General features: G+C 41.6%; 3 protein-coding genes and 1 long non-coding RNA gene across 6 annotated transcripts; 2 read left to right on the top strand and 2 right to left on the bottom strand.

Moving 5' to 3' along the window:
* Positions 1-77,417: 77,417 nt before the first annotated feature.
* On the top strand, positions 77,418-112,250 carry wnt4 (wingless-type MMTV integration site family, member 4). 2 transcript variants are annotated; one of them, XM_063033377.1, is made up of 5 exons: positions 77,418-78,002; positions 80,735-80,970; positions 95,739-95,870; positions 101,475-101,617; positions 108,288-112,250. In XM_063033377.1, the coding sequence occupies exons 1-5, from the start codon at positions 77,923-77,925 to the stop codon at positions 108,753-108,755; spliced, it is 1,059 nt and encodes a 352-aa protein (XP_062889447.1). In that variant the 5' UTR covers positions 77,418-77,922; the 3' UTR covers positions 108,756-112,250. The 2 variants fall into 2 exon arrangements, with proteins under 2 accessions (XP_062889447.1, XP_062889448.1); XM_063033378.1 differs by lacking the exon at positions 77,418-78,002 and adding an exon at positions 79,387-79,674.
* A 19,129-nt stretch (positions 112,251-131,379) lies between these two features.
* Positions 131,380-135,412, bottom strand: LOC134337696 (uncharacterized). Its single transcript, XR_010016045.1, has 3 exons — positions 135,271-135,412; positions 133,221-133,382; positions 131,380-131,581 (listed from the first exon to the last, which is right to left on the bottom strand). It is a non-coding gene; the product is annotated as an uncharacterized LOC134337696 (long non-coding RNA).
* Positions 135,413-135,476: 64 nt separating this feature from the next.
* svbp (small vasohibin binding protein) lies at positions 135,477-153,820 on the top strand. 2 transcript variants are annotated; one of them, XM_063033082.1, is made up of 4 exons: positions 145,302-145,864; positions 146,169-146,299; positions 147,846-147,962; positions 148,785-153,820. In XM_063033082.1, the coding sequence occupies exons 3-4, from the start codon at positions 147,849-147,851 to the stop codon at positions 148,869-148,871; spliced, it is 201 nt and encodes a 66-aa protein (XP_062889152.1). In that variant the 5' UTR covers positions 145,302-145,864; positions 146,169-146,299; positions 147,846-147,848; the 3' UTR covers positions 148,872-153,820. The 2 variants fall into 2 exon arrangements, with proteins under 2 accessions (XP_062889151.1, XP_062889152.1); XM_063033081.1 differs by lacking the exons at positions 145,302-145,864; positions 146,169-146,299 and adding an exon at positions 135,477-135,543.
* Positions 153,821-155,804: 1,984 nt separating this feature from the next.
* Positions 155,805-262,273, bottom strand: trim62.1 (tripartite motif containing 62, tandem duplicate 1). Its single transcript, XM_063033011.1, has 5 exons — positions 261,734-262,273; positions 181,673-181,768; positions 170,811-171,067; positions 164,766-164,881; positions 155,805-160,247 (listed from the first exon to the last, which is right to left on the bottom strand). The coding sequence occupies exons 1-5, from the start codon at positions 262,250-262,252 to the stop codon at positions 159,697-159,699; spliced, it is 1,539 nt and encodes a 512-aa protein (XP_062889081.1). The 5' UTR covers positions 262,253-262,273; the 3' UTR covers positions 155,805-159,696.
* Positions 262,274-288,358: the final 26,085 nt, after the last annotated feature.

Genomic DNA, 288,358 nt, shown 5'->3' with positions numbered 1-288,358 from the left:
GTCACTCCAACACTGTCACAGTGATCATCACTCCAACACCGTCACAGTGATCGTCACTCCAAACTGTCACAGTGATCATCACTCCAACACTGTCACAGTGATCGTCACTCCAACACCGTCACAGTGATCGTCACTCCAACACCGTCACAGTGATCGTCGCTCCAACACTGTCACAGTGGTCGTCACTCCAACACCATCACAGTATTCATCACTCCAACACAGTCACAGTAATCATCGCTCCAACACCGTCACAGTGGTCGTCGCTCCAACACCGTCACAGTGATCGTCGCTCCAACACTGTCACAGTGATCGTCACTCCAACACCGTCACAGTGATCGTCACTCCAACACTGTCACAGTGATCGTCACTCCAAGACTGTCACAGTGATCGTCACTCCAAGACCGTCACAGTGATCATCACTCCAACACTGTCACAGTGATCATCGCTCCAACACCGTCACGGTGATCGTCATTCCAACACTGTCAGTGGTCGTCACTCCAACACTGTCACAGTGATCGTCACTCCAGCACCGTCACAGTGATCATCGCTCCAACACTCACAGTGGTCGTCACTCCAAGCATTTGAGTGTGTGGCTCAAGATTTCCAGCATCTGCAGAATCTCTTGTCTACAGACTTCATTATTCATATTTTGTGGCATCTGTAATGCTTATGGTTAAATATCAAGATAATGTTATCTAAAATAGTTATAGAAAGTAGTGACCCAGCAATTAATTCAAAGGTGAGTTTGTGCTTCAATTTTGCTGCACTGTGGATCTATGCTCAATGTTAAATCTCTTTCACTGATACTAGAATATACTAATACTTTCAGGAGATGGAAGCTAATGACAGTGTTACACTTTAAGAGATGAATTATTTTTTATGCAGATCCTGACTTCTCTTATTAGATTTGTGCTTTTAATTTTTGGCAGGAATGGTTCTAAAATGGTTTTGTGAAATCCTTGCAAGGTGCAGGGCCAATCATTGTTTTATTCTGTGTCAGTGCACATGGTATAGTGTTAATCTCATTCTGTACATTCACATGTTGCTTTGCCAGTTGCTAATCTGAAATTTCTGCTTGGTCTTTTTCACAAGCTCTGAGCACACCACCCTTCAATCCTCTTAACTCCTTTACTACAATTAATGCAACTCCCACTCTTCTCTTTTTGTCAGTGGTTCCTTAGTGCACTAGGATGATGCTTGACCTCACAATTTGCCTCATTATGACTTTATTGTCCACATGCACTGCTCTTTCCCTTAGCTGTAGCTCTTCACTGAGCATGCAGTTATTGCTTTACCTTCTACTTCCTCAATGCACTGAGTGATGATCTGATTTGTAAAAGCATTATGCAAGACAAGCTTTTGACTGTACCTCAGTATGTGACAATAAACCATTTCCAATTCCAGTTATTTTCCAAAGCCCAATGGAACTTTGTTTCTTCGCTATTACCATAAATAAGTGTAATGAAAAAGGCCATTTTTATTTGAACATTAGCCTTTGAGGTCTGTAATGGGGTTTTGAGATGCAAAAAGAGGAAGCACGTTCCCATTCTGATATGTCTATCCACGGCCTCCTCTACTGTCAAGATGAAGCCACACTCAGGTTGGAGGAACAACACCTTATATTCTGTCTGGGTCGACTCCAACCTGATGGCATGAACACTGACTTCTCTAACTTCCGCTAATGCCCCTCCTCCCTTTCTTACCCCATTCCTTACTTATTTATTATTATTATTATTTTTCCCTTTCTTTCTCTCTCTCTCTCTCTCTCTCTTTCTCCCTCTGTCCCCCTCACTATAACCCCTTGTCTGCTCTCCATCTTCATCTGGTGCTCCTCTCCTCCCATCCCATGATCCTCTCCCTTCTCCAGCCTTGTATCCCTTTTGCCAATTAACTTTCCAGCTCTTAGCTCCATCCCTCCCCCTCCCGTCTTCTCCTATCATTTCGGATCCCCCCCTCCCTCTCCCACTTTCAAATCTCTTACTATCTCTTCTTTCAGTTTGTCCTGACCAAGGGTCTCGGCCCGAAACATCGACTGTGCTTCTTCCTATGGATGCTGCCTGACCTCCTGCGTTCACCAGCATTTTGTGTGTGTTGCTTGAATTTCCAACATTCTGCAGATTTCCTCGTGTTAGCATATTGCATCTGTGGTGATTATTTGTGGTATAAGATGGCTAACAGGAGATGAAGCAAAGACCGAGGCTGGGTCTCTGTTTTTATCTATACCCACTTAACATTCCAACACATTGATGGTCAAACACCAGTGAGAAATTGCTACTGCCTGGCCTTCTATACATTTCAATGCACAAAACAAACGATTGGATGAACTCAAACAACAGGAATTCTGCAGATGCTGGAAATTCAAGCAACATACATCAAAGTTGCTGGTGGAACGCAGCAGGCCAGGCAGCATCTATAGGAAGAGGTGCAGTCGACGTTTCAGGCCGAGACCCTTCGTCAGGACTAGATGAACGTTGGATGAACTCAACTGGTCAGGTGCTAAAATTTAAAATTCAGATCATAATATTGTTTCCTATCTTTTATTTCCCATTTCCTATCATTTTCCTCCTACCAAATGATTCTCACTGTGAATATTCCACACAACTGTAGCAAAAAAAAAATGCTAGTGCAAGGACTATCATTGAGGAACTTAAATGTATGACATGATTAGATGCTGCTACTGTAGCAATGGGCTTTAAAGTATCTACCTCCCAAAGTGTTCCATGCAATTACATTTACATATCCATGTGTTTAAAATATATTACGTTGGATATCACAAATGTTGAAAAGATCAGTAGAAATAACAGTAGTTCAATGGACTACAGGCTGGTGTTAGTTTCCCTGAAATGTCAGGTGTTCCCTTCTGCAACCGACAAAAATCTAGATGGTTAAAAGTTGGCCACTGCGACCTTAATAACTACAAGCAATACTGCCCTTGCCCTGCACTAATGTTACAATTGAAGCTACAGCATATAGCATTCCTCTATAATGAACCAATGAATCCCAACATATTGTTCCAGATTGATGTGTATGTATGAAAATTGATCCCTTGTTAGGTACGGTTTTCTGCTGGATGGTCTTTCTGTCTCCCTCTCCTGCTCCTCCTTCCAGCAGGTTGCCGAGTTCTGCACGCCCCCTCTCCATTCTCCGAACTTATTACCACTCCTGCGCTGGACATTACTAGACATTATGATCAGCGCCATAATACTTGTTAAAAACCCACATTACAGTCGGGATACGCTAGCTCTAGAGAATGTGCGAATGAGGTTTACAAAGATGGTGCAGATTGTAATTATAGACTGAACAAGCTGGGTTGTATCACAGGGAAAGACAAGGCCGTGAGGTGATCTGATGGCAAAGTTCAGTAGGGTTCATGCAGAGAAAATGCTTCAACTTGTAGAAGAGCATGAAACTCAGGAGTTTAAGGTTGGTCTTCATTAATTCCGGAAAAAACTGTACTCAGTGAGTGAGTGGTGAGAATCTGGAAGGTGTGGCCAGAGAGACTAATTGACATGAATGACATAGATCCATTAAATCAATGAGAAAGTAAAGCATGAGAGATGTACTGTAATAGGTTCATGAGGAACATGTCATAGTCATAGTCATACTTTATTGATCCCGGGGGAAATTGGTTTTCGTTACAGTTGCACCGTAAATAATAAATAGTAGTAAAACCATAATTAGTTAAATAGTAATATGTAAATTATGCCAGGAAATAAGTTCTGGACCAGCCTATTGGCTCAGGATGTCTGATCCTCCAAGGGAGAGTTGTAAAGTTTGATGGCCACAGGCAGGAATGACTTCCTATGATGCTCTGTGTTGCATCTCAGTGGAATGAGTCTCTGGCTGAATGCACTCCTGTGCCAACCAGTACATTATTTAGTGGATGGGAGACATTGACCAAGATGGCATGCAACTTGGACAGCATCCTCTTTTCAGACACCACCGTCAGAGAGTCCAGTTCCATCCCCACAACATCACTGGCCTTACAAATGAGTTTGTTGATTCTGTTGGTGTCTGTTACCCTCAGCCTGCTGCCCCACCACACAGCAGCAAACATGATAGCACTGGCCACCACAGACTCATAGAACATTCTCAGCATCGTCCAGCAGATGTTAAAGGAACTCAGTCTCCTCAGGAAATAGAGACGGCTCTGACCCTTCTTGTAGACAGCCTCAGTGTTCTTTGACCAGACCAGTTTATTGTCAATTCATATCCCCAGGTATTTGTAATCCTCCACCATGTCCACACTGACCCCCTGGATGGAAACAGGGGTCACCGGTACCTAAGCTCTCCTCAGGTCTACCACCAGCTCCTTAGTCTTTTTCACATTAAGCTGCAGATAATTCTGCTCACACCATGTGACAAAGTTTCCTACCGTAGCCCTGTACTCAGCCTCATCTCCCTTGCTGATGCATCCAACTATGGCAGAGTCATCTAATAAATGATGCTATTAACTTGTTGAGCTGAATGGTCTGCTGCTATGCTGCAAATCTCTGGGGGTGTGAGGAAAGATTCTAAATTGCTAATGTAGAAGTTACAGAAGAGACAATAACACTCAAATAGTCCACAGAGTCTGCCTGTCCGAGGAGCATGATTGAGTTCCATTGATGCTTGAAGCTACCTTCGAGGCAACTGCATTGATTGACAGAGGGGCTGGTGGGCTCACTCTCACATTGCACACAAAGTGTTGGCAGGTGGCAGACGAGTACACTCGGCAAACTACTGACGGGAGAGCTAATCTGCCAAGCAAACTGTGTTCAGCCAACAATCACAAATAGGATGCAAGGGAGCCAGCCTACATAGCAAAACAAACTTGTGCCTGAGCTTTGAAGCTTTAAGCCGCTTCCTCAACACAAGTCATTAGAAGGAGATAAAGAACTCAGGAAAGTAATTCCAGCATGGGATTGAATAACAAAAACAAAATGTAACAAAAGGTAAAGAAGGACTATTAAATTAATACAACTCAACTGGCTCAGTTTGACCTTCTTCATTAGCTCACAGATTTATTTAAGATCTTTTTTACCCTGCTTTGCTACTTAAAATTTACCACATCAAACATTTCATTAAAACATCATTCAGAAGGTAAATGGAAGTTAAAAAAAACTGCAGATGCTGGAAATCTGAAATACAACCTGTAAATGTTGGAATTAATCAACAGATCAGACTGCATCTGTGTGCAGAGAAACAGAGTTAATGTTTCAGACTGAAGACTCATCATCAAATGGCCACTGTTTCTCTTCCCACTGTGGTGGCCTGGCCTGCCAGGTAGTTCCACCATTTTCTGGTTATAAATTGCAAGGCAAAGCTGTGGATTTAATTTATATTCTATGAAACTGTTAGTTTCCTCCTGGGTGTGGCTTAGTACAGCACTAAGGAGCAGACGAGTCCAGTCCAGTGCACACTTGTACCTCACTTCCGAGACATCTGTATCTTCACACCTGACCTTGAGAGACTGGGGAACACTCAAGTAACATTGAGGACATCTTCAAGAGTGGTGCCACGGAAATGCAGCATCCATCATTAATGACCCTCACCATCTGGGACTACCATTGGGGAGGAGGTACAGGAGTCTGAAAGCCCACTGTCAACGATTCGGGAGCAACTTCCCCCTTCCTTAGTGAACATCCAGCATAATCAAAGACTCTATCGACCCTGTACACTCTCTTTCCCCCTCTCCTAAAGGGCAGAATATACAAAAGTCTGAAAGCACATACTACCAAGCTCAAGGGCAGCTTCTACCTCACTATTGTAAGACTATTGAATGATTCCCCGGTACAATAAGATGGGCTTTTTATATCACAATCTACCATGTTGTGTTATTGCACCTTATTGTCTATCTGCACTACACTTACTGCGTAGATGTTGCACTTTATCCTTCTAATACCTCAGTTCATTGTGTAATGATCTGATTTGTATGAACAGTATGCAAGACAAGCTTTTCACTGTACCTCAGTACATGTGACAATAATAAACAAATTTCAATTCCAGTTCTTCCCATCTAACATCAGTATTCTAAACAGTCCATGACTACTACGTTTTTTTTTCACTATTTGTTTAGTTGTAACTTACTGTAATTTTACGCCTTTGTACTGAATTCTGCCACACTTACTGCCTGTTTCACTGCTGGCATTTAAGGCAGCAATTAGGGTCCTCCATTTCTGGGGGTGTTCATGGCTTCCTTCAACACGTCAGTAGCTTCTTCTCAGGTTTTCACTACTGTCAGGCATGCAAGTCCCAGATAAAGATTTAGGGATATCGTTGCACTCAAATTTAGAAGGATTCTTCATTGCTGTTTCCATAAAAATTTTGTTTTACCAATCAGGGTTGTTAGCCCTGAGTTGAACCACCAAACCTGGACGACTCGTGCATCACTCTTAGCCTGGCCTCTGCACTTTGACGTGTTGGCATGGGTGACCCTACCAAGAGTCAAAGCATAAAGCCCTGACTGCTGCCAACATGTCTGTCTGGTTCATTGAGGCACACAAGCCCCCAAGCCACTACTAGGTTGTGCTCCTCTTGGAGGAATTCTGCCACAGAACAACAAATTTCACATCATATAAGACCTGATTCTGATTCTGACTCTCAATATTTGTGAAGCCTACTTCGACATTACTCAAAGAGACCCATCCTGTAAAGGCCTCAGCCCAGGGATCTGGTGCTGGAAACTCACTTCAAGTACATCTACATTAAGTAATATGCTTACTTCTCAGATGGCTGTTCCTCAGGTTTCAACTCTGACCCCAGTGGAGATCCTGAACTGAAAAGCTCAATAAGCTCGTCCAGCCTTCCACTCATTCTGGGCCAGTTGACACCAACCATCCCTCAGCTATCAATCTGTGAGGCCTGACTTCTTTATTCAACTACCACCTTCCCACCTGACCCTTCCCCTCCTGATGTTCTTAAACTACCTATCTCTCTTCTAATCCTTGACTGTTCACCTGCCTTTGTAATTTCACCCACAATTACCTTTGGCTGTGACTGTTCTTAGCTGATTTCCTCCGTGTGCAAACAGAGGCAGCACAGTAATGCAGCTTGTAGAGCTGCTGCCACACACCTCCAGTGATCCTGTTTCAAGCTGACTGCGCATACTTTGCACCTTGTCCTTTATGGTCACGCAAGTTTTCCCCATGTGGAAAAAGCAGGAGGAAGCCAGAGCACGTTGGTTAATGGGCCACTGGAAAATGACACCAGTGAGGTGTTATCTAACAGAATAAAATGTGTTCACGTCAGATGGAGACATAGGAGACTGCAGATGCTGGAATCAGGAGCCACAAAAAGGATACTAGAGGAACTCAAATGTGTCGAGTAGGAGAAAGGAATTGCTGACATTTCGGGCCAAGAGCCAGCATCAGGACTGGAGTGTAATTTGATGCTTAGTGTGGTCAGCATGGACTCAGTGGAACCAAGGGCCTGTTTTCATGTGGTTTGACTCCATGACTCTGAATATCCTTTCACTGAACCACAACCTGTTGAATAGTGCTTGCTATACTGAGCTGGGTCCTGAACTCAAGTGATTGTAAGCCCACTGCACACTGCCTATAAAATGGCTTCATCGCCAACAATGAATGTCCAGGCCAGTATTATGTTATCGTAGAACAGAGAATGGTACAGAACAGGAACAAGCCCTTATTTGTGCCTAAAACGGAATAAAGAAAATCCTCATGGAATTATGAGTGAAAGCTAGATTTTGAAGAGTTTTTGGTGGTGCATTCCCTATCATATCCAATGACAAGAGGTGTCAAAATTGTTCACTGGTACACTCAGCGATGCACAATCAAGTGAGAACAGGAGCCTGTGTGCAACTCTCAAATTAATGTTTATCTTTTAAGTTATAATACCAAACAGGCTTAAGTCTGACCACTGTTATAAAGCCAGCCCCACCAGATTATCCTTTCAATTGACATCCACAGAATGGAACATCAGACAACATGAATAATGGGTAATGCATTTGATATCAAACATTAGTTAAAAATGAATAATTTTGCAAAAATATCCAATTTCAATTTATTTTATCTTCGATTTTAACATGTTTTCGAATGAACAAATTAGCACCACTGTTGAATAGCAGGGGGTATTGATGGGAATAAAATTAAGTTACAGCACATACTCAATAATTTCATTCTAAATATTATCATCAAAAAAGGAACAATAGTGTAGTATACTCCTACAATTTATTTAATCACTTTCTGTTTCCTATAGAAGTTCTGTCGTGGGAGACTAAAGTACACAATAGGTACAATAACTGCCTCCTCAGTTCTGGAGCAACTAGGGATGGACAAAAGATGCCAGCATTGCCAGTCATGTCTACATCCTATGCATGAAGAACTGAAAGAAGAAATGTTAATGAGTGAATATGGCTATATAATCAAAGGTTCTGCTGATATTCTGTCAAATAAAGAAAGAAAAATCAAATGATCCTCAATAAATGATTATTGAGCGAATGCAACTGAAAGTTAAAGTCAGGACCTGACCAAAACACAGCGGAGGAAGTCTCACCATTTTGCTGTGGAGATAATACAGGATATGTTTGCATATCCGTTTACATTTGCAAAACAGAACTTTAGTAACAATTTGACATACAAGCTGCATTATTTGGGTTGTTAAACTTGTCATATATTACTTTTTTAAACTAAGAGAAAGCATACTGTAAGTTGAAATCAACCTCAAAATGTTCACAAACCCCTGGATGCATCAAATTTTAACCTCCTAGATTTTTACCTGAATCATATTCATGTATATTTCTTCTATTCAAAGATCTTCTCTGTGTCATTAATTAACTCCTGGACAAATAACTTTTTTCCTATATACTGGCATCTTTACCATTGCTGGTGCAATAGATGTTGTGCAAAGCACTCTCATAGCTGCAGGTACTCTACACCAACACTGGATAAATTCACAGCAGTGTTCCGAAAGTACTTCACAACACATTTTACCCAGCACAAACTGAGCCAACAAATCAGTACATCATTTTAAAGCAAGAGTCTTTGAAAGATTTTTCCATTCACATAATTATCCTCTTATCTTGCAGTTTCTATAAAATTATCAGCACACACTTTGAAACTATTGATTCAATTGACATTTAAATGTTGGTCATTTGTCTTTTATTAATGAGTTATAATTGCCATGAGCTGATTCCTGTTATGATACTTAAACTCTTGCCATTCACTATCAATCATTCTGAGTGTTCATAGAATTTTACAGTACAGATGGAGACCATTAGAATCAAAGTGTTTGTGTTGTGCATTGCTGCCTTCCCTGTACCTTACTACCAATCATTCTTCCGAAATTCATTTTGGACTTTTGATTCCACTGCATCTCAAGGCAAATTGCATGTTACAAAAAGTGCATTTTAAGTTAATATTTTTTGGATCAATATAAGCAGTTATTGAAAATAATTCTGGCTCAATAATTCATTTCATCAAAATTTCCATTATGTGGAAAACCATTGTTTAACATTCTCTGATCTATGAAGGCATATGGTGTGTTGGCTTTCATTAATCAGGGAATTGAGTTCAAGAGCCATGAGGTAATGTTGCATCTCAACGGAGCTCTGGTCAGACCACACTTGGAATATTGTGTTCAGTTCTGGTCGCCTCATTATAGGAAGGATGTGGAGACTTTAGAGAGAATGCAGGGAAGGTTCACCAAGATGCTGCCTGGATTTGAAAGTATGCCTTATGATGACAGGTTGGGCAAACTAGGGCTTTTCTCAGTGGAAAGAAGGAAGATGGGAAGTGACTTGATTGAGGTGTACAAGATGATAAAAAGCATAGATAGAGTAAGGTGGAAATGACTAATACAGGTGTTTGGAGGAAAATATGAGGGAGAGGATATCAGAGGTAGTTTTTTTTTACTAGAGAGTGGTATGCACTATGAGGGGAGGTGATAGAGGTAACAACATTAGGGACATTTAGAAGACCCTTAGATAATGGACCTTAGTACATGGATGGAAGGAAAATGGAGGCGTGGAAGGGAAAGGTTAGATTAATAATGGTGTAAGTTAAACAATGGCGTAACATTGTGGGCCAAATAGCCTGTACTGTGCCATTCCATTCTATGTTCCATGTTCTTTATTGAGGATAACCCCATATCCTTTCGGCCATTATCTTCTTAATGAATCTAATCCTCATTCTTTCCATTATTCTTGACATCATCTCCAAAGTAGAATGCGCAAAACCACACATAATACTCCTACTGTGGTCTAAGCAGAGACATGTAATATGTAAATCTCAATATTGTGCCCCCTGTCCCCAAGTTCAGTGAGACAACAATGTTCCCAATGCTGACCCCTAGTGACACCATTATTCCCTCCATTTTACAGCATGCTCTTTAACTGTCACCTCCTGTTTCTGCACGTTAACCAATTTCCCGCGAGTGCTGCTGGATTCCCTTAATGATCTAGTGTGCTCATTCCATCATAACAGTTCCTTTCAGCATCTTGAAAGATGTTTTAACTTTCTTTTATTGAAACATTGCACTCTTTTTCAAAAATTCTATTTAAATATAATCAGATGTCATGTGAGTTTACAAGTCTATACTGGCTCCCTTTAATTAATTAACATTTTTTAATGATTATTACTTTCATCCTATACCATTGCCACAATATGCTTACTCAATAACCATGTTAAACTATTAAGTTTCACCCTGAGTATCTCATTGTCACTTCTTGTGCAAAGATATGAAATTAGCAACCCTCTGGTGAAATTTTGATGAAAGAAATGGATTATATTGTTATACATACAAAGAATAATATCATTAATTTTTAACATAATCCAAGTACAAATGCTTATATGCTTTCACCATATTATGTGCTTGTGACACTACGGCTCATAATTATAATGCATTTTCTATTGCTCAGATCTGAAAATACAAATTCGTGATCTCAACATGCCATTAGTCACCTTCTCTGTGTTACTAAAGGACTGTTGCATTGTCTCAAAGGAAAAAGACATCTTTGGGTTATGTAAACTCATGCAATTTACCATACTTGTAACAGTTACCAGCTCACAAAATAGGTTTACATACGAAGCAAGTGATCCTCCTTGCACTTCACACTGTGTTCACTATAAAATACACACGATTACTATCCTCAATGTGTTCTTATATGATAATATCCTCGTGCTCTATTCTAAAGCTCTCAAGACACCATCATTCACGGAAAAACACTAAGAATCAACTGAAACATCAAGTAGACAGTAGTTCCAGAGGAGTTTTGAGATATGATATCTCTCCATTATAATTGTTATGTATTTCCTTGCGTAGCACTTCGTAATCTGCAACTCTCTATAATGAACTATAGTCTGATCAATTCTTCAAAATAAAACACATGTTTACTTTCTTTAATTTGTCATTTAAAGATAAAAACAATTGCACTTCTGCAGTTTGCAATTTAATACACAAAACCATTTGTTTCACAGATCGATTCTCTGAATAATGTGCTCTATCACTCTCTCCCTGTATACGTTGCACAACTTAATACACCACGGACTTTTTCATGTAATAAATACTATTCCTCTTAAGTATTTCACAGGTAGCAAATTGTACCAAATCATTCAATTCTTAACTATAAAAGATATTTTGACTGCTTTATACTGACCATCATGCAGCAATTGAGAAAATTAACCTTTATTTTATTCATATTGGAGGACTGCAACTGCAGGATGAAATAACTCGTACCTGCATCCACTACTTAGTATAAAATATATGCAAACCTCTCAGTTGTGTTCCTCCTGATATTCCCTGCCAGGTATCCAGTTATTTTATAAACAAACCATCCAAAGACTGTAACTATTTTACTTTGAGGTTTTACTTTGCCACAGCTTTACATCCTGCAAAAATGAAATCTCCCATGAAACAGACTTCGGCTGTGATTGTGAATATAATTCCTAATATGAATATGTATTGTGCTGCCACAATGATCAGGTCAGCTTGAGCCCGACATTTTTCATAGACTCCCAGCATGCGAGGATTAAACAGGGAATCAGCAGCAACCCGGCTCCGTCGCCAGGGGCATTGCCATTCATTTAGCGCCATACCATCTACGTGAAACAGCGAGGCAATGTTTTCTAATTTTAAATCAGGATTAGGGTGTAAATCCTGCTATAGTTGGACGGGGCTTTTGTCAGCAAAGCCAATTGATTTTTTTCGTATACTTTTTTCCATGTTCTGAGGTCAGGCTGCAGAAATAGACTTTACTAACCTCGCCTAATATAACTCTGAACAGTCCGTATAGAATCACTGTCTAACATGAACTATATTCAGAATAGTGCGACAATCGCTCTGCTGACTCACCTATATATTTAAAGCAGGCCATCGACATAAAACATACAATCCCTTATAGGTACACACCACAGTACCCTGTCAAAAGTGAGGCCCGATTTGCACAGTTGTCGTAAGTACTTTCACTTATCTATTGGACGCAACAAAAAGCAACCCAGCGAGATCGTGGTTAGGACTTGCTATTCTAATATAAATATGCATATAATATAGTACCTCTGTAATATAGTACCTCTCGGCATATAATATAGTACCTATAGTTTAATTCTTTCGTGAATTTTCAATGACTACCTCTTGATACGCATTAACTTTCGGCCATTGAATTATTTTGTGATAGAGCCCTACCACTTTCGGGAAATTGTCCTTGTAGAATCAATGATTAAAAAGGTATTTCCAATGTGATGCTGCAGTAATGTGTATTCAGACTAAAAGAAACTAGAACATCGCTTGCCTTTATCAAAGCTAGACTAGGAGTTTGGCAAATGAAAAACTGCTGACACAAACATATCCTTCCAAAGGGTTGGATAGAAGTAAATCAATGTTAAACATTAAAGCATTTGAGCATGAATCTTTATAAATTACAATCAGGTCAATGGTTTTGGTGACAGTGTCGCTGTATCTGCCCTTTTTTGGGGGGGGCTATTTTCTGATATGGCACCATATCAGCATCTACAATTGTGGAAAAATAATCGTGATATTGAAATAAAGGTAATGTAGTACCTTTGTTCCTCTCGCCTGTTTTAGCTTAAATATAGAAATACTAAATATCTGTTCTTATTTTGTCTGTTTTAAAGCTTAAAATATATAAATAGAAATTCTGTAGACATCCAAGGATGGACTCACAACTAGCCAACCTAAAGGGAAAATAAGATTTAAGTTATTGATATATATTTTCCAATGTATCCACATAGTATCATGTGTTAATGTACTGAAGATTGTATAGCTTTTGATCAACTCTTGACTTCATCAGCTAAGTACACTTTGCTTTGTGAAGTGGTAGATGACCTTCTATGATAAACGTATCACTGAAGAACAAAGGTCTTTATATGCATCATAGGCAAAGACTTCCTCCAGTCAATATGTGCAAGTAGCCATGTCACTGTAGGGACAAGACTTCTGCTGTTCGCTGATTTGTTCTAAAACCATGTTTGCAGTTACAAAGAATTTCAAAGAAATTGCAACACATCTTCCCAATATGTGTACAACATCTTTAAGATTTGACAGAACTTACTCTTACATATTCTATGAATAATATTTAAAAAACAAAGGTACAATCACAACAGCTTAACTATAATACAAATAAAAGCAAAGGAAATGATTTCATTAAGTGGCAAGAGTCTCTGCCGCTTGAGTAAACTCACAGGTACACAAACTTCACTCCAAAAGACATTTGATCATCCTCCAAATCATAACCTTCTGGATAACCACAGTCAGGAGCAAAGTCCTTTAACCCTCTTTACTTGGCTTTGAGAACTCAAACCTCTCTCCTCCCCTTCAGATGCAATTGTGTTTTATTCACGGCTTGAAACACAAAGGACCCTGAGCATTTCTGTCTCCTCCTCTCTTCTACAGATAAATAAATGATCAGCTCACTCTGTCAGGGAAGAGCTGAATGGTGCCTCTCAATCCCCAGACTATAGCCCAGTGTGAGGCAAGCACCACATCAATGCTGTCTTTTGGTGCTAATTATTACAAGCCTAATCCTGTATTTCCATCCAGTTGCAGTTTGATAAAAGCCAATTAATTCAAAGCTAATGGGATTTCAATTCAAAACAATCAACATAGATTTCAAAAGGTGAAAGTATTTTAATACCGTTGGAGACACCATTGAGGCTGGGATTCAGCAGAACTCACAGAAGCACCCTCTTTAAGGCAAAGTGTATCATGAGCGCATGGAGGCGAGATGGAGATTATTTGATTTTGGATGTGAAGTTCCCACTCTGAGATCCTTTTCTTAACTTGAACAATAATAAAAGAAACATTCAACAGATTCCCTTTGCAGGCCATTGTTAAGCCATCTCTGTTGCTCTTAGCTCACTAGGTGTCCTTCGCTTTGTGTTCAACAATTCAAATACCACCAGTTGGGTTGCTTTGTGTCAGCTAAATACCATATTTCAGCTGCTCAATTCTATGTCTTGTATCCCTCAGTTCTTTCACTAATCATCCATTGGCATCTCCTAACCTACTGCAGAAGAAAAGCCATGCCATTCACCCTGAGAACTCTTACTGCATGCCTTCTTTGCCAACCAAACCATTGACACTAAAATGGGAACAGAGTGTTGAACATTTGTCTGTTCTGTGGGAGTGTGTTTTTTTCAACTGGACTCACTCAGGGAACAAGCAAGTGGTTATCCAGAACAGAATTTTACAAGTTACATTAAATTCTGCAAAAGTTTAAGAGGTTTAAATTATGGATTTTATATCAAAGTTGCTTTTGTCATGCAGAATGGAAAGTCAAATAGTCACTGCAAAACTTTACAAGATTCCAACAAGCATCTGGGGGAAAACAAACTACAGTTTTAGACAGCCTCGGCTTTGAAACCCTGTAGATTATAAAATGATTGAGGCAAGCAAGAAGCTGCTTTGAAGTCCAGGAATTTATCCCTTTCCTGTTCCATTCACTGTCTCTGCACAGGCACAGTAGAAAGATTTTTTTTTTACCATCTTAATGGAGTATAACAATGAAGGGTCCATGTAGCCAAGAATTAATTTGTACTTCCACTACTGTGGCACCATATGTTTAAATTCAGCACAGCACAGCAGCAAAAATGTACATCAATACAATAGCCTATCATAACAATCACTCTACCAATAGTGTTAAGTCAGGGGTAATCCTAGCTTGATGAGGGGTGCAGGAGGACAAGCTGGGAGTATTTTAAACCGGATTACTTAAAACTATCGATTCTGCTGAAGCTGCAGCACAGGTTGAAATGCATGCTAAACAAACAAAAAATCAACATGCTATAGACAGAGCTGAAAGATCTCGCAATCAATTCAGCAGTGCTGCCTCATTATTAATAGCGGTGGACATTGAAAGGCTGAGGATGATAATAAGGTTAACACCCTCATCTTAAGTAATGCGACGGCTTAGCAAATGCACGCTACATACATGTGTAAGCGTAAGATCCATCTCATCTCCAGACCAAAATCTCCACTTCATCACAGAAGCCAGTCTCCAGCCAGTTCAATTTACTGCAACACACACAAAGTGCTGAAGGAACACAGCAGGTCAGACAACATCTATGGACATGAATGAACAGTCGATGTTTTGGGCCAAGACCTTCATCAGGACTGGAGAGTAAGGGGGAAGATGCCAGAATGAGGAAGTGAAGGGAAGGGAAGGAGGACAGCTAAAAGATGATAGGTGAAGGCGGGATGAAATTAAAAAGCTAGGAGGTGATAGGTGGCAAAGGTAAAGGGCTGGAGAAGAAAGAATCTGATAGGAGAGGAAAGTGAACCATGATAGAAAGGGAAGAAGGAGGGGCACCAGAGGGAGGTGATAGGCAAGTGAGGAGAAAAGATTAGAGGCGAGAGTGGTGAATTGAAGAAGAGGGAAAGGGGGAGGGGTAATAAGTTACCAGAAGTTGGAGAAATCAATGTTCATGCCATCAGGTTGGAAGCTACCTCGACTGAATACAAAGTGTTGCTCCTACAAACTGAGAGTGGTCTCATCATGGCAGAAGAGGAGGCTACGGACTGACATGTCAGAAAAGAAATAGGGATAGGAATTAAAATGGCTGGACACTGGGAAATCCCGCTTTTTGTGGAGATGCTCGACAATCTACATTGGGGCTCACCAGTGTAGATAAGGCCGCATCGAAAGCACTGGGTACAGTACACAACCCCAGATTCGCAGGTGAAGTGCTGTGTCACCTGGAAAGACTGCTTGGGGCTCCGAATGGAGCTGAGGGAGGAGGCGAATGGGCAGCTGTAACACTTCTGCCGTCTCCAGGAATAAGTGTCAGGAGGGAGATTAGTGTGGAGGGACCCATTGAAGATGGTGGAAGTTGCAGGAAATGATGTGTTGGATGTGGAGGCTCAAGGAGTGGAGGTGAGGACAGAAGAACTCTATCCCTGTTAATGCGGGAAGACAGGATGAGGTGGATGTCTGGGAAATGGAGGAGATGTGGGTGAGAACAGCATCAATGGTGGAGGAATGGAAATACTATTCTTTGAAGAAAGAGGACGTCTTTGATGTCCTGGAAAGCCTCATCCTGGAAGCAGATGCAGTGGAGATGCAATTCACTGTATGTGGTATCATGAGATCAGTAAGACTATTCAATACAACAAAAAGTACGAAAGAGATTGCCTTTGACTTCAGGCAAATTTGAAGAAGTGTGACATAAAAGAGCTCTGATAAAATTATATCAATCGGAAACAAGTGGAAAATGCCTATTAGTTGGAATTCTCCTTCAAACAGAGGCAGATATCCGTGTCTGCATTCACTAAGACAACATTCAGCGTTAGGCTGATAAGTAATACCCGTGCAATAAAAGTGGTAGACTTCAGGAAGGTAAGTCTGGAGAATATGTACCAATCTTCAATGAGGGGTCAGCATTGGAAGAGGTGAGCAGTTTCAAGTTCCTGAACATCAAAGTATCACAGGATCTATCCTGGGCCCAACATAGTGAAGGCATGCCAATAACAACACTTCATTTGGAGTCTGAGGAGATTTGGTATGTTACCAATGACTCTAGCAAACTTCTGCAGAGGTACAGTAAAGAGCATTCTGACTGAATGCATCACCATCTGGTATGAAAGTGCAAATGCACAGGATGGTAAGAGGCTTTAGAAGGTTGTAGACACAGCCAACTCCATCACAGGCACAAGCCTCCCACCTTTGAAGACATCTTCAAAAGGTGATGGCTCAATAATGTTGCATCTATCTCACTATCTTGAACATACCCCCTTCTCATTACTAATGAGGTAGGTCTGTATCAATATCTCAGCCTTTGCACTGGTAGCAAGAACCCTGCTTATTTTCAACCAGCCCATTTAAAGCAGGAAGTTTGTACTTTTCTTTAGTCAATTGCCTAGTGAGATTGGCGAAAGATATTCTGCCATAGAGAGGTGAGCCACACAAGATTTTTACCTGGAGGTCAAGTATATGCCAAGGAAGGCAATTAAGGAAGTTCACTTTCCTGTCTATGGGGGGGGGGGGGCAGAATGCCAAAATTAAGCACGTACTTTGGGTAGAGAGAAATGGCTCTGGGGATCTTTATACAAAGGGTAAACAGAACACTTGTTCTATTGACCCTTTGCATTGAATATAAAAATAGTGAAATCATGCTAGAATGGTAAAAGAAAATGCAGTTGCATCACAACTGAAGTCTGGTGCATAATTTTGACTACCACATTGCAGGAAAGATTTGACAGCAATAGGGAGGATGCAGAGGTTTACGAGGATGATGCCAGGACTGGAGTACTGTAATCATGAGGAACAACAGGACTCTATCAGATTCATCTCCCAGCAGAGCGGAGATTATGGCATTCAGGCACGCCCCCATAGAGAGATACTTTTTATTAAAAATATAATTAAATTTCCAAATCCAGATAAGATGACTCTCTCCACATTTCAATCCTTAACACCAGCATAATCCAGAGGGAGTCCAGGTGGCATATAATAATTCCTTGCTCCTCCTTTTTCGGATCATCACTGATTATATTATATAATAAATGAACTCCCGATCTACTTATTAAAATGAATCATTACATTTGTTTCTTTTTGTGTGTGGTGAGCAGCTAACCCTGATCTACCTTGCAGGAATATGAAATTTGTTTCTGCATAGCTTCAGTCAGTGGAGATGATCAGATTTAGAGGATGCAGCTCAGGCCACATCCTGCCAGGTTCATACCATGGTTGGTCCGGCCTGTCTCTAGGCATTGGTGCATGGGATCTCCATGTTCCTATTTATCTCTCTGATGAGGTCTTCAATGTCCCTTTGAGTGCAGCTAAGAGCTATCTCCCTCTCTCTAATAATTGCCTCCATGGCAGAGTGTATTTGGTGTTTGGCTGCTGTACAGAGTGTGCCTTAGCAACTAGAGCCTGTCTTAGGATTGCTGGGCAGCAACGGCCCATCCGTGAAACCTTTCACCATTTTCTAACTGACCATTATATTGGGAGGACAAGAGTATTAAATGAACAATCCTTTTACAGGGATCTATCGCTTCCTCAATATATGGAATAGTTTGAAAACAATCTTGTTTTTAAACTTCAAAGCAGTTCTTTCAATAAAATACTTGAACTAAAATAAAATGAATCATTGCAAAATATTTGGTTTCATGTGACCAGCTCAATACCACTTTGTGGTAGACACCTAACAGTGATGACAATCACTTCCTGGTAACACATATAAAATAATTCAGTGTAGGTAAACAAGTATTAGCAGTGCAATGAAAGAAAACGTGGTGAGTCCTGTCATAAACCACTCAAAATTTGCCCTCATAGTTGAATACATCATCAACACTCCAAATCAATTTTACCTTGATACATGTGGCAGCTCAACTGTTAAAGCCGTGTTTGTTAGATTTCCAGCTGCATTAGGGTGTAAGTATGTTAAGTATATAAAAGTCTGTCAACACTGGACAAATCCCAGGTGTGAAACTTTCAGTTGAAAGCCATATACGTGAGGTGTTGCCTCATATGCAAAATATAAACAGAGTTAAAAATGGTAAACTGACTCTACCATTTGACTCCACCCAGGGCTATTCAAATACTCTTCCATTCACTCATTGTTCCCCTCCATTTCCCTTCATCTTTTTCAAAGCACGTCACTTTCTTCTTTTACCATCTGCCAGGATTGGGGATCTTTGAGCTATTTCCTTCATTTGATGACAATCTCTAATCACCCCAGAGAAAGCAGTGCTGGCCACCTCAGTCCAATTCTTGTGGTGAAGATACTCTCATGGTATTGCTGACTAAGGAGAGAAAGGATTTCCCCCACCTACCATGGAGCAATGATAATATATTTTCAAATCAGTGTTAGTCATGGCTTTGAGGAAAACTGTCCTTGTTACTCAAGATAGTAGAGGCCACATCTTTGAGAGGTGCTGGAGGAGCAGTGACAACTGCAGCAAGGCATTTTGTAGCTCATGCCTCCTACTGTGACCACTTTGTGCCAGTGGTGTTCTGGGTGATGGATGGGATGCCAACCGAGCATGATGCTTATCCTGAAGGACACCTCGTTCTAAAGTATTAACGGGGCTGTATCCATCCAGTCAACTAAAGCTTATTTCACCACACTCCTTGTATGTGCTTCAGTGAATGTGGAAAGGTTTTGGGATTTGAAGAAATGAGCCGCTCACCACGGGAAACCAAACCAATAACCTGCTCTTGAAGTAAAGTATTTATGTGCATGGTTGAATTAAGTTTACGGTCATTGGGGGGGACCCAAGGTGTAGGTTAGGGAGACGGCAAAGGGAATACCATTGAAGGGTTGACTTCTTGTGCAGTTGGAGGTGGTCTATGCCTGGCACTTGCATGATGTAAATGTCGCCTGTCACTTATCAACAGATTTTTAAAATATTCTTTATCATTGATAGTATGCAAGTACTCACAGAGGAATTACAAGTAGAAATCAGCATGATGGGATCATCAGCAAACTTCACCGTATAGTGGAAAAGAAGTCATTGATATTGATGATGCAGCTGAAGTTGATCAGGATTTGGACATTGTCCTGAGCAACCCCTGGGACTGAGATGATTTGTCCCAAGCAAACTTCACAGAAAGTGAGATTTGATATAGTTAAATAAACATGCAATGAAAGAAAGCATGCTGATTGCTATTATAAACCACTCAGATTTTGTCTTCATAGTCATTGAACTGTACAGCACAGAACAGAAGCAGATCTTTTGGTCTGCTCTATCTCTGACAACCATAAAGTGTTCATCTATACTAATCCCATTTACCAGCTTTTGATCAATTGCCTTCTGCACTTAGGCTTTTCACGTGCTCATCCAAATGCATTTTAGAGTTGTGAGAATCTCTGTGTCCACCATCCACTTAGGCAGTGTGTTCCCCATTGCAATAACTTTCTGGCTGAAACAAAAACGAATTCCCCTCAAACCCTGTTACTCCTCAACTCTCAATGCCAACTGGATTTAGACATCTCCATTATGGGGTTGGGTTTCTCACTGTTTACCCTATCTATGTTTTCTATGGTTTCTATAGGTCAGTGGGACTAGGCAGAAAATGGTTCGGCACAGCCAAGGAGGGCCAAAAGGCCTGTTTCTGTGCTGTAGTTTTTCTATGGTTTCTATGCCCCTCAGAATTTTGTATACATCATCGGGTTCCCCCTACCTGCACCATTCCAGAGAAAACAAATATAACCTGTCCAATCTCTTCTCATAACTGAAACATTGCATCACAGGTAACATTCTGCTAAATCTCCACATGTTTTCTAGTATAATTCAATCTTCCTAGAGTGTGAGACCAGATGTGTACACAGTATTCAGTTGTGGCCTAACTGAACGTTAAAGGAATTGCAGAAAGACCCAAGTTCTGTTCTAAACCAACATCCTGCATGTTTTCTTCACCTTCTTTTTCACTGTGGCTCTGCCTCAAGTAGGATACATCCATCATTAAAGTTTCCTTCTATCCAAGCCGTGTCAACTTCTCACAGGAGGTAGAGAACCCGAAGTCCCCAGATATCAGGTTCAAAATCATCTACTTCCCTGTAGTCCTTGAACAAAGCAGCACAACCCTAGTCACTGGAGTTAAGAAACATTATGACCAAATTTGATCACTTGGCACTAAACTTGACTTTTTTGCACTAAGTGTGCTCTTTCTCATTAAAAAGAAATTCTCTTGAGAATGCCTACGGTAATGGCTATACGATGCCACGTGCCTGAAATCTGCTACAAGTGAGTTTTTCATTGCATACATGTACTTGTGCATGTAATAAACTCAACTTTTACTTTGACTTTATCTATCTGGCTGCCACCTTTAGGCTTGAACACCACGACCCCTTTGTTCTTCAAGTACTAAGGACCCACCACTTATGGTGCGTGCCCCATCATGTTAGGCTGATAAAAATACATCATCTTGCACTTATCAGGACTGCATTCTATCTGCCATTACTCCACCCAGTTTACCAACAGATAAATACACCCAGTAACTCTTCTTACCCTAACACCACCTATTTTCATGGCATCTGCAGGTTCACCAATTTTGCTTCCTACACCACAGATAACAGAATTCCAATCACAAAAGTGACCATTTATCAACACCCTCCATCTCTTATTACCAATCCATATTACCAGCTTGCCTTGGGCTCCAACCTTTTGGACTGCTATGTTGGACCTCGTCAAAGATCTTAGTGAAATCTATTTATTTTAGATTCAGTTTTACTGTGTTACATGTGGTGCTTCAAATGCAGTGCTATTACTCTTGTAAAATTATTATATTATGATTTAAGCATATAAAATCTGTGTCAACACCATGAAAACTTTACAAAGCTTCCTTTTCACCAGGTATGACTCCTGTGTATTTTTCCCTTGATTCCCATTGACTCAAATTTTACAAGAGTGGGTCTCACACTCAGTCAATGTTGCCTTAGTGTGAACACTCACCTCATTTCTGCATTTCAGGTCTTTGGTCTAGAGCTTAATAGTACTGGTCAAGCCCAAACTAAGCATCATGAATAGACTATTTGTTATTCAAGTGGTGTTTCATAGCTTTCACTGCAATACCTTTTGATATTTTGTTGTTGATTGACAGTAGATTGATGGGGCAGCCAAAGGCACTGTCAGTGCTGGTGCAAATGCTCAAGACAACAGTCAAAAATGTTCAAGCTTCATGTTCCTTAATACATCCAGTAGTTGACTCAATTATTACTATTACTTAAAATTATTAGAGTAAATCCTTTCTGTTTATTAGACAGTCCCTTGGGATCAGGGATTTTACTTCCATCCACTCTGTTTTTTTTTCTATTTTCTGAGATGGTTTCACAATCTTCTGCAAAGATGGGAGTAATTCCTATTGACTAATGTCTGGTTGTTGCGTATTTGGGTGTTTGGGACCTCAGGAGGAGGTTGAGATGGGCCAAAAATGGCTGACTCTAGTTGTGTTTTGCCCACATATATCAAGCTGCATATTTGTTACGATTAGAATATCCATGGAGCCTCCTCCTCTCACTATGTGTTTACTTGTTCTATCATAAGTTACATCTAGAATGACTTTAATATTGAATAGAAAAGTCAGATTCGTTGGGTGAATTATCTGCCTAGTTAAGACCCCTGAATAAGTTTCAAGTTCAGCAGGATTTGGCCTACTTTTCAGCAAATAAATGGTAAATTTGTTTATTATTGTCAAATGTCCTAGGGTATAGTGAAAAACTTAACTTGCATGCATCATACAGATCAATTCATAAAAAAAGTGCACTGAGGTAGCAAAAGGTAAAATAGTAAGAGTGCCGGGTGAAGTGTTACAGTGGAGAGAAAATGAAGGTACTGGGGAATCACTCAATAGTCTCATAACAGTGGGACAGAAGCCACTGTAGAGAAGTACAGCACAGAAACAGGCCCTTCAGCCTATCTAGTTCTTGCCAAAGCCACTTAAATTGCCTTCTCTTACTGACCTGCACTGGGACCATAGCCCTCCGTAGCCTTACTATCCAGGTACCGATCAAAACTTCTCTTAAATGTTGAAATTGAGTGTGACTAGCGCTGACAGCTCATTCCACACTCTCATGACCCTCTGAATGAAGAAATTTCCCCTCATGTTCCCCTTAAACTTCTCATCTTTCACCCTTAACCCATGACCTCTGGTTGCAGTCCCACCTGACCTCAGTGGAAAAAGTCTGCTTGCATTTACTCTATATATACTCCTCATAATTTTGTATGCCTCTGTCAAATCTCCCCTCAAGTCTTCTACATTCTATGGAACAAAGTCCTAATCTATTCAACCTCTCCTTATAGCTCAGGTCCTGGCCACATCCTTGTAAATTTTCTTTGCACTCTTACAATCTTTCCTGTAGGTAGGTGACCAAAACCGCACAAAATACTCCAAATCAGGCGTCATCAACTTCTGATATGACCTCAACATAACATCCCATCTCCTGTACTCAATATATTGATTTATGAAGACCAATATGCCAAAAGGTTTCTGAAGTTTTGTCCATTGGTTACAATGAGGCAGCTGATAGATTCGATTATGCTGATTAAGTAAATTTAGAATAAGAAGCTGGCATCTTCATCAAAGACAGTGAAACATCTGAATTGTTGTATTTGTTCTTCAAGGAAAGAAATTTGTTGTCCTTATTAAATTTGTCTGGCTTGTATGTACATGCTAAACCTTCCATTGTGGTTGACTCTTAACCAACCTATGAAATAGACTACCAAGCAACTTCATTCAAGGACAATTAGAGATTAACAGCAAATGCTGGCCTTGTCAATGACATCTAAATCCATTAGTGAAAAAAACATTCAAATATTGGATAAGTAGAGGGCTACTTAGCCCTTTGATCCTGTTCTGTTATTCAAATAAATCTAAAGTTGATATACGGTATGTATATCTTAATTTCTTTGACCTGCATTCCTTTCATAACCTTCAATGACCTTGGCTATCAAAAATAGAGTAATCTACTTGAGCAGTTTTTTTCTGACCTACCATAGATTCTCATTATGATTGCTGAGCAGTCTTGCTTCCTGGCATCATCTCATAAAGTTCTGGCTTCAAGTTTCCAGATTATGGATTTTTACTATGGACACCCCACCAGAGGAAATAGTCAATTTCCTTAAACAGCGTCTAAGTCATTCTTTAATTGTCTATAATCATGAGAATATCAGCCTAGTCTCACAATTCATCCTTCTAGACCCAGTAATGCCCCAGATGATCTGTTCTGCATCTTTCTGAGGTCAATATATGCCTCCTGATGTATATAACTGAGTAATGAATGCAACAGTTTAAACATGACCTAACCAGTGCTTTATGCAACTGTATTTATGTTTTCCACTGCCCATGAGATAATGGCATTCTTTCTGCAGTTTTTACCTGTCTATCTTTCTTTATTATCTGGACCTGCAAATACTTTGTTGCTCCTGAGTTCAGGTTTCTCACCATTTAGAAAAGGGTCTGTTCTTCTCTTAACTTTGGCCCTTTTATTTTCATACTTTGCTGCTTTAAGAAGCATCTGCCAGTATTTCTCCTTCACTCAGATTGTCCCTCTGCACCCTTCTGCTCCCACCTATTCCATTTACTAGGACTCTTGATTCCTTAATCATTCACAAATATGCTAAAACCTGAAACCTCAATACAGATTGTTCAGTTACCTCCTGCCATTTTGAATACATATCCCTAAAACCCATCTCTATAAATTACTTCCTGACAAATTTCCTACCTGTGCCAATAGTCTGCTTTCAATTTCATACAGTATTATCGTTGTCAGCATTGACATTATGTGGACAAATTGCCCAAAAACTCCACCAGGACCAATCTTCATCTTCCTCCTCTCTATTTGTAAGGCTTTTTGGAACTGACCCCTTTGATTAAAGTTTTGACTGATTTTTTTTTTGTTCCATCTCTGTGAAATCTTTGGGGTAATTTTCTATTTTAGAGACACTATCCGATTCCAGGTAATCTTAGCCCTAACACATTGGCGTTTAAAATTATCTTGATTATTGGTAAGATAATGGTAAAATGTCTTAATGGTTACTCCTTCTGTGGCTTTGATATTCATCATTGTGAAGTTCTTCAAGAGGCTGGTTATGGCACACATTAACTCTAGCCTTCCAGGAAACCCAGACCTACTGCAATTTGCCTACTGCTGAAATAAGTATACAGCAGATGCCATCTCCTTGGCCCTACACTCATCTCTGGCGCATTCAGGACCACAGCTCTGCTTTTAATACTATAATTTCAAGCACTGATCTTAAAACTCCTAAACCTGGGTCTTAACATCTCCCTTCACCTCCTGACCAACACAGCACGATCAGAAAGGATAGACAGCAACACCTCTGCCAGAATTATTCTCAACAATGGCATCTCGCAAGGCTATATCCTCAGCCCCCTACTCTATTCCCTATGTACAGACTGTGTGGACTGATTCTTCACTAACCTCATCTACAAATTTGTGATTGCCTGTATCTCAAATGTCAATGAGTTAGTGTACAGGAAGGAGATAAAGATTCTATTGACATGATGTCATGACTGTAACCTTTCCCCTCATTGTCAGCAAAACAAATAAGCTGTTTTTTATGAAGGAGGGTGGTTACTGTGAACATGTTCCTCTTTATATCAATGATGCTGAGGTCAAGAAGATTGAGAGTTTCAAGTTCCTAGAAGTGAACATCACCAATGTTCTTTTACAGTCCAACTATCCATTCGACATGGACAAGAAAACTCACCAGCACCTCTGCTTTCTCAGGAGGCTAAAGAAGTTTGGTAGGTCTCCTTTGACCCTCACAATTATTTATTGATGCACCATAGAAAGCATCCGGAAAGTCTCTGGATGCCTCACAGTTTGGTATGGCAATTGCTTTAACCATGACTGGAAGAAACTGCAGAGAATTGTGGATACAGTTCCACACATCACGGAAAACAGCTTCCAATCCAAGGACTCTGCCTACACTTCTCGCTGCCTCAGCAAAGCCACCGGCGTAATCAAAGGTTCCACAAACCCTGGACATTCCTGCTTCCCACCTCTCCCATTGGGCAGAAAATATAAGAGCATGTACTGCCAGGCTCAAGTGTGGTAGAACCACGGGATCTGGGAATACAGGTACATAATTCGTTGAAAGTGGCAATCGTTAGATTTGAGGATAAGACTAAGTATTTTCTTTTGACAATATCTGTTAAATCTTTCAACACCTCATGATTTTCAAAGCCCAATCTGGGTCACCTCTTGAATCTGTTCAAGATATAATGGTCTATGTAGCACACACTAAATAATAGAGGAAGTCAGCAGGTCAGGCAGCATCTATGGAGAGGAAAAACGATGGATGTTACAAGCCAAGACCCTTCATCAGGACACGTGTCATGCCCTGCAATGATTCAAAACCAGGATGTGTCACTTTGCAATTTCCCTTCTGGTTTTGAGATCTCCCCTGGGTTTAATCACGCTCTAGCTTCACAAACTGCTCTCTAATTCTTTTTTTTTTACCCCCTGGTGTTAGTCTTCTCATCATTCACCTCCTCATTTCATCATTACTAACTCCTTATTAACACCTTCACACCCACCTTCTCAAAACAGTCTTCAGTAGTTTATCCTTACCTCCACCTAAATAAAACTTCCTATAGAATATTCTTTGTGACTGCAATCACAATAATCTACCCTAGCCTTTCTATTCTTCTTCCATTCTCTTGTGCATAATGCCCCCATCATCCCTTTCCTGCATCACAGCAGAGCCCTCTAAATAAAGGCTGTGTTGTAGTACTATAAAGCATGCCTGAAGCACAAAGATCTTAGAATCAAAGAGGCAGGGTCAGAAACAGGGTCTTCAGCCCAACTTGTCCATGCCAACCAGGACGCCCATCTAAGCAACTTTATTTGTGTAGAGCTTACACATTTCACATGTCACCACAGTGGCCGGTTTAGTCCCACATCCAAAAGATCTGCAGATTGATAGAATTAGTTGCCACTGTATATTTATTTAGTGGTAGAATTAGAGGTACAGTGTGGCTGATGAGAATGTGGGGTCAATAGATTACAGGCAAAAGTAGTGGGGAATGGAACCACTCTGTGTCAGATTTGATACTGAAATTGCTTCCTTCTATGTCATAAAGGTAATGTGGAAAATGACCATGTTTCACAGCATTATCAGTATTTTCCAGTGTAACCTGTAACAAAATTTTGCTGCCTTCTACTTATTCCTTGTGGATTTGCATAGTATCTATCATACTCATGATATTTTCACCTTCCTTTTCCATCTTACTTGTTCCATTTGCCCATGGAAAATGTTCAGTTGCACTGAGATAAGACCAAAAGATATAGGAGCAGAATTAGTCCATTTGGCCTGTCAAGTCTGCACTGCCATTTCATCATGGCTGATCCAATTTTTCTCTCAGCCCCAGTCTCCTGCCTTTCCCCCATATCCCTTCATGCCCTGTCCAATCAAGAATCTATCAACCTTTGGCTTAAATATACACAAAGACTTGGCCTCCACAGCTGCCTGTGACAAAGAATTTCACAGATTCACCACTCTCTGGCCATTCTAAAAGGATGCCTATCTATTCTGAGGCTGTGTCCTCTAGTCTTAGGCTCTCCCACCACATCCACTCTATCAAGGCCTTTTATCATTCGACAGGTGTCAATGAGGTCACCCCTTATGCCTCTGAATTCTAGTGAATACAAACCCACGTAGTTCTATTGTTGACGAAAGTACCACCAATTGACTAAGGTTCCAGTTCTTTAAGCAGAAGAAAGGCTATTTCACCAAGAATATCATAGCTGAACTAAACCATGTCCTCAGAGAATTTTTAAAGTCCTCAAGTGCATATAAGATAGAAATTGAGAATGGAATCCCTTCCATCACCAGCCAGATTTACTACAATACCAGAAACAGAATATTTAACCCGTTGACTCGGCTCTGTCATTCAAATAGATCTTGACTGATTGACATCTCAAATCCACTTAATTGCATTTCTCCACTCTGCTCCATTAGATCTGTAAAACACCTGTAAATATGTTCTACATACCATTTGCTACCCCATCTGAGACTAGACAAACAGAATTGAACTGGAGTTATTCCTGATGGTTATATCAGTAAGACATCTAAAATATTCTCAGCACCATCCTCTAGCGCAGTCCTTAATCCACATGCGTTTTACACATGCTTTAAAATAATGAATGGAACAATCCTATATGAAAATCTTAAGCATTGATCTATAATACTTCCTGCCCTCCTTTCTGAGTTTACCAAATTGGGAGCAGATTGGGAGGCAGATTTTGGAAAGGTGCAAAAATAACAGGGTTGTTATCATGGGTGACTTTAACTTCCCTAATATTGATCGGCACCTGATTAGTTCCAATGGCTTAGACAGGGCAGAATTTGTTAAGTGTGTCTAGGACGGATTCCTGTCACAGTATGTTGACAGGCCGACTAGGGGGAATGCCATACTAGATCTAGTATTAAGTAACAAACCGGGTCAGGCCATAGGTCCCTCAGTGGGTGAGCATCTAGGGGACAGTGGCCACCGCTCCCTGGACTTTAACATTATCATGGAAAAGGATAGAATCAGAGAGGACAGGAAAATTTTTAATTGGGGAAGGGCAAATTATGAGGCTATAAGGCTAGAACTTGCGGGTGTGAATTGAAATGATGTTTTTGCAGGCAGTTGTACTATGAACATGTGGTTGATGTTTAGGGATCTCTTGCAGGATGTTAGGGATAAATTTGTCCCGGTGAGGAAGATAAAGAATGGTAAGGTGAAGGAACCATGGGTGACAAGTGAGGTGGAGAATCTAGTCAGGTGGAAGAAGGCAGCATACATGAGGTTTAGGAAGCAAGGATCAGATGGGTCTATTGAGGAATATAGGGTAGCAAGAAAGAAGCTGAAGAAGGGGCTGACAAGAGCAAGAAGGGGGCATGAGAAGGCCTTGGCGAGTAGAGTAAAGAAAAACCCCAAGGCATTCTTCAATTATGTGAAGAAAAAAAGGATGACAGGAGTGAAGGTAGGACCAATTAGAGATAAAGATGGAAAGATGTGCCTGGAGGCTGTGGAAGTGAACGTGGTCCTCAATGAATACTTCTCTTCGGTATTCACCAATGAGAGGGAACTTGATGATGGAGAGGACAATATGAGTGAGGTTGATGTTCTGGAGCATGTTGATATTAAGGGAGAGGAGGTGTTGGAGTTGTTAAAATACATAAGAACGGATAAGTCCCCGGGGCCTGACGGAATATTCCCCAATATTCCTCAACTTCACCACTCCTCTCTCCTGTTCCAACCTCACTCCCTCTGAACGCACTGCCCTCCACTCTCTCCGCACTAATCCCAACCTCACCATCAAACCTGCTGACAAAGGTGGTGCTGTAGTAGTCTGGCGGACGGACCTCTACCTTACTGAGGCAAAACGTCAGTTCTCTGACACCTCCTCTTACTTACCACTGGAACAGGACCCCACCAAAATACATCAAACCATTGTCTCCGGCACCATCATGACCCTTATCAACTCAGGAGACCTTCCATCCTCAGCCGCTAAACTCAATATTCCCACACCCTGTACCGCTCGGTTTTACCTCCTCCCAAAGATACACAAGCCTGACTATCCTGGTAGACCCATAGTTTCTGACTGCTCCTGTCCCACCGAACTTGTATCTGCCTACCTGGACTCCATTTTGTCACCCACAGTTCAGTCCCTCCCCACTTACATCCGGGATACATCCCATGCCCTCCACCTCTTTAATAACTTCCAGTTCCCGGCTCCCAACCGCTACATTTTTACTATGGATGTCCAATCCTTATACACCTCCATTCCCCATCAAGAAGGCCTCAAAGCCCTCCACTACTTCCTGAATAATAGACCTCACCAGTTCCCCACCACCACTACCCTCCTCCGGTTGGCGGAACTGGTTCTCACACTTAATAACTTCTCTTTTGGCTCTTCTCACTTTCTTCAGACTAAAGGTGTAGCTATGGAAACTCGCATGAGACCCAGCTATGCCTGCCTCTTTGTTGGTTATGTGGAACAGTCTGTACTCCAGACCTATTCTGGTACTGCTCCCCAACTTTTCCTTTGGTACATTCATTGACGACTACATTGGTGCTGCTTCCTGCACCCATGCTGAGCTCGTCAATTTCATCGACTTTACTTCAAACTTCCACCCAGCCCTCAAATTCACTTACTCTACCTCGGACACTTCTCTCCCCTTTCTCGATGTCTCGGTCTCCATCTCTGGAGACAGACTGTCCACTGACATCTTCTACAAGCCCACTGACTCTCATAACTACCTCAACTATACCTCTTCCCACCCCGCCACATGCAAAAATGCCATTCCCTATTCCCAGTTCCTCCGTCTCCGCCGCATCTGCTCCGAGGATGAGGCTTTCCGTTCCAGGACATCTCAAATGTCGTCTTTCTTTTAGGATCGTGGTTTCCCTTCTACCATCATCAATGATGCCCTCACCCGCATCTCCTCCATTTCCCGCACTTCGGTCCTCACCCCATCCTCCCGCAACCACAACAGGGACAGAGTTCCCCTTGTCCTCACCTACCACCCCACCAGCCTCCGGATCCAGCACGTTATCCTCCGCAACTTCCGCCACCTTCAACAGGACCCCACCACTAAGCACATCATTCCCTCTCCACTTTCCACAGGGATCGGTCCCTCCGCGATTCTCTTATCCACACATCCATCCCCACTGATCTCCCATCCAGCACTTATCCCTGTAAGCGTAAGTGCTACACCTGTCCCTACACCTCATCTCTTGCAACCATTCAGGGCCCCAAACAGTCCTTCCAGGTGAGACAACACTTCACTTGTGAGTCTGTTGGGGTCATCTATTGCATCCAGTGCTCCCGGTGTGGCATCCTCTACATCGGTGAAACCCGACGCAGATTGGGGGACTGCTTCGTCGAGCACCTCCACTCTGTCCGCCACAACAGACAGGATCTTCTGGTAGCCACCCACTTCAACTCTGCTTCCCATTCCCATTCAGATATGTCCATACATGGCCTCCTCTACTGCCATGATGAGGCTAAACTCAGGTTGGAGGAGCAACACCTCATAAACCGTCTAGGTAGTCTCCAGCCCCTTGGTATGAACATAGAATTCTCCAACTTCCGGTAATTCCCTCCCCCTCCCTTCCTCTATCCCTATTTCACTCTACCCCCTCCCCCAGCTCCCTCATGGTTCCGCCTCCTTCTTCTACCACCCATTGTTTTCAGGGCTATGACGTCAATGCTTCCCCTCCCCCACCCCTTTATCTTTCAAATTATTGGTCTATCAACTGACGCTACAAGCATTCTTCAAATCCTTCCCCATCTTTCATTCTTCAGTACTGACGAAGGGTTCTGGCCCGAAACGTCGACTCATCATTTCTGACTGATGCTGCCCGATCTGTTGAGTTCATCCAGCGTACTGAAAGTGTTGCTTGGAATATTCCCCAGACTGCTCCACGGGTGAGGGAAGAGATTGCTGAGCCTCTGGCTAGGTTCTTTATGTCTTCGTTGTTCTCTGGAATGGTACCGGAGGATTGGAGGGAGGCGAATGTTGTCCCCTTGTTCAAAAAAGGTAGTAGGGATAGTCCAGGTAATTATAGACCAGTGAGCCTTACGTCTGTGGTGGGAAAGCTGTTGGAAAAGATTCTTAGAGATAGGATCTATGGGCATTTAGAGAATCATGGTCTGATCAGGGACAGTCAGCATGGCTTTGTGAAGGGCAGATCGTGTCTATAAGCCTGACAGAGTTCTTTGAGGAGGTGACCAGGCATATAGATGAAGGTAGTGCAGTGGATATGATATACATGGATTTTAGTAAGGCATTTGACAAGGTTCCACACGGTAGGCTTATTCAGAAAGTCAGAAGGCATGGAATCCAGGGAAGTTTGGCCAGGTGGATTTAGAATTGGCTTGCCTGCAGAAAGCAGAGGGTCGTACATTCGGATTGGAGGGTTGTGACTAGCGGTGTCCCACAAGGATCTGTTCTGGGACCTCTACTTTTTGTGATTTTTATTAACGACCTGGATGTGGGGGTAGAAGGGTAGGTTGGCAAGTTTGCAGATGAAACGAAGGTTGGTGGTGTTGTGGATAGTGTAGAGGATTGTCGAAGATTGCAGAGAGACATTGATAGGATGCAGAAGTGAGCTGAGAAGTGGCAGATGGAGTTCAACCTGAAGAAGTGTGAGGTGGTACACTTTGGAAGGACAAACTCCAAGGCAGAGTACAAAGTAAATGGCAGGATACTTGGAAGTGTGGAGGAGCAGAGGGATCTGGGGGTACATGTCCACAGATCCCTGAAAGTTGCCTCACAGGTAGATAGGGTAGTTCAGAAGGCTTATGGGGTGTTAGCTTTCATAAGTCGAGGGATAGAGTTTAAGAGTCGCAGGGTAATGATGCAGCTCTATAGAACTCTGGTTAGGCCACACTTGGAGTACTGTGTCCAGTTCTGGTCGCCTCACTATAGGAAGAATGTGGAAGCATTGGAAACGGTACAGAGGAGATTTACCGGGATGCTGCCTGATTTAGAGAGTATGCATTATGATCAGAGATTAAGAGAGCTAGGGCATTATTCTTTGGAGAGAAGGAGGATGAGAGGAGACATGACAGAGGTATACAACATATTAAGAGGAATAGATAGAGTGGATAGCCAGCACCTCTTCCTCAGGGGACCACTGCTCAATACAAGAAGACATGGCTTTAAGGTAAGGGGTGGGAAGTTCAAGGGGGATATTAGAGGAAGGTTTTTTACTCAGAGAGTGGTTGGTGCGTGGAATGCACTGCCTGAGTCAGTGGTGGAGGCAGATATACTAGTGAAATTTAAGAGACTACTAGACAGGTATATGGAGGAATTTAAGGTGGGGGGTTATATGGGAGACAGGGTTTAAGGGTCAGTACAACATTGTGGGCCTAAGGGCCTGTACTGTGCTGTACTGTTCTATGTTCTAAACACTAAAAAATGCAATTAGGCATATAACATTTTTAACATACTAATCTTCCATGAAATTGGATGATGTTCATTCCCTATCTCTTAACAAGGAATTCACCAGGCAGACTTGAGCTCATTAGTGAAGTCTGACTCAACACAGTCTCCTCTTTAGTACCCAAAGTGGAAAAAGAAATCTAAAGCACCGATTCACCAGGTAAGATGGAGGATGAAACAAACTATCAAGAAATGTAGACAGAATTTCTTTTCCCAAGGAGATGTTTGAATCACAGACATCAAGAAAATGATTTTCTAAATGTAACATGAAATGATGGATCAATGTACAAGTAAATCAATACCTAAAATTTTGATATTACTACAAAGATGATGTTGAGTTTAATGCTTAATTTAAGCTGGAAAAGTGCTTCCGATGGAAATGGACCAGTTATATCCCAAAGGCATCAGTTATCCTGAGGAGGAAATTCCACAAAATTAGTAGCCATAAAAAAGATTCCAATTCACATTTTAATGTAATTTCTCAAAATGATACTGATACACATTCTAATATAATTTCTCAAGGGTGTTTTCATTATTCATTCCCAGTTCCACTGAGAAGATCGTGCTCGATCTTCTATCGAGCTTTCGTTGCACACAGCAAAGGATCTTTGCAGCCAAATTCTACAGCCACCCATGTGTTGTGGACGAGAGCCACATCAAGCAGGAAAAGCTGGTTTCCATCTCTGAGGAGTATTAATAAGCATTTACAATTTTCTGACAGCTTTCACGGATGTTTGTATTTGGGTGTCGGATCAGAAAAGACTGGATTAATGCAATTAAATTACATTATTTACCACGAGGTTTTATTTTAATTTTGCCTTGTCCTGCATCATCAGCACAATGTTACTGCATTTGATTAATCCTAAATTGAAGATCTGGCCAATATCATATGGAAATTCCACACAGCTCAGCAGTTAGGACGTTGAGCTGCTAGCCTGTTAAAACTGAGCCAAGTGCTCAGCCCACCTACACTTCCGGGAAAAGTTGGTGGGTGTTGTAGCTGGCAGGCACCACTTTTAAACTGCCACACCAACACTGCTGCCACAGGAACACCCCGGAATCATCCTCTCAGAAAGATCCTTGGCTGCATCTCTGGCAGCAACTTGAGCCTTGCCACCTCGTTTGTTTTATAGCTGCTGAAGTCAGCACTGGTTCTCAGCAGTAGCAGGATTATAATAGGGACACCTTTAGATCCTTGTGTTACCATGAGAAGGGAACTCCTCCATTTGCTAAATACAGAGAGGAAATTTCGGTCATGTTTTTAAAAATAATGAGAGGAGTGGAAGAATTAGAAGCCGAAGAAGGCGCTGAATTAAATCAGGATGTGAGATTACTCTTCAGCATACCATTAGCTAGCTGAGAATTTGGAAGAAACTTCTCCAAGTTTGTTAACTTGTGGAATAAGCTGCCACCTAGTGCAGTGTGCATGGACTCTGGATTCTTTCAAAAGAGAAGTTCATAAAGCTCTTTTGCTAAAAGGATCCAAAGGTGAGCCAAAATAGAACTTCTAGAATAATAAAAATACGATTAGATTAGAGTCTGAGGTTAGACTACTGCAAATACTCTCCAGTCATTGGGATCCGTACACTGGCAATGGTGTGCTTGTTAACAAATATATCCCAGTTAATTGGCATTCCAAGTGCTGAAATGGTACATAAACTATTAAATGCATTTATTTCTGTGAGTTCTTTATTTAGAGTTATCTACTTCAGGAATGGTGGGGAATTGAACTCTTTTACTTGTACATATCCAGTGAAGCTATATCAAGCACCTTGATCAGCCACAGAAAAAAATGGTCATAATTAAAGCCACATCGGGTGTTGATTCTGCATTATATTTCCCTCTACTGTGCCTCTGTGACATTTATGTGTCACATAATTGGCACATAAATGTCATATTGCCTAGTACATACAACAAGAACATACAACACAGGAGCAGACTTACTTTAGTGTCAATGAATGGCAAGCAATAAGCTTCCACACACATTCTAGTTCAGATTGTCCAAACTCATCGCAGGTAGGATCCTTGAAACGATCGACAACATGAACCAAAGACCGTGTGGTAGGAATTTATTAACACTTGTGTCCCAAGTTTGCATTAAAAAGAATGAGGTGATCGAAACAGAGATAAAAGGGTGAGATCAAAGTTAACACTGATCAAGGGAAACAGGAACTAAATGTACAGTTATTAGCTTAGAATCATGGATATCAGTTGTGTTTCTCTGGTGATAGCTTACCAGCATAATGCATGGCTTTCCATTAGAACGTGGAACGGGTAAGCATCATATGTAATGTACCTGTATCAATGACAATAGGCATATATTGTATGATAGGTAGTGGAAGCGTTTACAGCCAATGTAGTTACTTCAGAGGAAGTGAGCTCATTTCACAGCTCATGTATTTATGGTGATAGAGATTTGAACTAGATTTTCTGGGTTGGTCTCAGTTAATTTATTTAAATAAATAGGCATACGTTAGTCTCGTGAGACCATGGATTTGCGCCTTGGGAGGTTTCCAGGGCGCAGGCCTGGGTAAGGTTGTATGGAAGATCATGCTGCAAGTCTCCCCTCTCCGCAACACTGATGTTGTCCAAGGGAAGGGCACTAGGGCCAATACAGCTTGGCACCAGTGTCATCGCAGAGCAAGGTGTGGTTAAGTGCCTTGCTCAAGGACACAACACGCTGCCTCAGCTGCGGCTCGAACTAGCGACCTTCGGATAACTAGACTGACACCTTAACCACCTGGCCACGTGCCAGCACAATTGATTGATTGATTGATTTATTTATTTATTCTTATTCACTTATTCTTATTGATTCATTTCTCAGGACGTGGGCAACCTTGGCCTTATCCAAAAATACTTAAACAGAGAAAGAAATGGCGCAAAACAAAACCTCCCACATTCATGGGCATAACATTCGGTAATGTAAACCTCCTTAAAGAAAGCAACAACCAAACATAGCACTATGCCACTTGAAGGTTAAGTAAAAACTGGATCTGTGGAAGTGATGTTCTCCATCAGTAACTGGGAAGAACTTGGTTATCATTTACAATATACTCTCAGGGCTGCTATACTTGGTGCAGTTGTGGCTTGTTCTCCTCTGCTGAGCCAGGGACCTCTTCCAGTTTATCTGGGGGGTCCAAGATGGAGTAAATCTGACGTGTCATGATGCATGATAGCCAGAGAATGGGAGCAGAATTGTATCCAACATTGCCCTCCTGACCAGCTTCACGTCTGGCTCTATCAGGCAGTATGTTGACCCAAAGTACATGTCACTACATGCTAAGTTTTTACCTGTCCCTGGTGTTGTTGCCTCCTGGGCTGATCTGACACTGCTCATCCAAACCCTGCCCTTCCATGAACAGCAGTGAAAGAAGTTCAGACTGCGGTTCTTCCTCACAGAGCCTTGGCCTTAGCTGCACTAAGTTTCAGTCTATCCCGACTGTGCGTTCCCTTACAGACATCTCAGTGTGCTGGAAAGCCATCAAGTTTCAGACAGGCCAAAGGTCATCTTTCACCATCTCGAATTACCCTGAGCTGATGGTGGTAAACCACCTTTTTGAATCTCTTTCTTGAACCACTGCTTGTCAGGCCACTTTAGAAGTCACTCAGGAATCAGAGTCAGAATCAGAATCAGGTTTATTATCACTGGCGTGTGACATGAAATTTGATAACTTAGCAGCCGCAGTTCAATACAATACATAATATAACAGAGAAAAAAAAATAATAATAAATAAATAAGTAAATCAATTACATATATTGAATAGATTTAAAAAAGGTCAAGAACAGAAATACTGTATATTCAAAAAAAGTGAGGTAATGTCCAAAGATTCAATGTCCATTTAGGAATCAGATGGCGGAGGGGAAGAAGCTGTTCCTGGATCGCTGAGTATGTGTCTTTGTGCTTCTATACTTGGTACCTGATTGTAACAGTGAGAAAAGGGCATGCCTTGGGGGCTGGAGGTCCTTAATAATGGACGCTGCCTTTCTGAGACACCACTCCCTAAAGATGTCCTGTGGATATCAACCACATTACAGTGGTCTGGAGTGACAGGCAAGACAAGAGCAACAGATTTTCTCCCCGAAAGGACATTGGTGAACTGGATGGGTTTTAAGACATTCTGGTGCTTTCACAGTCATCATTACTGAAACCATTTTCTTTTGAATTCCAGATTCTTTAACTAACAGAATTTAAATTCAACAGTTCCCATAGTGGGATTTGAATACAGATCTGTGAAATGCTTGACCAGGCTCTGGTTTATGGCTCTAGAAACATCATCACTGCATCACCATAGAATAAATCAAAAAATTAGCCATGGACATTGATTATTAAATTTTTAGACACTGGAAGGGCAGTTAAGGTATATAAACCTCCATAACTGAATCCTTCCTGTTACTGTATAACAAGAAGAAAATACCACATTAAGAAATGTTTCTTTGCTTCTATAGTCTTCAATTTATTAAACAGAAGTTCAGCATCACCAAAGAACCATGTGATTTACATCAATCTCCGTCCTACTCTTTCCAACCTTGGTCATGCCCTGCACCGTAGGTCTTGTCCACTCACCCAAGTTTCTTAAAATAAACAAATTTAAAAATTCTTCCCATGATCATGTATTTGACCCTTTTGAAAGTATTAGAACAACATTGGATATTTTCTAATACTCTGTTTCTATCCCATTACTTAATGAGCTGTAAAAAATTTCAGTCACAGCTCCTCTAACTCTACAAGTATTTTTGGATGCATTCCATCTGTTCCTGTTGTCTTATGAATATTCAAGTGCTCCAGTTCTTTCATGGCTAATTTATTATGAGCTTCTTGATTTCACACCACCTTTTAGCCTTTCCTGCTGTGAGGGAGCAGATAATTTTGCTTCCATATGAATCTATATTATGTATTCTTAGTTTCTAAAAAGCACTAGGAATCATGGATGAAAAATGGACCTGGATCCTACCAGCCTCTAGCTCATTCATCAGGAGACATTTTACCCAACCTGGTCTCCTTCTCAGCTTCCAGGAATTCACTTTATGCAGTTCTTTGTAAAAAAAAAGTCATAGTAGCAATGCTGATAGAACCACTGCCCCACAGCAGTAACCTAGTTTCAATCCTGACTGCTTTACCCGTGATGCCTCTATAGACCTAAAATCTTTATATCACATCCCTGAATATGCTTACTGACTCAGCATACAATATATTCTGGGGTGGAAAATTCCACAGATCCACAAAGAGAAGAGATTTATCATCATCTCACTCTTTATTCTGAGCAGATTCTACCTATTTCTAGGTTTTCCCAATAAGGGAAGCATTTTATGGCATCCATTTAGCCACATCCATCAGAATCTTAAATGTTTCAGTAAGATCTGTTTAATCCTCCAAGTTCTAGCAGGTACAGAACCCAGTTTGCTGAATTGTTCCTCATAAAACAATACCCTCATCCCATGAATTAATCTGTTGAAATTTTTGTTGCACTGCATAGTTCTTAAGGTGCAATTTTACGAAAGCTTTATAGAGTTGTAGCATTGATTTCCCTTTTTACTCCATACCTTTGCTATTAAAGACCAACGTTACATCTGTTCTCCGGATTACATATGTGCCCATACTCAGTGTTTCTAGCCACCCAGACCTAAATAGCAACATTCTGCACTTTCACCCAGTCTCCAGTATGGTGTATCCCTTTGTGGACATTTTATGTATTTGTGTCTCCATCTATATCCATTTACAAACTCATTATGCCTCCCCCACAATTTAATTTCCTATCTATGTCTGTATCACTGGCTCATAGATTGGCTACATCACTTAGGAAGCTATTTGACCTACCTTGTGGATGAAAAGTAGACTGGAACAAATCTGTACTTTCGCCCTCCGACTCTTTATCTACAGCCTTGCCCTTCCCCTTTACTTCATTTTATAGTCATCGAACTTTATCTTGAAGAACACAACAGGACCCACTTCCATCAGATCTACAGGCACCATGCCGTTATATATATATGTGTGTGTGTGTGTGTGTGTGTGTGTGTATATGTGTTCTTTTCTTCTCTAAAGAAAATAGCTCCAGCCTCTCAAATCTATCCCCATGGCCGTAGACTTCAGTCCAGGAACTATTGTTTTTTGTTCAAATGCTTTCACATTGTTCTTATAATAAGGACTCAGTTTCTGGTTCAGGCTAGAGTAGCGTTTTATAAAGGATTGTCATAATTTCCCTTGATTTATGCTCTGTGCCTCTTCTGATAAAGCCCAGACTCATCCATGCCGTATTAACCACATTCTCAGGCTGCCCTGCCACTTTCAATGATTTGTGTTCACAAACCTCCAAGTCTCTTTGCTCTTGCACTGGATTCTCCCGTCCTATTTGTTCCTGTAAAACTGTATCACTTGATATTTTTCCGCATTAAACTTCGTCTGACATGTATCTGCCAAATCCATTAACCTGATAATAACCTGCTGAAATCTATCACTACCCTCTATGCAGTTATCCGCAAATTTAGAAATAATAGTTTGTACCTCTAATATGTTTGAGAAAAGAACAATCCTGGGGACCGCCACTATTCATTGCTCTCCAGTATGAAAAACAAGAAGTCATCACGACTATTCTCTCTGACTGAACTGATATCATATCTGTTGTCAGAAAAATGTGAATAAGATTCACAATATTATTTCCTTAATTATATATGCCAGCATTTTTCTAATTAAATATCTTTAGCTTCCTGTTTACTTTCCTTCCTTTCTTAAAGAACATAAACAAAATAACATTTTGGCAGGATTATCTAAACTGCTACTCACTGGCTACTTTCTAGATAGTCAGAAAACATGCCATTTTCCCTCTCACTATGCTTGCTAAATTTCTCATAAAGATCAGTAGTCAAATTGTCTGCCAAATCCATAATGGCACAGAATTGATCAGAAGTTGCTGAGGACCATGTGACGAGCCCCTGCATGTCATAATCTTCAGGAATTTATATATACATTGTCAGAAGATTGAGAAACACCTTAAGGGGTTCAGGAATTTCAATATTATCAAAGTGTTCACATCTTGCTCAAACATCTTCCTGAGTGTCACTGTCAAAACAAAATCAAAAACTTCCTGAAGTGCTCAATTGTCAAATCTCAGCTGTCAAGAGAATTTGAAAACAGTTTATTCCATTTTACTTAATGGTAGTTAACACGGAAAAACATTAGCCACACACAACAAAATGCTGGAGGAACTCAGCAGGCCAGGCAGCATCTGTGGAAATGAACAAACAGTCAAAGTTTTGGGCCGAGACCCAAGGGTCTTAGCCTTTGGATCTCCAGCATCTGCAGAATTGCTTGTGTTACTGAAAAAAACATTGCCTTTTAGTTTTACAAACACACAATTGTTCTCAAATGTTTAATATTATGGTGCTACCCAAGGTGCAATGTGAGCTGCAGATGGTCATTGCCTGTGAATTCTCATATCAATGTATGATTCAAATATCAAAAAGTAAGATCATCTCTGAGTGGCTGTGAAAAGCCCAAATGTAGGCGTGATACTACTCATCGAGATTCAGAAATAAAATATGTGGGTAGTCTCGAGGACTGAAAGGGGAAGTGAAAATACAGTATTAAAAATTTTACCAAGTAGAAAAAATATAAGTCTTAGATTTTGACAGCTGAGTGGGTTAATGTACAGTATGGTGCATTGCTGTAATCATATAAATCATCTAAAATCATATGCAGACTTCTTAAAGACTCCATCAGAAATTCTCTGCCTCCCCTCATCAACTCCCAGACCGAGCAGTAAACCCTACCCTTTCCCAGGGTCACACTGAGTCAGAAGTCTCTTGTCACGTGAGGGGAAAGTGTTGGGCATCACCTGGATCATCAGTAGTGGCTGCTGCCTTCGAGCAAAAAGGCTGAGAGATGTCAAGCTTTTAAGTCGCAGAGAAGATCCAGTGTCTGTGGCAATGGGAGGGTCAATAATACAGCAGTCAGTGTAGGCCTCTGCTGAGTTGCTGACCTACTGAGTTGCTGAGTTGATTTCCATCAGCTATATTTTAAATAATGAGTTAGCATTCGGGCAATTTAGCCCTTTATGTTTTGCAAATACTGTACTGGGACCTTTCTGAGAGTGTTGGAATTTTCACAATTGACACATACCCTATCTCAACAGCCACCTCTTTTAGAAACAGCTGATGCATGGCATCTGCCAGCCTCTGGTCCCATTGGCTCATCTCATACTTCTCTAGTGACATTAATTATTCAAAGTTTCTCCTTGTCTTTTGCCTCTGATTACCATTTTGTATGTGTATAGTCTCTTGTATGATGATAGATACAAAACATTTGTTTGAAGTCTAGACTATTGCCTTATTCCCTTGTATCAATATCCCTGTAGGATCTAAAAAGGGATTCCATCAACCTTTTTAATCATTCTTTGCTAGTTTCTAATACTACCCCAATCCAAGGTTACTACTGTGTTGCACAGCTTTTCTTTCAAGTTAATATCATCCATACTTTTTTTCTTAGCAATAGATAGATTGTTTTCCCATTGGAGTCTTTATTTCTCAGTGGAATGAATCTTTAGATTTATAAAATATTTATTTGAATGTCTGAAACTGAAAAAAAAATTGTCTGTGTTAAAAGTCCAAAATAAGACAGACATTGAAGGAAATACTCAGCAGGTCGGGCAGCACCAGTGGGAAAAGAAATAGTTCAAGTTGTCCCTTGAAGATTTGATGAAGGTGTCTGACAAAAGGTGTTTGACCTGAAGTAATAAAATTGTTTCTCCTCTTTCTCCTTTTTCTTCCCCGTAACTTCCGCCATCTCCAAAGGGATTCCACCACCAAGCTCAACTTTCCCTTGACCGCCCCCCTCCACCTTCCACTTTCTGCAGGGATTGCTCCCTATGCAACTCCCTTGTCCATTCATCCCGCCCCACTGATCTCCCCCCGGTACTTCCCCTTGCAAGTGGAACAAGTGCCAAACATGTCCCAACACTTCCTCCCTCACTACCATTCAGGGCCCCAAACAGTCCTTCTGGGTGAGGAGACACTTCACCTGTGAGTCCGTTGGGGTCATCTAATGAATCTGGTGCTCCTGGTGTAGCCTTCTGTATATTGGTGAGACCCAACATAGATTGGGAGACCACTTCTCCAAGCATCTATGCCTCATCCACCAGAAAAAGCGGGATATCCCGTTGGCAACCCATTTCAAGTCTACTTCCCATTGCCATTCCGACATGTCAGTACATGGCCTCCTCTTCTGCTGCGATGAGGCCACACTCAGGCTAGAGGAGCAACACCTTATGTTCCATCTGGGTAGCCTCCAACCTAACAGCATGAACATCAATTTCTCGAACTTCCGGTAATTGCTTCCCCTTCTCCTTCATTGTTCCCCATTCCCATTTCCCTCTCTCACCTTATCTCCTTACGTGCCCATCACCTCCCTCTGGTGTTCCTCCCCCTTCCCATTCTTCCATGGTCTGCTATCCTCTCCTACCAGATTCCCCCTTCTTCAGCCCTTTATCTCATTCATCAATCAACTTCTCAGCTCTTTACTTTACACCCTCCCCCGCTCACGGTTTGACCTACTACTTTGTACTTTTTCCTCCCTTCTCCCCACCGTCTTACTCTGACTTCTCATCTTTTTTCCAGTCCTGATGAAGGTTCTTGGTGTGAAACGTCAACTATTTACTCTTTTCCATAGATGTTTCCTAACCTGCTGAGTTCCTCCAGCATTTTGTATGTGCTGCTTGGATTTCCAGCATCTGCAGATTTTCTTGTGTTTGTGTTATCCTCTTTCCTGGCCTGCTGAGTGTTTCCAATATCATTTGTATTTATTTCATTAATTGTTTGCCTTTGCTCATCTACTGCCATATGTTTTAATCATATTTCCAAACCTATTTTAGCCAACTCTAGTCTTGTACCTATAGAATTAATTTCATTTGCATTCAGGATTCTTGTTTCAGATTTGTCAGTCACAAAATGAAAAAGAAATTACATTACATTACATTAGAATCGCTTTCCATTATGCTTCTTTACTTTGCAATTTTTAATTAATCCCATTAAGCAACAGATGTTTGGTTGGCATCCATCTGTCTCGAAGGAAAATGGGTAATGATGATCATCATCACAAGCTTGGGCAAAAGGTATGGAGATCCTGAGATGCCCAGCTGTCAAGATCCCCCTCTCGGCCTCATCAGTGTAGTCCAAAGGAAAGCTAATGAAGCAATACTTTGGCACCAGCTTCGCTGCTGGATGTCCAACCACCTTAGGGGCTCCACTCCGGATTTGCTGTCTGGGTTTACTCCCATAGCCTTCATCACTTCCAAGGCTGCCCAGAAGGCAGTCAGGCCATTTACCCATAGCTGGGGATCTGGTTAATGGGCACCAGGGCATGTCCGCACACCAGGGAGCCTACGTGCTACATGTGCAGGGGCCAGTCTTCCTCCTCATCCTCTGAAAGGACCTAAAAAAGCCTGTTCCCTTGGTAGATCTCTAATGTACTTTTCAAGGAAACTATCTTGATTGAGAATACACTCAAACGCATTTGCTATGTACTTTCAAATGCATTCTGAAAACTCCTTTTGCTAATTTGTCATAAAGATTAAGGCCAGCCACAATTATTGCATTACATTTTTTTCAAACCTCCATAATTTCTTATCTTTATTATGAAAGAAATTAATATTTAGCTTTAAATAGCGCCTTTCAGAACATCAAAAAGTCCTAAAATATTTTACAACCGGTAAAGTGTCTTTGAAATGTAGCAATGGTTGCAGTTCAGGATTCTGACTTTTACACTTCGCTACACAGGCTTCAGCGTGTCTCATGACCATAAGTGGATGCACTATTCAATATTGACTGGCACACTCTATATCTTGGTGATAACTTCCTCTGATTAGTATTCAGCAGTTGTGGCTATGTTGTTCAACACCCTATTAGCCTTTGTGATTACTCTCAGTAGAACGGCAACAATTGGAAATCTTGGCAATTCTCCAATTCTGGATTCCTTCACATTCCTGGATTTAATTGCTCTGCCATTGGAAGCTGTGTTTGTAATTACCTTGGCCTAAAACTCTGGAGTTCCCATCTTGAACCACAGCACCTCTCCACATCTATCTTCCGCTACAAGATGCTCCTTAAAACTTACTTCATTGACCAATCACCTGGCCAGTTCACCTCAGCTTAGCTCACACTCAGAGCAAAGTTCCTGTTGATAATGCACCTCATAAACACCAATTGTTATTCCTCTCCACGCCCTGTGGCACATTGGGATTTCGTCTTTTTTTTAACGAGGCCAAGTTGCTAGTTTGACACTCATTCCAGCATGACGGAAAGTGTGCATGGAGCCGGCTGGATTCGAACCCGGGACCATTTACCACGATGCCCACTACACTACTGGCCAGCCAATAAACACCAATGGTACACTAAAACTACATCGTAAGTGCAAATTGTGGGTGAAAGGGACAATGTGAATAGTTAATTGATCATCAGATTTGAGGAAATTTCCTAGGATAAAGGAAGCAAATTTACAAAATGTGGAAATTAAACAGACTGAAGCTAATTTGTAGGAATAGAAAAAAATGGCTATTACTGACAGTTTCAAAGAAACCACAGGCACATAGCTGAATTAGTAAGCCCCAGACTTTTGATGCGTGCACTGTCAGCCTTTTTTTAAGTAAACCTCCACAATTTCTTACCTTTCTTTTTTATGAAAGAAATTAATAATTACCTTTATACAGATTTTTACTGATGGATTTAGAATCAATCAGGCCATGCCACCAGTGGACTGTACATGTAGTGGGGTTCAGTTTTGGTGGGAATCCCCAACATTGTGTTAGGAAATCAGAAGTAAAAACAGAAAATGCTGGAAACGCTCAGAAGGTTGGGCAGCATCTATGGAAAGAGAAACAGAGTGAAAATTTCAGATCAAAATCAATAAGGGGTCTTTGACCTGAAACATTAAATCTCCCTCAGCACCTTCAAATCTACAGCAATAGCAGCTTTTTTCACTTATGGAGAGAATCTCCTCTCTATTCCTGCACCAGGTTTGACGGGGCAAAGGATTTTGAGATAAAGGAGAAGGTAAGTTACCTTTATCAATTAATTTGTATTACATTAATGTTTTTTTAATTACCTTGGTAGCTGTATGAGAAATTTTAACATGGTTAAAGGTAGAGCTGGAAATGTAAGGGAGAAACTTAGAGAGAGCTTGGAAATCAGAACAAAGGATTATATAGAAGACAAAATAAAAAGGAATCTGTCTGTACTTAATGGTACATGCCTAAATGTAGGAAGTTTAATGAACAGGGCAGATAAACTTAAGGCACAAATAGGTACATGGAAGTATAATATTTTAGCTATGATTAAAATGTGCCCTGAAGCAGGACATGACAAAGTTAATATCCCTATGTACAAGGTTTTCAGATTAGGCAGAGCAGGGGTTGAAAAGGGGGAAGGGTGACAGTTTGACAAACTCAAAGCTATTGGGAATGATGATATATTAAAAGGGGGTTATGTAGATTGAACTGAGTTAATTACGGCCAGATAATTCAACTTCAACAGTCAGCAAATTATTAAATTAATTATGAGGGACAATATTATCTTTCCCTTTAGATAGGCACGGATTAATCTGGAACAGTCAGCATGGATTTGTAAAAGGAAGGTTCTGTCAAAATTACCTGGTGAGTTTTTTTAAGAAAGTGCCCAAAAAGTCCCATTAAGGGCGGTATTGTAGACAACAAAGATTTTAGCAAGGCTTTTAACAAAATCCCAAATGATTGGCCAGTCAAAACAGTAACAGCCCATGGATTCAATTGACTCAATGGCAGGAAACTAAGGGTAATGCATGATATGTGTTCTTGTTATTGGTTGGCTGTCATTGAAGGGATTGCACAGGTGACAATATTCAGTCATGTGCTTTTCACAATAATAGGGTTTGGACCTCAGGGTAATGACATGATAAATAAGTTTGTAGATCATGCAAAATTTGGCAGTGAAGAGGAAGGATGTGGATTACAGGAAGAAGTAAATGAGCTGGGCAGTTTTACAGCCAAGTGACAATATGATTTTATCCAGAGAAGTGATGCCTTTCAGGAGCTGCAACATGGCAAGGAGTACACAAAATAAGGGAGAACACTGAGGGAACTTGGAGGGTTCATCCACAAATCTGAAAAAACATAGCAGAAAAAAATGATAAAGTAGTTACAAATACTTATGGGATGTTTCCTTCATTAGCCAAAGTATAAGAGCAAGCAGGCTATGCTAGAACTGAGACCATAAATTAAATGCAGCAAAAGTTTTGGTCACTACGTTATAGGAAAAGAACAGATTGCACTGGAGAGGATGTCTAGGAGAGCTACAAGGATGTTGCCAGGATTGGAAAGTTATATCTATGGTGAAAGATTAAATAAATTAGATTGTTTTCTTACAAACAGAGGATAAAAAGGGGTATCTTAATTGAAGTGTCTTGAGAGAAGTAAGTAGAAAGAACCTATTTCACTTAGATGGGTGTCAGAGACCAGCAAAGCATAGGTCTGAAGCAACTGGTAAATGATTTAGAGGGAAGATGAAGAAATAATTTTTCACCCAGAAGGTAATGGTAATCTGAAGTTCACTCCGTATAAAGGTAGTAACACTCGAAGCAGTCGTCAGACCTGGATATGTACACTCCAGAACCACTGACCTTTTGCTGGAAGGTGGGATTTTCAACCGGCTACGATGGGACATTTGTTGATTGTACGTGATTCCAGGTGCTGTTTCTTGTAAATTTCATTATTTTTTCCAAATGAAACAACAGAATTTGTGTCTAATCCTTTACTTCAGTTTTAAAAGTTCTTAAATGTCTGAATTTTAGCAATAGTCAGAAACCTTTATAAATCAACGTTGTCTGCGAGTAGGGCTTTGCCGAGTGTGAAAGATCACCAGGTGTTTCTCCAGGCTGGAGTCCCTCTGCATCCCCAATAGTTCTGCCCTAACTCAGACCAGACCACTAACTTAGGAATGATGGTCCAGTGAGATATTCTGACATAGTGAGGAGAATATGAGCAGTGATTTCTGTTGGAAGATCTAGCTCAATATATTGCTAAAATGTTCTGAACAGTTAGATTACAAAGGAACATTTGAGACTCCTTATAGCAGGTGAGTAGTCTGAAAGAAAAAATAGGGCAAAAGTTTTTTTTCAAAAAAATACTATTTCTTTGCAACAATGTGCACTATATAAACATTGGAGGTATTGCTGGCTGGTAAATGAACAGAAAAAAATCCAAGTGATGAAAAGAGGTTACTAATGAACCTGTCAGTAAAAGTCTGGCCCCTGAATATTCATAAAGCATCATGCAATGGAATGAATCCAAAAATACTTAAGGAAATGAGGGTTGAACCAGGGGGCTGTTTTAGAACTATTTCACAGTTCATCGGGGTAATGTCAAATGATTGGAATTTTTCCCTGCAGTCAAAATTGTGATACCAGAAATTATAGAGCTATTATTTTGGCATCTATTATGGGGGAAACAGGGAACATGATATATATGAAGCAACTCCATGTGGTAAGAAATATACGAAGTTTTAGGTTGTGCCAAGGTACCTGACCGCCACACCAGGGACGCAGGGCAGCACAACAGGTTGAAAGGGGAAAATAAAGCAGAATTTCTGATTTGGATCCAGGACAGCTGATAGAAACTGCAAGGAATGATAACAAGAACAAGACTGGCTTCACTAGCCTATCCTTGTCACTGGCTCAACCAAGTCTTCTCATGGTGATCACTCTCTACCAGCTCTGCAATCACAAATAAATAAGTCAGCTCCTTCAGAGAAGAAGCCAAAATTCCAGGAGAAAAATCTGAGGGATTGACAGCAGTATGAAGGACATTATACTGTTGACTTTTGACATAGAACTTTGCCCAGAAACACAAATCCAGAAAACAGATGCAGATTTTCCATCTATAGCAGATGCAACATCCTAAGGGATCTCCATACCTCCATGCCCATGTTCCTGATCCGTGCTCCCAGTGAGCAAATTTGTAAAATTATCTCATATCTGGACTTTCAGAAGCCTTTTGATAAAGTTAATGATGGACTTAGTACAATGCCCTTGGGATAAGGCAGGAAATTCTAAACTGAACAATGCATTCCTTAAGTAGGAAATAAAAGGTAGTGATCAATGATGATAGTTCCAATGAGCACACGAGGTGAATAGTGGAACCTCTCCTGTGTCCAATATTTATAAAAGCAGAATGCATTCTTTTACATGAGGAAGCAGGAGATTTGCAGGAAAAGAGATATATTCCGATAGTTATGGTGGTGTTGCAAATGAATCATGAATTGATCTGCCATACGAACACAATTCTAGTTATAAAGCTTGGCCAGTCTAAAATTTGTGGTAGTTTGCTACAACAGCTTCAAAGACAAACAGAACATGGAGACCCATGAAGAAAACCTCAGTATGTGATCCAAGTAAAGAGCTTTGGCATTCCTACTATTAGGAATACAAATAAAGGGTTATTTTTCTATCCATTGCTCTCAGTGGAACTGGCACTTGCCATATTTTGTTATTGCACATATGCAGCGTATGAGTTTTCTGTTTAAATGACATACATAAAGTCCTCAAGGACTCATTCCCCCTCTTGGTCTTTACATTGAAGAAGTGTAATGTGGGGTATTTCATCCTGTTACAGTCACAGTGAACACAGTGCTAAAAACCAAAATATAACATGCTCACACTTACTTGCTGTCATGGCATAAGGATTACTAAATAAAATATAGAAAAGACAAGTTCTATACAAAAATTGGTATGTGTTTATTCACACTCTGCTTAACTGTAAGTGTAAGTGGGCAGGGTTCATTAAAGACCAATAATATAACAATACAAAGCATACTAGTCCTAATGAATGTTACTTTTAAATACTTTTGACGTAAAGAAGAAAATGAAAACTAATTAATCTCTTTAGTCAGTTTTTATGCTCAGTCAGTTAAAATGTGAGCTTGTAACAATGAGATATTTCAAAGATTTGATAGGATAGATATGAAGAAACGTTTTTTGCTGAGAATTTAATCTCAAAAGTAGAACTAGGTCATCCGCAAGTAAACCCGGGAAGCATTTTGCTCAAAGGTGATGTGGGTCATCCAGAGCTGTCAAAATCAGACACACTAGATACTTGTTTGCTAAGGGTATTCATGGGATATTGAATAAAGTTGGATTGGAGGTAAAGATCAGCCACAATGTAATTGAATTGCAAAGTAGACTCAAGAGGCCCAACAGCCCCAATGCAAAAACGTTTTAAAATAATCAAACATGCACATTCTTTCATAGGAAACTGGAAGACAAGCACTGTTGTTTGTATCTAATAATTCCTGAACTGCATGCCTTACTGGACAATTAAAAGAACAACTAGCTACATTTTTCCTGGGTTAATAGTGAAACACAGGCTAGATGAGATAAGGGAGGGAGATCTCCTTCTCTGAAGGACATGGCCATTCCAAACAGTTTGTATATAAATCCAGTAGTTTCAAGACCACTTTTAATGGAAACAGCTCCTTATTCTAGACTTAATTCATTATTTGAACTTATGCTACTGTAGTAAGACTAAATTCAAACCCCCAGTCTAAGTGACTGAATAGTAAGTACTTACCTATCAATACTGTAGAGGTGATTGATAAAGTTAATCCAGAAAAATTGTTTAACTTACATAACTGTACGTATTGGTAGGGCATTGAATTCTATGTCAGAAAATTGTAGTTGACATTCTTATTTGGAATATAACTGTGTTGGGGACACCACCTTTGGACAAGGACTTAAAAATAAACTCTTTTAGCACAATTCAAAGAATAAGAAGTCTTGCTGGTAAACTGGATAATGGCCTTTCTTAATCAAAGGAATTATTCTGCTCATCCTTCCTATTTCTTGTTTGTGCAAACTAGTTGGATTGCATTTGGCTGGTGTTTGCCTTCAGCACATATAAATGTCAAACATACTGCTTCGGAACTCATAATAAGATTCTCTATAACTGCAAATCCTTTAATTTTATCATGAAAGAACTGGTTGGCATGAGTTTAAAGAGTTTGAAATAACTTTAAGGCTTGGACCAAAGTGAACATTTTGTGTGAACTTTTTTAACATGTGGAAAAATATTAGTAAATGTCACTGAAATAAAGGTATAAATTAAGCTAAGAAACAATTAAATTTGTTTTGAGAGATACAGGCACCATATAAAATATAAAGTGAAAAAGTAGATGGTTGAGATTGATCAAGAAATCTGCATCTAGCAAAGAGGGTCCAAAATATGTTTTGCTTTACACCAATCTGCTGCTGTGTTGATCCATCCTACCTACATTTCTTGTTAGAAACTCCCACCTCTGAAACATGCCATCATGCTCAATAAAACATGTTGATAATCTTGACTAATCACTACCAAATGATGAATATATTCAGCCCAAGGTTAATTTCTCAAAAAAAATTCTCAGCCAAAATAATTACTGTTAATGACTGGGATTATGAAACATGACAAAACTAATGACTGCAGGTTCATTTCAGAACTTCAGACTAAAATAACGAGATTTTGTTGGAAGGCTTTCAAATAACCTTTTTTTTAAACTGGTCGATGAGCATGATCATTAATCAGGAGCCTAGTAAAGTTTTGATTGTCCTAAAGACACAACAGTTTCTTTTTTTTTATGGTCAAAACACCATGCAATGGCAAGGACAATGCGATTCAGAATATAACTATGAATGCAACCTTTCCTGTCGATGAACAATAATATAAGTACAGACTTTCCATGAAATGTATGCAAGATATTTTTTGTGGAAACAACCCAAATATCCAAATATTAATGTTACAAATCATTAACAGAATAATATTATATGTAGTGGACTACTCTCCCATTATCCTTCCCAACAGCTGTGTCAGTGAGCAACTTTAAGGTCAGTGCTGATCCACTTCACACCTCATGTCTAACTGGACACACTCATGGCATTAAATTTTACTCGATCCCACTCGTAGCCTAGGAGTACCTGGGGCAATTGTCTCACTTCATTTGGTCACCTGGATATGAAAGCGAAACTCCTGCACAGTTCAATTGTCCTTCGCAGTTCAGTTGCTTGCCAGCATCCACCATTTACTCACATGCTGCTCAGACGATGTGCAGGAAGGCATCAAAGTAAGTCCTTCGACTTGGCTCAACGTCTTTGGGAGATTTGGATAATGATCTGAAAACTATTAAAATAATAGCAACTGAAATTACATGTACTTTCTAGCACCACTGACAATATTGGAACAGCAGCAGAGCAACATGTGTTTGGCTTCAGCCTACTCTATAGTCACTGGGGTTTAGCTATTCATGGTGTTGACAAACTCTCCCAACGCACAAGCCAAAACAAAGGTCAATATAAATCATTTCATTGCACGTGTGTAGGAAATCAGCCTGTGTGTATCCCAGGAGGGCATCTCAGGGTCAGAATTGGGAGTCAAGTTATAGAGTGTGACCATCACTATGAGTTACTGAATAACTGGTGCTAGCAGGGGGGTGTGAGGCAGATTAACAAGCATGATTAATTGGAGGCACTTGCAACTTCAAGTTAAGTTATGAAAAAGTCAGTGTAACTTCTGGGTACTATCAGAAGAGAGAAAATAGAACGGATTAAAGAGGAGAAAAAACTAAAGGAAAAGAGGAGCATAAAGGCTGAAAGATAAGGAAGAAGGAAATGTGTAAGCAGTGGTAAAGGCAGTGAAAAATTAGAATAAGGAACCCGAGATGACAAAGGAAAAGAAAAAGGGGAAACAAAGTACTGTAACAGATAAAGATGAAGAAGAAAACTATTTCCTGAAAACATATGATGGGAAATGGAAAAAAGACAAATTAAAGGGAAGAAAGGGACAAAATATGGTTCTTTTAAATGTTTTATATAACAACATGCTGACCTCTTTCATTTAAGATAGTTCTGTCACAAAAAGAATTCCAACTATCATTAACTGTTTGTCCATTGCCTGCTGTTTCAGAAGTTAAATGGTATAAAAAGGAATCACACAGACAAGTACCATATTTTCGCAGTTTGGGGTTGTGGAGGGAATGGGTTAGTTTCAAACCCGTTTCAGTGGCATGTTCTATTTTGGTAATGCACATAATTGTTCCATAATTTAAAATCAATTTGCATCACTGTAATGCAAAAACAAGAAGCCAAAACTTTTACCATGAAGTTAATGGCCTTTAAAATTTATTTTATGAGTATGCTATTTAACTGAGCTTCCAACATAATTAACAGTTCCTAGTGAACTTCCCTCCTTGTAGTACCCTTCCACTTGCTGTTGTATAGATTAACTCCTTTAACATCAGTATCTCTGGAAAATTATTGTAAGCAACAAGAGGGAGCACTGGCATTGATACATAAATTATAACAAGGACACAGTCAAACCATGAATCTTCAGAAAGTATCAATGAATCAACGTGACACTTTTGACATTTAAATGTATCTTTCAAATGACAGCTTTAAAACCTTGGTTGTTCTTGGCTAATGAAAGGCCACCAATCATAAATATTGCTCCTCACTCCATAGACACAATCTGAGTATCTCAACCAATTTCTATTTTTATCTTACTTTGGCTCAATTGGAAGCATTTTTTTTCTTCCAAGTGAGAAGAAAGTGAGGTTAAGCCTGTATCAAGCACAAGCAAATAACTCAGGCCAAGAGAATGCAACAAGATAGTACTTCACTGCCATCTTTCAGATAAAACAGAGGAATGATCAAATGAATACATAAAAATGTCATGGTGTTACTCAAAAAATAATGTTCATACTGTCCAAACCAACACCGAAGAGAGGTTTTTGTTCATTTCTAGATGGGAATTACCTGTGTAACAACAGTAATTATCCTTTTGATTCAATAGCGCTTACAGTTAGTGGCCACTTTATTAGGCACACCTGTACACGAGTTCGTTAATGCAAACATCTAATCAGCCAATCATGTGACAGCAACTCAATGCATAAAAGCATGCAGGCATGGTCAAGAGGTCAGTTGTTCTTCTGATCAAATATCAGAAAGGTGAAGAAAAGTAATCTCAGTGACTTTGACCATGGAGTGGCTACTGGTGTCAGACGGGATGGCTTGAGTTGTAAAATTAGTCATCCCTAACATGGGTACTAACCTCTATAGTATCCAAGACATCTTCAAGGAGTGGTGCCTCAGAAAGGCGGTGTCTATTATTAAGGACCCCCATCACCCAGGACATGCCCTCTTCTCATTGTTACCATCAGGAAGGAGGTGCAGAAGCCTGAAGGCACACACTCAGTGATTCAGGAACAGCTTCTTCCCCTCTGCCATCTGATTTCTGAATGTACACGGAACCCATGAACACTACCACACTACTTTTTCATTATTTCTGTTTTTGCACTATGTTTAATTTAACCATTTAATATACATATATATACTCACTGTAATTCATTTATTTATTTTTTCTTCTATATGTACTATGTATTGCATTGTACTGCTGCTGCTAAATCAACAAATCTCATGACATATGCCAGTGATATTAAACCTGATTCTGATTCAGAAGCTGCTGATCTCCTGGGATTTTCACACACACACATCAGTCTCTAGAGTTTACGGAGAAAGGTGCAGAAAACAAAAAAAAACATTCGATGAACAGCGCTTCTGTGGTTGAAGATGCCTTGTCAATGAACGAGGCCGGAGGAGGCTGTCCAGACTGGTTCAAGCTGACAGGATGGTGACAGTAACTCAAATAACTATGAGTTACAACAGTGATGCGCCGAAGAGCATCTCTGGGCACACAACACGTCAAACCTAGAAGTGGATGGGCCACAGCAGCAGAAGACGATGAAGTCACAGAAATACACTCAGTAGCCATTTTATTAGGTATCTCCTGCAGCTAATAAAGTGGCCACTGATTGCTGGAACAACTCTCACTGTATGTAGATGTAAGCTCTTTGTCTATATGTACAAATATATTTTGATAAGTAAGTATGTAAAACTTAATATTGTGCTGTGAAGCAATAAATAAATGCTTAACATTTCTTCATTAAAGCACTGTGGCTGTTGTTTATTTTACATGGTTTAGTGCCAATTGATAACAATAATTATATGGTAATAAACGTAATATGAACAAGTTATGGGATGCAAGCTAAATTCCACATGTGTGATTTCAAGGCCTCAATTTATTTGTAAAGTTTTCTTGATCTCTTTGTGATTGTGACATTCATTTACACATCTTGGACATTCCCCACTTGATGCAGAAGTTCCACTGAAGTTGTCAATGCAAAAGCCACAGCCAGAAAATATAGTGGCTTATGAATTCCAGCAAATTAAATGGTCTCCTGCGGTGGAGCAGTGCCGGGAGAGAAACATATTCAACTTGAGGTAGTATTTGTGATTTTGGAAAGGTTAGCTTTGTCTTTTTTCCTGTAAAGTACTGACCTTGGAAATGAAGCGATCAGGAAAGAAAAAGGTCATTATATTACTGATGGTAACATCTGTACAAACGTATCATTGGATAGGGAAAGTTCAACTGGCCTACGTTAACTAAATAAATGTCAGCCAAGTCCCACCGCTATTGTTAGGCTGTGACCTCCCACACAATCCCAGACTACCTCTAACCCCCACTACTGACCACCAAACACTATGACTAGAAATGAGTGCGTAGGACCAAGGGAAGGATTTGGCTCAAAAAGCCTTATTGATTAAATGGCTTGTTAACGTTCATTGAGACCAGGATCACACATGCAGAGTGGTCACTTGGGTGATGTAGCTGAAGTATACCAGTAGCTGTGGAGTAGTATTCCAGTATGAGAAAGCACATTGGAAAAAAAAGGGAAGGGAAAATTGATATAGTAAAATGCAACTTCATGAGAATGCAACATTCACCAGCTGAAATGACACAGGGCCAGTTTCACCTCATTTTCACCTTACCAGAAATCAATATTTGTACAGTAATTTCTGGACAGCAACCAAGCAATGGAAAAACTAATAAAAGAAAATAAACTTTGTAATTCCCTAACCACATGTGCTGTGCTATGCTGTGCTGTGTAAGGGTTTCCTGCTTGGTGTTTAAAGGAATTAGTGACTTCATTTGGCGCTGTTGCGAGCGCATTCGCTAATATTGTGATTCCATTGCTATTACTATGCCAGCCAGGCACATACATTTAAAATGACCTCTTCACTGGAATTTTATTCTCATCAAGGTGAGGGCTGACAGAACTGAGGAACATTTCCCTCTCAGGAGAAACTGCATTCCCAGATCTGCTTTAAGCAGGTTAGTTGTAGAATAAAGATCCAATTATTTCAAGACCACAAAATGTCCAGACTTCAAACTAAAATCCTGCAACTATCTTCTATGTATAAACTTATTGCCAATTTTATGTGTCTAAGAAATGCACTTTATACTTAATCCTTACGATTGACTATCAGTTGCAGTCTGAGCTTATTGTAAACCTAAGACCTAAATAAGATATTGGAAGTGACATCCGGTAACATTCCTTAGGCATATCGCTTAGCAACAGCTTGCATTTTTATATCACTTTTCGCTTTGTTAAATGTAACAAATGCTTTACAGGAATATAATCATGCAAAATTCACGCCGAACTATACAAAAAGACACAAGGCACAACAGGTTTTAAGGAGTGACTCAGAGAAAAGAAACACAGAAGAGTCGATGCTTTGCAGGGTCTTTTGGGATATGGTACCCAGATAGTTAAAATCAAGATGTGAAAATATATAACTAGATGTCTCCTGCATTAATGTCTCAATTGGCTCAGTATCTACTGTAGCTTTACAGAGCTGCTATTTCCTAGCATAGATAAATAAAAGAGCTAGTTAAGTTCCTCAGCCATCAGGATTACCATTGTTGCAGGATTTATTTATTAGTCTATGTTGCCATGGCCCAGAATTTTAGACTCATTGAAAGACTGAAAGTGGCTTTGTGTGTACTACCATACATCAGAGGAGGTTTAGACTAAGAAACATACTCCTTTGTCAAGTGTATAACCTACCATTTATCACTCTACCCAGTTTCCTGCACTTTTGCCACTCTTTCAATTGAAACAGATAAAAGCGCAAAAGCTGTGTTAAAATGCAAGAAACATCTCTCAGTTTGAAAAATGCATGTTCGTTGTGAGCTCTACCACAACATAAAACTGCAGAGTGCACCACAAGAAATAACACAGCTACCCATTGCATTAAGGTATCCACTTACCAACACAAATTAATAATTGCTGCAAATTGTTGCATAGTTAATGCTGTTCAGCTTTACAACTAAAACAATACAACTATGGCATTGGTATTGGCGTACCTTATACTGAGCATTACAACTTAGCTACTCCCATGTTCAACCTTTGTTGTTCTTACAAATCTTCTGCTTTATTTTCAAGTAAAATTTGAGAAAATTGCACAGCTTCTGGCCAAATCTATGTTGCTCTTGTATGCATGTGGTGTACAGCCTTATAGCACTCCCTTGTATACCCATTTGCTTTGATATTAGAGGAGCAGAAATTCTCCATCATTTCTGTCATAAGTTATTTCCTCTGATATTTATTTAGTCTCCGTTTTACAAGTAAATTAATTAGATTATGTATTAACTGTTTGTTGTAGTATAACCAGTCAAAACACTTCAGCATGCCCTAATTAAAACATTATGCAGTCAATGGAATGTTTTTGAAAATTATCACAAGTTGAGCATCCCTTATCTGAAAATCCAAAATCCAAAAACCTCTGAAATCTGAAATTTTTTGAGTGCTGACTTGACACTACAAATAGAAAATTCCACAAGATGCTGGGAACGTTCTCAGGTGATGCAGTTTACATTACATTCACCTGTAATTAAATTCAATCCTTACATAAAACCTAAAAAGAAGTAAAATACAAACACAGTGCACTGTAACCTTTTAGTCAAAGCATGGCATCGTAGGTGGAGACCGAGAGCCTGCCATTGTTTGTTACTGTTCAACAGCTGATTCAGATATTCTCCCGATATTGCTGTGCTGTCTTTGTTATGTTTCATACATTATATTTTCATTTTATTAATAGTCTGTAATAAGTTTTACTGTTAAGTAGATACATGTGATGAACAAGTGCAAGACAAGTTTGCTTTTAGCAGTCACACATAAATTCAGAGTCAGGAATGATGGCGATGCCAAATGCCACTGATTGTTCACCTGGGCTGCCGAGGTAGTGGGAGCTTACCTTTCTGATGGTTCAATGTATGCATGCATAAAATGATTAAAAATACTGTATAAAACTACCTTCGGGGTATATGTATAAGCTGCATATGTAAAGTAAACAGATTCTGTGTTTAGACTTGGGTCCCATCCCCTAGTTATCTCATTATAAGGGATCCCTTATTTAAGCCAGAGATAAAGAGATTTTTTTTTCCCTCTCAGAATATAGTGAGTCTTAAAACTTGTCTCAAGTTCTGGTAGAAGAGGACCATAAGACCTTAAGATGTGGGAGCAGAATTAAGCCATTTGGCCCATCGTCTGCTCTGCCATTTCATCAAGGTTGATTTATTATCCTTCTCAACTACATTTTCCAGCTTTCTCCTTGTAACCTTTGACAGCCCTTACGAATCAAGAATCTATCAACCTCCACTTCAAATGTATCCAATTACTTGCCCTCCACAATGGTCTGTGGCAATCAATTCAACAGATTCACCACCCTCTGGTTCAAGAAATTCCTCCTCATCTCTGTTCTAAAGGGACATCCTTTCAGGCAAATCCCATCACAACCTTTCCTTGACCTGTGAGCTAACCTGTGTATAGGGAGGAATGATAATCCACTTGTATCACATTCTTCTTTTCTTGCAACATAGGAGGAGGCCACTCAGCCCACTGAGTCTATGCCAAGTCACAGAGCATTTCCATTAACCCCATTCTACACCTACAGTACTTCCCTTCAAGTTACTCTTTCCCACATGCCGATCAATTCAACCCTCTTTCTGCCCACACTTGAAGTTTGTCCTCAAAGTTTTGGGACTAAACTATCTCAATAATCTTGCTAAGTATCCATATTTATAGCCTATGATTATAAGTCTGGATGCAGAACAATTGATTTATTTTTAAAATACAATAAGGCTGTAACTGCACACATTTGGACATTATATTTAAATCACCATGTAAAATTGTAACCGAGGCCTAACTAATATTGCAAAGAGTGCACATTGGATAAGTATAGCCAATGTGATTGACATGATCTGTTCTTCATCTTAAAGGCCAAGAAAAAGTGCCTTGAGGCACTTGCAGCAAATGGCAGGTCATGGAATCTCTATCCTAATCCAAAGAAATCAAAAGAATGTCTGCTCCCTCTCCCTTCCCAACGGTTACCAAGTGTTTTGAGTCCAAAGTGGTTGAATCATGTTGTGCTGTATTAATAACACGATAGATTTAAATGAAATTTAATTTTCCACTATTTTAGCAGATTTTTAAAAATTGTGCTTTGAGCCATTACGGTAGTAAAAGAGAACTGTGTTAATGATTCATCTGATGTGACTTCAGCACTAAAATCTAAACAAATCCTATCAATCAAATCCTAACCTTGAGGTTTGGCCTCAAATTTTTAGGATATTTTTGCCTAAACTATCTCAATAATCTTGCTAAATTTCCATAAAGTTATATGCCACACCCTTACTCATAAAAACAACATCAATCCAATTTAGAGAATCTTTACCTATCATTGGAGTTTATAGTGACAGCACTGTACTTCCATTATTGGATCTTCTCAACAGCCACAAAGCAATGAGCAGTAAATGTATATGCGTTGGCAAGAACACTGTTTAACTTACTATATAAAGCTTGACCCAGAAGGTAAGATTTAATCTGCTTGTAAATGCAGATTTATGTGGTGGAAACGTCTGGTGCAGGAGTTCCCAACATTATTATGCATGGGCCCTTATCATTAACTGAGGGGTCTGTGGACCCAGGGTTGGGAACCCCTGATCTACAGCATATGTACCAAGGATTGGAACTGTTGCTGCTGAACAATATTTCACCAAAAAGGGACAAATAAGTTACAGAGTAATTGAGTCTAGGAGCAATTCAACCTAGATACCAGCTCTTTGGCCCAATGAAGCCATGTTGGCAGCATTGTCCACCTAGCTAGTCCCAGTGTCCTGCATTTGGTCAATGTTCCTCCAGGCCCCAACCTTTTGTGTACCTATCCAAATGCCTTTTACATGATACTATTGTAAATGTCTCAACACTCCCACTGGCAACTTGTGCCATATCCTCACTACCCTTTGCATGAAAAAAGCTTATCTCAGATAACTTTTAAATCTTCCTCCTCGCACTCTAAATCTGTGAACCCTAGCTATGGACTCCCCTGCCCTGGGGAAAAGACTGTTACCATCCTCCTTATTTACGTCTCCCATAATCTTAAACACTTCTCTAAGGATGCCCACTGATTCTCCTATGTTCAAGGGATACGGAACTAGCCTGGCCAACCTCTCCTTAAAGCTCAGGCCTTCCTATCCTGGCAACATCGTTGTAAATCTTTTTTGTGTACTCTTTCCAATTTAACCACATCTATCCCACAATAGGCTAATCAAACTTGTACACAGTACTCCATGTGCAGCCTCACCGGTAACTTATAAAGAAAAAATTGGATAGAACATAATTAGACAACCCTTTCCTGAATTCATTTTTCAGGACATTGTCCTGGCTGATGAGGTCAGCATTCACTGCCTTGCCTATCCCTAATTATCCCTGTGAACGTGCTGGTGAGTCACTTCGAACTACTGAAGTCCTTTTTGTACATGGGGCCAGGAGAGAATCAAAGGTTTAGTGGAATCCTGCAAAAACAAAGTAAAAGCATCTTATGGTGGTGTAGAGATTTTCCTTTAGGAGGTAAGATGTAATGTAGGTTATCGTGATGGTGCTGTGGCAATCACTGCATGAATCTTAGTACAGAACAGGTCGTGAGCATTACCTTTAATGAGAAATGATCAATGTTCAAAGGTCAAAGTAAATTTATTAACCAAGTACATATATGTCACCATATAGAGCCCTGAGATTCATTTTCTTGTGGGCATACTCAATAATCCATATTAGAATAATAACCATAATAGAATCAGTGAAGGACTGATGGTTGAGGGGTAATAGCTGTTCCTGAACCTGGTGGTATGAGCCTGAGGTTCTGGTACCTTCTCCCTGATGGCAGCAGCGAGAAGGGAGCATGACCGGGGTGGTGGGGGTCCCTGATGATGGATGCTGCTTTGCTGTAGCAACGCTCCATGTAGATGTGCTCAATAGTGGGGAGGGCTTTACCCATGATGGATTGGTCCATATCCAGTACTTTTTGTATAATCTTCTGTTCAAGGGCATTGGTGTTTCTATACCAGGCTGACATGCAGTCAGTCAATATACTCTCCACCACACATCTATAGAAGTTTTAGATGTCATGCCACATCTTCTCAAACTCTTAGGGAAATAGAGGCGCTGCCATGCTTTCTTTGCAATTGCATTTACATGCTGGGCCTAGGACAGGTCCTCTGAAATGATTAACACTTCTGATTCTCCAACAAGGACTGACTCATGGACCTCTGCTTCCCTCCTCCTGAAGTCAACAATCAGCTCCTTGGTCTTGCTGATATCAAATAAGAGGCTGTTATGACACGACTCAGCCAAATTTTCAGCCTCCCTCTTATATGCTGATTCATCACCACCTTTGATTTGACCTACAACAATGCATCGTCAGCAAACTTGAGCATGGCATTGGAGCTGTGCTTGGCCGCACAGTCATTAGTGTAAAGCGAGTAGAGCAAGTTCATGTCCGAAAAAGAAAGGCAGTTTGACATTTATAGATTCCCAGCTGAAATGATCACCTCGCCTTCCCCTTCAAATGCCTTTCCAACAATTTCTGTTTCTATTTTAAATTTCCAGCGATTCCAGCTTGCCTATCTTCACCCTTTGAGCTAAGTTTCTTTGATTGAGGATCCTCAAATCATTTATCCATTGGACATATGTTTCAGGTAAAAGTTTCTATGTATCCAAAATTCTTCGCAATAAACCTCCTGAGTTTTCTCTGTCTAACATTCCAGAAATGTTATTGCTGTAGCATGCTGCATGCCACTTTTGTTTAATATTGAGCTTGTCTTGGAAGCTATGTTTGGCTCCTTAATGCAAGAGATAAAGTGTTGAAGGATTCTTGTCATTACCTGTATGGACCATTTAACAAGTTATAGTTTTTGTACATATTGTGCACTGTTACAGACTCACATCTTTCACTTGCAGTGTTTTAGTTTGTAAAATTAGATCTTTAGAAGCACCTTGTCAAATAGTTCATTCTAGTTGATTGTGAATTTCAGCATAGCAACTGGAGAAAAACTGAACATTAATAAAAAATAATTTTTACCACATCAAAATATTAAAAGTCATTTAGGTTTGTTTAAATGCCTCCTGTCAATTGTCTAGAATTAAAGAGGATGAAAAGAACTTGCTACGACAACAACCTGCTTTACGTTCCACATTTAATGCCCCAAGCACTTCAGAGCAGTGCTTTCAAATCACATTTGCATGTAATCAACAGCTGATTATTATGCTTCAGGATGTCTTAATGAATATATGATGTACATTATTTATACAAAGAATTTTGTTTCCCAGTGCATATATTGAAGATCGTCATAAGTGGGGTGGGTTTTGGTGTTATTACCTGTCCCTCACTTCAGTGGTAGAGAAAGAATAAAACAAAATGTATTTGAGAGAAATACAGGAATCTGCTCCAGCAATTCTTTGCTAAACTGCAATAGTGGTCCTGATATTTTGTCCAACTGAAGGAGATATTCATGGGATGGATATCTATAGAGAATGGGCACCAGAAGGCAACCTATTAGCTGACAATGAATTAACTGATGGTGGGCTCTCTCCTGTGTTACAGCAGGTGAAAGAAAATTCATGTAGAATTACAAGGCGTCCACATTTTGTTTCAAAGCTTCCTTCTAGATCTCAATATTCCAACAATGATTCCACTCTATGACTGTGGATTTTTTGCAGATCAATGAAATATAAGCGAGTGAACTGTTCATCTCGTTCTCAGAAGAGATTACATGATGAGTAAGCTGTGAAGTCAGTAATGCCTCACACACAAAATGCTGGAGGAACTCAGTGGGCCAGGCAGCATCTATGGAATAGAGTCGACATTTCCGGGTGAAATCCTTCATCAGTACCCTTCATCAGACAGTAATGCCTGGAAGTCTATCTGAGCATAATGCCAACTGATCACCTTTGAGACCAGAGGAGAAGATCTCATCGTTCCTTGATTGTAGTACCTGGGTGACTGCTCTGATAGTGCAATGAGCAGCGAACGGGAATACATGGCAGAATTATTTTGAAGCTGACTTTAAGAATTTTCCACTGAGGAGACTGATAATTAAAGTGAGCTTGACCTTTAGAATCAGAATCAGGTTTAATATCACTGGCATATGTCATGACAGTTGTTGTTTTGTGGCAGCAGTACATTGCAATACATAATTTAAAAATCTATAAATTACAATAAGTTTATACTGTATATATACATCTAATTAAATAAGCAGTGCAAAAAGACAGCAAAACAAAGTGAGTTAGTGTTCATGAGTTCATTGTCCATTCTGATGGCGGAGGGGAGGAAGCTGTTCCTGAAACGTTGAGTGTGTGTCTTCAGGCTCCTTGATAGAAGCAATGGGAAGAGGGCATGGACTAGTTGATGGGGATCTTTCATGACGGATGGATCGCCTTCTCAAGGTGTCCTCGATGTTGGGCGGCTGGCTGAGTTTACAACTTCCTGCAGTTTTTTCCAGTCCTGTGCAGTGGCCCCTCCATACCGGATACTGATGCAATCAGTTAGAACACTCTTCGTGGTACATCTGTAGAAATTTGCGAGAGTCATTGATGACATACAAGTCTGCTCAAACTCCTGATGAAATATAAACCACCATGGTGCCTTCTATGCAATTGCATCAATATGTTGAGCCTAGGATAGATCTTCAGAGATGTTGATACCCAGGAACTCTCATTACTCAACTGCCTGATCTATCCCACTCCTGTATACCTCCGCATCACCATCTGAAATTCAGCCAGCAATAGTAACATTATCAGCACATTTATAGATGGCATTTGAGCTGTGCCTAGCCTCATAATCATGGGTATAGAGAAAGTGGGTGAAGCATGCATCCTTGAGGTGCACCAGCATTGATTGTCAGCATGGAGGAGATGTTATTTCCTATCCACATTGACTGTGGTCTCCCAGTGAGGAAGTCATGGGTCCAGTTGCAGAAGGAGGTAAAACAGTCCTGGTTTTGGAGCTTGCTGATTAATACTGGGGTTATGATTGTGTTGATTGTTAAGCTGTAATCAATAAACAGCAGCTTGACATAGGTACTACTGTTGTCCAGGTGATCGAAAGCTGAGTGGAGAGCCAGTGAGATGGCATCTACTATAGACTCATTGTGCCAATAGCTTGTATGAAGACAGGAGTTGTTTCTGGCCATGATCAATCTCTCAAAGCATGTCATCACAGTTGATGCGAGCGCAACTGGGAGAGGGTCACTGAGGCAGTTCACCCTGCTTTTCTTGGGTACTATATGATTGTCGCCCTTTTGAAGAGGTGGGAATCTCTGAATGCAGCAGTGAGAGTCTGAAGATGTCTAGGAACACTCTCACCAGTTGGTTGGCACAGGTTTTCTGTGCCCTACAAAATAAACCATTAGGGCCTGACACCTTGCAAATGGTGCACGACAAGAGAATATTCCTAGGTCTTCGTGCAGGAACTCATGTGATGGCAGCCTTGGAAAACCTGAGCCTCCATCAGAGGGATCCAGGTAAGGTGGGGTCACTCAAGACTGTATGGGAATAGGCTCTTCACTAATGCACGTTATTTATGCCTCCTGACTCAAGGTTCCCAGCTCACCTTGCCTGACCAGTCATTTCCATACTGACATGTCCAGCGATAGACTGCTACTGGTAATGTCACCACCACTGAATAAATATCTTGGCAGCTAAATGCTGGAATAAGCATTCATTTGGATTTTAAGAAGCCCTTTGAGCAATGTATAGTCAGATCTTAAGCTTCCCATTTAGTTCTATCTATGTTATAGGAAAGTCCATTTAAATTTTGTGGCGTAATATGTACATTCTGGAACTGTGACAATTTAAGCACATTTAAAGTTTGCCCTCATAATTTTTAACTTATGCTAGGAAAGGCAGAAGTAGGTTTTGCATAAGTTGTGACATCGAGTTCTGATATCAGAAAGGCATCAGGCACCCAAGTATGATGACAGCCTAATATGCTGCACTCTGATTACCCAATGGGTGCTTTTTCAATCATAAATAAAATTTCATCTGGAAATAATCAAAAGATTAATCTAACCCAGGTTAATTTACTATGTGTGCACAAGAAATGGTTATTATCCAGTCTAATTTCTAGACTTTTGTCTTCATTTAGTCATCTGCCTTCCCTTTGTTGGTTACTGATATGCCTTCAAAAATTTATTCCTGGTAACCTCTTTCTAATGAATATTAGAATGTACAGTACTATGCAAAACTCTTAGGCACATATATATAGCTCGGGTGCCTAAGACATTTGCACAGTACTGTAGTAATTTTATATTTTGCTCTGTACTGGTGCACCAAAAAAAAAAATTTCATGACGTGTGAGTGATGATAAACCTGATTCTGACATGGGTCTCTATTGTGGACTGAGTGGGAAGGGGGCAGGGAGAGGGGAATCATGGTTGGGAAAAGGGGAAGGGAGAGGGAAGCACCAGAAAGACATTCCATAATGATCAATAAACCAATTGTTTGGAATCAAATGACCTTGCCTGGAGTCTCAGGGCTGGGGGTGTCTGCACCCGCACCACCTCCGACCCTGGCACTCCTTCTCTGCCACCTGTACCACATCCCTCCCGTGGTGCTCCATCCTCACCATTCCCAACAACCTTTGCTCCTGCCAGATTTACAAACTTGCTCTCCACTCCACATTGACAAAAGTCTTAGGCACTGTAGCTCTATATCTTATGCACCTTTGGCACAGTACTGTATGCAAAATTAAATTCAATGGCACAATGCACAATGATAATGTAAACTCTATTTTAGAGAAAACTTACTGCATTTCAAAAGGGCCCAATATGAAGTCGATACCCTCGACTGAAAATTGCAGGAACAAAATCTGAAAATCTAGATAACTAGTTGTTCTTTGTCTTTTCTAGCTCCAAAGAAATCATAAGAACATAAGAAATAGGAGCAGGAGAAGGCTATCTGGCCCGTCGAGCATGTTCCACCATTCAATAGGATTATGGCTGATCTGGCCACGAAATCAGCTCCACGTCTGCCTTTTCCCAATAATCCTTAATTCCCCAATTAAGCAAAACTTACCTAACTGTGTCGTAAATATATTTACTGAGATAGACCCTATTGCTTCCCTGGCAGAGAATACCGCAGATTCACTGGTCTTTGGGAAAAGTAGCTTCTCCTCATCTCCATCCTAAATGTAGTCCCCTGAATCTTAAGGCTATGTTCTCTAGTACTAGTCTTACTCACCAGTGGAAACAACTTTCTTACCTCTACTTTATCTATCTCCTTTCATAATTTTATATGTTTCTATAAGATTCACTCTCTTTCTTCTGAATTCCAGCAAGTATACCCACAGGAGATTCAACTACTCTTCATAGACTAACTACCTCACCTCGGGAATCAACTTAGTGAACCTCCTCTACACCACTTCTACAGCCAGCACATCTTTTCTCAAGTAAGGAGACCAGAACTGCATGCAGTACTCCAGATACAGCTTCACCACTACCCTGTACAGTTACAGCATAACCTCCTGCTCTTAAATTCAATCCCTCTAGCAATGAAGGCCAACATTCCATTTGCCTTCTTGATAACTCGTTGCTAAATCAGCCTTTTGCAATTCTTGTTACGTCTGCAAATCAGCCTTTTGCGATCCGTGTACAAGCTCCCAACTTCCTCTGCACAATAACCTGCTGTGATCTTTCACCATTGAAATAATATGCCTATCTTCTATTTTTCTTTCTGAAGTGTATGACCTTGCATTCACTCATGTTGTATTCCATATTTCAGACTCTTGCCTACTCACGTAACCTATCCATATCTCTCCACAGACTGTCTGCATCTTCTGCACAATTTGCTTTTCCATTCAGTTTAGTGTCATTAGCAAACTTAAATGCATTGCACTCAGTCACCTCTTCCAAATTGCTAATGTGTATAGTGAACAGTTGCAGACCTAGCACTGAGAATGTGAATTGATCAATTCTCCTAAGCAATACATTGGATATTTGCTTCCTGTAGACTAATAATTTACCATTGTTTCAAATATCCCTTAATTATAACTGTAAGAATCCAGAGGTTTAGATTTTCAGTGTTTTGGTCACTGGCCCAGGTGCTGACATGTCTCTGGAGTAAGATCTATGTCTGGGAAAAAACAGCTTTGGAATTGCCACATAACGAAGGAGTACCTTTCTTCAGCAATTGTCACCCTAGTCTACTTTACACAGAAGTTTTCAGTTGTTAGACTCTGCTTGCAATTTCCAATTAGGCTGGTCCTAGGTTTAAAATCTCAAAGGAAATTTATTATCAAAATACATGCATGTCACCATATACAATTGGGAGATTCATTGTCTTGCAAGGATACTCAATAAATCCAGTAACCATAATAGAATAAATGAAAGTCTGCACCAACTTGCTGTTCAACTAGTGAGCAAAAGACAACAAACTACACAAATACAAATGGAAACAAATAATAATGAACAGATAATAATAAATATCAAGATGAAGAGTTCTTGAAAGTGAGCCCATTGGTTGTGGTAATATTTCAGTAATGGGGTAAATAAAGTTGAGTGAAGTTAGCACCTTTGGTTCAAAAGTCTGATGGTTGAGAGGTAATAACTGTTCCTGAACTTAATGGTATGAGTCCTGAAGCTCCTGTACCTTCATCCTGATGACAGTAGAAGGAAGAGAGCATGACCTGGGTGATGAGGGTCCATGATGATAGATGTTGCTTTCCTGTAATAATGCTCTGTGTAGATGTGCTCATTGGTGGGGAATGCTTTATCCGTGATGGACTGGGCCGTATCTACTACTTTTTGTAGGATTTTCCATTTAATGGCATTGGTGTTTCCATACCTGTCTATGATGCATTCAGTCAATATATTCTCCACTACACATCTATAGAAATCTGTCAAAGTTTTAGATATCATGCCGAATCTTCACAAACTAAGGAAGTAGAGGTGCTGCTGTGCTTTCTTTGTAATTGGGTTTACGTGCTGAACCCAGGACAGTCCTCTGAAATGATAACAGTGCGGGATTTAAAGTTGCTGACCCATTCCACCTCTGATCCTCCAATGAGGATTGGCTCAGGTCATTCAGATTCCTACTTCTAAAGTCAGTAATCAGCTTCCTTGGTCCTGCTGACATGAAGTAAGAGGTTGCTATTGTGGCAACACTCAGCCAGATTTTCAAAATCCCTCCTACATGCTGATTCATCAGCACCTTTGCTTCAGCCTACAATAGTGGTGTCTCCAGCAAACATAAATACGGCATAGAAGCTGTGCTTAGCCACTCAGTTATAAGTGTAAAGCCAGTAGAGCAGGGAGCTAAGCACACAACCTTATGGTACATCTGCACTGATGGAGATTGTGGAGATATTGTGGAACAGACTGAAGCCAGTGGAGACCTTCCTAATATTTTCATGTTATTCTTCAGATGATGAAACTACGTGTATGGTTAGAAGATAAGATTACTAAGAACAAAACCTCAAGGGTAATGCAGAACAAATTAGCAAAATGTAAGATGACCATGCAGTAACAAAGAAACAACAGCCTTCAGCTTTAACTCAAGCTTAGAAGATAACTATTAGATTCACTTCCAAAGGTTGATAACTGCTTTCCCACACTAAGTATGCCTTTGATGTTAGCATTCCTTTCAGAACCACACCCAGCAAGAAGGGGAAACAAAACATGGGAATAATATTTAAAAGTGATTTGGATGTGACAGCAATTGATACTTCATCCACAGGAAATCCAAACATTTCCTTTTACAGAAAAGGATTTGAAAGTATGACATCCCAACCCAGCTAATCTTATATGCCACCCAAAGGAAGAATAAATATGAAGAAAATCTAAGCCAAAAAATCTAATGAATGTTAAAAGTGACCTGTCTGAGTCAGAATCACTTGCTTCAATGCATCTGCTTGAAGTCATTTGGAGTTCTGTGTGACTATATCCAGCAGAGACTCAGAGTTATATTATTTCAAATGGAAATTCATCATGTTCTAGCATGAATTCAGCAAATTGTCCTATTTTTTTCACCAAGTTTAAAAGTGAAATAAAGTTTTTTTGTACCAAGAATAAAGGCAAGATAGGATCAATAACTTCTGATTACTAACTTTTGAAGCGTCATAATGCTGATAATTAATTGTAATATAATTGGGTATATAACTTTCAGAAAATTTCATTTATTGTACTGTAGATTCATATGAATATTACTTGCTGGAAAATTCGCTTTGCATTTTAAATATTTCACCGCTGTTTCAAAAATTGGATATTTATTGCAGTTATAATTTAATACTATTAAAAATAAATATGTTAACAAATAAATTCACGCAGTAATCCAAGGTGAAGTGACCTTCTCAACTGGCATCAAATTCTCCAACTGAAACAGTCATCTGCTCCACCACTGATGCCCTATGGCTGTGGCATGCACTATGTACTTCTGATACCACCGCCCACAAAGAAGGACAAAAAAACAGATTCTTGTATTGATTTGTTATTTTTTTATTGTCCTTCCTCCATCTAAATTCTGGAACCCCAACCCCAAGACTGAAGCCATTCAAGAAGGTGACTTTACCGTCAACTTTATTGATGCTTGAGGGACAAAAAGCCTGAAGGAACATAGGAAGAAGGAAAGTCAAAGGAAAAGTTAGAAGATAATAAATTATTTAATCAAAATCAAACTATAAATTCTATTTGCAAGATAAACCCATGATTACAAACCCAACATATAACTAATGCTTATCTTCGTTAAGATACTTCTACGCTGTCAATCCTTAATTATTTCTCTAATCTTTCCTCCCTACTTCCACCAATCTGTCAACGAACTTTGTCTACCTTTTACGACTTTTCCCTGAAACCTACTAGAACCAAATTCCTCTCTTATTTCTCTCTTAAGATGCTATACTCGTGTTCTCCTCCTAAAAATGGGATTTCAAAACGCAAATTTGGCATTATACCCCTCCTCAGTTTTACTTTTAATACAGTAAAGTATTTAACCCTACAACTGAAAGTAAAATCCATGGTATCAACAGAAAACAGCTCTTCCTGATTGTTGATCATATGTCTTCCTTGGATCTCATGGACATAAAAACTAAAATAGTACCTTTATTAGATTGAGACAATTCTCCTATGAGGAAAGATTGAGTAGTTTGGGCCTGTGCTGTCAGCTGTTTAAAAGAATACGAGGTGAAAAATGTAAGATTCCCCTGATGGGGGAGTTTTGGACGAGGGAATATGCTGTCACGATAAAGGGTCAGCCATTAATGACAGAGATATGGAAGAACTCCTCTCAGAGGGCTATATCTTTGGCATTCTCTGTTTCAGATGCTGAATCACTAAATAATTCAAGGGTGAGACAGATAAATGTTTGGACAATGGGACGATCATGGATATGGGAAAAAAGCAGAAAATTAAAGTTAAAGCGAATGATAAAATCAGCTGTAATCTTAATTGATGAATCAACTGGTCTCCTTCTCTCCCACAATGATTCTATGACTGTGTCCTTATATAATCTACTTAGGTACAATGAATATGTGTGTCTCTTCTGGCTCCCCTCTCCAGAATGTGTTAATCCTTCCTACATGTGGTTTCCGGAGTATCAAATGATCTTCAGTCAGTTGTTGAAGAAACATTCTTCATATGTGAACCCAGACAATAAATGACAGCACTATCATGTCAAAGTGCTAAGTCCAAAGAAAACAATATCAAGCAGGCAGCTCATATAAACTGTAGGTTGTTTACTTGCCTGCTATTCTCTGTCTATTGTCTGATGTGGTAAATGTCTCCTATTCTACTTGAAAGGAAACAGTGGCACAGAAGTTAAGTGCTGCAGTGACAGAACAGACATTACAGCAAAATTTGTTCCTGTCCTTCCCAACATCTACAGTATATCCATATTCCGATATGGAAAGTAATCCGCAACAGGAATCTTGACCAGTTTTCCTGCAGTTGACATGGAGACTAAGTTCATTTGAGGCTGATATTTCCCTTGCATTGTCCTGCCTGAAATCAATTACAATACATTTGTAAACTTTCGGAGTAACTCATTGGGTTAATCAGAAAGCAGTACCACCTTGGAGAGGCAAATCAAAAGTTTTCTGATATGACATATTGTACTGTATTTACTGGGTTTTACTGGGATATACTCAGTCTCCAACTTTCAAAAGTACAAAGAGCTATGATATAAACAGTCCTCAAAGTGTCAGTCTGTAATTAGGTACCTCTGCAAAATGGCTTGAAAATGCATATTTTATAAAAAATTGTTAATTTAACTGTTTGAAATTAAGTCTCTCTTTATTTCACTTAACCACAATGTACTTGGCATGTGGCCCAGAGGTCGGTAGTAAATCAGTGGCGTTTCATTTTCTGTGGATTTGATTAATTTGGGTGCCGAGCCAGCTCTTTATAAAGTGATAACAGGAGCCCTGCACTTCCTCAGAGTGGGCACTGGGAAAGGACAGCACAAAAGATTAAGACAAATGAAACTTGGAAAGTGGTTTCTAGTAAAAAGCTGACTGATTTCTCCCAGAAATAAGTCATGTCTTACAGTGAACCAAAAGGTCAATGCTCATCTTTCCCCTTACCTTGAGTTTGGAGGGTAAAAACAAGGTAAAGTTAGCCTTGAAATATGTTGAGTTATCACTTGTACAAGGATCCAGATTTATTTAAAATCAGATCTCTGCTAAAGGTTTTGAGTTTTTCAATGATATCATTTGTATACTGCCTTCTAGGCAACTAGAATGGGAGAAAAAGGCAGGCAATGTATTATGTGTGTATTATATTAGCTAGATTAATATCTCATTTAGATTGATCAATATATGACTATAATCTGCTTAATAGTTTAACATTAGTTAAAGCAGCAAACAAGGAACACACACACACACACACACACACACATTAAATTGGGGCTTAATTATGGTCAAAGTTATGTCATTAACAGTAAATTAAAATTGATTTTTTCTACCTTACATGTATTTTATATTCTACTTTAAATAATTCAGATGGTTGTGATTAATAAGGAAATATGGTAAACTCATCTTACTCAGTATAAAGAGTCAAGCTACAAATGGTATAAATCTGAAACAAACTATATTACCAATTAGTTCCTAAAAGAGAAAGTCCAATGCCTAGGAGTAATTTTTCATCATTTGCATTGGTTAAACTGTAAGAGTTCCAACCAAGCAACTTAAACAGAGATAAAATTGTCAAAAACATTACTTGCAATGCACCATAGTCTGTTCCAGTATGGCATTAACAAGAAAATTCTGTTCTAAATAGCTATGTCCTCATCTCAAAGTGCTTCCCAAAGCAGATCAATGTCATCACTGCCATTAACCAATATCAAAAAATATGAGTACAAGTTTAATTGCATGTGTGCTATTTATTTTTAGTATAATGATTAATGCATTTGTGTTAAATTCCTGTCTGCACTATTTTAATGCAGTTCTTAACTCATTGAAAATAAACAGGCTTAAAGTACTGTTAAAGTAGCTAAACTTGTAACAGCAGGAGGATTTCACTCCCCCCCCCCCCCAGTATATCTGTCTCACTATCTCAGAACCTTTCCCATATTTGACCAGACTGAAGGTTTCATTTCTCATACAACTTACTCCTATTGCCTTCCTAAACGTTTATATTTTCAATATTTTTGCTAATGTTCTACCTCCTTTTCAGGTCAAATTGGCTTCCACACCAGCCGCCACCCCCTCCTCCTTAATGTTACTCATCCAATCTGCTGACTTTAAAACTCTATTGTTTAGGCTTATTTGATTCAAGGCTTGTGTTTGGTCTCATAAAAATAGACATAGTGATACATTTTGTTTCATAAAGGTGAAGAATTTGGTGCTGGAAGTGGAACAGACTAATCTTAAGCCCTCTGATGTCAAATATAATTTGTACATGCATTTAATTCTAATATACTTATTCAGTTTCTGCTATCATTGATTTTGTCAAATGACTACTTCTGCCTTCCATTTTATCACAGATCTTCTTCATTCTTTCTTTCCTCTCCAGCTTCCCTCTCTGCTTTTGAACTTGCAATAAAAACTTGTCTCTGTAACTTTCTCTGTTTTTGACAAAAGAAATTAACTACCTGAAACATCAACTGACTGATGCTGGTTGACCTGGTGAATATTTGCAGCATTTTCCACAGTTAATCATAGTTATAACAATGCTAGTTATAACACGAGGCTCAACAGTTTAGTTTTGTTTGATAACAATTCCGTTTATAGTAAAGTTAAGTCGTTGTTAATTTGTCTTTCCTTACTACAGACCCCAGTATCCTGGTTCTTGTTTCTCATCCTAGACCTCAAAAGATTGATTGGGCTAATCTATAGATTATCTAGAGTGAGATTTTGGTTCGGTACAATGTGTCAGAAGGTTTGTCTCTAAATTCCAATCCAAACACCCCTAGTGAATGGAGGTGACTGACTTGTTTACTGTTTGCTGTAAACAAATGGAGCATTGCACATGACAGTACAGCTCCTCAACCCTTCCTAATGGAGCATCAGTGAAGTCAACCAAATGATAAGTAATCTGATGAGAAATTAAATCAGAAACCATCTTAACTACTCATCTATCATAAGTGGCTCAAGGCTTAAATGAGGAGCTGACCTAGGCAAATTATGGTTCAACAGAACTAGAGTAAAACACAGATGGATTGATCTATTGGCAAGTGAATTAAGACTACTTGAACCCATTTGATGTCTAAAGACAAAGAAAACTTTAACCCATCAATTTGGATGTGATTTGAATTTGGGCTTGGTTTTTGTTCAAGGTGAATGCAACAAACACAAAAGATAGAAACTCTATTTTATTGAATGATAAACCTCCCCACCTCCATTCCTATTTATGTGTTTGCAATCTAAAATGTGATTCTACCTTAAAATCTTCACATACTCATAAAAATTGAAAATGAGCTCCACTTTCATGAAGGGCCATGAAGAAAATGACATTTAATGCTATTATATGGTTTATATTTACAATGAAAAAGAGCAAACAGATATGGTAGGCATCATCCATATAGATTTTCAAGGTGTTCACAAAGTCCTATAAAAAGTATCTCAACCACCAAAATTGAGATCCAAGGAACAAATGGGACTTTGAATAAGGAATTGGTCTAAGGTCAGATGGCAAAGTATTGTGGGAAGCAGTTAATTTCATTGGCAGATTGGACAATAGCAGACAGTGATGTTCCCCAGTTGTCAGATTAGGGGCTGCTATTTTTGACACTATTGACAGCTTTGTTGTGAGTTTTTGGGGTGAAACTTCAACTTTTGAGAAGACACCAAAAATGGAGATGTGGTTCACAGGGAGAAGGGCAGTAACAGCTTTTAAAAAAGGCTGGTAGAGAATATATACAAAGGTGAACTAATACATTTTGGCAGAAAGAACAAAGAAACCCAGAAAACTAAAAGGGGTTTTGAAACAGAATTGCCTAGGTGTACATGTATATAAATACTTGCAAGCAGCAGGACAATCTGAGAAAGGATTTTCAGCTTCAAAAACAGAGAAAAAGTAAATAAAAGGAAGGAGCTTGTGTTGAATCTTTATAAAACACTGTGCAGGATACAATTGAAGTATTCCACCCAGTTCCGGTCACAAGACATTAAGAAAGACAAACTTCAAAGTTCAAAGTGAATTTATTATCAATTTATTACATGTTACCATATACAACCCTGAGATACATTATCTTGCAGGCATACTCAATAAATTCATGGAATAATAACCATAACAGAAACAATGAAAGACCATTCAACTTGGGCATTCAACCCATGTGCAAAAGTCAACAAACTGTGCAAATACAAAATGAAAACAAATAATAATGAAACAAATAATAATAATAATAAATAAATAAGCAATAAATGCCGAGAACATGAGACGAAGAGTCCTTAAAAGTGAGTCCATGGGTTGTGGGAACATTGAATAGGTTGCGAGAGTATTAAATGCCAAGCTGTAGTCGAGGAAGAGCATCCTGATGTATGCATCTTTGCTGTCCAGTTGTTCAAGGATTGAGTGAAGAGCCAGTGAGATGACATCTGCTGTGGACTTGTTGATCTGGTAGGCTGATTGAAGCAAATCCAAATTACTTCTCAGGCAAACAGAATGCAGAAAATACTTAGTAAAATATTTCTGGAAATTAGGGATTTCGGCTATCTTACAATGATGAAGCTGGGATTGTCATCCTTGGAGGAAAGAAGATTGAGAAGAGTTTGATGAAGTGTATTGGAACATGCTGGACTCACATTGAAAGAGGTTATTATAAATACTAAAGGCCCATAATGCATAGATTTAAAGCAATGAGGAAATTATACAGTGGGGGAATCTGAAGAAAATCTTTTATTGGCAAAAACTGTTCATGATCCTGAACTTACTGCCTGTAAGGGAGTCACTTGCCAAAGTTTTTAAAATGAATAACATTGGCCATTGAGCAAAGGAAGAGTAGGGAATGTGACTGACAGGATTCCACTGCAAAGAGCTGCCAACAATTAAATAAGTTGAATGGCCTCTTTCTATGCTGTAATGATCCTATGATCTGGTGATTAAAGATGTTCTGTTACTCATTTAGAGGAATTTCACCAAGCTCAGGTTTGGAGAAGACTGCAATGAAAAGCAATCACATCAAGGCAAACGTTCTCTGTAGTACTCCAATATTTTCAAAGACATCAGATAATCTTACTTTTTTTGTAAAAATCAATCTGAATATTAAAGAGAATGAATGGAATATCTGTCAATAATTTTCAAGCTTTTGTACTCTGGATCTCCTGAGAACAGGTAACATGACTCATCTCATGAAATCAATATGCCTTCAATGCAACTTTGGAAGATTATCTGCTACTGAATTAGTATGGCATTTCTAATTCCCTTGCCAACCAGCTTTAAGGTTAATTTAATGATGACGAATGTGGAATTACTTGATACAGTGCAGAGAAGACTGATAAGGAGATTCCATTTATAAAACACCTTGCAAAGCATGAGAACATTGCAAAGAATTAAAAATTCTTCACCCAGAACTTTTGAGAGTTATTGATTCAACAGTGAATCTGAGTTGAATTGGAACAGTCCCAGAGGTGAGACTTTACTAGGTAAGTTGTTTTTAAAATGTTTCAATTGGCATGCTATCACTATACAATCGTGTGCCACACTAGTGATTATAAATAGCCTGAAAAGTAAGTTATCTTGCAATCTGAAATATCTGTTGCATTTCTTACTACCATGAATGGCCCTTTCAAAGTGGAGGATCAGTTGGTTTTGCAATCCTTTATTATCCCTTCCTGATATCTGACTGTCAAGAGGGGAAGGTTTATCCCTGGGAATATGCCTGCCATAACCCTGATTGAGCTGAATTCAGATCACCACATTGAATTCTTTATATCACTTTGTGATCAGCCTCTATTTGAAACATTAACCAACTGTACCAAATTTTGATCAATCTTCATCCTGTCTCTTTGGCAAAGATCCCTTCTTTGAGCCATGTGCTGTTAAATCATAAATGTATATCTAAAAGATATATAGATATAAGAAATTACCCTATGTGGCATTCATGTGGCTATTTCCCCTATGCAATAATTGTGATTTTTTTTTACAAAAAGAAAGATTCCACAGTCTGCAATTAATTGCTGTCTTATGAATGCTACGTAAACTATATTTTAAGAAGCAGCCTAGAGTTTGGATTGAATTATGCATGTTTCTCATGTGATAATAGTGCAGAACAGAATTTTAGCCTGGGTAGGCCCTATGAGTGATCATTTCCACCATTTGGAAAACTGATTGTATGTGATTCAACACTGCAGAAACAATATTTTTCCAATGTCAGTTACTCATCTAATGCTGTCACAGATCATGCCGCACAATGTTCCTCAATTGCCAGCAAACACTGGGGGCATTTTGTGCAGCTTATGACATGTGTTGATCACACACGGAAAAAAATCAAGAGTGCACTGTGAAAAAGATGACAATTAAAGGCTTTGCATTATTGCAGCATAAACCAGCCTTAGTTTTCACGATAAGGGAAACTACGTCAAAGGGAGCCGCTTAACTATTCAGGGGCCTTTTGTATAATTGTGTGCTGCAATTACCCTCCCCTCCATCAGTGCATAGCTCACAGTCATACTTGTCTTTTATAAACCAGTCAGGGCAGACTGTCGTGCAGGTGGGGGGAATGCCCAGACATATGAGATGTCCCCCTCCACCATGTCTTCCCTCATCTCTGTAATTGCCTATGATGCAGCTGTCCCTGTGGAGAGTACATCAAAATGGGCCTTCTTTGGAGCATTCAGCATGGCACCTCTGAGTTCCAGATGCAACTGCTAAAATCTTGCTTAAGAACATGACCCTTGTGCTGTTTGTAATATATTTTTGCCAATTTCACCAAGGTGCCTTATACAATTGTGTGTTAGCATACTTTTCCTCTTCTTCTCGTGGCCCTTCGGATGGAGGGTGACTACTTCAGTTTTAGGGCTTCAGATGTGACGAACGGTACCAATATAGGAAACACGGAGGTTTCTACAGATGGGGCCAGAAGCTGCTCAGGGGAGAGGGAGAGTGAATGAGATGGTGTTCTGCTTCACCTGCTCATATAGGCCCTCGACATTCTGGTTCCTGTCTTGGATGCCCCCCGGCTCCCCAACTCCCGTGGGTTATGAAGCCAGCGATTCTTAGGAGTGGGTGATCTGTTGCATAGGGGGCATTGAGCAGATCCTTGAATCTTTTCCTCAGCCCATCTCTTGTCATGAGCACCAAGAGAAAGAGTTACATTTTCTGGGCAGATGCCTGTGCGTTAACGAGCCCTATTCTGTCTCTAGATTAGGAAATCAAGTTATAACCCGTTTTTGTGGCTGGACCAGAGATTAGAGAAAGGGCCCCCCATTCTACCGTTCTCGGTTGCTAATTTATGATCCATGCTGGAAAGTGTGAACGGTGGGTGACAACAGGTTCGGGTTTGGCTCTGGTGTTTTGCACACAAGAGCGTTCGCGCTCGGTTCTTGAAGGCTCGCATGAAATGCGGCGGATTGGATATCCGTATAAGTTTGTGAGTTGTCTGCCACCGAGCAAATGCAGGGCAAAAAGAATTTGGTTTGGACTAAGTTCTGAGTCTTTAAGGGGAGAAATGCGAGCTCCAAAGGGGTGAGAAATCTATTGATTGTCATTCTATTTGACTTCTCTCCCTCTGCCGGCTGGCGCACTGCTTTTCTCTTCCGATCTCCCAGTGTATTCAGTCAGATGGTGCTCCAGTCAGTGTATCAGTGACTCATCCAGAAACCACACACAGCGGCGAATGGAAGCAGCCTTTGGGGCTGATTGACGCGGTGGCCGGTCCAACCGAGTGCTGCCTTCCCCGCCCCGGGGGAGGCTCTGTGCCCGATCAGGGATCCGAACGGGGCTCGGCTCGCCGCTTCGCAGTCTCCTGCTCACCCAGCGTAGGCGCAACATCCCACGGATACCAGCCTTCGACAGTGCACCGGGATTCGCAGCGCTCCCTGCTGCCTCAACAATCTAACCAGGGCTCGCTTGGACACGGGCTAGAGCTCCACCGAACCTCCGCTAAACCCACAGCACAGCCCTCGACCGTGCCATTTCTCCAGAAATCACTTATAGCCACATTCAGACAGCACTTAGAGGCGATTTCTCCGTCCGTAAATAGTTATATATATATTGACGACATTCTTTGATTATAACTTTTAAAGAAATTAAGTGGATCTTTGAACGAAGATATCTGTCAGCCTATAGCAAAACAACCTGGAAAACTTGTCGTTTCTTTTTGTAACTTTTTTTAATGGGGGAAAATTCTGAAACATTTATTTAAACATTCGTCTGCAGTTGAGGGAACACATACTTTTGCCTGGATTTTAGGTTCTGAAGTTTCTTCATGATGACTCCGGTCTGCTTCCTGCGTTCGCTTCTCGTCCTGATCTTGGCTCTGTTGTCGGCCAATGCTAGTAACTGGCTGTAAGTGTTGATAATTATGACAATATTTTGTTTGTGTTATTGCAAAAGAAAACTATTGATTCTTTCATCTGAAGGCGATGTGGTGCAGATGGCAGAATGCATGTGGTGAAGAGACTGTAAGATTCAAACGCTCCTTGTCCTACAAAAACAAAAAAAAACTTTTTCTTCTTATTGTGTCCAAGTATATATTTTTTTAAATCAGATCTGCAGATTCATCTGAATGAATGTTTTCCAAGTTGACATTAAGTTTCTAAAATTCCCCAATAAAATAGCACCACCCTTCCAAAACACTAAACATATGTGGCGATTTCAAAAGATCCGTGTTATATAATTTTACCGAATCGGTGTAGTTACTGTTACTACATTTGCAAGTTGTTTTCCTCGCTTCACTCAAACCACGAGCGATGTCCCTCGATGCGGAGAATATCATTCTTATTTATTTATTTATTTATTTATTCATTTACTTTTGATTAGTTAGGTGGGGTGATCGGTGAGGGTGACAGAAAAGTAGGCTTGTGCAGACCTGTTCGAGACTTCAGGAGATACGTGCTTTCAATTAATCTTCATTCTTTCATTCATACTGTGTGAGTGAAGGTACGGGCTGATGACAGGCATTTGTATTTAAATCAAGATTTACCCAAGGCTAATTTATTCCAATAATTTTATTTTCAAGAAGCGCGTCATTATATCTCAGCGGTGAACAAAATGTTGTGAGAATAGTCATAAAGTAGTGGTACCACGTATAATCGCCTTCTCTCTGTTGTACCGATGTCCCGTCAAATGAAATGGCACTGATTCCGTATTCAGTTTCCTTTTGAAAAGTAACATGCTTATAATCCTTCCATATCTAGCAGAAGGGGCTGCAGGGCTGAGTACAGAGTTGTTGTTTTCGAAAATGAGTATCAGGAATTGAGATGGGTTAGACCAGCAACAAGTGACTTAAAGAGGCAACGCAATGGAATGGCATACTGGATCTACACAGCTTGCGTTTTATGTGATTTATGGGGCGCTGAAATTAAACGCAATTGTTCTGTCTCTCGCTGCTATTGTGCAACAAGCATTTCGTCCTGTTTAAGCAAGAGAGCAAATCTGAGAAACGGGTGAAGCAGAGGGAGAGAGTGTGAGAGAGGTGGATCTGTCCATTTCCCATGTCTTATTAAAGAAGGTATTTGTTTTCCAAACGATCCTGGGCAAATCGGAGGAGGGGGAGCTGTTTGGGGGAGTTGAAGGTCAGCTTTGCACAACAAGGACCTCGTACACTGTCATAATGCCGAGTGCGAACCGCTCAAACAACAGATAGCTCATTATTCCCATTTGTATTTACTGTGCTGTGTCCTACCCAAAAAAGCGCAGGATGGGGAGTCCTTCTAAATTCTGGTTACGCGATGAGCGGGAGTTTAAAAGGTTAAATAAAAGTGTACCAAACTCCAGAAGGCAAAACAGAGTTATCATTAACCCTTTAATTACAAAACATTTTACTGTGGCTGCAAGTTTAAATCCTTTAGATCAAGGAGCCTGTTGATATTCAGTAACACTTCGAATCCGAGAGCTCTGTGAATCCTGAATTATTTTAGTTTAACGAGAATCTCCATTGTTCTGTGACCAACATTATGGTGAACTGTGTCGGCAGGCTTCATGCTGGTATATGGAGAGAAAACTCATTAACCGCAAGGTGGGTGTCCGTAATTAACCGCAGGTCCCTTTTCCGCAGTGAAATTTAGTGACATGATTCCCCATGAACTGTAAAAGCACAGCGAGGGAAGATGATTTCTACCTTTCAGTTTATGTACTGTTTTCTTACAATTTTCGGTCTTAATAATGTTTTTCTGTATATTATTTTAAGAACTTATTTTCAACTCTAAATATTTATTAGCGGAATACAGAATATAGCATTCTGGGGTTTATTCAACAATACGATGCATGTTTTGAAACTTTCGCGATAAATGTGACGTGCAGCCCATTATTTGAAATGCACAATTCCCATAATCAATTCTCAGTATTTCTGTCAATAATTCAAGTTGTAAAAAAATTGGCTACAGAAATTCAAATGATTATTTTACGTCCCTTTTCAAGCATGAGCACAGAACCCGAACTGCACCGGCGAAATCTGGATAATTTATGTGATACGGCTCATCATCAAAACAATGTTTTCTTTGAAGTCCATTAAATAAATACAAAGAGAGCTGGAAAATAAACGTAGAAACCGAAGTTTGACAGTAATTTGGTATCGTCTGCTTAATGTGCTTTTACGGTCTCGTCCTCTCCCATAACAGAGAACGCGACCTCATACAAAGTTCTCTGATATCGTTTAACTCATCTGTTACGGAAGGGACGAATTAGGAAAGTCTAAATTTGCAAATAACTTACTTTGCACAATTTTTCAGATTAGAATCTCCATATTCTAATGTGTTTACCAGTACTTAAATATAAAATACTAAACTTTTAAGATAAATTTCCAGGCAAAACATACAGCTAAGACAGTGTTGGCACTGGCCCAGGGAATGTGTTTGGGGGTTCTGAGGCTGTGATAAATGGAGTGTGCTGTAATAGATCAGTTCAACAATAAACTAGATCTCTTATTTTTAATTCCAGTAGATCACTCGTTTTGAAATGCGGCATATCTGATTTGTTATCTTGCGGTGAGCCCTCATTTATGTTAGACCGCTGAATTCCCTACTGTTTTAAGTAGATTCTGCTAACCCGCTGTTTTTGTTTTTTTTTTGTTTTAACAGGTATCTGGCCAAGCTGTCATCCATCGCCAGTATTCAGGACGAGGAAACGTGCGAGAAGTTGAAAGGCTTGATAAACCGACAGATCCAGATCTGTAAGCGGAATGTGGAGGTGATGGACTCGGTGCGGAGAGGTGCCGAGCTGGCGATCGAGGAGTGTCAGCACCAGTTCAGGAACCGCCGCTGGAACTGCTCCACCGTCGATACGCTGCCTGTTTTCGGCAAAGTGGTCACACAAGGTACTCAGAGGTTACACCCGGTAATCCCGGGTTATAGCACACAAGGTGCTTAGATCAGAAGCAACAAATCCAGGGCATGAACCAAGAATAGTGCAAGGATCAGTGAAAGTTCACAGTTATAATATTGTCATGAGAAGCTAAATTAAATCACAGAGCCTGGCGATATTGGGTTCCACTAAGGACGGCATGTCTTTTAGCAGTCAAAGCTGAAAAATGTGGGGGATTGATCTGTAAGAGGGAAAAAAAGGTGCCTTCTTTATGTTGCTTCCCTGTTTAAAATTCTTATATTCTCATTTAATCCAAGAATACGGTAAGAGAATTGAAGGATGATAAAGGAAAGGAATTCCATTGTAAAGAATTCCCTATCCACATTCATCAGGGTTGCTCGTCGATCCCTACAGATTTGATGGCCAAAGGACATGTTTCCATGCTTTATCTCTCTAACAATCATTACAGAATTAATGCACACAGGTCAAAGACAATAATCTGAGGTGGAAACAAAAGCTCTTTTGAGACAGGAGTAATGATCACCCACAAATTAATAATATTGAAACACAGAGAATGAATGCAGGTGCACATCTGTGGTAGCAGTCCTGGAATGGAACAAAGGTGGTACAGGAATATGCTGCACTCCTCACTCTCAGGAAACAATAAATTATTGGGAAAACCAATAAAAGTTGAACTTCAATGATTGATCTCTTGGCCGTCTCTAATTTATCAACACTCTGTAACTTTCTACTCTTGCTCTCCAAAAATCAAATATGATGTCCTCTTCATGGATTGAAATCATGATACATTATAATATCACTTCCTGTAACTCACTCTTCCCCAAGATTTCAAACCTGCAGAATGCTTTATCTCCCTTAGTCATCTCACATTCCTGCTATCTAGAGGTTAAGAAGCCCAGCCCAGGACAATCGTAACTTAGCTTTTTCCTTTTGTTCTTTACAACCTTGAGAATGTTTGAACGCTTCTGCCCCTTATCAGAATCAGAAGAAAAATTAAAAGGAGATAAAAGTCCCAAGAAAGCAGAATTACACCAAAGAAACTCTTGGACAACCAAATGTCAACTGATAGTGTCATTATGGTTATTGTACTACGGAAATGGGAATGGTAGATCATTGATAGCAATCTTAAGATTCAATCCAGAATAGCAAACACACACGTTTTACTAACAAGATATGTATGATGTAGAGGCACAGAATAGAAAAGGGTGCAAAACTGCAAATGATTATGCACAGATCTTATTTTCAAGCTAAAACCAAATTAAGGAATTTCTCAGATGACTCCATGAGTTTATTCAGTGAATATTGGAACCCCCATAGATGAAAAAAATTGTTGGATCCTAGGTTAAGATAGACCTTTGGGGACAAGGTGCAGTGCTTGCTCTGGGAGAACGTAATTGGGTGAGGGCATAATTGGACTTAAAGGATTCTGTGATGAATGGACTTGCCAATCATAAACACGAGGAACTCCACAGATGCCTGAAATCCAAAGTAACACACACAAAACTCAGCAGGTCAGGCCGCATCTATGGAAAGGAATAGATAGTCAATATTTCCAGCTGAGTCCCTTCTTCAGGACAATTATTGGAGCTTAAGCAAATTAGTAATGGTCAACAAATTCAGGAAAACAAGGAGGAAGAAAAATCGTTTAGAACACTGATAATGACATAGCTACATTGGGAAATAGTGAAATTCAATGTTTAATATTAATAATTCAAACATTCGACAAAAAAATCCTAGTTAGTTCAGTCAGTGCTTAAAACAAGTGACAATAGATCAACCACCTAGGATAAATTCCCATGATTTCCATTTACATCAAAGTCAATATAAATGAACACTGATAGGTTTAAGGGGAGTTAGTCTGCTGCTGCCTGTGTTACCAATAGCTTTAATTAGCTATCAATAAACAGGATATTTCTGTCTCCTCTTATTTCAGATTCTGACTCATTTCTCATGTACCTCCAGCATGTTCATTATCTATTAGTTTCTGTGCTTGCTTCACATTCTAACCAACAAAACACATTGGATTAACGAAAACAAGATGCAAGATACAAGGAGTAAAACACATGCACACACACACAGCCTCACAGACACAAAAGCCAGTGGCCTCACAGATGGATTAGGAACACTATTATCAGATCCCTAAACAGAATGGGAATCATACCCTAGGACGTTCATGTACGGTGTCATTACAGTAATTCCAGAAGTCACCCAAAATTGAAATAATATTCTTGGAAAGTAATAGAAATGGCAACTCTTTCACCAACACTGCCCACTTCCACTTGAACCTTTGCTTGTCCCTAGTTCAATTTTGTTTATCTGCAACTTTAATCATCATTTGTAAACTTTTTATCTTCCAATTGAGCTCATCTGAAATTCTACTGCCCTTATTCTTCTTTGCATCAGATTCTCTTCATCCATCTCTCCAGTGCCAATAATATATACTGGCTCAGAGTTCTTCAGTGATTCAGTTTTAAAATACTAAGCCCCATCTTCAAATCCATCAGAATCCTATTTCTTTGTTTTCATGGAGCACAATAACAGTTTGGGAACTCCTCTGAAACACAACTCATGGATCTGCCTGTCAACCATCTTGCCCTTTAGTCTGGAAGTACATTTATATGACTCTTCACCCCTATTTTTTCTTTTAAAACCTTCCTCACATGTGACCAGAGGTTTGGTCTTATGTTTATTCACCGATCATTATTTTCTTTCTAGATATCAAAGTCAAATTTTGACTGATTGTATTCCTGTGTAGGGCATTTTTTTCCCAAATGATTTGTATAGTTGTTGTACATGGAGCTGTATAGAAAATTGAGCAGTTAAACACAGAACAGCAGCGGTAACTTAGCAAAATTAATGCATTAAGGTGTCATGTTAATACTGAACAGATTTGATGTAGGTCAAATATTGATCATGTGAGATAATAAAAATTGAATTAAAAAGAGGAGATCAAGAATGGTTATAATTGGAAAGGAAGGCTCAAAATTATATTGATATTAATAAAAGGAAAGACGTCATTGATTTACACAGATAGTGCAGGTAAATCAGGGACAGATGTTTAGTAAGACCTTTAAAACATTCCAAGTAAAATAAAACAGATAGACTTGATTGTGGGGGCTTGAGATCTGAAGGAAATTGCAGATATCAAAAGAGATGGTTGGAAAGTATAACATCTAGCAGTAACTGTAATAGGATTTACAATGAAATCCTGGGCTTTGAGAAGGCTTAGTCAAAGATGGAGATATGCAATGAAATATAATACATGTAGGAAAATAAACATTAGACCACGTAAATTATGCACTGAAGACATCTGAGAAACTCAACATTGGAATTCCTGGAGTGCTAGGTTTTACATTAAATTTAAGGCTAGCCAAGTTTAAGCAAGGATGTCCAGAACTGGCCCCAGGAATAACACTATCGATGCCTGTAGACACGGATGTTCAAACATACAATACACAAGTAAAACTTCTCTATTTTTCTTTGCGACACTTTGTCAGTATTTTACCATTGTTAAAGTATTACATGCAAAGCAAATTACAGCATCTGCATTGGGACAGAGTTGTTTTTATAAAGAATAATTTAACAATAGTTTGAAATCCCAGAACTAGGAACATTTGAATTTTAACAAGTGAAAGCTTGAGACTTTCTTGAGGAGATGGTTTCACATCACCAGGTCCATGTACTATATGCCCTGCAATATATGTGTTGCCAGTGCAAATTAATTGAAGATGTTAAAACATAACAGATTGTCAACTGAACATCTTAACATTTTAATACTGGTATAATCTTACTATATTTTTTTAAAATCTGTCCTTCACAAACAGAGAACATTAGCTTCTGACCTGAGGGGCAGAAGACTTTTAATATTTAATATGTGGACATATCAATCTGCAATTTGCCAGTTTGCTCCATCCTCACAACTCAACCTGCATTTAAACCAGCTACATGAGGGCACTGTGAAAGAGTTCATGATTCCTTTATAATCCATGTAAACATGCTGATCAACGCTTGGCTGAACTATACTGACCATTCTAATAACTGGTTCTATCTATGCTCCTTCATCTCCTTTTCTCAGTATATTGTTCTGGTCCCTTTGTCCACAATTTCTGTGTTGTCAGCCGATTTCAGCTGGGTTTGTACTTTGGAGATGAAACGACTTGAAATAGAAATAGAAACAGAATGTGAATGTATCCCAAAACCATTTTGCAGGAGCCTATTTAAAACAAATCGTGCAGATTTTCACTTGACCTTAGCATAAATGGGAATAACAAAGGAAAATGTATTCAGCGGGTCCTGTTCAAACTGTCATCATTGACCAGCAACTTAACTGGAATAGCCTCATACAGCAGCTATAGAGCAGGTCTGAGATGGGGTATCCTGAGCTTAACAACTTGCTTCTTAAGATCAGAACCATTTACTGGCATATCAAGGCTATGAAGGAATACTCCCTACATATCTGGGTAAGTGACAGTCAAGAAACTTAATACCATTTAGAACTAATGAGGCATTTAATTGGTACCTTATCCATCATCCAAAACATTCATTCCCTCCATCAATGACACACCAAAGTTACAATATATATCATCTACAAAATATATAACAGTTATTCAATTAGGATGTCCCAGCAAAACCTTGCAAAAAAAAAATTATCAAAAAAATTTGGCAGGGGTAGTCCTCTATCTTCAAGGGGAACCAGGTCTTGGGAACACCACTACCTTAATATGCCCTCCAACTTCACACACCACCATGACGTAGAAATAAGGTGCCAGTACTTTGTTTTAATGCTGGAACTGTTTGCCCAACAGCTGGTGAGGGAGCACTTTCTCCAGAGGACTGTTACAGTTCAAGTAGGAGGCTCACCACCAACTCCTCTAAGACAATACATATAGGACATAGCAGCTCACTTGATAGGCACCCCACCCACAACCCGTCACCGACTCCAATGCACTGTAGCAGCACCTTGTACCATTTACAGGATGCACTGCAGCAACTTACCAAAGGCTCCTTAGACAACATTTTCCACAGCTTCTACCAGCCATAAGGACAAGAGTAGCAAAGCACATGAGGAACACCACATGGGAAGTTGCTCTCCAAGCCAAAGACCATTCTGACTTGGAAATATACTACTGTTCCTTCACTCACTGGGTCAAAGTCCTGGAACTCCCTCCCTAAGAGCATTTTGGGCAATGCTGGTATACCACATTGAGGTTTAAGGCGGCAGCTCAATGTCACCTACTTAAGGACAATAATAGATGGGAAATTAAATTCTGGCTCCGCCTGTGAAGAGCACATCCCTTGAATTAATTATTTAATAATTGCAGGTCTTGCCAATATTGTCCAAAACCTGAAACTAAAATTGTTTAAATAAGTAGGTACTTTAGGTCCAACTATCACGTCATGTTGGTCAATTGAATTGAACAGTCCCAAACCAAGATCTCATCTATGTTGCATCATAGTTCTTAAATCGAGGAAGAATGCATAAGAGGGTGAACACCCAGGAGCAGAAATGCTCATGGTATTGTAATTGTAGGAAGACGGGTACTACAACGTACCTTAAAGTGAATTTGAATGTAAAGTGAGTGGGGTTCGGGGGGGGGGGGTGAGATACTCTAAACGGACATGAGGGTGGGAGAAACAGGCCTGGAAGTGAGCCAACCATTAATTTACTGGGTGATGCCAAAATGTTCCATGTCATTTTTAAGCCGGAAAGGCTTGGAGCCGCTATAAAGGAGCCGGCAGCCGCTATCTAATAGAACTGCGGGAGGGAATGGTAAGCGAGAGGCAGTTGTTCTCATTGTGGATGGATGAGCGTGGGATTCCATGGATTAGAGCGACCTCCGCTGTCATGACACAGCCCTGCAAGGTGAGGACCGGCCAGCCGGACTCTCAGCTGTCACATCGCAGTCCATCCCATCCCAGCATGTGTTGAGGACCTTCGTTCCATCTCCCACCTTTCCCCGTGAATGTTCAAAAGGGAATTGAGCTCAGTAAAATGCAGACATTATTTAAAAGGAAACAATGTGTTGGCAGCTCGCGTCCTGCTGCCGCATGCTGGGTACTGACTCTCATGACATCGAGTTACCCGCAACCGTGGGGGACACGTTCTGCTGCAGGTCGATAGATTCCATGTTAATAGCACAAAATATGTCACGCATTTGCATTGATTGAATTTCTGCCGGATGAAATTTCGTTTGTTATTAACACGTGAAGACAATGCATTTGGCGAAATTGATTTATGTTCATTTAATTACCGTAATTTTAAAAAATACAATTATGTTTCACTTATTATTTTCGGCCCCTTACACTTCTGAAGGGTTAATAGTTGCTATAGTGCTCTGCTGTCTCCTTAACTGTATCAGCGCTGGGTTGATAAGGGTAGCTTGTAGCCTGAAGTCAATATTGAAACGTTAGTACTGGCACACGTGCCTTTTCCAAAAGTTGGCTATTCAGTCCCTTGATCCTTACTCTGCCATTCACTTCAGTCATAGACAAACTGCAGCACAAATTCAGTTTTAGCGCCATACTGAAGGAAAGTCTATTAACAACCACCAGAACCTGCAGTCCTGGTTTATTCAGCACCTCCTGTGAGGTTCACAGATCAATTTTTGTCGTGGTTCTTAAAATGAAAACTGATCAGGTTCCCAAGTTCAGGGACTGGCTTGATCTACATGGTTCAAACCACAATGGATGGTTTGTTTGCTCATTAGGGCATGAGACGGGTCTTAAATCAATGAGTCATACAAACATACAACCGTCTTGCTGGTGCCAGGTCTTTAAAATAGCTATCAGTTAGCCAATCTCCTCCTCTTTCCTCATAACACTGCAGATACTGCCTTTTTTAAAATTATGCTCCGGTTCCTTTGAATGTGGCAACTCAAAATATTCAAGCCTAGAAACTGGATCCACTTATGCATTTAGATCATGAGTCAAAGCCTATATTTCAGACAATCCACTTTAATAGAATTACAGAATGATATTTTAAAGGTCATGGAATTCATATTTTTGTCCATCGATCCTTCTAAAGATCTATCCACCTGATCCTCGTCCAGTGCTCAATGTCCACAGCTCTCCAGATTTTACCTCTCTGTACTAATCTAGTTCTCTGTTTTAAATGATATTAAATTCACTTTCATCATACTATCAGACAGTGCATTTCATGCCATTGTAACTTGAGTATTTCTTTCCTTGTGTTACTACTGGTTCTTTTGCTAACATCTTGCCAACTGTACCTGCTTTCTTTTGCTACTGCTGAAAGGAATTTCTTCTTTTATCAAAGCATTTCATGGCTTTGAATACCTTTATTGCATCCTTCCTCTCTCTGCTCCATGCAAAATAAATCTCATCCTTCTAATTTCACCTTGTAACTTTTTCACCTCTGATACTATTCCAGGAAATTTATTCTATATCCTTTCTTTGGACCTTGATATCCTTCATGTGCGATGCCAAGAAATGATAATATTTCATGAGGCCAACCCAATGTTTTACTTAAGTTTAACATAATGTCCTTGCTTTTGTATGCTTCTTCTGACAAATGTGTCATACTCCTAATTAATGGCTCAAATTACCATATCTTCCGCTATAGACAGTCAGGTTATTTCCAGTGTATCATGAACTGGGTAGAAAAACTTAGTTTATTTTGCAGTTTAAGCGTAATATAGCTGAAAATGAGAATCACGCAATCACTCCAGACTTCCCTAGAACAAAAATGAAAGGGAAGAGAACACTTATTCTTTGTTTTTAGAACAGCATGGACTATTTTGGCACCAGCAGATCCCTGGCATGCCAAACCCAGGTAACTATGCACGGTTTGAGTTCATAATTGGCACTCAATTGGTTTGCATTTTTTACTAAAATATTTATAATAGGTCAAAATATTCCTACATTACAAAAATGACTACACTTTAAAACTACTTCATCAGTTGAAAAGACTTTTGCAATGCCTTGAAAGTTTCTCTAAATATGCCACACAAGTGCAAGTCTTTCCTTTTTTGCAATTTCGGTTAATGCCTACAGGTTCTCACCACCACGATGCGGATAAGGTACTGAGCAGTTCTGATGCTGCATTAAGCCATACTTTTCAATCATAACTCTCTAGTAAACATACATATAATGCTTGTTGTACTCTGAATGGAGTAAAATCTTACTTCCAACCCTCTGTTTCAAAGTTATACTGTTAGCCATAGAGCATGGAAAGGAACCATTCAGCCCAATTCTTTCATGCTGACCAGTGGGCACCCTAACATATTAATCCCATTGACCAACACTTAATCCTACACCGCCTCCTATGCCAACGCCTGTGTGTTCATCTAGACACTATTTAAACTCTGTCTGTGACCCAGCTTCAACCACCATCTCAGTCTGTAGAGGGTATTACAGTGCACTGTATTCATTCAGACCCATATCACAAAATCTCTTGGTGGTATTTCATACTATTCCAATCTCACAAATTCTTGATAAATACAACCAAGTTATCAATTATTTTGTGTCAGTTTTTTACTGTGTGTATTAACTAGATTGAATTTCACATAATGGATAAGGATATTTAGCCCTTAACATCAACAGTACATTGGCTTTCTAAGATGTCCACTTATTTCTGATCTTCTACCTTCTTAAAAATTTCTTTCTATATTTTATCCATTTTTTAACTATTTATTATTACGTGTCAGGAAAACACATCAGACAGGTCCTCTCTTCATTCATTTGCTGATGAGCTTTAAATGATGCAGTCCAGATATGGCACAATGACATGAAAAGCAAGGACCAGCACCTTAGCAAATGGCTTCATTCCCTGCTTCCAGGAACAAATTATTCAGATGAACAATTGCCATGGTAATAGACCTGCTTGAGGTGAATAATCAATTTACTTTCATTGTGAGGAATAGTGGGTAGAGGAAGGGGGTTTCGACTTTACACTTGTCAATTCAGGTAAACACAAACAAGAGAAAATCTGCAGATGCTGGAAGTCCAAGCAACACACACAAAATGCTGGAGGAACTCAGCAGGCCAGGCAGCATCTAGGAAAAGAGTACAGTCAACATTTCGGATGGAAACCTTTCTAGAAAATACCCTTCCGGCCCTTTAAGCCGCACAGCCCAGCAACCACCAACTTAACCCTGAACTAATCACAGGACACTTGCTGAAGGGTTTCCACCTGAAATGTTGACTGTACTCTTTTCCTAGATGCTGCCTGGCTTGCTGAGTTCCTCCAGCATTTTGTGTGTGTTATTCAGGTCAAGAGAGCAATTTTATGCATCTTTCCTTCAGATCAGGGAAGGTATGGATTCTAAGTGAAAAGATGAGGAATGCACCTGTCAAATGCACAAAAGTAGAGAATGAGAAGTTTATCCTTTTACTATATTGCTTTAAGGTGGCATCGTCATAACATTGTTTGAGTCACATGGATATCCTTTCCTCTACAGTTGCAAGGCCATTCTTGCATCTGTCTTTCATCAATCCCTGCAGATACTCAATTTCCATTCTTTGTTCTATTATTGATGGCCAACTGAAAATAGAATGTGTTTGTATTAATGTGCATCACCAAGCCATTGGAGAATGGCAGAGAGAGGAGGGGAGCAGAGTGGTTGATCACTGCTATGGCTCCACCAATTCACACAAAATGATATACATTTTTTTAACTGGACGAGTTATATTAGAGTGATGAATTGAAACTGTGACTGTTCTATTTCCCTTTCCACCCCTGGGGTGTTGAGTCCATTTGTAACACTCCTATTGTCATCCTGCTCAATTAAGCTAACTCAGTGCAGATTAATATATCCTCATCTATTCAACACCTGTAGGGAATTTACCAGCCATTGAGGGTTCTTATTCATATCTAACTGAATACCAACAGTCATAGCAGCAAATTGTGCTGTAATTTATGTTCACAGTACCCACTTAACAGTAGATTTCATACTTCCTGTCTCATATTTCCAAATGCTAATTTGTTAATTAGTTGTATATGCAACACTTTAACACTTCATTAATCATAGTCTAAGCTAAGCACTCTAAATTCATGCTGCAAACTATGACTGTTAGCACAAAGAAGTATTTTAGCACCATTACTTATGTGTGCCACAGTCCATTGGTGCTTTAAATTTATACGCATTGTTGAAAAAGCAATTTTAAGCATTATTCACAATGGACTAAGGGGTAAGGTGGATACAAACTTGTGCTGAGTCTGGCAGTAAGCAGATGGATGACATTGCCTTTGTCTGGTAACATTGAAGGTCCTACGTTAAGTTTCATTCCCAGTTCCTAGATGGCATCAGGATGCCCACATTCAATATTAATTTAGTCGAATAGACTAATCTTATTTGGAAGTGTTAGGGTGAGTGTTGCACATGGAAAAATGTTACATTGATTGAAAATGGGATGAAAGTATACTACAGGGTCAGGGTGTATCTAATTCACCTAGAGTCTTGGTTTGACCCGGGTGCTTGAAATTAAACAGCAACAAAAATACATAATAAAAGAGGTGTTATGGAAAAGTTAATAGCCCAGCAACTGTAGCTGTCATGTAAACAAAAACTGTTTAAATTAATGAATCAGTTGGTATGTTGACAAAAATAAGGGAAATACTGAAAAAAAATGTACCTTTGATTTAGCTGAGGCCCTTGAGAAATTTCTCTAATACTCAAAGACCCATTATTACTGAAATCGGCTGTGTGGAGTGGATTTCATAGGGCCAGAAAGAACCACTGAAAACCAGCACTTATTAACTTCATTCCTGGCTGCTGCATCTTCTCCAGGGACCAGGGAAGGTCTACACAGGCCAAAGATGTCATACCATTTTGCTGGTCTATTCAGTAAGTAGTCTGCTGTCATCCTAATAGCCAAGTCTGTGCCTCTGATCAGCCCCTGTCAATCCTTGTTTTGGGGGGGGGGGGCTCAAAAGGGTCAGATGTAACAGAAACATCCAATTTACATCACTGCTCTTTTGCCGAAGTTGGGCCTGCTGTCAGTAGCATCAGAGGAAAATAACTATAGATGAAGTTAGTGCAGGAATGAACAATGACAACTGAGCTCAAAGGACAAAGTGCAACCAGAGTGGATGCAGTTCCTCAGCCCATAGTGAAGAGCATTAGGAGAGATTGATGCCAAAGGTCTTTTCGTGAAGGTACTGTCTAATTTTGCAATCTTTCAATATCATCGGGCTGGGAAAGGGAAAGATTTAGTCAGGTTACATACTCCTGATCATTAACCAAAGATGCATGCTGAAAACTCTACATTAGGCTACTAGTAAGACTGTTTTAAAATGTGCTCTGCAGTTGAATGGTCAGCTATGACAAAATACCTCCAACTCTTGATTGAGAATAGCCAGTTAAGCAAAGGAAGTAAATTACTGCCAATGTCCTTGAAAAGCTGGAGGAGAATACTGGTGAAAATTATGGTGACAGAGGATTGAATTCCAGTACACCCCATATGTTTAAGGAAAAGTTGCATCACATTCCTATTAAACATTATTCATAACATTTGTGTGTTCTAATATATCTGGAACAATATTTGTTAAGAGAAAATAATTTTATTTGTAAATGAAGAGACTCTTAGTTTGCTAAAAAAAAATCACTGCTGTTGAGGCCCAGGACCATAATTAATAAGACATAAATTCCCCCTTGGAAAAAAAAATACTTTTGCTTTGGAAAACAGTTTAATTAAAATAGAAGAATCCAACTGGTACGGCCAATTGGCACAAAATCTTGTAAGACAGTTTCAGTTTATAGAAAATAGTTTTTATGTTTAAACACTATTAAAAGGTCCCAACGTTATCAGATCTATGATAAAGTTACTCATGAAGCTCTTTAAAAATTAGGAGTTAGAAACCCTCAACCATTAATCTGGGGCTGCAATGAATAAGCTGACCTCAGCTCTGATTCAAGATTATTTATTGTCAATCTTCAGTACACAAGTATAAAGGAGAATGAAATGATTGCTACTTGGATCCAATGTAGCATTAAACACAACAAACAAAAATACATATGAGCTTATATACATAGACCGATTGTACGTACATAAAGTGCATAGGAGTATTTGTACCCAAGGTGACTGACAGAAAATTATAAAGTAGTGGTGGTGGGGTGGGTTAATGGGCAGAGATGTTGGTTAGCCTGAGGGCTTGGGGGAAGTAACTGCTTTCGAGTCTGGTGGGCCTGGTATGGATGCTGTGTGGCTTCTTCCCTGATGGCGAGTAGAGGCTACTTTATTAAGTAGCTCCTATACCTAATAAAGTGACCACGTGAGTGTATGCTTGTGATCTTCTGCTGCTGTAGCTCATCCTCTTCAAGGATCGATGCGTTAATGCATTCAGAAATGCTCCTTTTCACACCACGGTTATAATGTCTGGTTATATAAGTTACTGTCACCTTCCCATTAGCTTGAATAAATATGGTCATTCTCCTCAGACCTCTCTCATTAACAAAGCAATTTCACCCACAGAACTGCTGCTCACTGGAGGTATTTTTGTTTTTCACACCATTCTCTGTAAACTCCATAGACTGTTATGAGTGAAAATCCCAGTAGATCAGCAGTTTCAGAGATTCTCAAACTTCTCTTGTCTGTCACTAACAATCATTCCATGGTCAAAGTCACTTAGATCACACTTCAACCCCATTCTGATATTTGGTCTGAACAACAACTGAACCTTTTGACCCTATGTCTGCATGCGTTTATACAGTGAGTAGCTGCCACGATTGGCTGATTAGATATTTACATTAACAAGCAGATGTACCTAATAAAGTGGCCACTGAGTGAATGTCCTTGATGGTTGTCCAGCTACTCCGGTTGGCTTCAGCAGCTCTGGATATGGGAAAGAAAAATCAGCCAGAATTTCCAATGAGCCTCGGTGGCAAATGCACATGTGGATTTCATATGAGGGCTGGGTTGGTGTCTGTCAGCTGTGGTGCCTATCGTGCCCACTGTTCCCAACAGCTAATTTCCGGGCTTACAAATGAAAAATAATTACTTGTGTGGAATGCCACAAGGCAAAGGGAGCTCTTTGAGCTGCAGCCTAGCACTTATCAGAGAGAAGGAAAGGAAATATAAGGATTAAAATAAATCTATTTGCAATGTTCAAAGCAGAAACACAGACTTAAATTTGGTAATAAGAAACCTTAGTTCTAGTTTAATAAGATTACAGTTGTGTATAATAGCATGGAACTGCTTCATTCTCAGCTATCATCTCATGCCTTAATCAGCTTCACATTCTTACCCACCAGCCACTAAAGTAACATGATCTAAAACATTAGTGATCTTTCAAGATTCAAGATAGTTTAATGTCATTTCCAGTACACAAGTGTAAAGGAGAATGAAATAATTGTTACTTGGGATCCGATGCAGCACATAGAAAACACACTAAGATAAAGAGCACAATAATAATAAAAATACAATAAATGTAAATACACAAGATAGCTTATATACATAGATTGATTATATGTACTGTACATAAAGTGACAGTAGGTACAGGAGTGTCTGAACATAAGATGACTCTGACAGGAAATGATAAAGACGACATGGGTTAGTGGGTGGAGGTGTTCATCAGCCTTACTGCTAGGGGAAAGTAACTGCTTTTGAGTCTGGCGGTCCTGTGTGGATGCTACGTGGCCTCCTCCCTAATGGGAGTGAAAGAAACTGTCCATGAGCAGGATGGGTGGGATCCTTTATGATATTACTGGCTTTTTTCCCCGGCACCTTTCTGTATATCTGTTGGCCCATCAATTAATAATTAATCAATGAGTAGTTGGCTTTATTAAGGGGGTTAGTTTTGCTACAGTTTATGGTCTTAAACCAGTTTTTGGAGAGAGGAAGGGAGGTGATGGAGATGTTAAGAAAGAGGAAAGTGGTGATAAGGGCCATTCAGGCAATCATAGAAGCTAGCAACCTTGTACTGTGTTTCCTAAATAGTCTGCAAGCAAATAGAAGACAATTAAGTTTTAATGTCAGAAGCAAGCCAAAAATTGTGTAGAAACTGGTGCTACTGTAGGTCTACTATCATGTGCCCAGCCAGGTCAATTGGTTTAACACTATGTCCTGGCAGAAGGCTTGTGTGATGACTGTTGCAGATGTTGGAGTTTTTAGAGCTATCATAACAGACTCCAAAACTTCTAGTTCCAAGTTGTATCAGTTATGCACTTAATCACAATACAAATGAAAAAAGACCATTGTAAAGGAGAAAAAAGTTTGAATGTTATTTAACAAAACTGTAACAAATGTAGCTTTCACACAGTGCTTTTAAATGTCAGAAACAAAAGCAAAATGCAGGGAGTTCAGGCAGGTTTGTGAGGAGTGGATTCGAATTGATGACCCTTCATCAGAATTGTGTTAGTAAGAAAATAAATAAGTAAGCAAGTGAGTTTTAAGTGGCAGAGAGGGAGAAGAAGAAGAATCCATTTGTTATTATGGCAAGGACAATGGGAACTGTATCAGTTTGGGCTGGGAAGAGAGGGAGTGAGGGCCAAAACAAAGTACATAGAGGGGAATGTAGCAAGTTTATCAAAGGGAAGCCAAGATTAACAAGGACATCTCAGAAGTACTGGCATGGGAAGGCTCATCATCAGGCAGAACTGAAGAATTTTATTTTAAATGCTAAGATCCAGTTGAAATCTAACTGGTGTAAGTACCTGCAATACCTTTGGGTTGATAATAAAACAGAACTGGTTATATAACTTGGATCCATCTATTGCTTTCTGCTCTCTGCAGGTGCTATTAATTCCATGTATGTATGTCTGTAATGCAGTTAAGTAACCAGTGTCATTTCTTTGAATGCAGGAACAAGAGAAGCAGCCTTTGTGTATGCAATCTCATCTGCTGGAGTGGCCTTTGCAGTTACCCGTGCCTGTAGTAGTGGAGAGCTGGAAAAGTGTGGATGTGATCGCACAGTCCACGGAGTGAGCCCAGATGGTAAATACAAAAATGTTGCTTCATCTAGGACTGTCTGTTGTAATGAGAGCCATTGGCCTTGCACCCGTAAGGATCTATGTTCTTAACTAGTCAAAAGGGAAAGGACCTCAGTAAATAAAGTTTTATCAATTTCAATCCAGATCCTGCTGTACATCGTAAATTATGTATAATCTGGAAAAATTGAACAAGTCTAGCAGCATATATGTATTTCTATTTCAAATGTAATATTTCCAGCAGCAGTGTATTTTGACTTGTGTTAGGTCCCAACTCAGATTGGAGTAAGGCTAGTTGTTGGGGAAAAGAGTATGGGAGAGAGTAACAAACCAATTCTTAGTCTGGCAGAGTGTTTCATGCTGATTCTCATTGCCTGGGAGGGAAAATGTTCCACTTAACCAGTGCTAGTATTCATCCTGAATGAACAAGCACCCAAGAAAATTCCCTTCTTTGTGTTTCATCATCATTTATGCATTTGTACTTCAGAGAGAAGCCACAGGTAGGGTAAGGCATATATCACTGACTAGTAATAACAGGAGGCCACTCTCCACCTTTCCAGTACCTGTGTCACGCAGATGAAACTGCATTGAGGAGTCTTAATATTTATGATGTATTTGAGACACAACAGCTAAAGAGGATGGCTCAGTCATATCCTCTTCCTCTTAAGTCCTGCATATCCCATAACTTGTTTGGACAACTCACCAGCTGTGGGTTATAAGACCAGCTTCCTCCTAGAAAATGATGAGCCACCCTAACTTGAAAGAAGTGTCTCAGACTAAAGTCAGTTCTCTATGCCCGTTTAAGGGAATGAGCAAGCCACTTAATGCAAGTACAAACATCTTGTGGTATTTGTGAAAATGTGTGTTTGATTGGCATCTTCCGTATTTAACATTTATCCAAAAATGTGCAGTCCTGATCATTTTTTTTATTTTCCAGAGGGTGGTATTAATCTTTCTGGTTTAATTCAGGGCAGCTGTCTAAAAACTACTAAGAAAGATAGTCAGGCTAGACAGCTACCATAGATGGTGACGGGAAAACAAAGCAAATGTTTATCAGTTAAAACCCAATTCAAAGCTAAGATGAAAGACATCACATGGATTGTGTAATTAAAACTCACAGCTGAAGTAAACTGTTTCCTATGTACTCTATAAATTTACTCAAATGATTAGGCAAATGAAAACATCCTTTCTTGGAAATGAAGAGCTAATAAGAAAAAGTTAAAGAAACCAAATGTAACATATTATTGTTTTCTGCTTTGCTGAAGTATCAGGTTAAAGTTTCCATAGCTTTCCTAGCCCTGGTTTAGAAAGGACAATGCTGTATTTTTCCCCTAAACTTTGGGAGTGATGTGGGGGTTAGTGGGGAAGACTAGAATTTGATGCATTCAAACAAATACCAACTACTTCTAAAGACCTTAGGTAGAATACCACTACTTGCAAGGAATAATCTTTTATACAGAATCATTAGCATATGGAACTGTTTGTCAAGCTTAATACTTAAGTACTCAGTGATAAATTTTTTGCAATTTTTCTCAAGTGGCTAGTATATATTCTTTGGGCATCCCAAGGGGCAACATTACCAGGATTTCAGAGCATGGCATGTGAGATTACAAAATCAATTAGATATGCTGAATGTGATAATCCTCAAGATGTTTTTGTATGTTTACATGCATTCCACAAAGTATCAATACCTTCAAGAACAGAAAAGCCAAAAAGCATTGATAATCAAACAAATACGGAACTGTAGTCGCGCGCACACACGCTACTAAAGAAACACACGGAGGCAGAGGGTGCTGAACTCAGAATGCCTTTACTGATTCAAAATCGCGCACTTAAATCTCCCCTCCCATGGGCCCCGTACTAAAGAAACACAGGAGGCAGAGGGTGCTGAACTCAGAATGCCTTTACTGATTCAAAATCGCGCGCTTAAATCTCCCCTCCCATGGGCCCCTGTGACCCGCAGGCTGGACGTGATGTCAGACTGTCCCTGGGAGGTCCGCCCCGAGCGGGTAGTTCCAAACGCGCTACCGCGTGTCTGCCCATGGCTCCTGATGGCGGTTCGAGTCCCGCGTGTGCAGACCACCACACAACCCCCCCGCCCCCCAGAAATGTCCATTGGGGGAGTGGAGCCCCCACTCTGTGTGGCTTGCCGGTTGGTGCGGGTACCCTCACTGGTTGCTCAATGTCTAAGTGCGCTGGTTTGAGGCGGTCCACTGTAAAAGTCTCTTCTCGGCCACCCACCTCCACGACACACGTGGTTCCGTTGTGCTGGATCACCCTGAAGGGTCCCTCGTACAGCCGCTGTAGAGGTGACCTGTGCATGCCCCTGCGAATGAAAACATACTCACAGTCTCAGAGGTCTTTAGGGGTGAAGGATGGCGTGGGACCATGCCTGGAGGTCGGGACCAGTGCCTGGGTCCCTACCTTGTCCCGCAGCCTCGTTAGCGCCGCTGCTGGAGTTTCTTCCGAAACTCGGGCCACTGATACGAACTCGCCTGGGACCGTCAGGGGGGCGCCGTAGACCAATTCCACTGAGGAGGTGTCCAGGTTCTCCTTGGGGGCTGTGCGGTTGCCCAGTAGGACCCAGGGAAGCTCATCTGTCCAGTTGGGACCCCTGAGGTGCACCATCAGGGCCGACTTGAGATGCCGGTGGAATCACTCTACCAAACCGTTGGACTGGGGATGGTACGCTGTGGTGTGATGCAGCTGGGTGCCCAGGAGCTGCGCCAGTGCTGCCCACAAACCAGACATGAACTGCGCCCCTCTGTTGGAAGTGATGTCCGTTGGGAGGCTGAACCTGGCGATCCAGTTTGCAATGAGCGTCCTGGAGCAGGACTCAGTGGACGTGTCTGCGAGCAGTATGGCTTCCAGCCATCTGGTGAATCTGTCTACCATGGTAAAGATATACCTGGCGCCCCAGGAGACTGGCAGGGGGCCGACGATGTCCACGTGGATGTGTTTGAACCTCCTGTGCGTCGGCGGGAACTGCTGGAGGGGAGCCTTCACGTGCCGCTTGACTTTGGCGGTCTGGCAGTGTATGCAGGTCCTGGCCCAGTGTCCGACCTGATTGCACAAACCGTGCCAGAGAAATCTGTCCGCTACCAGCTTTGGCCTTGCCGGCCATCAGGCTGAACAAGGGTCTCATGATGCCTGCCGTCACCGGCACGAACCGATGATAAAAGTTGACCATCCCTACGAACTCCTTCAGGCCCTTGACCGTGCTGGGCTTGGGGAATTGGTGGATGGCCTGGACCTTCCGGTAGGGGAACTGCATCATGTCGGTTGACTCTGTGGCCCAAGAAGTTGATCTCTGTCAGCCTGAACTGGCACTTCGCCGGATTGATTGCCAGTCCGTGGTCACTCAGGCGTTGGCACAGCTGGCGCAAATGTGCCACGTGCTCTTGGTGCGAACTGCTGGCCACCAGGATATCGTCCAAGTAAATGAAAACCAAATCCAGGCCGCGTCCCACCGAGTCCATGAGCCTTTGGAAAGTTTGGGCTGCATTCTTGAGACTGAAAGGCATCCTCAGGAATTTGAACAACCCGAACGGGGTGATGAGGACTGTCTTGGGCACATCGTCGGGGTGCACTGGGATCTGATGGTATCCCCTGACCAGGTTGACTTTTGAGAAGATCGTCGCTCCGTGCAGGTTCGCTGTGAAGTCCTGGATGTGGGGTACCGGGTATCTGTCGGCGGTTGGGGCATGGTTGAGCCTTCTGTAGTCTCCGCAGGGCCTCCATCCTCCTGCGGATTTGGGCACCATGTGCAGCGGGGATGCCTACGGGTTGTCTGAGCGGCATACAATTTCCATCTCTTCCATCTTACGGAACTCTTCCTTGGCGAGGTGGAGCTTGTCGGGTGGGAGCCTGCGAGCTCGGGCGTGCAGCAGCGGTCCTTGCGTGGGGATGTGGTGCTGCACGCCGTGCTTGGGGTCGGCCGTGGAGAACTGCGGGGTGACTATGGAGGAGAATTCCGCCAACACCCTGGCGAATTCGTTACCCGAGAGGATCACGCAATCCAGGTGGAGGGGCGGTAGCTTGGCTTCTCCGAGCTGGAAAGTCTGGAACGTCTCGGCGTGGACTAAACACCGGACTTTTAGGTTGACCAGGAGTCAATTTGCTCGAAGGAAATCTGCCCCAGTAGTGGCTGTGACACCTCTGCCAACGTGAAAGTCCATGTGAAACGGCTGGACCCGAAATGCAGTGAGGTAGTTCACGGGCTGTATGTCCGAATACTGGTGCCATTTGCAGCGGTGAGTTCAGGGCCTGGGACCGCGTTGAGTGTCCATGCTCGGGGGGGGGCGGGGAGTACGCTGACTTCGGCCCCGGTGTTTACCAGGAAGCGTTGTCCGGAGTGTCGGTCCCAGAGGTACAGGAGGCTGTCTCGGTGGCCAGCCATCGTAGCCATTAGTGATGGCTGGCCCTGGCGTTTCTCAGAAAAGTACATGGTGCACGGCAGTGGCATGTGCCTGAGCCCCATCTTTGGTGATAGATTGATCCGAACTTTCATCTTTTTCCCCTGTGGGTCTCGACGGCTTCGGTTGCAGGGCCTGGGCTTTGGGGCGCGTGATCGTGGCTAGGCCAATGGAGGCTGCTCCACATTGCTTGCTCTGCCAAGGGACATCTGCTTTAGCCGCGTCCCTGCGTGGGTTGCTGAAATTCTCACTCGCGAGGAGGAGGCGAATGTCCTCTGACATTTGCTCGAGGAACAACTGTTCCAGGAACAACTGTTCAAATAAAAGTCACGGCTTATGGCCGCCCATGAGCACCAGCATATCATAATATCATATATCATTCATGATATCATAATATCATTCAGCATATCATAATATCATATATCATTCATGAGCTCGGATGGCGTGCGGTTGCCCAGGCTGTCCATGGCGGGAGAGTCCGAAGGTACGGATCAGGAGCACCTTAACCTTAGTACCTGTCGTCCGTTGGTGGCTGGCGTAGGAAGTTGATGATCCGGCCTGCCGTCTCCTGGTCGAGCGTGCTGGCCACGTAGTAGTACCGCGTGGCGTCGGCTGTAATGTCTCTGATATTGAACTGGGCCTCAGCCTGCTTGAACCAAACATGGGAAAGTCGGGAGCTTCACAGAGACTGCGCTATGCGAGTCGCTGGAACTCATGGCTGGTCGCTGAGTCGCCGGTTCCAGATGCTGTCTGGAACGTTGGGGTCACCAATGTAGTCGCGTGCAAATGCACTGCTAAAGAAACACACGGAGGCAGAGAGAGCTGAACTCAGAATGCCTTTACTGATTCAAAAACGCGCACTTAAATCTCCCCTCCCATGAGCCCCTGCGACCCGCTGGGCAAACGTGACATCAGACTGTCCCCGGAAGGTCCGCCCTGAGCAGGTAGTTCCAAACCCGCTACCACTTCTGCCCGTGGCTCCCGATGGCGGTTCGAGTCCCGCGTGTGCGGGCCGCCACAGAACAATAATTAATCCACTATCTTACCAATTGTGAAAATGGATAATATTATGACTTGTAAATTTTGAATTTGTTTCTGTTATATAACTTAACCTTAGAAATATCCAAATTACTTTCAATGAATTATGCAAACCTTCATTCTAATCCACAATATTTTCTCATTACCGATGTGCTTAGGTTTCCAGTGGTCAGGCTGTTCAGATAACATAGCCTATGGCGTTGCCTTTTCCCAGTCATTTGTGGATGTAAGAGAAAGAAGCAAAGGTGCTTCTTCAAGCAGACCACTAATGAATCTCCACAACAACGAGGCCGGAAGGAAGGTATATGATTTATAATCCAATAACTCGAAATCTAACACAAATACTAACATTTTCCAACTATTAGAAAGGCATGGTTATATTGAATTAATGATTCTTTTTGTACCATTTCATTTTGGGGTAAAAAAGGGCACTTAAGGAAACACAAACAAGAGATCTGCAGATGCTCAAAATCGAGAGCAACATGCACAAAATGCTCGAGGAACTGCATGTGGATGTTGACTTTAGCAAGACCTTTGACGAGGTCCCGCGTAGGAGGCTGGTCAAGAAGGTTCAGCCACTTGGCATTTAAGATGACATAGTAAATTGGATTAGACATTGGCTTCGCAAGACAAATCAGAATGTGGTAGTACATGGTTGCATCTCTGACCGGGGTCGTTTGACTAGGAGTGTGCCGCAGGGATCGATGCTGGGTCCATTGTTAATGTGTCATCTTTGGCAACAATCTGGATGATAATATGATTAGATCAGCAAATTTGCAGATGACAACATGATTGGGGGTGTAGTGGACGGCAAAGAAGGCTATCAAAGTTTGCAGTGGGATCTGGACCACCTGAATAAATGGCTGAAACATGGCAAATGGAATTTAATGTAGACAAATATGAGGAATTGCACTTTGGGAGGGCCAACCAGGGTAGACCCTACAAGGTGAGCGGTAGGGCACTGAGGATTGTGGTAGAACAGAAGGATCTGGGATTACAGATCCATAATTCCTTGAAAGTGGCATCACAGGCAGATGGGATTGTAAAAAAAACTTTGCAATTCATAAATTAGCCTTTATAAATCAATGTATTGAGTACATGAGTTCGGATGGTATATTGAAATTGTACAAGACATTGGTGAGGCCTACGTTGGCATATTGTGTACAGTTTTGGTTACATACCTACAGGAAAGATATAAATAATATTGAAGAGTGCAGAGAGAATTTACAAGGATGTTGCCAGGACTGAAGGATCTGACTTATCGGTAAAGATTGAATAGGGACAAATAAAATTTCTCGGGCTACAGAGAACATCCAGAAACAGATATTGATTTTAACTGATGTTTTGATGACAAACTCTGCCATCTTCATCAAGATGGCAGAGTTTGTCATGAAACTTTGATTAAAATCGATACCTGTACCCAGCTGGAAGCCTGACAAAAGTTTATTCATCAGATATGCCGAGAAGGCACACGATCCTTTTTCATTAAATAGGGATTTTATTCCCTCGAGTTTAGAAGACTGAGGGGAGATTTGATAGAGGTATACAAAATTATGAGGGTATAGATAGGGTAAACAAAAGCAGGTGTTTTCCACTGAGGCTGGGTGAGACTCCAACCAGAGATTATGGTGAAAGGTAAGCAGTGAAAAGTTTAAGGGGGACTTTTTCACGCCCAATGCAGCCTCCGTTACATTGGTGAGACCTGACGTAAACTGGGGGACCGCTTTGTCGAGCATCTCCACTCCATGCGCAAAAAGCAGAATTTCCTGGTGGCCAGCCATTTTAATTCTGATTCCCATTCCTGTTCCGACATGCCAGTCAATGGCTCCTCTTCTGCCACGATGAGGCCACTCTCAGGGTAGAGGAGTAACATCCCATATTCATACTAGATAGCCTCCAACCTGATGCATGAAGATCGATTTCTCCTTCCGGTAATTATTCTTCCTCCCTCTTCACTTTTTTTCTATTCCCCACTCAGGTCTCTTACCTCTTCTCCTCACCTGCCTTATCACCTCCCCTGGTGCCCTCCTCCTTCCCTTTCTTGCATGGTCCTCTCTCTTCTCCTATCAGATTCCTTTCTTCTCTAGCCCTTTCCACCTATCACCTCCCAGCTTCTTTCTTCAATCCCCCTTCCCCACCCACTTGGCTTCACCTTCTAGTTTGTCCTTCTTCCACTCTCCCACCATTTTATTCTGGTGTCTTCCCCATTCCTTTCAGTCCTGATGAAGAGTCTCGACACAAAGCATAAACTGTTTATTCATTTAAATAGATGCTGTCTGACTGGCAAAATTCCTCCAGCATTTTGTGCATGTTGCTTCGGAGCTAGCTACTGACTGGTATTGTGCTGCAAATTTCTAATAATAGGAAATGGTAATTTCCTATTATTCTTGCAATCCTTTTGACATTCTGTACCCATTTCCCCCCAAAAACATTACTGTACTTAATAGTGCATAAATATGATCTTAAATTATATACTTGAAATATTAGCTCGTGGAGAAGCACCAGCAAAACATTAGAATTAAATTGAATTGACTATTTCTTACATCCTTCACATACATGAGGAGTACAAATCTTTATGTTGCATCTCTGTCGAAATGTGCAATATATAGTAATTTGTAATAAATATTATGTACAGCAGGACAGTCAATATAGCTTAGAGACACAATTGTCTCAGCAGGAATTAATCAGTCTGATGGCCTGGTGGAAGAAGCTGTCCCGGAGCCTTTTGGTCCTGGCTATAATGCTGCGGTATCATTTCCCAGATGGTAGCAGCTGGAACAGTTTGTAGTTGAGGTGTCTCGAGTCCCCAGTGATCCTTCAGGCTGTTTTACGCACCTGTCTCTGTAAATGTCCTGAGTAGTAGGAAGTTCACATTTACTGGGCTATCTGCACCACTTTGCAGAGTCCTGCGATTGAGGGAAGTACAGTTCCCATACCAGGCAGTGATGCAGCCAGTCAGGATGCTCTCAATTGTGCCCCTGCAGAAAGTCCTTGGGATTCGGGGACTCATGCCAAACTTCTTCAACCGTCTAAGGTGAAAGAGGCACTGTTGTACTTTTTTCCACCACACAGCCAGTACGTACAGACCACATGAGGTCCTCAGTGATGTGTATGCTGAGGAACTTAAAGCTGTTCACCCTCTTAAGCCCAGATCCATTGATGTCAATAGAGGTTAGCCTGTCTCCATTCCTCCTGTAGTCCACAACCAGCTCCTTTGTTTTTGTGACATTGAGGGAGAGGTTGTTTTCTTGACACCACTGTGTCAGGGTGATGACTTCTAAGAAGAATATCAAGTGACATTAAAAATTAATTCTCCGTGGTTTGGTTCTGGTAAATTATTTCTTCTATATTCCTCCACACTGTTTAATCCAGCCTTGGTCTTGTTGTTTCAAAATATCTCTTTATTTACATCTTTCTTCTTTTCTTCTCTTAAAGCAGTTGACCCTGACAGAATAGGATCCACAGATACTAGGTATAAAGGTTAATGGCATGGGTAATCCAGTCTATTTGTAGCAATGATGTTCCATATTAATTGCTGAATGGACATTACACCTATCCATGAACAAAAACAGGGACATAGGCCCAGGATTAAGGCCATGTCTTGGAGGATGGTAGGCAGGGTGTGATTGGAGGAGGAGAAATTATGAACTTTGGTCTAAATGAGACCAGGACTTGGATCAACAATCAGATGAATGACAGGAAAGGGGGAATTAAATGGTCAGCAGTTATGATTAGAGCCCAGAGTTAGGCTGATTAACTAATGTCCTAAGGTGGTTGTTATAGGTGAAGAATGGAGCCTCTTGTGGGGACTTTAGGGGATGTCTGGATTAGGGGTTTGAGCTGATTGGTTGGTTGTGATGTCGGCTAATTGAAGGGAGGTTGGAGATTGGAAAGTGAGCCTAGGATATTCAGAGGGTCGGAAGGGACATCATTGGGTGAGCTTGGTACCAACGGGGCAGATTGCATACACAAGGCATTTAGTGAGGTCCCAGGTAGTCTCCATACACCAAAGACTCGGTTGTCAATAGAGCATTCAACAATATTTGCCCTCTGTACAACTTGGATAATATTCCTCTGTAACGCTTCAAAAGAAAGAAAAAGCAAAGACCCCAGCCAAATTAGCAGAATAACATGAGATACCATAAAACGATGAAAATATATTGTTTCACTCCATAACAAGTATACTTTCAATCACATAGTGCTGAGTGAAGATTATTACACAATGTAATTTCTGGGCAATCTAATTTCTATAACCGATCCATTTAGTCATAATTTGTCCATCTTAAACTATGAATGATAGAAGAATATGAAGCAAATGGTGAATCACAAAGGAACTCAGTATCCATGTGCTTATACACGACATTGCAGTGTTAAAATCAGAAGGATGTCCAACTACTTTTCACCTTCTAATCCAAAAGCACAGAGGTCATTGATGAAGTAGTACTGTTAGCTGGTTTAGCACAGAAAAATACACAAGTTTGAGACATTTCCTGCTGAATAAGCATGCTGAGTTATTGGGCATTTTTAATAAAAATACTTTCATTCAAGGCATGAGCACTGATAATCCCCCTACATTACTTTCTCTTATTTTCTCCTTCCCAAGAATAATGTTGGAATTACAGCACCTGAAATTAAAACCCAAAGTGATGCTCATATCACTTGGGAGAAGTGGTGCATCTGAATTCTGGATATAAAGTAATTTTGGAATCTTGAGATCTAATCTATGTACAAAGTCATAATACCTAGAGTTATGTAGTCTACTTCACTTACGTCAATGTCAGACAGCTCAAATTATCTGACTATTTCAATACCAATTACTGTCTTTACTGAAAGCATTGAATAATTCTATATTTGTGTGCAAACAGCAACTGAACTATTAAGTGTAGACATACCTGCCAAATTAATTCTGTGGAATCATTTGATAACCAGTTTCTTTTTCTCTGGAAACACCATAAGCAACATGTTGATTTACTAATGCCCAACTAAATTATCATGTTTTTCTTGTGTATTTGTTGCTGATATAATGTTTGTTATGAACAAAATAATTTTTTGTTTTGTCTAAATATGATTTCTACCTTAATACATTAGGACCTTTGTTTTAAAAAAATCCAAATTTTCAAATTTAAATGAGTTTTTCCTTGCTTTTATTTTCAAGTATTGTGTGTATGTTGTAGGAAAAAGTCAGAGTCATGGATTCATACCACATGGAAACAGTTTTTTTGGCTCATTGAGTCCACAGTGCTCACTAAATACTCAACCACATTAATCTGACTTTATTTTCCCCAAATTTCCTTCAAACTCTTTGCCCTAACATCCCTCCACCCCACCAGCCCCCTTCAAGACTATACCACTAACTAACACACATGGGCTATTTTACAGAGGCAAATTAATATTTAGGGGTTATTGTTGTATCAATAATTTTCAATATCCATGAGAAGGTACTCTGTTTAGTCAAGCATGCATTATAAGGAGTACAGTTGAATACACTGTTAAGTTTAATTTTTTTCATAGGGTCCATCATTATCTATGCTCAACTAAACCACAGGCCCATGTGTGTGTGTATAGAACTGGTATTACTTTAATTCATTCAAAGGCCTTTTCTAGAAATTTTTGAATTACTGTTCCAAGCAGTGGAAAATAGGGAAGTCCTGACCACAGACTGTCAGTTGCTGGAGGAAGGAGGGGATTCACAGTGGGGACATAAGTGGGAGTTGAGAGGGCTTGGGCTTCAGTCAGATTTAGGTACATAAGGGATTAATACCTAGACAGTCAGGTTAAAACATTGATGGGAGGACTATGATCAACTACTGAGGGTTGATGATGAGAATATTCAGTTCAGATGTGGTGACAATGGGAAATAATGCAATAATGCTGAGGTAGTAATTGGGCCAGAACAAGGTGGCCATCCCTAAAGTGACTCCAGTGAGGGCAAAATATTATGTTAAAAGGTACCAACTCAAGAGATGTTCCAATTGGCATATTCTATAACTCAGACCTGACCAGACAGGTCCCCTTTGACTATTACCATATCAGGCCTCATAATTGTTATTAAAGCTATGTTCTGCTTGAGTACCCTTTGATATGCACATCTGAATTTCCTGGAAGTGGTGTTCTGACACTGTAATGGCATTCCAAATGCTAGACAAGACTGTGCATTTCTGGATGCCTTCATGCATAAGTATGTCAGATACAAGGAGGGAAAAAAAAGCAATTTTGCATTTTTCCTCTGTTAGAGAAAGCACTGGTAACCGTTGCATTTGGCTATTAATTTTTACTCAGAATTCCTCTTATTATCTACCATGACTCAAGCAGCTTTCTCTTCATTAGACTTCTTCCCTTAGTCTCCATTTTAATTCCTATTCACATTAACCATTTTGCTATCTCTACCCAAGTCTCTTTCAGTCATTCCCTTTCCTTCTAAACATTGCCCATTAATGCCATTACTCTTTTTCATCCCTACCATTTGTACCATTACACTGAGACCACTCATTCTGCAGAATTCTCTCGCAACTCGATTCAAGAATTTCTATCTTCTTACCCGGCTGGTCTTATCAAAACTAGGTCCATTTTCTAAATCCCCCCATTATTCCAGTTCAGTTATGTTCAGGACACAGTAACCATTTGTAAAAACTTGTACAAAATAGTTACTTCCCATCTTATGACATTTTAATAAAATCTAAGATTGAAAACACATTGCAAGCTGGTATTGTGTAAATGTTCCCCGACAGCAGGATGTGCCAGAAATTAAGCAGCATCAAAAGATCCCCCATCAAAGCCACGCCACCCCTTGAAGGATGCAGCTGCTTCCATACTCAGTCATGGTTTGCTGTTAAAACAAACATTCAACCCTGATCTTTATAAATACAACTGTGACACATTAACAATATTGTGTGCTCCACCACATCAAGCACTCAAACAGTTTAGCGTCAGTTACTTTTCTACAATATGTAACTATGCACTCTTCTTTTCAGGCCATTTTGAACAACATGAGGGTGGAATGTAAATGCCATGGAGTTTCTGGATCATGTGAAGTGAAGACTTGCTGGAAAGCCATGCCTCCATTTAGGAAAGTAGGCAATGTGCTGAAGGAGAAATTTGATGGAGCAACTGAAGTTGAACAGAGGAAAATTGGATCCACAAGAGTCTTAGTGCCCAAAAATTCTCAGTTTAAGCCACACACAGATGAGGACCTTGTGTACCTTGATTCAAGTCCGGATTTCTGTGATCATGACATTAAGAATGGGGTCCTTGGAACCTCTGGGCGTCAGTGCAATAAGACGTCCAAGGCAATTGATGGCTGCGAACTCATGTGTTGTGGTCGTAGCTTCAATACAGAGGAGGTGGAGATCGTGGAAAGGTGCAGTTGTAAATTCCACTGGTGTTGTTTCGTCAAGTGCAAGCAGTGCCGCAAAGTGGTGGAGATGCACACGTGTCGGTGATGAGGCCTGTCCCAGGTCAGCCAGGCAAATCCAGGTCGATGCCCGTCAACACGGGGACTAAAACACTACAGCGATTCCAAGAAGACAAATAGAGAGAAAACATTATTTAAAAAGTCCCAAAGGATCCTTGTTTTATTATTTTTATTTATTGCTGACTAACAAAGATCTGGAGGTACTTCTCCATCAACTGTTATTACTCCGGTTGAACATACCTCTCTGTTACTGATGCTGCTTAAGTGGAACAAGGGGGCAGAAGATGGTCTGGTTTGACATTGGTATATTACACAGACCTTTTCTGGCATTGATACCTCTTCAGCTGTACAGTGCTCTCCTTAAGGGCATATCTGGTCTAGAATTCAAATCAATACCTCTCCAAATCTCCATTACAACCTTCTGTTCTCTGATCACCCTTACCTACAGCTGCCAGCAGTCCCTACTGATGATCATCCAGCCTAACCTAGCTTGAGCTGAAACCCTTCCATTTTTCAAACTTCCTCTTGATTGTCAACCGATAAACAAAGACATCTCTCACAGAGCTCCAGTGGTCTCCGGATAACTCAGAATATCAATACCTCCAAATCGTATACATTCCAACTCTACGTCAATGCAAGCTTTTATATGGTCCCTAAGGTTTGCAGTGACTGGCATATCATGACTTCCCCCACAATATGAGTGCGCGTGTGTGTGATTTTTTTTCTTGTAACAGAGAAGACAACACTATCCCGTCATTAAATAATTTAGATGGTACCAATTGTAACATAATGTATAGGGTTTGTTGAAACAGTAAAAGACCAAATACAGAGAAAATACCCTTTATGGGCTGAATATGCACGCTGGACAGACTAACAGAATGTATTAAAACAGTGTTCTGAATATTTCAGTTACAAAGAGACTACATCAAGAAGAAATGAATCCTAGAAGATTCTGTCTGAAATACTGCTTCAAGTATAATGTAATGCACAGTACAGTTTAGCCTGTACAATTGATCCTAGTGTTCATGTAATTTTGATCATGTTATCTGGACAGAAATTTGTGCTACAGATGTAAAAGATCTAGAATCCTAACTTGATTTTTTGCAGTTGTTCTTGTGCTGGAGTTATATTCTTCTTTCATTTGTATATACATGCACATCACTACAGACCAGGCATAGACTAACATCCAAAGGGACTCAATGATGCCAGGAATTAGTTTAAATTTAGTCCAGATTAACTGCTGATTGTAATTTGCCAGATGAGTTTGGGTGTTGCCAACGGAGCTGCTGGTGGGCATAGCCCTTCGAACAAACTGTCCTCACTTGGCACATGATGTGAATACAACAGATGACTAATTGGAGACACAAAAAAAAACCCTAGAGCTTGATGCTGATGCACAATAATGAAAATGGAAAGGTTTTCCATTTCTCATCTATAATATACCTGTTGTGGAAGACTGCACAATTTGTGGCACGGGCTGAAAAAAAAATCAAAGTGCTGAGTTTGATGCTGCTAATGTTGAACTGTACTTCTCCACCCCGCCCCCCCCCCAAGATTCCAGTAGAATATTTTATCACACACACACTGCTCTATAATGTTAATCATATATTTGCTCACCTCATAATTCAACTGTTTTCCCCACAATAAGAGGAAATTGGTCCTTAGGGAGAGATGTAATTTTGTATGTGATCATTAAATGAACAGGCACCTTTCATTTAACAGCATGGAACAAGAACTAATCAATCCATACAAATACAAAAGTCTGACTATTATATATAAAATACTTCATTTGCCAATTGTGGTTTAACACCTGTGGAAGTTGGATTCAAATTTGATGGCAGGATCTCTTGTGACTGAGATTAGAACACAGGAACAGCTGCAGCAGGTATTGTACAAGCTGATTACCTCCTGCGTCTTCTAAGGAAAGTGAGCTAGTTCTGCTTGAGGGTGCCTCCATTAAAGTTTTCACAGTTGTGAAGGGCACTGATAACTTTCTCAGTGATCAAAAAGTTGATGCTGCAGATTATTCACAAGAGTACATAACTTTGTTACAGTACAAATATAGGAGAAACAAGTTTAAATTTAGAAACTTGGTGGTAAGAAGGAATGTCAAGTGGAACTGCTTCACTAAAAGACTATTAAAAGCTGTAGAATAAATTACCATGAATGGCAACTGGAATGGGGTGGTATAAATAATTTTGAAGGCAATTAGATGTGCTTGGGGTTTGCTGAACCCAAATGCCTTCTTTCTGTTTCTAACAATGCTTTGCTCCCTTGTCCCCAACTGGTATACAGGTAATTGTTCCTCTTCTGCCTGCCCTCTCTTTTTTGTGAAGGGTAATTCCCGCATTCTAGGTCCTCTTCATCTTGCTCGAGTGATCACTTACAGGATTAACTTGTGTTCTGACCCACCGCAAAAGAACACCAGTGCTGTTGTTTTAGCAGACTGATATGAGTCATTGTGGCCTTATGAAACCACATGACAAAGATATCTTACACGGTACCAACTTGTTTCACAAGAAGGCTTTTGCTAACATAGCATACTATGCCTCCGCCATCAAAGAAGGAAAAATATTTAAATGATGACAGTTGGTGTCAAATGGACACTAATTTTGCCTTACGGGAATACGGAAAAGGTCAAAAATCAGTCTGAGTTCTTCCTCCTACTTGCTTTCCAGTTGAACACAAGGAAGGCACCCAAGTAGGCACAGGTTCAGGCTGCAGTGCAATGCATTACTAAAACACCTACATATGTTGCTGGGCAAGTTCATTAATAAAATGACAAGTTAAGCCAGATACCAAAGATAAGTAGGAGCCATGATATGTTACTGAAAAATAAATCAGCATCTCCAGAAGTGGCAAGGAGACTAAGAAAACACATTTTCACGTGGATCCACAACTGTCATCCAAGCTCAATTCTTCTGACAACATATTTTGTTAGATTCTGTACAGAATATAAGGAGAAGGGATGTATAGGAATGGAGGGGAAACAGGAAGGTGACAGTTGTCAAATGGTGTTTGTTGAAAACCTACAGCAATATCAATTTTAATGGGAAGAAAAGTAGCCATTTTCCAGTCTAAAATTGGAGCCTGGAAGGGAGCAGTCTCCATTAGGAGGCTAGAGTAAAAAAATAACTGAATGGAAAATGTAGTAGCAATAGTTCTGTTCTGATATGAATAGACCAATGAAACACTGGAAAAAAAGTTGAAAATAGATTTGTATAGGCATGCCAGTGTAATCTAAATAATGTAAAAATCCTAATATATTTGTTTAGACAGATTCTATGTGATTTTCAGTCTACAGCATTCTTATTACAGAATTAATAAATGTGATATTTGCACTCCCTTATGAAATCAGCCTTATTCAGATGCATCTTATGTTATACATGGTGAATATTACCAGCTCCTGGTATTATGAGGTCCCAGTGCCGAGCAAAAATAAAGCACTAATTGCATTTATGTTGGCAAGCAAATATTTCATTATCAGGTATGTTACTTCCTTGTATCATTCAAATAAAATTAGTATAAGTGTACTTTGAGTCATGTGGTGCAATATTACTACAGATGGAAAGCAAGAGGTAAGACTATTGACAGCACACTTTACGACAAACTTGTCAGTGATCTACTAAAAATATGTTTTAATAGAGGGGCTTCTATGTTAGTATGTGAGCTGGAAACACCCAGCCTCCATATAAATCTCTTGCTTTCCAATAAGTAAGGTGATATTAAGCCCCCTCGCCATGAATCTGAGTCGCATAACAATAGGTTGCTGTGAAGTACAGAATCATTATGGTTTATCACTAGAATTATGAAGTAAGTTTAAAGTTAAATTTAACTCTATTTGCAGAGGAGAATCAACAGATTTGCCTCAGGTTTGAAGTAGCTCCAAGGTAACATGTGTGGCAATGGAAATCAGAACCTCTACTTCATGGTCAGTAATACAACACCTCAGACAGTCCATGTTAACCCAGCCAAGTTCCCGAAAGAAATAGTAAGGTCAGTTAGTCATTGAACCTGGAATTACCCTCCATTCCACTGGAGATTGGAAGCCCTCCCCCCACCTCTCAAATATCCTAGTAGAACACACTGCAAACCCTTACTACTTTGCTGCAATCACAGGTTACAGCGCTTTATTGATTAAATCCCCAACAATAATCTTGCACCCACCCGAGAATCCCAATACGTTAATTCTTCTCTACATGCCGAGCTTAAGCAAGGAAGATATTCTGCTGTGAGAAGAGAGTGTGGATTCTATACAAACAACAAATCTACCCATATAAATTTTTAAAGACAGCGATCAATTTTTATGCCTGTCACTCACTTAATTAACCAAAACATAATTTGTTTATCACTGGACAGGATATTCCACATGTCTGATCTTACTTAGTAGAATATTTACATAAGGTCATCTTGCATGCTACCAATGCACATTGGGCTTCATAAAATAGGTATGTCCAAGGATGAATTTTTGCTCTGCAAGTCCCAATTAACATCATTTTAGAACACTATTAATATGAAGTTTATATTTGCAAAGAATTTTAAGAAACTCTTGGAGAGCTTATTTTAAGCTTTGTAAAAGCAGATGAAAAACAAGAAAGCTATATCACCATCAGTCTGTCACAACAATGAATTCCCTATACTTCTCCCATATTTTCCTAATGATAGTTAAAAAGCATGTAATCGAGCCTCAGAAAAGGCAAGAATCACAGTTCAAGATTAGAACAGAAAGCAACATTTGGTCAGGCGAAAGTAATATTTGCAGCTGAAACCAAAAATGTTGAAATTGGAAAGTAATGAAAAAAAATCCAAAAGGGTTAAAAACTAAATGTACATTGTAGTACAAATACATGGACTGAAATGAAGAAAAAATGTGAATGTTTCAGTGAACACTGGTGAAAGCTCATTGCTTTAATTATCGTATATTCGTACATAAACTGTAGAATTTATAATCATGCATATTACATAAATGACATCAATCCCTTGATGTATTTCTGAGTTTAAAATATCACCATCCATTCCTTCTTGTTTTAATACCTTGTAAGAAATTCCAAGTTCACTATTATTTATTATAAGGTGTATCTATTAGTAACTTGCAATATACTTAACTACTTATTATCCAATAGATCATACATGGAAAAAATTATAATTTATTGAAGCAGTGAGATTGCTACAAGCGACCCTTAGGGAGGAGTTGATGTAGCTTGGAGAGGGGGTTGGGAATTAAACTGATTTTGAAATAAGAGAGGTTAAGTTGGAAATGGAAGTCAGGGAATTAGTCAGCGAGTTTGGAAGGCAAAGGAACCAAAGGTTAGAAAAAAGAAAACAAAGGAATTTGGCAGCACTTAATAGTATATATTTCCCCTGAGTCCTTGCAGTGAAGCAAGGCAGATGAATTGATGGGATGAACAGACACATAGATATATAACATTAGAACTTATAAAATTGCAGAAATGGCCATTCAGAATTCCTGGTTACAGAGTTGGGGATGAAAGGAGCAAGGAGTGCAAAACTATTTGTTAAAATTAATTACAGCTGTTAGGAGGGTTGACACGCTACATGGATCAAAATGTGAGGCTATGTGGAGTTAACTAAGAAACAAAAAAAACACAACTGCTAGTATAGTGCAGACTCCTACAGAGTAGGGTAGCAGAGCAAACATGCAAGTAATAATAAAAGAGCAGAATAAGAATAATATTTCTTCCATTTAAACCATAACCAGGATAGAATCAGTGTAGACATATCTTCTCACTTGGATATTGAGAGTCAAGAACAACTTGCTCCCACTCCAGTTCTAGGGATCCAAAGTGACTGGTGTAGAAGCCACAACGGAGAAAGAGGTGACTGTAGGACTGGTGGGTGGATAGTTTTGGAACTGGGGTACTCCTATCCACTGCATTAGTCCTGGGTGCTCCTAATGAATCAATTTGAGACCATAAGACCATAAGATACAGGAGCAGAAGTAGGCCATTTGGCCCAGCAAGTCTGCTCCACCATTCAATCATGGGCTGATCCAATTCTTCCAGTCATCCCCACTCCCCTGCTTTCACCCCATACCCTTTGATGCCCGAGCTAATCAAGAACCTATCTATCTCTGCCTTAAATACACCCAATGACTTGGCCTCCACATCTGCTCATAGCAACAAATTCCACAGATTTACCACCCTCTGATGAAAGTAATTTTCTCTGCATTTTAGTTCTAAAAGGACATCCTTCAATCCTGAAGTCGTGCCCTCTTGTCCTAGAATCCGCTACCATGGGAAATAACTTTGCCATATCTAATCTGTTCAGGCCTTTAAACATTTGGAATATTTCTATGAGATCCCCCCTCATTCTCCTGAACTCCAGGGAATACAGCCCAAGAGCTGCCAGATGTTCCTCATACGGTAACCCTTTCATTCCTGGAATCATTCTCGTGAATCTTCTCTGAACCCTCTCCAACGTCAGCGTATCCTTTCTAAAATAAGAAGCCCAAAACCGCACACAATACTCCAAGTGTGGTCTCACGAGTGCCTTATGGAACCTCAACATTACATCCCTGTTCTTATATTCTATACCTCTAGAAATGAATGCCAACATTGCATACATCTTTTTCACAACCAACTCAAACTGGAGGTTAACCTTTAGGGTATCTTGCACAAGGACTCCCAAGTCCCTTTGCATCTCTGCATTTTGAATTCTCTCCCCATCTAAATAATAGTCTGTCCGTTTATTTTTTCCCCCAAAGTGCAATATTGTATTTCCAATATTTATTTCATTTGCCACTTCTTTTGCCCATTCCCCTAAACTATCTAAGTCTCTCTGCAGGTTCTTTGTTTCCTCAACACTACCCGCTCCTCCACCTATCTTTCTACCATCGGCAAATTTAGCCATAAATCCATTAATATCGTAGTCCAAATCATGATATACATCATAAAAAGCAGCGGTCCCAACATTGCCCCCGTGGTACTCCATTGGCAGCCAGCCAGAGTAGGATCCCTTTATTCCCACTCTCTGTTTTCTGCTGACCAGCCAATACTCCACCACGCTAGTAACTTCCCTATAATTCTATGGTTAAACAGCTTCATGTGCGGCACCTTGTCAGAGGCCTTCTGAAAATCCAAGTACACCACGCCTACTGCATCTCCTTTATCTACTCTGCTTGTAATTTCCTTAAAGAATTGCAGTAGGTTTGTCAGGCAGGATTTTCCTTTCAGGAAACCATGATCTCTTTGGCCTATCTTGTCATGTGCCTTCAGGTAGTCTGTAATCTCATCCCTAACAATCGATTCCAACAACTTCCCAACCACTGATGTCAGGCTAACAGGTCTATAGTTCACTTTTTGCTGCCTCCCACCCTTCTTAAATAGTGGAGTAACACTTGCAACTTTCCAGTCATCCCGTACAATGCCAGAATCTATTGATTCTTGAAAGATCATCATTAATGCCTTGACAATCTCTCCCGCTACTTCCTTCAGAACCCAAGGGTGCATTCCATCAGGTCCAGGAGATTTATCCACCCTCAGACCATTAAGCTTCCTGAGCACCTTCTCAGTCGTAATTTTCACTGCACAAACTTCACTTCCCTGACGCTCTTGAATGTCCGATATACTGAAGATGTCTTCCACTGTGAAGACTGATGCAAAATACGCATTCAGTTCGTCTGCCATCTCTGTCTCTCTCATTACAATATCTCCAGTGTCATTTTGTATTGGTCCTATATCTACCTTCAACTCTCTTTTACCCTTTATATACTTAAAAAAAGATTTTAGTATCTTCTTTGATATTAGTCGCCAGCTTCCTCTCATAATACATCTTTTCCTTCCGAATGACCTTCTTAGTTTCCTCCTGCGAGTTTTTAAAAGCTCCCCAATCCTCTATCTTCCCACTAGCTCTGGCTTCCTCGTATGCCCTCTCTTTTGCTTTTACTTTGGCTTTGACTTCACTTGTCAGCCACAATAGTGTCCTTCTTCCCTTTGAAAATGTCTTATTTGGAATATATCTGTCTTGCACTTCCCTCATTTTTCGCAGGAAATCCAGCCATTGCTGCTCTGCTGTCCTTCCTGCTAGTGTCCCTTTCCAGTCAACTTCGGCCAGTTCCCCTCTCATGCCATTATTCCACTGAAATTGAGATTCTCAGTGTCTTTCTAAATGTTCCTTTTCCACTTGGAACAGCCAGGGCTACCTTGTTGGGAAATTGTCCTTGGTCAATGAGGACATGTTTGAATTGTTTTCTTTGGTCAATTTGTAGTTTCTTGCTGTGATAAAAGCACTGGTGGTATTACTCCATGCTTTGAGCTGTCTGGCGCATACTATCTCAGAAGTTCACAGAGGAGTTGAGAGCACTTTAACCCAGATGTGAAATCTTGATCTTCAAATACTCATATCAGAAGTCTGTGCAGGTGCCACTAGGTGATGGTGAATTTTATCATCGATGTTTGCCTTTGTTGAGCGACAGTGTACCAAAACATGGAAAATTGATCTATGTTAACCAGTCTTCGTGTAACCTTTAGTGGCAAAGAACAGAGTTATCCTGCAGAAGAAATTAGTTTTGCAGATGTTAGTCAAGTTCCTTCCCTTGAATTCAGTGAGTAAGCTAACATACCACAGGTAGAATTTCCAATCTAAGAATACTTTGCATTTGCACATAATTAGGTCTTGGACCTCTGGATCATTTTTCTAATAGCAATCCTGACAGTTTCTGGGAGTGAAGGAATGTTCACAGGTACTACATGTTGAGGACAATGAAGCATCTAGATGCTGTAGAAGCTCTGCAAGTTGGAGGTTGTCATGTTGTCTGAGGAGAGCTATTTTTGCAAAGTCTTTGGGATCTTTAATATTGTTATTCTAATGGTAATTTTCCACAACTGCTTTCTTTGGACTCAGGCTGATGGCGGTAACAGCCAATTTTAGGTATTGATCAGTCCAGCTGTCACTGGTGCCTGTCATGCCACAGTTGATTAGGTAATCATTACATTCTCTCACTCATTATATATATCTACACTCAGTGGCCACTTCATTAGGTACCTTCTGTACATAATAAAGTTGCCACTGAGTGTACATTTGTGTTCTACGGCTGTAGCCCAACCACTTTAAGGTTCGATGTGTTATGCATTCAGAGATGTTCTTTTGCACACCACCATTGTAATGCATAGTTATTTGAGTTACTGTCACCTTGAACCAGTTTAGCCATTCTCCTGACCTCTCTCATTAACAAGCCATTTTCATCCACAGATGCCATTAACTGGATGATTTTTTTTTTTGTTGTTCAACCATTCTCCGTAAATTCTAGAGAATGCTATGTGTGAAAATCCCAGATCAGTAGTTTCTGAGATACTCAAACCACCCTTTCTGGCACCAATGATCATACCACAGTCAAAGTCACTTAGATCATATTTCTTCCCCATTATGATGTTTGGTCTAAAGAACAACTGAATTTACATGCTTTTATGCATTGAGTTGCTGCCACATGATTGGTTGGTCAGATATTTGCATTAATGAGGTGTACAGGTGTACTTAATAAAGTGGCCACTGACTGCAGACATCCAATTACAAAGCACTGCATTTTTCCAGCAGTATGCAATTGAAAATTATTTTCCTGATGAGAAATACAACAACCATCTGAACAGTTTCATGTCACTGGACAAAAATGTGGCTCAATATGCTCCTGCAAAGGAAAGGGTTGAGAATCAAAAGATGAAGTGCTCTGGATTTCAAAAAACATTTATGATTGAGTAGAATATAAAGAGGAAATGTATCTCTCAATGGAAGATCACAATAATCAGAGGACCTAGAAGAATAAGGAAAATGCCAGAGAGAAACTTGGAAAGTAAACGAAGTGCATGTAAAAATATTAGAAGGCGAAGTCAATAAAATCCCAAAGATGTTTTCAGCACATACAGCAAGCAAAAATAGGAAAAGTTTATTATATTCCAAAAAATAAAAACAGTATGGTGGCTTAAGACTCAGGTATAGTGAATACCCGAGTCTCAATATCTGGTCCCCTTTTGTGCACGGCTGCACGAAAGGGGATCAGATAGTGTTAGACTACACTTAAGGGGAAGTCTTAAACATTGAATGAGATAAACAGATCAGAAATTATCACCTTCAAAAGTAGATAATTCACCTATCCTAATTAAATGTATCCAGACTGTTAAAAGAAAGAAGGGAATGACTGATCATCATTTTTCAGTGGACTCTGACTACAGCCATGGTATTGAAGAACTGGATGACTTAGAATGTAATTCCATCATTTAAAAAGGATGAAAGGAATAGGCTGAGTAATTAAGAGGTCAGCCAGCCTAACAGCGGTGGTGTAAAAATTACTGAAAACAAAAATTATTATTCAGAAAGGTGAAGATTAATCAAGAACTAATAAGAGCAAATTATTGATAAGGCAAAGTATGTGGGGTGGGACTAGGAAATTGTCAATAAGAGATACTTTGAATTAGGTAAGAGTTTTAGTAAAGTTCCATGAGACAGACCAATCAAAAGAAAGGCAGAAAGTTGTGTCGAAGATTAGCTCACTGTTAAGTTGTGTCAATTGATGTTTTAGCAACTGGAGGATTGGTAGGAATGGAGCAATACAGTGTTCTTTGCTTTTTCTGGTCTGTATTAGATATTTAGACACAACTTTATTAAAAAGCTATTATTAAAAGTTCTCTATTCCAATTAATCCCTGCAAAATCCTTAACACTCCCTAGAAGCTACTAAGTGAAGCAAATTGCCCTCATCTCAGCCCAGATTTATATCCAATTAAACTCAAGGTAAAGAAGAAATAAATAGACTTCATTCCGCTGTCCCAACCAATCCAATAAAACAAAAACGAAATAACGTTCCCTACTATTGCTGTTTATGGTTTGTTATTTTGGCTACTTACTTCAGGTTCCTTAAGGTTGTCATAGCCAGGGGCAGTCGTGGGGATAAGCTCCCACTACCTATTAAATCCTCCCAATGGCATGCATCTCAGATAGCCTCCGACACCCCAGTACAGCTCCTGGTCTTCACATGTGGCTTAGCCACCAAGTCCGAAGGAACTGTTTCTACTGACAGGAGAAATAGCAAGTGTGGGTTACTAGCTCCATAAAACCAGTCGCTTTGGGCAGATGCAGCTCAGAGTTTGCAGCTCATCTTGGAGAAGGAAAACTATGATCCCAAGCCTCTGCTGCCTTTTAGCTCTACCCACTCATGGGAAAGGTTTTGGGAGTAAAGCCCAAAGAAAACCCTGTGGGTGGAATCCTGAAGGCAATCCTATGTTGAGTTCCATGCTGATTGGCAACTCCTGCAACACTATCGTTGCTAAACTGTATCAGTCTCTGCTGTACCTTTGGATTAATCAGCTTTGTGGAGAGGGGAAGCCTGCAGCATGGGCAATAGCTTGCTCTCCATATCATACTATCATGGCTTGCATAGACAGCTAGGACACAACATCCATGGTTGACACTGATCAATGGAGGGCTTACTATTTTGGCCAATATGCTTGTCTTACTGGTTGACAGAGCAATAGCCTTTAAAAGGAGTCACATTGCATATAGAGTATCCTGGAGCCTTCCATAAATAGAGACAAATCTCCAGGATATTGTTGCAAATAAGCCAGAAGAAATTGATAGGAGTGTAGAAATTACCAGGCTAGCAATCAACACTGCCCAAAAAGTATATTAAAGCAATGCTGCAGTTAAATTCTATCAAGCCTAAGATGTTGCAATAGAACATACCTTATACACTTTTACCATGCAAAGTTTACTTACTTGCTGGAGGAGCAGGAAGGGCAAGGTGTGTGAAACAATGCAAGCAATATTGCGCTATGTGAAAGAAACTATAGGTCACCAATTTCTTTTAAAGATTTTGAACAAGTTATAAGTGATAATGGAAATAGGAAAGTGGTACCTAGCAATACTGGTACCCCCCAAACAATATTGACGGGTGAAGCACAGGTGGCCTAACAATAATGCTGTTTTGTTGGAACCCCAGTGCAAACTTCAGTTGTGTCCAGAAGGGCAATCTTGGCAAATATTAAAAGGGCATGCTTAATTTTGAGATCAAATACGTGGTGCCAGGTTCTCCATTTTGAGGCCAGGTTCATTCCAGAAGAAGGTGTTGGAGGAGAATTAGAGAATGCCAGGTTGAGGCCTGATGCGATGGCGTTTGGGATATATGGGACCGTGGGGCTAGGGGATCCAGATCAAGGGTTCTGGCTTGGAACTTGGGTTACAATAGCTCGACTGAAGAACTGAACAGTTCAGGGGTTTTGGTGTCGAAACTCTGACAGTGGAAGAGTTGGGTGGTGTAAGTGGAGAATGGAGGAGAGGAATGAGGGATATTGGTGCAGTATGGTGAGAAGATTACTGCAAGCATTTGATTTGCCAATCAGTCCTATCACTGAACCACAGGCACTCTCAGAATAAAGCAATTCACATATACCTATAATGCTCAAAAGACATCTGCTAGGAAATGCCTGGTCACATTCCTAGATATACAGAAAACATCCCTGAAACAGTTGCCTCCGCATTTCACTCTGGAAGAAATGAAATTCTGACACGAAATAAAAACAGCATTAGGAAATTGAATATCAAGGAAAACCTCTTTCACCCCTGGTCAATAATCATTCAATCCGTTCGAAGAGCATTTGATTTCCAGTTTGCATGAGGTGTGTTATGGCGAAAACTGATTCACGCAGCAATCACTGTGGAACTGAATGTTAAAGATCATCTCCAAGCTAACTTTCAAGAACAAAGAGTTATCAAATATGGCAATCCTAGCTCAGCACAAAATCCTTACAGACAACACTGAGAGGTGTTTTCAAGTTTTATTTTAAGAAAGAGATCTATTAAAACACCATATACAAGATTCTACAAGATGGCACAGATTTTCCTGGCCTGGGCCCAATACTTATCATTACCCTATGTCCGATTGATATACCTTGTTCAACTGATGAGAGCATGAAACTCTAAGAGCATTCAGCAACATCCCTAGGCTGCAGTAGTGTGTCTAATGGGATATCAAAAGCTCTGGCCCCAGAACACTGAAAGCTTTGACCATATCTCAGCTTTACCAGCAGTCAATGCTGTCAAAAACATTATATGCTACTGAATATCTCTGACATTTAGTTCCATTATGTTTAAAAACTTCTCATTAAAAAAAAATTAAAACTAAAACTGGGACTTATAAATACTGAAAATTAAAATGAAACACAAATATTAAAAAAGGAACTTAAATCTCCTTAACTTTATTTTCCAGGTTATCAGGCTCTAGTGCTTATTCAAGATCTGACAAGCAATTTTCCATCCTACATTCTGGGAAATAGTCAGCTAGATTCAACTCTACTCCCGCACTGTGGGAAGATTGTATTGACACACAAAATGCTAACTACTGAAGAGTAAGTTTATGACTTGCAGTTTGACTATGTATGTGTTTAAAAGGTCAAGTGCCAGCAATTCCATTCTGAACCACTGGCAGCATAGTATATGCCAATATATACACACACTCAATCTCACATACACAAGCAAACACTTAACAAAATAGCAATTTTTGCTGTCAGATTATAACAAGGAAATGAACATGACTGATTTTATGTAAATGGATCCCTGAGTTAACCATAATCTAACCCTCACTGGGTGTGCAGGACTGACTGTTAGTTAGCAGATTTTATCTAAAACACAAAACTCCAGTGTTTGCAAGCCAAAATCTAAAGGGCTCATAAAGATATACAATGCAGCCTTTATAATAAAGGTACGAATCAATGATTGCTATCTTACCCTCAGAGACTTCTGCTTTTTGCACTATTATTACACATGTATTCAATAATTTTGTAAGTCAGACAACGGTTTATTTTTGCCAGGGAAGACGAAATGGCTCAAGTCGCAAGCCTGAAGCACAGATGTGAAGTGCTTCTGGCCACACTATAGGAATACAGGTCCTGCTGACAACATAGGGGCTGCTTGACAATAGGGATGTCTGTTCCCTTGTCACCAAACACCAGGGATTGTCACCAAGACAATCCATCAGAACCATGTTATGACAGGGTCCTAAATAAGAAGGTAGTAATTTCAGAGCAGCAGGTGGACAGTCCGATAGTGCTTGGTAGCCTGTTTGGAGGACATGAGACAATATTTATCAGATAAGCAGTAGGATGTGAAGATGATGTGTACGTGAAGTAAAACATAATTATGATTAGGCTCAATTTTAAAGAGGTTACCAGTTGCTTGTTCCTTAACACATTTATTGCCAAGAACGTGTTCCTGAAACCGGGCTCTCCATTGAAGAGCAAGCCAACGGTACACACGCAAGATCAAATTAACAGTGAAATACAGTACAATGAAAAACAAGTTTGCTGCAGCATCACAGGCTTGTAGGTGCAGAAAGCACAGAATATAAATTATACATAAAATTATACCATACAGTAACAAGTCCATGGTAGTATAAAAGGTGGTCATACTTCCTGGAACCCTTTCACTAAATCCTTCCAATTTATCTCCAAAACCTCTCAAAATTGATCGTTTCTATCAAGCTTTAGAAATCAGTGCCAACCCCACTGCCAGGTATAACCCCTAGATTTTTGAGGTATACCATTGTGATCTGGTCCAATTCATGTAATATTCTCCCTCCTGCCATCTGGCAAAAGGTACCAAAGCATTCAGGCTCTCATGACCAGATTGTGTAACAGTTTCTTCTCCCAAGCCATTAGACTCCTCAATTCCCAGAGTCTAGTCTGACACCAAACTACACACAGACACACACACTCAACTGAACACCATTCCACTCCCTTTGCAACTTTTGCTCATTTCTTTCTCAATTCCTGCTAAAACATTTACATTTATATAATTTATTATTATACTGTAATTTGTCCTTTACTCTGCCTATTGTCTTGTTTATTAATTATTGTACTGCCTTGCACTGTTTTGTGCACTTTATGTAGTCCCATGTAGGCCTGAAGTCTAATGTAGTTTTGTGTTGTTTCACATAGTCTAATGTAGTTTTGTGTTGTTTCAGGTAGTCTAGTGTAGTTTTGTATTGTTTCATGTAGCACCGTGGTCTTGGAGGATTGTTGTTTCGTTTTTACTGTGTACTGTACCAGCAGTTATGGTTGAAATGACAATAGAAGCAACTTGGCTTGACTTGATTTAATGCCACCCTTTCTGGAGAGCCAAAATAAAAGGGTAAATTGTGTATTCAGTGACAAATTGGAAAATGAACAGACCTTATAAAGAAATATCTAGTGATTTGCAAAGAACTATGAGCTAAAAGATCCATGGATGAAGTGTACCCGGATATTCACCCAGTTACCCTTATTATTGTCTTACAAGCCAAAGGGTATTCAAGACTGTACCTCCTCCTTACAGTCAGGAAGGACTTTGAAGTACCTCCATGGATAACAACAATCATAGCTGTCAATCGGTATTTTATCCCTTCTTAACTCCACCAAGAGATGATGACACTGCCTATCTGATCACTGAAAGCTTCTCTATGTATACAATCCGCTGATCTTATCTGGAACAGGAGTTACTCTAACTGCCTTTGTGATCTTTAACAAGTCTTAATCTAATTATTGTCCAGGTACTCATGGTAGAATACACATGATCAGATTCTAATTCAGTGATGGGCAGCCTAATAACACAACAAAACATCTATTTGAAGGGCAGCCACTTGGTTTAAGATGCTAAGTTGCTATTGATACACAAGAGTGAGCACATTAGGAATGAAGCTGAAAAACCATGTCACCACTTAACCTTGAGCTCTATGAAGTCCACTGTCAATGTTCACCCTGATCTAGTATCATAGGAAAGGTAGATGAGCTCAGGGCATGGATCAATACCTGGAATTATGATATTGTAGCCATCAGTGAGACTTGGTTGCAGGAAGGGCAGGATTGACAACTCAATATTCCAGGGTTCCATTGTCTTAGAGCAACAAAGAGGGAGGGATTAAAGGAGGAGCGGTGGCATTACTATTCAGGAAAATGTCATGGCAGTGTTCACTCGGGACAGACTGGAGAACTCATCTAATGAGGTGTTACAGGTGGAACTGAGTCATAAGAAAGGATGACCATGTTAATGGAGCTATATTACAGACTACCCAACAATCCAAGGGATTTAGAGGAACAAGTTTGTAGACAGATTGCGCACTGTTGCAAGAAACACAAGGTTGTTATAGTAGATGATGTTAACTTTACACATATTGACTGAGATTCCCATCGTGTAAAAGGACCAGATGGGATAGAATTTGTCAAATGTGCTCAGAAAAGTTTCCTTAATTAGTGTGTAGAAGTCCCAATGAGAGTGTGTGCAATACTTGATCTGCTATTAGGGAATGAGACAGGGCAGGTACAGAAGTCTGTGTAGGGAAACACTTTGCATCTAATGATCATAATACCATTAGTTTCAAAGTAAATATGCAAAAAGATAGGTCTGGTCCAAGGTTGAGACTCTAAATTGAAGAAAGGCCAATTTTGATGGTATCAGAAAGAATCTGACAAGTGTGGGTTGGGACATTCTGTTTCCTGGCAAAGATGTAGCTAGTAAGTGGGAGGCCTTCAAAAGTGAAGTTTTGAGAATACAAAGCTTGTAAGTGCCTATGAGAATAAAAGGTAAAGATAACAGGTGTGAGGAACCTTGGTTTTCAAGAGATATTGAGGCCCTGGTTAAGAAAAAGAAAGGAGGTGCATAGCAGGTATAGGCAGGTAGAAACAAATGAAGTGCTTATGGAGTGTAAGAAATGCAGGAGAACACTTAAGAAAGAAACCAGGAGGGCTAAAGGTAGGCATGAGTTTTGTCCTAGCAAATAAAGTGAAGGAGGATACTAAGGAATTCTACAGATATTAACAGCCAAAGAATTGTAGGGGACAAACTTGGTCCTCTGGAAGATCAGAATGGTAATCCATGTGTGGAGCCAAAAGAGATGGAGGAGATCTTAAATGAATATTTTTGCATCTCTGTTTACTCAGCAGATGGACGCAGAGTCTACAGAAGTGAGGCAAAGCAGCATCAACTTCATGGACCCCATTCAGGAAAGATGTTTTCTGTCCTGAGGCAAACTAGGGAGGATAAATCCCCACGGCCTGACAACGTGTTCTCTCAGACCCTGCAGGAGGCAAGTGCAGAAATTGCCAGGGTCCTAATAGAGATATTTAAATCATCCTTAGCAATAGGTGAGAGAGCAGAGGATTGGAGGATAGCCAAAGTTGTTCCACTGTTTTAAAAAAAGGCTCTGAAAATAAATTCTGAAAATATAGGCCTGACATTAGTAGTGGGAAAGTTATTGGAAGGTATTCTAAGGGACCAAGTATGAGTATTTGGATAGACATGGCTTCATGCATGGTAGGTCATGTCTAACCAATCTTGTAGTGTTTTTCAATGAAATTAACAGGAAAGTGGATGGAGTCAAGGCAGTGGATGTTGTCTACGTGGACTTCAGCAAGGCATTTGGCAAGGTCCTGCATGGGAGGTTGGACAAGAAGGTTCACTCACTCAGCATTCAAGGTGAGGTAGTAAACTGGATTAGATATTGGCTTTTGGGAAGAAGTCAGAGAGTGGTAATAGATGGTTGCCTCTCAGACTGGTGGCCTGTGACCAAAGGAGTTCTGCAGAGATCGATGCTGGGTTCATTGTGGTTTGTCATCTAGATAACAATGTGGTTGACTGATTCAGCAAATTTGCAGAAGACACCAAGTGTAGTGGACAGGAAGCAAGACCATCATAGCCTGCAACAGGAAAAAAGGGTTGAAAAATGGAAGAAGCAATTTAATTCAGACAAGTGCAAGGTGTTGCATTTCAGTATGACCAACCAGGGTAGACCTTATAGAGTGAATGGTAGGACACTGAGGAGTGTTGGAGAACAAAGGGATCTGGAAATACAGGTCCATAATTCATTGAAAGTGGCATCACAGATAGATGGGATCATAAAGAAAGCTTTAGGCACATTGACCTTCATAAATTAAAGTATGAGGACAGGAGAGGGGATGTTATGTTGAAGTTCTAAAAGTCATTGGTGAAGCCTAATTTGGAGTATTTGGTGCAGTTTTCATCACCTACCTACAGGAATAATGAAAATAAGATTGAAAGAGTACAGAGAAAATTTACAAGGATGTTGCTGGGTCTGCAGGATGCAAGCTACAAGGAAAGATTACAACTTTATGCCTTGGTTACAACTTTATTCCTTGCAATGCATAAGATTAAGAGGTGATTTGAGGTGATTTGATAGAGGTATACAACATTGTAAGGGGTATAGATAGGGTAAATGCAAACAGGCTTTTTCCACTGAGCAACACACACACAAAATGCTGAAGGAACTCAGCAGGCCAGGTAGCATCTATGGAAAAGAGTACGGTCAATGTTTCCGGCCGAAACACTTCAGCAGGAAGGGTGCTGATGAAGATTCTCGGCCCAAAACGTCAACTGTACTCTTTTCCATAGATGCTCTCTGGCCTGCTGTGTCCCTCCAGCATCTTGTGTGTGTGTTGCTTGGATTTCCAACATCTGCAGATTTTCTCATTTGCTTTTCCACTGAGGTTGGGCCAGACTACAATAAGAGGTCATGGGTGAATGGCAAAAGGTGAAAAGTTTAAAGGAAACATAAGAGGAAACTTCTTCACTCAGGAGGGTCATGGGAGTGTGGAATGAGCTGCTAGCACCAGTGGTGCATGCAAGTTTGATTATAACATTTAAGAGAAGTTTAGATTGGTACATCGATGATAGTAGTATGGAAGGCTATGGACCTGTGCAGGTCAGTGGAAGAATGCAGTTAAATGGTTCAGCACAGACTAGATAGGCCAACAGGCATGTTCCTGTGCTGTACTTTTCTATAACTATTCGGAACTATGCCGAACAATCAGCTCACCATTTAACCTTGAGTTCTATGAAGTCCACTGTCAATTTTCACCCTGATCCAGACACGAGCAAGTTTGACTGAGGGTCAGCCTGGAACTTAATACCACGTAGGATGCAGATCAGTTTATCAACCCAGCAGTTATCTGTCGTAGGTTTAAAAAAAATTTATAGAGTGATCTGCAAGTTACTCCAGGACTTTTCTCTAGCCAGGTCAACTAAGGTTAAACTATGATTCCCTAGATATATGGCAAGGGTATTGGTTTAAAGGGAATGGTGAAAAAACTTAAGATTTTTTTAATTCCCCAATGCTTGCTGTTGCTTGCATTCTTCAGGGTTATTAAGTATGAAAATGTTAGTATTATTTGACATTGTTGTGACAGTGTGTGCTGAACACTCTAGGTTTCCAGGTGGGTGAAAGAATTTCAGCAATTTTACAATTTGTAGTATTAACAGCTTTCAGCGACTATTTACTCCAAGTACTTGTTGACAAGTGATACTCAAGAATAATGCAGCATGTCAGGATCTGCACGGGGGTTAGGAATTCTGCTACAGTCTCCAGTCAGCTAGACACAGAATTGACAAGGTGGTTCAGAACTCAATGGCATTGCATAAACAAACTGTAAATCAAACTTACACAGCCTAGTAGGTAAAGCACAGTCTAAAGTAATAATGAGACACTATGCAAAAGTCTTAGGCACATATACAGTATATAGCTAGGGTGCCTATGATTTTTGCACAGTATTTGCCAACATGGAGTAGAGAGTGAGCGTGTAAACCTGGCAGGAGCCAAAGATGTTGGGAATGGCGAGGGTGAAGCGCTGCAGGAAGGGTGTGGGACAGGTGGCAGAGGAGTGCCAGAGGTGGGAGGATGGAACACACCCAAGCTGAGACACCAGGCAAAGTCACTGGATTCCAAACAATTGGTTTATTGATTATTACAGAATGTCTCTCCCACTCCTTCCCCTTTTCCCAACCATGATTCCCTTCTCCCTCCCCCCTTCCCACTCTCAGTCCACAATAGACACCCATACCAGAATCTGGTTTAACATCACTCACATACGTCATGATTTTTTTTTTGCAGCAGTGCAGTGCAGTCAATGCTCTTTTGCACAGTACTGTTCAAGACTATACTGTTCATCTTGATGTCCCTATTACATGCAGCCTCATGCAGCCTTAACTGACTTCCTTGTGGGGATGGAAGCAATCCATTGAAATAAGTATCCCAGGTCTGTAAGAAGGAGGTCTCGAATTCCAAATTCCAAATAAAGTGAAAGTCTATGCATATGGGCAGTAGGGGAGCCATCTCCTAACGGTAGGGGGATAACCATTTAGTACCAGAGGAGTTTTATTATTATTGTTTTGATGCTCTCAGAAGCAGTGGCTTGTGGAGAAAGTAGGTGGGGTATTGAATATCATCAGGGATCCATCACACCATCAAGTTCAAATTCATTGTCAATCAACTATCTGCGTGTACACTGCCAAATGAAACAAGGTTCTTCCAGGCTAAAGGGCACAACACAAAGTAGTATTTCCAAAAATAAATTATCAAATAATAAAATATATTCCAGAAGATTGGCATTTAACATAAGGTGCATTTATGACCCGAGTTAAAAAATAAACAGTACTGTCACTTCATGTGTGATGAGACCCGAGTGGTAACAGGGAGTTCAGTAGTCTCACTACCTGAGGGAAGAAGCTATCCTAATAGTTCTTGTTCTAATGCTATGGTACCTCCTGCCTAATGGTGGGGGAGTGGGATGACAAAGAGATTGTGGAATGGATGGAAGGGATCTTTGACAATGCTATGCGTCATGCATAAACAGCACCCTAGATAAATATCCTGGATGAGAGGAAGAGATACCCCAATAATCTTCTCAGCAGTCCTTACAATCCTTTGTAGGGTCTTGCAGTCAGATGCCTTGCAATTCCTGTACAGATGATAATGTAGCTGGTCAGGACACTCTCAACGGTGCTGCTGCAAAAATTGGTAGATTGGGGATGAATGGAGCTTGCTTACCTCGATCTCCTCAGGAAACAGAGACACTGCTATGTTTTCATGACTAAAAAGGTGGTGTTCCAGGACCAGGTATGATTGTTTATTTGTCTAATATGTGCACTCTCAGAAACTTGGTGCTCCTAACTCTCCATGGAGGAGCATTTATGTGCAGTGAGGAATGGTCAGCCTGCACCTTCCTAAAGTGAACAATGATCTCTTTAGCCTTCTCCACTTTAAGATTCAAGTTGCCATGCTCACACCATTCTGCAGGTTGCTCTACCTCCACTCTATATCTCTGTATGCCATCTCATCGTCGTTGTTGTTAAGGCCAACCATTGTTGTGTCATTGGCGAACTTGGCAGATTAACAGATCAATCATTGTCAAAGCAATATCTTCTCAGAATTACATTTTTCCTTAGATTTTCTCCCACAAATACATAGTATCTAAGTGTTCATGAAACAACATGGGCAACTTTTCTTGTTTAATGCTCTGTAACCTTTAGCTGTTGGTACTGCTGTTAACGTTACACCATTCTCTGGTACATCACTTTACTGACCAATGTTTAAGTTCAGAACTGTGAAAGGAACCACCTACTCCAGTACACCTTTTGGTTTCACCACTTACTCCGTAATCAGGATCAGGGGCAAGCTGCTGTCCCCTTCAGAAAAAAAAAATGTTTTCGTAGTCCCTTATCTTAGACTAGGGAACATATCACAGCTATAAACTATTGCAGCCTAGTAGCACACCACACAGGGCATACGCCCACTAGACCATTGCGGAAACTATGTTTGGTTGGGACATTTTCCATAATTCATCAGCCAGAATAACCAAGCATCCCACCAGTATGAAATTACAACTCACTATACTTGTGAATTCCTGTGTCAATGTTATGGTTTTTTTTCCCAAAATTCGAAAATAAAAAAGGTGTGAATAAATTAACAGGAAGTTTAAGTTGTGGAATACAATAATATCTATAACGAATGTGAACGTTGGCAAAAAAATACTGGCTGGGAATCAAAGTAAAGGACTTTGATAGTAATGTAAACTAGGAGAGAGCTCTTTGATTTAATTGGACTTTAAAGCACAATACTTTAAGACATAAGCGAAACAGGCATTTTAATTGCAATGTTTAGGCAGCATGTGGTAAATGTGGAAATGTGTGACATTTATGTAATTTCATTCTACTCGCAAAATGAATAAATTTACAGTAGAATCAAAAGCAGATTCAACTGATTTCCATTTAGTTTGAAAAGAAACTACAGGAGCATACAACATTTTCTTCTTAAAACAGGGTTACTGAATGCTTGTTGAGACACGGTACTATATAAATCACATGGCATTAAGGGAGAGAAAAAGGAAAACTTCAAATATTTCAAGCCTGAAAGAGCCTTAAACAGGTTTGTTCATTTTCAAATTGCAGTTCTGATAAAGAGTCACCATCCAAATTAACCTCTCTTTTCTGATTCTCATAAGTCTGCTGTCTATTTTCAGTTGAGGTACTAAAACAATTGTGTATATTTAAGTGGCAAAATGCATTGGCTGCCATAAGCCCAAAGTATGTGGAGATCAAGATTGGTTTGTATCTGGTCTGAAGATTGTGCAGCAAACATAAATTTATTGGGTTATCAACATTCTTTTCTTTACTCCGACCATCTTAGATGGGTATGGATACAGGAGCACTCAAATATTTTGGATCTTGTCCAGCTGCAGGTGCACTCCAGCTTTATTCACTCACACCAGCACATACCACACAAGTGTTTAATCCATGTTAGGTTTAGGGGAAGGATGAGAGGAGTGCCATCACTGGGATGTAGAAACAGTGGGAACTCAAGAGAACAACTTATTGTGGGAACTTTAATGGAGATACTATCACAAATAAAATTTAAGTAGCACCTTTAATGCAGTAACTCCACATAACAGGGCTCATTTGTAGACAATTCTCTTGGGAGCCATTTTAACTTCAATTTTTCTATGAGTGATGACAATATTTTGCCCAGTCCAGAATTAAGAAAGCAGTGCCATCTGTTTATAAACAGCTTATTACCATCTGGCTTTAGATCCTGGATAGACAAAAAACAAAAAATATCTTTTTTTTAAAAAACACAAAAGATTTACAGAAATGTAATCCAAATACATTTTAGGTTTTTCCTAGCTTCTAACCCTTACTCCAGCTAAACACCGACAAATATCCAGGGGATCACTGCAAAAAAAAAATCACTGTTACCAGTATTACTACTGCTACATCGACTCAGGCCTAGGGGGCCAGCGTCGGGCAGCTACCAGGCATCTACCCTTTCCAAGATAAATGGATAAAGCAGGAATTCTACATCTAGAGTTTACTCTGGCCTGGCACTAAACAGAGGTTGCACATCTCCAGAAATTAGCTTAGACCACTGGCTTGCAAACAGATGACAGTGAATTCATTTGTCTGATCCAGCCTAAGGAGCTGGCTGCAGCCCCAAATACAGAACTGAAACTTTGAAAATTATTGCCAGAGGTAACAGTCTGACAAAAGATATTTTGATTTTGGTGAGATATGCCAGTAAAGACATTTGTACTCAATTGCTCCATTCATCTCTGCTGCTCTGGAAATGACCCCAGAAAGCACTGTGCTCCCCATGCTACCTCCTCTATATTGGTAAGTTCAGTGCTCCCAATGCGGCTTCCTGTACATTGGTGAGGCCCAACATAGATTAGGGACTGCTTTATTGAGCACTTTCGATCCATCCACAAAAACCAGGATTTCCCAGTGGCCAACTATTTCAATTCCAATCCCCATTCAACATGTTAGTCCACGGCCTCCTCTACAGCCACAAGGAGGTCACTCTCAGACTGGAGGAGCAACACTTTACATTCCATTTGGCAGCTTCCAACTTGATGGCATGAACATCGATTTCTCTAACTTGCGGTAATATTTTTCCCACTCTCCTTCAATTCACCAGTCTGGCTCTCCCTGACCTCTTCTCCTCACTTCCCTATCACCTCTCCATGGTGCCACTCCTCCTTCCCTTTTTCCCATAGTTGACTCTCCTCTCCTATCAGATTCCTTTACCTTCTCCAACCCTTTACCTTTTCTACTTATCGCCTCCCAGCTTCTTACTTCTACACCTCTCCCCCACCCACCTGGCTTCACCTATCACCTTCTAACTTGTACTCCTTCCCCTCCCCCACCTTCTTATTCTGGCTTCTTCCCCCTTCTTTCCCAGTACTGATGAAGGGTCTTGGCCTGAAACATCGGCTGTTTATTTATTTCTACAGATGCTGCCTGACCCAAGTTCTTCCAGCATTTTGTGTGTGCTGCTCTGGATTTCCAGCACCTGTTTATTGGTTTACACTACTGTAATTTCTTAATCAATATTTAACCCTAATTGTACTACATATCAAGGCAAGGTAGGCAAATATCTTTTTCTCCCCCTTTTTTTAAAACCTGTGTATGGGTGGGGCACATAAAGGACTCAGATTTTTTTTCCTCTCTAGTTTGTGGTATGACACTGCCATATGCTGGTAGCAAACAGTACTGCAACAAAAACAAACGGATCGGCCAAGAAAATAAAATTCTACTGTACAAAATATTCTTCAAACGTTAAATTTTACCAACAGGAAAAATATTGCTTCCAGTACACTAGCATGGGTAGATAATGCAGCCAATTCCAGCATCTTCCCAAGAAATACACAATCAACATGCCAAACACTGCAAACCTCCAATAATCCAACATCCAATTTTTCAGAAATCCAGATGGTCTGGCACTGGTTCCCTCATTGGTCCAGAATACAACCAGGGTGTGTGGCCAGAGCCAGGGTCTGTAACACGAAGCATCATGGAGATGTGTGGGTTTGCGCCTGGAGACCGGATCCCTTGAACTCAGCAGAAAACACATTTTAAAAAATGAATACAAACAAATTGTTGTATTATTGAATAATATCCAATAACCTGGAAAATCTGCTTGTCCAGCCCATCAAATTTCCAAGGGTGCCAGAAATTCCAACATTTACTGTTATAAAGGTGTTGTGACATTTACCATTTTTTTACTTCAGGCTTACACATATACTCAGCATCTAGGTCAAATGGGACAGAGGTTCACATTCATGAGATTTCACCACATGTTGGAAGACGTTAGGAGGACAGATCTTAATGTGGTGTAATATCATGAGACAGGAGTAAACAGAAAGGTGAACAGCAGGAATGAAGCAATAAACAGAATGCTGGAAAATCTCTGAGTCAAACAGCATCAGTGGAAGCAAAAGATTGAAAATGGTGTTTCAGATTGGGACCCTGCATCAGAACTGAGAGGGAAGAGGGAGGTATCCAGTACAAAGGTATGGGTGGGGGTGTGGGGGGGGGCTATTGGAATAAAGCTTACTGGATGATAGGTGGAACTAAGTGGGGGGGAAAAGATGACGGACAGATGAGCAAAGGGAAAAGAAAATTTGGAGGACTAGTGAGTGTGTTGGGTGTCAGTGGCATGGACGTGTAGGGAGTAGAACAGCAAGGGTATGGGCTACTCAAAGTTGCAAAATTCAATTAAGTTGGAATTTTTGAAGCAATTTTATGTAGATGCATATAATAATAACATTATTTTACAATGTGTTAATGAAGAGCACACTGCCCTGGATAACTTTAGAAAGTCAAACACTCAATAATGAAATATTTGAAGCAATAATTTTGTCTTACCATATTTCAGTACTTGCTGCTTTTACAATCAGCCTCATTTAGAATCTATCTGCCTGAATAGTCTAATCAGCATTGGAAATATTCTACTCAGGTAGATTTACAGGGCAGATCACAAGTTATTATATACACATATGCCCATGAAAGAAGACAAGTAAAACAGTGGTAACCACAAAGGAGTTTTCCTGTTTACTATAGGAAAAGTTATCCCGTCATCCCGTGCAGTAGCTGTAATCTTCATCACATCTCAATTTCAAGAAAAATAGAGGTGGGAAGAAGCCTCAGTCACAATTCGTGTCCCTTTATAACCTCACTAAAACCTTTGACTACTTTATTCAGTTGTCCACAAAGATTTATTTCCATCTTAAATATGTTCCAGAAGTTCACATGAGCTACTTTAGACAAAGGTTAATAAAGCCGACATGCACTTTGAAAACTGCTGCTATACAACGTTGCATCATTGCCTCAGCACACTTCTCAATCATTCTCCTGGTCTTTCTCTAACCTCCAAAGTTCCTATAGGCAGATAGCATATTTTCAGAGCTAATGGAATATCTATGAATTACAATCTTATTGGAAGATATAGCTGTGCAAGCCCAACAAATGCAATGTATAGTTTACTTATTTACCATGCCCCAAACAATTAACCTCAAAATTCAACCAAGCCCTAATACAACAACTGGGCATTTTCATTAACATCACCACAATTCTAAAATGTTAATTAAGTCTATCGCACTTCATCCTTTAATCCAGGTTAAGGTAGTTCCTCAGTCTTTGACGATGGCCCCAGAAAATGCATCAGTCTCCCTGGCCAATGCTGCAGGACCCCATATAATGTTGTTCCTCTGGGTGGAGAAATGGAGTTGGTACGGTGTAGTAGAGGAGTGGAGGGTAGAAAAGTAGGTGGAGACGGGGAGGGGAGAAGTAGAGAGGATAGGGGTTGGAACTGGGAGAGGAGTTGAGGGGCGGTGTAGACGTGGAAAAGAATGTAGGGAGGAGAACTACGGGGGTTGGAGTGTGGTGAGGGCGGAGATGGATGTGGGGAACTAGTTGGAGATTCAATCTCAGACCTATACTTACCTGGTGCTAGTTTGCTCCCCTGCCAACCTTCTTTGCCGTTTCAGTTACCCATTATTTGAGGCATTTCCTCCTGCCGCTTCCTTTGACCACAATCTCTCGACAAGAGGAATGAAATCTTATCCTCATTCCCACTGCGGCTCCGTCTCCATGGAAACCACCGGAGCATTTTGAAGCACGGACCAGCCGGCCGGTCCGCCCAAGAATTCATTCCGGCGGGTCGGGGTCGGCAGAAGATTTCGGAGGATCGCTGGTTGTGTTTGATCTTGGTCTGTGGTAAGTGAATGCACTTTGAGGGAGCAAGAGCGGAGTTTTGTGTCGGCGATACTGCCGCTTAGTAGCTATAAAACGACAGATTTACTCCGTGTCCATTGCAGCTACAGCGGTGTCCGAATGAAGATGCTAAGCGGGTCAATTGCAGCTACCAGCCTCGGCCGCAGCTGCACTGGCCTTGTACCCTCCGATCGGCGAGGATTATCAGCCAAGAGTTTCCCCACCCCTGGAGAGGGTTGAGGAGCTTCATTTACATTTGATACCGAGCGGGGGAATTTCTGGATATATTGAAGGATGGAGCAGAAAACCGGTATGGAAGATCAGCCATGATCTTATTGAATGGAGGAACAGGCCTCGCCCTGCTCTCATGTTTCAATTTTGGTTGCGAACGACAATGAATTGCTTAAGTACTGCCCTCTCTAAGGATGATGTTGTGGCCAGGTTCTCGTGATTTTGACAAGATGCTAATAAATTTCCAGGGAACCTAGTGGTTGCATCACAGCCTGTAATGGAAACACCAATGTGCTTGGACGGAAAAGCCTACAAAAAGTAGTGGATACAGCCCAGTCTATTACAGTTAAAGCCTTTCCCACCATTGAGCAGCGTCCCAGTAAAGCAGCATCCATCATCTTGGACCCCCACCATCCAGGCCATGCACTCTTACACAGTTGCCATTACGAAGGAGGTGCGGAGCCTTAGGTCCCACACCACCAGGTTCGGGAAGTTAGTACCCCTCAACCATCGGGCTCTTGAACCTGAGTGGATAATGTAACTAACCCCAACATTGAACTGATCCACAACCTACTGAGTTACGTTCAAGAACTCTACAACTCATGTTCTGAATATTATTTAGTTATTTATTATTTATTTGTTTTTTTTTCTTTTTTTGTATGTGCACAATTTGTTGTCTTTTGCACATTGGTTGTTTGTCCATCTTTGCTGTTCGCAGTTTTTCATTGAATCCATTGCATTTCTTTGTAATTACTGTGCATGCCCACAAGAAAATTATTCTGAGTAGTATATAGTGACAAATCTGTACTTTAATAATAGATTTGCTTTGAAGGGACATGCAGATGCTGATATTTAAATCTGCTTGATCCTCTTGTGTTTCCAGTATAAGAAGTCTGTGGAGCATTGGAGGTTGGGAACTCAAAGTACATTTACTTTATACTGATAAGAGCATCACAGATAATAAAATTGACAAAGGCTTCAAGGATAACAAGTGACATATTAGTCTGTTTTTAGAGATAAGCCTACAAAGTTCCAGTTTAATTACAGCAAGTTTGAGGTGCATATTTGAGCAGCAGAGATGTGGTTTTTGAGGCGGGTGCAAAAAATATCATGGACAAAAAGAATATCTAACGAGGATGTCATGAACCGGACAAACACAAAAGGAGAAATAACGTATGAGATCATGAAAAGCCCACGTAACTTCATTGGACATGTGACTAGGAAAGCGGAGTTAGAATGCATGGTAATTATGGGAAAGATTGAAGGGAAGAAAGCAAGAGGAAGACAAAGACAAATGATGATGGAGACAGCAGCCAGAGAACTGGAAATGAAAGCAGGTGTCCCCCACTTTTTGAACGTTGGCTTTACAAAACCTCGCTGTTACGAAAGACCTACATTAGTTCCCTGTTTTCGCTAACAGGTGTTTTCACTGTTACGAAAAAAGGCAGCGCGCGCCCCGAGCAGCCAAGCTCCTCCTCCGGAACTGCATTCTTGCCAGCTTTGCTTAAACTCGTGCCTGTGAGCAGCCGTTAGCAAGATGAGTTCTACGGTATCGGAAAAGCCTAAAAGAGCTCGTAAGGGTGTTATACTTAGTGTAAAACTAGACATAATTAAGTGTTTCGATCATGGTGAACGAAGTAAGGACAAAGTGAGTTTAGCTTGTGGAAGTTGACAAAGATGATGTTGAAGAGGTTTTGGCATCCCATGACCAAGAACTGATAGGTGAAGAGCTGATGCAATTGGAAGAGGAAAGGATAACAATCGAAACCGAATGCAGTAGCGAACAGACAGAAAGTGAAGTCATCCAGGAACTGAACATGAAGAAGATGACATGCCTGCCCTGATGGAAACAGACGACGATGAGGTGACACCCCAGTGTCCCACCACCCCAACCCCCGGGCCGCAGACCGATACATTGCCGTGGAGAATGCAGCGGTAGCCGGGATGCACCCAACACATCTTTAAGAAAAAAGCCAAAATAAACAAGCTAATTAATTAGGTGCCGCCCGGCACGTAAATGTCGGCCCAGATCAGAGGCGATTGCCGATTGCATCTCCTCTGATCTGGGCCGACATTTATGTGCCAGGCGGCACCTAATTATTTCGGCTTTCTTCTTAAAGATGTGCTGGGTGCGTCCCGGCTACCGCTGCATTCTTCGCGGATCAGTATGGGCCGGCGGCCTGGAGGTTGGGGACCACTGCACCACTCCAACCTCTGACGACTCAGCCTAACACACCATCATCAGTGTGCTCGGCGCTGTCTTCCCAATTCCGGTAAGTGATACTACACTGTACATATATTATTTCTACTTTATATAGGCTGTGTATTTTTATGCGTTATTTGGTATGATTTGGCAGCTTCATAGCTTAAAGGTTACTGGAGAGAGTGTTTCTGCCGAGAGCGCTCGCGTGAGATTTTCGCTATGGAGAACAGTGCGGCAATGATTGAGGAAAAGTATTTCTACTTTATATAGGCTGTGTATTTATCATATCATTCCTGCTTTTACTATATGTTACTGTTATTTTAGGTTTTATGTGTTATTTGACATGATTGGTAGGTTATTTTTTGGGTCTGTGAACGCTCACAAATTTTTCCCATATGAATAAATGGTAATTGCTTCTTCGCTTTACGACATTCTGGCTTACGAACTGTTTCATAGGAACGCTGTACCTTCGGATGGCGGGGAAACCTGTACCAAAAAATTGATCCACTTGACCCAAAATAGGAGTGTGTGGGCCATGGCAGTCAAAGCTCAAACTGGGCATGGCACCTGATGATGAAGATGATGATGATTTGAGCCAAAGGTGGAAGGGAGAGGTGGCGGGTTGAAGTATCTTTAAGATTCATTACAAATAAAAAGAAAAATTTAATAACTATCTTAATGAAAGACTATATACAAAGTGGCGGTTCAATCTCAGACTAGTTACATCAGATATGTTTGTGATAAGGACAAATCATGGGAACTCTTCCTTTTATAAATTGAATGTTAGGGGGTGAAACAACACACTCGAAGTATGGGGTAAGATGAAAATAGTTGGAATGCAGCCACATGTACATGTAAGAAGGCAATCTATTTAATAGATTGAGCCATATTCTCGTGCTTTGTTGTTAAACTTCCCTCCTCATAGGACAACCTGTGCCCTAGTTAATAAATGAAAAGGAAAGCTACAAATTTATTCCACTCCAGTGCTGTTGGAAATTAATTATAGGCTGCAAACTTAACCCTACAGAAGATCAATCATTACGTAGTTGTTCAGAAAATCTATTACAGCATTGTATCTTCAGTTCTTGGATTGGCATTGCAAAATAAATTTGTGTGAATGCACACTAATCCTAGCAGTCAAATTAGCAAGCAAGGTAGCACATTGATAAAAATGACTTCCAAAACTTCAAACAACAGGAATTCTGCAGATGCTGGAAATTCAAGCAACATACATCAAAGTTGCTGGTGAACGTAGCAGGCCAAGCAGCATCTATAGGAAGAGGTGCAGTCGACGTTTCAGGCCGAGACCCTTCGTCAGGACTAACTGAAGGAAGAGTTAGTAAGGGATTTGAAAGCTGGAGGGGGAGGGGGAGATGCAAAATGATAGGAGAAGACAGGAGGGGGAGAGATAGAGCCGAGAGCTGGACAGGTGATAGGCAAAAGGGGATACGAGAGGATCATGGGACAGGAGGTCCGGGAAGAAAGACAATGGGGGGGGGTGACCCAGAGGATGGGCAAGAGGTATATTCAGAAGGAGAAAAAGGAGAGTGAGAGAAAGAATGTGTATACGAGAGGATCACGGGACAGGAGTTCCGGGAAGAATTCTCTCTCTCACTCTCCTTTTTCTCCCTCTGTCCCTCTGAATATACCTCTTGCCCATCCTCTGGGTCCCCCCCCCCCCTTGTCTTTCTTCCCGGACCTCCTGTCCCATGATCCTCTCGTATCCCCTTTTGCCTATCACCTGTCCAGCTCTCGGCTCTATCCCTCCCCCTCCTGTCTTCTCCTATCATTTTGCATCTCCCCCTCCCCCTCCAGCTTTCAAATCCCTTACTCACTCTTCCTTCAGTTAGTCCTGACGAAGGGTCTCGGCCTGAAACGTCGACTGTATCTCTTCCTAGAGATGCTGCCTGGCCTGCTGCGTTCACCAGCAACTTTGATGTATGTTCCAAAACTTCAAGAGATTTCTGCCTGCAGAAGCAATGAGGGCACTTTGCTATTGTCTGTGTCATGTTAGCCTGGGTAATACACAAAGCAAGTCTGCTCGAAGAACTACAGGAACCATTCAGCGCAGACAAGCAATTTCCCATGGTAGATAGCAATTACAGTCGAAAATCACAATGTTTAAGAGAATAAGAAATATGAGTGTGTTTTAAGTAACCTGTTTTCACTGGTGGAGATTTTAAATGAAGTAATTACAAAATTAAAGATTAAGAATCGATAATGATTTTGCACAGACATCGTAGGAAGGGATATGGCTGACAGAAATTTAGTAAAGTGCTAGTAGGTAAAAGCATATTAAAATTTGGAACATAGTCACGTGAGACCCTGAGAATACTTTGACAAATGGAAGGTGTAGTAATGGGCAAAAGGCAAGTTAACTGATTATGTAAACAGATCAAATCTGCAAGCGAGAGATTGGCTCAGAGTTGAGAATGAATTGAAAATGATGAATTTAATACAAATATATATCGACAATGTTGAAAGAAACTGCTGGAACAATATGAAGGTATGCTTCAGGGTTCATCCATGGGCTTTGAAGGGCATAAAGCTAAATGTCAAACAAATGTATTATAAACATAGTAGTCATACTTTATTGATCCCGGGGGAAATTGGTTTTCGTTACAGTTGCACCATAAATAATAAATAGTAATAGAACCATAAATAGTTAAATAGTAATATGTAAATTATGCCAGTAAATTATGAAATAAGTCCAGGACCAGCCTATCAGCTCAGCATGTCTGACCCTCCAAGGGAGGAGTTGTAAAGTTTGATGGCCACAGGCAGGAATGACTTCCTATGACGCTCTGTGCTGCATCTCAGAGGAATGAGTCTTTAGCTGAATGTACTCCTGTACCCACCCAGTACATTATGTAGTGGATGGGAGACATTGTCCAAGATGCCATGCAACTTAGACAGCATCCTCTTTTCAGACACCACTGTGAGAGAGTCCAGTTCCATCCCTACAACATCACTGGCCTTACGAATGAGTTTGTTGATTCTGTTGGTGTCTGCTACCCTCAGCCTGCTGCCCCAGCACACAACAGCAAACATGATAGCACCGGCCACCACAGACTCGTAGAACATCCTCAGCATCGTCCGGCAATGGTGAAGAGAAAGAGAGACAAGACAGTCCCCTGTGGAGCCCCAGTGCTGCTGATACTCTGTTGGACACACAGTGTTGCAAGCACAAGTACTGTGGTCTGCCAGTCAGGTAATCAAGAATCCATGATACCAGGGAAGCATCCACCTGCATTGCTGTCAGCTTCTCCCCCAGCAGAGCAGGGCGGATGGTGTTGAACGCACTGGAGAAGTCAAAAAGCATGACCCTCACAGTGCTCGCTGGCTTGTCCAGGTGGGCGTAGGCATGGTTCAGCAGGTAGACGATGGCATCCTCAACTCCAAGTCGAAGCTGGTAGGCGAACTGGAGGGGATCTAAGTGTGGCCTGACCATAGGCCGGAGCAGCTCCAGAACAAGTCTCTCCAGGGTCTTCATGATGTGGGAGGTCAATGCCACCAGTCTGTAGTCATTGAGGCCGCTGGGGTGTGGCATCTTCGGCACAGGGACGAGGCAGGACATCTTCCACAGCACAGGAACCCTCCGGAGCCTCAGGCTCATGTTGAATACATGGCAAAGTACTCCACATAGCTGAGGGGCACAGGCTTTGAGCACCCTGGTACTGACACCGTCCGGTCCTGCAGCCTTGCTTGGGTTGAGACGTTTCAGCTGTCTTCTCACCTGTTCAGCCGTGAAGCCCACCGTGGTGGTTTCATGTGGGGGAGGGGTATAGTCATGAGAGCAGGGTGGGGGGACTGTGAGGAGGGGTAGGAGGGGAGAGTGGAATATGTGTTGATTGGGGGCTGACAACAGATGGCTCATGTGGGGGATGGGCAGGGGTCACAATGTCAAATCTGTTAAAGAACAGGTTAAGTTCGTTGGCCAGACCTGTACTATAAGCATAGAAAGTTTAGGAAGAAGAACTAAACAAATTGGTGCAATATTGGATACAGGTGTCCCCCGCTTTTCGAACGTTCACTTTACGAAACTTCACTGTTACGAAAGACCTACATTAGTTACCTGTTTTTGCTAACAGAAGATGTTTTCACTGTTAAGAAGAAAGGCAGCGCACGAAAAAAGCAGCACACGCAAAAAAAAGCAGCGCGGGATTAAAAAGCAGTGCGTGATAAAAGACAGCGCGCGCCCCGAGCAGCTGCTCTCCCCTGGATTCGGAACGGCATTCTTGCCGGCATTGCTTAAACACGTGCCTGTGAGCATCCGTTAGCAATTCTAAGATATCGGAAGAGCCTAAAAGAGCTCGTAAGGGTGTTACACTTAGCGTAAAACTAGACATAATTAAGCGTTTCGATCATGGTGAACGAAGTAAGGACAAAGTGAGTTTGGCTTGTGGAAGTTGACGAAGATGATGTTGAAGATGTTTTGGCATCTCATGACCAAGCACTGATAAATGAAGAGCTGATGCAATTGGAAGAGGAAAGGATAACAATTGAAACCGAATTCAGTAGTGAAAGTGAAGTCGTCCAGGAACTGAACGTGAAGCAACTACATGAGATTTTCGCTGGAATAATAAAGTACGACTTTAATTTTGAAAGGGTTCGTCAGTTTAGGGCATATTTGCAGGATGGTTTGAGTCCTTACAAAGAACTGTATGATTAAAAAATGCGCGAGGCTCAGCAGTCAAGCAAGCCTTCCACATCAGCCACAGCAGACGACGAACCTCGACCTTCGACATCAAGGCAGGCAGACATAGGAGAAGGTGAGCTGCCTGCCCTAATGGAAACCCCAGAGTCCCACCACCCCAACCCCCAGGCCACGGACAGATACCGATTCGCAGAGAATGCAGCGGTAGCCAGGAGGCACACAGCACATCTTTAAGAAAAAAGCCAAAATAAACAAGCTAATTAGGTGCTGCCCGATTGTCGCCTCTGATCTGGGCCGACATTTACGTGCCAGGCGGCACCTAATTAATTAGCTTGTTTATTTTGGCTTTTTTTCTGAAAGATGTGCTGGATGCATCCCTACTACCGCTGTACCCCTGCATGCTTCACCGTTCGGTATCGGTCGGCGGCCTGGAGGGTGGGGGCCACTGCACCACCCAAACTCTGACGACTCAGCCTAACACACCATCATCAGTGTGCTCGGCAAGCTGTCTTCCCGATTCCCGTAAGTGATACTGCACTGTACATACATTATCTCTGCTTTATATAGGCTGTGTATTTTTACATGTTAGTTGGTATGATTTGGCAGCTTCATAGCTGAAAGGTTACTGGAGAGTGTTTCTGCCAAGAGCGCTTGCATGAGATTTTCGCTACGGAGAACAGTGCCGGCAATGATTGTGGAAAAGTATTTCTACTTTATATAGGCTGTGTATTTATCATATCATTCCTGCTTTTACTATATGTTACTGTTATTTTAGGTTTTATGTGTTATTTGGCATGATTTCGTAGGTTATTTTTGGGTCTGCGAACGCTCACAGAATTTTTCCATATGAATAAATGGTAATTACTTCTTCGCTTTACGACATTCCGGCTTACGAATGTTTCATAGGAACGCTCTACCTTCGGACGGTGGGGGAAACCTGTATTGATAAAAGTATCCTGATTGGACCAGGCCCATTTTTATTGTACCTGAAGTAGATGGGATTACTTACCTGTGCTGAGATTGTAAAAGTGACCTTTAATATTGGACTGAATGATGAACAATACCATCTACCTTTGTCTCAAGATTTAAGGATGATCAACATGTACTTTGATGAAAAGGAAGTTATTTAGTTCGGTTTGTTCATGGATGAAAACAAGCTGCACCTAAATCAGTTAAGTCAACATCAAAGTTATCAAACTTTCCTGGTTATTTCTGAGGATGATCCAAAACTTTGCCATGTTTCTATCTGACTTTACTGCAGTGTTGACTCTCCTTTATCAACTCTCAACAATGAGCCATGGTGTGCAGAAAAGATCAGCAAAACAGTTATGGTATGTGCAAAAACAAAGTCTGACCATTAAGTCCTTATAGATGCATCACAATGTCAATAGTACACTGAATTCGGCAGCATTTCCTACAACCACTGAATTAGGGCAGTGTTTTACTTCCTCTTGGTCAGTGGCCACGAGGTGCCTACTATTTCAGGATCACAAACCAAAAGAAGGGGGGAAAGATCAATGGTTAGATTGTGAAATTTCCCCACTTCTTTCTGGGAAGAACATTCAGTTTGATTACGGACCACAAGCCATTATTGGTTTTACCAAAGTAAGGTTGTTGAAGAATTCTTATCAAACATTCAAGTACAGTAAATATGAAGGTCATGTCTGGAGAACTTGCCAATCGATGAAGATGAAGCTGATCAAGCTAGTATATGCACAGCACTTCAGGATTGTAGAACACAAGCTCATAAAGCCAGTCTGGGATTGAAATTTGCTATTCCTGTGATGATACCATCAACAGTGCAGTACAGCTATACACCCAAGCAAAATGTATCACAGTTATCTTAGCAAGCTGTCAAAGCAAAAACGAAATGGGAAAATGATTTGCTCAGTGTAGTAGCTGGAACTGCACGAAACGTAAGCATGTGAGGATGTATTAAGTGGATGAACAGATTCAGACATCTGAACTTTTCAAGATTGTGCTGGCAGCTCACAAAATTACTACATATTCTACTAGATATACTTTTGAACTATGATTGCTGCAATCTGCAACCTGTAATTTCCCTTTAAGAAATTTACTTTTGAACAGTCTTATAAAAAAACTAGCGATTTTATGATCTCCTGCACATGTCAGTGAACTTGACTTTCAGGAATGTAGGTACAGCACCTTGAAACAGATAAATTTCTCCCATCACTGGAAGAGAGGGCCCAGATTAAAGCGTCAATGCCCAAGAAGGGAAAACTCTGCATGGTAGCATAGCAGTTAACGTAACACTATTACAGCACCAGGGTCCTGGCTTCCGTTCCTACCACTGTCTAGGAGGACTTTGTAGGTTCTCCCTGTGAGCACGTGGGTTTCCCCCAGCTGTTCTAGGTTCCTCCCACATTCCAAAGACGAGTGGATTAGCAGGTTAATTGGTCACATTTAGGCAGCGCAGGCTCAGGGGTTGGAAAAGCCTGTTACCGTTCTGTACCTCTATAAATTTTTAAAAAATAATAAACTGCTCTTCAGCCCCACTATTCCGAGACAGCCAGGATCCCCCGCCTGGGCATACCACGCAATCTACCTGTATTTGGCCTGTCTCCCTCTCACTACCGCCATGGAGCGCAAGGTGCAGGAGTCTTGGTTCCCCACACCACCAGCTTCTAGAGCAGCGGGTACCCTGCAGCCATCGGGCTCCTGCACCGGCTTCACTTGCCTCAGCGGCAAACCGATTCTGCAGTCCGTAGATTCACTTTCGGCAAACCGATTCTACAGTCCATAGATTCACTTCTGGCAAACCGATTCTGCAGTCTGTAGATTCACTTTTGGGTTCTGCAGTCCGTAGATTCACTTTCGGCAAACCGATTCTGCAGTCCATAGATTCACTTTCGGCAAACCAATTCTGCAGTCCATAGATTCACTTTCGGCAAACCGATTCTGCAGTCTGTAGATTCACTTTCGGCGACTCTGCAGCTCATGCTGTCATATTATTTGTTTACTTTTTTTAAAAATGGTTTGCACAATTTGCCCTCTTTTGCACATTGGATGTTTGTAGGTCTTTATTATGTGTGGTTCTTCGTGGATTCTACTGTATTTCTTTGTTTTCCTGTAGGTGCCTGCAAGGAAACGAATCTCAAGGTTGTATATAGTATACATACTTTGATTATAAATTTACTTTTAACTGGATACATAGAACATAGAAATCTACAGCACATTATAGGCCCTTCGACCCACAGTGTCGTGCCGACCAGGTAACCTCTAGTAACTGCCTAGGATTACCCTACCATATAGCCCTCTATTTTTCTGAGCTTCGTGTACCTATCTAAGTCTCTTAAAAGACCCAATTTTATCTGCCTCCACCACCATTGCCACAGTGCATTCCATGTACCCACCACTCTGTATGAAAAACCTACCCCTGACACCCCCCCTGTACCTGTTTCCAAGCACCTTAAAACTATGCCCCCTCGTGTTAGCTATTTCAACCCTGGATAAAAGCCTCTGGCTATCCACACAATCGCAATTAATGCTTTGCATCATCTTGTACACCTCTATCAGGTCACCTCTCATCCTCCGTCATTCCAAGGAGAAAAGGCCAAGTTCATTCAATCTATTCTCATAAGACACGTTCTCCAATCCAGGCAACACCTTTGTAAATCTCCTCTGCACTCTTTCTAAAATATCCTAAGGTACGATAGTATACAGTGAATTGTCTTCCAACAAAAGTTGTATAATATGTGAAAACAGGGTAGGATTCAAAGAAAGAAGAGTATGGATGAATTCCATCTAGTTTCAAGTACACTAAATATAAAAGTAGTGGCTAGTGGACTTGTCTATTAACATAGAAGACAAGAGTCTGTCAGGACTCCAGAACACAGCTTCCTAAATCTCTGCTCCACATGTGCAAGTGAGCCACAAACCCATTCCAAAGGGCCCATATAGTTTATTGTGAAAAGGTATGCAGACTTTTTGCATTAATTGATAGCCATTTGAAGTGCTTTGAAAGCACTTGATCACCATGCGTCAATCGCCACACAGCACACGACGGGAGAACCAAGATCTACTTCGGCCACACTTGGTCTTCCAGGTGAAGTCATACAAGGTCTTGGTACACAGCATAAGCTATTTCAGTTGGATGGGCTTGTGAGAGAGAATAATTCACAGAGCTATAGGGAAATAACTGGGAATTGTAGGGTTGTTCTGCAGCAAACCAGTATGAACTAAGTGAGTTGAATAGCGGCTACTGTGTACATCCTTTTTATTGTGATCAGTGTTATAACATTTGCAACATTCCAGTCCTTAAACAGAAACACAATCTTTATATTTTTGGAAGGCCAGTATCCTTTGCTTCCCTTCAGTAACCCATGATGCATCCCATCTGAATCAGGTGATGTATCTGCCAGCAGAGAATCTAACTTTTCTGATACCTTATCATCATTGTAGCCTATCCAGAGCCTCAATTATATCGTGCATTGCTGAACCTCCAGCACGTCTTTTCCCTAGAAGATTAATATAAAGTGAACCTTTAATATCACAGCTCAATTCTCTGCCTCCATGCATAAACATCTCTTCAGTCTCTGATCAGCCTTTCTTCTATTTCAGGGTCCATAGCTTTGCTTAGCCCTAAAGCTCTGGTTTTAATTTCCCTACCTTGATCCCAGCTGAAATTTCTCATCTTGAAGTCTTCTCATTGTTCCATGACTTTTTGTTTAAGCTTTTATTTAAATTTTTCTGGATTAGATGGTGTTCTCATCGAATTGAAATTTATCATTTTTGATTTGAATATATTTATTTCAGTGTCTGTTTCCTTTACCTTTAGCATTGTGATATTATGCTCAATATTCTCCCACTGACATTTGCTTTGTTAGAGATTAAGAAGTCACTGAGAGCACATTCAGTTTTCGGTCTTATTCACCATTCATTAAAATCACCAGTGTACTTTGGGGCAATGCCAGTAGTTAACTAGCTTGTAAACATTTGTTGACTGCCAATTCACACAGCAACCCTGGTTGTATGCTTTTCTCACAGCATGACAGCCGGCCATAAAATTGCATCCCTGTAGGATGGCATTGTTGTCAATAAATAATTTTGGCATTTCATAATGGATTACAGTTCAAACACGTTTCATTGCATTTTTGAACCTAAATACAAGTTATTGTTGAGAACAAAAGCTTATTGACAACTGCTTTAAAAGACCCAACTCAGACATCACTGTCAAGATGTATCTTTTTGCAGGAGATGGAATCGTCCTGTCGTAAGGAGAAACCGAGGCCAAAAGAGCCAGCCTACCGCGGTGACAAAGCCAAACAGAAATCTGCTTTACAAGAACTCAAACAGAGACAGCGAGCTGAGGTATAGCACGCAAGGTTGATATACTAGTAGATCTGGTCATATCCCCATTGGAATATATTTGAAGCACTTGATGTTCACTACATGAACCTAGGGTTAAAATATATGTTCAGCGGTGGTTACCATTGGCCTACAGCTGGTAAATAGCGTACATTGTCTATGCTGAACTGTTGACATCTTCTCGTCATCCCATTTATGAATTATTGAAGGGGTTGCCAATGTGGGCAGGAGTTTCATTTTAACAGAATATAAAAAGGGAGACTAACTCTGAGGACGAAAAGTTCCATTGGCTTTTAAACAATTAATTTCATTATATTGTCTCTTCTGAGCCAGATCATAATTACATTGTCATTTTGGGTGGCTTTTGTTGATTATAAATGCATAAATATTGCTGTGAAGCAATATTAAATATACTATAATCTGTGCCATATTTTCTTAAAATTTACATTTCTTTTATCACCTTGAAATGTCCATTTAAAAAATTGCCATTACGAATGCTCAAACCAATTGGTCTCTCAGTGTCTACTCACTTTAGCGGGGTTATTACGAAAGAAGTTTGTTAAATCTATCCATTTCTCACTTCCTTTTTTTTTAATAAAAGGTTTCAAAATTACTCGCATACCTAATTCCAACAAAGATTTCTTTCTTTAGCTTTAGTTGGGAAAGTCTGGACTGGCAGGCATCTGGTTGGGAGAATTTGTTCTACGATACCTTTTGTCTTACATATTCACTATAATTGCAGTTTAATCTGACTATGATTTAATTCTTTTTACACTTGTCTTCATACTTTCATTGAATATGTCCCCATATCCCCCCCCCCAACAGATCTACGCTTTGAACAAAGTGATGACGGAACTGGAGCAACAACAGTTTGAGGCTTTCTGCAAGCAGATGCAGTCGCAGAGTAAATGAGGACAGCAAAACCTGACACTCCACAGCCCAGGACAGGCAGTTTTTTTTTGTTTTAACACTAAATGCATATGAAAGATGATGCATCACAAATAATGTGATCCTGCTCTTTAACCATAAGAAGACCTCACTGTACAAAAAGTACTTGACCTCCGATTGCAACTTCTTGCCAGCAGAATAGGACCACTTTGAGTTGCGTTGTTCCATTTTAAGTTAAAATATTTCTTAATACTGTGAGGCCAGGCCAGGATTCAGCTGGATTTAACATTTCTGATTGTTGTCCATCTCTCCCTCTGAATGCTATCCATGTGCCATGATGCTAAAGAACAAAAAGGGCTTTGACTACCACACCCTCCATGCTGGAACAGCCTTCCAGTGCTTATTATCGAAGCTAAATGAAGAATACACATTTGAGTGAAGTGCTGGGGGCTGCCAGTTGTTGCTTGAATCCAAATTTGAAACTCAGAATCATGTTGACTTACCTTATGCAAAGGTTGCCAGTTCTTTGCCACCTAATGAACTGAGAGAAAAACAATCCTCACAGGCAGTGTATTTATATCTGATCTCGTGTCAAGAAGTTGGAGTATGTCATTGAAACTCCTGCCCCTGGAATCCCATAATGGACACCACACTTCACCATCCACACTTTTTCCTGTTGACTCCATCCAATGAGTAATAAAATTTGATTTCAATGTCGCCTGAAAAATATCAGCCGTCTTACTATTACATCTGCTTTTTGAAATTGACGTATGAATTTTCCAGGAGTCTGTTCCAAATGTACTCTCACCTTTTGGAGGAAAAAAAGCTTTTCCTAACTCATGACCATGATTCATGACCGTGAGTTTACAGTTGCATCCTTTTATTTCGTATTGCTTCATTCAAGCTATCCCATCCGACAATTACCTCATTTTACTTTCTTGGACCCAGATGAATTAGGAAGCTTCGCTTTTCATCCAGTGCAAGAAACTGCAGCCATCTAGAGTGAATGCTGGATCTGAGAGTGAGGCAGTGAGACTCCCACCACCAGTTTTGCAGTGCCAATACAATTGCTTGTAAATGCATTGTTATCTAGGATCAATTTAGATAAGTTTTAAAGAGCTTTTACAACAATTTTGCTTTCCTAAATACAACAATTTGATTTTTTTTCAATTTTTTTTAATCTATTTAAAATACAGGAGTTTCATCTGTGCCATGCAGGTCTCCAAGAATGATGATGGATTGATTAATCCCCAAATGAGATGAATAAAAATACTATCAACCTACCCAAGACAGGACATCGGAGTTCTATCATCAGAAGAGTTGAGGCCAGGATTTTTTTTTTTAAATCTGAAATTTACTTGGATAGTTCAGGAAAAATGTAAGCTGTAAAATTGTTGAATCCTCTGCATGGGAGTATTCAAAGCTGAAATTCAAAGTGGTGCACAGCCATCTTGCAAGTGAGATCACTTTGTTTTTCAAGTGGAAATACTTTCCCACCAAACCTTTTTAGAGAAATATGTATTTTTAAACTTGTCATTATGTTTAGTTATTTATTGTTGTGATTGTACCTATAGTTTGTGCCTTGTGTTATTTCAGGATTCCTAAGGAGAGTACTGATACAGCCCAAGTGAAGCAAGGTGGGTGCTGCTATTAATGGCCATGAGGTGAAGTTCAGGAAAAATAGATTGAGAAAGTACTTGATGTGCAAGCCTCTTGTTCCAAATGAAACCAGCCTTGTGCTGTGTTATGGAGTCATGTCAGGCCACTTTTACTGGGACAGCACTACCCATTCCTGGAAAGGAACGCAACTGTGAAAATTAACACCAAAATCAGCCGTCACCCTAGGTGACTCCATGGCAGGATGCTACATACCATGCCTTAGTAGTGAGTATCATCAGAATCTGGCCTGGTGGAGAGAGGCACAAAGTATCCATTGACATTGAGTCTCACTTGTTAACGATATTGCAGGTTTCACTCTGTTTATTTTAAACTTGCAAAAAAAATCTGAAGGAAAAATAACCTGTTCTTAAATCAGTTTTCCTTTTGTCTTTGTTCCCTGTAGTCCAACAGTAATAAACTCCTTCATTAGGTAATTATATGCATGCTTCTGTAAGTCTTAAGAACTGTATTATAAATGCAAGTCTTTTCCTTTAATATCAGCACTGGATAGATGAATTGAAGTTTGTTGCTCTTTAACACAAGGGGTAAAGACAACGTTGTCTCCTTCCATCTTTATCTTATGAGAATTGATTGAATTTTATCATAATTCCTAAAATTATATACAAGGTTTTACATATATACATTTTAATAGTATTGCATACATGATCTTGTAGGTAAATAAAACCAAAAAAATGCTTTAAAAAATCCTAAAGGTCAAACAATATCTGAAGAGAGGTATATAATTAACTTTGCAGGTGGATGACCTCTTAGATCCACTTCAGCCTGATTAACTTTCTGCCATTGTTTTGGTGATTTTAGATATGAACAGACCTTGTAAAATTGTGCAGGATCATGGTGATGTTGCATTAAGCAATCAACAGTTTGCATTTTGTTAGGTTCCATTAACTAATTTACTACTACATTATAAAGGATTAGAATGGCCTTTAACATATTACTTTTGTTCAAAAGAATTTAGTGTGGAGTTTAAAGCTACTAGAATGGATATTGCATGCAGCACATAAAAGTACAGAAGGGGTGACATTTATTTGCTCCAAGCCAAGGTCTCACCATTAGTGATTAACTATGCTTGTCTCACAACTAGTTCTTAGTCAATGTTGAATTGGCTAGTTTATTCCTGTGATTTCTCTAAAAAATAAAAGTTAAATTTAGCTCACACCACTCCTTGAACCTGATCTGCTATAGAAGGTAATGGTGAAGATGTCGTGTGAATCAGCTTCATTGTACCATATTCCCATGTTTTGATTTCTTCCATGCTCAGAAAAGTGTGAATCTCAACTAGTGAATCACTACCATTAACTGGAACAGACAATTTCTCTGTGTAAAGATATTTAAGTCCCAAATGGCTGACCCCTGGTTGTGGCTGAATTGTACCAAAAGCACAGCAATACCACTCTGGGTGGCATTTCACCCCCACTTCTTTCGAAGTGGTACTGAGTTGACCCTGATCTGTAATTCACACTTGAGGTTAAAATACACAGTTGAGTGTGATTCATAAAGTAGTTAATCTGTCTTTGTGATATTGGTTAATAGATTAAGTATTGGTGAAGGCGCTAGGAAAGATTTCTTTTCTAGCTCCCCCAGTTGTAATGTGGACGCAGCCTTGATTCAGCTTTACATTTGAAGATCAATAGTGTCAACTTAGATTATGCACTGAAGTTTCAAATATTAAAGGGAATCTTGCCTGAGAAGTCTGTTGGAATTATTTGAGGAAATAACATGCTGGACAGACAAAAAAGAACCAGTGGATATTGTTTACTTGGATTTTCAGAAGTCCTTTGACAAGGTGTTGCACATGAAGCTGTTTAACAAAATAAAAGCTCATGGTATTACAGGAGGGGTACCATCATGTATAGAAGATTGACTGACTGGTAGGAGGCAAAGAGTGGGAATTAAGGCAGGTTATTATGGTTGATACAGGGTCAGAATTGGGACCACTACTTTTCACATTATATGTCAATGATTTGGATGACGGTATTGATGGCTTTGTGGCCAAGCTTGCAGACGAAACAAAGATAGGTAGAGGGGCATGTAGTGTTGAGGAAGCAGAGTCTGCGGAAGTATTTTTTCTGGTTGGGAGAATGGGCAAAGAAGTGGCAGATGGTATAGAGTGTAGGGAAGTGCATAGTTATACACTTTGGTAGAAGGAATAAAAGTATAGACTATTTTCTAAACGGGGAGAAAATACAAACATCAGAGGTGCAAAGGGACTTTGCAGGATTCCCTAAAGTTTAATTTGCAGATTGAGTCAGTGGTGAGGAAGGCAAATGCGATGTTTTCAGTCATTTTGAGAGGACTAGAAAGATGCAATGCTGAAGGCATTAGTCGGACTGCACTTGGTGTATTGTGAGCAGTTTTGGGTCCCTTATGTAAGAAAAGATGTGTTGGCACTGGAGAGGGTCCAGAGGAGGTTTATGAGTATGATTCTGGGAATGAAAGGGTTAAATTAAGGTGTGCTTGATGGCTCTGGACCTGTACCCATTGGAGTTTAGAAGAATGAGGGGGGTGGGGGGGGGGAATCTCATTGAAACCAAATGAATATTGAAAGTGGATGTGGAAAGGATGCTTTCTATAGTGGGTGAGTCGAGGACCAGAGGGCACAGTCTCAGAATAGAGGAATTTCTTTGGCTAGAGAGTGGTGAATATCTGGAATTCATTTCCAGAGACGGATGTGGAGGCCAAGTTATTGAGTATATTTAAAGCAGAAGTTGATAACCTCTTGATTAGTCAGGGCGTCAAAGGTTATGGGGAGAAGGCAGGAGAATGGGATTGAGAATGATAATAAATCAGCTATGCTAGAATGGAGGAGCAAACACAATAGGCAGAATGGCCTAATTCTGCACCCTTGTCTTATGGTCTTATGCTAATTTGAACCCAGAAACTTGACTCAGATAAATCACAATCGGACTCAAGGCTGACATCCATTCCTCAAGGAAACACAAATCTATCATGACTTAAGTCTATTTCCCAGTAAGATGTTCATTTGATGTTTTTCTAAACCTGCTCCATTTTCCTTTCATTTTTTCCAACACAAATCTGTGGCCATATTGTATGATTCTTAAACAGGTACTGTAGTCCAGCAAAACACTTGCTGAGACTTTCATCAAAATTTGGATTTAATTTTGCACAACAAGGTAGATTGTGAATGCTAAAGTAGGATTGTAGCAGATGAGTGACTGTTTACACAATGTTGCTGGGTTACCCAGTCTGAAGCTGATGTAAATCAAAATGTTTTTATTGCTATGTAAGTAGTTTTATCCAAAATTTAGTGGGCCTGTACTAAATAAAAATGCTTGAGAATCTTCCTGTGATGTGTTTGATTTAATAGCCCAGATGTTCCGCCCTTTTTTTTTACCCTTAGCGGCATAACAACATTGTCCCACGAAGATCAAGGTCACAGCAGCACATTAGATTTACCTTTTTGACTTTCAGTACACTATTTTCCATTGATCTGTAACAAGATGGCATTTTGACTTGCAGGTGCCATTCGGACAGCCTGCTCTTAAAGTTCTGCTTATAGTGTGATGTCCCTTTTCAGTGTACAGAGGTGTTTAGCTACTGAATGAGTGGAGACTGCAAACCTTAGAGGTTGGTGCGTGTACCTGAAGGGGGCAGAGGAAAGTAAACAGCCCGGTAAAGAATAATGCTCATGGGAGACATGTGAATTGGTCATAGGAGCACTGAAAACTTCCAGGTCTAGAGCCACAGATATAAATGTCTGTACCTTGGGGATGTCTGCCATGCTTCTTGCTTCATCCTGTCTCTATTGGCTGAAATAAAGCAGGAAAATAACAGGTCTGGCAGCATCTGTAGTAAGAAAACCTTATTTCAAGTCCAGAAGTCTTTACTGTAGTTTTCACTCAGTGTGACTTTTGGGTGATCTTGCTGATGCAGCAGTGGTACACAGACTAATATGGCAGGAATCAGCCTGGAATCATTCTAAAGAAAGGAACATGATAGCGACTGTAACCCAAACCTCCACAGGCAAAGCAACTAGCTATGCAAGGGTGTGCATGAAGTTTCAGGTGTTCACATATCTCGGTGAAGACAAAGTATTTGGTTTAAAATGTTCCTTTTAAATATCACAATTTCAGTGATAACTAATGTGTGAGTAAATACATTGTCAGTCTAGTGAAGTTGAAAATCCATACTGGAAATGAATTGATTACTGCATTAGTTATCATTTGGGGTTTTATACTAGAAAAATGTGCAGCCAAATGGAAGACCTTCATTTAAAATTGATTGACATAAGAAAGTGCACCTATTTCTAGCCAATACTCCCCTATGGATTAATGTTTTCTTTTAAACAGCATTTTTGTTTTGGAGTTGTGTAAAGTTCAACTGTTGTAATTTTTAGAGACAAGACTACAGATGATGGAATCTAACGTAACAAGCAAACTGCTGGAGGAACTCAGTCAATTTAACAGTGGAGAGGAATTGTCAACAGCTCCAGTGGAGACCGTGTGTCATGACTAGGAGGGAAGATTGAAATGGGACAGTAGGTAATAAGTGAACCAAGGAGAGGTCACCAGTGGGAAGAGGAATTGAGAGTCAGAGGTAGATAGAAACACGGGAAAATAAAAAAAGTACATGAAGCCAGGTGGTGGGAAGGGAGTTGAAGATAGAAATAGCTAGGTTGGTAATAAAGGTGAAAACAAAATGCTAACATTGCTGAAATCTAATGTGTAGTATGGGTAATAGGTGGATAGAACCAGCAGAGGGATGAAAGTAGGTAATGGGGGAAGGGAATTGCTGGATGGGCCAAGTTGATGTTTAAAACTTTGCTGCAGGCTCATTTCACTGACCATGGTCTCATATCCTCCCTAGTCACTGTCTGAAGCTTAACCTCAGTTTGCTATTTGACCATGAGCCCATTTCTTGATCCATAACATCTCCATCACCATGACTACCTGTGTCTATCTCTCTCTGCGACTGCCTGTCACCCAGCCAGGTGTGCTTGCAGTAATTTAAATAACCATTTCCGACTGTTGATGGAGCACCTTACATCCAAAAATATTACACACATAAAATGATGCAAGTCTTTAGCCTGCTTAATGTTTGCTGGGTTGGGGGGGGGGGGGCAGGGATGCCCTTGCATATACCCCTGAACTGAGTCAGCAGCACCATGCTACTGATTCAGCAATAGGCAACTTTGCCAGCTTGTATTTATTAACGAAGGGCAGTCCCCCGCCCCAGAGGTGCTACTGCACTTCTGAAAACTGCCCAACCTCCAAAGAATCAAAATGAAAATATAACAGTATGCCAAACATGTAAGCAGCATCCCATAATTTTATTGAGGGGCACATTCAAGGGGAGAAGAAAAAAAACTGAGTGTACAATTCTGGAGGTCTAAAACCAACAAGGTAAGAATACCATCATGCATATCCCAACACCAATAATTCCTCCAGAAGCAGTACTGGTCTGTTAACATTCCATGTGATGAATTCTAACCTGGTGTGTGACAAACATAGACCCTTAAAGTCACTCACTTGGAACAGCTGATTTTATAGGTTGGTCTCAGCTTACATCAATGTAAATCGCATATACCTGCACTGTGCACCCTAAATTAGGCTGTACCCAGGTGCAAAACCAAACCCTTGGCAATTCCGATTGTTTCAGAAATGTTCAGTCTCTGTTAATGGCACTAGAGAGGTGTACTCCCATCAGGGTATTAGTTTTGGAAGGATTTGCAGCTCTGTGCAGACTCAATCTTACCCCTGGAGGTAACATAAAAGCTAGCAATGTCACACTGATTGTACAGCCATGTTACAATTGTAAATAATCTGCTGAGACCAATAAATACAGCACAACAAGACCATTAATTCAATACAACTTTCACAATCCAGTCAGGCCAGACTTCAGATTTTAAACACGTGGAACAGATAAATATTTGAGAAAATATTGCATCCTAATTTTAAAAAGATGACACTTATTAAATATCATTTTGTTTAAGCAACTGGTAAGCTCAATAATAGTTTATTTAATATGGCTTATATTTAAATTCATTTATTATGCAGTTGTGTACTCAGCCTTTAACTGAATAGCAGCTTTTTTAAAAAATATCATACTTGCTGCATATTGATTGCTTCTTTAATTAAACTGAGTTATTCTGCTCACATGATGGACCTGAGCAGGAACTGCTTGCCCATAACCTGCTGAAAATGGCACCATCCAATGTAGCATAAAGTCAATAAAAGAGACATGAAAGAAATCCCTCCTCAATGACCTTGACTAACAAACGGTGCAGCTCTCTGGAAAGTGTGTAAATTGATTTTCAGTGAGAACAGGACCAAGACATCAAGTGTGATGCCCTTTACAGTCAAATGATCTTCAAGAACTTAAATTTGGTTCACATAACGAAAGAATAATTGGATGAAATACCAGATTACAACAGATTGCCAAAGGTGACAATACTGTGTAAAATGAAGAGGTGCAACATCAACTTTGCCAGATCAACTAATAAACCAAGTAGATGGAAGGGAAGCTAATCCGGGGATCAGATTCAAAGGTTTTACCATAGCAGGGTGTTTTTTTGTCCCGAGTGGCAGTTGAAACAAAGGAGCCAAGGTAAACACCAGCAGGAAATCGTGCTTAATATTAACAAAACTTCAAAGGCAGAGAACTACGCGCTGAGTCAGTGATACAGCTTTGCAGGGAACAAGAAAGGTACTTCATATTAACGTTGTCAAGCTGACCTCAGACACAATGATGCAAGGGAGCTGACACATCACCAGTGGAAGTTCCTCTTCCACTGAATTTGGTCCTGCTGTCTTTATGCGACACATGATTGAAGGCAGGCTTTATGACAGATAGAAGATAATACACCGCCAAACAGGGTTCTGCATCACACCACTGCCGCACATCTAAATCATTATTTTTAGCTCTTCCCTCTCAGTGTGGTATTGATTATGAGGGAGGTGGATGGGTAGGAAAGGAGTAATTATCACAAGTAGTGTTTCACCTTAACTCCTGAAAAGTCACCTCAACATAAAATAGCAGCAAATGTTGGCTTATTTTGAGCCAACACATATACATCAAAGAAATAAAATGAATAATTAGAACTTCTAAAATAAATATACTCAAGTAAACAAAAACCAAAAAGGTAAATAAGGGGTTTAATGATTCTCAGTAGCCCCAGGCTACCAAGTTTCATCAAAATACTAAGCAGTGAACCTCGACTACAAACTCCTCATCTCGTCTATTGAGTTGTTCAATAAGTGGCTGAAGGGCTCAAGCTGTCTTGGATCTATTCACTCAATTTGTTGAGAGAGAAATTAACCATAACAGGCTTCAATGTCCCTGGGTTTGAGGCAGAAACCTTAAAAAGTATTAGATGCCTTGTCTCTTGCCACATCTAAATGCCACTGCTGCACATGTTAAACATGGCAGTGTTTGTCAAGGATAGGATTGGGATTGTTTGTAAAGGGTTCTGCAGCCAAACCTCAAGCGTATTACAGCAAGGATTGAAGAGCATCTACTGCCTGTGGAGCTGTGCTCCTTGATAAAACCAGCTGATCAGAAGAATTAAGGAAATGGGCTGCTCATGCTACAGAAATTGTCCACATCTGACCCTTTAGAAGGCTGACCTTGGGGGGAGAAAAACCATTAGGGAGGGCTAATAGGAATCAGTTTGATGGCAGAAATGATCTGCTGGGAGTTAGAAAATAATTCTAGTTCTAGCTGAACAAAATATACACAATTTCCTAAACCAACAGGGACAACATCCAAATATTTTTAATGCTGAGGACAAGAGATCTCAGCACTAGGAAAGAGAAACACTTGCTCTACCACTGCACCAAGGACTTCCAGATCAAGATGGTACATGTCAGAGATTGGGAATAACCCCAGCTTCACTGGGGCAGCCTTATTCCATTCATAGGCCCTTCCACTAGCCAGCTGGTTAGTGCTTTCCACAGCAGGCCATTTTACACACAGAGCACTCTCTGCTTCCAACCACACCATTTCAAAGTAGGTTTTGATCATCCAAAGTGGCTAGAATAGGGAAAATAAATTAAGTCTATCAACGTCCATGTTAAATTCAAACCAGAATCCAATTGCACGTATGCTAGGACTTTAAACATTGATCTGCAGCAGAAGCTTCGCACCACCGCACAGGCTGCAGTGAAGAATCAGGGCCCAATCTGACTCCAGAGCAAAGCCAGTGAAGGCTTCCACTTCCAGAAATAAAGAAAGTGTTGTTAGAGCCAACCGTACCATGAATGGTCTTGACAGATTAAGACAGGTTTGCATTCACCACCCAGTCCTTGGGGAGTAAACAATACAATTAGTTTCATAGAGACACACTGATAGAGTTAGTCACAGTGTACCCAAGCAAAAGTACATTGATGCCTTGGATCCATGATTGTATACAAGCAAAATTCCACATTAGAAGATCTAAGACAAACCTAAGTGACAGGAGGATCCCAAATCATTGACTGACGTGCATACAGTCCCAATAATGAAGCACGCAAGTTAATACGATAAGCTATTTAAGATTTCACAGTTTGCCAAATAATCTGCTGTTTGGCTACAATCTATCAAACAGATTAGATGTCCTTTATGCATCATCCATTTGAAGAATTTACTTAACCACCCGCACAGGTGGGAATTACAGACAACCGACTCTGAAAGAAAACACATAAGGAGCACAGACAGGCAGGCAAGCACGACTCTGGGGGAGATCTGTGCACCTTGTACAAGCCCCAAAATTTAACCTGATGCTGGGGCCTGGGTCATTAGGTTCAGGTGATCGGGATTCAGGCAATGGGGGCCACCTGGGAATGGAATGTAAAAAATTACATAAAGCCCAGACATAAAACCAATGAGGTGCAAACTGCATTTGAGGGAGATAGTCTTGCTTTTCCAAATTCCATATTGTGGGAAAACAGAGAGTCACTGAAGCAGGTTGGTCGGGGCTGGGGTGGTGGGGGGGCCGGTGCTGGGAGGGAAAGAAGAGAACAAAGTTGAGGAAGAGGTGTCATAAGACAGTATAATTGCCCTTACCAGAGGGTTGGGTTAGAATGACACATGCCACCACCGGCAGCTGCTGGCTCAACTGTGCCAGTGTGGAAATTCAAGAAAACAAAAGTGGCCTTCACCTTAAGTTAAAAATGGATGGGAAGTGAAATGGAATTAAAAAGGGAACTCTGGTTTTATCCCATCGTATATAATTTCAGATACGGACAGTGTTGATCCGCAAGGGCTGTACATTTTTCCCATTGGCATGGCTCTGCCCCGGGCTAAAGTAAGGGAAATATTTCCCGCTGAACTTCTCACGGAAGGTATACAGCCAGGACATGTCATCAGCATTGTAGAAGATCAGGAGGCCTTTTTCGTAGTCAAAATACACTCCAACCTTCTCCAGCTTGGACTTGACATTGAGCCGGGTCCAGGGCTCAGTGCAAGCACTATACTGGTTGCCATCGTGCATCACAATGCAATGGAAGCCTCGAGAAGGCTGAATCTGGATGCTTCCTTTCCGGTTTACGGATTCTAGCGCCACGCCAATCATCCACTGCGTTTTCTCGGACACCATCACCTCCCAGTAGTGGACGCCGCTGTCAAAGCCAACAGACCCCAGGACAGAGACCTCCACATCAAAGCGCTTTGGGGAATCCTGCAAAGGCTGAGGGTGGAGGTTACCATAAGCCACGATGGTGCAGTCGTCAGAGAGGATCAGCCGCTGGTGTGCCGTAATGGGATCCAATGTCAGTGCCGCCGGTACTGTGGACAAAGAAAATCAGAGCCATGATTCAGCATTCAAATCAGTTTGCACATACAGACTTACCGCTAATGACCTTCAATCGCTACTGAACAATATGTTAAATCTTTCCTCTAATTCTACATTAATCCCTTTCTCCCCCCCCCATTTTTGAATAATTGCATATCACACCATTTTCACCATAAGAAGGGAGAAAGAACTTGAATTTAAAAAGCATCTCTCATAAACCTCCCTAAGGTTTCCCAGCCAATCCAGCCGAATTACTGTTGCAATGTTGAAAGCCCTGCAATCCATTTGAGGACATCTAACTCCCACAAGCAATGATAATGGTCTGAAGATCTAGTTTCTGGAATGATGTTCCTTAATGGATAAATATTAGCCAGGTTAAAGGAAAACCCTTTGGTCTGCTTCAACATCATGCCATGTGATCTCTGATACCCACCAGGGAACAGGCCAGTTAGTTAATATCTGCACTCAGATTTGCACTATATATGTCACATGGGTCATGCGATTACGTTTCCAGGGCAAATCCTAGATCCACAGCCCTCTGGCTCAAAGACAAGATGGCTGTCACTGAAAAAGTAACTCTTTTGTTGAGATTTATTTCTGGAAATATTTTCCCCACGCCATCATCCACTCACCGCAGTGAGTTTTCAAACTGTTTCAAAGTCTCTTGCCACCAACCCCCAGGTTTGATCCCTTCATCCAGTTCTCCCTTCGTTTGGTATCGACATGTTGAATAGCATTTTCCGGCACAGGTAATGCCAATGATTAGTCTACTTCAGCTAAGTCAGTGAACTTGGATGATATTTCTTCCAGGGCGCTGAATCCCTAATCCTATCATGATTATACCTCCCTGCCACCATCCTGGCTGTCTCGGGGTGGAGTTCAATTTTTGTATGTCAGCAGAGGGGTCTCCTCTCCTTCACCCTTCCTCCTCCATTCACCCATCTCTGATATGCTAAACCAATACTGAATAGGAGATCTATTTACTGCAGAATTAACAGTGCTCCTCTCAAGATTAATCTAGATTAGGGGAATCCATCAAGTATATCCACCCTCTACCAAGGATACACATGGAATCCCAGAAATCCCACTGGGGAAATATTATAGTCTCTGCAAGACCACCATTCATGTACAAATCCACGAAAAGCTTCGTTATAAATTCCAGAGTCATCAGTTTTAATGTCTGGCAATGTTATCTCATCTCCCATTTTCCCCTCAGCTTGGATCTCATTCATTCCCAAGGATTGGCAACATTGGTAGTTCTCAAGTGTAGAGACTCTCCCTTGGGTTTGGCTGGTTCCTGACCTGGGACAAAGTTTGAGCTCAAAAATCATAATTTGGCATTAAAGAACTTTGCAATGAGATCACAATTAGTAAATTCATATGTTGAAATAGGCAACAACTAGATTAAGCAGACACCAGTGAACAAAGAGCACTTGGTGATTATTTAGACCCCCTGGCTGTCCTGCCCTACAAATACTTGTGCGTCTTTGCACTCATACCTGTGGCTGTTAGAGACTGCGGGTAATTCAAGGTCACTGAGGCAAGCAACAGCAAATCACCTCATCCAATCCAGTTAAAAAATACTTCATGAGATGTATTACATAAAATCTTAGAAGAATCTATTAAAATATTTAACTGAATTTTATTTCAGGAAGAACACGAAGTTGAAAGAGAAAAAACATTGCAGACTTTTAAATCAAAATTTGGAGAGAGAAAAAAAAAATCAGGTTTCATTTGAATTGCCAGAGATAATCAAGCATAATGTTATGAAAAATTCTCTTACAATGAATGAGCCTGAACAATTTCTAGCATGTTTAGTGGATTCAAGTCCTGCAACATCACCGATTACCACAATATGAATGTTGAGACTTTTGACAAGACACAACAAGAGCAAAAGGTTCAGAAGATAAGATTGATTCAGACTTCTGAGTCTCAGTGCCCCAGATGTTAGTCTTGATTTTCTTGATAAAGCATTATAGAATCACAAAACTGGAGTCCACTAAGTTAACACTAGATTATAAATTCCTGAACATTTTTGTTACTCTCCACTTCAGAAAGTATTGATTTTTTGATATTTTCAATCAAGCATTCACCCCCTGCATCCCCACCAAAATGGTCACACTAATCATTGAGAACAAACAAAAACTGACTCATTTTAATAATTGCATTCCCCTTAACTTTATCATGTGCCCGTAAACAGAGCCTACTCCACCCTAATGCCAGATTGTAATGGGAGGAAGCAGTGTTAGAACAACAATGTGACCACCAGATGGCACTTCATCATAATTTTCATTATATCCATTGGATCCAATTTTTGCTCAAGAGCTGGTTATGCCACATTCAAGAATTAGCTTTTACCACTGTAATTCTTTGGAAGATTGGGTCTCCCAAAGCACGTAGGTCCAACATCAGAAGCAGTCGAATGCATCCAGGAAGTTCGACAGATGGCCAGCCCCAGGCATGGTTTAGCAATTATCAAAGATTTCTGGGTGGGCTCAATTCTGGTCAGCCTATGTGACACATTTAGCATGCAAAGGGTTTGGCACTGTGCACAGCACACTGATTGGTTCTTTAATACTCTCGTCAGCGAATGCATATGGCAATGGAGAGTCCACAATCAGGATCAGGTTTGTCACTAATATGTCGTGAAATGTTGTCTTGAGGCAGCAGTAAAGGGGAAGACATAAAATTAACGGAAGGAAAATAATGAGGCAGTGGTCATGGAATGTTCAGAAGTCTGATAGCGGAGGAGAAGAAAGTTGTTCCTAAAACATTGAGTGTGGGTTTTCATGCTCCTGACCCTCCTCCCTGATGGTAGCAAGCAGTGAATATCAGCACAGGCTGCATTCTGCAAGAGCCAAGCTTAATGTATTCTTCGCTAAAACTTTTTGATACTTTGAAGATCTATGGTACAGATGATTAATGAATGTCAGTCTGCTTGGTTAGAAATGATCATAGTTAGAGAAGGATAAGGTGACTTAGCATAGAAGCTTGGATACTAAGATAATGGAGACTGTGCTGGCAATTAGGTGTGGATGAGCAAAAAGGCCAGTATTGGCAAAGTGGACCCAAGGTCTCAATTCTATGCTGTACAACTCTTTCACTCTATGAGTGTTGACTGTGAAACAATCCATTTCGATAAAACCTTCCAATTTAATTTAAAACTCTTCAGATCATCCTTAGTGTGTGCTGATGTGTAGAGCACATATCCAAATCAGAGCCAAGCCCATCAACTGGAGTTAGAAATCACTTCCTCATCCAGAAAGTAATGGAAACTTGGAATTCCCACAAGTGGCAATAGATGCTGGGTGAAGTGTTAATTTTAAAGGAATACAGATATGTTGTGAATCCAAGTCCAGAGAACAAAGTGAATCGACTGGTACAAGAACCAGCAGGAAAGCTTTAGGGAACAGTGAACTTAGTAGCATATGGTTTTGATTCAAGATGGAAAAAAAAACTCAAGTAAAAATACATAACTGGAGGAATGCCATTTTCAATTGGTTTAAAATAGATCTGGCCGGACTAAACTCATCTTGGCAAGCAAGAGTATAATTGAACAAAGGGCAGTCTAAATGGATATGGTCTGGGAACAATCCAGGTACATTCCCACTCGAGGGAACGCGAGGGCAGCTATCACCAGAGCTTCCGGGTAGAAGAGAGCAAAATGAAGCAGTTAGATTATTAAAATATGTAAGAAGTCCGTGAAATACAAAAAGGATTAGATTGCAATGAATATAAAATAGCTAATATAAAAGGGAATCGAATCTCTTCTACCGATCTCAGACTGTGATAGAAGTACAAAGATAGTGCTGAAAAAGGACCAAAGGAAAATATATGCATAAATACAAAGGGCACGGCAGAAATATGAAATGAGCACTTTGCATCTTCTTCACAAAATCCAAAACAAAGAGGAAGAAATAGTCAGAATATTGGGCAGGCTAGATGTTGTTAAAATACAGGTATTAGCAAAGCTTTGTGAAATCTGGATAGGTTACCAACTTTAGATGGGACACATCCAAGGTAGCTAAAACAAGGGTAAAAATTGTGGAATTACTAATAAAATTCTTCCGCTCCTCCAGACTGGCTTGATGCATTAAAAGTATTTGTATTCTTCCAGTTCTTCTTTAAATAAAGACAATGTCAGCAACTACAGGACAGTGAGTTTAATCTCCATGATCGAGAAGCTGCTCAATAATAATCAGGCACAAAATTAACAGACACATGAGAGACTGCAGATGCTAGAATCTGGAGCAACACAATCTGCTGGAGGAACTCAGCTGGACAGGCAGCTCAGAAGGCCGTGGGGGGGGGGGGAATGCACAGCCAACGTTTCAGGTTTAGACCTTGGAGAAGTACTGACAGTCATCTTTACCTGTGGAACTGTATCCTACTATTGAGTCAACATCTTTGAGAGGGCAAACAGGAAGAGTTTCATGTAATGTTCTGCAGCACCCATCCGTGACTGACAGTCACCCTCGTAGATTTAGATCACCTCATTCATCACTGCTCACCTGGATGGATGTCCTGAAGCAAGGCTTTCCAGATGGTATACTGCAGGGGACCCATGTACTTGGAGGTTGGAAAATCTTCATAAGTCAGATTGGTTTCATGGATCTTCCCCTTTAACCTGAATGGAGTGGGTGGACAGATATCATATATTAATATCCAGGAAATTAATATTGATCCTTCTAGGACCCCAGTTCAAAAATAATTTCTCACTCTCCAATAACTAGTATTGCTTCACCAACAACCCAATTACATTTAAGTGTTGAAGATTGCGTGACGCACTGCAATTCACCTACCACCAAAACAAGTCTATGGCCAATAACCATCTTCCAGGCCCTACACTCGTCTCTGAAGCATTTGAACAGTAAATGCATCCACATCACACTATTGTTTATTGACTCCAGCTGAATCTTCAGTACTATGGCTGGAATATTTGGAACTGCTTTAGTGCGTACACCTACAATTTAAGGAAAAAAAAATCAGCAATACCTCATCAGGTCATTCTCATATCCACTCTCCACCTGTTAGTCAGTGGGGTGGGAAGACATTTTGCAGGCTGCTCATCAGCTTTTGCTTGTAATGGGAAGGGATTTACCGATATCCATAGAAACTGCTGTAGAGGAATTGTTGAGCCAATAATTGCTCTATTGGCAAAATATTTTGCTGCATCTTGGTGCATGCAACAATAAAACTTCTCCAATTCTTTATTTGGTCATTGACATCATACAAGCAATTACAGCGGCAGAATAGCAGCAATCTCTGGCACACAACTGAATTCTTATTTCATAATAAGACCTCAAGATATAGGAGCAGAATTAGGCCATTTGACCCATCGAGTCTACTCTGCCAATTCATCATGGCTGATCTAATTTTCCTCTTAGTCTCAATCTCCTGCCTCCCCCCACCACCACCCCGTACCCCTTCATGCCCTGACCAATCAAGAATCTATCAACCTCAGCCTCAAATGTACATAGCTTGCCCCTCCACAGCAGCCTGTGGCAACAAATTCCACAGAGTCACCAAGCTCCGACCAAAGAAATTCCTCCTCATCAACTTTCTAAAAGGACGCCCCTCTATTCAGAGGCTGTGTCCTCTGGTCTTAGGTCCTCTCACCATAGGAAACATCCTCTCCACATCCACTTTATCAAGGTCTTTCACCATTCAATAGGTTTCAATGAGGTCACCACTCATCCTTCTGAATTCTAGTAAATACAGGCCCAGAGCCATCAAATGCTCTTCATATGACAAACCATTCAATTCTAGAATAATTTTCATGAACCTCCTTTGAACCCTCTTCAGTTTCAGCACATCCCCTAAGAATAAGGGTCCCAAAACTGCTCACAATACTCCAAGTGAGGCCTCACCAGTGTCTTATAAAGTCTCAACATTGCATCCTCGCCTTTATATTCTAGTCCTATTGAAATGAACGCGAACATCGTATTTGCCTTTTTCACCAGAGACAACCTGCAAATTAACTTTTAGGGAATCCTACACAAGGACTCCCAAGTCCCTTTTCTCAACCACAAAAAGAGAGCCTCTACATCAGGAGACAGGGAGGAATCGAAACGTGTGCAGAGGGAGCTAAAGGAGAAGATCAAGGTGGCTAAAGAGGAATACAGGAGAGAGCTGGAGAACAAGCTAGAGTAGAGTAGTACACAGGAGGTGTGGAGAGGCATGAGGAAAATCACTGGCTTCAATCAACCTGGCTGTAGAGATTTGAATGGGCTAATGAGTTATACCAATTCTTCAATACGCTTGACAATTGTCCTTCTGTTCGCAGCCCCTTTAGCACACCATCCCAGACGCAGAGGCACCCAGTTCTCCCTTAGCACCAAAGCCTCCCCTCCTCCCTCCTCCAATTCAACCATGGATGAACAACACAGGCTACCCTTGAATACATCCCTTCCTTGCCCTGCACCTACCATCCACACCTCTACATACCAACTGCTATCATCTCAACCTTCACTTCCACCCACCCCCAGTCATTATGGACTCACCTTCACATCTTACGGGGAAGCTTAGATGCGGCAAAGCATTGGGACCAGATGGTGTGAAACCCCAAGGTCCTGAAGGAGCGTCTCCAGCTCATTTTCAATCTCAGTCTCAGCCTAGAAGGGGTCACGACTGTACCCAAGAAGGACCAACCGAAAGTCTGGAATGACTACTGTCCAGTGGCCCTGACCTCACACATCATGAAGACCCTAGAGAGGGTGGTCCTGGCGCACCTATGACCCCGGTCAGATCAGCCCTCGATCCCCTGCAGTTTGCCTACCAGGAGCACATTGGAGTCATTGATGCTATCATCTACCGGCTGAACAGAGCCTTCTCCCCATTTGGATAAGCAGGGCAGCACTGGGAGGATCATGTTTTTTGATTTCTCAAATGCCTTCAATACCATACAGCCCTCATTGCTGGGGGGAAAAGCTCCATTCAATGCGGATTGGATCTTCCATTGTAACCTGGATAATGGACTCCTTGACTGGCAGTCCACAGTTTGTCTGGCTTCAGAGCTGTGTGTCAAACACGGCTATAAGCAGCACTGGGGCCCCAGAGGTGACTGTATTGTCTCCCTTCCTGTTTACCCTGTATACCTCAGATTTTAGATACAACATTGATTTATGTCATCTGCAGAAATTCTCTGATGACTCAGCATACTTGGGTGTACAAAGGGAGGATGAGGGGATGAATACAGAGCCCTGGTGGAGGACCCACCCACCAGATAATTCAGCTTGCATCAAATGGTGCAAGCTGAATTATCTGCAGCTCAACATCAGTTAGACAAAGGAGATGGTGATGGACATTAGGAAGACTAAGCCTGCATTGCTTCCTGTTACTATTGACGGCGAGGACGTGGATGTGGTGAGGACCTACAGTCCCTCAGGGTGCACCTGGATGACAGACTTGAGTGGAGCACCAACATGGAAGCTGTGTACAAGAAGGGCCAGAGTCACCTCTCCTCTGAGGAGACTGAGGTCCTTTGGAGTATGCAGGCCTCTCCTTCATATGTTCAACCAGTTCTGTTTTCACCAATTCAACCTTCTATGCGGTGGTGTGCTGGGGCAATGGCATCAACACAGGTGATGCCAATAGGCTCAATAAACTGATTAGAAAGACTGGCTCTGTTTTTAGGAGTCATACCGGATACACTGGAGGCTGTGGTAGAACAAAGGACCCTACGGAAAACCCTGGCAATGTTTCTCACCCTCTGTATGCCTTCTTGGCTGAACAGAGGAGCACTTCTATTAATAGACTAAGACAACTATGCTTCGCTAAAGAATGCTATATGATGTCATTCTTACCCTCAGCAATTAAGCTCTATAATGATTCAACCTATAGCTGGGAAAGTGATGAAGCCCCCTGTTAGACTGTTTGCGGTAACTTATTTTTTATTCTTTCTACTTCTCTCTAATATTTATATTTCTGTACACTTGTAATGCTACTGTGACACTAATTTCCTAAAGGATCAATAAATCATCAATCTTTGTGTTTTCTCTCCAAATAGAAATTTGTCAACCCTTCCTTTTCTTCTTCCGAAGTGCATGACCATACACTTCCCAACACTGTATTCCAGCTGCCACTTCTCTGCCTCTTCTCCTAATTTGTTCTCTACTTCCTCAAAACTACCTGTCTCTCTACATATCTTCATATCATCTGCAAATTTTGCAACAAAGCCATCAATTCCATCATCCAAATCACTGACAAACAATTAAAAAGAATCGGTCCCAACACAGACCCCTGTAAGCGCACCCTCAGTCACCAGCAGCCAAACAGAAAAGGCTCCCTTTATTTCCACTCTTTGCCTGCCAATCAGCCACCACTTCACCCATGCAAGCAGCTTTCCTATAATACCATGGGCTCGTTGCTTGTTAAGCAGCCTCATGTGCAGCACTCAGAGGCCTTCTCAAAATCCAAGTGCACAACATCAACCAACTCTCCATTGTCTATTCTGCTTGCCATTTCTTCAAAGAATTCCTTAAGATTTGCCAGGTAAGATTTTCCCTTGAGAAAACCATGCTGACTATGGCTTATTTTATCATGTGCCTCCAAGTACCCCAGAGACCTCATCCTTAATAATTGACTCCAAAATCTTCCCAAACACTGGCATCAGACTAACTGGCCTATAATTTCCTTTCTTCTGCCTCTTTCCCTTCTTAAAAAGTGGAGTGACATTTGCAATTTTCCATTCTTCTGGAAGCATTCCAGAATCTAGTGTTTCTTGAAAGATCATTATTAATGCCTGCACAGTCTCTTCAACCACCTGTTTCAAACCCCTGGGGTGTACGCCACCTGGTCCAGGTGACTTATCTACCTTCAGACTTTTCAGTTTCCCCAAGAACCTTCTCCCTAGTAATGGTAGCTTCACACAACTCATGACACCTGACATCTGGAACTTCCACCATACTATTAGTGTCTTCCATCGTGAAGACTGATGCAACATATTTATTCAGTATGTCCGCCATTTCCTTGTCCCCCATTACAACCTCTCCAGCATCGTTTTCCAGCAATCCGATATCCACTCTTGCCTTTCTTATACACTTCATGTATCTGAAGATACTTCTGGCATCCTCTTTAATATTGTACAATGTACAACATAATGTACAGTGATAAAACACTGCTGTGGATTGGGATCATTCCAATGAGTTATGGAGTCAGAGACATAATAGAAATTAGGACCTTTATTCCAACAGGTCCAGTGCCCTTCGATACCCAGTTCTGTTTTCTGTTCTCTCCGTGTTACCATCCACTCACCTACCCAAAAGGGATATCTTACAGTGGTCAATCATCTCACTCATCTTTGGGATCTGTGAAGAAGCAATAGCAACTGGAGCAAACCAACCCAGTCCCGGGGAGAACATGCAAACTCTGCACAGATAGCATCAGTGGCCAGGATGGAATCAGGTCACTGGAACTCAGAGGCTGCAGCTCCACTAGCTACTCCAATGTGCCATGAGTAGACATGCTACCATCTACCGCAGCAAAAAAATTAACTTTCCAGGAGGTTTTAAGAGACCCGGGATGGGCGTGGAAAACACAAAGAGTTGACTGATACCACTATTGACGGACTTAGCAGCAGACCCCATCTCCAGCAGAAGTGTGTCACTAAGGATTACAGCCCCAGGTTATTTAACAGCACGATCACAGATAGAGGAAGGCAAAAATAGCATGCAGACTCATCGATTTTATTTCGAGATAGGGCATAATAACAGGCCTTTCCAGTCCAATCACACCCATGTGACCAACTAACCTTCTAACCCAAAGATTTTTGGAAGAAACTGGAGCATCCGGAGGAAATTCATGATCATGGGGAAAACATTCAGACTCCTTACAGTCAGCAGTGGAATTGAATCTGGGTCACTGGGGTCGTAATAGTCTTACACTAACCACCACGTTACCATGCCACCCCCTGATCCATTTTAACATACATCCCAAAATTGTGATGATTGAGAGAATCACAGAATGCTTACATCACAAAGGGAGGCCTTCCTGTTCTATACAAGAGTAATCCAGTTAGTCGCACTCCTCCTCCCTCACCCCAATTGGGATAAATATCCAGCACCTTTATGAATGCCACAAATGGATCCACCTACATTACCGCCCCTGGCACTATATACCCAAATCTAATCAATCATCCCATTAAAAAGGCATTACTTAAGTAATGCCTGTTATATAAAGGTTCTTCCTGACATCCTTTACCCTTGCACCCTATACCTCTTTTTAAAAACCCCAGGATCCTCTATGCTTCTTTAACAAATTTTCCAACCTGCTGTGAGAACCAATGGACGTGAACAATTCTTTTTAAAGGCAGCAAGTAGTTAACACACTTGGACTGAACTGCCCTAGGACAGTGGCAAGAGATTTAACTAGGGTTTTCAAAAGGGATCTCAGTATTAGTAGTTGAGTGAGTATAGTGGTTGGCATAGATGACCCCAAAACTACACATCAGGCTGTGGGAAAAGGGCCTCACATCTTGCAGATAATTGGCACAGATTCAAAGGAGCAAATGTACAGTATAACCATGACTAATAATGAATAGAAAGCATCATTTCTACCTCTCTAAAGTCATGTTAATTCCTTCCAGGAAGAGCAGCTTGTCCGATTCAACAAGCTTCTCCTGCAGGATCTGCATTCCCTCCTGCACTTCCCGCAGCTGAAGGCTGTAACGCTGGATCTTCTGCTCGATGTCGTTCAGCGTCCGGGCTGTGTCGGTCTCCAGCTCCTCCAGCATCGACTTCTGTTTCTCCTTCAAGAAACGGTGCAGGCGATCGAAAGCTTCCGCGATGGTCGCCCGAAGGCTCTTCGCAGAAGACTGAGCAAGATTCAAAAGACAAACACAAGTCAACAAAGCTGAAATCAAGTCATCCAGTAACAACGTGGGGGAAATGGCAGACTGTCATTGGAAGTGTCTTTTGGGAGTCGAGCAGTCACCTTTGATCTCCAAATTTAAATCACGCTGTCCTGAAGGGATACCCATTTCTATTTTGCAAAATGAAAAAGATATTTCTGAGAAGCTAAAGCTGCCCTTAAACAATCAATTCCAACTGGTCTAATTACTATGGTTGTGAATTAAAGGCTGGTTCGAGTGTTTCACCACTCAGTTGAAAGTCATTCATCCCTCTCAGCCGGGGTGGGGGGAAATGGAAAGGAGTCCTGAAAATATCCTAGCAACAAGTTGCTGGATGCATCTGCAACAACCTCGTGCAGGCCTCTCACTGTATGGCAGGACAGCCAAGCAAAGCAACAGATATTCGGGGGCCACCCATGGTGAAGATATTGCAGGCACACACACACACACACTGAGCTGGAATAACAAATCCTGAAGATATTAAACTGAGTGAGCAATCCAATTTTCTGCTCCGGGGTCTGTCCCGGCAAAAGGTAGACTGCAGTGACTTTGAAAACAGCTCAAATTTCATTTGATGTATGCAAGAGTCTGATAGTTCAGTTTCCAGTGAGTTAGCTTGTGGAATTAAATGCAGCATAAGTTAACGGGCTCTTTAAAACTGATGCACAATTAACACATATTCACATAGGCCTGTATTTAAGGATTAGTCTGACACCTCTAGCCTCACCCTGCCCATGGCACTGGTAGCTGTATCAGGGTGGCAGTGCAGTTACGGCGTAGAGCCTATGCAGAAGTATAAATCAGCTTTAAGTGTGAGTCAAAGTCTGATTTATTGTCACATGCACAAATACCTCTGTATACAACAGCAGTGAAAAACTCGCAGCAGCATCCCAGGCACATAGAAAAGGATATGCAACATTCACAAGGAAAACATTACATATAATTTCTTTTACAATAAAGAACAATGGTTGAAGGGAAGTTGCTCTTCCTGAACCTGATGGTGCGGGATTTCAAACTAATTTGATTTTGGTCTCAAGGCATCCTAAACAGAGTATTCACATTCACTCCGTGACCATTTGGGTTTTATTTATTTATTGATTGATTGACTGATTGAGATACAGTGTGGAATAGGCCGTTCTGCCCCTTTGAACCATGCTATCCAACAACCCCCGATTTAACCCCAGTTTAGTCACGAGACAATTGGCAATGACCTACCTACCAACCGGTAGACCTTTGGATTGTGGGAGGAAACCAGAGCACTTGGAGGAAACCCACATAGTCGCAGGAAAGCAAACTCCTTACAGGCAGCAGCGGGAATTGAACCTGAGTTACTGGTGCCGTAAAGTGTTGTGCTAACCACCACACTATCGTGCCACCTCTGGTGGCGTGGGACTTCAGGCTAATTTGATCCTAGCCTCAAGGTGTATCTATATAGAATATTGACATTCACTCTTTGACCATCTGGGTTTCCTTTGTGTGCTCTGACTTTCTCCCACAGTCCCAAAGCAGGGCAGTAGATTAGATGGCCATTGCAATTTCCTCTTTACTCTAAGTAAATGGACAAAAAAAAGCTGTTAAGTATGTTTGAAAGAGACTCGGTTACAAGACTACAATGAATACAGAGGGGGGATTGGGTCTGACGGGATTGCTCTGCTAAGAGCCAGCATAGAACCAATGGACAGAAGGATATCTTTCTGTATCATAAGGTAAAATAAGATGCAAATACCTGGAGAACCAGATTTTACTTCCTAACGATGTTTTGAGGCCCCCATTTCACTTGATTGTTTAATGAGTTCTATATTTGCCCTGGGATCACAGAAAGATCACCCAGGATCCTACCTCTGATCACGATGCACTGAACCTCCACAGACAGCAACGGTTGCAGACTTAGGCTGAATGAAATGATTGGTACCCGCAGGTACCCGCTAACATCTAGTCACAAAGCTGGGCACTAAACTGAGGTAAAGGGGAAGAAAATATGTGTCAGGTAGGTAATAAACTGCAGAATGAAACTGTGATGTTCACTGGCTTAAAGACTGGACTAGTATTTAACAGCTTGGATTACTGATTCAGAGAGCAAGTTCAAATCCCTCCATGGTAACTGGGAAAAATCAAGGAATTAAATCAATCTGGAATAAAAAACAAGCGTCAATAATGGTGGTCATGAAACTAATGGATTGTTGTTAAAAAAAAATTATCTGCTTCATTAACATCCCTCAAAAAAAAAAGACCATCAATTATCCCCTCCAGGTCGGGCCTGTGTGTAATACTAGACTCATCAAAATGGTTTGCTCTTTACTTCTCGAGTTCAGGGACAATTCATAATGAACAATAAATGCTATCATTACCAGAGACAATTACATCTCATGAATTCTTCTCCCCCTCCCCCCAAAAAAAAAGGAAACCGTTATACAAAACAATTCAATTCCAGAAAATTAACCCACTGCCAGTATTCCAGTTCTCCTGTGAAAACAGTGGAGGTATATCAACCAGCTCTTGTTATCGAAATATACCCAGTCTAACTAGTAAACATTTTGGGTGAGGCGGTTATCAATGTCTATGTCTGGACAGCAGATATCTCGACCCAAAACATTGGCTGTCTATTTCCCTCCCTAAACACTGCCTCAACTGTGGAGTTCCCACAGCTTTTTCTAAAAAAAATATTGCTCAGATTCCAGCATCTGCAGTTTCGTTTGTCTCTAAGATGTTGAGTTGAACATACCAGACACCTGGTTGTGTCAGCATTTCGTCCATGTGATCATTTCAGTCCTTGACTAGATCTGCTTTTTCCATGAAGTATTGACCAGAGGAGACTGAAAGCATTTTATCTGAAAGAGGTCACTCAGATCCTCACACCATTTAATGAGCCAAGCCTGCTGAAGAGAACTCCTTGTTCCTTGACATCGACTGTGACCAGGACATTGAATTGCCCCTCCCTAGGCAGTTACGAGAAGAGATGGGAAAAGCTAGGTCCGTTCTCCCTGGGGCAGACAAGGTTAAAAAAAGGACATAATTGAGGACATAAAATTATGATGGGCATAGTATAGCTACAGGAAACCTCTCCTCCTTCCACGGATAGATAAGACTAGAGAACAAAGCTTAGAGTAAAAATGGGAAAGATATTGAGAAGGGATCTGAAGAGGGCTTTCTTCACCCAGATAGTGATAGACGTAGTGTATTTAATATTTCAGCAATATTTGAGTAATGTTGTAAATATATTGTTTGATTAAGCATTCTTTGTTTACATAAATCATTGTGGGTTATATGTAAGAATTACGTGAATGGCATATGTCATTACGCCACCAAGTCATACGCAAGCGCCTCACTGAAGGGAAAGAACAGCCAAGTAGGCAAGCATCCTGCTTCCTGGGTATTTCTTTCAATTAGTTACAAAACACAACATCAATCACCTGGAACATATTGTCTGAAAGAAAATTCTCTCTCACAATTTTCTACAGATATACCATGGAGAGCATTTTAACTGGCTGCATCACCGTCTGGTATTGGGAGTGGGGCACTGCACAGGATTAGATAAAGCTGCAGAGAGTTGTAAACTCAGTCAGCTTCATCACAGGCACTAGCCTCCATAGTATCCAGGATCTTCAAGGAGCGACGCCTCAAAAAGGTGGCATTCATCATTAAAGACCCTCATCACCCAAGTCATGCCCCCTTCTCATTGCTACCATTAGGAAGGAGGTACAGAAGCCTGAAGGCACACACTCAACGATTCAAGAACAGCTTCTTCCCTCTGCCATCCGATTTCTGAATGGACATTCTCTCAAGGAAAATTCCGACCTTGTGCAGTGCCTCCCTCCCAATACCAGACTATGATGCAGCCAGTTAAAATGCTCTCCATAGTACATCTGTAGAAAATTGCAAGAGAAATTGGAAAGGGAGCTGGAAAGAGCATATAATAAGGGTAATGACACAACTGTAATGGGGGACTTCAATATGCAAGGAGATTGGGAAAATCAGGTTGGTGTCCCATCGCAAGAGAGGGAATTTGTCGAATGCTTACGAGATGACTTTTAAGAAGAGCTTGTGTTTGAGCCTTCTCGGGGAAAGGCCATCTTGGATTGGGTGTTGTGTAATAGCCCAGATCTAATTAGGGAGCTTAATGTAAAGGTATCCTTACGAGGCAGTGATCATAATATGGTTGAATTCATACTGCAATTTGAGAGGGAAAAGCAGAACTCACATGTATCCGTACCACAATGGAATAAAGGGAATTACAGAGGCATGAGAGAGGAGCTTGCCCAGGTGAATTGGAGAAGGATACTGGCAGGGATGATGGCAGAGCAGAGATGGCTGAAGTTTCTGGGAATAATCCACATGGCACTGGATAGATATGTCCCACATAAGTAGTTCTTCTCAAATGGCAGGGGTAGGCAACCGTGGCTGACAAAGGAAGGTTAAGGACTGCATAAAAGCCAAGGAAAGGGCATATAAGGTAGCAAAAGCGAGTGGGAAGTTGGATGATTGGGAAGCTTTTAAAATTCAACAAAAGGTAATTTTAAAAGCTAGATGAAGGGAAAAGGGGAAATGCGAGGGCAAACGAACCAATAATATAAAGTAGGATACCAAAAGATTTTTCAGTTATATAAGGAGTAAAAGGGAGGTGAGAGCTGATATTGGACCACTAGAAAATGATGCTGGTGAGGTAGTAATGGGGGACAAAGAAATGGCAGATGAACTTAATGGGTACTTTGCATCTGTCTTCACAGTGGAAGACGCTAGCAGTGTGCCCGAGGTTTGTTAGTGTCAGAGAGCAGGAGTGAGCGCCGTTGCTATTACAAAGTAAAAAGTGCTAGGCATACTCAAGGTCTTAAGGTGGGTAGGTCACCTGGGTCAAACTGATTACATCGCAGAGGCCCGAGAGAGGTTGCTGAAGAGATAATGGATGTATTGGTCATGACTGGAAGTCTGCAAATGTCACTCCGCTCTTTAAAAAGGGAGGAAGGCAAAAGGAAGGAAGTTATATGCCAGTTAGCCTAACCTCAGTGGTTAGGAAAATGTTGGAGTCTATTATGAAGGATGGAGTTTTGAGGTACATGGAGACTAATGATAAAATCAGTCAAAGTCAGCATAGTTTCTGTAAAGGGAAATCTTGCCTGACAAATATGTTAGAGTTCTTTGAAGAAGTAACAAGCTGGGTAGACACAGGAGAGGCAGTGAATGTCATTCACTTGGATTTCAGAAGGCTTTTGATAAGGTGCCGGATATGAGGCTGCTTAACAAGCTAAAATCGTATGGCATTACAGGAAAGATACTGGTATGGATAGCGGAACGCTGACAGGCAGGAGGCAGTGAGTGGGAATAAAAGGGGCCCTTCCTGCTTGGCTACCAGTGACTTAGTGGCATTCCACAGGGGTCAGTATTGCGATTGCTACTTTTCACGTTGTTTGTCAATGATTTAGATAGTGGAATTGATGGCTTTGTGGCAAAGTTTGTGGATGATACAAAGATAGGTGGAGGGGTAGGTAGTACTGAGGAAGCAATGCAACTACAGCAGGACTTAAGACAAATGGGAAGAATGGGCAAAAAAGTGGCAGATGGAATACGGTGTTGGGAAATGTATGATAATGCATTTTGGTAAAAGGAACCATAGTGCAGATTATTATCTAAATGGGGAGAAGGTTCAAGCATCAGAGGTGCAGAGGGACTTGGGAGTCCTTGTGCAAGACTCCCAGAAGGCCAATTTACAGGTTGAATCTGTGGTAAAGAAACCAAATGCAATGTTGATATTTATTTCAAGGGGAATAGAATATAAAAGCAAGGAGATAATGCTGAGCATTAATAAGACACTAGTCAGACCGCACTTGGAGTATTATAAATAGTTTTGGACCCCATCTCTCAGAAAAGATGTGTTGTCATTGGAAAGAGTGCTGAGGAGTTTCACGAGGATAGTTCTGGGAATGAAGGGGGTTACCATATGAGGTGCGTTTGGCAGCTTTGGGCCTGTACTCACTAGAATTTAGAATGTGGGTGGGGGGGAGAATCTCATTGAAACCTACTGAATGCTGAAAGGACTAGATAAGGTGGATGTGGAGAGGGTGTTCCCTATGGTAGGGGTATCCAGAACTAGAGGGCACAGGCTCAAAACTGAGAGCCGACCTTTTAGAACAGAGGTAAGGAGGAATGTTTTTAAGTCAGAGAGTAGCGAATCTGTGGAATGCTCTGCCACAGACTGTGGTGGACGCCGAGTCCGTGGGTCTACTTAAGGCGATAGTTGATTGTTTCCTGATCGGTCTGGGCATCAAAGGATATGGCAAGAAGGCCGGTGATATTAAACCCGATTCTGAGAATTATTAACCAAGTGGTCTAGCATCAACCAAGGTGTCCAGATGAGCACTTGAGAGGGTCAAGGACCAAGTGCTGGGGAATGCGATTAAGACAAATGTATGCCCTGGTCACCTCGGACAGGGTGAGCCAAATAGCCTTTTCCATGCTCTACAATATCCAATCCTCATAGAACTTCATGTGGAAGACTGCTTTGTTATGGCCTTTCTGACCTCAATTCACACCAAGGCGAACTACTGGCCGAGGCCCTCAGAGCCTAAAGTTCCTATAATACAGTAGAGTTAAGTCCACATAACACATTTTCTTAAGACGTAGAAGAGAACAGCACAGGAAAATGTTGTGCCACACTAATTATTACCCAACTGAACTAATCCCTTCTGCCTACATAAAGTCCACATTTCTCCATTCTCTGTATGTCCATCTGCTTATCTCTGAGCCTTTTAAATGCCCCTGGCAGCTTACTCGAGGCATCCACTACACTGAAAAGGGTTTCTATCAAATGACAGGTAGGCTTGGCAGTAGGGGTAGGGATCAGAAGAGGTGGGGGGGGTGAAGGGAGTGTTACAAGAAAGGAGGGCATCAGAGGAGATGGTGCTGGGAACAGGAGCGGGGCATCAGAATGAGTTCTGGGAAAATAGAGGTTCGCGCAGTCTGCTGCTCCTCTTGGCTGGCAAACAGTGCTGCAAGTTCAATGAGTTCTTCTCCTGTAACCAGCCTGGTGTCAAAGCCAGGGAAAACAGTCAATGAGAGTTAAGAATAGAAGCTTTTATTAAAATAAAAACACAAAGCCTCTTTAAAACACTCCCAACGATCAGCCTGCACCCTGGGAGTGCAATGATTGCCTCGAAACTGAAAGCAGACAGATGGAGTTTTGTTTTGAGTATTTCAATATTTTATCCTCCCAGACCCATTTCTGCAAGATAACACTCTCCCTCCCCCCATCCTGGGGGCACCTCCACTAACACACAGCTGTACTTTAACCAGTCTGCTTATACATGCTCACTTTCTGACCACCTCCACAAAGAGCAGCTGTTGGGTGACGTTAAAGCTTTTCATGCACAACATCTGTTACCCATCAGGGGATTTTTGCCACAATGTTCCAGAGGCTCTTACAGGCTGGGATGAAGGCAGAAGTTGTCCCCATTGCCACGCAGACTAGGAAGATCCCATATTTTCTTCCTGATCCATGCTGTATTTGCCAGTCCCAACAGGGGACCTACAGATGCCTTGAGCATGCGGAGGGAATTTGAACTGAACAAACAAAACCTGTTGGAAATAGTCAGCAGGAGAGGCAGCAATCAGGGTATGAGAATCAAATCAGTGATGCTGATAACTGTCTCCAGGAAGCCATTTGGACTTCTATCACTCACTACCTTTGTACCATACATTGCTTCCCCACCTTCTCTCCTACTGAAATTTCATTTGCAGCTCCCTCATTCCCAGTTCCAAGGAAGGGTCTTAGACCCAAAATATTGACCACTTCAGTCTCACGGGCGCTACGTGACCCTGCAGAGTTTTTCCAGCCACGAGTAGTTTTGATGCAAGATACAGGAATAGTTTTCACTTCAGATTGATATTTCATTTGAAGCAACAGCTTGCTGTCCTGACACATCGAACTCTGTTTCTCCCTCCATAGATACTGCCCTGCTGGCCGAGCATTCCCAGCTTCCAGATTTCTGCAGGTGGAACAGGACCCAATATTCCATGATATTGGCTAGTAAGGTCATTGAAGGACTAACGTTAGTTCTGAGCTCCTTTCCCCAAAGACTGGCTTGCCAATGTTAGTTTACATCCAGCCAGAAAGATGGCCATAATTTAAAAAGGTAGACATTGGAAATCTATAATAAAAAAAAAGGAATGCTGGAAATACTCAGGCCAGTCAGAATCTGCAGAGAGTGAAACAGAGTTAATGTCTCATACTGATCATCTTTCATCTGAACCTTGCACAAGAAAGAAATGACATCTCGCCAAGGCAGCAGATGGGAGCTGGTACTTAGAGCAGTGGGAGGTTCAGAAAACTGCAGCTAATGCAAAATTTCAGCATGCACAAAGTACCTTAGTGGTGATAGCTTTGGCTGATTGACCTAAGATCCTTCTCAATACTTACATAGTTTCCCAGCAGTTTTATTCACTCGTTCAAGGAGGATCTGCCTCTCAATGGTTTTGCCTCCAAAGTGCAGAGGGGCATCTAGGACTTGAGCCAAACTCAAGGCTGCACCTAAGAAAGGGTGTGTTGGCTACAGCTCACATGCACACACGCTCACACTGTCACAGTAGGGTGTAAAGATCCTGATTAAATTTCTCCTTCACCCCTTGACACCAAGGGCAGTCGTGGAATTCCAGGCTAGCCTGCCTGGAACTAGGAGCAGGCTTCAAGAGCAACTGGATCTGCTCTATAATCACCAGAGACATTGAAGTCTGTCGAAGCAGAGCTTCCCTACAAAATATTGGTGAACATGTCCATTTTAGTAATCAGTTCTGAAGATGATTGTAGGAGAACATCAAAACTACTTGGGTCCTTCCCTCTTCGGGCCACTTCCTAGACAGGTCCTGTTGAGCAGGAGAGACTGTTCATTTGCCCTTTACAGTATGTTAGACACCTTAGGATGAGTTTGTGCAACAAGTCAATGCCCAAGCATTGTATGCTGCTTTCAAAATCTCAGTTCAATCCTTTAAATTCAATGGAACCCGAATGCAGAAGCAGAACAAGAGACTGTAACTAATGCCTGAAATTATTACAGGAGAAAGTGGATAAAGTTCAATTCATCTTAAGCTTCATTCCAGAACAATCAAATCAGGGGGAAAAATCCACATGAAACAACAGAGCTTCAACCCCTGCTCAAGGACTTGAGCACAATCTTGGTTGTTGCTCCAAAGTTCAAAGTAAAATTGATATCTGAGTACATACATATCATGACATACAACCCTGAGGTTCTTTTTCCTGTGGGCATACTTACCAAATCTATAGTACAGCAAATGTAAACAGGATCAATGAACAGCCAGCTGTGCAACATAAATATGAATAAAAAGCAATAGATAATAGGAGCATGAAATAGAGATAAAAGAGTCCTTAAAGCGAGACCATCGGTTGTGAGAACACCAGAAATGGAATGAGTGTAGTTATCCCCTTTTGTTCAAGAGCCTGATGGTTGAGGGGTGGTAAATGTTCTTGAACCTGGTGGTGCGAGTCCTGAGGCTCTTGTACTTTCTACCTGGTGGCAGCAGTGGGAAAAGAGCATGGCCTGGGTGGTGAGGATCTTTGGTGGTGGAAAGTTGTTAGGAGGGATGTCACATGGAATATCAGATGAGAAATCAGCTAAGGTTTTATTTTCAGTTAAATAACATTCAAGTACAGCAGTGAAGAGTGTGACTGCCATCCTAGCCAACATTCATCATCCAATCAGTAATACAATGCACAAGACCCACTGGTCAAATTAATAAGCTGCTAAAAACGAGCATCAATCCAGCACTCATTCTCAGGACATTCCTGTATTACATGGGCAATGCAGTACTTCCGAAATGTACTCTTCATTGCAATGCAAGGAATGCACAACAACAGCCCACAATCAGATCACCCGTTTCCTCTTGGAGAAGTTAACTGAGGGTTAAATGGCAGTCAAAATGCTAGAGAGGGAGCACGACAAAACTGCATCAGGAGAGTTTTTTTTTTAATGTTGTCCTGAAAGGACAGGATCTAATGGGCACCCAAAACGTGATGCCACCTCTGGCAGTACAATACTCAGCAACGTACTGTGAGCGTCAGCCTAGATTTTAATCTAGCTCCAAAGCGGAACTTCAGCACACAAACATCTGGCTCTGAGGAAACCGAGTCACAGACAACTCTTTTAGGCAAGTGTATCAAAGGAAATAGGGAAAAGAGAGTAAATATAGCTGGAGCGCAGATCAGCCATTAACCAGTTTAATGACAGCACATGTTCAAGGGGCTGAGTGAATCTTGGTCCTTGTCCAATTGTTATTTGCCGGATTTTATGAGTACAATTTTACTGCCAAATTTGTCACAGGATAGCAATGACTGGGCATCAAAAGGATTTGGGAAAGGCTTTGCAATGTCCTGAGCATATAACACATGGCTGTATAAATAAATATTTCTCCTTTAGATGGAATGAATTCAGACTAAACTCTGCCACAAGCTGCCAGCCATATTCTGAGAGAGGCTGCGCTTAGAACTGTGGTGCTGGCACAGCAGAAACCTGGAGCCTCCAAAGGGTGAGAAAAAATGAGGATGAAAATGCATTAATCAAGGCTTACCTTCGTCTCTGAGAGCTGGCGCTTCAGAAGCTGCAGTGCCTGTTTATGTCCAATCTCACTGTCCTGCAAAGCTTCAAACTGATCTTTCAACTCTCTCTGTAATTTAAAAACAAAGGAAACAAGTCTCACTGATATGCAGAGATTACAGGAGAAATTTGAATTGGTTGGGGGGGGGGGGGTTCTGATCCTGCAAATCAAAACAAATTATTGAAGATTCACAAGGTCATTCTCCTCCACTACAAAAATTCCATTAGTAAAACCTAGACAAACATTGAAAGCTGAAGAATTAATTGTACTGCATAGTTTAATGTTTGTTCCTGAAGGCCAAAGAGACATCCTTTTAAACACAATATTCTTGAATTTAGTAGGTGAATGGAGACGTATGTGTAAACACAAACACAATACTTCCAATTTAAGATGGCGCTGGTGATGCCCAGCAGCTACTAATCGGCGTCAAAAAAAAACACAAATCAAACTACTAAATACCTTACTAATAACACTCTATTAATAATGATCAACACTAATGATGGAAAGGTGAGCGGCGGTGGAAGCGGAGGTGAGAAACGGTCAGGAAAACTGAAGCGAGGGTGGCGGAAGTGGAGGGAAGGCATGGTCCAGGCAAGTGGAAGCGGAGGCACAGTTGAAGCAGAGTCGTGGCGTTCCCGAGAGCGAGGATAGTCCCGACGTCTGATGGATTTAAGCATCAAGCCGAAACAGAAAGGTCAGGTACTGGCTGAATCATGGCGGCAGAGTTCAGGGACGAATCATGGTGACAGAGTTCAGGGCCCAGGCGATCTGAGCAAGGAGCCTGATATTTGGACAATTTAAGTGCCGGGGCCAGATTGAAAAGGTCAGGGCATCAGGACCAGAGGAAAGTCTAGGGCTGGCCCTGCTCACTGCTCTGCAACATTTACTCAGCTCCAAATTGAACTAAGGCTGTGGCCTACTCTGGTGGCAGTGATGCCTGGCTTCGTGTCCGTGATCTCACGATGTTTACTCGGCTTTGTGCTGAACTGGGATTGTGGCATACCCTGGTGGCAGTGATGCCTGGCTTTCATAAAACTTCAGTTCTGAAGCTATTTGCTTACTTTTATTGATTGCACAATTTGTTTTTTTTTTCCTCTCTGTGCATTGGGAGCTTGACAATTTTGTTTTAATGTGTTCTTCTGAGGTTTCTTTGTTTTGTGGCTGCCTGTAACAAGACTAATCTCAAGGTTGTATCATTTATATAAATACTTTGAACTTTGAGTATTAAAAATCAATAATTTTGTATTCCCTGTAACATAGGAGGCAATTTCGAGCCTTCAGGCCTATTCCAGCTCACACAGCAATCCCATTCCCTCAACTAATATCCTCAGCAAACTACTCTCCCTACATCCCCATCAATTCTTGCACCCTCCCCCCTGTCACCTTCCACAGCTTAGCTGGCACAAAAGCTAGCCCTCTGTGAAAACAGAATTTAATATCATCTTTCCAGAATGGATCCAATTCTACAGCAAGGACAGTTTACAGCAGCCAAAAATCTACAAGTCTTTGAGATGTGGAACCATATAGTCACAGGGAGAACATGCAAACTCCGTACAGACAGCACCAGAGGTCAGGATTGAACTGTAGCCACTGATGTTATGAGACAGCAGCATGCTACTAGCTATGTTTCTGTGTTACTCACCAATTAACGAAATTAAAATCAGAAGTTATTTATTACATTAGGGAATTTAGAAGAGATATTAACTGACCAATACTGTCAGGTGATACAGGAGGTGGCAGGAAAACAGCAGGATTTCAAGCAGGACAATTGTTTGGAAGCATAGTGAAAGGAGATTCCCTCTCACAAAGCACTAGATCGCCAAAGACAGAGAGGTGGCTGAAAAGGGTGAAAACAGTTCAGCACGCAGGAGCTGAGAGAAAAAAGAAAAGCAGTTTCACCGTCTTTTATATAAATCAACTGTTCTGTTCCAAAACAAGTACCAACTAAGCCCTGAATAAGTATGTTCTTCAGTTCTGAAGAAGGGCCTTGGCTTGAAACATCGACTGTCCATTTCCATAGATGCTGCTTGACCTGCTGAGTTCCTCCAGCATTTATGCGCTGCTTTTGACCAACTAAAGTTTATTTTCTAACAAATTTATTTACTAGATGCAAGCACCACGAATAAGTATTTATTGCCCATTCCTAAATAACAAGGATCACAGAGGTCCAGCAGTTTAACTGGTTAATATGAAACAGCACTGACCACAGGGAGCAGATCACCACGTCCTGACACAAAAAAACCAAGCTGCTTGACTAAGAACACAGAAGGTGTGTACTTAAATTACAGAGCTTATGAGCAAACAAGTCTTCACAAATCACTTACCCTCATTTTGTATCAGGTTGGGGAAAGAATTAGCGAATGATTAGTATGAAAGATTAATTTAGATTTAGGCCATAAGCTTAGTACAACCAATGAGCTGGAACTACTAAAATACAAGGAGTGGTGGCAGCCAATTCATACACAACGCAAACGGCAAATTGCTAATAACTAGATAACGTGTTTTGGAGATCATAATTTCAATGTGTTTCTTGTTTTTTTAGGAAAGGTGGTGCACAGAGTGCAACACACACAAAACGGTGAAGGAACTCAGCAGGTCAGGCAGTGTTTATGGAGGGACCTGAAAAGTTGATGGTTTAGGCCAATGCCCTTCATCAGGATTGCCGAGTCCCTCGAGCATGTTGTATGCGCTTCTCAAGATTTCCTGCATCTGCAGAATCTCTTCTGCCTGTGTACATCTTGTTCCATTCCTAATAAAACAAAATGGAATGAAGTGCCAATTATATTCAAATTGACGTCTTGACGACAACTATCTGCACGAGGGCACGATTCTGCCTGTTGATCATGTGATGAACCCTGTGAAGGGGAACTCCAGCTCTGACCCGTATGGGAGGGGGAATCTCATGCCCCACCCACCAATCCCTTGTTGATATCGCAGTTGCTTTGAAAGGAGTTAACAGCCTCAATAGCTGTGAGGAACCACCTGTTGCACAACTGTCAGTGCCAGTAAAATCGCACCTCAATCTGCTCAGGAGTTGGAAAGGATAGGACAGTGCCAGAGTCCAATAGCTCCAGAAAGGGATACAAATATGATAGTACATATTTGTAATGTACTTTTCCACCAGTTACATAATTCACAACCACCGACACTGAGTTGGAGTTCACTTTAAGGGAACTCCAACTCAGTCAATGTCTGACTTGTTGACATAATTATTTTTTTAAGCGCGCTTTGTGTTCAGTGTTTGGACTCCAATTAATGAGTTGCAGTTTTTCTTAAACATAAAATATCTCCTGTCATTTTATTTGCAAATACCTACAGTGCCAGAATTGGTGCAAATGCTAACCAGATATTCCAGCACTGCTTTCGATGGGATTTTGCCCAGAATTCCTGTTGAGCATCTAAAAAACTGAGTGGGACAGTGGTGCTGCTGCAGGGACCTGGGTTCAATCTTGATCTCCCTGCTGCCTATGTGGAGTTTACATGCTCTACTTGTGACTCTGAATTCCTCCAGGTGTCCCAGCTTTCTCCCACATCCAAAGGAAGTGTGGTTAGTTTATTATTGGTCACCTGGTGTGTAGGCAAATTGTAGAAACTGGGAGGGGGAAAAAAAAAGGATTTATGGGAAAGTGAAGAGAATAAATTAGGCTGAGTATAACTGGGGGCTTAGTGGTCTGAAGGATATCTGTTGGCACTTTATGATCCTATCATTTTCCTGGTCCAGATGATGGAACTGTGTAGAATGCTCCAAGTGGGGTTTCCCCAGATTGTTTTGTGGCATCAGGACATCCCATCTATGGCACAGAAAGGAATTTCAATATCACAGAGTAACAAATTACTAGGTGGAAACTAGGAATGCTCATCCCATCCGTAGCACAAAAAGGAATTCCAATGTCACAGAGAAATGAAATATTAGGCTTCCTTTTCCTTCCTAATGACCTTCTTAGTTTCCTTCTGCAAGTCTTTAAAAAGCTTCCCATTCCCTATCTTCTCACTAGCTTTGGTTACTTTGTATGCCCTCTCTTTCGCTTTTACTTTGGCTCTGACTTCACTTGTCAGCCACGATAGTGTGATACGAGATACGAGAGGATGTTTTGTTCCACTGTGGAGTGGTGTGGTGGGAGTAGAGGAGACAAATGCCGTTGCTGAGGGTTGGAGTGCCTGGATAGAGAGGGTGGGAAGAGGAGCACTGAAAACCTCTTCAGCACAGAAACAGGCCCTTCAGCCCATACCGTTCATGCCAACCATTCTGTCTTGGGTTTTGCATGTTAACAACACACAGCTTCTATCCCACTGTTATCAGGCTCGTGAATTGAGCTCTTTAGGACAAGATGGATTCTCGTCTTCACAATGTACCTTATTCTGACTTTACACTTTATTATGTACCTGCACTGCATTTTTTCAGTAGCTTGATTTTTATTCTGCATGGTTATTGTTTTACCTTGCTCTGCTTCAGTCAGCTGTGTAATGATTTGACCTGCATGAACAGTATTCATGACAAGCTTTTCACTGTATTTGGTATGTGTAACAATAATAAACCAATAGCAAAATACTGCCTCTCAAAGGCACAGACTGCCCTCTGACGGTCACAGCTCGTCAACCAACCAGCAAGCCTCCAGGGGAGGGGTTCCCGATCTTATTTTTAATGCCATGAACCCCTACCATTAACTAAGATGTCTGTGGACCCCAGGCTGGGAAGCACTCTAGCAACAGCCTTGAAGGTGGTGGTTGGCAGGGAGCTCACCAGTCGAGGCTGCAGTCTGCTCCTGGTCCCTGTGTCATAATAAGAACTCAACAGATTGCAGAAACAACTGGTGACCTCTCCCCTCCATCCCAGCCAGCACCTTGCAGAGCCCGCGACAGCTCACCAGCCGGAGTGTGTCATACACGAGCAGCTCTATAGACAGTACGAGTCATCACCAGAGGGCCACATGCTTAGCATTTTGGAAGGGCAAATTTAAAATGGGGTCGGCTTTTGTGACTCAGCAAGGAATTGAATTCATGTTGGACAAAACAGAGGTAGTTATTGCGCCAGCTGAAATCCCACTTCGACCACACCCCTCCTCACTTTAAAAGCTAGTGGGGCTCAAGGCCTTTGTCAAGACCCAAATCCAAAGTTCTAGGCTGAACTCTAGTGCTGAGAGTCCCACATCGATCTGTGCTGAGGAAGAGCAGGGAGTAATTCTCCTAGATGATGTCATTAAATCGGCCTTTCCAAAAGGGAGAAAACAAACAATAGATTGCCCCGATATTATGGAAGAATCAACAAACACTCAGCAATTACGGAAAGAGGAACAGTCAGATTGCTAAATCCAGTATTCTCTGTTTTTGGTTAATGTTTTCAGCATCTAGTTTTTCATTTTCTATTATCACCTCAGGGTCTGTGGGAGCCTGCTCCACGTCAATGGCTGCCTGCTCTACGACAACATTACGAGGAGTGATTGATAAGTTCGTGGCCTAAAGTAGAAGGAGTCAATTTTAGAAAACCTAGCACATTTCTTTTTCAACATAGTTCCCTCCTATATGTACACACTTAGTCCAGTGCTCGTGGAGCATACGGATCCCTTCTTTATAGAAGTGGTCCACAGCAGGGGTGATTGATAAGTTTGTGGCCTAAGGTAGAAGGCGACGAGTTAGACAGCTCTCATTACATGCACGTGCAGTTCAACTCTTTGAGTGAAACTGCAAAAAGTTTGAAGTTTATAACTCATCTCCTTCTACCTAAGCCATGAACTTATCAATCACCCCTGCTGTGAACTGCATTCTGGAGGTCCAAGACGCCGACTTCTACAAAGAAGGGATCCGTATGCTCCACGACCGCTGGACTAAGTGTGTAAATGTAGGAAAAATAAATGTGCTAGGTTTTCTAATATTGACTCCATCTACCTTAAGCCACAAACTTATCAATCGTGCCTCGTATTACACTTGAGATTATGCAAAAGGATCCATATAAAACTTAAGCTCTGATCTTTTCTTAATACATCAACAACTGTTTGACCCTTGAGAATAGGAAGGGATTCCAAAAGGATTAGACCATGCAGCAGGTTACCAGCTGCCAAGAGACCTTCAAAACTTCAAGTAAAAGCCATACTCCCATGACAGGGCTGAAGCATTCCACCCAGGATGTTGGGAACAGAACAGCCATGCATTCTCATGCTAGAGGCAACTGTTAAACCCTTTGTATATACATGCACAAAAGAATCAACTCTACAATTCTTTAGCTAGCACCTCCAAAGTTGAAATAGTAAATTTTTTTAAAAATGCTTTAAAAGCACAGGAAATACAAAATTAAGAACAGAAAATGCCAGGGATAACCAGCAGATCTGGTAGTATCTGTGGAGAGAGAAAACACACTCGCTTTACAGGTTAATCCTTCTTCAATGCAAATACCAAAGGAACAGGATTTCTTTCACTTCCTCAGAAACTCAATAAATTCCATTCACTGGTTACGAACTCCACCCCACTCCGTGAGCCTGATGAGATGTATTACTGGCTGCCATGATAGGCAAAGGAGGAGACTGCTGGAGCCCCCAAAATGGTTGTTTTATTTTAAAATCACTGGCTACAGATAAGGTGCCAAATGACTCACGAACGAGGTACCTTTATTACAGCATGGCATTTATAGGCCTCAGAGTCATATCTAATATCAGAGACTTACTGGAAAACTTCTGAAGTGGAAAAGTTCAAGTTCAGAAGTATGAAGTAAATTTAAACTACAGGCATGTCAGCATATACTGCCCTGAGATTCATTTCCTTGCAGGCGTTCACAGTAGAAAAAAGAAAGAGAATCAGTGAAAAACTACACACAAACAAGACTGAGAAACAACAAAAGTTGAAAAGGCAAACTGCGCAAATACAAAAACAAATAATAATAATAAATAAACAATAAATATTGAGAACACAAGTTGTAGGGTCCCTGAAAGTGAGTTCATAAATTGTAGAGTCAGTTCACATGTTGAGGTGAGTGAAGTTATCCACGCTGGTTCAGGAGACTGATGGTTGAAGTGTATTAACTGTTCCTGAACCAGGTCATATGGGACCTATACCTCCTCCCCACGGCAATAGCGAGAAGACAGCATGGTCTAGGTAGTGAGGGTTGTTGATGATGGGTGCTGCTTTCTGGTGTAGTGATTCTTGTAGAGATGCGCAGTGACAGGGAAGGATTTTCCTGTGACTGACTGGGATGTATCCACCATCCAGAGTTAACCGGCGTTTGGGGGAAAAAAAAGCAAGCACTAATGAAAGGATAGTCAACATGGTTTTGGTGGGTACATTTCCTTTCTGACCAATTTGTGCAATTTTTTTGAAGTAACAAAACATATTGACGATGTCAGTATGGTTAATGCAGTCTATGTGCATTTAGGCATTAAAAATGCCCCACTTCGGAGACTGGTCCAAAGAGGTCAATGTACTTCATGTTGATGAACTAGATCTAAAACTGACTTGTAGTGGAGGCAGAGGGTGAAGATTGCTTTTGTGATTGAAAGCTCAAAGCCAGTAGGGTACCATAGGGATCAGTGCTGGGACCCTGAATTTCTGTTTCTACATTTATTTTTATTTCTACATTAAGCTGAAGGTGAATGTGTGAAGCATGACCAACTTTCCAGAAAACACAAACTTGGCCATGCTGTTGTACAGCTCAGCATTCAATACCATCAGTCCCTCAAAGCTTCAAAATCTTGGCCTCAATACCTCCTCGTGCAATTAGATCCTCGATTTCATCACTTACAGACCCCCCCAGTCAGTCTGGATTGGTAACAACATCTCCTCAACAATCTCCATCACTGCAGGTCCACCACAAGACTGTATGCTTAGCCCCCAACTTTATTCACTTTATAGTTATGTCTGTGACTTCATGAGGAGGAAATCAGAGGTCCATGAGCCAGTCCTCATCAAGGGAAATGAGGGGTGGAGAGGGTCAGCAACTTTAAATTCCTCAGTGTTATGATCTTAGAGAATCAGGCCAGGGTCCAGCACGTAAATGCCATTTCAAAGAAAGCACGGCAGTATCTCTGCTGCCGTAGAAGTTTCTGAAAATTCAGCATGACATTTAAAAATTTGACAAACTTCTACAGATGTGTGGTGGAGAGTATATTGACTAGTTGCATCACAGCATAATATGCTCCTGAATAGAAAATCCAATAATAGTAATGGGTATGGCCCAGTCCATCATGGGTAAAGCCCTCCCCACCATTGAACACACCTACACAGAACATTATTACAGGAAAGCAGCATCCATCATCAAGGACCCCCACCACCCAGAACATGCTCTCGTCTCACTGCTGCCATCAGGAAGGTGGTACAGGAGCCTCAGGGCCCACACCACCAGGTTCAGGAACAGTCATTTATTCTTCAACCATCAGGCTCTTAAACCAGAGGGGATAACATCACTCTCCCCATCACTGAACTGTTCCCAAAACCTATGGACTCACATTTAAGGACTCTTCATCACACGTACTCAATACTTATTGCTTTTTTATTATTATTTTCCTTCTTTTGCATTGGCAATTTGTTGTCTTTTGTACATGGCTTGTTTGTCCGTTTTCTTGGGTATGCCTTTCATGAATTCTATTGTGTCTCTTGCATTTACTGTGTATGCCTACAAAAAAATTAATCTCACTATTGTATATGGTGACATACATGTACTTTAATAACAAATTCACATTGAACTTTGATGGCAAAGAGGATAATTGTATGCTGCTGGATGACATCGATCAGTTGCTAAAGGGGGCAGAGCAATGACTAGTAGAATTTAATCCTGCCAAGGGGCAGGTCATACAATTTGAGAGTACCAATAAGGATAGAATATAGAAAGAAAATGGTAGAGCCTTAAGGACTTTTAGGGACCAGAGGAAGTTTAGTGCAGAAGTCCAAGGATCCCTGAAGGTGGCAGCATAGATGGACAAGATGATGAAGAGGTAATCACTTATCTACGTGCCCAGATGTCAGATGTATCAAAAACTACAGACCATTACTTTAGGTTAAAATGTAAGATTTTGAAGGTGCACGGGGAAGAGCTATTTTTCACTAAGAGCACCACAGAAATCAGGATCATACTGCCCGAGTGGGTGTGGAGGCAAGTACTCTCCCAACTTCTAAGTCTCCAAACAATACTTGAATCACCAATGCATAAAAGGGTACAGACTACATGATGGTAAATGGGATTAAATGACTACTTCTACAGCTGGCATCAACCCGATAGGGTGAATGACTCATTTCCATACTGTATTAAGCTATGACATTGATGTCTGAATACAAACCGGATCGTTATCAACTCTGGTGCCTTAATTAACAGAGTTTGGGGACTTGAATTCATGCCATTCAAAGACCAGCTAAATCCAATTTTATAAGTACAGGGCTCGGCTAGATCCCTCATCCCTTACATTACTACTTTGAGAGACACACACACACATCTCTTAACCACATAGTTGCAGCTTAAGTAACATCTCAGTTTTAAATTTTTTCACCTTTGCTTTCAAATCTTTTCTCTGGGGTTTCTCTGCTCCTTATCCCAGTCATTATACTCTGATGCTTGGTTTTTGGTTCATTGTTGTCTTTGAATTTAAGGCACTCCAGTACCAGTGGTCACATATACTGCTACAACATCTCCAAGCTCTGGAAATCCTTCCCCAAACTTCTACCTTTCCTTCGTTAAGATTCTCTCTAATACCAATCCTTTTAACCAACATTTTGTCATCTTCTGTAATATCTCACTTAGAAATAGTCAGCCTTGTGTTTCAGGCATTACCAATTTTCGTTCCAAAATCTTTTTTTGATAAAGTTGACTCTAAAATTTCTTCATTTATTTGGCAGAATAAGAATCCGAGACTGGGTAAAATACATTTACAGAAAGCTAAGAGAGATGGAGGTTTAGCATTACCTAACTTTAGATTCTATTATTGGGCTATTAATATTCGACATATGAAATTTTGGTTACTTGACCAGGACATACTATCTATTCCTAAATGGGTAGCATTGGAATTACAATCGGTTCAGGGTTATACACTTGGTTCTATTTTAGGCTCCTCTCTCCCTTTTGATTCGAAACGTCTTAAGCAGGTCTCTAACCCGATAGTTAAATATGCTTTGCGCATTTGGTTTCAATTCAGAAAATTTTTTGATCTTAATCAATTCGGGTTAGCGATTCCTATTTTAGGTAACATATTTTTTTCTCCCTCTTTTACGGATCGCGCTTTTCAAACTTGGAAGACTAAGGGTATTTTACGGTTTTTGGATTTATTTTTAGATGGTTCCCTTATGTCTTTTGAACAATTATCTAATAAATATAACTTATCAAGAATACATTTTTTTAGATATTTACAAGTTAGAAATTTCCTAAGTACTATACTTTCTTCCTTTCCAATGCTTCCTCCTACATATATTTTAGATTCGATAATTAACCTTAATCCATGTCAGAAAGGTGCATCGGCTATGATTTATAATATTATTATGAAACTTAGGAAAGCTCCATTTGATAAGATTAGGGTAGATTGGGAACAGGAATTGGGGCTTACCATTTCTGTGGCTGATTGGGGGCAGATTTTACAATTAGTTAATACTTCCTCTATTTGTGCTAAACATTCCCTAATTCAATTTAAAGTGGTTCATAGAGCACATATGTCCAAAGATAAGTTAGCGCGTTTTTACTCGTATATTAATCCTTTCTGTGATAGATGTTCGGGGCAGATAGCCTCTTTAACTCATATGTTTTGGTCTTGCCCTGCTTTGGAAACTTTTTGGAGAGATATTTTCAATATTATTTCTAAGGTATTAAATATAGATATCTCTCCTCACCCTATTACTGCTATCTTTGGACTACCTAAAATTTCTAGTAATCTCTCCCCTTCAGCCCGTAGAATGATTGCATTTCTTACTTTAATGGCGAAAAGATGTATTTTACAATATTGGAAAGAGCTTAATGCTCCAAATACCTTTTTTTGGTTTTCTCAGACGATTTTATGTTTGAATTTGGAGAAAATTAGAAGTAACCTTTATGATTCTTCATTTAAATTTGAACAGATTTGGGGACCTTTTATTCGATATTTTCATTTAATGTAATATTTACCCTTCTTGTTTTTTTTTTCACTGTTTTTAATGGAGGTCGGGATTGAGGACGTGATTTTAAGTTTAACTCTGTTTGGTTTCAAGTTAGCCCATTGCTTTGCTTTGCTTTTAGTTAGCTGCACGGTGGGTTTTTTTTTGGGGGTTTTTTTTTCTTTTTTTTTCCATTGATATATATAAAATTTAGTATACTATTATGTTATCTTGGTTTCTTATGTTTAAATTACATTGTTTGTAGTAATTTCTTTTTGGTATTGATATCTTTTGGAATTTTATTATACTTTAACATTGTATTAATGTTTATATGGCTTACCTTTTTTGTATACTTACTCAATAAAAAGATTTAAAAAGAAAGAAATAGTCAGCCTTTTCTTTTGTTTGATGTCACTTATGATTTGATTCTTTACTCCATGTTGAAGATGCTCTACAAATGGAGGTTGTTATTATAAAGAAAGAACAAAAACATTATAAAACAGTGAGACAGACTCCTTTGCAACAGAAACCAGAGATCCAGTCAAATTGCAAAATTGTCACAAAAGGCATGCAGCTTATTACAAACAGCACAAGTCCTGTTTAATGGGGGGGAGGAGGAGGGGGGGAGAGAGAGGGGAGAGGGGGGAGAGGGGAGGAGGAGGAGGGGAGAGAGGAGGAGGAGGGGAGAGAGGAGGTATCAAGAGAAATAAAGCAGTAGAGCAAAACAAAGTGCAAGAGAGCAAGAGTGAATACAGGAAAGGGGACACAAAAAGGGAAATAGCAAGAGAGTTTAAAGAGAACACCAGAGAACGTGAGCGAGAGTGCGAGCATGAGAGAAGCACCTAAAAAAATAAAGTTACTGACCAATTCTTGGAACCTGCAACAACCCCTGCTTTATGTGCTTTTAAAACAGTGGTCACAGCTGAACGCTCACTCAGCTCATTGCTTAAACACTACACCTCCACAAACACACAATGAGAGAATTATTCCAGAGCAACAAACACCTGCTTATGGTGTGCAAGCTCGGTCTGAGGAGGAAATTCACTCACTCGGTTATTTTCCGCAGGTTATGAGTGAGGCACGATCGGAATTTCTCCTGCTTTTTCTTTGGTTAAAAAAAACCCTTTCATCTGAAACCCCCCCCCCTTTGATTTTCAAATAGTTCTGTAGAACATCACTTCGGAGTTGCACAGCACAGAAACCGAACTTCCAGCCCGTTGCATCCATGCTGATTCCTTTGCCCATTTACACTGAGCTCACCTGTCCGCATTATGTCTGCTCCTTCTGTGCCTTGACAAATTAAGTGCCCAGACAAATGTCTCTTAATTGTAGTAATCGGATTCAATCACCTCCTCTGGTAGTGAGTTCCAGAGGAAAACTACTGACCATAAAAATATTTCTCAAAGCCCTTTCAAGACTCCTTCCTCACAATGTAAACCGATGCCCTCTTATTTGTGATATCCCTACAAAAGGAGAAAATATTCCGACTGTTTAGCCCATCTTTGCCTCTGATAATTGTATGCACCCCTATCAAGCCACTCCTCAGCTTCCAACACCTGAGAGAAAACAATTCCAACCTATTCAGTCTTCCCCCAGGACTGGAGTCATCCAATTCCAGGCATCATGCTGATGACTCTTCTCTGTATTGCATTCAGCTCACTCACATTCTCCCTGTACAATGGAAAGTGAAAATTTACGCAGTACTCCAATTGCGATCGAACTAGTGTTTTGCAAGAATACTTGATCTCAGGCAATACTGTTCCCAACTTGAGCACTAGAAAAGAACAGGCTGTTTGCTCCCTAGTCTGACCCTCAGCCGACATTTATAAATGGGCATATTCTCTCAGCGGACACAGCGTTACAACCAGGATTACAAACCAGAGTTTATTTTTCTACCTTCCAGCCTAGAAGTGCCAGAGCCAATTTTAGTACAGCACTACCATCCAGCTGGGACTAATTAAACCAGCTAATTGAGGCTGGGGCCTCTATTACTGTTCCACCTGGATCAGCTATTTTTCTCCCTTCCAAGGCCCAAGTGCACCCCATTTACTTCCCTCCTCATACTGTGGTAAAGTTGAGGCTTTTTCTCATCCTATTCCCAGGATGCAGGCATTAAGGCAAGGACAGCAATTATTGCCTCTGAGTAGTCAGAGGTCCCCCTTCTTCAACTCCTGCAAACTATCCAACTGAAGCTTTTCTCCCACCACACGGCCATCAAGAATCAACTTTGTTCACCCTATACTGTACATTTACATGTATTAGGAATTCATCAGGGCAAACAGTATTCAACAATTATAAAGAATTATATACAGGTTAAAATACTGATATGGAATAAAATGTGCATTAATACCAGCGTATTAACAATGCAAACATCATTTTAAAAATGGCTTAAATGTTTATAGTGCAATGCAGTGATGGGAGTAATTGATAGGGGGGGGGTGGGGGGTGAATGGAATAGTTGATCAGATTAACTGCCCGGAGGAATAAATTTCTATAATGACATTAAGTTTTTGTTTAAATAGCCCTATAGCACTTTTCAGAAGGGAACTTTTGGAAAAGGCAGTTTTCAGGGTAGATAGTGTCTGCAATGATTTTTCCTGCTCTCTTCTTTGTCCTGCAGTGATGGTAGACTGCAGCCAATGACCTTTTCTGCTGATCTGACAGTTCAGTGGGATCTTTGTATGCTGTGAAAGGTGCTGCACCAAACCAGACAGTAACAGCTGCTGCGAAGATGCTTTCGATAATGACAATGCAGGATGATCCGCGAATTGGAAAAAGACTAAGTCATAACAGCGACAAGTTTGGAGGGGGACCTACTAGAGATGGAATTGGTTGCTTGCATACTTCTAGGCAGATCAGTTACGAAATTTGCAGGCACTATTGAAGAAGCCTCAGCAAATTAGTGCAACACAGTTGAGATAAAAGTTAGGCATAGCTAACAATTGACAAGTAACATTGGGGCCAGAACTGTACCAGGAAATGACCATCTCCAACAGGAAACAGACTAACCATCTCCTCGTTACATTTTCGGAGGGAAAGTGAGAAGGAGACTACATAAATGAGATGGCACATTCTAACAAGGATTTGAGAGTACAGGCACGAAATTATGCAGATGCTTCAAATCTTAAACAACACACAAAAATGCTCGAGGAGCTCAATAAATCAGGCAGCATCTATGGAGGAGAACTGATAATCAAGCTTTTCGGGATATAATAAAGTCTCGGCTCAAAATGTTGAATGTTTATTCCCTTCCATAGATAATAACTTGCTAATTCATTGTGGGTTATATGCAAGAAGTATGTGAATGGCATACACATATGGCACCACATCATACATGAGCACTCCTCTAAACAAAAACTAAATAAACAACATCCTGGCTCCTGCATTTTTCTTTCAATTAGTTTTTGGAGTTTAAAAACATAACAGTGATGATGGGGAAGTTTTAAAATGAACCCAAGATGACTACCTACCTGATGAAGCAGAACATTTTTTCCCTAGGAAAGGGAGAGAGACATTCAGGTTAAAAAAAAAAGCTGAAAACAGACAAAATGAATAAGCAATGTGTACAGCCATGGGTTCACAAACACTGAGTACCAGGTGATGATAATTATAATAAAAATCAGAAATGGCTGGCTACATTAGAGAGATAGGTGTATTGGATGGCACAATAGATAACTGGGTGAACTGAGCAGTATTTTAACACAAATGAGATAGCTGATGAAAAATGAGTGCCAGCATTGCTGAGTGCAATAGGTGGAAAACCATATAGTTTGCTTGGAAGTTTAAGTGCTCCAACCAAACCAGCCAAAATGAGTTTGCTGATATTATAAATATGATACAGGAACACTTAGAACTAAAGTCATTGTTAATTGCAGAACATTTTATGTTTCATAAGCAGAATCAAAAGGAAGGGGAGTCCATTTCAGCTTACTGAAGAAATTGTCTATCATCAGTTCAGTGATGGGCTTAATGATGCATTGACAGATTGTTTAGTTTGTGGAATCTCACAAGAAAGCATTCAAAATTGGCTCCTAACTCACATTTAAAAGAGCAGTTCAAATTGCTGTATCAATGGAAACAACAGCCAGAGATGCAAATGAGTTGCAGTCAGGAATAAAAGCGAGCATGAAAAAAAATTTGCAGAGTCTAAACAGAAACCTGCCCAACCAAAAAAATTGTGTTACCATTGTGGTAGGGGCTCACATACACCAGATCGATGTAGTTTTAAAGGTGAAGCTTGCAGAAAATGAAACAATGTAGGACACATACAATACAAAGAGCATGGCGGCAGACAAAAATAAATTGACTGCACAGGGTAGAGGACAAGATGAAAAGTTAAGTTGCAGTTTCAAAATGAGCACTACTCTGGATGCTGTTGATGAAACACCTATCACGATGAGAGCGACACAGTACTTGAGATTTACAATGTGAAAATTAACAACAGACAAGTAATACCTTACACCAGAAGTGAATGCCAAATTAACTAAAAATGGAATTGGACACCGGCTCAGCTGTTTCCACCATTCCACAAAATAAGTTTGAATAGCATTTCAAATATATTGAAGTCTGCAGATATCCAACTAAGAACTTATACTGAAGAAATGATAACTCCTGTGGGAATGACATTTGTAACAATGAAATACAACAACCGACAAGCCACATTGGGCTTGTAGGTAGTAAAAAAAAACAGGACAGCCAGCTTTGTGGCCCTGTGATTGGCTGACAGAACTAAAACCTGTTTGGAAATCCATCCATCATTTGCATGCCACATCCCCTACAATGAGGCCTACTAAAAGTAAATTACGAAAGGTACTGGATGACACCACAGCAGTGTTCAAGGATAGCTTTGGAAAACTCAAATATATCAAGGGTAAAATAGTGTTAGATGAAAAATACCACACCCAAGTTTTACAAAGCCTGTCTGGCTCCTTATACCACCTGTGATAAAATAACCAGTGAGTTAGGTTGCATGGAGGCTGAAGGAATTCTTTCCAAGGTTTAGTGGAGCCTATGGGCAATGCCAATGGTCCCAGTAGCCAAGAAAGATGGGTCTGTCAGGATCTGTGGTGATTTTAAAGTCACCATTAACCCGGTATTGAAAGCAAATCAATACACTCTGCCCAGGATAGAGGACATCTTTCCAAGCATTTCAGCAAACAGGACTTAGCTGAGGCCTACCCAGAGATGGAAGTGGAAGAAGAGTCCAAAGTATTTCTCAGCATAAACACTCAAAAGGGTTTATTGCTATAATAGGTTTATTTTTGGAGTATTATCTGCACCTACACTCCATGTGCTGCAAGGCTACCCAGGCACTTAATGTTTGTTGGATGACAATATTGTTACCAGTGAGGATGACAAGGAAAATCTTCAAAATCTCAAGAAAGTGTTGAGTTGAGTATGGCTTGGGGTGTAAATCGTTTCAACCAGTATTTGTATGGGAGAGAGAGAGTACCCTCATTACTGATCATCAACAGAATCCTCCATCCCACAGAAAGGTGTTCCACTAACAGTAGCAGCACCAATACAGAGATGGGCTCTGTTTCTTGGAGGACACAATTACAAGATCAAATTCAAGTAGGCAACTAATCATCGTCCATTTACCCTTGGAAAAGGGAATACCTGAAAAAAATCATAAAAAAGGACACTCCCTTGATGTATTCTCCTTAATGCAAATTGAAAGTCTGCCTATTACAGCAGAGAAGATCGTAAGGGAAACCAGAAAGGACCCCAACATTGTCTCAGATCTACATGGCCGCCGGAAGTGGGTGGAATGTGCAGCAAAAATTCCACTTCCCCATTTTTACCAGTGCCAGGATGAACTTGACCTTGCCTGAAGTGGGGATTGAGAGTTATTGTAACATCCAAGCTGAGAGCAAAAGTTTTGGAGGAGCTACATGCCAGTCACCTCGATGTGGTCAAAATGAAAGCGTCGGCTCAAAGCTTTACCTGGTGGCCTGGGATAGATCAGGGAGATTGAGCAGCTTGCCATGCACTGTTTGGGCTGCCAACGTGTCCAGACGTGGCCCGAAGCAGCATTTCTCCATCCTTGGGGAATAGCCTGCATTGCCCCAGTGGAGGATTCACGTGTGTTTTTCCAGACCATTCATGGGCACACATCTCTTGAGAGTAGTGGATGCAATTATAAAGTGGCCAGAAGCGTTTCCAATTGCTTCCACTACAGCCTCGCACACTGTTGATGTGACTGGTGTTCCAGTACACTAAGGCAGTGACAGTGGACCATAGCTTGTTGCAAAGCAGTTTCAGTCATCACCTGCCAAGCAGAGTGGCCTCCCCTGCTACACATATAGAGGTGTATATTAATTGAGATGCTTTCTATATTGAGTTGGAGTTTATAGCTAGGCAGGCAGGAGAGTTATGTATATAATATTTCAGTAATATTTGATTAATATTGTAAATATATTGTTTAAACATTCTTTGTTTACATAATTTATTATGGATTATAAGTAAGAATTACGTGAATAGCAAATGTCGTCATGCCATCATGTCATATGTGAAGCGTCTCACGGAAGAAAAACAAAGTAGACAACAAAACATAACAGACAGGTTAAGAAAACGGTTAATGAAAGCATATAGGATTCTGGGATTCATAAATAGAGGCATATAGATCAAGACCATGGAAGTCAATTTTTACAAAACACAAAATGAAAATCAAAATCATTGCAGATTCGGGAAATACAAAATAAAAATAGAAAATGATGAAAATATTCAACAGTCAGGCAGTATGTGTGTGGAGAAAAGAGTTAACAGGTCTCTTCATAACTAGGGAAGAAAACAGTGTGTTATTTTAGGTAGAAGAGAAGGTGGAGAAAGGGGCTGGATAGAAATAAAAGGGAACTTCTCAAGTCCAGATGATCAAACGAGGCAGTAAAGGACAGATTATGCTTCCTTGTTTGTGCGTCATGTGGCTGCAGGTATTAAATAAATTTTTGTTTTAAATCCAAGCCAAATGTCAAATTGCATGTGGAACTGGCCAGATCTGACACAGAAAGGAACTGCGAAATAAATCTAAAGTCAGAGAGTGTGTTGTGTGGTCACAACAGCTGCCCCTGATGAAAAACGAGGTTTCGTTCCTTCAGCTTACTCACTGCAACAATGCAGGTGGCCACTGACAGACAGGTTAGAGCCAGACTGGGATGAACAGAGGCAGCAGGAAGCTCCTCCTCTGAGCTAGTGCTCCACAAAGCAAAGTCAGCTGCCTCATGGTTCTGTGTTGGAGAAATCAAGTTACACAAGAGTGGACTAGCCCATTGCTCAGGCTCTAAAAAAAATAGGGCCCACCCACCAGATATAGATTCCCATCAGTGTTTCAAAGGAACTCACTAGTCTGCTCTTTTGCCCCTACCTCATGGCGTTATCACAGGAAGTACAATACCTGGCCTTCCACCAGCTTCCCTTCCTACTATCCAACTAGGTATACTGCATTTGGTGGCCATCTCCTGTACACGAGAGAGCCCAAACGCAAAATGTGTAATTACTTTGCAAAGCAGCCCACAGGTTATCCTTAGCTTCTGGGTGTTGTTGATAATAATTCATTAGCAAAAGAAAGATATATATTGCAGCATATAGTGCTAGCAGTAGAGGGAGTGAATAGTTCATGGACAGATGGGTACAAATCAAGTGAGTTACTTTGCCATGAATAAATCTCACACTTAAGGATCAAAGTTGTTGGAGCTACACCTCAACCAAGCTAGCAGTGAGCATTCAACCACACTGACTTGTTAAGATGGTTTAAAGGCTTTAGGGAGTTGGAGCACAAAATCAGTCACTGCAGTGCATCCAACCTCAATCTTGCTACACCGACCGTAGAACGTTTACAACAAATCATAGGCTCCGAGATTACTGTCGGTGGGAAGTTCAGCGCTGGTAGATGGGGAGGATGGTTAGAATCTGTTGTGGGAGATGCCCAATGCCTGTTTAATGGTGCAAGTGTTCTTTGACAGCTATCGGCCCATTCCTAAAAGTCATAGAGAATTTGCTACAAAAGGAGGCATAGACAGTCTATTAAGTAAAGATTCATTTGCAAATGTTCAGTTGTCAGTTTGTATCCCTGTTTCAGCCTTAAGATGGAAGACAAATCTTTGACAATGTTGCCAGAACTGCTTTGTCTGTGTTATGTATTTAATATTTCAATAATATGAATAATTATATTTGTAACCGGGTGACTGTGGAATCTTATTCATTTTCATTAAAAGTGTACCTAGGCATCCATCCGGGTAATGCTAGAATAGTTGTCTGTGCCTTTAAGTGGAGACGGTGATGTCATTACACATGCGCGGGATAGAGGGGAGACCATTTCTGTTTTCGGCAGAAGTAGTTGGTGGGGCTTTGGGATTAAGTTCCTCCCGGAGATACTGGGCATAGTGAGGAAAGGTGATTGTTAATTGACGATATCCATGTGAATTCGTTTATGCTTGTTGGTGAATTGCGAATATCGGTAATTTGACATGTTTTACATGTGGATGTTTTAGATTTTCACGAGTCACAGTGCATCAGCACTGGACAGCGTGGCTTGTGCAAAGTTTCTTACCGGCCAAGTAGGTCAGTCTTCCTGTAACTTAACTACCAGGCAATATCTTGTAAACGTTATGCCAAAGTGTACCTTTTGTCTAACTTTATTGCATCATGACAGCGTAACGTGAATGGTTAGTCTCTGTTCGGAAGTTCAGCACGTGTGTACTAAAAAGTAGTAGACATCTTAGATGAGATGTATTCACTTACATTTCCGCTGCTATGTATAAGGCACAGGGTTGGTGGGATTCTAATGTTGTTTGTATTGTGCTCCTTCAGAATTGCCACTACCGTATTAGTTCTGTATTAGTTTTGTGCAGTTTGCTTTATGTATTTTTATACTGCATACGCAATTCGTCGATACACAAGGGTGTGGATCGAAAGTTAAACTGAGATTGTAACGGCAGGAACTGGTTGTAAATTCGTTCGTTTTGTTTTGAGACACTAAAACATCTAAAACAGATAAAGGAATTAAAACCCAAAAAAGTATTCGTTGTCCTGAGTGTGTACTTTTCCCCAGACTACAAAATATATATTTGTTTGATTAAAATAAATCACTTTCGGTTAAATACATAATTGCATTCGCCATCATGCTACCACGTGATACGTGCGCACCTCACTTAAAGTAAACTCGAAATTAGACTAACATTTCAGACTCGCGCATCTTCCTTTGAATTAGCTTGATGTTTTGAAGTTACAAAACATAACAGCCCGACTACAGGAGGAATGTTCAGACTGGCATTCTGGACAGAGTTGTGTTTTGCACATCAGGCAACTCTGGCTGATTAAGAAATTTCCTCTCAAGTCCCTACTAACTAAAACTGTATCAGTGCTCCATAAGGCTTCACTCAGTCAAACCCTGCCTTGGTATTACAGGCAAATCACTTTTATCGCACTCCTGAAATTCACCACCTTAACCCCTTCAACGTTTAAACCAAGATGATAGCGAGATCTTCAGGCAGCTGATCCTGAGAGAGACCAGCAGAGAATTTCAGACCGTGTTTTTCACAAAGCAGGATCTCCCAGTGGCCACACATTTTAATTCCAAACCCCATTCCCATTCTGACACGTCTATCCACGGCCTCCTCTACTGTAAAGATGAAGCCACACTCAGGTTGGAGGAACAACACCTTACATTCCGTCTGGGTAGCCTCCAACCTGATGGCATGAACATTGACTTCTCTAACTTCCACTAATGCCCCACCTCCTCCTCGTACCCCATCCGTTTATTATTTATTTATATACACACATTCTTTCTCTCTCTCTCCTTTTTCTCCCCCTGTCCCCCTCACTATACCCCTTGCCCATCCCCCTCCCCTTTTCTTTCCCCCTAGAGGCCTCCTGTCCCATGATCCTCTCATATCCCTTTTGCCTATCACCTGTCCAGCTCTTGGCTCCATCCCTCCCCCTCCTGTTGTCTCCTATCATTTTGGATCTCTCCCTCCCCCTCTCAAATCTCTTACTAGCTCTTCCTTCTGTTAGTCCTGACGAAGAGTCTCGGCCCGAAACGTTGACTGTACCTCTTCCTAGAGATGTTGCCTGGCCTGCTGCGTTCACCAGCAACTTTGATGTGTGTTGAGAGAATTTCAGACCTTAGGGCCAAGCTAACTGGAGACAGTGTCAGTGATCGTGTGATTAAACCCAAGACTGCTCCAGAGTGTGGAACTGGAGGAGTGCAGCTATCTTCATGCATTATGGTGCTGAAGGAGATTATATAAGGCAGGGAGGGACTTACATGTGACATAAGGATTTAATAAAAGGCTGTAGTGCAAACATGAACACAGGCACAAGTGTCAAGATGACCTTAGTTTACACTGAGAAGAAGAATGCCAGGAATGTATCGGATGTTAGGTTTGGGTCTAACCAAAAAGGGTATGAATGAGGGTTTTAGATGACGTACTGAAGCATATCGGGAAAAGGATTCAAGAGGTAGATGACAAAGAACCTCAAACATCAAACCTAACCCAGGTTTTTCATTTTTCACCCAAGAGTTTAAAAACTCTGAAACACTTGATAGGAAAAGAAAGGAGTTGACAGATAAAGCATTGTTTAAGGATGGGAATTGGAGACCATGGAGACCTTTCCATTATTTAAAATACATGACCACAAGACTCATCTCAGTATGACCAAGGAAAGGCATTATGCCCAACACGAGTCCTCTCACAAAAGTCCTCTCACACTTGCAGCATTAAAAAAAAATATCAATATTTAGCATTTGGGAAGACCTGCTGAATGCAATCAAAGCCAGACACACAAAATGCTGGAGAAACTCTGCAGGTCAGGCAACATCTACGGAAGTGAAAAGATAGTCGACGTTTCGGGCCTAGACCCTTCTTCAGGACAGCGAGAGCCTGCCCTAAATTTGCCCACCTTGATAAAGCGGTCATGAAAAAGATACGAGCTAAAAGGAGAAAATTCATCTTCTTTGAGACTACTTGCAAAATGCTTCATTATCCCCAACTCAGTCATTTTAATGTATAGCAGTGAGAGTGTGCCAACTAGACTTTATGGTAACGGAGGCAAGAGAAACAATTTGTACTTGTGCCTTTTGTCAGAGCAGGTAAATTTGCCACGGTACTGCATATGGCAAGTTAGATACAGCCTCTCAGAGAAAACCTCACCTCACAATGGAAAGCACAATAGATTATTCCGTTGTCAACATGGCTCTGGGTCTTAAAGACTATATATTCAACGTGATGCTAAGCAAACAGGGAATATGTTTACTCTAAAGTTTAATTAGTGTTTAGGCTGAGAATCAAAACCTTGGCTTTGGTTGTGAGTTCGTCTGTAAAGGGCTACAGACACCAAATTTTAGAATTTTCCAATCATAACATTTCTCAACACCCAAAATGACTGCCAAGTACGTCGTCCATGGTTAATCTGCATACAGTTAAACAGTGCCAAGTACAAGCATGAGGTTGGAGTGAGGCATTAGAAGTTTAGGAAGATGGTGCAAGCATGGGGCTTGTATACTGCTGTACAGATAGACGGACACAGATTGTATACTTATGCCCTGATACAATCACTGCTTATCAATTGAATATTACTGAGCACGACACATTCACAAACTACTATTAACATGTTACAAGCTGTGCAATAAAATAATCATCATAAAGTTCAAAGTATGTATACTTTATACAACACCTTGAGATTCGTCTCCTTACAGGCAGCCACAAGACAAAGAAACCCAGCAGAGCGCACTAAAAATGATTAAATCGGGCTTTTGCTGGGCAGCACGGTGCAAAGGACCAGAAGAGCCCATTCCACGCTGTATTTCAATAAATAAATAACCGTCGAACACCCAGTGTGCAGTGACACAAACAAAGCAAACAAAAGAAAGCAAGCAAACAGCATTCAGAACTGAAGTTCACAACACAGTAGCTGACCCAGAAGTCCACTCGTTACAGGCCACAGCCTCAGTCCAGTACAGAGATGAGGAGGGAGCCGAACCGGACCTCCCTCACCTCCAACCCCAATACCCTGACCATTTCAATCTAGCCCAGCGTTTAAATCGTCCAAACTTTGGGCCACTCCTTGCTCTCTGCCACTTTGATACACCCTCGGGCTTGGGCTCCACTGCATCGATTTGGCCAGTGCCGAGCCCTTCCAATTCCGCTCGACTCTCAAATCGATCAGACCTCAGATCTTTCCTCAGCTTCACCCCGTCTCCACAGTTTTAAATCGCCTCCAAGTTCGCTCCAGCAACTCTGGCCCGGGCATACAGCAACCACCCTGCCTCTCCGAGATCCCAGCCCGCACCACAAAAATGCCAGGCCGTACAGGCGATTCAGCTCAACTCTAACAGCGACGCCACAGGCCACTGTTGGCAGCGATCATTTACCATAAAAAGTGTGAATAGCGAAATATTTAGTTGCTTTCTTTGTTTCACTGGCCACCAGCAAGTAGTCGCTGAACTTCAGCAGTACCATCTTAAACTGAAAGTACGATTTCCTAACCATGGACCTTTCTTCACCTACAAAATAACCTCTCCCATAAATCTACCGGGCTCTTACCAATAACCTACTGTTACAGTCACTGAAAATTGGTGGGACCCCTGTATTTCTGACAGTTACCGATATAACATTGATAGGTAAAGGCATCCAACCAGGCTGATGTCAGAGCCACGTGTTTAGCAGCGTCTGCGGGTTGGGAGACTGCGCCAGGTACCCCAGCAGCTATGGGGCTACTGTGGCCTCGCTCTGGCTCCAATCCCTGCATTGACTCCTAAAAGAGACATTCCCAAAAAACAAAGTTTACTGCCCGGATCAGTCTTCACACTCGAGCGCTAAAGTAGAGCAGCGAAGTTGAGGGTGGAGTTTATGAAATTCTTTCCCCTGCTACTACAAGGATATCTGGCAGCCAGTGTGACTCTATAAAACATCTCAAGTGGCACTTTGATTTATTAACCCCATGAAAATTCACACCTGTCGAGTTTCATGGCCAAAATTAACAATCTTTTTCCTACAAGGTTACTTAAAGTCTGGACCAGTCCCACATCTAATAAAACAATAAGCACGGGCTTGGAAAGCCCTCCAAATCCTTGATTCATTTTCCTAGTACTAGGAACTGTCTCCAAGCACATGGTGAACACTACAGGAAAAGCCAGTTTATGGAAGAAAGAGAGGAAGGCGGCCAAGAGTCTCATCACTCACTCAGCTACGAGCAAATAGTCATCGTTGGAGATAGATCTCTGCAAAAAGAAACAGCTGACACTTCAGGCTGAAGATCTTTCATCAGAACATCAGCTTTTGATTCACTTTATGTAAACACTGCTGGAGTTTTGGAATACCGTGTTAGACACAATTCATCTTTTTTTCTCTAGCATTTTTCTCCCTTGTACTATTCTTCATGAGAGCCGGGTTGCCCACATAATTGAGGCACCTTCGATAGATTCACTCAGCATAAAAACTCCATGTTAAAACAGTCAGGCATTGAATTCTGTATGCAAGGAAGCATTTCGTTCGCATTCCTTTACCGAAGGCCAGCAAAAGCAATAAGATTACCGTACTCCAAAAAGGTTGCCCCATTCTTAACTTGCCCTCCCAACACACAGATAACAGTCCATAAATTAGCTGCCTTTACTGATTATTTACCCTGAAACTCCCCCTCACTTAGAGGAACCAAGTGGAAGCTTCATTTAAAGCAGAGAAGACCAAAATTTTACATGTAATAAAATTGAAAAAATAATGTTATACATTTCCTGGCAGCAAATATGACTAGCGAGGTTAGAAGCACTGTCTGCAGGTGTTACAAAGGATTCCTGGGTGGCTGTGTGTAATACATCCCCCCCCTCCCATTTCAGTGCTCCACTTTCCTCCTACATTCCAAACCCATGTTCTCACCCACCTAGCTTCAGTTGTCCACCACCCCCTCTACATCTGGACTCACCCATCACCTGCCAGCTCCCGTCTCAACATTTACCTTCATTTCTTTATGCTTTCCCTCAGTCCTGATATAGGGGCCTCAACCCAAAATGCCATCTACCCTTTTGCCTCCACAGTTGCTACTTGGCCCACAAAGCTCCTTCTAAAAGCCTTCTTCCCCCTCTTGGCTTTGGAGGGGTGGTATTAATCAGCTACTGTGAGCTGTCTCCAAGTATAGATGGCTGGTGTGAACCAGCAGAGAGAGGCCAAAAATGGCATTGTTAAAGGGCCAGCGAGAGAGAATAGATTATGAGGAATTAAGCAGGGAATGGGAATGATTGGAGAACTAGCACAGACTCGATGGGACAAACAGCCTCCTCTGTTGTTCTGAAACACAATAATATTGGGGCAGGAAAAAATATATAAAATTGAAAAATTTGTGAAGAACCCCTGAAAATGTTAATAATGAGTTATGAGGACCTAGGGTAAAATAAAATGAAAACTAATAAACGCAGTCTGATCCACGTCATATTGCATCTGAATTTGTCCCTTTGTCCTCCATGGCTGGTGACAGCTTGTTCTGCTGACACTCACAACACGCTGGAGGAAAAGATCGATCGATGTTTCGAGCCGGAACCCTTCGTCAGGACTGTAGGGGGAAGGGGCAGAGGCCCTACGTTTCCGCCTCTTGTTCTGCTGACCGTTCTTCAAGTATTAGCAAATTAGTCCACCACGAGATATGATAAGGCTCTGCTCCTAATTGCTAAAGCACAGATTCATTTAGTATCAAAGTATGCATGCAATATACAACTCAGATTCTTCCTCTCCAGAATAGCCATGAAACAAAGATAAACCATGAAAGTTCAAAGAGAACCAGCAAACCCAGCCCCTCCACCTGGCACAAAATAAAACCAGCAACATGATCATCAACCCTTCTCCCCCCCCACCCCCACACAGAAACAAAAACAAGAAAGCAGGTAGTCAGTCACAACACTGGGAGCCCAGTAAGTTCTCTTTTCTGGCCTGATCCAATTGGAAAGTTTCCACATTTGTAAAAAGTGCGTCCCACGTCATTACTACATTTCCTGTAAAAAAAAAACTACTTGCATCCCATTTCTTTTTCTCCTGGCATTTTACCCTCTCGTTCATGTTTTCATTTATAAATGATTCAAGGACCAGGTTCTCTCCAAGCCTCACTATCAGCCTGCAGAACACTACATAATCTCCTTTTCTTTTGCTCTTTCTACGAGGAAACACCAGGAGAGGAAATCCCAGTACAGTACCCACCATCCTCTCCTGCTGGCCCAGAGCACAGAGAACCCACCAGCAGAATGTGTTGTACCACCCAAGCTGAGCAGTGGTACTAAATGGGACAGGGATACTTCTAACAAAGACAGGCAATGGGCCTAGTCCAACACACTTAAACCAGCAGGGTCTGCGAGAGCAAGCCACACCAGGCCAAGCAGTAGAACATGAACAGTAGGTCAATCCCTGTACAATTAAGGTAATTATCTGAGTTCAGCAATAGCACATTCCGTTAAAAACTTAAGACAAAATCAATTGCCTTTAAACTGACCATGCTTGCTTTGGGCGGCTGATGCCTTTATATCAATACCCAAAACGCTGAGTAAAATGAGTTTTGCTATTGTCACAAGCACAGAGAAAAACTTAGCTCTGCAAACCAGCCATGCAGATCATTTTGACGCATGAGTAATTTGAGGTACAACAAGGGGAAAAAAAACAGTTACAGCTAAGGCAGAGTAGGGAATGGAAGGAGAAGAAAGCAAAGCAGTAAATGATTTCTTTGGCTTTGTAGGTTTAGTAGCTAAAATGACTTGCTTCACATCTTTGCGAAATAGATTTATACCTCCAACACTCAGTTATTTCTGGCTTTTGTAACTGCTTGGGTTTCAAGCCAAGATTTATGGCCGTCAATAATTTAAGGCTGGACAGATATTCTATGTTGCATTGAGTCTCAAAGGCTCCTACATGATTAACTCTCCCCGGTTTCTGGAACAGAAGGCAAAGCCGGTACAGCTCAATTGCTGCTGATACCTGGCACTGTGAACGCAGATAGAGGTTAGCAATAACACAGCTGTGTTTTAACTGCAAACCAGGGCTGCCAACATGATGCAAATCCCAAGGGTGATATGTTCAGTTGCAAATTGTACTCCTCAGACTGAAAATGTTCATATAGTCAAGAAGCAGCAAACTGAATCTGTGATGTGGCTACAGGGCACATGAAGGTTAGAATTGGTCCATTACAAATTAATATAGTGCAAAGTAAGACTATTCAGCCCCATATGCCTGTGGTAGCCCTTTTAATGAAAAATCCAAATAGCCCCATTCCCCTACCGACAATTCCTTTACAAAAGTGTACATCCAATTCCATTTGAATGCCACTATTGATTACACCTCTACCACTCATTCACAAAGTGAATTCCAGTTCACAACGTGCTCTGTAGAGTATTTTTTACTCAGATTTTTCTTACTGACTAATTTTTTTTTTAAGTGTGTTTGGGATTAGAAACTTCAACCAATTACTCCCAATAACTCAAACAGTGCTGGAGTACAGGAGAGCTGTGACTGTGTTTCACCAGTGCAAAGCCTTCACCTGTCATACCACAATCCCCTCGGACCGCCATATCTTAAGGGGGTTACGTGGGCACGGATGAAATGCAGCACACATTTAAAAATATACCTGGACCCCAAAGGTTAAATTACAGGCAATGATTACAGAAAGTAGGGTCATCCTCCCCAGACTTTAAAACTTAAGGGTTTAATTTTTAAAGTAATTTCAGTCATTAAGGACCCCACCCCAGTACCTCATTGTTACCATCAAGGGGGTACAAAAGCCTGAAGGCACACACTCAATGACTCAGGAACAGCTTCTTCCCCTTTGTCACAAACATTACAAATTTCACAACATACGCTAGTGATAACAGACCCGATTCTGATCCTGAACACGTTACGGAGAATAGAGAGAGTGTAGAGACAAATTATTTCTGAGAGTTGGGGAGTACGAGCTAAATTAAGAAATTAAATAAATTGAAACTTCTCTGCAACACATAGATTGTAACACCAACTACGAGAACAGGTTAAAAAGGCCAGGTCATCAAAGGACATAGACCATCTCCCTGCGGACCTGCGGAACAAGCATCTCACTATAGAAGCACAGCCACTTCAGTCACAGACAAAAATAAAAGTAACACTTAGATAGAAAGAAACCAGGTGATGCAGCTCCAAAGATTTCACCCAGTGAAAGTGGTGAGATTCCTCCATTTAATCATCGCAGTGCAGGTGACTGAGGTGCTAATGTTATACACCAGCATGTCAAGTGACTGTCATACCAAGCAGTTTCTGTTGTCAGGGGCTTTTCTAATAACTGCTGATACAACCCCGATTACAGAAATTTCTGGCATGGCACATCTCAGATTCTAAGAACAAAGACCTTTGTAATTTATATTGACTAGGCACAATTTTTGCTGGCCTTTAATTAACAAGCATTTAAAAGGCCCCACCTCCAATTTAAATCCCAGATGGAGGATATCTATTGGCAGAATAGCAAAGGAAAAATGCCAAAATTCTGAGCTGTTATTGATTGGGATTGATACTTATAAAGCAGCTGGTACTTTGAACTCTCTGGGCTAGAATTCAATCTGTTTGCAGGAGGAGAGTTTTCAACCAATAAAACAAAAGAGAGTTTCACAGGAACACACACACACACACACACACACACACACACACACACACACACACACACACACACACACACACACACACACACACACACACACACACACACACACACACAGTGCTGCAGGGACTCGGAAGGCCAGGCAGCATCTAGGGAAGAGAATAGACAGTCAACCTTTCAAAAGGACTGGAAAGGGGAGGTAGTCAGTGGGAGTTTCACAGCATGGGATCAGGAATCATGGGTGATATTCTGCCCCATTGGTCCACTACTCCAAGAGCTGAAAACAATATATTAATATATGGAATTTGACGCACACACACACACACACACACACACACCCATCCAAAGAGCCATGTTCTGAGGGTTACCATTGGAGGGGGAAATGGTTGGCTTTCTCACCACGATGACTATTACAACGTCATTTGCAAAGGACAAATACAAAAAAAAGATAAAAGTAATATAGGTGATAGCAAACGTCAAGGAAGGTACATCACAGTAGAAGCTCATTTGCATTGACCACCATACTTCAACTTCAAACTTCATTTCAGGTTTAAGTATTCAAATACTGCAGTGCAGAACAGATATGCTGCTTTATGCTACTAATGCAGAGATAGATAGGTTCTTGATTAGCCTTGGTATCAAAGGGGAAAGCAGAGAAGTGGGGATGACTGGAAGAATTGCATCAGCCAATGATTGAATGGCAGGGCAGACTCGATGGGTTGAATGACCTGCTTCTGCTCCTATGTCTTATGCTCTTATATAAAATTGAAGCCCAAACTGTCTGCAAAGTTAACCAAAACAATAAGCATCTATTCAATGAACAGGAGTGTTCTTAGTGTCCTGGAGAACATCCATCTCTGATCCAATATCACCCAGATGATGAACTTATGTTCCGCCTTGATTTGCTGTATGTAAGTCTTGTGGTGCAAGATTGGTTGATGCACTTGTGAATGAGTTATTGCACATATAAAGTAATTCGACTGCTGGACACCATATGGATGTGCCAAATTGAGGTTACCTCATTGTAGACCAGCAATGGCAGAACTTCCACAACTCCGAGGCCTGCCACCTTGCTTATAAAACTGGCACAGCCAGGAGCCAAGTTTAGTCCCATCCTGTTTGGTTCACAGACAACTGCTTGTGATACCTAAAGCAACACACGCAAGCAGCTGTAGGAACTCAGCAGGCCAGGCAGCATCCACAGAAAAGAGTAAACAGTCGCCACTTCCAGCTGAAACCCGCCCTGATGAAGGGTCTTGGCCAAAACACTGACTGTTTACTCTTTTCCAGGATGCCACCTGGCCTGCCCAGCTCCTCCAGCATTTTGTGTGTGTTGCTTTGAATTTCCAGCATCCGCAGATTTCCTCACGCTTGTGATACCTTTAAATATTCAAATGTTACAGAGGCAATTAAAATTTGCCTTTTTAACTCTTCTTTTCCCACCCTGAACAGAAACTAAAAAGATCCTGCAGTGAATTGTTAGTCAACAAATGCAATATTGCCTCAGTTGAGTGATTCATTTGCAAAGATAATTTGGCTTAAGTTCCAAAGCAAATACAAAGAAAGTTAATCAAGCAAAGAATCCTTCACTTATTAAGCTCACAAGTGTAAATCTGCCAATGAGGCAGAGTAAACCTCGCAAGGATCATCCCAGTTCACTGGCAAAATTAAAAATCAGGGAACTGAGCCAATGGCAACTGCCCAGGCCCCAGTCCCCAGTCCCCAGCCTCTGCTGATGTAGCCGATCTCAACCTGGGTTTGACAGTGAATCGCGGCCCTTGAGCAGGGCGAGAGACAAACGTAAACTAGCCAAGGTCCCACTCTAATTACTTGCCCTTCTGGGCTGAAAGATTCCCCCCACCCACCCAGCTGAACTAATGAATAATATATACCTATTGGAGTCACGGAGTTTCACAGCACAGGAACAGGTTCTCCAGCCAAATTCATCCATACCGACCAAGTTGTCTATTTAAGCTAGCCCCACTTCCCTCATGCTTGGCCCATTGAGGTTCACAACCTGGTGTCTGCAGACCCCCTTATTTAATAGCATTGGTCCATGGCATTAAAAAAAGGTTAGGAACCCATGCTCTACACCTTCCCTATCATACTGACAGGGCATCCCATCCAAGTGTCTTTTAAATATTTGTTATTGTACCCACTTCTACTTCCTTTGGCAGCTTGTTCCATTTGTCCATATACTCAGGGTGGAAAATAGTTGCCCCTCCGGTCCCTTTGAAACGTAAAACTATCCCCTGTAGGTTTAGACATCTTTATCCTGGGAAAAAGACTAGCTATTCAACTCATCTATGCCCCTCATGACTTTAAAAGGTCACCCTTCTGTCTCTTACACTCCAGGAAAAAGTCCCAGACTATCCAATCTTTAGCCCTCCAGTCCCGATATATTGTTGTAAAAGTGTTCCAATTTAATGATATTCTTCCTGTACCCAGATGACTGGAGCAACTCATGTGCATTCTCTTCAATTATAGTCACGCTCTTTCACATCCGTGCTGGCTTCCTTCATGCCCCGATTATTACTCCCAATGGCAAACGGGTGACGTACGGAACTGGGACAGGCTGGCTAAGTTGTGTCCCAAGAAGCAACCTTGTACACAATGCCAGTGGGACCCAGGAATTACCTGGGAACTTTAGGAAGGGGAAGTTGAGAGAACGCGCCCCAGCCCTCACTGAAAGGTCAGCGGTGGAAAGGATGAGCAGCTTTAAGCTCCTTGGTGTCAGCATCTCAGAGGATCTGTCCGAGTCCCAACACATTGAGTCAATCAGAAAGGAGGAATGCCAGCGGCTCTACTTCATTAGGAGTTTGAATAGATTTGATACACCTCTCACCAAATGGAGAAATGCAGTTTAGAGCATTCTGACTGGTTACATCACCGCCTTGTATGCATAGAATCATAAGATACGGAGGGGTGTAGATTCAGCCTAATCCTCCCCTACCATGGAGGATATCTTCAAAAGGCAGTGCCTCAAGAAGGTGGCATCCCTCACCTAGTGCTCTCTCCATCTGGAACATGACCTCTTCTTGATACTACCATCAGGGAAGAGGGACAGGAGCCTGAAGACCCACACGCAATGTTTCAGCAACAGCTCTTCCCCTCTGCCAGCAAATCTCTGAACAGCCCATGAACCTCATTGACTTTCTGCACTATTTATTTTGCAATACATAGTAATTTCATGTCTTTGCACCGCAATGCTACTGCAAAATAAACTTCACGTCATATAAGCAGTGACAATAAATCTGATTCTGATTCACTGAGAGAAAGTTGAAGAGAAAATTACAAACTTCAATCTTACTTTTAAAAATAATGCTTCAAGTCTATAATGGAAACTTGCTGGAAGCCATTTAGTGTCAGGCAAACTCAAGATTTTCTTCTGCACATACTGAATTTAACACCCGAGTAGTGCTGGTCTGATCTTATGGTGACTGGTCGCTGAGCTCTGTGAGAAAAATCTCATTACCTAGTACTACACTCGGTGCCAGTGGACCATCAGAGGCTCTAGATGCCAAAAGGAGGCAATGAATAGAAATACACACTTCTGAAGGCAAGTTTTGTTTATGGGACAAGAGAAAGCAGAAATATGAACAAAGTATTTACACAAGCAAGGACAAATCAAAATTTTACATTGTTAAGTTTCCAAATCTCATATCAAATCAAAATGAAAATTCCTTTTCAGTTAGAATCAGTGGGATTTATTAGAATTACTTTTGTTTCTCTAATTCCTTTAACTTAGTAGATCTAGTTTTATTCCCCATTTAAAAGTTTTACAGTCTAATATTAGCCTTTTTTAAATTTTTCTCTATTTAGTTAAAAAGCAAATTGAATTCCTATTTTTAAAGTTTTTGGTTAACCTCTGTTTAGCTTCAGGTAAGTACGTCTATGAGTTCAAATTCAACTCCCCACCCCCACAAAAATAATGCAACCTAACTTCTTTCACCACATATTCTCCAACATCACGATATTAAACCAAAGAAAATCTCATTCAGTCACTTATCAGAGTCCTTACAAAAGGAATCAGTTCTTCCAAATAATCGAATTCAAACCCTTCAACTGAGAAATAAAATTGTATATCCAACCGTGTTGTGAAATAGTTCGCTCCCATGGTGGTTCTATCATCTTGGAGGGAGCTCGCCATCTTATTTCTTGGTTTATTAGATGAAATGGTGGGTCATCCACATCAAGTGGATTCAAACACTACATACAAAAACACTGACCAAATCCCATGATTTGGCATGATTAGACAAAATTGATTTGTGGTTACATGGCAAAGGTGTTGAACTTCTGTCGCTGCCGATACTGTCCCGTTATAGCTCGTGCTAAATCCGTAGCATTAATAATACTTTTAGCGATACTGTTTTTCTTCTGAGGTTTCAGTTTGAGGATTTTCGGTTGGGTAAGTATACCAACCATTAAATTTCACCTTTAACAGTTTACATCTTTTGCTAGTTTCTATACGAGGGGTGATTGATAAGTTCGTGGCCTAGGGTAGAAAGAGTCAATTTTAGAAAACCTAGCACATTTATTTTTTCAACATAATCCCCTCCTATATTTACATACTTAGTCCAGCGGAGTTATACAGTTCTTGTTACATGCACGTGCAGTTCAACTCTGAGTGATTAAGTTTGGAGTTAGTAACTCATTTCCTTCTCCTTAGGCCACCAACCTATCAATCACCCCTCGTAGTTCGCCGTATTTCCCACCAAGCTTTATGTCCCCCTCTTCTCTGGCGTTACGTCTCGTTCTCACAAGTTCGTATCTTTTTTAAAAAATTCTGCAAGCCCCATTTTCATCCCTTCTCAGGTGGAGCTCTAAAATTACCACCTTTGGGCTTAATTAGTCATTTTACACCTGCACTGCTATTCTCATTACCTTATCGGTTATCATATGGCTGCATTAGAAAACTTTAATTTTGTTTCATTAAGATATATTTATTCTCATTAAAGTTTAATTTCTCTTTTATGGGGTACTGGATTGTAAGCCAGGGTTACACGAACAAGCAGCTATGTTCTATGAGGAGTTCCACCTCCATTTAGTTACTTATGCAAGCGGCAGCAAAGGAACCACAGACTGTAGATAGACACCAAGCAGGCATGGTGGTGTTATGGTCACAGATCTGGGAGACATTGGAAAGAAAAACTACAAAGTTTCACAAGGCAAGGAGAAAACAACAAATAGACATTTTAATCTGGTACCTTCAGAGATCCAACAGAGCTGAGAGTTTATTCAGAGGACGGAAACCGGCGACATGAACAGATGATGAATACAACCCACAGTCTGGGCCTCTGTTCCCACCTCAAATGTCATGCGAGCCAGAGACACGAGGGCCAGATAGTCGGCATGCCCAGAGTTCAGAGTCCCATCATCGGCTAGTCTGGGGCTCGATACTGAAGACTGGAGTGCGTGGGTGGGAATGAGGAAAGGGGCTTGTTTTGCTGTTGTTCTTTTGTTGCTTGTTGTGTTCTGCTTTTATATTGTGTTCTGGGTTGTTCCACTGAGCACGGTGGCATGCTGTGTTGGCACTGGAATGTGTGGTGACACCTTTGGGCTGCCCCCCCCCAGCTGTTGTCAAATCACAAACAAGAGAGAATATACAGATACCACAAATCCAAAGACAGACAGACAGACAGACAGACACACACACACACACCCCCTCCAACCCCGGCTGGAAGAACTCAGCAGACCAGGCAGCAACTAACGGAAAGAGTGAACAATCGACATTTCAAGCCATGATCCTTCATCAGGAAAGGAGAGAAAAAAGATGATAAGTCAGAATAAGAAGGTGGGGGGGGGGAGAGAGGAGGAAGTACAAGGTAGTAGGTGATAGGTGAAAGTGAAAAAGGGCTGGAGAAGGGGGAACCCGATAGGAGAGTACAGAAGGCCACGGAAGAAAGGGGAAAAGGGGAGGAGCACCAGAGGGAGGTGATAGGCACCTTGAGAGAGAAATGGAAATGGGAGATGGTGAAAGGGGGGGGAGGGAGTGTGCAACTACCCGAGGTTCGAGAAATCGATGTTTATGCCACCTGGCTGGAGGATACCCAGACAGAATACAAGGTGTTGTTCCTCCAACCTGAGTGAGGCCTCATTGCAGCAGTAGAAGAGGCCATGGATTGACATGCCACAATAGGAACTAGAATTAAAATGGGTGGCCACCGGTAAATCCTGCTTTTTCTGGTAGGTGCTCGACAAAGCGGTCTCCCAATCCACGCCTCATCTCACCGATATACAGGAGGCCACACCGGGAACACTGGATACGGTAGATGAGCCCAACAGGCTCACGGGAGAAGTGTCAGCTTACCTGAAAGGACTGTTTGGGGACCCGAATGGTAGTGAGGGAGGATGTGTAGCAGCAGGTGAGGCACTTGTTCTGCTTGCAAGGATTTACCAGAAGAGGGATCAGTGGCGAGAGACGAGTGGGCAAGGGAATCACGTAGGGGGCAATCCAGAGGAAAGTGGAAAATGGGTGGAGAGAAAGATGTGCTTGGTAGTGGGATCAGGCTGTTAACATAAATGATGCATTTCACTGTATGTTTCGATATACATTTGATGAATAAATCTGAATCTGACCAGAGAAAATAGCCAACAAGTTGGGCTAAAGACACCAACAAAAAGGTGCGAGCTACAGAAGAGCTTTAGACTGGGAACTGAAGAATCATTTAGTGCATTCTCTGGCAGATGGGAGAAAGCAGGCAAAGATATTTAATGCAGTACATTGATGCAGAAGGAAGCGTACAAATGGAAATGACGATTGTATACAAAAATAATAAATCGGGAAGTTTCACTCAGGTCAAAGTTTGAAGGTGCTGGCAAAGAACCAGGCATCAAGATCATCTGTTTCAATGTAGTGTTCTTCAGTGATGACCAGTGGGCCATGGGAGAGCAGGAAGCTGAAAGGCTACGATTCATGTGGGGACAATATGTGGAAAGTCTTGCTGCAGATGTGTTGGAGGTAACATACAGTGATACCCCTGTCACAGGGTTGGCCATAATGCACAAAGAGTACAAGTCTCTGAAATGGTAATAAATGCAAGTTCCTATGTGGCTCCAATGCTAGAGGGAAGATTAGCAAACTGTTCCACTGGGGGGGGGGGGGAATTGATTGATTCAAGTTAAGGGGAAAGTAGTGGGAAGTCCAGATGTTCATTACTGATTAAGAGATACATAGGCACACAACATAAAAAATTGACTGAATAGGCTGTTTCTGAAGGGCTAGAGCATGGGCATTGCGGAGGTCAGGAAGCTCTTACACTTCAGAGCAGAGTGTGAAGCCATTACTCAGGTAGTGTTGAGCTGCCAAGTCTCAAACTAATTGACACCAACAGACCAGTGTTGTTCTTCCTGAGCAGTCCCTAGAGGACGGTGGTGTCTTCCTTCTACTCTAACCGTGTGGCTACTGAGCTCAGAGTTAAAGCGTTGGCACAAAATCAGGCCATTTGGCCTACAAAATCCATGCCAACCATTAACCATCTATTTTTTGATATTTTCCCCCACATTTCTATCAACTCCCCCCCCATTTCCCCACAAGGGACAATGTGGAGCAACCAATTGCAGTAGATGACCCATCCACAAGACAGAGATGTGGGAGGAGAGTAGAGCAGTCCAGGGGACTCAAATGGTCACAAGAACGTGCAAACTCCTGGGTTCAATCTGACAAACGGATTCCTAATGTCAGGATTGAACCCAGGCCTCTGGGCTATGAATCAGCAGTTCTATTAGCCGTGCCACTGCACCATCTATATGGGATGTATAGGTTCCCTCACAGGTATGCCAGGGGAGGTACATGAAAGAACCAGTACAGACAATTCCCTCACCACCAACCCACCACCATTTTATCCTGGATTTTTGCATTCACCCACAGAGATTCAAGGTGATCAGCTACTTCTCCTTTTTCTTTGGTAACAGGTCAAAGATCCCAGTTACAGTGAGACATTTAATCTTTCTGAAGGACACTTCAAGAAGAGCATTGCAGGGAGGTCCTCAGTTCTGCTGGTAATCCCTTGCCATGAAGGAGCTTAGCACAGAACTCCATTTCGGAAACCTGGAGTCCAGCCTCTATTCATGGGACATTGGCCAGGGAGAGGACACCAACGTGTTTGATAACCCTGCCAGTAGGTTGGAATATTTTACAGGTAGTGGATTTGTTGTCTCTGCTGTACTTTATGCTATCTGCTGTAGGTAGTCTATGTGTCAGAAGTACACGGGAGAGCACGATACACTGTTGACAGGTGAGCCATGAGCTTAGCACTGGTGTTGGAGGTCTTGCTTTTTGAATGCTCTTCTCCACAGATAGAGAAAGGCTAGACAGTGAAGATAACGGTGCATATTATCATCAATGTCTACCTTTGTGAAAATATGGAAGGTGTCACAATCTTACTGGATTAACACGGTGGAATTCATGGCCAGTGGGTCTATGTTGTACAAGTTGGTGTAGTCAGGTTTGCACAGCGCATTTGATTTGGAGATGGCTTTGGACCTCAGGTGTCCTCTACGTGAGGCTTGCACGGTCTCCTTGTGGTGGAATGAGATTTGGATTTACTGTGTATGCCTGCAAGAAAACGAATCTCAGGGCTGTGTATAGCGACATATGCGTAGTTCGATAACAAATTTACTTTGAACTTCGTGGAATTGTCCCAGGAGCCTGCAGAAACCCAATGGGTCAAATGTCCTCTTGCTATATTGCGAGGAAGATACGTCAAGAAAAGGCAAGTATGAAAGAAAGCACACAGTTGGGAAGCTCTCCAAGTCATGGATTTGCAGTGTGCTGACTGAGTGTCCAATAACAAAAGCTGGGCTGCTCCTCACTTCTGCTCAATAACCCATGCAGGAACCGTGTACGGCAGCCAGTAAAATACTACAGCAGAAACGACCTGCCTATTTAAATGTCTGAAGGAGCAGCCATAAGGCTTAGCAAAAACAAAATTAAGGAGCTGATCAGGAGTCTGAAGGAAAAGATTTTTCAAGTTCAGTAACAGTAGAAGATGATCAAATATGGTCGTTATTATTATTACCAAGGCTGCAAAACAACAATAGAGGGAGAAGACGGAGTCAAGATTCACAACGAACAGCACACGTGACTTGTGGCGAGGGCTGCATTCCATCGCAGACTTCAAAGCCAATCGTTGTGCTGCCGCCAACATCGCGGCCTCTCTCCCAGATGAGCTCAATCGCTTTCATGCTTGGTTCGACGTGGCTAGCTCTGAGTCTCCGAGGAAAGCCACCGCTACAACCTGCAGCCTGGTCAGCTCTGAGGCTGAGGTACACAGATGTTTCCAACGAGTGGACAGTCGCAAGGCTGCTGGACCGGACGGCATCCCAGGGTGAGTACTCAGGATGTGCGCAGCACAACTGGCAGGTTGTTTACAGACGTTTTCAATCCCTTCCTCTCCCAGTGTAGAGTGCCCTCCTGCTTCAAATTATCCACCATAAATACAAAATAATCTGCAGATGCTGGGGTCAAAGCAACACTCACAACACGCTGGAGGAACTCAGCAGGTCAGGCAGCATCCGTGGAAACGATCAGTCAACGTTTCAGGCCGGAACCTTCTTTAGAGGGCCTCTGCCCCTTCCCTCTTCAGTCCTGACGAAGGGTTCCGGCCTGAAACGATGCTGCCTGACCTGCTGAGTTCCTCCAGCGTGTTGTGAGTGTTGCTCAAATTATCCACCATTGTCCCTGTACCAAAAAGGACCAAGGTAACATGCCTTGAACGACTGGCATCCCGTCGTACTCACCTCAATAATAAGCAAATGCTTTGAGAGGCTGGTCAAGGATTACATCTGCAGCTTGCTACCACCCAAACTGGAACCCCTACAATTAACCTACTGACACAACCGATCGACAGATGACGGAATAGCCACTGCTCTACATACCGTCCTTACACTTCTGGAGAAGGATGCTTATGTGAGAATGCTGTTCCTGGACTACAGTTCAGAAATCAACACCATACTTCCATCCAGGCTTGACAAGAAGCTCAGAGACCTCGGCCTTGACCCTGCTTTGTGCAGCTGGATCCTGGACAGATCACCAGCAGGTTGTAAGAGTGGGCTCCCTCACCTCCAACCCTCTGACTCTTAACACAGGAGCCCCTCAGGGCTGCGTACTGAGTCCTCTCCTTTACTCGCTGTAAACCCATGACTGTGTCGCCGCCCACAGCTCTAATCTACTAATTAAATTTGCCGACGACACTACATTGATTGGCCTTAAACAATAACGGGGTGGCTTACAGGGAAAAGGTCATCTCTCTGACACAGTGGTGTCAAGAAAACAACCTCTCCCTCAACGTCATAAAAACAAAGGAGCTGGTTGTGGATTACAGGAGGAATGGAGACAGGCTAACCCCTATTGACATCAATGGATCTGGGGTTGAGAGGGTAAACAGCTTCAAGTTTGTTGGCACCCACATCGCCGAGGACCTCATGTGGTCTCTACACGCCAGCTGTGTGGTGAAAAAGGCACAACAGCGCCTCTTTCACCTCAGACAGTTGAGGAAATTTGGTATAGGCCCCCAAATCCTAAGAATTTTCTACAGGGGCACAATCGAGAGCACCCTGACTGGCTGCATCACTGCCTGGTATGGGAACTGTACCTCCCTCAATCGCAGGACTCTGCAGAGAGTGGTGCGGACAGCCCATCGCATCTGTAGTTGTGAACTTCCCATGATTCAGGGCATTTACAAAGACAGGTGTGTAAAAAATGGGCCTGAAGGATCACTGGGGACCCAAGCCATCCCAACCACAATCTATTTCAGCTGCTACCATCTGGGAAACGGTACCACAGCATGAGAGCCAGGACCAACAGGCTCCAGGACAGCTTCTTCCACCAGGCCATCAGACTGATGAAATCATGCTGATTTGAATGTACTCTATATTACATTGACTGTTCTATTTATTATAAATTATTATAAATTAGTATGATTGCACATTTAGACGGAGACATAACGTACAGATTTTTACTCCTCATGTATGTGAAGGATGCAGGAAGTAAAGTCAATATTGGCATCACTTGGATATTGGCTTGGCAATCAAAATGTGACTATGTATACCCAAACCTGACGGCAGATCGGAGGTTAAAAAAAATCAATCTGAACCATGTAAGAGTCACTTCATTAGAGTTTCAAGATAACAGCAAAAGCACTACAACAGACCACTAATAAGATAAGATGCAAAAGGCACAACATGAGGTGTTGTAGTTAGATAGTACAGGTAGGGTCGAACAAACAGGAGTTGAAACTGCAAGCTGGGGTGAAGAGATCAATGCTGGAAACAAACTCACCTGCATACAGATGGATTGAATCAAATGTGACCGAGTTCAGGTTTTGAGTTAAGACTACGTTGCAACAGTGGCAATCCAAAGCTTTAAAGCAAGCATGGACTTCCTAATATCAAAAAAGCAGGGCAAAAGTGTACCAAAACAAACTCCAACCGCTCAGCATTACAGAACTGAAAGTGCAGAGACAATGCAGAAAGGAAAATGTCAGGATAAAACTCTGAGACTTCAAAAGTAACAGCAAAACAAAAGTAAAGAGGAAAGATCTGGTGACCACACCAAGTCAGTGTGGGAGACAATGTGAAAGACAAGGCAGAAAAATGAAAAGACTTAACAAGCCATCAAAGAAGAAACTGCTGCAACTGAGCTCACAGCATCTGGTAATGCATCATACTGTGTATGAAGTATAAATTTATCTACCACCTTTATTAATGAGTTATTAGCATGGTGTTGTTTTTAATGGACAGTTTAATATAGACCAGGTGACAGTAAAAAGATAGTGATCCAGAATATATAATGCAATATATTCATAGTTATGAAGGCCATTATGTTGAAGCAATAAATGCAGAACATGATGGGAGACCAGATAGGTAATAACTTATCTGGAGTACTAGTACTTAGAATGGATACTTCAGCAAATGTTGACTGAAGAAAGATGCCACGAGATTAAATGAATTCATAATTGAAAGTTAAAACTGAGAAATTCCAAGAAAATAGTTAACCCTTTTATATAGTGTACAAAATAGTCACGTAGCTTGTGTGTTTGTTTTCTTCAAAAGGAAGCAGTTTCTGTACAAGTGCACTTTCAAGAAAAGCAAGGATTTAAGGCTGAGGCTTTATAAGGCATTGGTCTGTCTGTGCTTGGAATATCGTGAGCAGTTTAGGGCTATCTAAGGAAGCATGTGGCAGAAATGAGGGCAGTCCAGAGCAAGTTCACAAGAATGATCCCAGGAATGAAAGGATTAACATGAGGAGTGTTGGTCCTGTAATTGGTGGAATTTTGAAGAACGGGTGCGGGGGGTTGTGGGGGGAGGAGGGAGATCTGATTGAAAGCTATTAAATATTGAAGGACCTAGATAGAGTGGACATGGAGATCATGTTTCCAACAGTGGGGGGGGGGGGGTGGAGTCTATGAGCTAATGGCACAGCCTCAAAATACAAGGACTCTTTAGAACAGAGATAAGGGGGAATTTCTCCAGACAGAGGGTGGTGAATCTGTGGAATTCATTGCCACAGGTAGCAGTGGAGGCCAAGTTGCTGGGTATATTTAAAGCAGAGGCGGACAGGTTCTTGGCTAGTAAGGGCATCAAAGGTTACAGGGAGAAGGGGGTCGAGGGGGATAATAAATCAGCCATGATGCAATGATGGAGCAGACATGATAGCAAAATGGCTCAATTCTGCTCCCTGTGTCTAATGGTCTTAACTAAGTAGAGTGTGCTGATACATTGCTGTACTACAATGCTGTTCAGGTCAAAGTTACTCCCTTCAATAAAGAACATTATGTTTATGACTCTACCTCTGTCCAATTGTCTATGCAAGCAGCAACACCAAGTATACAAAACAAAAAGAAGTGCTCCCAAAGGCATTGAAGGTTCAAGCCACCCTCCATGTTCAATCATAACTTTTTCCTTAAATAATGTGAATTTTCTTCAGTTACATCAACCCCTCTTCTTTCAGCTTAGACACATGACCGGAAGATAATGCAATTTCAATCCAATTTACAACAAAAATGCTCCATGTATTTGTTCTGAATTTGGCTTGCTTTGACATAATGCAAGATGGGCAATGAACGAGATGACAATATCTGAATCCATCCCAGCTACCAAGGCCAAGGAGCAACTCAGCCAAGAAACCAGCTTCAAAACGTATGGTTAAGGAGCTCGGAAAGGGACAGACAAGTTTTAGAAATAACAAAATCTGTTTGGCAACTGAACAGGAGGAGCACGTCACTCAAAATCAATTAGCCTTGGGTATTGCACCACAAAACTTGGCAGTATTTGCCAAGAAGATCATACCATTTGAAATAGGATTTTCGAAAACCAGAAGAACTGGAGCAAGTCACAATACAAATGCAAGGGTGTAACAGTCGGTGATGACAAGCCATTTGATGACCTGTAACATTAACAAAATGACTCAAATACAGGGTACAGTGTGAAGGATATTTAAAGTAACATACAGAAAATGCCGGAGGATCTCAGGATCTATGGAAAAGAGTAAACAGTTGACAGTTTGGGCTGAGTCACTTTATCAGAGCTGGAAAGGAAGGGGAGAAGAAAGAGTAAGGAGGGGGTGAGAGGAGAGGAATAGGTAGGAGGTGAAACTGGGAGAGGGGGAGGGGTGAAGTAAAAAGCTGGAAAGTTGATTGGTGAAGGGGCTGGGGAAGGGGGAATCTGTCAGGAGAGGACAGAAGGTCATGGAAGAAAGGGAAGTTGGAGGTGCACCAGGGAAGGTAAGGAAAGGAGGTAAGAGAGGGAAACAGAAATGAGGAATGGTGGGGCGTGGGGGAAAAAGAGAACTATTACCGGAAGTTGGAGAAATCAATGTTCATGCCATCAGGTTGGAGGCTATTCAAATGAAATACAAGGTGTTTCTCCTCCAAACTGAGCGTGGCCTCATCATGGCAGTAGAAGAGGCCATGGACCAACACGTTAGAATGGGAATGGGAAGTAGAATTGATATGGGTAGCCATCAGGAGATCTTGCTTTTTGTGGCAAACGGGGTGAAAATGAGATGGTCTAATGCGTGCGATGAATATTAACTTCTTGGCCTGTAAGCTTCTTCCTTCTGGATTGATTGCTAAACTTGATTTGTAAGCACGGCATCTGCCACATGCAAGATCACAAACAAACTTAAGTAAACTTCCAACTAAGAGTTGTCTGACTTCTGGCCATAAAGGGAACTCGGTCTTCAGTTCTTAAAATGTAAATGGCAAGCGCGAATTACCTTGAGGTTAAAACAAGTATTGTCTAAAGACCAACTTTGCAAACAAGCTTTGTGGATCGTAGGCATTCTGTCTGGGAGAAATGACGCTTAGCTCACTACAGCTGTTTTATTACTGCTCTGGATCTACTACAAGACAATGGTTTACTTAATTTCAGGTTACTTCAAACAGACAAGCTGCCTCTTCCGTTGATTGGTTCAAGAAAGCTTCCACAACAAATGGGTAATATTATTTAGCATATCAACAGCTATGATATATTTACAGTTGGAAATTTTATGTGCTCAAGGTTAGCTTCACAGCCTTACAGCATTAATAGTAGGTAGCTGAAGACCTATGTCTCCAAAATACCTCAGACCGTTTCTGTTGAAAGGACACCTGAGGAAATATCATATGCGTGTGAAGTTACCCAAGTGATAGAAGAAGAGTGTCAATGTAGGGAGCAACTTAGGCTTATTAGGAGTGGTTGAAGAATATCAAAAAGAATGACAGGAAGATGGGGTGAATAGGATCCATTCCTCTGGCTTCAGTTTCTATGATGGATAACTTGCTTATCCGCATCATTGTATATCTTTTTAGTTTGTAGGAATTGTACTTGTTTTTGAAATCCTTTGAGTTTAAGAAATGCTTTGCATTTTAGGAACAGCTTGTAATTGGAAATTAAATGTTTAAAATAGAAATCCTCAGCGAGTTTCAAATGTGTTTTAAGAATACGCGGATTCAAACGTGCATCACAGTAAATAAACGAACTACTTTGATAGCTGGAAGAATCTTCTCCTTAGTAGGGAAGAGAAGATTACCATAAAATAGTGGGTATTAGCAACTAAAACTTGCCATAGAGAATAAACAAGGAAGTAAACTAGTCTTTTAAGATTGGGTTGTTACAGTATTATCTCCCTTTAGTGCAGGGTTCCCAACCTTTTATATTCAACGGACCCCAGGTTGGAAACCCCTGCTTTAGTGAGAGCATTCGTGGCTATTTACATCCAATAAGGCTTAAGATCTTTGTTTAGAACCTTTACATCAGCAAACCCAATACCATCACAACTGTATACATGTCCAAGGATAGTAATTTTAAAGGGAATTGGAGTAACATCTTCTTTCTCTATTGTCTAAGAAATGGAAAATATTGTAGAAGATAAGGGTGGCAGAGGAAAGGATTCAGCACCATCACAAGGGATGAGCCTGAGCAGATTTCTCAATGTGGAAAGTTAGAAATTGTCTGAGAAAGAATTTCAAATGACAGGAACCCAAGTGCCCCATGCACTCTAGCTGTAATAAATTCAAGCTTCTAAGTTACACCACACAGTTCCCGAAACTAGCCAAACCTGATCAACTGTAATTTAACGAAACTGTCAACTTCACCTCCCTTAAAAATAGTGACAAGGGAACAAAACTCCTCTGTCAAAAATTATCCTGCCCCACTTAATATTCAGATAAATTTTTTACATGCATATCAAAACGCAGTGAAATGCTTCATTTGCCAAAACAACCAACACAACTTAAAGGTAAGCTGAGGGCAGTCTGCAAGTGTCACCACACCATCTGGCACCATCACCATGTGAACACAAAGCTCAGCAGATCAACACCGAACACAAGAAACAGCAAAACAAACCCCTTTATACTCACATCAAAGTTGCTGGTGAATGCAGCAGGCAAGGCAGCATCTGTAGGAAGAGGTGCAGTCGACGTTTCAGGCCGAGACCCTTCGTCAGGACTAACTGAAGGAAGAGTGAGTAAGGGATTTGAAAGCTGGAGGGGGAGGGGGAGATCCAAAATGATAGGAGAAGACAGGAGGGGGAGGGATGGAGCCAAGAGCTGGACAGGTGATTGGCAAAAGGGGATACGAGAGGATCATGGGACAGGAGGTCCGGGAAGAAAGACAAGGTGGGGGGGGAACCCAGAGGATGGGCAGGAGGTATATTCAGAGGGACAGAGGGAGAAAAAAGAGTGAGAGAAAGAATGTGTGCATAAAAATGAGTAACAGATGGGGTACGAGGGGGAGGTGAGGGCTTAGCGGAAGTTAGAGAAGTCGATGTTCATGCCATCAGGTTGGAGGCTACCCAGACGGAATATAAGGTGTTGTTCCTCCAACCTGAGTGTGGCTTCATCTCTACAGTAGAGGAGGCCATGGATAGACATGTCCGAATGGGAATGGGATGTGGAATTAAAATGTGTGGCCACTGGGAGATCCTGCTTTCTCTGGCGGACAGAGCGTAGATGTTCAGCAAAGCGGTCTCCCAGTCTGCGTTGGGTCTCGCCAATATATAAAAGGCCACATCGGGAGCACCGGACGCAGTATATCACCCCAGTCGCCTCACAGGTGAAGTGTTGCCTCACCTGGAAGGACTGTTTGGGGCCCTGAATGGTGGTAAGGGAGGAAGTGCAAGGGCATGTGTAGCACTTGTTCCGCTTACACGGATAAGTGCCAGGAGGGAGACCAGTGGGGAGGGATGGGGGGACGAATGGACAAGGGAGTTGTGTAGGGAGCGATCCCTGCGGAATGCAGAGAGAGGGGGGGAGGGAAAGATGTGCTTAGTGGTGGGATCCCGTTGGAGGTGGCGGAAGTTACGGAGAATAATATGTTGGACCCGGAGGCTGGTGGGGTGGTAGGTGAGGACCAGGGGAACCCTATTCCTAGTGGGGTGGCGGGAGGATGGAGTGAGAGCAGATGTATGTGAAATGGGGGAGATGCATATAAGAGCAGAGTTGATAGTGGAGGAAGGGAAGCCCCTTTCTTTAAAAAAGGAAGACATCTCCCTCGTCCTAGAATGAAAAGCCTCATCCTGAGAGCACATGCGGCGGAGACGGAGGAATTGCGAGAAGGGGATGGCGTTTTTGCAAGAGACAGGGTGAGAAGAGGAATAGTCCAGATAGCTGTGAGAGTCAGTAGGCTTATAGTAGACATCAGTGGATAAGCTGTCTCCAGAGACAGAGACAGAAAGATCTAGAAAGGGGAGGGAGGTGTCGGAAATGGACCAGGTAAACTTGAGGGCAGGGTGAAAGTTGGAGGCAAAGTTAATAAAGTCAACGAGTTCTGCATGCGTGCAGGAAGCAGCGCCAATGCAGTCGTCGATATAGCGAAGGAAAAGTGGGGAACAGATACCAGAATAGGCACGGAACATAGATTGTTCCACAAACCCACCAAAAAGGCAGGCATAGCTAGGACCCATACGGGTGCCCATAGCTACACCTTTAGTTTGGAGGAAGTGGGAGGAGCCAAAGGAGAAATTATTAAGAGTAAGGACTAATTCCGCTAGACGGAGCAGAGTGGTGGTAGAGGGGAACTGATTAGGTCTGGAATCCAAAAAGAAGCGTAGAGCTTTGAGAACTTCCTGATGGGGGATGGAAGTATATAAGGACTGGACATCCATGGTGAAAATAAAGCGGTGGGGGCCAGGGAACTTAAAATCATCGAAAAGTTTAAGAGCGTGAGAAGTGTCACGAACATAGGTCGGAAGGGATTGAACAAGGGGTGATAAAACAGTGTCGAGGTATGCAGAAATAAGTTCGGTGGGGCAGGAGCAAGCTGAGACAATAGGTCGGCCAGGACAGACAGGTTTGTGGATCTTGGGTAGGAGGTAGAAACGGGAAGCGCGGGGTGTGGGAACTATAAGGTTGGTAGCAGTGGATGGGAGATCCCCTGAGCAGATAAAGTCGGTGATGGTGTGGGAGACAATGGCCTGGTGCTCCTTAGTGGGGTCATAATCGAGGGGTAAATAAGAGGAGGTATCCACGAGTTGTCGCTGTGCCTCGGCAAGGTAGAGGTCAGTACGCCAGACTACAACAGCACCCCCCTTATCGGCGGGTTTAATAATAAGGTTAGGATTAGTGCAGAGGGAGTGGAGAGCAGAGCGTTCCGACGGAGTGAGGTTGGAATGGGGACAAGGTGCGGTAATGTCGAGACGGTTGATGTCCCGTTGGCAGTTAGCGATAAAGAGATCCAGAGCAGGCAGAAGACCAGAGCGGGGTGTCCATGAAGAAGAGGAGGGTTGAAGACTGAAGAAGGGGTCATTGGTGGGGGTGGAAGAGTCCTTGCCGAAGAAGTAGGCTCGGAGACGGAGACGGCGGAAGAAAAGTTCCGCATCGTGGCGAACACGGAACTCGCTGAGGTGTGGGCTACTCACCTACCACCCCACCAGCCTCCAGGTCCAACATATTATTCTCCGTAACTTCCGCCACCTCCAACGGGATCCCACCACTAAGCACATCTTTCCCTCCCCCCCCTCTCTGCATTCCGCAGGGATCGCTCCCTACACAACTCCCTTGTTCATTCGTCCCCCCCATCCCTCCCCACTGATCTCCTCCTGGCACTTATCCGTGTAAGCGGAACAAGTGCTACACATGCCCTTGCACTTCCTCCCTTACCACCATTCAGGGCCCCAAACAGTCCTTCCAGGTGAGGCAACACTTCACCTGTGAGTCGACTGGGGTGATATACTGCGTCCGGTGCTCCCAATGTGGCCTTTTATATATTGGCGAGACCCGACGCAGACTGGGAGACCGCTTTGCTGAACATCTACGCTCTGTCCGCCAGAGAAAGCAGGATCTCCCAGTGGCCACACATTTTAATTCCACATCCCATTCCCATTCTGACATGTCTATCCACGGCCTTCTCTACTGTAGAGATGAAGCCACACTCAGTTTGGAGGAATAACACCTTATATTCCGTCTGGGTAGCCTCCAACCTGATGGCATGAACATCGACTTCTCTAACTTCTGCTAAGGCCCCACCTCCCCCTCGCACCCCGTTACTTATTTTTATGCACACATTCTTTCTCTCACTCTCCTTTTTCTCCCTCTGTCCCTCTGAATATACCTCTTGCCCATCTTCTGGGTTTCCCCCCCCCGTCTTTCTTCCCGGACCTCCTGTCCCATGATCCTCTCGTGCCCCCTTTTGCCTATCACCTGTCCAGCTCTTGGCTCCATCCCTCCCCCTCCTGTCTTCTCCTATCATTTTGGATCTCCCCCTCCCCCTCCAACTTTCAAATCCCTTACTCACTCTTCCTTCAGTTAGTCCTGACGAAGGGTCTCGGCCTGAAACGTCGACTGCACCTCTTCCTAGAGATGCTGCCTGACCTGCTGCGTTCACCAGCAACTTTGATGTGTGTTGCTTGAATTTCCAGCATCTGCAGAATTCCTGTTGTTTCCCTTTATACTCACACTCACACCTCCAGTGAAGTTGCAGACAACAGGACTCCAACTTCCCTAGTGGACCTTCAAACTCATAGATGTAGAGTTTCGGCCAACGTTCTTTCCGCTTCCGATTGACCTTCAATATCGACCCCAGAACGGGATCCCGAACTTTTGGCTTCGAACTCCAGACTCACATACTCGTGTACCTAGGAGTGACTGGCTCTTCTGGCCCCTGCTCGCACAGGCATCCTATCCCGGGGCCTGCTGACCCAGTGGGCCACCAGCCCTCGTCCTCACCCACATCACTTGCCAGCCTGACAGTGTCCTTCCCCACACGTCCAGGTCGCTGACCTTCAAATGCAGAGCCGAGGCACGGACTCCGGCCTTACCCTGAACTCGTCTACATCCCTAACGTGTCTGTTAACTCCCCTCTCAGTCCCAAGCACCATCCCCATGAACGTTTTTTTAAGAAAAAAACAAATGCGAGCCACGATTTTGACGGAGACCACAGCTCAGTGTCATCTTGACCAGACTATCAGAATATATTCTTCTTTCAGTTAGTCCTGACGAAGGGTCTCGGCCCGAAACGTCGACTGTACCTCTTCCTATAGGTGCTGCCTGGTCTGCTGCGTTCACCATCATTTTTTATGTGTGTTGCTTGAAATTCCAGCATCTGCAGATTTCTTTGTGTTTGCGTATCAGAATATATAACTGGAATTGATTGACAAAGTAAACCAGAAAATGCTGGAAACACAGAGCAATCTAGATAGCACAAAAAATACGTGTCAACGATTTAAAAATCAATGACTTCAGAGAGAAAAAAAATAGGCAGAACAGGTCTTCAGATGCAGAGAAAGGGAGGGAGTAAAGAATAATAAAAAGATATATGGTGGGAAAAAGAAGAGATCAAACCTGAAAAACAAGAGGAAAATAAGGGAGAGAAAATAAGAGGGAATGCCAACATTATCTTTGTGGCTGTCTGCAGGAAGACAAATCTCAGAGTTGTATTCCGTATACACTTTGATAACAAAAGTACTTTGCATTTTAATAGTATGTATAGACACAAAAAGGAGAGCACAAGTAGCCTCACTGAGAGTAATGAAAAGGCCCTCCCACAGTCCGGCGGGAAAAATGAGCACTCCAGTAGACTCAAACATTGGCCACAAAAAGTAAAAGCAATTACCTGACTGCCTCAGAAAAACACTACAAAAAAGATGGAATTCTTATTATTTGGATTTAGATTATGAGGACACACAGTCCTCTTTTATTGTCATTTAGTAATGCATGCATTAAGAAATGATACAATGTTCCTCCAGAATGATATCACAGAAACACAAGACAAACCAAGACTAAAAAAACCGACAAAAACCACATAATTATAACATATAGTTACAACAGTGCAAGCAATACCATAATTTGATAGAACAGACCATGGGCACGGTAAAGAAAGTCTCAAAGTCTCTCAAAAGTCCCATCATCTCACGCAGACTGTTGAAGGAAGAAAACTCTCCCTGCCATGAGCTTCCAGCGCCGCAAACTTGCCGATGCAGCATCCTGGAAGCACCCGACCACAGACCGACTCTGAGTCCATCCAAAAACTTCGAGCCTCTGACCAGCTCTCCGACACCGAGCACTCCTCAGCTTTGCCTGTTGCCGGGGCCGGGGTCAAAGCGCTCGGCAGAGATGGTGCTGGTGCTCGGTGTCTTCCCCTCCGGAGATTCTCAATCGCACAGGAGCAGCGGCTACGAAACAGGCATTTCAGAAAGTTTCTCCAGATGTTCCTCCATGCTTTTCACGGCTGTCTCCATCAAATCAGGATTGTGCACGGCATCCTACTTCACAAATACGATATCAATTCATCTTCTCCTCCCCCCTATAAAACACTCGCTTCCAAATCATCAGGCCCCACATTCAAATCACAGTCAACAAGCTCCAAAGCAAACACCTAGCCTGACAATGCAATGCAGGGCATGGCTCCACTGCCAGAGAAGGATACCCCTCTCAGGCAAAGGCACACAATCCCATTCCATGACTTGAAGAGCATGATTGCTGAAAGAGCCAGTCTTTCCACGACTATGATTGTTCTTTGCCCGAAAGAAGGGAATGGCAAACTAATTCTGTAGAAAAAAATTGCCATTGCCTTCTTCTGGGCTGTGTCTTTACAAGATGGGTGCCCCCAGCCCCATGATCAATACTCTTCAGAGATTGACTGCCTGGCATCAGTGGTTGCACAACCAGCTGCTCGTCCGACAATCCACCACATGACCCTAATCGGCCGGGGGGAGCTAAGCAGATGCTACACCTCTACACCTTATCTAAGAGAAACCTGCACAGGCTAGTGGAGGGAAGGAGTGCCTTACACCTTCTTTGGTAGAGACACATTTCTACCCTGCCACCAAAAACTAGTGATCATATTTCCTAAACTCCAACAACGAAAGTATTTCGTGAGCCGCAAAAAAATTTAGCGCATTGTAAAAGCAATTGTACAATTGCACGATTTCTCCAGTAGAGCATAATACATTCCCACAATGTACCGTTTGTTTCATAAACACAAGAGGTTCCGCAGATGATGGAAACTTTGAGCAACACACACAATGCCGGAGCAACTCAGCAAGTCGTGCTGCGTCTACGGAGGGGGATAAACAGTCAAAGTTGCAGTGCAAGATCCTTCATCGGGACTGGAAAGGAAAGGGGGAAGAAGCCAGGATAAGAAGGTGGGTGGAGGAGAACACGCTGGTGGGCGATGGGTGAGACCAGGTGAGGGGCGAAGTGCGTGGGCTGGGGAGGGGCGGTGAAGTAAGAGGCTAGGAGGTGATAGGTAGAAGAGGCAAGGGCTGAAGAAGAATAGAATAAAGGGGAAGGAGGACAGGAACCAGGTGTAAGAGGGTAACCAGAATGGGAATGAAGAAAGAGAGAAGGGGCAAGGGAGTGCCATTACTGGTAGAGAAATCAGTGTTGACGATTACTCAAAATGGATTATGAGATGTTGCCTCCTTCTCTTTAGTAAATGGTCTACTGTCCTCTCCTCTTAGATTACTTCCTCTTCAGCCCTTTAGCCCTTCCACCTATCGCCTCCCGGTTTCTTATTTCATGCCCCTCTCCCTTCCCCTTGTCTCTCCTATCACCCGCCAACTTGTGCTCCTTGTCCTCCACTCACACCTCACCCTTTCCAGTCCGGATGAAGGGTCTTGGCCCAAAACATTCCCTCCATAGATGCTGCCTGACCCACTGAGTTCCTCCAGTTTTTTTTCTGTGTTGTTCAGTTCGTTTTCATGTAGTTTTTGAAAGGAGAAGTTCAATCACAGTGATGACCACTAGGTAGCTCTTAACTTCATCCAACATTATAAAAATGGATGATCGTAAGTCTACAACTTTACAATCCCTCTGCTTTTAATGCTTCAGTTCAAATCATTAGAGTTAAGAGTGATTGAAAATGCTTTGCTGATTAATTATCAATTAACACACAACCTTGCATCAATAAAAATAATTTTTTTTGTCATCTTTTTTTCTGGAAAGCATAGCGGTTGCTCTTGTACAATGTGTGAAGAGATGATGGAAGCTCCAAGAAGACAGAGGAAATGAAAGGACCCTTGAGTATTATTGATTAAAGTGGCACACTATTCCATAACTGGAGATAAGAGATTGCAGATGCTGGAATCTGGATCAACACACAAAATGCTACAGGAACTCAGCGCTCTCTCCCCTTCCCCATCTGCTTATCAACGCCCTCACCTGGATCCACCAATCACCTACCAGCTCTTACTTTACCTTTTCAGACCAGCTATATCCTCTCTTTCAATCCAGATGAAGGGTCTCAACCAAAAACATCGACTGTCCAATTCCCTTCATAGATGTTGTCTGACCTGCTGAGTTCCTCCAGCATTATGTGTGTGATGACCCAATAGTTGTCGTGTTCACAAGCAGAGGAGTCAAGCAAGGCATTTGCAAGCAAACAGAGCTGACTCATCATGAGTAGTGGAGAGACTTCCAAAGACTGAAAAACGGTGTTATTTTGATAAGGAAATGAAGTATTTCATTTTGAAAGATAGGCAGCAAATACAGAGAGAGGCGTTCTGGAATACTGGATTTTTACAATACATTACTACACAAAAGCTTTACTGTTAACCAGCCTGTGAAGAGGACTGTTTAGCTTGTCAGGGATTTTAGATAATGTGCCAGAGGATCCTTGAAATACTAACCCATTCCAGGGGTGAAATTCACATATAGCAGGTGGGCAAAGAACTGATTAAGTTACGAGATGGACATCGGACAAGCAAATTGCAGACAATGAAGGAATACCCGACCTTCCAATAATCATACAGCTTACTGCTGCTGTAGCACCCCTCTCTATCTTAACTCAGCAGAGATCACTAACAAGTTGAGTCAGCAGCCTCCGTGCTGTGGGCAGGTTGAGGAAATTAGCTTTGGTAAAAGTGGACTGGGAAAAGGTTTTTTTTAAAAAGAGAAAGACTACAAAGTACTGCACAACTGGCTCCCTCTTTGGCACAACTGCACTGCTAAAACTAATAATATAAGAGAGAAAATTAACCTCAATCAAACAAGCTGACTCACAGCAATTTTATTAAAGACAAGTTATATCAATGAAAATAAGCAAATTTCATTATAGCTTCTGCAAATAAAGTAGACTTACAATCCATATGAAACTTTACCCCATCAAACGTTCAGTCCACCTTCAAGGAATTGGATATGAAACACACAATTAAAGTTAGAAGTACATTTATTATCAAAGTACGCATGCAACATACAACCCTGAGATTCGTCTTCTCACAAACAGCCACGAAATAAATAAAACCTTGGAGCACATCCAAAGCAAAACAAACAACACCCCCCCCACCATGCGTAAAATAAAACTAATCGCACAAACAGCAAAAAGAGTGAAAAAATACAGAATAAAAACATAAAAACAAGAAAGAGTCAAGGCATATTCAGTTCTGTTTAATCTAGTGCTGTGGCTCTCGCCATCCGCAGGCTGCCCCGATCAGAATCGCCCGAGACAGCAGCAACAAAAGGAGTGACCAGGCACCAGAAACACAGCACAACGTGAACTATAGTCCTATCCACAAACCACGTCGATTAAACCCTGCCCAAGATCCAGAACTCAGGTCATTGAGATGCTCCAAGAATTCCCTACACTATCCTATTATACAAAGATGAAATTATATATTTTACGGTGCAGTGTAGACCCTTCCAGTCCTTCAAGTCGCGCCGCCAGCAACCCACCGACTTAACCCCAGCCTAATCACAAGACAATTTATAATGAACAGCTGTTATTTCCTTTTTTCCTACATGATATGCGGATATCCAGGACAACATCTGCATTTGATGCACATCATTAAGGAGTCACTGGTGGTAACAGTACGCTCAGTGCTGAAGAGAGAGAAGTTATAGGATGTTGATGCAGCAAATCTGAAAGCATGGATTATGTGCAACTTGGAGGGGGAAACAAAATTGGAGACTTCTCATATCAGCAGAACTTTTAGTGGAATTACTGCAGTGCCTTTGCAATTGGCACTCAGCGGACCTTCTTGATACATCTAGACAGTGATAACACACAACTTAAAGGCAGATCCCTCCTGGTGGGATAACTGAGTCTGACTTCTGATATCTATATGGCGGTCCACTGAAGTTTCTGGTCAACTGTAACCACCAGATTGTCATGGGATTTGCCCTTGTTACTGATGTTAAATGCCGAATCGTCTCAGATTGATTGCAAGAATACAGCCGATCGATCATGGGGTAAATCAACTGGGCCTCCTACACGCGAGAGGAACGTAAAGCGTAGTGGTTAGTACTACGCTTTACTGTATCAGCAAGCCATGTCCAATTCCAGCCACTGTCCGCAAGAAGTTTGTATGTTCTCCGCGTGGCCGTGTGGGTTTCCTTTGGGTGCTCCGGTTTCCTTCTACAGTTCACACACACTGGTTGGGAGGTTAATTGGTCATTGTAAATTATCCTGTGATTAGGCTAGGATTAAAGCAGGAGATTGCTGGATGGTGCAGCTTGAAGAGCCAGAGGGCCTATTCCACACAGCATCTCAATAAATTTTTTTTTAAATTGGCACAGGCTTTTGAGCACAAATTTCTCATCTCAGTGGACCCAGTTTGCCACTCCAGCACTGTAAGTTGCCTCGTGTGTACCATTACTAACACAACTCAGTAAAAACAGTTCATTATACGACTCCATTGCCGTTCTTGCTCTGAGTATACATAACAAACGCTATTGTTAGGTTTACTCTCACCACAGAATCATTGCCTACCACCCGCACAGCACAAATACCATCTGGCACTTCGCAGCCTATCCCTGGACATTTTACAGATCTTACTGCATTTGGACAAGTACTGCTTCATTAGAATTCCAACTCGCATCTTCCAAATCATTAACAGTCATTCCCAGTTGAGCTCGAGATAAAGACAAGGTCTCTGAAGCAACTAATGTTTGGACCCAAGACACTGCAGGAATTCCTCAGGGCAACAGATGTCCAGGATTCAGATAATGGCCTCCTGTACCCATCAACTGTTGTCCAAGTTGCTATGCCAACCAGCAGAAGGTTCTACGCCAGGTTTCCACTGACTTTACAGTACAAATATCCTTAGTACTACACTTAATAAAATACCGCATGAGAAGCATTCAGACCTCACCTCGGGAATTCACCCCGTTTCCATGTTTTGACCTGGTCAATTTTTTGCAGCTGTGATTGGGGTACATCCATCCTCAGGGAAATTAAGGTTTGGACATGTTATGGAATATGGGAAAACTTACTTTGTCGCAGATTGGTATACTATTGTCACGTGTACCATGATATAGTGAAAAGCTTGTCTGTTGTACTGTCCATACAGATCAAATCATTACACAGTATTTCCGGATGTTGGTTAATGATATGTTTTACTATATGATAAGGATTTTTTTTCCTTTTTTCTTTCTTTACCAAACAGCTTTTTTTTGGTAGTGGGTTTAAATTTTTTTTTGTATAATAAAATTATTATTTTTCAATATTACAATCCAATTTAATTTGCATGAATATGGGATTTTGAGACTATAGTGTGATTCTAATATATTGTATTCTGTACTCTGTATTGTTTTAAGAAAAAAATAAAAATATTGAAAAGTATTTCCAGATAGAATAAGGTAAAACTATAACAACGCAGAACTAAGAGAAAAAACTACCGAAACAGTGCTGTGCAGGTAAATGATAAGGAGCAAGGTCACAATGTGGTCGATTATGAGATCAAGAGTCTATTTAATTGCACAAGATGTCCATTCTAGATTCTGGTAGCAGTGGGACAGAAGCAGGCCTTCAGCCTAATGGTACATGCTTTCAGGCTTGTGTAAATTTTGGCCAATGGGGAGGGAAGAGGAGAAAATGTCTGGGGTGGGAGGGATCTTTAATTATTTACTGAGGCGGCAAGAAGTATAGATGGAGTCCACAGGGGGAAGCCTAGTTCCCACGATGGGCTGAGCTGTATCCAGGAAGATGGCGATAGCAGCATCCACAAAGGTGTCAAGCTGTCTCACAGAGCAGAGTGAATCAGGAGACTGTAGAGAGCTTATATTGACAATAAACTGGACTGGTCAAAGAACACTGAGGCTGCCTACAAGAAGGGTCAGAGCCGTCTCTATTTCCTGAGGAGACTGAGGTCCTTTAACGTTTGCCGGACGATGCTGAGGATGTTCTACGAGTCTGTGGTGGCCAGTGCGATCATGTTTGCTGTTGTGCGCTGGGGCAGCAGACACCAACAGAATCAACAAACGCATTCGTAATGCCAGTGATGTTGTGGGGATGGAACTGGACTCTCTCACGGTGGTGTCTGAAAAGAGGATGCTGTCCAAGTTGCATGCCATCTTGGACAATGTCTCCCATCCACTACATAATGTTCCCACACCCCGCACTTCCCGTTTCTACCTCCTACCCAAGATCCACAAACCTGCCTGTCCTGGCAGACCTATTGTCTCAGCTTGCTCCTGCCCCACCGAACTCATTTCTGCATACCTCGACACTGTTTTATCACCCTTTGTTCAATCCATTCCGACCTATGTTCGTGACACTTCTCACGCTCTTAAACTTTTCGATGATATTAAGTTCCCTGGCCCCCACCGCTTTATTTTCACCATGGATGTCCAGTCCTTATATACTTCCATCCCACATCAGGAAGGTCTCAAAGCTCTACGCTTCTTTTTGGATTCCAGACCTAATCAGTTCCCCTCTACCACCACTCTGCTCCATCTAGCGGAATTAGTCCTTACTCTTAATAATTTCTCCTTTGGCTCCTCCCACTTCCTCCAAACTAAAGGTGTAGCTATGGGCACCCGTATGGGTCCTAGCTATGCCTGCCTTTTTGTTGGGTTTGTGGAACAATCTATGTTCCGTGCCTATTCTGGCATCTGTTCCCCACTTTTCCTTCGCTACATCGATGACTGCATTGGCGCTGCTTCCTGCACGCATGCAGAACTCGTTGACTTTATTAACTTTGCCTCCAACTTTCACCCTGCCCTCAAGTTTACCTGGTCCATTTCCGACACCTCCCTCCCCTTTCTAGATCTTTCTGTCTCTGTCTCTGGAGACAGCTTATCCACTGATGTCTACTATAAGCCTACTGACTCTCACAGCTATCTGGACTATTCCTCTTCTCACCCTGTCTCTTGCAAAAACGCCATCCCCTTCTCGCAATTCCTCTGTCTCCGCCGCATCTGCTCTCAGGATGAGGCTTTTCATTCCAGGACGAGGGAGATGTCTTCCTTTTTTAAAGAAAGGGGCTTCCCTTCCTCCACTATCAACTTTGCTCTTAAACGCATCTCCCCCATTTCACGTACATCTGCTCTCACTCCATTCTCCCGCCACCCCACTAGGAATAGGGTTCCCCTGGTCCTCACCTACCACCCCACCAGCCTCTGGGTCCAACATATTATTCTCCGTAACTTCCGCCACCTCCAACGGGATCCCACCACTAAGCACATCTTTCCCTCCCCCCCCCTCTGCATTCCGCAGGGATCGCTCCCTACACAACTCCCTTGTCCATTCGTCCCCCCCATCCCTCCCCACTGATCTCCCTCCTGGCACTTATCCGTGTAAGCGGAACAAGTGCTACACATGCCCTTACACTTCCTCCCTTACCACCATTCAGGGCCCCAAACAGTCCTTCCAGGTGAGGCAATACTTCACCTGTGAGTCGACTGGGGTGATATACTGCGTCTGGTGCTCCCGATGTGGCCTTTTATATATTGGCGAGACCCGACGCAGACTGGGAGACCGCTTTGCTGAACATCTACGCTCTGTCCGCCAGAGAAAGCAGGATCTCCCAGTGGCCACACATTTTAATTCCACATCCCATTCCCATTTGGACATGTCTATCCACGGCCTCCTCTACTGTAGAGATGAAGCCACACTCAGGTTGGAGGAACAACACCTCATATTCCGTCTGGGTAGCCTCCAACCTGATGGCATGAACATCGACTTCTCTAACTTCCGCTAAGGCCCCACCTCCCCCTCGTACCCCATCTGTTACTCATTTTTATGCACACATTCTTTCTCTCACTCTCCTTTTTCTCCCTCTGTCCCTCTGAATATACCTCTTGCCCATCCTCTGGGTCCCCCCCCCGCTTGTCTTTCTTCCTGGACCTCCTGTCCCATGATCCTCTCGTATCCCCTTTTGCCTATCACCTGTCCAGCTCTTGGCTCTATCCCTCCCCCTCTGGTCTTCTCCTATCATTTTGCATCTCCCCCTCCCCCTCCAGCTTTCAAATCCCTTACTCACTCTTCCTTCAGTTAGTCCTGACGAAGGGTCTCGGCCTGAAACGTCGACTGCACCTCTTCCTACAGATGCTGCCTGGCCTGCTGCGTTCACCAGCAACTTTGATGTGTGTTGCTTGAATTTCCAGCATCTGCAGAATTCCTGTTGTTTGCATAATGTACTGGTTGGGCACAGGAGTACTTTCAGCCAGAGACTCTTTCCACCGAGATGCAACACAGAGCGTCATAGGAAGTCATTCCTGCCTGTGGCCATCAAACTTTACAACTCCTCCCTTGGAGGGTCAGACACGCTGAGCCAATAGGCTGGTCATGGACTTATTTCCTGGCATAATTTACATATTAATATTTAATTATTTATGGTTTTATTACTATTTAATTATTTATGGTGCAACTGTAACGAAAACCAATTTCCCTCGGGATCAATAAAGTATGACTATGACTATATCAAACTTTTTTCCCCACCACTTACAAAATACACATAAACCAGAATAACTGCCTGTCATGTTTATAAATCATTATATAATTATAATTCATGTTTATAATTCTACTACAAGCTCCAAAGAGATGTGGTTATTGTTTGGGGAAAATCCATGGCCTCAGCCATGGTGGAATAGGAAACAGAGTAAAAATCCCAAAGAAGTGGGAATTTAGAGAAAATGGAGTGTGAGCATACTTGAATTGAACTGCAGTTTCATAGTGACGTACTCAAATACAAAGAAAATTGTAAATTGAGAAATATCCAAGCCTTTTCTTTCAAAGAAATGAAAGGAGTTAATGAGAGGGCCGTCTGAAAATCCCATAAGCAGTAAATAATTAAAATCAATTAAAATCGATGTCACTGAAGGATGACGTGCCAAATAAATGTAATAATGAAAGGTAAGCAAAAGGATCTTCAATACTAAATTATGGATTTCATTTAAAGGTGAACTAGCTAGGTCTGAAAATAGATAAATGTTTAAACATGGAATAAATAACAGGGGCACTGCAGGGAATGTGAATCAACGGTGCTGTCAGTTAACAGAGTAACGAGCTGGTGTAGGCAGAAAAGAAGGAACTACACGTCACTGCCCCAATCCATGCTGTAACAGCAACAAAACAGGCCCTTCAGCCCATCAGATGCATGCTGGCTTTTTCTTTGCTCGTTTACACTAAACCCATATGGTTCGTATTCTTCTATGCCTTCACTGTACAAGTGCCTGAGTAAAGGTAGCAACTGTATCCAATTCCACCTCCTCTTTCAGATAGAGTGCTTCGGATTGTTAGAGCAATTTTTGGGTGTAGCACATTTACATTCACGAAATGACTGCTTGGCCACCCATCTTCAAATCTGATTGTAAACTGTGGATTTAATTCAAACGAACAATTGGTTCCTAAATGCAGTGAATCACAGACCAGAGAATGCTGGTCAAAATCCATTCAGATGTCTGTGGTGTGGGTGCAAATCTGGAGGTGTGACGTTTGTGTGTAGTTTGAAAGAAAGCATTGTAAATATGGAATTGTCTTTTGATGTTTAGTACATAAAATGTGTGTAGTGCTGGGCATAGGCAAACCTCTCAACTGACAGCGTCTCCATATGATGCCTGCTGTATCTTGTTTTGTCGAATAAAGAACCAGCTTCATAACTGCCAGTGACTTTTCCCCGTGACTTCATTCACACAACACAGATATCAATCACTCCCCTGTGATAAATCTAATAAAGGCATTATAGAATGGAACAAATGGAAGCAGCAAGATAGGAATATTATAAGCAGAGGCATTTGGTAATCACTCTGGGAACAGTTGCTGTGGGGAATGAAATGGGATCAGTGCGAAGTGTGAAGGTGTGCTTGATGGTTGGCATACTGGCCTTGGAGATGTACTGCTGCAGCATATGATTAACTCCTGAAATAGAAGATAACCAAGGTGGCTGGAGTTAAAAGAATCCAGAATGGCTTGTTGAAAAACTACTGGGCAACACCAATTATGTTAAAAAGATCACTCCCTACTCTGTACATAGTTTTCTTCTTTCCATTGTTCTTTCTTTCCTCTCCTTTCTATAAGTGTATACCTCAGATAAATAGTATGTGGAGATTTGTGACAAATATGATTATGATATATGTACAGTATCTGAAATACATCTTATGGAAATGTTTGTTTGCTGATGAAATTCAATAAAAAATAAATTACAAAAAAAAGTAACTGGGAAAGAACTTGGAATGAAAGCGGGACTGGTGGGATAACTTCACACTCGTCTCAAATGGAAAACATTACTTTGTAGGTGTTACCCTACAACCTAAAGACTCACTTCCAATGACCCTACAACTCATGTTCACAGTATTATTGTTGTTGTTTGTCTTCTTTTGCACATGATTGTTGGTCAGAATTTATGTATAGTTGTTCTTAAATTCTATTGCATTTCCTTATTTTCCTGTAAGAAAATGAAATGCAGGGCAGCACATGGTGACACATACTGTACGTACTTTGATAATAAATTTACTTTGAAAAAGATATCAGTTATCACAGTGCCTGATTAGAATGGCTGTGGAAAAAGAACAAAGACGAGGATCCTCGAAGCAAGCGTCAATATCCAGTCAACTGCATGGTAAACTCAGGAATATCACCAAGGGTTTGTACTGGCTGGTGAAGGGGAAAAATCTACGTAGGATTTAATGACTTCTTTCTAAAGAGTAAAATGTAACGAAGATAGATGTAAAAATCAGGGGTTCTGAAGAGAAAGCAATAGAGAAACAGCAGAGGGAGCTGAAAATTAAGAATAATCTGTCTGTATCATGAGAAAAGAAATCAACAGGAGAATAAAAATGAGGCGGCAAAATGCACAAGAGAATTGCCAAGGTAAATGAGCTGTCATGGAATCCATATTTATGCCTAGGAAAGGAAATTAAACAAATCTAGTTAGAAGCACAAATCTAGCTGAGAGTTCGATAGCAAAGGCATTATAGAAGAACCTAAGGGCAGGCGACTAAAGCGGGGGGGGAGTTTATTTCGAAGGTTAAACTGAGATGGTTAAATATGATGAGAGAAGGTTTGTCTGCAGCATACACGGTCATAATCGGACCAAATTATCTGTTTTTCTCTGCCATTCCACAGAGAAACAAGAGGAGCTCAGTCCCTCCAACCGCCGCGTGTCCTGCCGCAGATCCTGGATCTTCACCAGCTTTGCTCACGTGCATCTTCTACACCTGCATCCTCTGACGTTCCTCCACGTCCAATAGCATTAGACATACTCTCCTACAGAATAACAGTCTGGTCCAACAACCCACTTAAATCCAGGGTTCAGCTCTTCATCCAATGCTACATTGTTGAACGCTTAAACTCATTTGCTTGAACTTTAACAGTTCAAATACACTTCACATTGATTGTAACATTGCCAACATTACTTATCTCAGATATGCAATATTGATAAATAGAAAGGAAACAAAGGGAACTTTGCTACATTTGTTGGAGGAACAGGAGACATCAGACGATTGCTTCAAGGTGGCGAACAGTAGCACCTGCCACCCTGGCCACGCCCCCTTTTCCCCACCTCTTCCTTCCGGAAAAATACAAGAGCTGGCATTGAGTGAAGGATCAGGCTCAAGAAAGGATCCTTCTCCACTGCTATCAGACTTCTGAACCAATCACACTTCCCGGTAGAGCTGCCTCATTCTCAAATCCAGAATTCTACCTCATCCATTATAGTTACTTCAGCACTTTTTGTGCTACTTTAGTTTCTGCAGCATCCATTGTTCTTGCACTCATCATAGTATTTATTATCACTATGAAAACTGTTTACTCTGTGAGCTATACCCTAACAATTTTATTGTACTCTAGTGTATACAACAATAAACAAATCTAAATCAGTAGGGATGAAACAAATGTACTTTTGAGTGTTGATATGTGGTAAGTGATGATACCTACAATCTGATATGGTGCCTCATCCTTCATTATTTTAAATTAAGTGGTTTGAAGGAAGGAACAACAAGTTCTATTACCTAAATTGTTAGATTGTACTAAATAAAGAGCCACAATAACCAAATGTGTGCAAGATGGAAAGAGTCACAAAATTGCAGTCAACAGATTAAAAAAATCAAATCATTGGCCCTTTTGGTAAAACAGACAATTCCTGATACGTTCTGGATAAGGAGGGACTGTAAAGTGTGATGAGGAACAAAAGTGATGGGGGGAGTGTTCAAAGATCTTCATCCAAGGTTCAAAGTCTGAAAGAGGATATATTTGGTCAGGCTTTATCTGGAGCCCCAAATTTTGTTTTAGGCCACACATCCATAGGGCAAAGATGCACTAGAATTAAGGAAAGCCTAAATCATGGAAAACACATTGCACAATTTCAGTGTGGATTCCTCCAAGTTTATAACTGGGAGGGAGGATCTACTGTATGGCCATCTGAAGAAAACTGAGGAAAAGAGGGACCCAAAGCCATAGACAGAAAAACAGGAAAAGAAAAATCTTAAAAGATACACAAAAAGTTGCAGAAAGCTGAAAGACAAATGTAAATACTGCAAAAATCAAGACTTTCATGGCACAGATCAACAGATTTTAGGTAGGTAACACAGGCAATTAGAGTGCTGTAGAAATTACCATGGCCTGACAAAATGGCTCAGTCAAGTTACTTCACACATAGACCACATAAAGTGCAAGTGTGACTTGGTGATGGAGTTGCTGGTATAAACGATGGAGACGTCACATTAGCTTCAAAAACCTGGTGAATGCAAGAAACAGTAGGAGAGAAAAGAGAAAATACATGAGGATCCAGATTGGGATCCTTAACGATTAGCCTGCTACCTCCCCTAGAGCATACAAATCTGTCCCTCAGCCAAGACTGGATTGGGCTCAGCTGTTGTACTTTCCACTGAAACACAATGCAAGGGAGGGGGAAAATAAAAACAGAACAGGGAGAACAAGTCCTTGGAAATGACACATCAAGAGCCACCCGTTTTATTCCTCCACTCCCTCCCCAAAAAAAATAAACAAATAATCTAGAAGATCTTCTCCAATTTTATTCTCCGCTTTAATATATGGAGATACTCAATGTTGCTATTGAAACATTATGGTAAACTTCTGATTCTCCAATATCTAATTTTTTTCCCAGATATTAATTTGCAGCACAAAATATCAACATATCTGGCATTTTTGCCCTAACAGAGAAGTATTTCCAAAACCACAAACACACCCTTTACAGTACACTTTGCACAGAAGTGGAAAACAAAGCATGGATCCGGTCCAATTTGCAATGGGATTGCTTCATTCCATTCACATTCCTTCACTACCTTGTATTAATTATATGTTCCTTTAAAAAAATGAAAAGGTTCCTGCTTTTCCGATTCCTGTTGCACTCCACTAGTCCAGCAGCTGAACAGGTGCAAGGCTACTTGCCCCAGCTCTGCTGTGAAAGCAATATTCCAGCCTCCAATCCTGAAGGTGTTGCCTTTCACTCACACAGGCTGTGGTAACCCGTACATATATCACTAAACCCCTAGTCTCAGTGTCTGAGCCTAGGCAGCAAACATTGGAAATCAGCTTTGATCACCCAGAACTAGGGATCCTTAAAACCAAACAGTGTCATTGTAATTTTGGGCTCCTTATCTAAGCAACGATATGCTGGCATTGGAGGTGCCCTGGGGAAAGTTTACGGGAATAATTTCAGGAATGAAAGGGTTAACATGTGAGGAGCATTTAGACCATAAGATATAGGTTCGAATTAGGCCATTTGGCCCATCGAGCCTGCTCCACCATTTCATCATGGCATATCCAATTTTCCTCTCAACCTCAATCTCCGGCCTTCTCCCCATAACCCTTCATGCCCTGGCCAATCAAGAATCTGTCATCCTCTGCCTTAAATATACACAAAGACACAGCTGCCTGTGGTAAAGATTTCCATAGATTCACCACTCTCTGGCTGAAGAGATTCTTCCTCACCCCTGTTCTAAAAGGACACCCTCTATTTTGAGGCTGTGTGACAAGTAGCATAACTTCAGTGACAAGAACCATTACCATATTCTCTGAAGAAACTGGGACAGATATTAAAAACAGCCTTACTTACATTTGATAGGCCTGGGCCTGTACTCGCTTCAGTTTACATGAATGAGGGGGGAATCTCATTGAAACCTACCAAATATTAAAAGGCCTAGCTAGAGTTAGGCGATGAGGATGCTTCCATTATTGGGAAGAGTCTGGGACCAGAGGGAACAGCATTAGAACAGAGGGACATCCATTTAGAACAGAGATGAGGGTGAAAAAAGGCGGGAGGAGAAGATGGCGGCGCAACGCAGCTTGCAGCGGCCACTCCGGTGAATAATACCTGTTATCTATCAAGTAGGGTGCCGTGTACAATCCTGATTTGATGGAGACAGATGTGAGAGCACGGAGGAACATCTGTGAAACTTCTGAAATGCCCGCTTCGCTGCCACTGCTACTGGATGATCCAGAATCTCTGGAGGGGAAGGCCCCAAGTCCTCGGCTTTGCTTGTTGCTCGGCGGCCGGGACGGGGTCAAAACGCTCGGCAGAGATGTTGCTCGGTGCTCAGTGTCGGAGGGCTGGTTGGAGGCTCGAAGTTTTCGGACAGACTCAGAGTCGGCTGCGGTTGGGTGCTTCCAATGCATCCGCAAGTTTGCAGCGCTTGGAGTTCATGGCAGGGAGAGTTTCTCCCTTCTACCGTCTGCGTGAGATGATGGGGCTATTGGGACTTGAGACTTCTTTTTTACCATGCCCATGGTCTGCTCTTTATCAAATTACTGTATTGCTTTGCACTGTTGTAACTATATGTTATAATTATGTGGTTTTGTCAGTTTTAGTCTTGGTTTGTCCTGTGTTCCTGTGATATCTTTCTGGAGGAACATTGTATCATTTTTCAATGCATGCATTTCTAAATGACAATAAATGAGGACTGAGTGTCCTCATAATCTAAACAAAATTCTTTAGCCAGAGGGTGGTAAATCTGGGGGATACACTGCCCTATACAGCTGTGGTGGCCAAGTCATTGGGTATATTTAAAGCGGAGGTTCCTGATTAGTAAGGGCTTCAAAGGTTCCTGGGAGAAGGCGGGAGAATAGGGTTGATGGGGGGTGGGGGGGTGGTTTAAATAAACCATGATTGAATGGCAGAGCAAACTCGATGAGCTGAATGGCCTTTTCCTGCTCCCATGTCTATGGTAAGGGAGAGGGCAAAGTCAAGCAGGAGGGGCGAGAGAAGAGGAAACTTCCAACTATAACTTGGTAGCAGTGTGCAGCCATCATGGAAGGCCCGGAAGAGCTCAGCCACAACAGCAATGGAGATAATCCAAAACTCCTTCCCAAAGCATATTTTGTTGCCTAGAATGGTCCTTGCACCGGAAATCTCAGAGGCACTCCAACGGCGCAGGAAATGCAACTATTTCACTTCTCACAAACGAGGTCTGTATTGTCAAAAAAGGTTTCAGAGCCACCTTACTGCAGCAGATTGTAGTTTGACGTGGGTGGTGCAGATCACGTCACCTTTGCAGAGCAGAGAATCACTTTGCTGCACAATCCCCAGTTCCTTCAGTGGATGAAGGCCCCTGCATCACTTTTGCCTGGTCCACGTACACAAGTTAAGGAGCGCCTTATTCTGACTTGATTTGTAATGCCATTTTATATTTTTCCCTGTCAAAGCTTAATTTATTGGAAGTAATTTTCATCAAAGGCATCAGCCAATGTAATAAAAAAAGATGTGATGACTAGTGCACTCTACCCATCCTTAGTAATGAAGTACATAAAACATTAGAGGGACAGGTGGGAAGGAAAATGATAATAAACACAGTACTCCTCTGCACAGAGAGAGGCTCTACTCCTTACAGTGCAAAAGACTTTATAAATCAAAACCATGTATCCCAAAGAGTTGATAGCATCATAGCAATACTGCAAACCAGACACTTTAATGGAAGTTCACTAAATAATATTATTACTAGGTAACACTCAGATATGATACCAGATGTTTGGCTTGTCCCCACCTTTCCTGTAGGCTCCAATAACTTGAATACAACAGTGCCAGAAAACTGCTCAGCCACGGGAAATATTGCAAGTATGCCCAGAGCTTGCAACAAACTGCGAGAGATACCAGATGAGGATCAAGAAGAAAGAAGAAATCCTCGTATGATTCTTCCCTTGGGTGATAGCCTCCTTTATCCAAGCAAAGCATCCATACTGGTGTCCAAACCAAAAATTAGGTCAACAACACAAGATCCTGGGTGAGAGAGCAACACACACAAAATGCTGGAGGAAGTCAATGGGTCAGGTAGCATCTATGGGGAGGGAAGGTCAACTCAGACCATGAGTCTGAGCACGTGCTGGGCAAGTGGTTAAGGCGTTCGTCTAGTGATCTGAAGGTCGCTAGTTCGACTCTCGGCTGTGGCAGTGTGTTTGTGTCCTTGAGCAAGGCACTTAACCACACATTGCTCTAGTGTCTGTGTGAGGAGTGGTGTTCCACTCTGCGCCTTGTAAGGCCTGAAAATGCTCGACGCAGGCATCTATGGAAAGGAACAAACAGTCGATGTTTTGGACTAAGACCCTTCATCAGGACTTCAAAAAGGGGGAAGAAGCCAGAATAGGAGAAAGAGTTCAAGCTGGCAGGTGATAGGTGAAGCAAGGTGAGAGGGAAGGTGGGTATGAAGTGAGAAGCTGGTGGAAGGGTAAAGGGCAAAAGAAGGAATCTGATGAGAGCAGAGTGGACTCTGGGGAAAAAAGGAAAGAGGAGGGGCACTAGAGGGAGGTGATGGGTGGGTGAGGAGAAAAATCAGAGCTAAGAGGGTAGTCAGAGTGGGGAATGGAAAAAGAAAAGTGGGGAAACTACCAGGTTAGAGAAGTCGACATTCATGCCATCATCAAAACTGAGGTCGATAAGCTAAAAACCAAATCTTGAAGCACTGTTGCTCAACTATGTGTAGATATAGGTATATTAAAAACAAACAAACAAGCAGCCTCAGAGCAGCAAAGCACCCCATTTCTGATTTTAAAATGGTGTTCACTGACCTTTCAGGCAACACATTTTGCTAGTAACTGTGGTAAATTTTCATTGTGCTTTCACTAGATTGAAAGTTAATGGGTTATTCAGTTGTGGCGATTAAATTAGATGTGGGACAGTCCCCTCCATCTGCCTCCACCCAACAGAAACCACCATCTAATCGAAACACAGTGCCCTTCATGTCAAACTGGTCAACTTAATAATGAGGAAAAATTACACAAAGAAGGATAGGTAATACAACATTAAAGTTTCTGGATCAGAGGTTGCTAAAAGTTACAGCAGGAATTAGTGACTAATCTATTGGTCATGAGGATCCATTAAAATTATTCCGGATCACGTGAATGGATTCATTAGCCTAAAGCAAGAGCACAATGAAAGTTAACACCATCAAGGTCATGACACAGACCCGCAAAATATGTTTCTACAGATGCGAAGGTTTGTACAGAGTTATAGCCTGCAGAGTTTTTGAGTGTTGTATTGGACTAAAGGAGGGAGTGAACCCCAGGCATTGTTACTGAGAGGCGCGCACACACACACACACACACACACACACACACAGACACACACACACACAGAACAAGAACAGGATTGGGCTGGGCTGTGGGGAACAGGCTGAACTGAAGAGATAAAAAGAAAAGGGAAGAATGCAGCGTGAACTGAGTAACTGGGGGGGGGTGGTCTGTAAACCGTTGTGAAATTGTTCATTGTAAAAACAACAGTGGAGACAAGGTTCAGAAAAAAACAAAAGAAAGGTTGTGCAGATAGGGAATCCAAGCTATACAGGTTAGCCAGCAAGCACCTTTATTACAGTAAAATATGGAAACTAACTCATTCCTCTAAGTTACAGACAAAATAGCATTATATTTGACAAATCTTTAAAACAAGCCCCATAATTGTGTGCTCAAACATTTCCTTTACATAGTGTGCAAGCTTCCATGTGTGCATTTACTCATTATAAAATAATAATTAATTGGGTATTAATTGCTCCTGCTGATTAGGTTGACCACTCCCTTTAAAACAGATTTACCTTGGAGTTATTTTGGAGTTTTATTTTCCCCAGCAGGCTTAGGCCATTCAGACCAAGTCTGCTCTGCCATTCAACCATAGTTTCCACCCCCCACCCATCATTCTATTGGCAGATTATAAACATACTGTTTATACAGATCAAATTATTAAACAGAGCATTGAGCTAAAATACGGTAAAACAAGAATAACGTGTAAAAGATATTGTAAAAGTGCAGTGCCAGTAAACGATAAAGTGGTAGATCATAACAAGGTAGATTGTGAGGCTATGACCCCATTTTATCATACAAAAGTCAGTCTCATCTCCCATATTCCTTAATGTTTCCACCAATTGAAAACATATCAATCTCTTGTTTTAAGTACACCCAACGACTGAGCTTCCACAGCAACAAATTCCAGTGAATCACCACCCTCAGGCTAAAAAATTCCTTTTCATCTCAGTTTTAAAAGGCACTTCTTCAGATCCTAGTCTCTCCCACTAATGGAAACATCCTCTTCATGTCCACTCGATCGAGGCCTTTCGGTATTCAGTAGGTTTCAGGAATCGGTGTGCCCATGACTTCAATTAACCACACACACACACACACACACACACACACACACACACACACACACACACACACACACAGAGCTGCTTCTATTCCCAAACTCAATGTTGTGATCCAGTGCCATCAGAATAAAGATAAAAAAACAAAACCAAACACTCCTGTGCAAAATAATATTTCAACAGTTACTTACTCGATAATTTGCCCCACACTAGGAATGCTTCTCATTCAGTAATATGATACTTTGAGCACTCCTGACACACAACACACAGGGGAATGTCTGCCAGATTGGAGACAAGGCCCTAATTTAAAAATCGCAGGGTTGCAAAGCAACCATTATATCAGCCAAACTGCATGCTCATGGTTTATGGATGTCAGCAGGCTCCTTCAAGTTTAATTACTGATTTTCTCTAAATCACATACTTGTGAAAATACAATAGCAAAAAAAAAGTGACACTTGTTCTCAGCATTACAGCTGGGTTTTGCAATTAAAATTTCAATTTATCCAACAAAGGCATGAAATTTTTTTTTAAAAATCCACTTTCACCAGAGAAAACAAAATTTTCCAGAAAAGGAAACATTAGGCCAAAACATCCTGGATTAACTGGAGCAAATGGATTAGAACGCCATTTTATCTCCAATGCTGCATTCATACATCCTCTCAGAGCCTGATTTTTCAAATGAGACAAAGTTCAATCTATCTGCTCTGTGAAAATAAACCTTTGGACATCAGATGGCTTTCCGCGCAGAATGACTTCCCTCAGCTACCAACATCCAAGGTTAACCAATCATTTCCCATACTCATTTTTGGTCCCTAGCTGAGAATAAATTGGTTGCCATGTTTACAGTACCAATATAACAGGAATAACGGCCCTTCAAAAGTTGCTCTTAATCACATACTGTACTAATAGAAAGTGTTAAATATATTCAACTTTCTTTCCCACCCCCACTCCAGGTGTAGGCAAGAGAGACATTAGTAAAGGAGACTGTAAAATGTTTTGACTTTGATGAGCAGGTTTGCACAATCCAGTAGTCATTACCACACTTCAGATGTAACCAACTGGCTGAGGTAACAAAGGAGTATGGTGACTATGGAAACAAACCCAAGCAACATTCAGTCGCTTCTGTAGGGACACAAAGCCAAGTGGAAATATTTAGGAGGAAAATGAGGGGCTGGTTTGCATCCTGATCATGTCTGTTCCATCAGCACTAGAAGGAATGTAAATTGGTTCCAAATGCCTTCTGCTTCCTCAGGAAAATTACATGTTAAACACAGCTTTGCAAGGTAAAGCAAGTGTAAAATGCAGCTCAGTCTCACAGTCCCACTCCAACCAGCTTTCACCTATCGCAGTCCGACGTCTCATTGCATTCTGCCAGGACAGCCACTCCATGTGGCAAGAGTAACACAGATCCCACCAACTCAAAAGCCACACGGAAAATGTAATTATGACGCCCCCGATCTCCACAATCCCTCCTGGACAGCCCAGCAAAGCAAGAGCCCACCAGCAGCAACAAAAAAAACATTGCCGGTCTAACCTGCCATCACTGGGATCGATTGAGAGAGGAAACGCTGCCCCGGGACACTTTCTTCAAATGGCACCAGCAGAGTCGCAAGACAAAGGACCAGCCCGCAGCAATGCAAGGCATCCTGAGTTTGAGGCAGGAGCACAAGCCGTAATACACTCAGAAGCTAGAGTGCGAGCTGAATGCATGGCGTACTACTGTGTTTAGCCTACAAGTGCACTGCAAAGCACTTCACGTACAAAGTACTCTAAATTGTTGCATTGTGTAGCAAGAGTGCATACATCAAATAACAATAGAGTTGTCAATTTTTGACTCCCTTAAGGAAATTCTGAAGCTTTATCTCCATCCCCCTAATAAATATAGCTTTGAAACTGTATTCAAGCACCAAAACAACAAAAAGCTTAGAGAGACAGGATGGGGCACAAGTCAGGAAGATCTCACCACTGCGATCAATTCCAGAATGTGCAAAGACAAACAGGCTCATCACAATGTCAACACCATGCTGCTTGCAAAATTCACATCTTTTGTAATGTAATAGCCCTACAATTGTTGCTTCTTCTAAACTTCACCTCTTCTAGAATTTACAAAATTCTTGCCTAGAAACCTCAATGTTTTGAGGCTCAAGCGGAATTTTTTTGTTTTTTTATTCCGCACCTTCTCTGCTGATTTGATGTGACACTAACGACACATTTCACTGTATGTTTCAACGTACATGTGACAAATAAAGGTCATCTTTTTTCCTAAGAGAGTCAACTCCAGCTGTGTTACAGTTCCACACACAGGGCCACAGATACACTGCCCAAACGATTCCGTTCATCAGAAACCAGCCAGTGAATGCTGGTTGCCAGGGGAACTGGGTTGGGCAAAGTTGGCAAAATCAAGGCCACTACCTAGGGCAAGGTGACCTGAAATGATCTCCTGCCTATCACCTCCCCCTTCCCTTTCTCCTACGGTCCTCTCTCCTCTTCTATCAGATTCCTTCTTCTCAGGCCCTTAACCTTTCCCAGCCACCTGGCTTCACCCATCACCTTCCAGCAAGCTTTCTTTCCCTCCCTCCCCCCACCCTCACACGTTTTTATTGTGGCACCTTCCCCATCGCCTTCCGTCCTAGTCCTGATGAATGGTCTCAGATTGAAACGTCAACTGTCTATTCGTTTCTATAGACGCTGCCTGAACTGTTGAGTTCCTCCAGCTTTGGATTTTCAGTGTCTGCAGACCTTCTCATATTTACGATCAAGCAATTATATCACTTGTTTGTTTATGTGAGCATTTCCCAACATTTATTACTCATCCCTGACTACCACCGAGAAGCTGGTAGAAAGCCACCATCTTCAATTGCTGCGGGTCCTCTGGTGAAGACACCCCTGCTGGCTTCATTGCATAAGCAGTTTAAGTGATCTCTTCCTAACCACGTATTAAATAGTCCCCTCATTCTTATTTCAGCTGAAGTGATACAAACCTGTACTCGAACGTTAGACCTTCCAAGTGTTCTCAACTGAACCACAAGAAAAAAAGAGGGCTGAAATGACCTTAGCCACTACAGGCCCTTTACCAGCACAGTGCCGGAGGAACTCGGCAGGCCAGGCAGCATTTTTGATTTCCAGCATCTGCAGAGCTTCTCTTGTCTGAGGCTCTTTACCAGTTGAGTTCTCGTGCTCCATCTACTCACTGCGCCAATGAATGCACCCACCAGTCTGCAAGGCTGCAAGGTAACTAAACCAACCAATGTCGCAGCTACCATTCACCCAGCTCAATCGCAAGTGTTTGGGGGGGGGAAAGAGTGGGGGAGATTTTCCTACCACTGCTCACATTATTACAGCAAGTTACTCCATAATTAATTGAGAGACAGCCCAGAATATGCTCTTCCAGCAAACCCCTCCCCCAAGATTTAACCCAAGTCTAATCAAGGGACAATTTACAACAGACATCCCACCTCTCCCGGAAGTTCCAGGAGTCTCCTGCATATTGATAGCGGCTCCCTGATGCCCGCAAATTATATACAATATCCCGGAAACCAATTTTTTTGAGAGCGAGAGAGAGAAACCACGAGAGAGAGCGAGCGAGCGCGTGCCATGGCAGAGTGTTCCATGAAAAAGAAAATATAAAACGTACGTCACCCCAGACTATGCTAAAGTGTACCCCTGCCTAATAGGGGTCAAAAATAATGACAGTGTTGCTCGCTGCACTGTTTGCAACAGTGACTTTTCTATTGCCCATGGTGGATTAAGACTGTAAAAGACATGTTGAGGTGAGTTTAACAGGTGTCATTCGTTCATTAGCATAGCTAATGTTATTTAAACTAGCTGGCTAGCTGCTAAGGAGCTACTCTATTGCAGACATCCCACCTCTCCCAGATGTTCTGGGAGTCTCCCGCAAATTGATAGTGCTACCTCCCTGAAATGAGTTTTTGCAGGCTGGGGTGTCTGATTTATAATGACCAATGAACCTATCAACTACTTTGGACTGTGGGAGGAAACCGGAGCACCCGGAGGAAACCAGGTCACGGGAAGAACGTACAAACTCCTTACAGACAGCGGCAGGAATTGAAGCCAGTTCACTGGTACTGTAAAGTATTGAGCTAACCACCATGCCGGAGCAGAGCTTTTAGCCTTCCTCAAAGCAAGGCAGAGGATAGTTTCTTAATTTATACTGTTACGAGAATACACATAAAATTAAGATGTTTGCTGGCCTGGGCTAGCATCAGTGGCATCAGCAGTTGGTCTGCCACCTGCCCTCAGGGGAAGGAGAGATAAGGAACAATGGAGCAGCGTCTGGAGATTTGTAATGAAGGAATGTGGGAGAGAGAGCTGTCTGGAGCGGCTCCCCCCTTTGAACCTTGAACTGTTTGAAGTGATGGACAGGCGATACCCCAGCAGGGGGATAAAAAGGGACAGGTTCGCTAAAGACGGACACACGCCACCCGAGGTAACGAGACCCTGGAAGCGGTGCGCCTCTCACGAGTGGGTGAGAAGCACCAGACAACGACAAGGGTGGAAAGGTATGATTAGCGGGAACCCGGTGTGTGTCCGCCCTTGCCTGGGTGCCGGGTTCACTGCAGAGGATCGACCGCATCTGGAGGAGGGGTCACAGTCGGTGGCCTCAGGTGACATCACCAAGGACCCGCCCAAAAGCTGTTTGTGAGCCATCTCGCTGGTCTGTGAGTGAAGCAGTGTTCTGAATGATCAGTTGTTCCTATTCTATCTCTCTCTCCCCCCACGTTGTCCCTCGCCATGGCAATGATTACTGCGAACTGAACTGGACTGAACTTTGAGTCATTTTGAAATTTGGTCATTTACCCCCTAGACAACGATAGAGCTTGATTGATGCTGTTATCTTAATTCTGTGCACATGTGTGGTTATCATTGTTGAATTGTTGCATTTATTATCCTTTCGATTACTGTGTTGCTTGTTTCTTTAATAAAACTTTCTTAGTTCTAGTACTCCAGACTCCAACTGAGTGATCCATTTCTGCTGGTTTGGCAACCCAGTTACAGGGTACGTAACAATACAATCAATCAATCAATCAATAAATAAATACCATGACCCACAATGCATCCTTATAAATAATCTCTATATAGGTCAAAACCCAAAACGCTGACAATTCCTTTTCTCCCATAGATGGTGCTCAACCCAGAGTTCTTCCAGCAGATTGTCGCTCTGGGTTGCAGGTTTCCTCGCTAGAGCCACAAAACACACAAGATGACGCCAATTAGAGATTAGCAATTCAAATTTTTAAAAATATATTTGCACACTCTTCTAAAAAAAATCTTGTGATTCCCATAGTGCATGAAGTGCAACACCAAAAGTACAATTGAAAATTCATAAACACATTCAGCCAAATACAGCACCACAACAAGTTCAAGTAAGTACTATTTATAAGGAGAAGAACAGACTGTTGGAATGAGTTCCATTTTAGGCTAGAAGCTAGTAACTCCAAAGAGAATGCTGGCTGTAGACCAGAACTTTAGCTTCGTCTGGCAGGCCAGACAATGTGGAATTCGCCCATTTTTGGTGAAAGCAAACTATAAAAATCTCAAGTTTACTGGCTAGAAGTTGCCTGGGTTGCAACTTCTGTGCCTTTCATACCAATAATTAAAACATTAATGAATGGAAGCTAATGTGATCACTAATTTTACATATACCCCATAAACTTCCCAACTCCAGCCTAAAGTAAATGTATCCATGCAGTCGGTATGCAGTTGCTCAAAACAGACAAGTCACAACTTATCTTTGGATAACAAACCTCTGTTAGCTGCCACAAAGGGGCAAATAGTAAAGAACTTCCACTTCTTTAAACACAGGAGATTCCGCAGATGCTGAAAATCCAGAGCAACACACACAAAATGCTGGAGGAACGCAACAGGTCAGGCAGCATCGATAGAGTGTAATAAACAGTTGACGTATCAGGTCTCAGCCGAAATATCAGCTGTTTATTCTCCTCTACAGAAGTTGCCTGACCTGCTATGATCTTCCAGTATATTGCGTGTTATCCCCAATTCCTATGTATGTATGTATGTGCACAGAGTAGTCTTTGTCTACCTCCTAAAGGATGACTTGCTTCTATTCTGGTTTGTAAGTTCCAAGGCAGGCAACTTTTCTACAGATGGAGCAAGAGAGGGTGGTCAGCTGGGTGACTTGGGAGGTGGTGCACTCTTTCCACCTTTCACTTTGTGGTTCTATTTCTGCCCAGTATATGGACACAAAGTTCTCACTATAAAACAGACCCTTCAGCCTAACTTCTCCATGCCAAGCAAGTTGGTCCTAAATGTTCACTTTTGGCCCATATCCCACTAAACATTTCCTATCCACATACCTGTCCTAATGTCTTTTAAATTGAGTTAATGTTCCTGCCTCAAACACATCTTCTGGCAGCCTGTTCCATGACAGCATCAGAACTAAACAGACTTCTGATTCTTAGCAATATTTTCACTGCAGTTATGAGGTTCTTCATCTTACTATCTTTCTGTTAATCATTGCATGTCACTGCTTAACCCACCCCCTAACATTTCAATCAACCCACTGTTCAATGAAAGCAAGGCTGTTCAATGGGTCACTTCTTGGTCAGTGAAACCTTGGAAGGAACACTAGGATGTTGGGTCTCAGTTTCTATAAACTAGGCAGGTCAAAAGGAAAAACAAGTATTATTCTTGATCATCTAGAGAACTGTGCTTCCTGGGTGTGAAGAAAGAAGGGAGAAGAGGCAAATGGAAGATCCTTCACCTGATCTCAAAGTATGGAGTTGGAATTACTCTATGATCATCTTTAATACTCCCTATTAAAGGAGGAGAAGATGGCAGCACGCCTGCATGTGCGCGGCCCTCCGGTGAAAAATGATATCGTATCTGGTAAATAGGGACCGTGGACAGTTCTGATTTGATGTAGAATGGACGTGAAAGCACAGAGGAACATCTGGAGAAATTTCTTAAAAGGCCGTCCGCTGCTGTCGTTACTGTGTGGTCGGGAATCTTTTGGAGGGCAGGCTTCAAAATCCCCGGCCTTGCCTGCTTTTGACCGAGAAGGAGGCCGAATCGTTCGGACAGAGATGGCGCTCAGGACTCGGTGTCGGAGAGCTGATCAGAGCTCGAAGTTTTCGGATGACTCAGAGTCGGATTGTGGTCGGCATGGCAGGGAGAGTTTTTCTTCCTTCTCCCGTCTGCGTGAGATGTGGGACATTTGAGAAACTTTGAACTTTACTGTGCTCACTGACTTCTTCATCAAGTTATGGTATTGTTGCACTGTTTGTAACAATATGTTATAAGTATGTGGTTTTGTCAATTTTTTCAGTCTTGGTTTGTCCTGTGTTTTGTGATATCACACCGGAGGAAATAATGTATCATTTCTTAATGCATGCATTACTAAATGACAATAAAAGAGGAATATGCGTCTTCATAATCATGTCCACTGTGTCATCATGGGCCACCAATTCCAAAGAGTCAGTGGGGGCATCAACTTCCTTCTCCTAAGTTTTAAGAACATTGTTGAAGTTTTTTTTTGTCTGTCTGGCAATCACTTCCGATGACAGAGTTCAGAAGAGAGTGCAAGTTTTAAGAAACTGGTCAGTACAGTAGCAAGATTGCAGCAGCATTTTCATGTTACCAGACGAGATGGATAGTGACACTGGCTTGGTCCACAAAGTTCAGTCCCCTTGAACAACGAGCCAATAATCCAGATTCTTTTTTGCACGGACCTCCCTCCATACGTAGATCATCTCAGGATTATCAGCCTCAAGTATGAACAGTGGCTGGACAGAGAACAAATTTAACAGCAAATAATACTTGTATTAGGACTACAGTAAATCAAAAGATACGAAGTAAGTTGTTTGCCAAGTATTCTCAATCGTTCAACATCTTGGAAAGGGGAGAAACAGATGTCTGAGGATTTTGCAATATCCACACAAATCTGCTTCTGCAGTTTGTATTTTAGACAAGATCACAACAGGAAGGGAAAAATAGGGAATGTCAGTAATAGTAGAAAAAGTATTATTGGCAAAATATTGAGTTGGTGCATGCCTACAGCCAAGGCAACAAACTCTTTCCGAATGTTCTAATCCATCTTATTTCACAGGAGGGCTTTATGAACTGAGTACTTCATACCATGCTACTGGGACCTCATACAACAAGGTCAGCCCTGTCAGTGTATTTAACAATGGATGCATTCATTTCCAGAGTACTACAACATAAAAGTAAGGATGTAATGTTGAGTTTAATAAAGTGTTGGTCAGATTGCATTTGGAGTATTGTGCACAGTTTTGGGCCTCATATTTAAGGTAGGGTGGGCTGGCATTGGAGAGAATTCAGAGGTGACTTACGAGAATAATCCCAGGAATCAAAAGTGTTAATGTACGAGGAGCAACTCATGACCCTGGGTCTGTATTCACTGGAGTTTAGAAGAATGAGAGGGAATCTCATTGAAACTACCAAATATTGAACTGCCTGGATAGAATAGATGTGGAAAAGATGCTTTCAATAGCAGGAGAGTCCACCAAACAGCACAGTCTCAGAGTAGAAGGTTGTCCCTTAAGAACAGAGGTCAGGAGGAATTTCTTGAGCCAGAGATTGGTGAATCTGTGGAATATATTGCCATAGACACCTGTGGAGGCTGTGGGTATACTGGCTCTGGAGGCAGTGCAGAGGAGGTTCACCAGGTTGATTCCAGGGATGAAGGGGTTAACCTATGAGGGGAGATTGAGTCACCTGGGACTATGCACTCTGGAAATCAGAAGAATGAGAGGGGATCTTACAGAAACATACAAAATTTTGAAAGGGATAGATAAGATAGAAGTAGGAAAGTTGTTTCCATTGGTAGGTGAAACTAGAACTAGGAGACACTGCCTCAGGATTCAGGGGAGAAGATTTAGGACGGAGATGAGGAGAAACTGTTTTTCCCAGAGAGTGGTGAATCTGTGGAATTCTCTGCCCAGGGAAGCAGTTGAGGCTTCTTCACTAAATATATTTAAGATACAGTTAGATAGATTTTTACATAGGAAGGGAATTAAGGGTTATGGGGAAAAGGCAGGTAGATGGAGCTGAGTTTACGGACAGATCACCCATGGTCTTATTGAATGGTGGGGCAGGCTCGATGGGCCAGATGGCCTACTCCTGCTCCTATTTCTTATGTTATGTTCTTGTATTTAAAGCAAAGGTTGACATGTTCTTGATTAGCAAGGGCATCAAAGATTATGGGAAGAAGGTATGAGAATTGGATTGAGGGGGAAAATTCATTAAAAATAATCAAATGGTGGAGCAGACTTGATGGGCTAATTGGTGTAATTTTGCTCCTACACCTTATGGATGCAAGAAAGAAATTACATTTCCTTGAAACAGATGTGGTAGTCATTTATGACATTAGGAAGCTGTTTTAAAGAATAAAGTAAAATTATTCATTTATGCAAACCATCTAAATCCAAGCAATTCAATGGAAAGCTCTGCATTTAACCAAATACTGGCCAGAGTGGAATTGGGTCCCAAGACCCAAACGTCAGGATTCAATTCCTGGCCACAAACTAATCCAAATTAAGGCAGTAATCACAGAAGCAGCTTACATTCACTCGGCTCTGAGCTAAATACTGGAAAAGCAGAGTCTCCCCTATCCCGATCAATAATCATTGGATGGAGGAATGGAACAGGTTTAACCATAATGCCCTGTATGTGGACCAGCTTCGAGGCTGACACCTAAAGAAAGGACCATTGAATGGGAGTGAGAAGAATGGTGCCAGTGAAAGTGGAGCCCAGCATTCACAGTCATTGAGTGGAAAGAACAATGTACAAAGTACTGGAAGGTTCTGGGGCTGGGAGGAGGTGGGGTGGATCTACACTAAAAAATGCAGACATAACAGACATCAGGGACAGACTGTAGCCAACATACAGAAGGTCAGGAAGGCAGAAGCCCTGAAGCGGGCAGGATACTGTCAGCATGAGGGGTAATCACTGAACCCCAAGGAAGTGAGTTGTAGGTGGCGACAAGGAACAGGGGCAGTGGAAGGAAAGGAACCACTGATTTTCTGAAGCAGACTGGGAGAAACATTTTCTACCGGCACGAGATTCCAAGCTAGAAAGCACTGACGTAAACAACAGTTTATTAAAATTATCCAATCCACAAGAAGTGACACATGAAGACTTAGCAAAGACTGGAAAGACAAAATTAGACATAATAACTGGCAAGGAGAAACTGGACTAACTGGTTTGACCATCCTAAAGGCAAGCAGATGACCCATCATCTCCACTGTATAAATTTACTTTCTTGAATGATGACCAGGAAGTCAAGGTACAGTACCTGGAATCAAATGCAGGTAGCAACAAGTGGTACATTCCAGCACAGCGATCTCTACAGAGAGTTAACAGGATAGCTGGAATCACTGTAAATAAACCAGCTAATAATATCAGTAAATGGGAACCAAGCCCATCAATTCACTAATTTAACCTAAAATGATACAGCTGTGGAAGTGGACATGAATTAGAGAGACAAGCAAACCAAGAAACCCAACACCCTCTCCTTCTTCCTCTGTCTTGAGGGATAAACTGTGTCAGGCATTGGACACTAGCCTCAGAGAGAAAGGAAATGGGTTCAATTCCTGATCAAAGACTTGAGCACAAAAACACACCAGCACTAATTAAATGTTACATTATTGGCAGCATCTTCTTTCAGGTGGCTTTTTAAATCAATCACTGTCCATCGTCCTGGGTGGGCAAAAGAAGCACGCCTTTGAAAATTAACAGGATAGGAATAATATTTCAAGTAATATTTATCTCCCAGCCCAAATGTTCACTGTCAAATCTTTGGTTATGGGATCTTGCTGTGTATAAGCAAGGCTTCCACATAATTCACACAAACACAAACCATGGCCATAACTAGTCTTGGACCCTTACCCTTGTCCACATCAGTTCTAATGGCGTCGACTCAAGCTGTAAATACACAGCTCTGAGTTGGAGGCAAGACCCACTCTGGGCTGATATGCAGTGCCCACCTTCCCACCCAATTAGTCAGCCATATCGTGTATCTACCAGGTCGAGGTGCAGCAAGAAGTCTTTGGTCTGAAATGTTCACTCTGCTTCAGACGCTGCGTGAGTCGCCGAGTTTCTCCCCCCCCCCCCCCAGCATTTTCTGCTGTGTTTAACCGCAAGTCATAATCTCCCCACCTCGGCACCGCTTCCCTCACTAGGAAGCTACGGCGCTTTCGACAGATGAGACACAAGCTGCGGCGTTTAATTCTGAACAGTGCGGTCAGAATGCAAACATACATTTTTTCTTTGTACTTTTACAAAAGGATGCTCCTCTTAATATCAACTCAGTGTGACGGACATGTCATGTTTTGCTGGCCTAATTCATACATCCCCTCTTTCCAACCCCCAATAAGGAAAGGTTTGATACTTTCCATGAAGCTATTGTCTGTACGAATATGGAGTTAACTGAAATCTCAGACTTTAAAACTATAAAGCATTTGCCGCGCAACATATGTTTGGGTTATTCTGTTGTATTTTTGCCCCTTGATTTAATGGATCACGGGACAATGACCGTCACTTACACCCCATCTACCCCCACCCCCACCACAACCTTGGTTGTTTAAGATCTTTGTTTAATAAACATCATGCACTGATTCAAATGCATGCACGAAATACACGGTGAAAATTAATCCTAGCACTTGTAGGTGGACGTTTAGCCTCTCCTGTGGGTACATGCCCCTTTAGAACCGTGCGCTCTTATTTTCCGGAAAACACGGAGGCAGAAACCGAGATTTACCTGGATTTCTTCAAAGGATTCGTCGATGTTGGTGACATGGTGCTGCTCGTGCAGTGTGGGCTCGTCGCAGAAGAAACATACCAGGCATTTGTCGTTCAGACAGAACAACTTGACTTTGTCATGGTCCTTGCAGGGGAAGGAGTTCCTTTGCGCTTGTAGGATGGCGTCCAGCGGGAAAGCGCTGTACCTCTCCACGATATTGGACAGCTTGAGGCTCGGGGAGAGGAGAGGATCCCTGAAGATTCTCCTGCACTCCGGGCAGTCTCGAGAGCTGTGATCCTGCCTGTTCCAGTGTTCGGTGATGCACTTCCTACAGAAATAATGCTCGCAGCCAAAGCTCACTGGATCCTGGTAAATACTCAGGCAGATAGAGCACAGAAGCTCGTCTTTGAGGCTGCAAGCCATGGGAGCAAAGGGTTGGCAGGTCTTGATGTGGTTTAAGTATGCGACTACTCTCCCTCCAGGCCGCTCCCGTGTCAATTTCTCTCCGCAATTGTCCTTATTCGTGATCAATTTCATTCCAGGAAGTGTCCCTTTGGAAAGCACCAAACTGGCACCTGAGGCACGGGGAGGGGAAACCAGCAAAGATTTCTTGAGCCTGGGCATTATCAGAATGTCGCCGTGCCTTATCGTTAGCTGAAGTGATGAAATCAGCAATTCTGCAAAAAAAATATCCATCACCGTCCTTTAAAATGTGCTTGCGGGGGTGTTTCTTTTGTTGGTAAATTTCCCTCCCCCGGGAAGTGGTTTCGCCTCGATTGTGTTACATTCACGTTGCGATCGGATTCGCTACATAAAAAAAGGGAAAATAGAGATTCTGAACCACGGTCGGTAAAAGTGTGGCTGATTTACCCTCGCGAATTAATTTCCGAATCAGTGACCAAGGTCGAACACCTTTTGTTTGAAGAATTTCCCGACTTCAATTCAAAATTTAGCCTTTTCCTTTTTGAATCAGTGCAACCCTTGTGAATGTAATTTTAGATTATGCATTTTCGGTCTCTTTTTTCCTTTCTCCGTGATAATCTACCGCAAATTCCGTCTGTTGCTTCCTTCCAGGGGCAAACAGCCCAAATTCAATCTTTCATCGAGATCCGGGGGCCTGTCAGAAGAGTTCAGTTTCAAACCACTTGCTTACCAAGGGGCCACAGGGTCAAAGGTGCATTCTTGGTCAGAGCACCGCAATGTATGAAAGCGATCCCGTTGTTATTACACAGCACTGTCTGGATGGAGATGTTGCTGATAGACTCCAGCAGAAGTTTGGATGGTAGGATTTCATAATGTGTCATCATGAACTTTTTCATTTAAGCAATACATTTACAAACCATCTGTCTTAATTAGATGGTCCAGAAGGATTTTAAAGTAGGCTTTTTAATAGTATATGAACACAGAAAATGTAGGATAGTGAGTGAGATCATGAAAACCACCAAGCCCATTACAACCACCCATTGATCCTATTTTTTCATTCCTTCTCCCTACGGATTCCACAACACACCTAAACAGAAGGACCAATTAACCAACCAAACTGCACGTCTTTGGGATGTAACACAGCACGGTAGCGTAGCGGAGAGCTTAACAATTTACGTCAACAGCGACTCAGGTTCGTTTCCCGCTGCTGTCTGCAAGGAGGTTGCACTTTCTCCCCATGACTGTGTGGGTTTCCTCGAGGTGCTCCGGTTTCCTCCCACATTCCAAAAGATATACGGGCTAGCAGATGGGTGTAAATGAATGGTGTGGTTCTCTTACCATGATGTATCTCCAAATAAAAAAAATAAAGTAATTGGAGCAGTATTTCTAAATAATCTCTTAAAAAAAGTTAAGGGGTATCCTTCACAGAATGTCTACTCAGACAGCATCAAAGTTCAGGATTGAACCCCGGTTTCTGGAGTTGTAAGACAGTAGGTGTACTAGCCGAAGCACTCTGCTACCCGATAGAGACATACCACACTCAAACCAATTAACCAGCAAGACACAGACAAAGACATTTCCTCAATTCATTCCCTCGACTGTGGTGAGTTGGCCAGACGCCAGAAACTATGATACAATTTGCCTCTATATCCTTAGACTGCCAAAGTTAAACAGGCTCTGCACCTCTGTCAGAAAATAAATGAGCCTACATGGAATTGTTTGAGCAAACAGTGGAGTTTAGCAATGACGCACTCAAAATAGCATCAAAGAAGCTGCCTTCTAGGGTCAGGAGTAATTACGTGGTTATTATTAATGGATGTTCATAAGTCCTGCAGATTTACTTAGCACTTATTGGTGTGTTAATATTAAATATTACCAGACAGCTTTCATGGAATAACGCAAAAAGAATTTGCCTGATTAAATCTGCTCTTTAAATCTGTTCCTAGTTCCTTGTTGTTTAGGACCAAACAGTTTTATCGTGGTATCTCACAGAATTTTTCCAAGCTTAATCAGTGAGACAATAAGATAAAGTGGGTTAGTTTTAATCAAACTTGAGTTTTGGCACCAGATGTGGCTCAGTATAAACAATGTCTTCCCTAAGTCAATGGATGGTATTCAACCCTTACTGTGGAAATGAGGTCTCCAGCCTTCCTGAAACTGGTCTTGTTCATGTGTGATGAAACATGGACTCTCCACAGAAACATCTGATGACGTCATGTGCTCAGCATACAACACTGTTGGAGGAAGCCAGCGGGTGAAGCAACATCTTTGGAGGGGAATGGACAGTCAATGTTCTATGTCAAGACACGTCATATACACTGAAAGAAGAGACAGGAGATAGCCAGTCTACACACTCACCTGTTCTCCCTGCTACCCTTTCAGTCCAGATGAAAAGTCTCGAACTGAACATCAACTGTCCATTTCCCTCTATAGACCCATTGGGTTCTTCCAGCAGTTTGTCTTTTGTCTTAATTTCCAGCATCTCCACTCCCGCACCAGCAAGCACAAGAAGGGCTTCTTTCCTGAGGCTGTGACCCTGCTGAACCTCACATCACAGCGCTAAGCAGTATTGCACCCATATTGTACTGTCTCAGTACTTTTATATTTGTGTGCTGTAGCACTTTTTATTTGCAGTTATTTTGTAAATTACACTATTCTTTGCATTTCTGGTTAGATGCTAACTGCATTTCATTGGCTTTGTATCTGTACTTGGCACAAAGACAATAAAGTTGAATCTAATCTAATCTGCAGTCCCTTGTGTCTCCTGATGTCATGGGCTACTCTTTCAGTAGCTGGACTTCTATTAAATTAAATTCACCTTTCTGCATTTGAGTGTCACAGGCAAGGACAAAATTTATGGCCCGCCCTTAAGAAATGAGTTCTGAGCTACTGCTCCAAACCTCTGTGGTACATCTGGTGAGGGTGCTCACGTAATACTGTTGGATTTAGACTCACCATCAGTGTTGTAGGGGATGAAAGTTTAGGATGAATAATGGGGTGCCAATCAGAAATATAGCTTGGTCCTGGATGGCATTGAGCTTCCTGAGAGTTTTTTTGGAATGCATTCCACCACACACTGGAATTTTAAGTTGTAGATGGAAGAAAGGCTATGAGATGTTAGGAGGTGAGTCGTTCAGGACAAGATAACAAACCACTGATCTCCTGCAGTCACATTGTGGCTGGTCCAGTTGAGTTTCTGACCATCGGTGACACCCAGGATGTTAAAGGTGGGAGAATTGGTGATGGTTGGCACTGTTGTGACACAACTGTTCCTGAACACTTACCAGCCCCTACCTGAATGTTACAGACATTAACTATTTCCTTTGCTGAGGAGTTGCAGATGTCAGTCATCAGCATAGAATGGAAGTGAGTGATGAAGCAGCTGAAGATGGTTGGGCTCAGGATACAATCCCAAAGAACTCCTGCAGTGATGTCCGAGGAACCGGGTTTACCGGAAGCGAGTGACCACCACCACCTTTCTTTGGGTAAAATATCACTCAAGCCATAGCCGTATTCTTTGCTGAAGCTCGTTGCATTTTATCAGCTGCTCTTGATATCATTCAAACAAGTCCCACCAAAAAGTCCGAGAGATGTCCCTCTCACCTCACATCAGAAACTCTGTTCCTTAGTGTTTAAACCAAGCTGGAACGTGGTCTGGAGTCAACTAATCCAAGGGAAAGCCAAGTTGGGTATTGAGGAAGAACCTATTGGTGTATAAGTGCAACTTGATTACATAGTACAGCACAGTACAGGCCCTTTGGACTACAATGTTGTGCCAACCCTCAAACCCTGCCTCCCATATAAGCCCCACCTTAAATTCCTCCATATATCTGTCTAGTAGTCTCTTAAACTTCACTAGTGTATCTGCCTCCACCACTGACTCAGGCAGTGCATTCCACACACCAACCACTCTCTGAGTAAAAAACCTTCCTCTAATATCCCCCTTGAACTTCCCATCCCTTACCTAAAAGCCATGTCCTCTTGTATTGAGCAGTGGTGCCCTGGAGAAGAGGCGCTGGCTATCCACTCTATCTATTCCTCTTATTATCTTGTACACCTCTATCATGTCTCCTCTCATCCTCCTTCTCTCCAAAGAGTAAAGCCCTAGCTCCCTTAATCTCTGATCATAATGCATACTTTCTAAACCAGGCAACATCCTGGTAAATCTCCTCTGTACCCTTTCCAATGCTTTCACATCCTTCCTATAGTGAGGTGATCAGAACTGGACATAGTACTCCAAGTGTGGCCTAACCAGAGTTTTATAGAGCTGCATCATTACATCACGACTCTTAAACTCTATCCCTCAACTTATGAAAGCTAACACCCCATAAGCTTTCTTAACTACCCTATCCACCTGTGAGGCAACTTTCAGGGAACTGTGGACATGTACCCCGAGATCCCTCTGCTCCTCCACACTACCAAGTATCCTGCCATTTACTTTGTACTCTGCTTTGGAGTTTGTCCTTCCAAAGTGTACCACCTCACACTTCTCTGGGTTGAACTCCATTTGCCACTTCTCAGCCCACTCCTGCATCCTATCAATGTCTCTCTGCAATCTTTGACAATCCTCTACATTATCTACAACACCACCAAACTTTGTGTCATCTGCAAACTTGCCAACCCACCCTTCTACCCCCACATCCAGGTCGTTAATAAAAATCACGAAAAGTAGAGGTCCCAGAACAGATCCTTGTGGGACACCACTAGTCACAATCCTCCAATCTGAATGTACTCCCTCCACCACCACCCTCTGCCTTCTGCAGGCAAGCTAATTCTGAATCCACCTGGCCAAACTTCCCAGGGTTCCATGCCTTCTAACTTTCTGAATAAGCCTACCGTGTGGAACCTTGTCAAATGCCTTACTAAAATCCATATAGATCACATCCACTACCCTCATCTATATGCCTGGTCACCTCCTCAAAAAACTCTATCAGGCTTGTTAGATACGATCTGCCCTTCACAAAGCCATGCTGACTGTCCCTGATCAGACCATGATTCTCTGAATGCCTATAGATCCTATCTCTAAGAATCTTTTCCAACAGCTTTCCCACCATAGACGTAAGGCTCACTGGTCTATAATTACCCAGACTATCCCTACTACCCTTTTTGAACAAGGGGACAACATTCGCCTCCCTCCAATCCTCCGGTACCATTCCCGTGGACAACGAGGACATAAAGATCCTAGCCAGAGGCTCAGCAATCTCTTCCCTCGCCTCGTGGAGCAGCCTGGGGAATATTCCGTCAGGCACCGGGGACTTATCTGTCCTAATGTATTTTAACAACTCCCACACCTCCTCTCCCTTAATATCAACATGCTCCAGAACATCAACTTCACTCATATTGTCCTCACCATCATCAAGTTTCCTCTCATTGGTGAATACCGAAGAGAAGTATTCATTGAGGACCTCGCTCACTTCCACAGCCTCCAGGCACATCTTCCCACCTTTATCTCTAATTGGTCCTACCTTCACTCCTGTCATCCTTTTTTCTTCAGATAATTGAAGAATGCCTTGGGGTTTTCCTTTACCCTACTCGCCAAGGCCTTCTCATGCCCCCTTCTTGCTCTTCTCAGCCCCTCCTTAAGCTCCTTTCTTGCTTCCCTATATTCCTCAATAGACCCATCTGATCCTTGCTTCCTAAACCTCATGTATGCAATTCAGGTGTTATCAAGCATCGAGCACGTCCTTCATCAAGACCCCCACTATCCAGGCTATGCTCTCTTCTTGTTAGTACTATCGGGAAGAAAGTCTCACATGACCAGATTCGGGAATACTTATTACCCTTCAACCATCAGGCTCCTAAACCAATGTGGACAACTTCACTCGCCTCAACTCTGAAATGATTCCATAACTTAAGGACTCACTTTCAAGGACTCCACAACACATGCCCTCAGTTGTATTTATTTATTCATTTAGTTGCTAGTTTGTTTATTTATTTCTATAGTTCACCTTCTTTTGTACATGGGTTATTTGTCAGTCTTTATATGTGTGTAATTTTTCATTGATTTTGTTCTCTTTCTCTGTTCTACAGTGAATGAACCTGAAGGTACTATGCAGTATATGCACTTTGGAAATAACTTTACCTCGAACTTGGTTGCTCATCTACACTTCCCACCACTTTAAAGATGATTGAGGGTAGACTGATTAGACAGTAAGGAAACAAATCAGATTTGTCCTGCCTCTTGTGAGCAGGACTTAGCTGGACCATTTTCCATATTCAGATTACTGACGTTTCGCCCAGAGCATGATCAGCATGTTGAAATCCTGTTCTTGAAGTATGTCGGGAAATTGTGCGTCTCCAGCCCAATAGCCGCAATAGGTGCAAAATGACTGGCTAATCATGGCCATCCAACATGGAAAGTCTGCTTTAAGATACTGTAATAATTTTCACTTCTTTCTCTGGACCTCCAAACCACTGAACACCTCATATCTCTAAACGCTCAGGCTTGATTCTACATTTGTACTACCACGTGATCATTTGTTATTTGCTTCACTCTTCATTGTATTTTAGTAAGGATTCAGAATGTTTCGTAACTCTTCCGCTCAACTCTACTTACAATACTGTTATGATCTTGCATCTTACTGTTTACCTCACTGCACTTTCTCTGTAGCTGTTGCACTTTATACTCTGCATTGTTTTACCTTGACGCACGGTGTAATGATTTGATCTGTATGACAGCGTACAAGACAAGCTTTTCGTTGTATCTCGGTACATGTGACAACCAATTCCAACTCCAATTACTCACTGCAGAAAGACAGTGACACATCATTATCTTCTCAAGGCATTTTGGGGTTGGGAATAAATGTGAACCTCAGATCATAAAAATGAAATTAAAAAAGAAAATAAATTCAGATTTCAGCATGGGTAGTTTTGGTGTTCTTACTTATCACCCACCTAAATATTTCCACAATAACTTTCTCTTCCCCCGCCTGAATTTGCCTGTTTCTCTTCTTTATTTTGTTCACTTCTATCTATCATCCCCCTTTCGTCCATCTCCCAAATAAACCCCCATACTCCACCTGGTTCCATCTGCCTGTCATCCTCCTTGATCCGCTAATCACCTCTGGCCCCTGTCTCTCCACTGCCCCCCTCCCCACCTTTTCCTTATCCTGGCTGTCTCCCTTCTCCACACTTTGACCTGATCGAGGATTTCAACCCAAAACATCGACAGTTCCTTCCCCCACCCCTACCACCCCAACAACAGATACGTTTGCAGTGTTTTGTCTCTCCTAAACTGGAACAACACAGATTAAAGACAGGTAGTTTTTTATGAACTGGAACTTGATGCTTAAACCTAGCAGATGCTGCTAGATAGTGTTATTCAGTGCCCTCATATACCGTCTAGGTAGTCTCCAGCCCCTTGGTATGAATATAGAATTCTCCAACTTCTGGTAATTCCCTCCCCTTCCCTTCCTCTATCCCCATGTCACTCTGCCCCCTCCCCCAGCTGCCTATCACCTCCCTCATGGTTCCGCCTCCTTCTACTACCCATTGTGCTTTCCCCCATTCCTTCTTCACCTTTCCTGCCTATCACCTCCCTGCTTCCCCTCCCCCACCCCTTTATCTCCCCCCCTTACTGGTTTTTCACCTGGAACCTACCAGCCTTCTCCTTCCCACCCTCCCCCCACCTTCTTTATAGGGCCTCTGCCCCTTCCCTCTACAGTCCTGACCAAGGGTTCCGGCCCGAAACGTCGACCGATCTTTTCCACGGATGCTGCCCGACCTGCTGAGTTCCTCCAGCATGTTGTGAGTGTTATTCAGTGTGTCTCCTTCTTCGCTTATGTTCCATCAGGATTTCTTGATTAGATTCCAGCCATTATTTACACCCAAGTATCCATTCATCTATAATTTTCTGCCAGTACATCCACTGTTGGAAGAATCTCAAGTGGTGATGAGAGGGCATACAGGAGAGAGAAGTATCAGCTAGTTGAGCGCTGTCACAGCAACAACCTTGCACTCAGAGTCAGTAAGACCAAAGAACTGATTATGGACTTCAAAAAGGATAAGATGAGGGAACACACAACAGATCTTATAGAGGGATCAGAAGTGGAAATAGTGAGCAATATCCAGTCCCTGGGTGTCAATATCTTTGAGGACCTGTCCTGGACCCAACATATCAATTCAACAACAAAGAAGGCATGACAGCGACCGTATTTCATTAGGAGTTTGAGGAGATTTGGTATGTCACCTAAAACTCATAAGTTTCTACTGATATACCGTGGAGAGCATTCCAACTGGCTGCATTGCCACCTGGTACGAGGGGGGTTACTGCACAGGATAGAAGTAAGCTGCAGTAAGTTGTAAACTTAGTCAGTTCTATCACAGGCACTAGCCTCCATAGTATTCAGGACATTTTCAAGGAGTGATGCCTCAGAAAGGCAGTATCCATCATTAAGGACCCCCAATCACCCAGGACCTGCCCTCTTCTCATTGCTACCATCTGGAAGGAGGTGCCGAAGCCTGATTGAGGATTACATTCAGTGACTGAGAAACAGCTTCATCACATCTGCCATCCAGTTTCTGAATGGACATGAACACTACCTCACTACTTTTAAATTTCAATTTTTTGCACTTCGTAATTAATTTAACTATTTTACACACACTTATATACACGTATATTTACTGTAATTCACAGTTCTTTCTTATTATTATGAATTGCATTGTACTGCTGCTGCATAGTTAACAAATTTCACAACATATGCCGGTGATATTAAACCTGACTCTTTTAGGTCAACTGTCCAAACTCATTGTCCTCTCTCCTGACCCACTGCTCTTATCATCCATCCTCATTAGACTCACTGACTAAGTCCAGATATCTATTATTCCACATAATTGTCCAATTTAAATTTTAGCCTGCAACTATCTCTGAGGCATCCTTTATTTTATCCATATCAGAACTTCAATTAGATTCCAACCTGGCACTCATGACTAAAATCTACAGGGAGTTTAGATTAAATTCTGATACCCTGGGATAAAATAGAAAAAATTCTCAGAAACTCATTATAGGATCAAACCCTACTGGAATACCTTTAAGGATTAAAGGCTTAAAAGAAATCATATTTCTTATTCTGAGCTCATAGATAAGGTTTGACCTCAAAAAGCATAAGATAACATATTTGTCCATGTTGTGCTAATAGAAGAGCCAATGGAATAACCCCAAGGCCTGTGTGTTATTATACAATCTCACTTCAGTTTTATTGCTTTCCCTCCCAGGGAAAAATCTTCACGGGCAATGGAAAATGCCACCCAATTAGCTAATGCGTTCAGGGTAAAGTACAATCTCCCTCATTGGATAAGTTATTGACTAATTTTCAAAGAGAGCTGTGCATACCTTGCAGTCTTCTGTTTCACTCTCCTGAGCCGTTATTGAAAAGCATGAAACTGTACCACCTAGGAGTGTAACAATTACTCAGCCTGCGGGAAAATCAAAATAAATCTGCAAAGTCTTGAAGTAAAAACTGAAAATGTTGGAGATCTGCTTTTCATCTTTTCTATCGTTTTCTATTTTTATTGGATTTATTGCTCATTGAGTTGCACTTTCACTTTTCAGTCAAAGGATTCCCATGGTAGAAACGTAAGTATGAAGGTCCAGGTCAATGTTGTAATGGAGTGCAGTGCTCTCATTTGGAGGAGACCTTAAACTGGAGCCTCATCTACACTCTCAGCTGGATTTAAAAGATCCCTAAACACCATCTCAATGACAAGTGAGGGAATAATGTCCGGTCCCAGATTATACTTTTCCTTCAGTTGACATTCCCAAAGAAACAGATTATTGGATGGAATTCACTGTCTGTTCATGCCTACCATACCCAAGGTGGCTGCCATTCATTACAATAATTCTGATATTTCAAAAATACCTTATTGAATGTAAAGCACTATGTGAGGTTCCAAAAAGGACTATGAGAGACACAGAGCAGCTGCATCACTGCCTGGTTCGGAAATTGCACCATTTCCGATCGCAGGACCCTGCAGCGGATAGTGAGGTCAGCTGAGAAGACCATCGGGGTCTCTCTTCCCGCCATTACAGACATTTACACCACACGCTGCATCCGTAAAGCAAACAGTATTGTGAAGGACCCCACGCACCCCTCATACAAACTCTTCTCCCTCCTGCCATCTGGCAAAAGCAAAAGGCACCAAAGCATTTGGGCTCTCACAACCAGACTGTGTAACAGTTTCTTCCCCCAAGCCATCAGACTCCTCAATACCCAGAGCCTGGACTGACACCAACCTACTGCCCTCTACTGTGCCTATTGTCTTGTTTATTATTTATTGTAATGCCTGCACTGTTTTGTGCACTTTATGCAGACCTGGGTAGGTCTGTAGTCTAGTATAGTTTTTGTGTAGTTTTACATAGTTCAGTGTAGTTTTTGTATTGTTTCATGTAGCACCATGGTCCTGAAAAACACTGTCTCATTTTTACTGTGTACTGTACCAGCAGTTATGGTCAAAATGACAATAAAAAGTGATTTGACTTGACTTGACATTAATGAAAATCATCTCACCAGCCAGATTACTGGAAATGTAACCATTTATACCACCTTTGAACTGTCACACCAGCTTCAATACTTAGCATTATACACTGACAATGTGTCACAATCACGGACTCTTCTGTGGGGTCTGCAAGCCCTCGCAAGTGGGCTGCAGAACGAATTTGGTAATTGTGCTCCTGAGCATGCACATTCCAGCCAGTTGGTGTTTCATTGTAGTGGTACTTAACTCCCTGCCTCTCATTTCACTCTTGTTGAGACTTGACCAAAAGCATAGCAACATTAATGCTCCCTGCTTACCATTGTCCTGATTCTGGGAAAGAGCACCACCGTTTAGACTGATGCTGTTAAGGAGCGGTACTCATTAAGTATTAAGCTACTACTGCTGAACCATTGTGTTGGCGTTGGCTTTAGTTTAGTTAATGGCCCTGTTGGCCTAGCGGGTTATTGCTTTTCCTTTATTTCTGCACAGTTCCTATTAAAAGTCACTATTAAAAGTAGGCTTCAGAGTCTCGTTCTCCGCACTTGGGCCATAACTGCACATCACGGTCAGCAAGTCTTGACCCAGCAGCGAGAGAACAACTGACCTTGGCCCTAACACTCATTGGCCAATTAGGAGAGAAGTTACAGTCAGTTGAGGCTGCGTTAGGAGAAACAACTCAAGCACTGCGACAGATACTCTCAGAACGACACACAGTCCAGACTGAAGTTCTTCGAGTGGATACTAAAATTGGTAGAAGCTGGGTTGGCCAACATGTCTCATGCAGTGCAACAGCTGCTTTCAGAGCCGCAAGCCCAGACCCACCCAGAAGAACAGGTGTCAGCACTGGCTGCGACAGATAGTCAGAATCAGGTAGGAGCTACCACCGCTCACGCTGCCACAATTCAGCAGCCTTTGGCCATGTCAGTCCCACTCCCAGCATCTCCCAGATCCCCCTGTTGACCGGCCTCAGCAACCTCGGCTACTAGTGCGACCGCGTCTGGACCAGAACTGAGTATTCCTCCATCAGGCAGATCCTCCAGTGACCCCGAAGGCTACAGGAATTTTATTACCCAGTGGGAGCTGACCTTTAAAGCCCATACTGGTTGATTTGATGATGATGCGCGTAAACTGGCTTGCATGGTGAACCTCTTAGGTGGATCCCCACTTAGCCCGTTCAACGCTCCACAGGAACGAGACTCCACCACAGCCCAGTCATTTAGGCAATTTCTGTTTGAGTTTCGAGAGCTTTTGACCTTTCAGTATGGGATCAGGGGGCTGCCCATCAACTCCTGGACCTGCACCAAGGTAGAGGGACCGTGAGGGATTACACAATGAAGTTCTATCCGCATGTAGTGGTGACGGGGTGGATGAGAGATCCCTCACCGAGCACAGGCGTCTGGCACGAGGTCGCAGTGTGTGACGAGCAGGACAACCTGAATGACCTGATTAACCTAGCCAATTGAATTGACAACTGAGTGGCACCGAGAAAGAATGCCCCCAGCTACCCGTTCTTTAGAACACCATTTGTATGTACCCTCTCCTGTATCACCTGATACACAATCCACAGAGGAGTCTATGCAGATGGCTCAGGAGGAATGAGATCGGTGCTGGAGAACAGGTTTCTGCCTCTATTGTGGTGATCCAGGACACTTCTGTGCTTCATGTCCCAATTGCGCAGTAAAAGAGGATTGGGGGGTGGGGGGGAGTCCTGATGGGTCGGTTCTCCCCGCAAGCATCTTCCAGTAATTGTGTAATGCTCCCTGTCTCTTTGTCGTGGGTTCTCAGAACAACGGGCTTCAGTTATGTATTGATTCTGGGGAGCCGGGAACCTCATGGATTTCTCCTTGGCTCAAAAATACAGAGTTCCGACTCAGCAATTGGGAGAAAATATTGACGTCAAGGCCCTGGATGGTCACCCTCTGGGCACTGGTAAGATCTCCCTTTCCCCAACTTGTGCTGCCATAGGGGACAGCTCTCCTTCTATCTGCTTGGTGCCATTGATGCTTGGCCTTCTACGTTTACCTCAGCACAGCCCATGGTTTGCTTGATTCCCTAAAGGTGCACCATGCACACTATGGATCAAATGGCCTCCTGTGTGGTAAAACAGCACTGCAAGTGGCTCAGAAAGTTCGGAGAAAGCGACATGATCTGTCCACCGGCTACATCGCTCTGTGCTTGAAAACAGAGACAAAGTTCTGATGCAGGCATTCTGACATGACTGCGCTCCATCATGAGGACAGGAGAAGTCAAATAGAGAATGAACTCCCCAGAAGCAGCAAAGATAGATAGTGGAGGGAGGTAGGGGGGGAACGTCGACTCAAACCATGAGAGGCCTGTGTCGGACATTTTCATGCCTTACAAGGTGCAGATTGGAAGTCTGTGTGGGGCGCCACTCCTCGCACAGACTAGAGCAATGTGTGGTTAAGTGCCTTTCTGAAGGGCACAAACACGCTGCCACAGCCGAGGCTCGAACTAGCGACCTTCAGATCACTAGACAAACGCCTTAACCACTTAGCCACGTGGAGGTAATAAGCAATATGGCGCAAAGAAATTTTCCTGGCTTAAGAGTAGACTGCATCTCACAAAATTTATATTCCCACATTCCTTGTTTCACTGCTGCTCTTGTTAGAGATTCAACATCATTTCTTTTAAATTCAACCGTCAGTATTTCAACCACTGGTTAATCCTGATACTGTATCAAAAGTTCCAGCTTCAACACCTCAATAAGCAACAGCAATGACAATCTGCCTCACTGTCGATGACGAGTGATTTCCTCTGCAGCTAATCAATATTCAGTGGCTGTTGTTGGAGAGAGCAGGTGCCAGCAATCACACAGCTACAATCAGTCAACCTTGGGCTCTCCCCAGCCTACTCTGTTTCTCTACGATCTACGATCTACTTCACTTCATGTCTGATGAAAGGCTACTTAGATGTGCTAATAAAGAGCTGCCGGTAGTAATAAAATATCACCCAAGCAAATACAGATACCTTCAGGAAAGGAAGTAATGCAGGCTCTGTAAAATGTAAGAGCCAAGAATGAATTTTGGAGGGCTGGAAAATAAGTGGGTTAACTGATGTCACATCTGAAGGAGGATTAATGCCCTGTGAATTCTTTTGATAACACACAAGTGATTGAGTTCAAATTTTTAACCAGTCACATATAAAATGAGACTTAGTTGACATTGTTAAAGAAAATTACATGCAGTGCAAAATTCCGGTACATATTAAAACTAAAATCAAACAGGTCATTTTGGTGGTTGTCATATCTTTACTGGTCTTCATTAGAGAATGGCTAACTAAGGGAGGCTGATTAATAATACTGGAATTTTTTTAATGATAGACTGAACACAAATATAATTTCAGACTACTTGAAGGAATTGGGAGAAACAAGAAGTTAACTTTTATTGAATATAATGTGTTAATTGTATAACAGTGCTGACACTTTTCAATAAAGCTAAGAATGTTTTATTGATGACTTTCATTTGTATTCAGTGTTTGAGGCTTCTTGCTTAAATATCCAACAATAATCAGCCAGTGTTGATGGATTCCAGTTGTCCTGATACAATTTCTCCATAACCGCAATGTCCTGGTGAAAACTTTCACCATGCTCGTCACTGACAGCGGCAAGATTTGCAGGGAAGAAGTCTAAATGAGAATGCAGACAATCAATCTTTAGTGACATGTTGCACTTCATAGTTTTGTATGCTTGAAGCATGTTGTCAACCAGCTGCACGTAGTTCGGTGCTCTGTAGTTGCCAAGAAAATTTTCAATAACATCCTTGAATGCCTTCCATGTCATTTTCTCCAGTCCCACTGGAAGTTCTTCAAATTCCCTGTCATTGCTGACCTGTTTGCTTTGTGGACCAACAAAAATGCCTTCTTTAATCTTGGCATCATTTATTCACGGAAACATCTGTCTCAAATATTGAAGTCCTTCACAAATATTTTATACCTGGTGACAGCAGATTCCATCCTTGTAGTCTTGAACCCAGTCATTCTGCCTTTGTCTTTGACAAACTCAAGTCTCTGACCATGTCGTTTAACTCAGAATGAATTAGCAGTTGAGGCTCACTCGACATAAAGGGATCAAAATCTATATCAGTATCAGTGTTGTTTTCCATTCCAGGCTTGTGCATCATGGTATCTTTGCCTGTCTCCTCTAGACTCCATGTCCTGTTTTCCTAAAACCTATCCTGCCATTCAGCATCTGCCCTGCCTAGGCATGGCCAGTCTGGACAGAATATAAAACTTTTCAGCTTAAATTGTGGGCAACATTTTAATTGACCTGAAATATGAAATGAAATTACAAATATAGGTAATTTCAATGGTGTGTGATAGGGAAATTTCATGCTGATTTTTATGATCAGCAACCCAAAGTCCATAAGAGTTAGCCAAAAGTATTTAGGAAGCAAACTCCTTGTTGTCCAGTGTAATCTAGCAGCTATGTGGTGAAAACTTATCATGGCAATGCATTCTCCATATCAGCCAGTCATTTAATTCTATGAATGAGAAAGTTTTATGGGCTACTACCTACCCCATAGTTGTGGCAGAGGATTTAAGTGGGTGAACATTGTTGTCTTTAGTTAAATCTTCAGAACACTGGCTTCCCTGGCAAAGCCAATTTTTTCAAAATCCCCCTATTTCTGTTCTGTGTTATGGCTCTAAACTGAGCCTGCTCAATACATATAACTCACGCATATAGTTGTTGCTCATTGCGTAGGGCAAGTATTCAGGCCTTTGATATTTAGGTTGTTTCTGACTTCCACGTCACAGGATCAGATCCAGTAGCCATGGAGTTGAGAGATCTGACTAGTGGTTCTCTATGGAACCATTAGCAAAGGGTAAGCACATTTTGGGTAATAATAATCAAGAGCAATAACACATTACAGAAGTAATTATGGGACTTCTGATCCAAATTTCAAGTACTTCTGTTATGCAGTTGGAACTTCTTCTAATTTTAACTTTTGGCATACTTGAGAATGATTTGTCTCTGACCCCACTTACAGACATGTTCTTGCTCATTACCTGATGAAGAATGTTCAAACATGCCTCAAAATTATGTAAGTTTAAAAAAATGTGAATCCTGGATAATGAGCACAACATCCTCTCAAGTTTGTTTCACACCCTGAACTGAACCCATTTCTTCACCAAACTCCTTTGTATCTTCAAGACGGAGTAAGAAGAAACAACACACACCTTCCGACAACACACATCAAAGTTGCTGGTGAACGCAGCAGGCCAGGCAGCGTCTCTACGAAGAGGTACAGTCGATGTTTCAGGCCTGAAGCGTCGACTGTACCTCTTCCTAGAGATACACCTTCTGATCTAGGCTTTAATTACTTTAGAGATTTATTAAATGCAAATGAACAAGCATGTAAATATCAGTATGTAAACACAATAAATATTTACAGCAACATGCTATGCTAGCTCTTTGTCAAGAATATTAATTGGTTTAATTGACATTTGCATTTTTTATATATACTGTATGCAGCATATTGATGCAATCACAAAGAAGGCATGACAGCAGTTATATTTCATTAGGAGTTTAACAAGATTTGGTATGTCATCAAAGACACTCACAAATTTCTACAGATGTACTGTGGAGAGCATTCTAACTGGCTGCATCACCATCCGGTGTGGGAGGAAGGGACACAGCGCAGGACTGAAATAAGCTGCAGAGAGTTGTAAACTCTGTCACCTCCATCATGGGCACTAGCCTCCGAAGCATCCAGGACATCTTCAAAGAGCAGTGCCTCAAAAAGGCAGCATCCATCATTAAGGACCCCCCTCAACCAGCACATGCCCTCTTCTCATCAGGAGAGGCGGCACAGGACCCTGAAGAAGGCAAATGCTTAACAAATCAGGAGCAGCTTCCTCCCCTCTGCTATCAGATTTCTGAATGGACATTGAATCTATTAACTCTACCTCACTACTTTATTTTGCATTATTTATTTAATTTAACCCCTTTCTCTCTCTCTCTCTCTCTCTCTCTCTCTCTCTCTATCGCTCTCTCTTTGTGTGTGTGTGTGTGTGTACTGTGATTCACAGTTTTTATTATTCTGTATTATATTGTACTGGTGCCGCTAAGTTGACAAATTTTGCGGTATATGCCAGTGATGTTAAACCGGATTCTGTTATTATATCAACAATGATTATTAATGTACCTGGTTAGCTGATTCTTGCCAGAGATACTATAAAGCTTTCTCTGTTTGTGGACTTCAGATTGAACCAAAAGATTGGTGAAGAGCTCCAGGCTAACTCCCAAACCATCATCGGAGCTTTGTACAATTTGCCCATTATCTAAATTTAAAGGAGATGTCAATCAACTGAAACCAATATACTGGCATATTATCGCTTAAAATTCTGTAACCTGTTTCTTTCTCAACTAACCTGACAAATAAAGTATTGTGTCAATTTAAATTGGGATGTAATTACTAACAATGTACTCTCTATTAGTTTCTCACATGTTGCAAGTGAATTATAGAGGTCAATAACAATATCATATTATTGTCACATCAGCCGTTTCACTTATGAATTGTTTTGAATACTCTTGTTTCCTCTATTCTAGTCAAAAGAATTACTTTCATTTATCTGATACCTTTCATTATGTTCCCCGAAGAGCTTTATAGCCATTGGAAGTGCAACTGCCTTTTAATGTAGAAACATGTTAAGCAATTTAGTGTCATAGAGTCATAGAAAAGCAAGGCACAGGAACAGCCCTTCTAGTCCATGTTGAAGCATTTAATCTGACTACTCCCATTGGCCTGCACCAGGACCATAGCTCTCCACACCCTTACCTTCCACATACCCATCCAAACTTCTCGTAAGCGTTGAAATCGAGCTGACATGCACCACTTGCGCTGGTTGCTCGTTCCAAACTCGCGCCCTTCTGAGTGAAGAAGTTTCCCCACATGTTCCCCTTAATCTTTTCACCTTTTAACCTTAACCCATGACTTCTAGTTGTAGTCGCACCCAACCTCAGTTGAAAAAGCCTGCTTGCATTTGCCCTGTCTATACCCCTCATAATTTTGTATACCTCTATCAAATCTCCCTGCAATCTTCTACATTCCAAGGAATGAAGTCCTACCCTATTCAATTTGAGCATAACAATCTCCCACAAACTGCAATGTGCAATACATAAACAATTTTATTTAATGATGTTATGTACTTCAAAAATAATGTTAGTCATACCATTAGGGTTAACTTTCCCGTTCTTTTTCTAAATAGGGTCTTTTCTATCCACATGCAAGAGCAGGCAGGGCCTCAGTTTAGCATTTCCTTAAAGAATGGAACATTTGAAAGGAAAATGCTCTCTGAGCACTCCATCATTTGGTCAGGCTAAATATTCATCTTCAGGTGCCTGGAGCAGGAGCTCCTAGACACATCTGATACCATCTGAGGCAAGATTGCTTCTATTGATATGGGACTGCTCCGTCAACCTTGGCAAGGTTTGATTTTATGAAAGTTCTAACAGGATTGGTGAACCTATGGCACAAGTGCCCAAGATGGCACATATAAAAAAACTGTTGGCACACGGCAGGTAGTGCTGCTCCTTGGTTCTTTAAGTTCCACCTATAACAAAAATATACATAATGATGATCTTTTTTTGCCTAACGAAGCAGTGAATATTTTTTTGCAACCTGAGAGCAGTGAGATATTTTTACAAGAAACATCTTATGCTGGTTTGCTGCCCGCTAGATTATGGTGAGAACACATGATGTTGGTCCTCGCATAACTGGTGCACAGTATTTGGATAGTAAACAATTGGGCCCAGTTAGCATTGGCTTCGCTCTGCTTGTATTATTTCCTTCTGTCATTTGGATATTCAGTGCCAATAATGGTAAATACTATATGTATTGTAGCAGCTCATGAATATTTATATTTTGCAATAAACATATTTTATTTATAGTAGTAAAACTAAGTTAGTTAAATTTATCGATGTGACGTTCTTAAATTGTGTTCACACTTTTCCACTTGTGTCCATATTTTCTTACTTGTCAGATATACCAGCAACGAAACCAAAATGCTCAAATGATGGGAGCAGCACCAGAGATTTTCAAGAGTGTTGGAGTGGAAGAATTGGGGTTTTATATTCTGAGATAATGGCGTGCAAGACTTCCAAGAGGCATTATGAAACTGTTCATAAATGCCTTTGTGATAAAAGTGAGCCGAAACAAAAGGGACACATTTCTCAAGAAATCAGCGCTTTAAAAAAATGTCGCAAATCCTTTGATTTGCGACATTTATTTCAGGTAGTTCCTTCTTAGTTGCTGCTAGTTTTGAGGTTTCAAAAACTATTGCTTAACATGGAAAACCGTTCCGTGAGGAAGAATATGTTAAAGAATTATAGCTATTATGTGCCCCGTTCCTTTTTGAGAGAAAAACAAAAAGGTGTTCAGTGCATTAAGGGTTTCCCCGTGCACAGAAACATAGTTAAAGATAGAATTTTAACAATGGGACCCAAATGTGGCAGAAAAACTAACAAAAGATACCAGTCATGTAAATCTCTTTCCATTTGTCTTGATGAGAACGCTGATGTTGCATCATCAGCTAGGCTAGCCATTGTTGCTCAAATTTGTAGGGGTAATGACATATGCAAAGGTCTGGTTAATTTAGTAATATTACCTAAACACACCACAGGGGTTGAAATATGTAAGGCAGTAGTAAAAGAATTGTCTGGTCAACAAACTAACCTTTCAAATTAACCTAAACAAAATAGTTTGCAAGACAACTGATTGATAGAGGTAAACTTTGTCAATCTATTTACCAAATATGTTGGATATTCACTGATAGACTTCCATTGTATGGTACGAGGAGGCTTTTTGTCCAAAAAAAAGACGTTAGGGAACTTGAGTGATGAAAATTGTAACCAAAGTAATTTTTTTGTTATCTGAGTGTGCTTTGAAAAACAACAATTTTAGAACTGAGTGAGGTGAAATTGGTGTATTCAGGACTACTTATGTACAACAATGCTCACTGACTGATTGGAGGTTTGTCCATAAATAATTGCTAAGGATTTAGATGTCTGGTTTTGATAACCGAAAAGTTTTCTTGTCAAATATTAAAATAATGCTGTGTTGATGTTTTTTCACATATTTCTTTTCACATTTAAATAATTTGAACACCAAATAACGGGGATCTGGCAAAACACTTGATGTCATGTTTTAACTTTTAAATATTCCCCAAACTTAAAAAAAAACACATGACAAATACATTTGAAGAAACTGTGAAATTCGTGAAGTATGCAGACAGCGTAACTTTAGACAAACTGAATTTGGAAATGTTGCAGTGGATTCATTTGGATAATTTTGAAATGCAATTAATTGATTTACAAGCTGGATGAATTTGGAGGGGAAAATTTGTCGACTTAAAAGCTGAACTAGAAAAGAGATTGGTTAGTGACTGGATCGAAGCATAAATTGGTTAGCAATGAAGTTCTGAAACCCTGGAATTCCTATCCTGAAACATTTAACTGCCTGAAAAATCTTGCAATGGCAACATAAACAGAATTTTTATCAACATATTCATGTGGGACATTGTTTTCAGTAGTGAACCTAGTCAAGTCTAATTATAGAAGACTTACTGATGAAACTATGTGCATAGCACTCCAACCAAATGCAAAATGGATATAAAATATTTGTTATTATTAGTAAGTAACAGAAGTCTCACTGAGAGTAACGTGTGGTTATTTTCCTTTTCTTGATCTTTCATGAATATGCATCAAAGCTTTTAACTTCCATTTCATCTTTTTTATGTTATATATGAGGCGAAATAACAATACTATATAGAAATTGTTATTTTTCAATTGCCTTTTAAAAAAGGTTAATATTAACATTGATAGATACGTCTAAAGAGAAACTCCAAGAAATACTCAATAAAGTTGTTTTGAAGAAATTGCAAAATGCATCAACTGCAAGAAGACTGCCAGTACGGTTGTCACAAAGAAGAGAGAAGTGCAGAAATGCAGACTGAAAGTGAGCGATAAAACCATTAAACAAACATCTAAGTTCAGTTACTTAGGGAGCACGATAACATCTGATGGAAGGGATTTTGGTTGCAATTTGAAGAACGATTGGGATCGCCAAAGGCACGTTCAAGTAGTTAAGCAAAATTCTAAAGAATAACATGATTTCTATGGGTACAAACTCAGAGTTTTGCAGCGTTACTGTACATTCCGCACTAACCTATGGAAGCGAATGTTGGACAATACCAAACCAAAATCAGGGAAGACTTGAAGCTACAGAAATGTAGTTTTTGAGAAGAAAGATGAAAATGTTGTGGAAGGACAGAGTAGCAAATGGGGAAAGGTTGTGATAAACCAAACTAAGTAAAGGGCTGATATCATAAATCAGGAAACAGCTGCTGGAATTTCTGAGACAACTACTGAGAACAGAGAAGCTCAAACATCTTGCTGTGACAGGAAGAACTGATGGAAGAAAAAGTCGTGGTCATTAGCGCATGACATTCATGAGTTACATCAAGGGATGGACAAGCAAAAGTTTTGAAGAGCTCATTAGAACTTCTTAAAGATAAATGGAAGATCATGATCACTCATGTCATATGACACTGCACATGATGATGATGATGAATATTAATAATTTTACACAGGCTTTCTAGAAGGCTCCATTTATTTCCATTTTTCTATGCTAATACTTCATTTAAATAGCACTTTTCATACAAAAAGATGCAGGCTCAAAGTGCTTTACATAGACTGTAAAGATAAATCAATGTATTCATAAAAATATGAAACAAAATTAAAAACCATAAGTAAAGACGAACATTATATAGAATAAAATGTAATCAAATATACCAAATTATATAAACGTAATCAACATCAACAGGTATTCAGTATTCCTATACCAGGCCAAATTTAAAAAGTGTGTTTTTAGAAGTATTTTGAAACATTTCATAGTATTGGCCCGACATACCTCAGTGAGTAGAATATTCCAGATTTTTGCTGCATGAGCAAAAGGCCGCATTACCAGTTCTTGTATGCTTTGCTCTAGGAGCACCAAGCAAACCAGTATTCACAGATCTAAGATTACAATTAGAGATGCAAGGGGATAAACAGTCTGCTATACTTTTATTTATAGTAAAACAATAGATACACACAAATAAACAACAGAAATCATTCTATTTTAAAGCAGTCCATAATCATTGTTATTAAGTCATTAGTCAATAATAATCTCTGCTAAAATTACCATGGCACACGAGGGAATTTTTTCGAAGATTATCACCAAAATGGACAAACACTCTCAAAGTAGCTCACCATCCCGAAAGGGTATTTAAAGGCACATCATTTAATGAGCCTCTTCCACGTCTGCTGTAAGGTAGTTCTCAATCTCTGAGCATTTTCCCTGACATCTGCATTGAGAATCTGATTCAGATATTTTTGGTGGCAGTTGGGGCGACATATAACTCTGGAAAGATTGAGCAGCTGGAATGTGGGAGGAAGTTACAGGGAGAAGGTGGGAACGTGGGGCAGCTGAGTGGGAAGGAGCAAAGAAGAATGAAGAAAGTGAGAGCTGGAAGATGAGGCTCCGAGGGAGGGAGATGAAAGACGGAAGCAATTAAAGTTTGTGGAACTAAGGTCAGGACTCTAAATGAGGAGAATTTCTCACTCTCTCTCCATCTTGTTTTACAGCGGTTGGCACCCAGCCTAATGGTGAATTACCACCAGATGAGGAAAATTTGAATGAAAAGGGGTCGGGGTGGGACAGTATGTGAGGAAGAGTAGGACACAAAGAAATAAGGTGTGGTCAAGATTCCATGCCTGTATGTTCATGTACCATGTGCTTATACAGCAGAGCCTGGACTTCAATCACCTTGAACCTCCTTGACACTGGACCAAGACCTCACTTTATTAGGATTGTGCAGTAAGCTGATCTGCAACAGCCTCCACACATTAAAAGAATTCTCGTTTAAAGAAGGCAAATTCCAGCCCTCAGAACTGGAGCAGAAGCAAGTCATCTTTGACTCTGGGGATTACTAAATTGGATATTTCTGGCAGGAGAATTTTTATGTCCTTCCACAGATTATGGCAACTTGTTTGACACTTCCTTTATGCCCGAGGTAATCTCCACCTTGCACTGCAATGACTTCACAGGCATTTCTAGTCATCGATAGGCTGGTTTTGAGAAGTAATAACAATAAAGCAGAGGCTGCTTTTATTTGGAAGTCAGGTTGATTCTTCTCTTAACGCACTTAATAAGCCTGCATGCATATAGCCGTGAAATTAATTTCTGGCGATGAATCATCAAAACAAAATCATTTCAAAATTGATCTGTATGACTGAACAGCCATAGATCAGCATAACAACACTTGACTGCTGCAGTAGCAATGAGAAATAGATCGGGAAATTGAAATTTGTTCTGTAAAGTATCCCACATGCACTTTCACCCCATCCCATCACTTCTAGCATCAGTGGTTGCTAAGGAGATATTACGCTATACAAATAATGGCTTGTGTAATTACGAAAGGAAGAACTTAAATTTATAAAACATTTTTAATGTTGTTGGGATGTCTCAACCACCATCAACACAAGATTCTGCAGACATGGCTGAATGCTATCCCAATACAGCTAACAGGCAAACTTCCCAAAGATTGGTTGAGATAAATGATCATAACATCTTCTATTTAACAAAAATAATTAATACTGAAAAAATGCATTAGGTCAGTTAAATCTGTGGGAAGAGATATATTTCAGTTGGTGGGCCTGTATCAGAATAAAAGACCTGTAATCTGAAATGTTAACTATGTCACTTCTCCACAGATGCTGCCTGACCTGCTCAGTATTTCCAGCATTTTCTCTTATTTTGTTTCATATTTCCTACAGCTGCAGTTTTTTAAAAAAATTATTTTTCATCTGCTGATGGAGCACAGTGAGGGAAGAAGAAATGTTGTACAAGCCATTCACACACTCTTTGGAAACTGTGCTGTGGGATTCTGTATCTGAGAAGTCGGTCAAACATGTCAATCACTGATTTAGCTCTAGCGCTTAAGTGGTATCTCTAAAAGGGGTTTAAATCCACAGCCTAATGATTTAGGAGTGATACCACTGAGTTGAATATAAACTGAAGTAATTCTAATCTGCTGGAAGATCTTACCCTGTGCATTAGTTCAGTTTTGGTTATCAGAGCACAAGAAGCCACTCAACGCAGAGAAGATCCAGTAATAAAATGCTGATTGATTTTTGCAGAACAACATACAACTAGACCTTGGCAGCAGATGGCTGTGAAGGAAAAAGGAAAAGAGGATATGAAATAGTTGGGATATTGTGATTCTTAAGGAGTGACAGATGTGAGTCAGGGTGACTAGCAATTAGAAAATTCAAAAGTCCAATTTAGGACTGAAACCTTGCAAGAGTGATCAATGTAATTAATGGGTGTATTAGTAAGCTGGTTTAGTTCAGTCTTCCCATTTGTTTAAGGTCCACCTACTTCCTTAGTTTCCTGCTCTAAGTGCCAGCGGCGTAACAGGCATTTGGTGACTGATTTCCTTAGCTGATGATTATAGACATCCGTTAGTCTCGTGAGACTATGGATTTGCACCTTGGAAGGTTTCCAGGGCGCAGGCCTGGGCAAGGTTGTATGGAAGACTGGCAGTTGCCCATGCTGCAAGTCACCCCTCTCCACACCACCGATGTTGTCCAAGGGAAGGACATTCGGACCCATACAGCTTGGCACCAGTGTCGTCGCAGAGCAATGTGTGGTTAAGTGCCTTGCTCAAGGACGCAACACGCTGCCTCAGCTGAGGCTCAAACTAGAGACCTTCAGATCACTAGACCGACACCTTAACCACTTGGCCACGTGCCAACACAAGCTGACGATTATGGGTGAGCAAAAAGACTCCGGTTTCTGTGATTGCCCTGTGGGTTTTATTTTTCATGCAGCCTTCCTGATGAGACAATCGAGAAGGCTGATGTCAAATGTTGCACTCTGAAGGTTCCATTCACCCACCAATCTTCCAGGCAAACCTGGGAAAGTGGCATCTGAACTGTAAGAAATTAATCTAAATTAATCTGTTTAATCACGCTCGAATGCTGGGCTATGCATTACACAGGATTGATAGTTTGGTTGGTCTGAAGTTAATGGACTGGCCTGAAATTGACAAGCAGGGTGTTGGTGGAAAGAACAAAGCAGCTTTCAATGAAGATGTTGTCACCTAGCTCTTAGACATAGATGTTGACATACAGCGGGGTACTGCGGGTGGGAGGGGGAGGGGAGAGATGACAAACACACATTGCCTTTTTAGTGTCTGAAAGGCCATCAGCTATGCTTAGAATGTTGGCTGAACTATACTGTGGAAAGCTTTGTATATTGAATACTTTGACAAAGGATTTTCTTAATAGAACTTCCAAGGTAAGTGCCTTCTATAAATGTACCTCAACCGTGAAAGGAACATTGACGTAGAGTAAATTCCAATCCAATCATGCACACGTTTTAATTTAAGAAAACCACTGGCCTTTTAAAATTTATTTTTGTGTATACTTGTTTTCTAATTCTCCCCAGTGTTAAGTCATGAACACGCTACCTCTTTCATAATGAATAGTTGCAAGACCGTGCACGCAGGAAGCAGGTGGTGGAGGCAGCAGGAACAAGTCCCACACCTCTAATAACCAAAAGCACATTAAGGAAACACACATACGCATATATTTGCATAAAATGCATCTATTTAAAGTCTCTCTCTAAAAGACAACAAATTTAAATATTTTTGAAGCCAGAGTTGCTAACTACAATTGAATATGTTTCCTGGAACTTCCATCATATAATCTCCCCCTTAAACACCCACTTCCAACCACTCCACCTAGAATCTTTCCCTCTGTCCAATATTTTTATGATGATTAAATGGATGTTCAAGGAGGCTCAGGAAGGCATCATCACCATTACGTGCCATGTCAGGGGGCTAAGCAGGTGCAGCAACTTGCCCAAGGGTGACCTGCAGTCTAGCAGAGGAAAGGGGCACCTCACACCTCTTTTGGCAGAGGCATGTCTCCATCCCAACAACCGTAAAGAAGGCATACATGTTCTCTAATATCGCTGTATTTTTTTCTGAAATAGTGGCAGTAGTATTGAGGGTCTACCCTTCCCTTTAAACTGGCTATCTTACCTTCTCCACTCTAAGTCCTGATGCAGAATTTTGCGCCAAGACGGTCAACGTTTTCCTTTCCTCCTGGTGCAGAATTTTGGGCCGAGACGGTCAACATTTCCTTTCCTCTTGCTTGGCCCATTGAGTTCACCTGGCAGATTGTTTCTTGCTTCAGGAGACCGATCTTCAGTTCTTCCAACCTTCAGGACAATCCTCAAGTTTGGTAACTTTAACTTTATCCATGCAAGTAGTTGTTCTTCATCTGCGAGCTAAGAATGAGTTCATCAGGCTGTCATGGTAGACGTATAACATCATTATTGTCTCTGATTGATATAAGGCCCAAGGTAACGGACAGTGAGTGATTTTTGTTTCACCCATCTGATCTTGGGTGCATATCAAACTTCAGCCTCCACTGCAGAAGAGATCAGTGAAAACAACACACAATATGAAACAAAACTCCAAACTTCTAATGTCTTAGAGGTTCGCAACCTTTATTATGCCATGGACCCCTACCATTGATCCAGGGTTTAATGGGAACTTCTAAATATAATTAGGACAAGAGGGCATGACTTCAGAATTGAAGGATGTTTATTAGGACAAAAGAACATGACTTCAGGATTGAAGCAACACTCTCAACACGCTGGAGGAACTCAGCAGGTC

This window comes from Mobula hypostoma, chromosome 25 (genome assembly GCF_963921235.1).
Source record: "Mobula hypostoma chromosome 25, sMobHyp1.1, whole genome shotgun sequence".
In the NCBI taxonomy this organism is placed as follows: Eukaryota; Metazoa; Chordata; class Chondrichthyes; order Myliobatiformes; family Myliobatidae; genus Mobula; species Mobula hypostoma.
This window is presented reverse-complemented; position numbering and strand designations above follow the sequence as displayed.

Bases quoted from the DNA above. Each gene is read 5' to 3' on its own strand.
- wnt4 (XM_063033377.1), top strand. From the start codon at position 77,923: ATGATGACTCCGGTCTGCTTCCTGCGTTCGCTTCTCGTCCTGATCTTG. The intron at 78,003-80,734 runs GTAAGTGTTGAT...TTGTTTTAACAG, and splicing joins GCCAATGCTAGTAACTGGCT to GTATCTGGCCAAGCTGTCAT. The intron at 95,871-101,474 runs GTAAATACAAAA...CGATGTGCTTAG, and splicing joins CCACGGAGTGAGCCCAGATG to GTTTCCAGTGGTCAGGCTGT.
- svbp (XM_063033081.1), top strand. From the start codon at position 147,849: ATGGAATCGTCCTGTCGTAAGGAGAAACCGAGGCCAAAAGAGCCAGCC. The intron at 147,963-148,784 runs GTATAGCACGCA...CCCCCCCAACAG, and splicing joins AACAGAGACAGCGAGCTGAG to ATCTACGCTTTGAACAAAGT.
- trim62.1 (XM_063033011.1), bottom strand. From the start codon at position 262,252: ATGAAATTGATCACGAATAAGGACAATTGCGGAGAGAAATTGACACGG. The intron at 164,882-170,810 runs GTAGAAATGATG...CACTCCATTCAG, and splicing joins ATTAACATGACTTTAGAGAG to GTTAAAGGGGAAGATCCATG. The intron at 160,248-164,765 runs GTGAGCAGTGAT...CTTTGTCCACAG, and splicing joins GCTTCAGGACATCCATCCAG to TACCGGCGGCACTGACATTG.